The sequence below is a fragment of the Ovis aries genome, chromosome 17, assembly GCF_016772045.2.
Source record: "Ovis aries strain OAR_USU_Benz2616 breed Rambouillet chromosome 17, ARS-UI_Ramb_v3.0, whole genome shotgun sequence".
Lineage (NCBI taxonomy): Eukaryota > Metazoa > Chordata > Mammalia > Artiodactyla > Bovidae > Ovis > Ovis aries.
The window spans coordinates 64669158-64956763 of NC_056070.1; the positions used below are offsets into that span (position 1 = coordinate 64669158).

At 49.8% G+C, this 287606-nt stretch overlaps 2 protein-coding genes across 14 annotated transcripts; one reads left to right on the forward strand and one right to left on the reverse strand.

The window, feature by feature from the left end:
- Positions 1 to 40824: 40824 nt before the first annotated feature.
- Positions 40825 to 119289, forward strand: CMKLR1 (chemerin chemokine-like receptor 1). 10 transcript variants are annotated; one of them, XM_060400819.1, is made up of 4 exons: positions 40825 to 41084; positions 42054 to 42137; positions 79162 to 79235; positions 80363 to 85087. In XM_060400819.1, exon 4 carries the CDS (start codon positions 80366 to 80368, stop codon positions 81452 to 81454), a length of 1089 nt encoding a protein of 362 aa, XP_060256802.1. In that variant the 5' UTR covers positions 40825 to 41084; positions 42054 to 42137; positions 79162 to 79235; positions 80363 to 80365; the 3' UTR covers positions 81455 to 85087. The 10 variants fall into 10 exon arrangements, 7 of the variants coding, with proteins under 7 accessions (XP_060256802.1, XP_042090669.1, XP_060256803.1 ...); XR_006056719.2 differs by lacking the exons at positions 42054 to 42137; positions 79162 to 79235; positions 80363 to 85087 and adding exons at positions 110039 to 110130; positions 118214 to 119289; XR_006056720.1 differs by lacking the exons at positions 42054 to 42137; positions 79162 to 79235; positions 80363 to 85087 and adding exons at positions 110039 to 110130; positions 110276 to 111690.
- On the reverse strand, positions 105968 to 223336 carry WSCD2 (WSC domain containing 2). Of its 4 annotated transcripts, XM_004017447.5 has the most exons (9): positions 222919 to 223336; positions 162620 to 163556; positions 147594 to 147708; positions 143054 to 143238; positions 127513 to 127634; positions 123972 to 124146; positions 117432 to 117596; positions 114989 to 115189; positions 105968 to 107968 (listed from the first exon to the last, which is right to left on the reverse strand). In XM_004017447.5, the coding sequence occupies exons 2-9, from the start codon at positions 162996 to 162998 to the stop codon at positions 107616 to 107618; spliced, it is 1695 nt and encodes a 564-aa protein (XP_004017496.1). In that variant the 5' UTR covers positions 162999 to 163556; positions 222919 to 223336; the 3' UTR covers positions 105968 to 107615. The 4 variants fall into 4 exon arrangements, with proteins under 4 accessions (XP_004017496.1, XP_060256799.1, XP_060256801.1 ...); XM_060400816.1 differs by lacking the exons at positions 105968 to 107968; positions 114989 to 115189; positions 117432 to 117596 and adding exons at positions 121659 to 123410; positions 174308 to 174387; XM_060400818.1 differs by lacking the exons at positions 105968 to 107968; positions 114989 to 115189; positions 117432 to 117596; positions 222919 to 223336 and adding exons at positions 121659 to 123410; positions 164164 to 164423; positions 164914 to 172999.
- Positions 223337 to 287606: the final 64270 nt, after the last annotated feature.

Sequence of the window (287606 nt, forward strand, 5' to 3'; positions counted from 1 at the left end):
CGCCAAGAGGAAGAACAGAGTGGAACGAAGCATGCCTCCTGCGTGCTCCCAGTTAACTCAGGAGCGCTCCCAGTGGCCACCTCTGGATAAATTCCTTGTCTGGGTTGACTGCCTGGGGGAACCGAGAAGATGCAGGGTGTGGCTAACAGGAGGTGGCTGACCTGAGCCCACCTCTTCCTTGGGTCACTCCAGGCAGAGCCCCAGGTTGGGTGGGGGGCACAAGAAAATGGCCCTAAGGCCAAAGTCTCCAATACCAATGTCTCTATTGCCTCTGCTTTAGTTTATAGTGGATTTCATTGGTTCTCCCCAGCCGGTTGTTGAAGGCGGGAGCCTCTGGCCACCTTGCCAGGCCCTTCCAGCCCTTCACCGCTCTACGCTTATCACCTCTAACTGGGCGTGCTGTCTGCTCTGTTACTCCCTGCAATTCCTGCTCCATCCTGCAGCCAGGATGGTCTTCCTAAGGTACATGTCTCTCCCCATGTCTATACCCTTCCATGGCTCCCCACTGCCCTGGATAAAGCCCAGATTTTCTGATAAAGGTCTATGAGGCTGTTTAGGGGCTTTCCTGGTGGCTCAGCTGGTAAATAAATCTGCCTGCAGGATTATGCAGGAGACCCGGTTCGATCCTTGGGTCAGAAGATTCCCTGAAGAAGAGAATGGCTACCCACTCCAGTACTCTTGCCTAGAGAATTCCATGGACCGAGGAGCCTGGCGGGCTACAGTCCACAGGGTTGCAGAGTCGGACATGACGAGTGACTAAGCATGCATGAGGCCATTGGTGATCTGGCCTCTCCTGACCTCTCTGAGCTCAGTTCTCACCCTCTCTCCACCTTTGCTCCAGCACAATGTAAGCATTTTAAGATTCAGTCAAACAGAATGTGTTCCGTTTCTTGACTCGGCTCTGCCCACTGCCACCTCCAGGCTTATTGGATCTGCTGTTCCCTTTGCCAGGAGCAACATCCCCCTGTTCACGTGGCTGAAACCAATTTACCAAAAAGTTTCTCTGATGTCCCCGCCATCTCTGTCATCATGTCATACACCAGTGAATCACTGGCTCAGTGCTGTACCCTCTAACTCTGCAAGGTCAAGGATCAAGGCCATCTTATTCATTCATTCGTATATCTTCAGTGCCTGGCACACAGTAGGTGCTCAGTAAACATCAGTCAAATGATTGCCTGTGGATGTTTGGGGTTATGTGAACCTGAAAGGTCCTGACGATGACAACAATGATTATAAAGCTAAGGTGTGGGTTATCAACCCCCCTTTGTAGTCAAGGAAATGGAGGCTCAGAAAAGTGGGGATCCCCAGTGCAGGGGCCTTACAGGATTAGGGAAAGACAGGAAATTCACAGAGCCAGCCCCACCTTTTCTGCACATGTTGATCTGGGAGGCCGCTCACCAGCATGGTGCAGGTGATTGGGGAAACCAACTGCCTAGGGTCTCACGGGGCTTCCCAGGTGGCTCAGTTGGTAAAGAATCTGCCTGCAGTGCAAGAGACTCAGGTTCGATCCCTGGGTGGAGAAGATCTTCTAGAGAAGGAAATGGCAACCCACTCCAGTATTCTTGCCTGGAAAACCCCAGGGACAGAGGAGCCTGGCAGGCTACAGTCCATAGGGTCACAAAGGATTGGACACGACTTAGCAACTAAACCACCATCAGGGCCTCACAGCTACCAAGTGGAGGAGCTTGGATCTGCACCCAGCTTTGTTGGATCCCAGAGCTCTAACGTACAGGCACTACCACCAAGTCCCTTTTCCTGGAATTCCATTGTCCCTGTCAAGATCTGAAGTCGTGCCCATTTTCTCCTTGAAGTTCTCTGGGAGTCAAGCTGTTGGCTTTCCCCCATAGACACATGTATATTTCAGGCAGAGATGGAAAAAGGTGTGCATTTAGGAGAGGGTAGGTGGCTGGCACTGCTTCTTCCTGTGAGGGCTTCGGGAACTCCTCACAAGACCTCACTGTCCCCCAGGGCTAAACCCACCAAACAGGAAAGCTGGAGGTGTTCTAAGCTTCCTCCTGGGAGGGGAGGACCACAGCAGGTTCTAGCAGTGTCAAGCACTGAAGTCACTGACTTCTGAAGGACGCCTGGGAAAAGAGACAATAGTTCAGGCAGGGAAACTAAATTACGTGGTCATAAATCCTCAGGAAACTGCTATTTTCTCTCTCCTCCCCGACACTCTGCCATCTTAGGAAGTCATAAGATGCTCTCTGAAGCTTAATCACAGCATAGGATCGAGGCCAAGACGTGTGCTAAAGGAAGAGGAAGAGCTTGTTCCCTGGATGCTGCAAAATGTGCTGTCATCTCCTCAATCTTGACCTTGGCTCAGAAATATGAGCACCTTTTATTAAGTTGCAGAAAATTGGTCAGTTTTCTGAAAAGAGGAGAGAGAATGAAAGCCTTGAAAACAGCTGGACAGACACTCATTTTCAGCCACACGTGTGGGATAACTCCTGTCTCCGGCTCCTGCCTCACCTCCTGCTATTTCCCCGCCTTCCCACCCCCAGCCCCCACCCCAGCCACACTGGCCTATGAGTGATTCTTCCAACATACTGGGTTCTTTCCAACATCAGAGCTGCTGGACCTTCTGCGGCCTCTGCCTCAAATGCCTTCCCCAACTTTGTCCTACAAGTAGTTTCTTTTCATCCTTTAGCTGCCAGTTCAATTGTCACCTCCTGTGTTCTTGCCTGGAGAATCCCATGGACGGGGAGCCTGGTGGGCTGCCGTCTATGGGGTCGCACAGTGTCGGACACGACTGAAGCGACTTAGCAGCAGCAGCAGAGAGGCCCTGGTGGCTCAGCTGGCAACGAATCTGCCTGCAATGTGGGAGACCTGGGTTCGATCCCTGTGTTGGGAAGATCCCGTGGAGAAGGGAATAGCTATCCACTCCAGTATTCTTGCCTGGAGAATCCCATGAACAGAGGAGCCTGGCAGGCTGCAGTCCATGGGCTCACAAAGAGTCGGACATGCCTGAAGCAACTGAGCATGCATGGGTGCGCGTTTTCCCATTATCCTTTTTTTTTTTTCTTGTAATAAGAACTTTAAAGATCTATCCTCCCAACAACTTTCACATATGCAATACAAGTGTATTAACCATAGTCAGCATGCTGTACATTACACTCCCAGGACTTATTTATTCCATAACTGGAAGTCTTTACTTGTGACCCCCTTCACTTATTTCTTCTACCCCCGCATCCCCTGAGTCTGGCAATCACCAACCTGTTCTCTGTATCTATGAGCTTAGTGGGGTTTTTTTTCCTGTTTTTTTTTTTTTTTTAGATTCCAAATATAAGTGAGATCTATGGTATTTGTCTACTGCTGTCTGACTTAGGTCACTCAGCACAATACCCTTGAGATCCACCTGCACTGTGGCAAGATTTCATTCTTTTTATGGCTGAATAATATTCCTCTGTGTGTGTGTGTGTGTGTGTGTGTGTGTCCACTGGGCCTGGTTCACCCCAGTGTTCAATAAAAAGCTGGTGGATGCAGGTGGGACAGGCTTGGGACTCAGGGAGCTGTAGCCATTAGGATGTTTGCCCTCTGTCAGGATGGCTTCTAACTCAGAGACCCTGCAAGCGCACTGGTCCCTCCCAGCACATCACTCACCAGCACGGCAGTGAGCATCCCTCAGACCCGTGGGCTGTTGCAGAAATCAAGGAATCTCCCATTTCTTTCCTTTTCCACAGCCCAGACGGTTCGTGGCGGTAGCTCTCCCTTTCCTGCCGGTCATAAACCTTCCCTGTTGTCTAGTCGCTAGGTCATGCCAACTCTTTGCAACCCCATGGACTGTAATCGCCAGGCTCCCCTGTTCATGGGATTTCCCTGGCAAGAACACTGGAGTGAGTTGCCATTTCCTTCTCCAGGGGATCTTCCCAACCCAGGGATCGAACCCACATTTCCTGTATCGTATTCTTTACTGCTGAGCCACCGGGGAAGCCCCGACCTTTAGTAGGTTGGGGAAAAGGTGACTGGGCAGATCTTTCTGTTTCTCAGGCCAGCTTCTCATCTTCCAAGATCCTTTGCAAAAATGATAATGGCAAACGGGAACTTCTCCGACTTATACTAATAGCATCCACTTCTTCATGGACCTGGCCCTGGGTTGAGGGGCTTTCCAACATAAACTTATGGAATCCTCAGCACCACCCCGCAAGGTTGCTGGTGATTTCCCACTTTATAGATGAGGAACTGAGGCTCGGAGAAACCTGCTCGTGCAAGGCCCTGCAGCTGGGGACCAAACCCAGGGCACTCACACCCGAGTCTGCTCCTGACTCCCGGGTGACTGCCTGCTTCACCCTATTTCACGGCCGGGGAGCAGAGGTGAAGCGCCCCACTCCACTCACAGCTGAGGAGCGGCAGATCTGGATCCGGGTCTTCCATCTGGAAGCAGGGTCTGTGTGATGGGAGTCTGGTCTGCAGAGCTCGGAACTCAGTCTCAAGAGCTCCGCTAGGGAAGCCTGAGTAGATCTGGGGACAGAGCAGCGTCCTTAGTGAAGATGTGTGTGGCCACGGGCAAACCGGCTGCCCCACCGTCTGCCCGTTTCCCCATCTGTAGTTATGCGATCAAACTCATATGCTGGTTGTTATACTCAGATGAGACAGTGACCTTAAAAGACATTTCAATAACAACAAAAGCAGTGGCTACGCTTCACTGAGCACCTGCAGTGTGCCAGGCATAAGGTCAGGAGATCTGTAAGCTGTGTCTCCTCTAGTCCTCACCCCATGAGACAGGTGCTTTGATTCCTCAGCGTGAGTTCCAGGCCTCAGTTCTTTTACCTGTACAGTCGGGCTGATGTTAAGTACCATGGAGAGTCATTTGGGTATTAAATGAGTTAATGTATGTAAGTGATTAGAATGGAGTCCAATATAAAAAAAATAAACAACCCAATCAAAAAATGGGCAGAAGACCTAAGCAGACATTTCTCCAAAGAAGACACCCAGATGCAACAGGCAAATGAAAAGATGTTTAACGTCACTAATTATTAGAGAAATGCAAATCCGAGTCATAATGGGTACCACCCCACACCAGCCAGAATGGCCATTATAAAAAGAACAAATAATAAGTGCTGGAGAGGGTGTGGAGAAAAGGGACCCCTCCTTCACTGTTGATGGGAATATAAATTGGAGCATCCACTATGGAAAACGATATGGAGATTCCTTAAAAAGCTAAAAATAGAGTTGCCATCTTACCCAGCAATCCCACTCCTGGGCATATATCCAGAAAAGACGAAAACGCTAAATCAAAAACATAAATGCAACAATGTTCATAGCAGCACCATTTATAATAACCAAGGCATGGACATGTCTAAGTGTCCATTGACAGATGAGTGGATAAGGAAGATGTTGTATATGTATATAAACCAGGGAATATTACTCGGCCACACAAAGAATGAAGTAATGCCACTTACAGCAACATGGCTGGACCTGGAAATTATCACACGAACTCAGACAGAGAAAGAAAATATTAGATGATAGCTCCTATCTGTGGAATCTAAGGAAAAAATGATACGCATGAACAGATTTCCAAAACAGAAACAGACTCACAGCTATAGAAAACAAACTTATAGTTTCCAAGTGAAAGGAGAGGAGAGATAAATTAGAACTATGGGGTTAACAAATACACACCACTGTATATAAAATAGATAGTCAGCATGGACCTACTTGTTGTATAGCACGGGGAATTATACTCAATATGTTATAACCTCTAATAGAAAAGAATCTGAAAAAGAATATATGTATCTGTCTGCATCTCTCTCTGAATTACGTGGTTGTACACCTGAAACTAACACAGTATTATAAATTAACTATACTTCAATTAAAAAAAAAAGAAAGCAGTGATTCGAACAGGATCTGTCAGGCAGTAAGTACTATGCAAATATCCTGTCACCAAGCACATCTTCTTAATATAACTGGGGAAACTGAGGCTCGGAGAAGTAAATGACCTGTTCAAGCTCACACAGCTGAGAAGCGGCTGACCAGATCTTAAGGCATGGCCTCGGGACTCCGGTGTCCGCTCTTTCTCCTCCCTGTTCGGAGGCCCCCATTTGGCAGCGCCGCTTGTCTGGGTCCCGTGTCCTGCCCCATACATCAGGGTGGGATATCTCAGCTCCCATGACTTTGGCCTGTCTTGTCTTTGTCCATGGAAGCCCGATGCCCTCTCCTGGAGCCTCCAGGGGTGTGGAAATAAACTGCAGAGCCCGAGAAATAAATTAAAAAATTAGCTCCACACACCCAGTGTCCGGAGTCTGTGGCGGGCGTTGAATTATTCAGGCTGTTTGGGTGTGAGCTGTTAGTTTTCTGCTGCTCTCGCCTTGACGGCCGCCCTGACAGATTGATGGATGAGCCAGTAAAACACTCAGAGGCCAGGAGGAAAATTCTTAATCATAACTTACTGACGGGAGAGAGCGTTTTTTTCTTGCACTGGCAGCTCCAGAGGCTCAACCTGGCCCGGACCCTCCCCTGCCTTCTTCTAATGAGGCTGGAGATGCCAAGGGCAGAGTCACCCGGGTGACCACTTCCAGGAGGGCTCTGAAGAATGGGCCCTTCCTTCATTTACATTATGTTTGCCTTTTCACAAAGGGAAGGGCAATCTACATAAAAGGCACAAAACCTTAAGTCTGGAGCTCTATGAATTTCCACCTTTGTGAACATGGTGTAACTAACCACTCAGATTGAGACATGGAACATTTCCTATTCTGGACATTTCCTTCAGTCTCCTTTCCAGCCAATACATCTCTGCTCTCAGACAACGCCTAACCTGATCTCTATCAGATTTGTTCTGTCTTCTCTAGAGTTTCACACAAATAGAATCACAGAGATGATGTCTAGCTTCTTTCACTAGCCCCCCCTTTTTTTTTCCAATTCATCCACGTCATTGGATATCTCAGTTGTTCATTTTTATTACTGAGTAGTGGAGAAGACTCTTGAGAGTCCCTTGGACAGAAAGGAGATCATAGCAGTCAACCCTAAAGGAAATTAACCCTGAATTTTCATTGGAAGGATTCTTGCTGAAGCTCCAATACTTTGGCCACCTGATGTGAAGAGCCGACTCATTGGAAAAGACCCTGATGCTGGGAAAGATTGAAGGCAAAAGGAGAACAGGGTGGCAGAGGATGAGATGGTTAGATAGTAGCACTGGCTCAGTGGACATAAATTTGAGCAAACTCTGGGAGACAGTGGAGGACAGAGGAGCCTGGCATGCTGTAGCCCATGGGGTCGCAAAGAGTTGGACACTACTTAGCAACTGAACAGCAATTCCACTGTATGAATATACCGCCATTTCTCCATCCATTCTCCTAATGATGGGCATCTGGGATGCTCCAGACTTTGTCTATTACAAATAAAGCGGGTATTAATACTGTGCACAAGTCTTTGTGTAGACACATGTTTTTCCTTCTCTTGGGCATACACCTGAGAGAGAGATAGGTACGCCTTAGGAAAGTAATTTTATCAGGAAGAGCGGAACAATTTTCCAAAGTGCTTGCACCATTTTACAATCCTTGCCAGGAGTACATGAGCGTTTCAGTTGTTTATATCTTCGCCAACATTTGGTATTACCAGCCTTTTCAGTTTCGGTCATTCTGATGGGGATGTAGTATCATTTCCTTGTGAGTTTACTTTTTGTGTGACTAGCTTTCATGCACTTAGTGGTCATTTGCATATCTTTTTTTGGCCACACTGCGTGGCTGGATATCAGCTCCCCAACCAGGGGCTGAACCTGGGCCATGGCAGTGCAAGGCCTGGATGCTAACACTAGGCCACAGGGAACTCCCTGCATCTATTCTTTTGTGCAGCATCTTTTCAACTCCATCTGGAGCCCGTGTAACTCTGCTTCTCTGCATGGGGTCTTCCTCCTGGACCTGAGAGCCTGCAGTGCAGTCTGGAGGTTTTATATCTATAACACCCCAGGGGCAGTCTTCAAACTAGAAATGGAATTTTGTAGATAAAGGGCAGCTTCTCATCCCTCCAGCAGGTTGGGTCTAAGACGTGTTTCCCAAGGATTCTTAGAAGGGCCCCAGGGAGGTGGAGCCCAGTAGCCCACCAAGGTCACCAGCGCACTCACACATCTTAACTTTATCTTTCCCCATCTCCCTTCCCCATGCCCTTCCTTGTTCCTTCTGGGGTTGTCTCCCAAATAAACGGCACGTACCCAAGTCTGTGAAGAAGGCTGAGCGCCAAAGAATTGATGCTTTTGAACCGTGGTGTTGGAGAAGACTCTTGAGAGTCCCTTGGACTGCAAGGAGATCCAACCAGTCCATTCTGAAGGAGATCAGCCCTGGGATTTCTTTGGAAGGAATGATGCTAAAGCTGAAACTCCAGTACTTTGGCCACCTCATATGAAGAGTTGACTCCTTGGAAAAGACTCTGATGCTGGGAGGGATTGGGGGCAGGAGGAGAAGGGGACGACAGAGGATGAGATGGCTGGATGGCATCATGGACTCGATGGACGTGAGCCTGAGTGAACTCCAGGAGTTGGTGATGGACAGGGCGGCCTGGAGTGCTGCGATTCATGGGGTTGCAAAGAGTCGGACACAACTGAGTGACTGAACTGAACTGAACTGACCCAAGTCTTTGTCTCAGGATCTGCTTTGAGCTGACCGAAACTCAGATGGACAGTACCGCAGAGATGAACAGGAGCAGGAGGCTGCTGCCTCCCTGAGGTCTGGAGAAACACAGGGAGAGGCCAGCATAACTAGTGCCCCGGGGGCTGGGGGCGCCTGGCAGAAGCTGGAATAACAGTGGGTTTTTTGAGGAAACTGATGCCTCTGAGGACTTTAGCACTGTCTGACACATGCCCGAGTTAGAGAAGGAAGAAGGGAAAGGCTCTGGTTCCTTTGTCCTCCACCCTCAAATCTCCTGCCAGAGTCTCCCATTAGAAGAGTGTGGACAGAATCCAGATGACCCAAGAGCCTGGAACATGCAGCTGACAGGGTCAGACCCCTGGGATTTAGAGCTGAGCCGGGAACAGTGAGGCACAGTTACAGGGCATACAAGCCCAGACCCAGAAGGAGGCCAGGGGGCATGGGGTCCTCCTAGAGATGACCCACTCTCCTTTTCCAGTGGGCACCCAAGCCAGCCCCAAGAATCATCCCCTTCATTGCTTTCTTCCAGCCAAGGCTCTGAGTGGGTGCTCCTTCTCAATCACTTAGATCCTCAGCATACCTCCTGCCCCTTTCTGCCCGGACACAAAGCCTGGCCCAGAGCCCCTTCTTCCTGGGCACTGAGAAGTTTTGCTCCTTCCAGGGTGATGGGCTGTGTAGGTATCTGTTGTCTGCAAGATTAAAACCTACCAAGGTGGAAAACGGCAGACAGGGTGCCAAGCGAAAGGATCCCTTCCCTATGCAGTGGGAAGGCAGTCCTCTGGGCTAGTGCCAGGGATGCCGGATGCTGCTGCTGGCAAGACCCGCCCTGGCAGATGGAGTTTACAGACCTTAGTGCCCTGCAAGGGAAGTCAGACCGAGAAAAAAAAAAAAATCCAGACTAGAGCCCCTGCCTGCTCATCCAGCCCATCCACTAACAGGTCAAGTGACTCGGGCAAATCATCTCAACTCCCCCAGCCTCTGCTTTGCCATCCATAATATGGGATCCTGATACTCATTACTTTTCTCATGAAGTGTTGAATGGATTCATGTCCAGAGAAAGTAACTCCTCACAGGATGAAGGGAAAGAACCTTGCTTCTACCCCAGGACATTCTCCTGCTTAGTAAAGGAGACACAGAGGCGTTACACCAGAAAGTCCGGGTTGTCTCAGCACAGGCCCGTGGTGGGAAAACCTCTACCATGGCCCCCAGGGATGAATGATCAATTAGAGAAGTGCTTAATAGGGGCTTTGCTGGTGGTCTAGCAGTTAAGAATCTGCCTGCCGGGACTTTCCTTGTGGTCTAGCGGTTGCAGGGGACACGGGTTCAATCCCTGGCTGGGGACCTAAGATCTCACATGTCGCAGAGTGACTAAACCTTTGTGCCACAGCTACGGGGCCTGTGTGACCCAACTAAACGTGACAAAGAAAAAGGAAAGGAAAAGAGCCCTCCTGCCAATGCAGCAGACATGGTTTCGATCCCTGGCCTGGGAAGCTTTCACATGCCGCCAAGCTACTAAGCCCATGCATAGCTACTGAGCCCGGACTCCAGAGCCCGGGAACCACAGCTATGGAAGGCCACACTGCGCTGCAAACACTGAGCCGCTGTGCCCTGGAGTCCACGCTTTGCCACAAAAGAAGCCAGTACAATGAGAAGTCCAAGCACTCAACAGGGAGTGGCCCCCGCTCACCCCAAATAGAGAAAGCCCACGCGTAGCAACGAAGATCCAGAGCAGCCAGGAATAAATAAATAAATAAAATGTGTTTTTAAAAAAGGAATTAGGCTATGTCCATTATTTCCCCTTGATTTAGAATCAAATCCGAATAAGCAAACATTTGAAAATAAGAAGGTGCTTGACAAATGTTTGCTAAATGCGTGAATACATCAATGCCAGCCCCTAACCCCTTATTCAGTCAGATCTAAATGAATATTGGGCAGTGCAAGCTCCTAGGTCTTGCCCCAGCCCTTCCCACCTAACCTCCTTTCCCACTGCTCCCTACTCCGCAGCCTGCAGATGCCTGGGATCTCACCCTCCTGCTGCTGGTGACTCCGCTACCTTCCTCTCCAGAAGGCCACGGCTTCTGTCACACAGTCCCCCGAGTTCTGAACCACTACCGTCATGCCTCCCACTTTTTCTGCCCTTGTCCAGGCCACCACCTCAGGCCTCGGGACTCCTCTGGCCCATCCACGGTGCCTGACAGCTTGGCTAAATGGAAGGGTTGCAGAGGGCTTCCCTGGTGGCTCAACAGTAAAGAACCCGCCTGCCAATGCAGGAGACTCGGGTTCGATCCCTGGGTTGGAAGACTCCCCTGGTGGAGGAAAGGGCAACCCACTCCAGTATTCTTGCCTGAGAAATCCCATGGACAGAGGAGCCTGGGGGGCTACAGTCCGTGGAGCTGCAAAGAGTTGGAAATGACTTAGTGACTAAATAACAACAAGGGGTTGCAGGGGGCGCAGCATAAGCAAGAGCCTGGGGTGGGAACTACTTGGACCTAAACAGAGCAGGGAGGCGACAGACCTGATTAAAGAGGTGGGTAAGTTCCTGAGCACCTGTGCTGGGCCAGGCATGGTGCCAAGCTCATTATACACATTCTCATTTAAGCTGCTTATGTGTCTCATGACCTCTGCTTATGTAGCTAAATCCCCGGCTTTGGAGTCAGACAGTCCGGGCTCAGAGCACGGCTCCCCCATGTCCTGGTGGACTGAGCTTGTAAGAACTTAACCTTGCTGCCCCTGTTTCTCCAGAGGAAGCACTGGGGATCTAGTACCTACTCATGGGATTCTTATGAGACTTAGGAGTTAATACGTGGCAAGTGCTTAGAACAGGGTCGGCCATGCAGTCACTGCTCTGGTGTGTGGGCGCTCAGTCAAGTCTGACTCTGTGACCCCATGGACTGTAGCCCGCCAGGCTCCTCTGTTCATGGGATTTCCCAGGCAAGAATACCAGAGCGGGTTGCCATTTCCTCCTCCAGGGGATCTTCCCGACCCAGGGATTGAACCCGTGTCTCTTGTGTCTCCTGCTTGGTAGGTAGATTCTTTACCACTAGGGCGGCCTGGGAAGCCCTCACTGCTCGGCAGACATTAGTTATCATCAGGGTCTCCAGACTTGCTCTGTCCAGGATGGCAGCCCCCAGCCACAGGCAGCTAATTTAAATGAATTAAAATCCAATAAAACTCAGAAGTTACATCCTCATCACATTAACCACAGTTCAAGTGCTCAATAGCCCATGTTTTGAAGAGCACAGGTGTAGGAGGTCTCCATCCCTGAAAAGTTCTCTTAGATGGAGCTGCTTCAGAGGATGCATGAGAAACTCACAAGAGTACTTACAGCTGGGTGGGTGGGTGGGTAGGGGGAGAACCTGGAGATGGTGGGGAGACAGGTGGGAGACTTTCCTCTTTTGTACAGTTGGAGCTTTTGTTTTATCATGAGTATTTATCACTTAGACAAACACAAAAGCAAAACACAACATATTAAGCAAAAATTTTGATAGAAGAGGAGAGACAGAGGCTCAGAGAAGACCCAGGAGAAGCGCTGGAAAGAGGAGGGTCTGAGGCTGGAAGCTCCTGTCTGACTGCAAGTTTGAGCCTTTGACCACCAGGCACCTGGAATGAGGATTCTAAGGGAAGTGGGGAAGTCCCAGAGGCAGGTGATGTTTCCAAGGGTCCAGCCCTGAGCACTCCCAGGACCTGCTTCGCTCATTTAGTCCTGAACAGGGACCACCCTGCAATGCCCCTTAGAAGGATGTTAGACTTGTGGAGCCCACATTAGAGGGACTGTGGAAGATCTCTGGTGTCAGGGTGTGCTGGTTCAAGTCTAGGCTCCTCCACTAAATTGTTGAGATCTTGCGCCTTGGTTTTCTCACCTATGGAATGGGGCACAGTCACTGTTCCACGCTCATAGGGCTGTTGCCAGGATGAAGGACTTGGCTCACAGAGAGCCCACAATATGGGTTGAGTTAATTATTATTGGGCTTCCCTGGTGGTTCAGTGGTGAAGAATCCACCTGCCAATTCAGGAGCCACAGGAGACGCAGGATCGATCCTTGGGTTGGGAAGATCCCCCGGAGAAGGAATTGGCAACCCACTCCAGTATCCTGGCATGGACAGAGGTGCCTGGCCGGGCTACAGTCCATGGGGTCGGGGTCACAGAGAGTCAGACACTACTTAGCAACTAAACAATTACTATTATTAAACTTTTTCAAGCTGCCCTCTGAAGAAGGAAGACAGGAAGGGGGAGTCATTGGTGGGCCCCCCCGAAGCACCTCCTCTTCCCACATTCCTGGGAAGGGCAACGGAGGAGGGAGGAGGCAGCCTGAAATCCTCTCAGTTACCAATCGTGCCCATTCCCTGGCGTGTTCCCTTCAGCCTTGCAAAGCGTGGACAGAGAAACACTCACTTCTGACAACAAAGGGTGTGGCAGAAGACACGAGCGGCCTTGAGGAGTATTTGTGGGCTGTCACACGGGTGTTCTCAGGCTTCCCTGACAGTCCCAAGGTGAAGCAGCCATTTCCCATCTGCCATTAATCTTGCAAATAAATGCCTGAAGTGGCCGCAGCTGGGAGTTTTCCTGTTAATTAATTGTGGCTTCAGAACTGAGTTCAGAGCCCATTAGGCAGGGCCCTTGCAGGTGGCGGGTGCTACACGCAGCCCACCGTGGCCCTGGCTTACCAGTGGGTGATGCTCAGGGCTCCCCGCCAGCTTCAAACAGGACTTGTATGAAGCCCAAGGGGAGGAAGAAGGGGCTGCAAGGCTGGAGAACAGCACGGCTTCATGGAGTGATCTTGGGGGTGTGAGAGAATGTGAGGTTTGGGAGAGAGGGTTCAAGTCCAGGCCCCCCCTCCTCTCTTGTCGGAATTTGGTCACTGCCCCCTCTGCATCTGATTCTTCCTCTTTAAAATGGAGGTGATACCAGTGCTCAGTAGGGCTTCTCTGGTGGCCGAGATGGTAAAGAATCTGCCTGCAATGCAGGAGACCCAGGTTTGATCCCTGGGTTGGGAAGATCCCCTGGAGAAGGAAATGACAACTCACTCCAGTAATCTTGCCTAGAGAATCCCCACGGACATAGGAGCCTGGCAGGCTATAGTCCATAGGGTCGCAAAAGAGTTGAACATGACTTAGCGACTAAACCACCACTAACAGTGGTTAGTATTGAAGGTTACTCGGAGTATCACATGAGTGCTACCATTATTGTGAGCAGCATTTACTTTGACTTGGGTTCTAAAGAATCTTTTCTTCCAATCCCAATCCCATCTGCTATAGGACGGCTGAAATAACTCCCTTCATGCTCTCTCAAAAATACATATATTCCAACACACTGGTGACAGAGGATGAGATGGCTGGATGGCATCATCGAGAAGATGGACATGAGTTTGAGAAAATTTGGGGCGAGTGTGGAGGACAGAGGAGCCTGGCATGCTGCAGTCTATGGGGTTGCAAAGAGTCAGACACAACTGAGCCACTGAACAACCAACAACAAACACGCTGAGCTGTGATCCATCACTGACAACCCAGGGCAAACACAGCATTGAAGAGCAGGGTTGTCTGGGGGTAGTGATGGCAGAATCTAGGAGGCACTGGGAGCCCGGGCTGGGGTGTCGGGGGAGAAGGCCCCCTGACACGTGTAACAGGTTTTACGCACACTGGTTGGCTTATCTGCTCACTTCCCAACTCAAGAAGGCCAACGGGCATCTGTTGATGTCTCATTGCTACTGTTCCAGCCATCACTCTGAGTACATCATCATGTCTCCCTCCATGTCTCAGGATATCTGCTCGGTGCCTCATCTTGCAAATGTCCCAGAGCCTTCTCCAAAGCTCTACCATGCAGCATCCTCATTTGTTCAACCAACCGATGAACCAACCAACCATCTCATCAATCATCTTATCAACGAACTGACCATCTAACTGGGAAACCAACCACACCACCCAGATAATGGAACCACCAACCATGAACCAACAGACTAATCAGTCAACTAATCAACCAATTAGCCAACTGATCAGTGAACAAGTCAACCAGCCAACCAACTACTCGACCATTCAATGAGCAACGAGTGAATCATCCAATCCCACAAACCAACCAACCGAATGACTACTAACCAACAAATCAAGCAAAATTTACTAGTTTTGGGCAAATCCTCAAAACAAGACTGGCCCAGGGCAAGGGCTATCTGCCTCCTGTTTGGGCTTTCAGAAACTCTCCTGCTTAAGGAACCTCAACTTTGCACTACCTCCCTGGGTAACCCAGGGCCAGACATTATCTCTTCTGAGGCTGACTACAGTTTGGGCAGCTGGGTCCCTGGGGGCCCAGGCTTCCATGCAAGGGCCCTGGGGCTCCCTTGGAAGGCAAGAGGTAGCCATGTAGGCAGGGACTAGGATTATCATCTCTGCTTTCACCTTTTATCTGTTTTGTGCATTGGGACTTTGTGTAAGACTTTATATGAAAAAGTCTTAGATGTTTTAAAAACCATTTTTAAATGTTTAAAAACCATTGCATTGGTTTTCAGCTGTAAGGGGGCTGTTCCACTGTGGTTGTAGGGAAGGCTCAAAGGAGACCCTGGGCTTCAGACCTAGGGTTTCCAGGAAGAACTTGTGGGTTAGCAGTGATTTCCTTGGTTGGAAAACACAGAGGCAGCCCTCTGTATCTCTCCAGAACGTGGGATGGCTGAGTTCGGGAACACAGCAGCTGGGACCCCGATGTTCTTTGAAGCATTCAGAGACCACATAGCAGTGAATTGCTGAGTATAAACAACCACTAAATGCATCTCCTCACTCGTTCCCAAGCACAGCTGCTTACCAAGATCCAACGCGCCGTTGCAGTTTGCAAACAGCCGCGGCAGGGCGTAGGAGGGCCTCCGACTCGGCACCCATAGAGGCTGACTCCAAAGCACCCGATCCCAGTCAGCAGCTGCCCTTCTGCCTGGTTCTCGGGTTGCCCCTGTGGGAGGGACGCAGATCCAGGGCGTGCAGAAGGCGTGCATCACAGCAGCCCATGGACCAGCCCCCAGAGGCCCCGAGTGGGCCGTGTATCTCCCAGGTGCTCCAACTCACCCCCTGAGCTCCAGCGTTCCCACTGTGGCAGAGAAAGCCAGGCATCAAGGCCTCAGGCGTTGGGCTGAATCCGAACTTGCTGCGAGACCCTGGACAGGTCGCTTTGTCTTTCTGAGTCTCTATTTTTCCTCTTCTGTGTAAAATGGGGCTGGTCAGAGGTTACCACTGAGAGGCCGCAACTAAGACACAGCGCAGTCAAATAAACAAAGACTTTTAAAAAAGTGGGATCTTCCTTTACTGGGATCCTCACATTCCGGACGAGCCAACTGGCTGAGCAGTGGGACTTTGACGGGAGTGGGGCTTGTAATTCAGGTTTCTAAGTCCACGTCTCTTTCCACAACCCCATGTTGGGCTGCAAGCTGCAGGCCTGAGAGCCTTGTAGTTGTCTAGCCTCGAGACCGAAGAAGGAGCCCGGAGACAGGGACAGGGACATCCATGGTCCGTTGGAGAGAAGACCTTACATGTCCGAAGTCAGGTCTTGGAGCAACAGACCACTGTCTGCGGCAGGCGGTGATTGCTACGGGGCGACCATCTTCACCACTGGGGGCGGGGTGGGGGAATGCTACTGCTTATAGGGGGGAACTGTCATCAGCTCTGTTACCAAGGCAACCAGTCGCTTGGACATGTGCTGCTCATAGTCCCTCAGGTTAATGACCATCTCGAGGGCAGGTGTTTCCTATTAGTAAACTAGTAGGTGGAGCCTTTTGGGGCTAAGGATTAGAACCAGCACTAGCGGGGGCAGGGGGCAGGCACAGGCTGGGGGTCCAGGGAAGGTGCAGGTGAAGCAGCGGCTGGTTGAGCAGAGGACGTACAGAGAACAGGAGAACCACCACCTTGAATGGCCTGACCATACACCCTGGGTTGTTTTTTTTTTACTCCCTCTGGATGTTTATTTTCCAAGTAAAATAGGGTCAGTTGTGACTGGGAAAGCTTGGGTCTGTTGTTCATTTGCTTAGATGTGTCCAACTCTTTGTGACTCCATGGACTGCAGCAAGCCAGGCTTCCCTGTCCTTTACTATCTTCTGGAGCTTGCTCAAATTCACGTCCATTGAGTCGGTGATGCCATCCCACCATCTCATCCTCTGTTGTCCCTTTCTCCTCCTGCCTTCGATCTTTCCCAGCATCAGGGTCTTTTCGAGTGAGTCCGCTCTTTGCATCAGGTGGCCAAAGTACTGGAGCTTCAGCATCAGCATCAGCATCAGTCCTTCCAATGAATATTCAGGGTTGATTTCCTTGCAGTCCAAGGGACTCACAAGAGTCTTCTCTAGTACCACAGTTTGAAAGCATCAGTCTGGTTCTGTCCAAACACCCAGGGATGACTCTGGGGGCCTCTTGATCCACTCAGCACACTCCCTGACTTCTTAGCAATGCCTCCCACCCCAGCAGGGTGCGGGTTGAGATCTTTCCTGGGTTCATCAAACATCCCCAGCTCATCTGCCCACTGATCCGAGGGGCTATCATTTATCCCACAGCGTCACCGGGAGTTTCTGATTTATTGGTGACGGGTCAGCTGTGTTCTTTAGGCAGTTTATGGCCGTGCCATTAAATTTTCAGAGATTAAGAGCATGATGGGGAAGATAAATGTAGTGATTCTGGGGATCCTGGGAGACCAGTTCCTGGGAGAGGCCCCCACCCCTTCATGCTCACGTCACGAGTCCCTTTCTGTTGCTTTCATGATGAAAGGCATCCTGTGAGGAGGAGATTTGCTCCCAGAACAGAAGGAGGGCCATTCCTGGAGTTACAGGGTAGTCTCATGCTAGAATCATGAATATCTGAATCACAGATGGTTAGAGCAAGATGAGCTTTTAAACCCATGTAGTCCAGCCCTCTCATTTTACTGATGAAGAAGCTGAGGTCCTGGGTGGGGAAGTGACCTAACCAGGAGCGTTCAACCAGAAGGCTGTATTCTATGTTTCCAGTCCCCCTCTTGTGGCGCTAGGATGCTCTTCTTCTAGAGATGGGAATTAGCTTCACAGTGGAGGAAAAGGGGAATCTCACATCTTCATCAGCACCCCCACCACCTTACAGAAAAAGAAGCTGAGGTTCAGAAAAGATATCTGACCTCCTGAGTATTAATGTCACTGAGACCCCTCGGTTTTGCATGGCTTCCCTAAGCACCTACTTCGGTGCTTAGAATAAAACAGGTGCCATAAATACTTGTTGAGTGAGTGTATGAGTGAATGAATAAACGAGTGAATGTTTATCAGCAGATCTGGAACTAGAACTAAAAAAAAAAAAAAAAAAGCCTGCATTTGGTGCTGGGGAGGGTGTGGAGAAAAGGAAACCCTCCTACACTGTTGGTGGGAATGCATGTTGGTGTAGTTACTGTGGAAAACCGTATGGAGCTTCCTGGGAAAACTAAAACTAGAATTACCATATGATCCAGCCATCCCACTCCTGGGCATATACGCAGACAAAATTCCAGTTCAAAGAGAGACGTGCGCCCCCATGTTCATAGCAGCACTGTCCACAGTAGCTGAGACATGGAAAGAGCCTAAATGCCCATCGACAGATGAACGGATAAAGGAGATGTGTTACACATGTAAAATGGAATACTACTCAGCCGTAAAAAGGAAATAATACCATTTGCAGCAACGTGGATGCAATGAGAGATCAGTTAAGTGAAGCAAATCAGAAAGAGAAAGACAATAAATGATACAGCTTATACATGGAATCTAAAACATGACTCAGGGAGTTCCTTGGTGGCCCAGGGCTTAGCACTTTCACTGCTGAGGCCTGGATTCAGTCCCTGGTTGGGGAACTAAGATCCTGAAGGCCGAACAGAGTGGTCAAAAATAATAATAAAACGTGACACAAATGAGCCTGTCTATGAAACACAAACTGTTCTCATGGACATAGAGAACAGACTGATGGTTGCTGAGGGGAGGCGGGCTGGGTGAGGGCTGGAGTGGGAGGTGGGGTCAGCAGATACACGCTTTCATATAGAGAATGGATAAACAGCAAGGTCCTACTGTATAGCGAAGGGAACTATAGTCAGTACCCCATGGTAAACCGTAATGGAAGAGAATATGCAAAGAGGAATGTATTTGCTGTACAGCAGTAATTAACACAACTCTGTAAATCAGCTATACTTCAATTAAATCCAAAAAAGAAAAGCCCGTGTTTGGGCTCAGTGGCCAATTTCGGTAACGGCAGCTGCGCGGCTTCGGAGCCTGTCCTGTACTGTGTATCTCCCATATGGTAATGAGGAGCAGGTGGGGGACTGGAATTCCCGCAGGTGGAAACTGCCTCCCAGACAGTGGAAATTTCCATCAAAGGGCTTCAAATGTCCCAAGAGAAATTCAAAAGGGGTTCACACCCCTGCAATGCTTAGCTTTGTGCAGATAACCCCCTCGCTCCCCTTTCAGGTAAACGCCCCTACCAGAGAAGTTACTCTGAAGGCTCCAAATGCTAACACAGACTCCTAGAGATAGATCTGAAATAGACCTGGAAGTCAAAGATGTAGCCCAGGAGGGAGGCAGAGCCTGATGCTGGAGTAGGGTGGGAAGGCTGAGATGGATTAGAAGCAAGAGCCTGTAGAGTCAGGGGAGGATGGTTAGAGGGAAGGATGGGGCTCCTTCTCTCTCTCTCTTTTTTCGACTGCGCTCTGCAGTATGCGGGAGCCAAGGTCCCCAACCAGGGATCGAACCCATGCCCCCTGTATTGGGAGTCGTAACCACTGGGCCTCCAGGGAAGTCCCATGGGGCTCCTTCTCATTGCAGACCATGCCTGGGTGATTTCAACCCATTACCTGGGGGAGAACCCTGCCCAAGCAGAAGCTACAAACCAGTTCCTGAAATAGGAACACAAAATCCGTTGAAATGATAGCACTAATGATTCCAATAGATCTAATTCCCTGAGACTTTGTTCAATGAAACAGACATTTTCTGAGCACCCACTGTGTGCCATGCTCTGCCCAGTGCTCTTTGGGATTTAGGCTAGGCGGGGTTGCCTGCAGTAAAGAGAACAGATTCTAGAACCAGACTGCCAGGTCTGAGTCCCGGCTCTGCCTCTTACTAGCTGAGTGGCTTGAGTGAGTCACTTAATGGAACCTTGATTTCCTTATCTATAAAGGAGAGGCTTCTCCGGTGGCTGAGTGATAAAGAGTCCACCTGCAGTGAAGGAGACTTGGTTTTGATCCCTGGGTGGGAAAGATCCCCTGGAGGAGGAAATGGCAACCCACTCCGGTCTTCTTGCTTGTTAAATCCCATGGAGAGAAGAGCCTGGCAGGCTACAGTCCGTGGGGTCTCAGAGAGTCGGCTGTGATTGAGCAACTAAACGACGATGGCAGAAGTGGGGCTAACAGCCACGCCCACCTCACAGGGCAGCGGTGAGGATGAAATGCGATAATACAGGGAAAGCACTTGGCATGGTGTCAGCACAGAGTATGTGCTCCATAAGTATTGGTGCAAAGACATTCATGGAGCGATACAAGCGGGGCTGGGGGGACCAGAACTCTCTAATTACAAGGGCAATCTGTCCCTGCTTGCAGGACCTTCAGTTCAATTCAGTTCAATTCAGTTCAGTCGCTCAGTCGTGTCCAACTCTTTGCGACCCCATGAATCACAGCACGCCAGACCTCCCTGTCCATCACCAACTCCCGGAGTTCACTCAGACTCATGTCCATCAAGTCAGTGATGCCATCCAGCCATCTCATCCTCTGTCGTCCCCTTCTCCTCCTGCCCCCAATCCCTCCCAGCATCATGGTCTTTTCCAATGAGTCAACCCTTTGCATGAGGTGGCCAAAGTATTGGAGTTTCAGCTTTAGCATCAGTCCTTCCAAAGAACACCCAGGACTGATCTCCTTCAGAATGGACTGGTTGGATCTCTTGCAGTCCAAGGGACCCTCAAGACTCTTCTCCAACACCACAGCTCAAAAACATCAATTCTTCGGCCCTCAGCCTTCTTCACAGTCCAACTCTCACATCCATACATGACCACTGGAAAAACCATAGCCTTGACTAGACGGACCTTAGTCAGCAAAGTAATGTCTCTGCTTTTGTCTGCTTTTGCAGGACCTTACTTCCCCAAAAAGTCTCTCCCAGAGATTTCTAGGGGGCTTCGGGGGTATTTCCCTTGGCATTCTAGAAATTGTCCACTCACATTCTCCTGCCTGAGCCCCGTGTGGACATCCCCAGCCACCGGCCATTTAATTTCCCAGGTACTTCCTCCAGTCCACTCTCTCAGAGGTTACACATTGGCAGTCTGCACTTCCTTTGTGGTTCCCAAGACATATTTGGATGGATAGCACGATGTTTCAAAACAATTTGAGCCAACTTCTATAAGTCAGGAGATTTCCTCTTGAAACAAAACATGTTTTCAGATATTTTATATTTTCAAAAACAAAAATGAAACCCTAGCACATCATCCAGAAATGGGTCTGCATGCCAGGGTCCAGCCCTGGTAGATCCAGGGTAATTCGAAGCAGGGACGGAGTCGGCATCCTAAGAAAGAACTATTTAATTAGAAAAGAGAGATTAGGAAAAAATAGTGTAGTATGAAAATTTAGTGGAGAAAAAGAGGCTGAATAACTTGGTTTATGTGGAAAACCAATAAAACACCAAGGCAAGGAATTTGCACCATCTACGTAGGCCACTGGCGCCCGCTTGAATAGCGGAGAGTGCCCCACCTTGGGCTCCCTCTTGCGTGGGTCTTAGAAGCCAGGGCAAGTAAGTAGACATGGCGAACCTCCACGCTCCAGATGGGAATTCAGCCAGAAAAGAAGAGAACGAGAAAAGACCACACGGGGGAAACCAGTCTTTCCAGGAACTGGTCCAATTTCTTTATTTTCAGGTTTGCTTATATACCTTTTGTTACACATAAAGATAAATGGAAATTTTAAAGTCACGCGGGGGTCAGCAGTCCTGACCTTTATCAAAATCAGGTGCTTCATATAAATGTATACAAAGGTCTTAGGGATTTACATCATCTTCTGGCCAAGAGGCCTGCTAACATTTTATGACCCTTTCTTTCTGATAACGGTCAGCCAACCAGAAAACCTATTTTCCAGGGGTGATTTTTCTTAAACCAGGTGCCACCCTCCAAAGGTACCAGATAAAGTTGCATTCCTATAGGGTGAGGGTGTGGTGGGTTACAAATAAGAAAGGAATTTACTTAGCCTAAGGTTTAACATGGTTAATCTTAAAGGTTAATACTTATTTCTCCTATATGCTAGTTGTATTCATTAATGTGTATAAGGGCAGGGGATATGGAGACTTAGCAGCAAATATTAGCCCAATAAATGAAAAACCCTTCACCAATATAATTCCCAGTCAACTCACTATACTAATAATTTCTAACTTCCCAAAAGAACCTGTCTTTAGAAAGTTTAAAGCACCTTGTGCCTCTCATGGTTGGGAGGCTGTAAACAATCACATGTGGCCGGATGAACCTGTTCAGGCAGACTAGAGAACCTTCAGAGGAGTTTGTAAGTTGAAACACTCTTGTCACGCCCAGGAATTTTTATTAACTTGGAGCTGTAAGTTAACTCCTTCTCTGAAAGAGGTGGTGGGGGACAGTCCCCTGTAAAGTCAGAGGTGTAGGTGAGAGCATAAAGCATTAAAGTAGGCAGACTCTGGTTTTGGGGGTAGATGCTCGGGAACAGGGGGTCTCCTGAGGCTCGATCCTGCCTTTGCGTTATGCTGAGCCTCCTTCCTTATGACCTTTGCCACAGGCGGAGTTCCTCACGCTGGCTCCCAGCATCCGCATTTCTGGTTGGCAGTGAAAGTGAGTAGCTGCCAACCTATTTGGGTCGGGGGGGGGGGGGGGGGGGAGGCAGAGAAAGAGTGTCCATTTGTCTCCAGTCCCCAAGGCTGCCTCTACTAACACCAGCCCCACCAGTTCCTGTGACCAGCCTGGCCTCGGCAAGCATTCCTCTCCCCTGATCCATTCCTTTCTGGCCCTGCTGAATGGTTCAGGGCTGAGCCCACCGCCCTCTCCCCATGAATTCACCACCCTGGAGGTCAGCTCCGAAGACCTCTTGCTCAGGCTTTCCTGGCAGTCCAGTGGCTAAGACTCTGACCTTTCAATGCAGGGGGCACCAGTTGGATCTCTGGTCAGGAATCTGAGATCCTGAGTGCCGTGAGGCATGGCCAAAAAAAAAGAAAAAAGTGACTCCTGCTTTGGAGCCATAGCAATACAGGGGGAAAAAAAAAAAAGACCCCTTGTTCCAACTTCTACCCTATACCTCGCCCTTGGAGTACTGACTGCAAAACAGGCACAATTGATTTGCCAAGGATAGGGGACTAATCAGAAACGAAGGCTCGCAGCAGGAGAGCCTCTGAGGCCGTTTTGATCTCCGAAGCCCCTTGAATTTCTCTTTGTTCTGGCCGCAGATGGGGGACTCCACAGGCAGTGAGGCGCTACTGCCGTGCAGATGGTTTGGTCTTTATGACAACCGTCCACTCATCACCCCGTCTCCATCCGCTTCCCTTCTGTTTCTTCCTGGGATCTCCCCCACACTCCAGAGATGTGTGTGGGGTGGCGCTTGGAGGAGTTTTGGGGTCTGGGGGACCCAGATCCACACCTAACGGGTGGTGAGTGGGCATTTCGCTCCTTCCCTGTGGTTTATTCTCACCTCCAGATGATGCTCAGGACTGTCCGTGGTAGAGTAATAGGGGGGAGAAGCTGAGGGCTGAGAGGTTCCCTTCAGAACCTTGCCCCCCACCTCTGTTCTCAGTCCTGCAGTGGCACAAGGAGCGCTTTAGAAAGGCAGGCTCTTGGGCCCCAGCCCAGACGTGCTGCATAGGAATCTGAGTTTTAACCAGATCCCCCAGGCAACTTGTGTGACCAGAGCACCTTTCATCTGTACCTGGGCTCTGTGCTTCCCTGGTGTTTCTTTATATATTTATATACTTGATCTTCCCGACCCAGGGATCAAACCCGCATCTTCTGTGGCTCCTATATTGCAGGCATATTGTTTACTGCTGAGTCACCGGGGAGCACTAGGGGTCAGCTCCAAAGACCTCTTGCTCAGGCTTTCCACTTGCTCAGTCTTGTCCACTCACATTCTCCCGCGCTGAGCCCCATGTGGACATCCCCAGCTGCAGGATATTTAATTTCCCAGGTAATTCCTCCAGCAGTAAAGAATATGCCTGCAATGCAGGAGCTGCAGGAGATGCAGGTTTGATCCCTGGGTCGGGAAGAGCCCTTGGAGAAGGAAATGGCAACCCGCTCCAGTATTCTTGCCTGGAGAATCCCATGGACAGAGGAGCCTGGTGGGCTGCAGTCCATAGCGTTGCAAAGAGTTGAACGTGACTGAAGTGACTCGGCGCACACATGTGCATATATTTATTTATTTGGTTTTGGCTGTGCTGGGTCTTTGTTTCCTCTAGTTGCAGGGAGTGGGGGCTACTCTCCCTTGCAGTGCCTGAGCTTCTCACTGCAGTGACCTCTCTTGTTGCAGAGCATGGGCTCTAGGGCGCCCAGGCTTTGGTAGTCGTGAAATGTGGGCTCAACAGCTGCTGTCCCTGGGCTCCTGAGCATAGGCTCAATAGTTGTGGAGCATGGGTTTAGTTGCTCCACAGCATGTGGGATCTTCCTGGACTGGGGATCGAACCTGTGTCTCCTGCATTGGCAGGTAAAAATTCTTTACCACTGAGCCACAAGGGAAGCCCCGTTAGTGATTCTTAAATGATCTGATTCTCATCACCTTCCACCCTGCTCATTGCCTGGCCTGTAGTAGGTACTTAGTAAATTTTTCTAGGTTTGAATCCTCCATAGGACTGGGTTTCCTCAGTGGTTCTCAGCCTTGGCCACATATTGGGCTCCTCTGGGGAGCTTCCCAGGTAGCATAGTGGTGAAGAACCCACCTGCCAATGCAGGAGAAGTGAGAGATGCAGGTTCGATCCCTGGGTCAGGAAACTCCCCTGAAGGAGGAAATGGCAACACGCTCCAGTATTTTTGCCTGGAAAATCCCATGGACAGAGGAGCCTGGTGGGCTACAGTCCAGAGGGTCCCAAAGAGTTGGACAGGATTGAGCATGCACGCATATACACGCAGGGGAGATTTAAACTTTACTGGTCACCAGACCCCCCACCCCCCACCCCCACCCAGGGAGTCTAACTTAATGGACTGGGCATAACTTTATTGTGCCTAGGTGTCTCCTGGGCTTGCACATTTGAAAACTTCCCAGAGTTCCAAGTGCAGCCCTGACTGCGATCCACTATGTTGGTGCCTACAGTAAAAGCTCTCTGTGGTCAAAATCACTCTTTCAAACTCCACAGGGAGGCTGGCGTTGGAGACCCTCTCAGCATCTGTCCGTTTCTCCTCAATGTTGGGGTTGAATGGCTGTTTCCCCACTGAAGAACAGATGCCCTTGCTGGCTTGCATTTAGGCTTGAGACACGAAACACGTATCTCTGAATCCAAGGATCACACTTGGGCGGTGGCACCGGGGTGAGATACTCACTTTGGGAGGGATATGTGGGCATGAAAGCTCATCCATGTACATGGACACGGCTGCCCTTTCACCCCTCTCTTCTCCCACCTCCTTTAATTTCTGTTCCATCTTTAGATTGCAGTGTGATGGTCACTTCCTCCAGGAAACCTTCCCTGACCACTTACAGGATAGGCAAGTTCCTTCTGTTACTTGCTTTCAAAGGATGGTGCTCTCTTCTGAGCCCATTTGGCAATTACGCACTCCAGCAAGTGAGGCTGGGCTTCACGTCTGTCGCCCCCTCCTGGACTGGAGGCTCGCTGCAGTCCTCGGTATTTCCAGGGCATATCGCGGAGGCTGGGTAAACACTGCAATAGATGGTTGAATAAATGAGGGAGTGAATGAATAAATGCAATTCTGCATACCCAGACGGTTGAGGAGCCATAGTTGGGGGAAGGGTTATTCCTTTCTACACAGCTTCTATGAATACAGGGCTTATCCAATTACCATGAGGTATTCGGTCAAACCTGTGGTGTGCAGTGAGGCATAGCTGTGTTTCTTAGGTCTATAATTTTCCAATAATTAGACTTTCAGGCACATAGGTCTAGTGGTTTGAATATGATTCACTTATATCTCTGTTGCTACAGAAACTGCATACGTAAGCCCTCAAAAAACCTGCTTTAATCGTGTTGGGCTACTGTGAATGTGTGCTATTTAGGTAACTTGCAATATACTTTCAGGACAATATAATTACATGGCTGGGTTATTTTTAATTTCATGGGGCAGTGTTTCTCAAGCCTCAATCGTTTCAATGCCACCTTTTTTATTTTTGTCCTGGTTGTATACCACCTCTATGGTGTCATGAATTTAGTATTTTTCTTTAAATTTACTCGTTTGAAAGTGTGATTAAAGGTACTCATTTAAGAAAATCAGTAAATGTAGCTCAAAAGGAAAATTTATATGAGCACAGTAAACAGAAAACCAGTTATCACTTTCCTCAAATGGCAGGTAAGCATAAAATACTCCCCCCCCCATAAGCAATAAAACAGTTATTACATGTTAACTGGATACTGTTGCCTGCAGGCTCTGAGCCTGAAGCCTGCACTTTCTTTGTTATGGAAGGAAATTAGCAAGTTTGGGAGAAGATGTTAAAGACAGGTGCACAGCATCAGATGGACATTTTCTCCTGGGTGTAATTAGAAGGGTTGAAAGAGACTTGGAAAGAATAGTTTTCTCATGTTGTGATTCCACACATATTTAGCATCTCATTCAAATTATAGGGTATTGTTTTATCATGTAGATTCATTTGTACAAATTCGTAGCTTGCTCTTATAAAGTCAATAGCTTCAGCATCAAGTTTGTTATAACTGATTTTCTCCAGGTTTTTCTTACAACCTTACCAAGGTGGAGATTGGGTGGAACCTTAGGTGTTTTGTTCTGCCTGAACAGTAAAGTTAAGAACCACTGACAGATATAGAGAGGAGACTTATGGTTGCCAAGTCTCGGGGGCAGGGTGGAGGAGGGATGAACTGGGATTAGCAGATGCAAGCTATTATGTATAGAATGGATAAATGACACGGTCCTCCTATAGAGCAGAGGGAGCTACCTTCAACATCCTATGATAAACCATAATGGAAAGGAATATTAAAAATGTATACATATGCATAACTAAATCACTGTGCTGTACAGCAGAATTGAACATAACATTGTAAATCAAATATACTTCAATTAAAAAAAAAAAACACTGATAAATCACAAGTACCTTGGAGGTAAAACTGACCGGGGTTGGAACCTTACCGCTTGTTTGCTCTTTTACCTTTGGCAAAACACGTCACTTCTCTGGGCTTCAGTTTTCTTAGCTGTGAAATGTAAATGATGGTATCAGCCTCTAAGTGTTGGTGTGAAAGCTTATAAAACAGTAGTGTGTGTGAACCCACCTCTGGAGCAGGAGAGGGGTCTGTCGCTGGTAGTTATGGTTGATCCCGTATGCCCCGAGAGAGCAGGACAGTACCTGTTTTACTCAGTGGCACAGCACCAATGCCTGGCACCTGGCTGATGATCAGGAAATAGCCTCATGCTTGACCGGATTCAGAGGTGCAGAGGGTGGAGATGCAATGCTCTGGAAAGCCTTCCATTAGACAAGTGTCACTCAACGTAGAGATTGCCTTGAGGGGGGCAGAATGGCCCTTGAGATTCCTGGGGCAGGGGATGTGCTGGGCAGTCAACAGGGAGAGCTTCCACCTGTTTGTTACAAGGACAGTGCAAAGAAAAGGCTACAGATGGGTGACCACAGAATCACAAATCATCCGGACTAGGACCCAGGGGCCTCATTTTACAGAGGGGGAAACTGAGGCCTGGAGCGAGATGGTCACTTGTTTGGCTGAGGTCATCCAGACTGTCGGAAGCAGAGTGGAAGCCGCAGCTCACATCTGTCTCCTGAGGTCCACCCGGCTCAGAGCTCTGTCCCTGACATCCCGTCTTGTCCTTAAGCTGTCGCCACGTAATGATGAGCTTGCTTGTCTGCATTCCCGGAGCTTTGCAAAGCCTCTGGTCTCTTCGCTCCTCTGGGAGGAAACCCACATTCTCCACTGGCACCTGCAGAGAGCAAGGCATGCTGGGAGCCTCCACGAGTGCACATGTCATTCTCCTCGGCCCAGCTGTGGTCCAGGGGTGTCAGCGAGCTCCCACGAGAGGAATGGCCGGGCCAAGCTGTCTCCAGAAAAACACTGCCTGTTGTCTGCCTGCCCGGGTCTCATTGTTGGACTTAAAAAATGTTTATTCTTTAATATTATGCAACATCTACTGTGAATATGGGAAAGGAAAAAAGATGTCAGGAAGCTAAAGAAGGTTGCAATTCCATGACCCAGAGATGAAGAAGTGAAGTGAAGTTGCTCAGTTGTGTTCGACTCTTTGCGACCCCATGGATTATAGCCTACCAGGGTCCTCTGTCTATGGGATTTTCCAGGCAGGAATACTGGAGTGGGGTGCCATTTCCTTCTCCAGGAGATCTTCCCAACCCAGAGATAACCACTGCTAATATGTTGGCTTTGCTGGCAAAGGTCCATATAGTCAAAACTATGGTTTTTCCAGGAGTCATGTACGGATGTGAGAGTTGGACCAAAAGAAGGCTGAGCACTGAAGACGCTTTCGAATTGTGGTGCTGGAGAAGACTCTAAAGAGTCCCTTGGACTGCAAGGAGATCAAACCAGTCAATTCTAAAAGAAATCAACCCTAAATATTCATTGGAAGGACTGATTCTGAAGCTGAAGCTCCGATATTTGACCATCGGATGAAAAGAACTGACTCATTGGAAAAGACCCTGATACTGGGAAAGACTGAAGGCAGGAGAAGGGGATGACAGATGATGAGATGGTGGGATGGCATCACCGACTCAATGGACGTGAGTTTGAGCCAGCTCCGGGAGTTGGTGATGGACAGGGAGGCCTGGCGTGCTGCAGTGCATGGGGTCGCAAAGAGTTGGACATGACTTAGTGACTGATCAACAATGCACAGAGCTGTATATCTGCTTTTTCTCACTTATCATTATGTTATCACCATTTTCATGTGTTACTACATATTTTTCTTCCTTCCTAGAGCATCAATTTTATTCATGAATGTGGAGAAAATAATTTTTATATTAAAATTAACATGGGTATATTTTGAAGTGGAAGGCAAAATGTGCTGGAATTTTGTAACTAAGCCATGTGGCTTTGTGGCTTAACCTCTACCTTAGACCCTCAGAGCTATGCATTAACTCTTCTTTTCCATTTGGTGGGTAGGTCTGAGAGGTATCAGTCTACCATTTTTATATAATATTCACCAAGCATCATTTACCTAATAAATATTTACATATTATATAAAATATATCCTTAATCTATACTTACATATATTTATATTATATATTTATATGCAATGTACTCAAAATGCCCTGGTGGCTCAGACAGTAAAGAATCTTCCTGCAATGCAGGAGATCCAAGTTTGATCCCTGGGTTGGGAAGATCCCCTGGAAGAGGGATTGACTACCTACTGTAGTATTCTCGCCTGGAGAATTCCAATGGACAGAGGAGCCTGGCAGGCTACAGTCCACAGGGTCACAAAGAGTCAGACATGACTGAACGACTAACCCTTTCACTACTTTTTCAATACATATAAAATAGTTTTGTTGAGATATAATTCATACACCACACAATTCACCCGAAGTGTTTATTTCCGTAATTTTTTCAGTGTGTTCACAAAATTTTGCAACTATTACTAGAGTCAATTCTAGAACACATTCATTGCCTCCAAGAGACGTATCCTATGTATTTGCTTTCATTTCCCACCTCACCCCGGTTCCTGACAGCCAGTGATCTACTTCCTGTCTCTAGATTTGCCTTTTGGTTTCCTATCAATGGAATCATTCACGACGCGGTGCTTTGTATACGGCTTTCACTCAGCGTAATGCTCCCAAGGTTCATCCTCATTGTGGCAGGTATTATCAGCACTTCATTTTCTCTTTATGACTGAACGATTGCTCACTGTATGGAGAGACCACATTTGGTTGATTCTCCTTTTTGGATGACAAGTGCTGCTGTGAACATTTTTGTCTAAATTTTTGTGTGGACATAACATTTTCATTTCTCTTGGATGCATTCCTAGGAGTGGAATTGCTGCCTCCTCTGGTAACCCTATTTCTCCTTTTTAGGACCTGAAGAATATTTTTCCAAAGCAGTTGCATCATTTTATGGTCCCATCAGCAGGGTGTGAAGGTTCCTTTTTCTCCACATCCTTTGCAACACCCTAGTGGGTGTGAAGTGGTATTTCACTGTGGTTTTGGTTTATGTTTCCCGAATGACTAATGTTGATCATCTTCTGTGCTTATTGGCCATTTCTATGCCTTCTTTGGAGACATATCTATTTAAACCACTGGCCCATCTTTAAATTAGGTGATTTGTCCTTTTATATTGAGTTATAAAAGTTCTTTTAATATTCTAGATACAAGTCTCTTATCAGATACATGATTTGCAAATATTTTCTTCCATTCTGTAGGCTGTCTTCACTTTCTGGATGCTATCCTTTGAAGAACGAAAGTGTTTAAATTTTTATGAAGCTTTGAGAAGATTTTCTAGACGTGATTTTATTTGATTTACTGTTTTATATGAGTATGCTACAATTTGTTTCACTAACACTGGCAGTTGAAGTCTCGCACTGCTGCTGTTCATGTCCATCAGGCTGGTGATGCCATCCAACCATCTCGTCCTCTCTTGTCCCTTCTCTTTGAAGGCAGGAGGAGAAGGGCATGACAGAGGATGAGATGGGTGGATGGCATCACCAACTCAATGGACATGAGTTTGAACAAGCTCTGGGAGTTGGTGATGGACTGGCAGGGAAGCCTCGCGTGCTGTAGTTCATGGGGTCATAGAGTCAGACACCACTGAGCGACTGAACTGAACTGAACACTGTCTGCTGAAGTCTTGAATTGTTTTCCATTTCTTCGCCTTTCTTAATCATGTTTAGCTGTATGTGTCTGGAAAAGGAGGCTCCGAGCACAATGCTGTTGCCCTTCTTAGGACAAAGCCCCGGAAGGGCAACTACTCTGCCTGAGATTAAGAATGCTCTTACGCCTCTTACCAGCTTGCTTTCCAAAAAAGTCACGGAACCCACGTACCTTTCGCTGCTCGCCACTCATCCCTATGGTGCATGTAAGTGCCCAGTCAAGGCATCCTCTGGTAATGTTATTTACAAAGTAAACGTCGTTAGTGAATTCACTGAATTTTAAGATGTGTGTGTTTTTTAGCTGGTCTGAGGAAAAAAATGTTGAGGTTGATCAGAGGCAAGTAAGAAATGGCTAATTAGATTCCCAGACTCTTTCAAGTGATGTAGTTTCATTACTTTTGTTGTCCGGACCACACCTGTCTGGGATGAGAAAGCATCGTCTTTGTGAAGTTCTTTGGAAAGGCTGCTTCCGTGCTGGGAGCAAGAAATGGCAGCTCTGAGAAAACCGTGCTGGCCGGCAGTGGGCACCCTTCATTGCCACTGATTGCACATTCTTCTTTGCGTCATTGTTAATGTACTTCTCCCTTCCTGGAGACAGAAAAAGAATCCGTTCAAGTTAGTCCCAAGTTCCAGTTTGGTGGGGTTTGACCGTCCAGGAAATCTGATTATCCGGCAGTTTGGCAGCCTGTGGTTTTAAACAGTCTTTCAATGATTGAGTCATCCAGCAAACATTTCTGGAGCTCCTGTCGTGCACAGCTATCGTACTGGACATTAGGGACAGAGCTATGCATCAGACTTGTGATCTCGTGTTTATAACCACTCGAAGTTCTGGAACTCTTTCAAAAATCTGATGAAAATGTAGGACCCCGTCCCCCTCTAAATAAACCTGTGTACCCACACATAGGATATTATGTGCTAACGGCCTCCTTAGAGACCATCAGTGGATTTCCTGGCGGGGGCGGGGGGTGCCGGGCATGGAGCCAAATTCAGATTCGTAGTCATATTCCAGTAAATGAGAGAAAAAAAAATGATGCCGTGTCATATCTGTGTCATTATCATTACGTAACACCTTGAAGCCTGAGTCCTGAGCAAGGCTCTCCTTCCTCATACAGCAGGATTTTGTAGTCTTGGCCATCTGAACACTGGTTCCTAGGTGCTATGCTGGGGCTGTTTGAGGTGCTGCAGTTTAGCAGAAAGTTAGACAGACATGATCCTGGGTTTCATGGAGCCTGCAGTTTGGGGAGGCACTTCTGTCCTCCCCTGACCTGGGCTACCCTGGGGATGTTTGCTGGATCTCAGCAGGGTGTTTGTCCTCCAGCTGTCACTGATAGTGTGTCAGGAAGAAACAAGAGCGACGGAGCTGAGGACAGGACACGCAGGTGGCGGCGGCGGTGTCAGGATGTTTGACTATCGTGACGCTTGATGACCTCCGGTCAAGGCAGGGACTGCTGATTGCTGAGTCCAGCCAGGTTCTTTTAGGTGATATCAGAGCCCATTTAGGATTTTGGGAACCACTGTGCCTCAAATAGTGGAAATCGAAGCCTTTTATCTGTGGGCATGAAACAAAGCCAAGAAGCGTGGGCAGCAAGGTCCTCCAGATCGGGGAGGTCTGGGGGCTACTTGGTGTGCAGTCTTCATATCACACCACCACACCACCCAAATCCTGTTAGACCAATGAGGAACGGCAGGTCCCACTGCCTGCCTCCCAAAGGAGCGAAGGCAATCGGACGTGGGAAGACATCTTTCTGGGCTGAATCAATCACATGTTTCCCTTGTTGAATTCCAGATGAGCTCTTGGGCCCCCTTTCTTCCAGCCCTCCATCACACAAAAGGAGCACAGAAGATCTCTGAAGCAGGAGGCAGGCAACTGCTTCAGAACAGGCAATAGAGCAACACAGAGAGAAATCCTAGCTACGAAGCCTTGATGTCCCGCTGTCCTAAGTGGGACTGTCTGAGAGACAGGCGAACCCGGGAAATTGAAGGAGGGTGTTGACTTAGACCTGGGCCAGTTCCTCAAATGCTCGTGATCCTGTGATTGTGTTCTTCTCCTGGGTCGCAGGCTTTGAGCAACCCGTGAAAGCTATGGACCCTCTCCCATTCGTTATTACTGTGAATAACTTGATGAGGTTTTTGGACCATGGAAACCCAACCATGGGTTGCTAGGTGATTCCTGGAAAGCAAATCTTATGTACAGCCCACTGAGGGAGATGAAATGTACATGTATGATAATTATTGCTATTAAAGAAGGGAAGAATGATACAAATCAGGCAAACTTGTTCTGAAAGGGTAAGATAGTAAATACTGTAGCCTTTGTGAGCCATTCAGTATCTTGCTGCAACTGCTCAGCCCTGTGGCTGTAGCATTAAAGCAGCCAGGGATGATTTGTAAATGAATGGGCATGGGTGTGTTCCAATAAAACTTTATTTACAAAAATAGGCAGTGGCCATATTTGGCTATGGGCTATAGTTTTCTGACTTCTGATGATAGTGACAGCCAGTATTTAGGAACACTCACCATAAGCCAAAATCTGAGTATGTTTTATTATATTATTATTGTTGATCAGTTGCTCAGGTGTGTCTGACTCAGCGACCCCACGGACTGCAGCACGCCAAGCTTCCCTGTCCTTCACCATCTCCCGAAGTTTGCTCAAAGTCATGTCCATTGAGTCAGTGATGCCATCCAACCATCTCTTCCTCTGCCACCCCCTTCTCCTCCTGCCCTCAATCTCTCCCATCATCAATAATAGAATAATTATGGGGCTATTATTATCCCTATTTTACAGATGAGAAATCAGTGTTGTAAGATGCCCAAGGTCACTTGGCTGATAATTGATGGAACTAGACTCTGATTTTATTGCTTTGTTCCTAAGATATGGTCACAAAAATTTTTATGAAGGATAAGAAGTAGGAGATGATGTTAATAGTAGTAATAATAATAATAATAATTTACTGAGAGTCTGCTAGGTGTCAGGTGCTATGCTAACTTTATTTGGGTTAAGGTAAGTCATCCCTACCACAACTCTCTGCCACTATCATTACCTCTGAGAGGAAGCTGAGCCACAGAGAGGTCAAACCACTTGCTTTAGGTCACACAGCTCATAAGTGGTAGGGCAGGAATCACATTCAGGCTATGCTCCCAATCTTCAGTTGCTGTCTCAAAGCCCTCAGCCTGCAGGAATACCCTCTTTCTCATCTGCGAGGATGTGGGCTCTGACCAATTAGGAAGCAGCCCTGAGTCAAGATTCTGGGTCCCACAGTCCGCCCCCCCCCCCCCCCCCCCGGGCCCGCCCACTAGCCTGTTGCTACCACGTTAGTTCTTGGATCAGAGGTGTTCTTTGGAGAGGGTCCAGGGTAGCTGGGTTTTCCCAACTGGCCAGGACGCATTTTGATATTTACAGATCCAGCTCAGTCATCCAGCTGTGTTCCTACAAGGTGAGCTGCCTGAAGATGCCGGCCTCGGCAGAAGTATGCGGATGCGCACGGAGCAGGAAGCCCGAGTGGTGAGCAACAACGTCAGGGGCGTCTGGGTGCCCGGAGGCTGTGCCCGCTGAAGCGTACCTGCGGCCTAGGGCTCTGGGCGTCCCCAGGACCCTCACCCCTCCCTTAGCGGCAGCGGACTGAGTTCTGGGCTTGTCTCTGAGTCAGAGGCCTCTGCAGGAAAATAAACTTTCTGTCCTAAGAGGAGGAGGGAACAGCTCACTTTTTAAAAATAGGAGAGGCAGCCCCGTTGCTATGACGAATTTCTCATGTTTCTCCGTGTTTTTAAAAAATTTTTATTTTTTTTATGACCCACATAAAAAGGTACATACAGCCTTCCTGTAAGATTATATGAAAAAATCTTCATCTTATGCCCAGTTCGAGTAAGATTCAAGGGGCTATGGGTCAAGCGAGCTTGTGTTAAGGCCTTTGAAGGTTCTTAGATCTTTGACATTTTGGGGACCCACCCCACACCACTGCTAACCTCAACCTGTCCCTACAGATGCCATTATACATATGTGTTTTTAATTAAAAAAAAAAAACCTGAAAAGGTGTTAAAAAAGTAATTCATATATATGGGGCTTAGGAAAAATAAATTATTTTTTGTGTTCTTGTGATCTATGCTTTTCTATTTCTAAACACAAGTGTGGTTGGATAGCAGTTGACTCACCAATGTATTATAGACATTGAATCAGACACATTAATTTTGAGTTTGCAGTTGTCTTTTGATGTTCTGGGGTCAATCTGCTTGTGAGTTCAGGTTTCAGATATCTCTGTAGGCCCTCCCCAAGTTTGTAGATCTCAGGTTCTGGGCCTCTAGTGTGGGACCACGGAGGTAGGTGCCATAAGCAACTCTGAGGCCTCAGTTTCCCCATAAGCAAAATGGGCGCGTTTCAGGAAAAGAAGTGCAGAGAGAGAGAGGGAGAGAATGATAAAGCAAATTGGGCAAAATATAAATAATTGGAGACCCTGGGTGAAGGTTTTAGGGAGTTCCCACTTTCCTGCATTTTAAAATGATACCTTGAGCATATATTCAGAACAGACAAAAACTGTAGCCCCAAAACATACACGCACCCCAATGTTCCAAGGTTCACTGCAGTGCTACATACAGTAGCTAAGTCAAGGAAGCAACCTAAACGCCCATCGGCAGATGAGTGGATAAAGAAGACGTGGGGCACATACACAGTGGAGTATTACCCAGCCATGAAAAGAGGGAAACAGAGCCATTTGCTGCAATGTGGATGGACCCAGAGACTGTCATAGTAAGTGAAGTCAGGAAGAGCTAGACAAGCCCCCTATGATAGCACTTACATATTGAATCTAAAACTTGACACAAATGAGCTTCTCTACGAAACAGAAACAGACTCACAGAAGTCGAAAACAGACTTGTGGTCACCAAGGGTGGGAGGTGCGGGGGAGGGATGGACTGGGGGTTTGCAATTAGCAGGTACAAACTATTATACAGAGAATGAATAAGCAGCAAGGTCCTACTGTATAACACAGTTCCCCATGTTTAATATCCTGCGATAAGCCACAGTGAAAAGGAATATATATATATATATTACTGAATCACTGTTGTACTGCAGAAATTAATACAACTTACTTCAATAAAATAAAGGGCACTTCCCTAGTGGTCCAGGGGCTAGGACTCTGTTCTCCTAATGTAGGGGCCCTGGGTTTGATTCCTGGTCAGGGAACTAAATCCCACCTGTCTCAACTAAAGAGTTCACATTCGGCAACGAACACTATAGATCCTGAGTGCTGCAATTAAGACCTGGGGCAGCCAAATAAATAAATACATAAATTCTTTAAATGAAATAAAGAAAGAGAGAGATGAAGCTTAATCTGCCACCTTGTAGCAACAGTTTCTATGGGAATAAACAGAGTCTTTTCAGGCCGTGAAGGGTATCAAGTCTCTCAGTACTAGTATTTCTGTATCAGGCCTTGGACTTCAGAATCCTATTTTAAAAAAACACAACAAAAGTTAAAAACCTCAACAAAAGCCTTTTCACTCCAAGGAAGGGGAAAAAACCTTTTCTGCCATGTTCAGAATGGTGGCCCAACACTAGAGCTTCTGACGGGGGCAGGGGCAACTCGACTCTGCCTGTTTCTCACCGGAGGGGTGGGGGGCGCCCAGACCTCCACCTCGAATCTGAGGCCTGGCCGGCTGGGAGCCCTGGTCCTCTCTCAGCCTCCCTGATGTGTCTCCCAGCTGATCACAGCGAAGCTCACTGAAGCTTGGCTTTGGAGGCCTGGGGCCTGGGACAGGCTGTGCCTGTAGTGGTAGCACCTGAGGAAGGAGGAAGAGGCAATTTCCCCAAATCTGCCCAGAGGCCAGGTTCTCCCAGCTCCTCTTCCAGGCTCCCTCTGCAGCCCCGCCCCAGTGTGCTTCGTCCTCCTGGAAAGCTGCTTCCTCATCCCCTCCTTCTCCCACCCTCCTCCACTTCCTCCCCTCTGCTCACCCCCTCCTCCCTCCTCCAGCCTCTGCAGATGAGCAAACTGAGGCTCAGAGAGGTGAAAGGACTTGCCCACCCAGCTCGCAGTGGTGGAGACAGGGATTTCATCATATCGGGCTAAGTCACTTTAGCCGTGTCCAACTCTGTGCGACCCCGTGTACTGTAGCTCGCCAGGCTCCTCTGTCCGTGGGATTCTCCAGGCAAGACTACTGGAGTGGGTGGTCATTCCCTCCTCCAAGGGGATCTTCCCCACCCAGGGATGGAACCCGCGTCTCTTACGTCTCCTGCATTGGCAGGCGGGTTTTTTAACACTAGCGCCACCTGGGAACCCCATCATCAGATTGGGTCTGTCTAATCCCAAGGGCTCTGTTCTTAACCACAATTCTGTGGATGGAGAAGGTGACAAGTCCTGAGAGCCAGAATGTATTCTTAATGGAAATGTTTGAGTCAGTGGGGTTTTTATTATTATTATTTATTTATTTAGTTTAAATATAAATTTATTTAATTGGAGGTTAATTACTTTACAATATTGTATTGGTTTTGCCATACATCAACATGAATCTGCCACCGGTATACACATGTTCCCCGTCCTGAACCCCCCTCCCTCCTCCTTCCCCGTACCATCCCTCTGGGTCGTCTCAGTGCACCAACCCCAAGCATCCTGTATCACGCATCGAACCTGGACTGAGTCAGTGGTTTTTAAATTTGAGCCAGCCTCAGCATCCCCCGGTGGCTTGTTAAGAGCCTGCATTTCAAACAAGTTCCCAGGTGAGGCTGCAGCTGCTGGTCCGGAATCCACGCTTCGAGAACCACTGGTCTCAGTGACAAAGCTTTAGATGGTGATGTACAGTGTCCCCCTCATGTGGTGGAAACATCCTCTCCTTTGGACCAGAGGCTGCTGCTCTACTGCTAACTGGTGGGTGACCTTGGACCAGTGCCTTGCTATCTCTGCATCCGGTGTCCCCCATCTGTACAGTAAAGATTTGGATGAGCAACCCTAGTAGAGGGCAGAAGAGGGAGGTTTGGAGTCAGTCTGGGTCTGACTTCTGACTCTAAAAAGCTGTGTGACCTTGGGCAAGTGACTTAACCTCTCTGTGCTTCCAACTATTATCTGTGACGTGAAATCATTAAACCAGATTGTTTCTAAGTGTAAATATCACTGATTTAAGGGCTGAGGATGGTGGGGAGAGAAGATAAGGTTCTCAGCCTGGTCAGATGGTGAATGACAGTCTTCCCTACCTGCACAAGCTTTTGGAGGCCTGAGAAGAGGCAGGTGTCCCTTTTTCCCGCCCTCTCCCTCCTTTGCTTGCTCCCCCTTCTTTCTTTTTTCTCTCCCATCTGTCTTTCTTTCCAATGCCTCCTCCTTCCCTTTTTCTCTGTTATCTTTTCCCTTCCCCCTCCCCACCCTCCCTTTCTCTTTACCTTTGTTCACAGGTTATTTCCGGCATCAGCTTCTAATTAGACAGTCAGTCCTGTCTCTGTGGTATGACCTAGGCGCCCTTGGCATATGGACTTTCCTTCTGTGGGCCTAGAATCCTCATCTGTAAAATGGGCGTGCGTCACCCCCTGCAGTGTTGTTGGAGGTTCCAACAACTTAGCCCCGAGGCAGCACCCAGCACAAGCCCTTCAGTTAGTTCTTTGGCTTGGAGGCTAAGGGTGGGGCTCTGGAGCCAGGAGGCCTGGCTGGAAGCCCAGCTTTGCCACCTACTAGCTGTGTGGCCTTGGGCAAGTGACTTGACCTCTCTGTGTCCCAATATTCTCATCAGAAAATGGGGGCAGAAATAGTGCTCACTTCGGTCCTTCCTGAGGTTTAAGTACTGTGTGCCTAGCACAATGCTTGGCTGTCAGCTATTTTGATTATTCACAGCTGATGGTGATGTTGCAGGGCACTGTGCTAAGTGCTGAGAATAGAACAGGAGATGAAACACAGACCCATCCCCAAGAAAATCCCAGTGCAAGTGAGAGACATGCTCTCACAAACCAGAACAACACTGCATCAGTGCTGTCCTGGGGGGAGCCCAGAGCAGCCCCCCAAGGGGCAGGGAAGTCTTCCAGGAGGTGGCCCCAAGCTGAGACATGACCAGGGAGCGGGCGACTCAATAATAAACATGTTCATAGGAATTTTGTATAATAAAGTAATTGGACAAGTGTGCAATGATGTGGTAAAACAACCTAATCACCCAGTTCCAAATACTAATGGTTGAATAAACTATGGTACATTGAATGAATGGAATCATTAGCAACTGTTAAAATATGGTAAGGTATATAAACATAAACACAAATATATATAATCATTAAATGCAAAAGCAGGTTGCAATATGATACATAGAGATTGAGTCATTTTACATTTATAGAAAAAAATGTATGTGTGTTCAAATCAACGTTTTAAAGATACTTATCTCTGGGGAGCTGGGTTTAGGATGAAAACAGAATTTATATTTAAACAACATGAGGTCTGAACGTAGTTAAAAGTTTGATGTCGTTTGTTAGCTTTCTAGAAATGGTACATTAATCTACATTCAATGATCAGGTTTTTGTTTCCCGAAGGAACAGAGTTCCAGAAAAACATCTATTTCTGCTTTATTGACTATGCCAAAGCCTTTGACTGTGTGGATCACAATAAACTGTGGAAAATTCTGAAAGAGATGGGAATACCAGACCACCTGACCTGCCTCTTGAGAAACCTGTATGCAGGTCAGGAAGCAACAGTTAGACCTGGACATGGAACAACAGACTAGTTCCAAACAGGAAAAGGAATACGTCAAGGCTGTATATTGTCACCCTGCTTATTTAACTTACATGCAGAGTACATCATGAGAAATGCTGGGCTGGAAGAAGCACAAGCTGGAATCAAGATTGCTGGGAGAAATATCAATAATCTCAGATATGCAAATGATACCACCCTTCTGGCAGAAAGTGAAGAGGAACTAAAAGCCTCTTGATGAAAGTGAAAGAGGAGAGTGAAAAAGTTGGCTTAAAGCTCAGCATTCAGAAAACTAAGATCATGGCATCTGGTCCCATCACTTCATGGGAAATGGATGGGGAAACAGTGGAAAGAGTGGCTGACTTTATTTTTGGGGGCTCCAAAATCACTGCAGATGGTGATTGCAGCCATGAAATTAAAAGACGTTTACTCCTTGGAAGGAAAGTTATGACCAACCTAGACAGCATATTAAAAAGCAGAGACATCACTTTGCCTACAAAGGTCCATCTAGTCAAGGCTATGGTTTTTCCAATGGTCATGTATGGATGTGAAAGTTGGACTGTGAAGAAAGCTGAGCGCTGAAGAATTGATGCTTTTGAACTGTGGTGTTGGAGAAGACTCTTGAGAGTCCCTTGGACTGCAAGGAGATCCAACCAGTCCATCCTAAAGAAGATCAGTCCTGGGATTTCTTTGGAAGGACTGATGCTAAAGCTGAAACTCCAATACTTTGGCCACCTCATGCGAAGAGTTGACTCACTGGAAAAGACTAATGCTGGGAGGGATTAGGGGCAGGAGGAGAAGGGGACGACCGAGGATGAGATGGCTGGATGGCATCACCAACTCGATGGACATGAGTTTGAACTCCAGGAGTTGGTGTTGGACAAGGAGGCCTGGCATGCTGCGATTCATGGGGTCGCAAAGAGTCAGACACAACTGAGCAACTGAACTGAACTGAACATTTGCTAAAGGACTTCCCCTGGTGACTTAGTGGTAAAGAATCCGCCTGCTGAGGCAGGAGATGCTGGTTTGATCCCTGGGTCAGGAAGATCTGCTGGAGGAGGAAATGGCAACCCACTCCTGTATTCTCGCCTGGAAAATTCCAAGGACAGAGCAGCCTGGCGAGCTACAGTCCATGGGGTTGCAAACAGTTGGACCCAACTTAGCAAGTCAACCACTACAACAACATTTGCTAAAATCCAATATTACAGGACATTTAAATTTTTGTTCATTAGATACTGCAAAAAACCTCATTGCTATTTTAATTTACCCAAAAAAAAAAAAAGAAAAAAAAAGGAAACAGAAGGTCGTGAGGCCACGAATAGGGGCAGGAAGCAGGAAGGGCATCCAGGTGGAAGGAGTCGCATGCACAAAGGCCTGGGGTGGGGGTGACGGGCAGTGGGACGTCAGGCAGCTACGCTCCTGCGTAGTCTGTCTGGAGCTCCGGAGGCTCTTGCTGGGAGCAGACGCGCTTCCCACAGCTGCCCCGGGGCCTGCATGTGCTCCTAGTTTGTGCTCAGACGGTGGGCACCGCTCCCAGCTCCCAGAGGGGTGGGTCGTCCCGGGCAGACCTCGCCACCAGCCGCCGCCCGCCTGCCCGCCACAGGCAGCCTCCCCAGAAGGCCCCCACTCCGTGCAGCTGGCCGCCCCCGCCCTCGGTCAGCCCCGTTTCCTGCCCCTCCCTCTCTCCTCCCTCCAGCTGTTTCTCTGGCAGAGTCCTGTCCCATTCAGCCCCCAGTGAGCAAAGAGGGCAGGACAAACCGGGGGTCTCCCTGGGAGCCTCCGGGGGATGAGGATGTTCCGGGGGTGCTGTGCTCTGGGGTCTCTGGGGGGCCCATGAATGAGGGGGTGAACTGCTTTTTTGGGCAAACGGCCCCAGGCAAAGAACAGTGTGACTTCGAGGAAGAAGTTGGGGATCACGCGTCTCCTGCACAACCTCGAGTGACCTGAAGTCAGAGAAGACCTGGGCAAGACCAGCCACAAAGGTATCAAGCTTGGCTCTGACATTGATTGCCCAGAGGAGTCGGGTTGCAGGGGTGGGGGGTGTGGGAAACAGTAATAGAGAAGCTCTTTGGCTCTTGGTAAAATGTAATTTTTGTCAAAATGGAAATAGCTATATTATGATTTTCAGATTTCCAAAGTGATGCATGCCAATTGGAAAAAGCCAGCGAGGTCACCATAGTTATAAAAGGCAGCGAACTCTATGTTTCTTTTCTGTTAATGCTCCCGGCAAGCCTACAAGGGAGGTACTTTCATCGTGCATGTCTTACAGGTGAAGAAACTGAGATTCAGATTGGGGAAGGCACCAGCTCAACGCTGTGGAGTCGGGTAGTGGGGTGCGGAGCTGAAAGTCTGTATAACCCACCTTTTTAGCTGCTGGAATGTCCTACCTCTCAGCTACAGAGAAGAAAGAGGGGTTCTTAACCCAGAGGTGAACCTTCAGGTGCCTCTCTGTGTCACTCACTGACTCACTGACCAACCTGTGATGTTTGTGGAGTGCCTACAATGTACCACCGCATAGGAGCATCTAAATGTGGACACACACACCCTTTTCTGACAGCTTGTGTGGTACCCTATAGTGAAAGTGTTAGTCTCCCAGTCCTACTCTTTGTGATCCCATGGACCATAGCCCCCCAGTCTCCTCAGTCCAAGGAATTCTCCAGGCGAGAATACTGGAGTGGGTAGCCATTCCATTCTCCAGGGGGTCTTCCCAACCCAGGGACCAAACTTGGGTCTCCTGCATTACAGGCAGATTCTTTACGGTCTGTGCCATCAGGGAAGCCCATGTTTGGTACCCTACCTTGTCCTTAACCAGGGATCATGAACCTTCATCTGTATTATCTACTTTCCTCCAATATGCATTTTAAAGGCTGCATGGAGAAGATGGCTTGGGATTTATTAATCATCCCTCCATGTGGTTGCCTCCTTTTTTTTTTTTTCATTATTATAAACAGAGCTGCAGCGGCCACTCCTAATACATCATCTTTGCCTGCGTGTCCTGTGGACAACTTTCCCAAGGTGAAATTGCTGGCTCCAAGGTTTGTGTGTTTTTAAGGCTTTCGAGGCTTTTAGCCGCATTGCCCTAGAAGGTTGAGCTGGCTTGCACTCTCCTGGCCCAATATTGGGGTGTGATATTCTCACAGCCTCATCTACACTGGTTGTCACCTGTCTCCTAAAATTTCCCTGATGGGAAAGGTGAGAATAGCATCTGGCTGCTTGAGTTTTCATTTGTTCCTTCATGCTGAATATCCTCTACAATCCTGTTATTCACTTTTGTGACTATCCTGTTCAAGTCAATCCCCATTTTTTTTTTTTTCTTGCTGGCATGTTTGTCTTTTTTCTCATTGATGTTTAGGAGTTCTTTATATATGAAGGATGTGAATCCTTTGCCAGTGCTAGCTATTGAAAATTCCAGTCCCCCCTCTGCTTTCAAATGAGCATGTTTTAAGTAGGTGAGCCATTTGGACCAGCACTTGGCAAAATTACAGGCAAATAGCACATCATTATACTCAAGTACCTGCTCCTTGCTGTCAGTCTGATCACTCAGACCTATGTAGTTCAGAGAGGCTAGAGAACAAGTGGACGAGTCTCAGGTCTGTCTTCTCTCTCTGTTCAAGTGCCCGGCTCCCAGCTTCCTTTTTGCCACCCCCGACCTCCTCTTCAAGATCAATCTTCCCTGTGGTTCTTGCTGTTGATTTAGACTGAGTTGAATTAGACTCAGGACTTCTCAAAGGGCCATCCTGGCACCATGAGCATCAGTTTTTTTGAGTTAGAATCCCTGAGGATGGAGTGTGGGAGTCTGCATTTTGAACCAGCACCCCTGACAATCTTGAGAACCACCGAGCTGGAATCCTTGATCATCCCCTTTGCCCAGGTTCTTTGCTGGGTTCTTTGCTGCACGCACACTGAGCTGCTTTTTTTCATTCCTAAGCAAATATCTATGCACTTCTGCGAGTCTGCATCTCCTGTGTCAGCAGGAAAAGCCAGGAGGCAATGGTGGAGAAGAAATGAAACTCAGTCTCACACCACAGAAAGTCAGATCACATTAGCAGTCATCCAGCCTGCGGGCTTCGACATTATTTTAAGCCACAGAACGCCTTCCTCCGATGAAATTACATGGAGAAGTGCACTTTAAAGACAGATAAAAGTGACGTTATTCTAGTGGAGGACTCCAGACGGCAGCTCATTGAACCTCACTGTCACTGCTGAAGGGCCTTTAGGAACCTTCATGGCTCTGGGGGGCAGGTTGAAAACTAGAAAATCTACTCCCGATTGTTAAAACACCATCGTTTTTAACCACTGTTGAATTTGCTACGTGACCTTAGGCAAGGTACGCCCGTTCTCTGGCCCTAAGCTTCTTATTTGAAAAAAAGGAGGTTGAATGTTGTATTAGTCAGGGTCACAGTTGCAGTAACAAATAGACCCAATGCGTACAATGGCTCAAAGCAAACAGACATTTGTTATAAGTCAGGCATTTGTGAGTGGAGCCTGGTCCTCTTCCACAGTGAGTCAGTGAGCCACCGCACCTGGCTACTATCCCTTAGACATCATCCCTGAGGAAAGAGTGCATGGGTGAGGGATGTTTGCTTCTTAACTGTTTCCTGCCACACGTGGGAACTGGTCGGGGAACCAGTCTAGGTGCAAAGGAGGCTGTGAAATATAGCTCATGGTTAAGGTGGTTCTTTCCCACCTAGGGCTGTGTACTGTGGAAGGGAGAACGAGTTTCTATGGATGGCTCACCGTCTCCCCCACAAATACGGTGACCTCTTGGGTCCCTTCCAGTCTCTGGTTCTAAATTCTGAATTTTTGTTAGTTGATCTTAGAGTTAACGCAGTGATGTTGGGCCCAGAAATACTTTCCTATCCTCAAGATAATCCCCATCAAATAAACCAAGTAAATGTCTACATTCCAGGCCCCTAAATATGGAGTTTCCTGGAACATGGGCAACTGCCATTCTCTTTCACTCCTGGAAAAAGGAAACAAAAATAACAATGTTATTGAGCTAAGCACTTTTATTGAACCAAAGGTTTTGGTATCCACTATCCCATTAAATCTCTCTACAACCCTCATGGAGAAGCTTCATGATTAGCATTCCCATTTATTTTATTCTTACTTATTTTTGTGTGTGTCACTTGTGTTTATGCTTTTATATTTTTATTAAAAAATTTTTTTTGGCTGCGCTGCATGGCTTTGGGGGGCCTTAGTTCCCTGACCAGGGATCGAGCTTATGCCCCCAACAGTAAAGTGCAGAGTTTCAACCACTGGACTGCCAGGGAAGTCACAGCAATGTTTTTTTTTTTTTTTTTTTTCACATGAAGGAAGTGAGGCTCAGGAGGTGAAGGGACTTGCCCAGGGTCACAGCTCAGAAGCAAAAGAACTGAGATTTGAACTCAGAATATCTCACTCCTGTCCTAGGGTCCCACTGCACACGGGAGTGCTTGTGTACAAGGCTGAGTGTGTGTGAGCGCGTGTGTGCGATAAAGGTCAGAGTTTACCGCGGGCTGTATTTCCCCAGGGTGGGGTATAAGAAAGTGGAAGCGCAGGAATCGTGGTCCAAATCCCCAGAATGGCCCAAGCTTGCTTATTAGAGGGCAGCTGGGTGGGTGTCTTGGGCCAAGGAAGCCCAGCACGACTAAGTACTACAGTCACCAGCCGGAAAAAAGAGAAGGGGGCGGCACGTGAGCACACAGCCTGAGGCCGTCTGTGGGTCCTAGATGTCACTGAGGCTTTGACCTGGCCAGGCACGGAGTAGGTGCTTGTGGATGATTGCCTGTGAATAAACTCCAGGAGCTGGTGATGGACAGGGAAGCCTGGTGTGCTGCAGTCCATGGCTTCGCATAGTCAGACACGACTGAACGGAACTGAACTGAAAACCCACGGGGAGTAAAGGCTGCAGCTATGCGAGAACTCAAGATGGGTCAGGCTCAGCCCCTGCTCTGAAGGTCTTGGGGGAAGGAAGGCAAGCTGGTCACAAAGACTGTTCTTCAGTCACTCAGGCAAAATTTATGAGCCCCTGCTCTTTATCTGGCACTCCCCAAAGCACTTCCTGCTTTTGTGGAACTTTGGAGGGGTCGGGGGTCGTAGTTATGTTTGCCCCCATATTAGATCTGAGGAAAGTGAGGTCCCAACTGGTTGAGTGACATCCCCAAGGTCCCTTGGTGATATTAGGAACCTGGTGTTGATCTGGCCCCCAGGCCAGAATTCCCTATGTGGCCCTGGCTGAGGTCTTGGGCCTGGGGTGCAGGTTGGCAGTCACTTTGTGCTGCTTCTAAGTCCCAGGACATGGCGTTTTTCAGGCAAAATTAGGAGACAGGTTAATTTACTCTTTTGGAATCTCTATATTTTTGCCACGTTGGCACAAGCATGATAGAGAGAGAGTAGCATTTCTTGCCCTGCTGGGTGGAAGCCAGAGGCCTTGTTAATCCTGTTGCTGCTGTCTGGCTGGCACAGACTTTGCAGCCTCAGGCTCTAGAATTCACATCTGTCTCTGCCTTTTTACCTCTTGCCTCCTCTGTGCCCTTATCTCTAAGGGAAGGGATACTCTTAGGGCTGTTGGGGGTTAAACACATATGAATATACAGGAGCACTTCCTGGTGGCTCAGACGGTAAAGAATCTGCCTGCAATGCAGGAGACCCGGGTTCGATGCCTGGGTGGGGAAGATCCCCTGGAGAAGGAAATGGCTACCCATTCCAGTATTCTTGCCCGGAGAATCCCATACACAGGGGAGCTTGGTGGGCAGCAGTCTATGGGGTCCCAAAGAGTCGAACATGACTGAGCAACCAACACACTTTCAGACAGGAGCACAGAGCACATGGCCAGCTTGATGGAGGCACTTCTATTTTTATTCTTGGGGAAGTGGGTATTGATATTTGCCTTTAAATGTCAGGGTTGATGTGGGCATCTTGTGCCTTGTGACCCCAGGTTGCCAGGGCAGGAAAGGTCATTTTGGCTAGGCTCCAGGCTTCGCACCTTGCCCTATGGGCTCTGGTGGGTGGGAAGGGGAGCGCTTCACCCATCATAGACACTCTGGCAACCTTGGAAGTGTCAGCAGCTGAGTCAGCGGGAGGTTTGGGGGGGGGGGGTGGTCAGCTGCTCTTCAGGCACACTGTCAGAATCAGTTCTGCTTTTCTTGGGGGACATGTCTCGGATCCTCTGATCTTAGCCCTGGGATCCCGCTGAGGGCAGCTCTTGTGCAAGGAGGTGGGGGCATAGGGTGATTGGATGCTCAGTTTTCCCTGCTGGGGGTCATGGGTCAGAGAGACTGGAGGGCTGGTGGGGTGCAGCCAGGTAGACCCAGGCTCTGCTCCTGGGAACCAGTTACCTCCGGGAGCTGGGGCAAGTCACATGACCTCTCTGAGTCTCAGTTTCCTTTTGTCTCAGAATTTTTTTAAAAGATATTTTTTGATGTGGACCATTTTTAAAGTCTGTATGGAATTTGTGACAATATTGCTTCTGCTTTATTAGCCACCAGGGAAGTCCTTTTTGGCTCCAAGGCACGTGAGACCTTAGTTTCCCGGTCAGGGAGCGAACCTGCAACTCCCGCATTAGAAGGCGCAGTCTTAACCACTGGACCACCAGAGGACGCCCCATCCGAGTTATTGAGAGAACATCTGCCATGCTCAGTCAGTGATCTGGGGTGGTGTTTAGGGACAGGGGACATTCAAAACATGCCCATCCCTTGTTACTGGGATTTGTTCGAACATTTGTCAGAATCTATGATTTCCTGGGTGTGGAATGAAGAGCTCAGATAGTCAGTGTACGAGGCTGCTGCTGCTATAACAACCACTGCTGACTGTGGTTTCAAACAATATACATTTATGATCTAGGCTTTCTGGAGCTCAGAAGTCTCCAAAGAGTTTCACCCACACCTTTGCAACCTAGAGCTTATTGCTAAAGTCACTCCCATCAGTCATTCAGTGTGCAGACTCCCACAGGAGCAAAGAGGGCGTAGCTTTGATTGGGGAAATCGGGAAACAGTGTCTGGTGATGGGAGCATATATTTGATCTGGTTCCAAGGGTGAGTTGGCTTTGAGTGCCTGGAGGAAAAATTGGCCAGAAATGAAAGATATTTCTGGCTGGGAGAGTGCCATGAGCAGAGGTTTGGAGGTTTGACGTGTGTGGGGTATCTGGTGTGGCGGGTGGAAGCGCGGAGCGACCGGAGGCAGTCTGGATGTTCCGGAGGGCCTCAAAGGTCCCATCCAACTTTCTGGGTGGTCCAGTATCCTCCATTTCACCGGAGCAGCATCTTTTTGTCCCCTGACCTTGCCCTCCCCAAACTCGGTGCTTAAACTCAAACATTTGGACCATCGAAGATTCCAGGCGATCCCAAGATAATTGAGTTTGAAATTCCAACTTGGCAGAAGGGTATGTTGGTTTGTGGATTTATCTCCTGGATTGTCTGGCCCAGAAACCAGTTCAGAGGGGAGAATATTTCTCTGCATTGGTGGCTTTCTGGACTGGATGTTGGGTCTCCTCCCCTAGGCTGCCCAGGACTTGCTGATATCTGTAGGCATCGAGCTTGGGACAAACAAGGGCCTTCCTTCAGGGTTAAAGAGAGTGATTTAGGATGACAGCTGTGGCTGGCACGGGACGTGTTTCCTGGGGGAGAGGGCCACTGCCCGCTGGTGCCAGATGAACAGGCTGGGCATTGAAGGGTCTGCTGCGTCCCTGTTGCCAGGGGTAGAGCTGACTGACATCAGAGCGGGTCCTCTGGGAGCATCGGCAATCCTCAGTCTCTGTTATGACAGATGTGGCTCATGGGGGCCTCTTCAGCCGTCAGGGATTTGGGCCAGGAAGAAAAAGGACGTCCCTTGATTGAGAAAAGAGTGGCCACCCAGGGTAGAAGCAGGACTCTGCCGGCTCGCCGACCTGTCCTGAAACCTGTTCCTGCCCTCGCTGGCTGTGAGACCTCAGAAAGGACATTGAACTTCTCTGAGCCTCAGTTTCCACCGCTGTAAACTGGGAGTGATAAAAGGACTTTCCTCATGGTGCAGGTGGGCATTGGATGCTTTGTGTGAGATGCTGAGTGGTACAGAGTTGGGGCTGAAAACCAAATATGGCTTGAACATAAGGGGCCTGGCTCAGATGTCGGGGGGAGCTGTTGGGAACCAGAAGTCCTGAGCCAGGAGAGGCTAGAAATGCCAGGGATGGAGGGTGCCAGGATCAGAGCCTCACCCCGGCTTCCCTTCCCCCACTTGCTAGTGTGGCCTGAAAACACGGCAGGGTCTGGGAGGAGACCTCAGATCACCATCCCTCCTTTCCTGGGGGGCGGTGGGGCCTGGCCGGCTTTCATGGGCCTCTCTTTCTCTGTGTTTCCTCATCTCCTGTGAAAAATCCCAGACATGAAGGGAAATCAGAAGCAGGGTTCTGGGGAAGGGCAGGGTGGCTTCCCAGAGCCTGGCTGGGCGACGCCCTTTATCTGCCCATCACGGATTCCCGGTGGGCCTGGTATCCATCAGCCTGGGGCCTGGGGTCTCCTCCCTGTCTCTGGGCCGGCCTCTGCTCCATGCATCCTGTCTGCTCCATATTCTCGGCCTCTCCCCGTTCTGGCAGCTCACATTTTCCGGGGGGCTGGGAAGCCAGCAGCACCCCAAAGTTCCTCTTTCTAGGAGTTTTTAAAAACAAGTTTATTATCTTCGGCTATGCTGGGTCTTCATTGCTGCAGGCTTTCCTCTAGTTGTGGTGGGTGGAGGTTGCTCTCTAATTGTGGTGTGCAGGCTTCTCATTGAGGCGGCTTTAGGTGCTAGGGCTTCTGTAGTTACGGCACGTGGGCTCAGTAGTTGAGGGGCACAGGCCTAGTTGTTCCTCGGCATGTGAGATCTTCCTGGATCAGGGATCGAACCTGTGTCTCCTGCACTGGTAGTCAGATTCTTTACCACTGAGCCGCCAGGGAAGCCCTCCAAGAGCTTTACGTGTTGTTTCCACTGCCTGAAGGGATTGGTAGTTTTCACTCACCAAGGCTTGGCTGGACTTTTCCCCAGTCCTGCTTCCTGCTGCCAAGATCCTCTTTGGGGACCAGTCGTCCCTCTCTTGGTATCATGCACACTCATCACAAAAGTTGGAGATGGGGCAAAGGGCCCTATTTTACAGCCGAGGAAACAGAGGCCCAGAGGGACTATGGGTGCTCGCCCCTCCCTTCCATTCCCCAATTCACAGCTTCCCTTTCTGCTTTGGGAACATCTCCCAACCCTCAGTGAAAGTGAAAGTCGCTCAGTTGTATCCGACTCTCTGCGACCCCATGGACTGTAGCCCAGCAGGCTCCTCTGTCCGTGGGATTTTCCAGGCAAGAAGACTGAAGTGGGAAGGTGTTCCCTTCTCCAGGGGATCTTCCCAACCCAGGGATCGAACCCAGGTCTCCCGAATTGCAGGCGGATTCTTTAGTGCCACAGAGGCATGCACTGGTTGCGCAAAAAGCCAGTGAAAGCCTCAGCGGCCCTGGCCTTCTGTCCTTGAGTGGGGCTCACAGAGTATCAATTCAGTTTGGTGTTAGGCAGACCTGGGTTCGCATCCTGAGTCGCTTGAGGACCAGCTCGGTGACCTTGGGTCGGCTCCTGTCTCTCACCTGTAAACAAGACTGATGGCAGGTTCTTCCCTGAGTCATGGGGGTGAGAACGAAAGGAGATGATCCATGTAAAGCGCTTAGCAGTGGGGCCTGCACTTAGTGGGTCCCTGCAAAGACTTCTGGGCCCTAAAGATGAGGTGCCTGGCGGGTCCTCTGTAAATACTTTCTGAAATGAGATTGACTTCTTTAATCACCCTCTTCTGCGCCAATCCCCAGTCTGTTAGCAGCTGTTTTTTTTTTTTTTTTTTTTTCTTTTCTTCCTGTAAAGGATGAGGCTCAGTTAGAGACTGAGATCAGAGAGGTTAATTGGCTTCCTAAGGCCACACAGCTCATAATGAAGGGAGTCAGGCTGCCGATGCCTACGTTGGACTGGACACCTCAAGAGCTCAAGAGCTGTTCCTATCTTCCTGTTCCTCCGTCCAGAGCCCACCCGCCCTCCTCCTCTGTGATTTCCAGTTCTTTCCACTGATGTCACACTCTCCCTACACCAATTAGGGTTAGCTCACGTATCTTCCCTGGTGGCTCAGTGGTAGAGAATCTGCCTTCAGTACAGGAGCCGCAGGACACTTGGGTTTGATCCCTGGATCGGGAAGATCATGGCACCCCACTCCAGTATTCTTGCCTGGAGAATCCCCGTGTACAGAGGAGCCTGGTGGGCTACAGTCCATGGGGTTGCAAAGAGTCAGACACCACTGAAGCAACTTAGCAGGCACATGTCTTCCATAGCTCGATCGAAACATGAATGAATCTCACGCGCCATTCCTCAGAAGCCTGTTCTCATCTAGACATTCCACTGAAAACGAAAGGGATCTACTCCTTCACCTTGAGGCATCAGCAGCTGATGACAGCTGGCAGGAGAGGGGTTGGTGGGCCGGCTGCCTCCAGCCAGCATGGAGCATCCTCCATGGTGGACCCCTAGGCTCTGCACACAGGTGAAGGGGAGGGGAGGCTCTGGTCAGGGATGCTGCAGGGGGTTAGTAAGGGGCAGTCTCCCCTGCTTCAAGGACGCGAGGACAGGCAGGGACTGAGTTAGCTCTGTGGACGTCTGTGTTACGACTTCCTCACTCCTCCACTGGGACCTCTCTGCTCCTTCCTTTTCTTGTAGAGTCGCAGTGACTTTTATTTTTTTAAATGTGACAAAGCTGCATATCAGCAGAGCTGAGAAACCGAGCGAGCCTGGGAGGCCATGGGGGTAAGTGTTGCAATCTTGGCAACCCCTCGTCTACACTGCCTGCCTGCCTGCTGGCCTGCGGCTTTCTGTCAGAGCCTGCGGGCTGCTGTGGTTAAAGCGTGGTCAAGGCTGCGTCCTGTGACGTGAATGAGGAGCCTGGGGTCCTGTCCCCTTCTGCTGAACTGGTAAAACTGTCCTCTGACTCGGGGAGCCTTCCTTCCCTGTGTGTGTATTGGAACCGGTGCCTGGAGACCAGGGGGAAAAGCCCATCCTGTCCAGGTGTGTTTGGAGAGGCAGGATGGCGTGGTGGTCGGGGCTTCTGGAATCCGACCGCTTGGCTTCAAATTTCTCGTCTTCCTAGCTCTGCAGCCTCGGTTTCCTCACCTGTGAAGTGCGGGTGACGCTGCCTTGAAGGCCTTGTAGGGGGAGAGTTGGGGGAACATGGGCTTCCCAGGTGGTGCTGGGGATAAAGAATCTGCCTGCCAGTGCAGGACATGCAAGCAACCTGGGTTCGATCCCTGGGTTGGGAAGATCCGTTGGAGGAGGGAATGGCAACCCACTCCAGTATTCTTGCCTGGAGAATCCCCATGGACAGGGGAGCCTGGCGGGCCACAGTCCATGAGGTCGCGCAGAGTTGGACACAACTGAGCGCCTAACATTTTGCAGGAACACAGACCTAGGGAGGGAATATTTTAATTTTTATTATTTTGGTACTGCCTGCCACCGGTTGTTTAAAGGAAAGAACCTGTGGTTGGGGAAGTTGGACATGTGAGGGACATGCTTAGCTTGGGGCCCAGAGTTCGGTACACGCGTGGCATTTGCGACTTGGTCACTAGCTGTCTGTGGCCCCGGGGCAAATTTAGTGACAAGTTCAGCGCCTTTCTGCTTTCTTGCTGCGGGGCTTTGGCAGGTTGCTGCGCCTTGCTGAGAGCCGTGTTCTAGAAAACAGGGGCTCTGTCAGCTCCATCCCTGCTGGTTGCATGGACGTGGGGGTGACCTCGGAGGGGGTCCTGGCCCCCAGGGCAGCAAGCAGTTCTGGAAGCACCTGAAAGGCCTCTCTGGGCATTATCCTTGCCCCTGGGGTGAGGGTGGAGGTGGTGGTGACTGGCTGGTTTCTCTCCTAGGATGTCACAGGGAAAGGTCGGGGGCACCCCCAGACACTCAGGTTCCTTAGGCGGTTTGGAAGCGTATGGGGTGCAGAGCAAGGCCACCGTGGGGAGCCGAGCTGAAGGTGGGCTGCCTCGTCCCTGCCTTTTTCCTTCCTCCTTTCTTTAGCGGCCCGGGCTCTGAGCCAGCCGACATCTTCCAGAACTTGAGTGGATGGATCTTTGCGCAAAACCAAGCACCTCCCCGTCCCGGGCAAAAGGGTCCTCAAGGCCAGATGCTGGCTGCATCCTGGGTGGTTCTCTGCTCTGGGAGCTGGCTGTGGTCAGAGGAAGCGTGCCCCAGCTGACCAAGAAACATACCCCGGGCACCCACCCTGCACCCAGCACACCATGGCCCCTTCTTAACCGTCTGCAGGGAATGAACACAGGAGCCCATGAGCAGCGGGGCCGCTCCCGGATACTGTGGGGACCTTCACTTGAAGCCCCCTCATTAAGAAAAACCAATCCTCACTAGAGTTATTCTGAGGTTTTGTGCCTTGTCTTTAAAACACACAAAATTATTTCGAGGCCATGCACTGTGTCAGCGATTTCCTTAGTAGCTCTGATGGTGAAGAATCTGCTTGCAGTGTGGGAGACCCAGGTCCGATTCCTGGGTCGGGAAGATCCCCTGGAGAAGGAAATGGCAACCCACTCTTGTATTCTTGCCTGGGAAAATCCCATGGACAGAGGAGCCTGACAGGCTACAGTCCATGGGGTTGCAAAGAATCTGACATGACTAAGCGACTTCACTCACTTCACACTGTTTAAAAAAAAAAGGCATGGGAATTTTGTGTTCAGCACCATGATATTCCTGGCCATTTAAAGACCAGAATTGTGTCCCTTGGAAATCTTTGGTCCAGCCCCACAGAGAGGCCCCATCGCTATGGCTCATCCAGAGAAACCTGGGGTAGGGAATGCCTGGGTCACCAGGTCTGAGGGGTGCTCTCATAGACTATTCCCTTGCCTTTCCCCTGTATAGATGAGGAACTAAAGGCACAGAGAGGTTAAGTGACTTGCCCAAGGTCACACAGCTGGTAAGGGCAGAGCCAGAGTTTGGACCCAGAGGGCTCTAACTGCAGCGCTTGCAATCCCAGAAGAGGAAACTGAGGCCCAAATATGACGTCAGAGGAAGAGGCCTGGTGTCCAGCCCGTTTCTCCAGCCATGCTGGCTCCTGAGCTTGGCCTGGCAGTGTCTGGGCCCCGCATCCTCAATGCTGGACCAGAGGGCACCTTCCAGCTCAGGGTCCTTTGGAAGATTCGTGGGCTCGTGGCTCAGAGAGGGGAAGAGAATTGTGCAGATTCTCTGAAATTTAGGAGCAGAGTTGAGCCTGGAACCCAGACCTCTGATCTCTTCTTGGTTTCCCTCGGGGGTAAGATCGAAGGTTTGGGCCGAGAACACAGCTGTGACGCAGGTCTCAGCTTCCTTGGGTGTCAAATGATGGTGTTGACAACCCCAGCCTACTGGAACCTGTTATCTGGCCCTGTTTTTCAAACCAGCCTGCAGAGAAATGAAAAAACAGACAACAGAGTGAGTTTTTCTCGTAAAGTGTTTACATCTTATAAAGGTGAGGCCCCATGCCATCAATTTTTATCGGTCTTAGGTACCATTTGTTTCCTGAAATGGTGAGGATGGTCAAGGACAGTTTTGTTTGCCATGTCCTTGCTGGGCCAACATGAAAAGCTGGCAACTCCGGGACAGTCCCAGAAGCGTTTGGGAAATGTAACTGGGTTGGGAGATGCCACAGTTTGGAGTTCGCTTGAGCTGAGATGGTCTCTTGGGCTCCTTCAAAGTGAGGCTGAGGTGGGGACGCCCAGAAGGGACGGAGAAACTGTGCGTGGAGGTGAAGGCTCCGGCTGCCAGCGGGGATTAGAGGGAAGGAGGAGCCTGGCATGCCGTGGTGCCCGATGAGGGCAACAGGATGCGATGGTTGCCATGTGAGGGCTCCATTCATGACTCAGAGTCTGGGCAGCAGGCGAGGGGAGAGGGAACTAGGGAAGAGAAGGTGACAGGGGGAGATGCTGGTCATGGACCAGAAGACAAGACAGGGAGGAGAAGCAGAACCCAGAGAAGGGGGCCAGGAGCCTGATCCGGCTGGGAGCGAGGGGGGCTGAGTGCGGAGGAGTTGAGGGGCTCTCCAGAGCCTCTTTTGAAGTAGAGGAAACCCAGGAGAGAACAAATAAAAGACAGAGACTTGTCTTGGCTTCTGAGCTAGGTATCTTTTATTAAAAACAAAAAAACGAACTTTTTATTTTGTATTGGGGTATAGCCGATTAACAAATGATGTCATGTTAGTTTCAGGTGGATAGCCAAGGGACTCAGCCACACTTATACATGTATCCCATTCTCACCCAAACTCCCCTCCCATCCAGGCTGCTATGGAACATTGAGCAGAGTTCCCTCTGCTCTCCAGTAGGTCCTTGTTGGTTTAGATGTCTGTCTTGGGTGGAGGAGCCCCAGAAGCAGAGCCCGAGGGTTCAGTGAATAGGAGGCGTCCAAGGCGTGTCTCAGGCAGGGCTGGGACCTGGAGGAGCAGAGGGAGGCAGGGCCAGCCCTGTTCCGGTTGGCGCTCATCGTGACTGCACATTCTGACATTTTGCTCATCAAGCAGGTTACGTATTAGTTTTGATTTTTAAATATTGCCACAAAAGTATTATTTATCCTGATGAGTGAGCTTGGCGAGGCATACCCTTGCATTTGTATTCAAAGATCTGTCAGGGGGAGAAGCTCAGTAAGAATCTGGTCTCGAGTGGAGACCAGCCTCAGCCTGATCCCAACAGGGGACCCTGGACCCTGAATCATACCTCACGGCAGTGAGGGAGGAGCAGCTCACTGCTTAGTTGGGGGCATTTCTCGGGAGAAGGGGACAGCTGTGAGTTGTGATATTTAGCATTCTCTGCAGCTGTGAGCTGGGCACCCCCCTCTAGCCCGCAAAGGTGATCTGGGCTTACACCATCAATACCTATTATAATATTCTTTGTGGTTCTTGAGAGATGGCAGTAAAATTTTGAATTAATTATAAGTGCTTATGTCTATCAGCTTATTTTTTGAATATGAAGAAGATAGAGCTTCTGGGCCCCACTTCTATTCCTGCTGTAGAAGGGTTGAATGCATGGATGCTTCGCAGCAAGGAGGGTGGCCTGGCTGGAGGGGAGGAAGCAGGATGGTCAGTGGAGATAGTGTGTGTGGCCCCACCTGAGGGGTGGGCTCATTTCAAGTTGTTGATTCATTTCCTTGGAAGGTGGGAGCTGGGGAGAGGACGGCCAAGTGGAGTAAGGAGCTGTGACTCTGGCCACGGAAAGAGGAGCAGAGAGAGGAGGAATCTGGCTTTGGGTTTCTTAGGAGGGGGAGTTACTTCCTCGCTGCTTGCCTGGTACCTGGCAGATAGTATGTGCGCGTTGAGGTTTCCTGAATGTATAAATGAGAAATATGTAATCTGTCATCAGTGTGAAAGAAGCTCCAAGAAGAGGTTTTGTAGAGTCACGCTGTCTGATGACTGGACCACATTCACGTCTGGGACAAGCCGTACCACCGTAAGAATTGTAATCACACTTGACAATCACAATAGTAGAAATAGTGGTGGGTAATTTACTGAGAACTTAACGTGGTCCAGGCCTTGTTCTGGGTGCCTTATATTCCTTCTCTTATTTCATTTTAATACCAACTTGGAGGAGTATGTACTATTTCTGTTCCATTTTATAGATCTAGAAACTGAGGCACGGAGAATTTAAGTGACAAAGATGCCTCATAGGTCATAAGTGGCGGAACTGGGATTTGAACTGGAATGGTCTGGCTCTCGAACCCGCCCACTTCACTATCTCCTGTTGACCGTGGCTTTGGGATCAAGTTCTGGCTCCACTCTTTTCTAGCTGTGTGACCTTGGGCACGTTTCTTGACCCCTCTGAGCTTCAGTTTCTGCAGTTGTGAGGTGAAGGTAGTATCAGGGCTCTTGGGAGGCTGGAGCAAAGTGAGGGATGGGAAGGATCCTGAGGGCTGATGGTGGTGGTTCCCATGACTCAGCATCACGGCAGTTTCAAGGGTCCCCACTTGTGGCTACAAACTGCGGAGGCCCTTGGAAACCTACGCCAGTAAGTCATCGCCAGGGTTCTTGGCAGGAGGGTGGGGAAAAGGGAGGAGGGAGACAAAGCCTCCTCTGTCAGCCCCTTGGGGCCCGCCCCAAGTTGGGAAGACGTGAATGCTACAAAGAGAGAGATGAGGAGTGCCTGGGCGTGGGGTGGGCACCCTGTTGCCCGCCAAGATTCGTTCTTCATGAGAAATAGGTGGAAAATTACTTTGGATCCTTTCCTGAGAGGCTGGGAAGGCAAGGGCCAATTCATGGAGGGGAGAGGTTTCTCCATACCCCAGGCGTGTGATCCTGGCTTCATTTTGAAACAGAATGAAACCTGAAAACACCTTCAAGTTGGCAGCTGCTGGGGGCTGTCAAGGTTGCCAAACCAGCTCCAGAAAATGGCTTCCCGTGGGTTTAGGAACCAGGCTCTGAGCTCCGGGTCAACACCAGGAATCTGGCTGGTCCGTCACGACCCTGTTGTCTGTATAGCCTGGTTCCTCCGGCTTAAGTGCCTTCTTCTCTGAGAAACTGCAAGGTCTGGCTCTACCCTTCGGTGTTGTTGAGGGGCCCTTGGGGCTAAATCCATCTCCCTCACTCTGCAGACAGTTTCATACACCACAGAATTCTTTTCTGATCCCAGTCTACATGGCTCTGAATCTTTTTTTTTTTTTTTGGATAGATTAAAGCATAGAACAGCTAGTGAAAAGCAAGGGCTTAAAACTTGCTTGCTCATCATAAAAGGATTTCAGAGCCCCAGACACTCTGAAGAACAAGCGAGGGATGACATGGGCACACACGCAGTGATTTCTTATAATTATTGTAACACATACGTGATGGTGAACTCTAACACTAAAAGACTGGAAACAAGCCAAGTGCTCATCCTTGGGAGACTGGTTAAGTAAATGATGGCAAATCCAATGATGAAATACGATGCGGCTATGAAGAAGGATGGGTCCTTCTTACATACCGATAGAAAATCATCTCCAAGGTGCATTGCTGGGTGAAAAAGACAAGATGACAAATAGCGTGTGTAACAGACCAACCTGTGCAACACAGGGAAGCACTTAGGATATATGTTTGTTTTTGTTTAAAGATACTCTGAATGGGCTCAGATGGTAAAGAATCTGCCTGCAATGCAGCAGAACGAGGTTCAATCACTGGGTCGGGGAGATCCCCTGGAGAAGGGAATGGCAACCCATCTCAATATTCTTGCCTGGAGAATCCCATGGACAGAGAAGCCTGGCAGCCTATAGTCTATGGGGTCTCAAAGAGTTGGACACGGCTGTGCAACTAACGTGCACACAAACACACACACTCTGAAAGGAGACATAAGACACCAATAAAAGGATTTGGGTGCTGTGGGGACTGGGTGGATGGTGGTAGGTAAGGAATGAGGATTTGCATTCTTATCTTTTTATAATTTTAGATAATTCTGAATGTCATCAATTAGATGGAGTCATGTTGCCTAGTCAAAAATTTCTATTAGAAAGGCCAAATTAGAATTGTGCATGGATGCCCATTAGGCTAATAGCAAGTGCTGTTATGGAGTAGGATTATAAACACTAATGTCTGTGGATTTCTTGTAATATTGTACATTAGGTCCTCTACCTGACTCCAGCTTCCTTGATGTGGCAAGGAGAAGGTTCCTTCTGGCCCACTTGAATGTAGCCTGAGAGGGTCCTGTTCAAGGCTGATGTAAGATCCACTCCTCCTTCTAGCATCACTGCATTCTAGGGGCTAAGTTGTGCTCCTGGTGGTCCCTCGTGGCCTTGGGTGGTCCCGCCAGTGTCTCACAGCGCACTGGCTGTCTCATTCCAAGAGACTCCTTGAATGCCTGACCCCTCGATGAAGTGTTTGCAGAAGGGATAGCCGATATTCAATGGATCCAGAGTTCCTCTGCAGAAAGTAATGACTGAAAAGCTGTGCTATTAGGGGTTGCGAGTGTCCTTGCCAGAATCCTTTTTCTACAGATCAGGGTAACAGACAGGCAAGCCCGGGGCAGTGCACGTTGTGACGTCCCAGGCCTGTCCCCGGCTGGTGAAGAGCATGGTTGGGTTTAGTCTTTGTCATAGAAAATAATGTCCCGCTGGGCTCCCCTGGTGGTTCAGATGGTAAAGAATCTGCCTGCAGTGAGGGAGACTGGGGTTCGATCCCTGGGTCGGGAAGATCCCCTGGAGAAGGGAATGGCAACCCACTCCAGTATTCTTGCCTGGAGAACCCCATGGACAGAGGAGCCTAGTGGGCTACAGTCCGCGGGGTTGCAAAGAGTCGGACACGACTGAGCAACTAACACACTGCCGTGCTAAGAGTATCAAAACATCAGAGAAATGGCATTGGGGAGAATGCCTTCAGGGCCCCATAGTTCAGGCCCTTTCCCAGACATTCTAGAGATTGCTTCCCATGAGGCCGGCAGTGCATAACCCTGGGTGTCTAGACGAAAGCAAATAGTCACTGCTTTCCTGGCACGTCTGGGGAAAGCAGCTCCTGCTAACGGCCTTTGGGGACAGAGCTGCCAGCCTACAGGAAGGGCCGCAGCGTTCAGGCAGCTGGTTTGGAAGCTTCGGGCAGCCTGAACCTCAAGGCTGCATCCACCATCATCTCGTCACCAAGGATGCTGACCTGTGTGCATCCTGCCGTGTCCTCTGGACAAAGTTCCTTCTGCTCCTGGTCCCCGAAGGTTTCGCTTTCCCCCAGCATGCGTTTGTTTTAAACCAAGGGGCACGTGACTCCTGTAACTGATTTTGCTTTTCCAGGCTAGAAATCTGGTGCATCTGCTGTGTGGCCCACCCAGACTAAGTATTTAGGACATTACTTATCGTCTGCATTTTTCCCCTCAGCCCTGGCTCCGTTCTCTGTCTCCACCCACATTTCCCTTCCTCCTTTCACTCTCACTCTTAATTCACGTTCCCTTGGATACGGGAGCCTCTGTGGAGCTTCACCCCTGACCCCCAACCCTTCTGGACCAAGTACATAAGCCAGGATACAAGCAAACACATAATTTGAAAAAAAAAAAAAAAAAAAGCCTGCAAGTCAAAGCAGCCTGTGGAACACCCCCTCTCTCTGGCCCTGGGGGAAACAGCCATTCCAGTTGGTAGGAGTCAGCAGGAAAGGGGTTAAGAATGGTCCAGAGGAAGGTTACAGTGAGGAAGTGGCCACTGCCAGGGGAAGGAGGTGGCTGGCTTATCCTGTGTGACTCTAGGGGGCTGAACCAGGCTTGAGGGGAACGTGGTAGGTTGCTGGAGTTCAGGTTAGTTTAAAAAAAAAAAAAAAAGGAAGAGCTTTCTAATGACTTGGTGGGTTTTTCTAGAAGTTCTGCTGTGGAGGTCAGGGAGGAGAGAGAGAGGAGACCTTCTCTGGAAAGTAGCAGAACCCATCATAAATGGGTTTATGAGCAGAACCCACGGAGAGATTTTCTTTTTTCTGTTGATTGGGTTCTGAGCGATGAACTCAAGGGCCCAGGTGACTCCCGAGGGGAGGTCCTAAGGGGAGGGTCCCCCATTTCAAGGTAAAAGTGAGTCTCAGAAACCAAGTGACTCACCAAGAGGGCTCCGCTTCCCGCTGCCTGTGTGATGGTGTCTGGCGTCTGTCTAAGCTCCACCAGGCACCGGTTTTTGCCCACGTTTCTCTCTATAGCATCCCCACACCTAGCATGGTGCCTGGCAAAGATCTGTGAAATTTAATTGAACAAAAACCTAAAACAAAGTTTGTTTTCTCTTTTTTTTTAATGATGGCACAGCCAGAATACAAACGCAACATTATCTGACTCCAGAAGTAGTCACTTTCTTTAAACATCACAGACACAGGGTTTGCTTGTTGGAGCTAGGATTTTTATATAGGTAAGGCCACCTACTCGTCCTGATTTGCCTGGAATGTTCTGGTTTTAGCACTACAAGTCCTGTTTCTCAGGACACCCTCAAATCGGGATGACTGGTCAGTCTATACACCCTGCACGTGTGATGCCAAGGAAGCTTGGCATTGGCCCACTCTGCAGATGAACAAACTGAGGCACGACCCAAGATGTCAGGGGCCCAGCTGGCCCTGGCGCGCTTTGCTGCAGCTCTGTAAGGCTTAAGCTCCCCTTGGCTCTGGGCTGCTCTCCTTCGTCTGTAACGTGGGGGTGGCACCCCTTGATGCTCCAGCCTCTCCAGCGATGGCTTATAGGATTCTGGAATTTCCTCTGGACTTCAGCTGTCTGTTTTTTCCTGTTGAGGGTGGGAAGCAATATTCCCAGGGAGACCCTTTCTGGGTTAAGGTTGAGTTTCTCCTTGGGAAGAGGTGACGGTACAGTGATGGGGTCAGGGTCGGGGGCAGCCTGTCCTTCCTCCTCTCCTTCCCTCCCCACCCCCCTCCTCGAGCCTGGGAACAAGGTGGGATCGTGTATGTTAAATTCTTCACCAAGGCCAGCCCTTCTGTCAGCTGGCTGGGCTGGAGCCAGGCCATTCCAAGGGGCCAGAGCCTGCCTGAGTGCCCCAGGGGCCCTGCGGCGGGTGCTGGCAGCCTGGGCTGCTTGGGGCTCCAGGATCTCTCAGGGGTCCTCCCTGCTGGACAGGCTTCTGCAGCCCCCTACCTGCCCTGGAGCATGGTGGGTGGCAACTGCATGTGGCTAGACGTGGCTGCGAAGGGTCCCTGAGGGCTCTTTCAGGTGGGGTTGTGGATATGTGAGAGACACTGCTGCCCTGCCTGCCCTGTGCATGGGGCGGGGGTTGGGGGTGGGGGGAGTCAGCAGGTGCAAGAACAAAGAGCCTTGCACACAGCAGAGCCCCAAGCCACCAAGGGCGGTCACAGAGTCACAGTGACTGAAGATGTGGGCCTCGGAACAGCCCAGGATCAAATCTCACCTCTGCCTCTTCCTAAGTGTGAGATCTTGGGCGGTGGCATTCCTTTTCTGTGCCTCAGTTTCCACGTCTGCCAAATGGGAACGAAAATGCCCACTTTGAAGGTTTGCTCTGAGTAGAGGTACTGGGTATGCAGTTGGCGCCCGACAAGTAAGGGTTAATGTTATCACCACCCCCTACCCCAGCCTCAGGGTGGTTTTGGCTCCTCCCACCCCAGGACGTCACCCAAGGACGCCAGAAAGACCCAGGAGAGGAATGTATGTACTGAACACTTGTCACAGCCTTGCAGGCCTGGCAGCCCACCCAGGGTGCTTGGAAGCGCTGTGATAAGGACAGGGGAGCATCTTAAACAGCCGTGTGGATTGCAGCTGGAGTGCCCTGGAGCACAGGCTCTGCAGGCCCACAGATCCAAGTTCAAGTCCTGCCTCCACCGGGGCTGCCTGGTGACCCTGATCTGGTTCCTTTCAGAGCCTGAGTTTCAGCACCTGCTGAGTGAGGATAATAAGCATTCCCCGCCTGGGTGGGGATGATGATGGGGAGATAAGGAAGGCCAAGTGTCCAGCCAGGCACTGGGTACTGTCAGCACCATCATTCCCTGTCTTCTGACCTCTTTGCCGGCTGCTCTGCCTGCCTTTGTGTAGAGGGGGTACTGAGGCTGGGAGGAGTGAGGGCCCCCAGCAGACGGACTCGCAAGAGCAAAGGCCTGGAGGCCTTGAACACCACGCTTGGGGCACTGGACTCCTGGGGCACAGGGAGAAGTTGTCTTGGAAGGATGTGGGTGCTGAGTTCCCCCAGAGGCCCCTCTCAGCTTCCCATGAACCCTGCAGCCCCGTTCTGGGTGGGTTCATGCAGGTCACTGACCTCCCTCTGGCTGCCCAAGGGGAACAGAGTCCACAGGGACCCTCCCTTCCTCTCTCGGCTGCTTATCTCCATCTGGCCTCCCAATCTGGGCTGCCTTTTCCCCTTGACCTCCCCTCCCTGGAGCCCAGGAACGTCAGGATCACGCACACATGTGCCCCCCAAATACACGCCTGTGGCCTTGTTTTCTTCAGTAGTGAGATAACAAGAGCCAGGATCTATGCTGAGAACTCTCCAGAAGTCTAGTTATTTAATCCCAGAATAGTGCAGTGCAAGAGGAGTCACTATTTTCCCCCACTTTGCCGATGGGGAAACCAAGGCCCAAGGCAACTAAATGATTCTCCTCTGGTCCCCAGGTAAGATTAAACCCAGGCAACCTGACTCCTGAGCTGGGCACTCAGCCCCTCCACCATTCGGCCTCCGTGAGAGCCTGAGTTTGATGGGCGGGTTGTCTGGCCTGACCAGAGAGGGAAAATGCTTGCCTAAAATCACACAGCAAGACAGGGACAGGATGGGAGATTTTGTCAGTTTGAGCTCTAAGCTGCGCACTCAGTGTATTGCTCAGGTTTGCTGGAGTGGAAGATGGGGAGGGGGGTCAAGTTGCATCCTTGGGAGGTCTCCTTAACCTGTCATTTAGCACAAACCATTTTCTCCCTGCCTCTCTCCACACCCACAACCTAGCCCTGAACCAACCTGAGCCAGTGAATGACAGGGGAGGGGGTGGGGAGTGGGGGGGAGGGGAGGGGTGTCAGCCCCCAGGCCATCATTACTTTTATTGCAGTTAATTGTAGGGGAGTTAAAAATAGAATTCCAATGATGGACTTTGAGGCCCAGCAACAAGGTTTACCAGACACCGTTTTTGGGTGGAGGATGCCTTTCTGAATCCAAAAATCAGACCCCAGAGTCTGCTCTTTCATCTACACCCATGCTCCTGGACTTACTGCCTCCCACTGGCATCCCAGTGGGATGTACCTTGTATGCTCTGATCGCCCCTTGGCATTGCCCAAGGATGGGGAATCAGTGTTGTCATGGTGACCAGATTTTATCTGTGGCATTAGGGATTGGGTGCAAGGGATCCATGGCATTGGGGGCAAGGGTTGGGTCTCAGCCCCTGGGACTGGCCAGTGTGACCTGGCTTTTCCCATGAAGACTCATCTCAGTGTATCCAGTCCCCACTCTTCTGTTATTCCAAGATTTTTCTTGGAGCATTGGCGGTTGCCATGGAAACGGCTTTTGAGGCAAATGTGCCCATGTGAGCTGAGGAAGAATTCTTTAAGAAAATGGGGAGATTGCCATACTCCCTGACTCTGTGAGGGGGGGCCCTTGATTTCTGGAATCTCCAAAGACTGCCGCTTCTGGGTACACCTGGAGCTGGAGGAGGATTTGCAGTCAGCTCCTCAGGCCCTTTGCTGGCCTCTTGCCTCCAGTCTCTCCTCTTCCAAGGCAGTCCCCATATCAGTCACGTGGGTTAGAGGTGGGGTCGTCTTAGAAAAATGGACACCTTTCTGCTTAAAATCCACCCATGGCCCCTATTACCCACGGGATAAATTTGGTGACTTGCAGGAGGTCTTACAATCTGACCCCTCTTCTTTTCTCAGCCATATCTCCTGCCCTCCCTGCAAAACCCCCGCCCCTCCCCTCCCCCATTCTCTAATCTCACATTACCCAGCCTCTGTACCTTTGCAGTTTCCTCTGCAAATGTGCCTTGTCCCCCCACCACTCCATTAAGAAAAGGCTTCACACCCTCCAAGGCTCAACTGAAATGTTACCTCCTCCAAGAAGCCTCCCCTGCTTTCTCTGGTCATCTTCTCTTTGCTTTGTACAGAGTCAGGGCACCAAATTCAGCCAGCAACAGGGTCAGGCAGGAGGCATGATTGACTAACTTTGGAACATTCTCTGCTTCCACAAAGAATCCACGCTCTCCCATGAAAGCTGAAAGTGAGAATGACTTGGTTCATCTTTCTCTCCCCAGATTGCTCTTGTTTCAATAACAGAGCCCGGGCAGGCTCTGTGGTGAACTGCAGCTGATTCATTGCCCCAGAGTCAAGGAAACTATAGGGAAGTTGCCAAGAGCCCCATCCGGTCTGTGATGCAGGCCCAGGAGGGCTAGTTTGCTGCAAGACTGGATCTTAGGTGACATCTCAGAGCACTCACTGTGCCGTGCTCCTGCACCCACGTCCTACTGTGGAGCATAGACTCCCACAGCCTCCAATAAGCCGTGTGGCTCTTAGAAGGTACTCACTAGCTGCCTTTTGAATGGATGCTTGAATGAATGGAGCCATGCTCTTTTCTGAACCTCTGAAACCTCAGGCCTGCCTCAGGGCCTTTGCACTGGCCCTTCCCACTGTCTGAAGAGCTCTCCCATCAGACAGCGATACCTCTTCCTCTCCCTGTATTCAAGTCTGCTCAAAGGCAAGCTCTATCAGAGCCCTTCTTTGAACACTCCGCCTAAAGTAGCATCCACCCCCATCTCTATGCCCCACTCCTCTTTATATTTTAGTTCCCAGCAGATGTCAGCCCCTGTTATATTCATTTCATTTTTCCAGCATTTACATAGTGCTTCCAACAAACCAGACAAGCTTCTGAACATGACGAGCGTAAACTCATTTAATCCCTGGAGCAACCCTGTGAGGGAAGAGCTATCACCCCCGTTTTTCAGATGAGGAAACCGAGGCACGGAGAGGTGTGGTGACTTGCCCACAGTCACGCAGCTGGTGAGCGTCAGGGCAGGGATTCAAACCCAGGCAGTCTGACTCCAGACTTTTTGTCTCCTTTATTAAAATCCACACCTTCGAGAATGTCAGCCCCTCCAGGGAAGCAGCGTATCTGTTTTGTTCCTTGCTGTAGCCCCTGGGCCTGGCACACAATAGGCATTTAATAAATAATTCTTGAGAGGATGGAGGAAGGAAGAAAGGAGGATCAGAGAACTGGAGGGAAGAATCCTTGGCCTTCCAAGGTTTCCGTTAGCCCAACATCAAGGCCATCTTGTCGGAAGTTTCTCAGCCTCCCGGAGGGTTTGAGTCAGCCTGTCTGGAAGGGACCCCGCCCCGCCTCCCCTCCCCCTCCCTCCCTCTCCAATTGAGCTTCTGTTTTCTGACCTCTCCCAGACAAAGGTGCCAAACCGCACTCCTGGAGCCCCTGGGCCCATGCTGCGCACACTTCCTTCTGTGACAGGGCCAGTGGAGGAGAACATTCCAGGCCAGAGGCAGGAAGTCTCTGGAACAAGGTGGCCTGGAGCAAACGGGGCCTTTGGGCAGCCAGCGAGGAGCCTGGGAGGGGCCGCTGACGGCCAGATGTGCCGGGGACTCAGGGCTGCTCAGGGGACAAGCAGATGGGATATGGGAGCAGGCCGGGAGTGGGTCCAGGACCGGATGCTGCAGCCTCTCGGCATCTCCTGTTTGCCCAACATTTCTTGACATCCCTGGTGGCTCAGATGGCAAAGAATCTGCCTGCAAGGCAGGAGACCCAGGTTTGACCCCTGGGTTGGGAAGATCCTCTGGAGGAGGGCACAGGAACCCACTCCAGTATTCTTGTCTGGAGAATCCCCATGGGCAGAGGAGCCTGGCAGGCTACAGTCCATGAGGTCGCAGAGTCAGATATGACTGAATGGCTGATACTTTCCCTGACCTCTGATCCTGCCTCCAGGGTCCCAGAGAAGGCCACACCCTGCCCTTGGACTCTAAAATAATGGACCCCACTGAGAGAGTGGAAATGTGTTTTCCAGTTTCATCACTGCGAGGTAAATCCTCTTTCCTATAAAATTAATAACTATTAACATTAATAGTGTTGGCAGCCATGATCAGGGCAGGCAGGATGCCAAGCACTTCACCAGCCTGGTTTTATCAAATCCTCACAACTCTCAAAGAGGCTGTGGATGAGGGGCCTGAGACTCAGAGAGGTGAAGCTCCCTGTTCAAGGTTACACAGCCTCTAAGTGTTGGAGCTGGAGTTGAAACCTAGTTCTAAGCGACAGAACACGATTCCAGGGACAACCAGGAGAAGAGAATCTCAAAGTCCAGCCTGGAGATCCTGATTATACCACGCTGAAGCTGAAGCTCCAATACCTTGGCCACCTGATGAGAAGAGCCAACTCGTTAGAAAAGACCCTGATGCGGGGAAAGACTGAGGGCAGGAGGAGAAGGGGGCGACAGAGGACGAGATGGTTGTACAGTATCGTTGACTCAATGGACATGACTTTGAGCAAGCTGCAGGAGATGGTGAAGGACAGGGAAGCCTGGGGTGCTGCAGTCCATGGGGTTGCAGAGTCAGACGTGACTGAGGGATGGAACAATTGCTCACTTTCCGGGTAACTTTGGGAAAGACCATGAAACTTGTTTGAATCTCAGTGTTCTCATCTGTTAAATGGGCATTAAGGGGAATCAAGCATCGTTTGAGACCCTACAGGGGGCTGGCTGTTTGGCTATGTCCTTCATATAGGTCATTTCCCTTCATCTTCAGTGTCTCTAGGTCCCAGGTTGGAAATGGGAGGTTGGAGAACGGGCCACATAGCCCGGGCCATCTCCTTGTTATCCTTAACTTCCGGGTCGACCGAGGGACTACACTCAAGCTGAGAAATGCTTTTCAGAGGCTCTGGTGGAGGATGTGGGTATGCCGGGAAGGGAGACAGGGCTAAGAGGGGGAGGGCCTGGCGGGAGCCATGGTCTCCTCATCCGGCCCTAGGCGGCATCTGGTCTGGGTGGAGAAGCCTGGGAGCGACCGCTGGCTGGCTCCCAGCCCTCCTCGGCTTCCAGACCCCATCCAGGCTCACGTTCGAGCTCCGTGGGTTTCCTGGAAAACACAGCTCTTTCCTTTGGTTCCGAATCTGGATATTCAGCCTGGCTTTCTCCCCTCCACGGAACAGCGAGGCTGCTGGCTCTCACAGACGTGTCACCATCTGATTTCTCTATACAAACATTTGCTGAGCACCTGCTGTGTGCCGGGTACCATTCATATTGTCATTTCATTTCACAGTAACCTTAGGCAGGAGGTGGTAATATCAGCCCCGCTTTACTGATGAAGACACTGAGTCTCGATGTGGTCTCAGTGTGGTCTGAGACCACATCATCGCAGTCTGCAAGAACCCCAGACTCGAGGTCTCGGTGGTGCAGAAGCTTGTAACTTCACCTTGAACTTCTAGCCCAGAGATCTTAGGCCTGCAAGGGGGTCCCCAGAGATTGCTTCATCCCTTGGATTTTCTGAAAAGGAAATTTTTACTGGGAACCTTACTATAGCTCAGAGAGGTAAAGCAACTTGTCTGAGGTCACACAGCATGGAGCCAAGTTATGCTATCTTTTTACTGGCACAAGGCTGGGGACAGACCCTTGGCCCATTCAACCACGGCATATTTGAAAGTTGGAAGAGAGCCTTTGACACCATCAACTCCAACCTCCTTGTTTCATAGTTGGGGAAACCAAGGTCCCAAAGCGTAGGGGATTTATCTAAAGACATTTGCCAAGTAGATCTTGTAAGGTATAGTAGAGAGAGCCCTGGGGTTTTTAATCTGGGTTCAAATCCTACTTCTGCCTCTTGCTAGCCATGTGACCTTGAGTAAGACTCTTAACCTCTCTGGCCTCAGCTTCCGCAGCTCTAAAATGGCCGTGACCACCACCTCCATCGCCCGGGGTTTGTGTGAGATGATGCACGTAAGGTGCTTCTCAGCGTCCTGGCACACACGGTAGCAGCGTCAGTTGCTCAGTCGTGTCCGATTCTTTGTGACCCCACGATTTAGCCCGCCAGGCTCTCCTGTCCATGGGATTCTCCAATACTGGGGTGAATTGCCATTCCCTTCTCCAGAGGATCTTCCTGACCCAGAGACTGAACCAGAGCTCCTGCATTGTAGGCAGATCTTTACCATCTGAGCTACAGGGAAGATTCACACATAGTAGGTGCTCAACAAAATATTGATACTTTGGTGACTATTATGAATAATATTTAACCCTGGCATTTGAGGGTCCAAGACTTCACCAGCACATCCAGGTGGGACTCTGGGGTGACTTCCAAGGGCCTGGTGAGGCTTTTGAAGCAGCAGAGGGAGGACTGTGGGGGCAGATGAGGCTGACGCCCAGCTTCCTTGCCCTTCTCCCTCACAGTAGGTGGTGGGGGCACTGTTGATGGGGACCAGGCCTTTGCCTGCCTCCTTCCGCGTGTCTCAAGGTACTCGGAGAAGAAGTCTTGCTCTGGAGCTGTGTTAGATGCAGGACCAAAGGTGGCCTGTGCTGGCCTGGATCTAGCAGGGACAGGGGCAGGAACTATGCCAACTCAGAGCACCCAGGGCTACTCAGTGTCTGGGCTCCCAGCCCACGCTGTGAGCAGGACACCGAGGGTATTGCCATGGCCAGCTCCTGGCTCGGGGAGAAGGCGACCACCGCTGGCAGCCTCCTCCAACCACATCCTGCTCTGTTCACGTCAACACCCCTGCGCCTGCTGCCTTCCAGATACGTTGTGTACACAGCTCAGGGATTATTTGCTTGAATGGACTCAAGGCTTCAGGGGATTAAGCGAATGCAGTGCCGGGTCTCCCAGTCCAGGGGGTTACAAACACGGGAGAAAGCTTGTGTATAGGCCACCTCCAGGGGCTGGGGCAGTGTTTACGAGAGAGAGACGAAGGCTATTTCCCCAACAGCTTTGGATGGAAGCTGAGTGTCCCGGAGAACACTCTGTGTTTGTGCACGGGACCCATGGTCGGGGCCAGAGTGGCTTTCTGGCCTGGAAGGAGAGACATGCACCCACACACTCTTGCTGGGGGCCTTGTGTGACTGAAATAGCTGTTAGGTCTGCAGAAAAAAATAGCGCTTCCCAGGTAGCGCTAGTGGTTAAGAATCCGCTTGCCAATGCAGGAGACCCAAGAGATGCAGGTTGGATCCCTGGGTGGGGAAGACCCCCTGGAGGAAGGAAATGGAAACCCACTTCAGTATTCTTGCCTGGGAAGTCTCACGGACAGAGGAGAGAGGCGGACTACGTACGGTCCATGGGGTGGCAAAGAGCTTGACGTGACTTAGCGACTAAAGAATGACGACAAAGAGCAAAGCGGGGGCCGCCAAGGGCTTTCAAGTGGGGGAGAGCTGGGATGTGGTTTGCATCTTGACATGATCTCTCCAGCTACCAGGTAGAAAATGAAATCAGTGGAAACAGCATGCTGGTTAGGGGGTCTCTAGCAGTCGGCCAGGTGGGCAGAAACGATGGGCGGGTTTGTGAGCTGTTTAGGAAACAGACATGGGATGTCTTGAGGGGGTGTGTTGAGAGTCTGGACTCTGGGTCAGAGTCTCAGAGGGAAATGGATGACCCACTCGAATGGGGTCTTTTTTAAAGGGGACTTAAAACAAATGATTTGTTTGACTGCGTCAGGTCTTAATTGTACCATACAACATCTTTGTTGCGGCCCACGGGCCCTCTAGTTGAGTCCCATGGGCTCAGTAGTTGTGACGAGCGAGCTTAGTCTCTCCTGGCCACGTGGATCTTAATTCCCTGACCAGGGATCAGACCCACGTCCCCTGTGTTGCAAGGCACATTCTTCACTGCTGGACCCCGAGGGAAGTCCCTCACACGGGGTCTCGATGAGCGTTTTGCTGTCGACCCTTTCTAAGTCCTTCCTAGCCTAAATGATCATCAGAAGCATAAAGGATGGGCAGGACTTCAGGTCTGAGAATACAAGGAGACCCTCCTGCCCTTTAAGCCAGGCGGTCGGAGAGGGACTGGTTACTGGGACCCAGGCTGTGTAGTCAGGACTGACTCATAGAGACCCTGCAGGGAGGCCGCTGGGACCATAGACACCTGACTTGCCCTCTTCCTGTCCTGTAGCCCCTGCTGGTCCTTCAAGGATAAACCCAACTAGAGGTCAGAGGGCAAGGAGTCTAGTGATGGTGTTTCTACAGTTCACTCTGGGGGCACAGAGCAAGGGGCAGTGACCAGGGGCACAGAGCACACTGCGGAGAAGGGATGGGTCATTCTGACAAGGGCGATGCTGTGTGGTGCAGTGGACGCTTGCAGGGTCTCCCGCTTCTGTGCTCTCATCAGCCATCGGAGGTTTCCTGGGGCCTCTGGCCTCTGGGCAAGTGGACAGCTCACGTCCAAGGGCATAAGCTCTTGCCTCGCTCGTTGCTTTTGCTCACTGCTGCAGAGTGTGCCCATCCAAACACAGCCCCATCCAAACCCAAAGAAAATGGGGCCGCCTATTAGCGGGCCAGCTCCTTCCATCTCGCTGCAGTGACTCAGCCAGAGCTCCCGCGTGTGGGTGTGGGACCGGGGAGGAAACTTTCCCCCGACACTAGGGCTAATTCTGTCCGGGCGCTGGCAGCCAGTCCTGCGGCTGGAATGGGCATGGCTTCTATGTGGTTTCGCGGTTCCTGCATCTCTCAGACCTGTGGATCCAGGGATGGGAACCCCGAGGTATCTCTAAGAGCTGTCCGTGGGGGCTGGGAGGCCCACTCACTCTGCCCTGGAGGATGAGGCCAGCCAGGGGGCTGTGGCAGCACGCCAAGATAATGGGACCAAAGTCGGCGGGCCCGGCCTAGGTGGTGGGGGATGGATACTGCCAAGGAGAGACATTTGTGATGGGAGAGTCATGCCTGCAAGGTTCCATTATGGTTCAAACCTGCTTGCTGAGGCTGTGGTCTTGGCAAGTAGAAAGAGCCAAGGTTAGAGGGTCAGAGAGTCCTTGGTTCAAACCCTGGGATGATGCATCAAGGCTGTGTGAGCCTGGGAGAGTCACTTCACCTCTCTGAGCGAGGCTTCATTTGCAAATCTATGCAGTAAGTGGGGACGGACGTGGAGCGGCGAAGATGTGCAGGGTGCCAGGCGGACTTCTAGGCTCTGGGATACATCACCTACAAGACAGGCTGAGGCCCTCTTCTTTGAGGCTTAGGGAGGGTCAGTTCCTCTCCCGGACCTCTGTTTTTCCCAGCTACAAAACAGGATGCCTCTGGGGGCCCTCTCAGCTCCTAAAAGCCTTTGGGAGGCTGAGAAGGCTGGGGGAGAGGCCTCCAGGGCCGCCCAGCCCAGACTGTAGGGGTGGGCCATGGGGGAGGTGGGAGAGGGGGCAGGAGTCCGGCCAAACGCGGAGGGAAGGGTTTCCAGTTTCCCTGCCGGGCTCCCACGCCCACGGGCCCTGATCAAGCCCCTGCATTTGGCCTGGGGCCGGGGGCCGCCGAAGGAAGCTTAGACCGGGCTGGAGAGGCAGCAGGCTGGGAGAGGGGCAGCCATCGGTTTAGGTGTTCCAGGCACCCAGGTGAGTGATGCTAGCAGGTAAGGGGTGGCTGGGCCTCTGCGGGGACCGGTGGAGGGAAGATGAGGGGAGAGGGAGGGGACAGGGAGACAGAGATTAGGCACGGAACCTGCACTGAGAAGCGGGAGCAGGGAGAAGGAGAGACAGAGACAGGGACAGACAGAGTCGGAAAAGCACAAGGCGAGACAAGGAGCGAGACCAGGACGGGGTGACTGAGGAACCAGCAGGGAGCGACCCAGACTTGGACAGAAAGGGAGCGAGCCTCTGCAGACTCTAGCAGGGCATGGAGACGAAGCAGAAGGCCACACCTGCCGCCCAAATGCCTCTCAGCCCTGCTGTCCCCCGAGCCCAGGGCACACAGGCCAGCAGGTGGCAGCTGGAGGAGCTGGGGGGACTCCTAAGGACCAGGGTTCGCCTTCCTGCCCGGCCGCTAACCGGGTGTGTGACTGCAGGCAAGTCCCCCTTCGCCCACTGGTGCCCGGCCTCGGGCGTCCCCTCGGTAAATCTGGACAGGTGACAGTGGCTGTGCAGGCTTCGGGGGTGGCGGGGGTTCCGGGTGAGAAGAGCCGTGCCCACAGCACCCCGGCCTCCTCTCCAGGGCCAGGGAGCAGCAGATTCCACAGGCCCCTGAAGGATGGGTGGATGCATGAGCCCCGCCTCCAAAGGGCTTTTCCTGCGGCGCGCAGGATGTGACCCTTGGGATGTGACGTGCTCACCTTAGGGCCGTTACCTCGAGGCAGAGGAGCTCGGAGGACACCCCTGGGGGCCTGGAGTCTCGTCTTGCTCCATGTACAGAATGCATACCCCGAATCTGTGGGGGTTCTTGACAGATCCCACCAGGGCAACCCCCAGAGGATTCTGGAATGTTCCGAGGAGGCGAGGCAGTGGACAAAGAAAGAGAGTGGGGGTTGTAAGGTCAGCAGGCTCGGAGCTTCCTCTCCAGGAATTGGACCTACCTTGCTGAGCTGAGCCAGCTGTGTGATGTTGGGCACCTTACTAACCTCTCTGGGCCAGTTTCCCCATCTGTAACAGTGCTTAGAACTATGCCTGGAAATTGGTGGGGACTCTACACATGTTTGTTTAAGAAAAACGAAGCCAGAAACATCTGCCTGAGGTTTTTGCTCTCTGTGGTGGGAGGAACTAGATACGGCCTAACACCCTGCCCCCTCACCCCACCACAGCCACTTCCCCAGCAAGGGTCTGGCCCAGCCTGTGGGGAGAGCAGGACCAAACATGCAGAATTTCCTGCCTGGTCCGTCTGGTCCCAGCTCGGACTGGGCTGATGCTATTCCTCTCATGCGCTGGTCTGGGTTCATTCCCGGCCTGCGGGAGGCGGCTGGCATGGAGGGGCTCTCAGGGCCCCAGGCAGGGCCAAAGCCACTTGCTGGGCCGCTCCCTGCCCAGGGTGGCTTCATGAGGGATTCAATGACCTAGGCATGGGCAGCTCACTGCCCCGGGCAGGGATCTGGGGTGTTTTGCTCGTTTCCTTTGTGTTTTCCTGGACCTCAGGAGAGGAGAGAAGTCTGCAATAATGATACCCTTCCACCCCACCTTCATCTGGCCTCCGGAAAGCCCTGCGCTTGTCTAATGTTCCTTCATTTCCTTTATCCCCAGTTCCTTCTCACTGTGCCTTCCCAGCGAGGCACTCTAATCTGTTCACAGTGTATCTTGGTATTCAGCCCTGTTCTTTTGTGTTACTGTGCGGCTGCTTTTAGATGTGTGTTTTCAGTGTACTTGCCCGCTGTCTGGGTAGGTGGTTTTAAGATGCAGGGCGTTCCTTTGCTGTATGTACATTTGCGAATCTGCGGCCTCTAACAGCTGCCTAGCTCTGGGGCTTTAGAACGTTGCCTCTTCGCACGTAGCCTCTCCCACACAGCTGGACGTCAGCCGCCTCCAGCTCCTAGCCATCAGCAGATGCCTGTGTGCGTTGCCCAGACCCCTGGATCCCTGAGTGTCACAGCGCACAAGGCTCTTGCTTCCTGACGGCCTGCACCTGTGGCTCGGCCAGCGGACTGCCCTCAGTGGGCAGGCAGCGCCTGGGACGGTGCCCCTCCCAGGACAGGATGGAGGGATATAAACAGCTTCCTGGAATGTGACCTCCATTGTTTCCTGACCCCGCCCTGAACCAAGGCCACCTTCCTTGGGCCTCTGCCTGGCGCTGCCCCCTTGACCGACCTCTTCCCTTTCCCAGTCTTACTTCTCCAGTCACTTACTGGGGTTTCCTGGAACACTTCCTTAATAATCACGTTTGCAGGAAGGCTGATGTGAGGTTTGCTCCTGAAGAATCCAAGATAAGGCATGCCTCCCCCACCCGCCTACCAATCCTGCACACGGGCATCTCGAAGCATGATTCTTCCTGGGGCGTGGCCTGAAGCCTTTGCCAGCCCCAGGGCCCCATCCCAGCTTTCTAGTTCTCTCGGTGGTTCTCATTTGCACCTCCTAGTTCATCAGTTTGTCAAATGCCTCCTGTAAGGTTTCCCTCCTGAACATTATCTGTTTAGATCATTAGCCCATTTTTTCTGCCGGGGTTGCAGTCTTTCTGGATTTTCAGGAAGGTGCTCTCTGTACATTCTAGGTGGCAGTCCCAGTGCAGAGGAAGCAAACTGGAAGAACAGCAAAGAGCAAGGTTAAGTTCTAACAGTAAAGGACAACTGTGGAGGTGTTGTGGGCTGGAACCGCATCTCCTCCCCTAAATTCCTAAGTTGCCGTCCTAACCCCCAGTACTTTGGGAGCATGACTGTATTTGGAGACAGGGTTAAAATTTTTTATTTTTTAAAAATATATTTTTATATTGGAGTATAGTTACTTTACAATGCTGTGTTAGTTTCTGCTGCACAGAGAAGGGATGAATACATACATCCCTCCCTCTGAAGCCTCCCTGCCACCCCTCTGCGTCATCGCAGAGCACTGAGCTGAGCTCCCCGTGCTGTGCAGCTGCTTCCCGCGAGCTATTTCACACCCAGCAGTGTATATATGTCTGTTTAGCTCTCCCAGTTCATCCTACTCTCTTCTTCTCCCTCTGTGTTCACATGTCCGGTCTCTACAGGAGACAGGGCTTTTAAAGTGATGATTAGCATAAAGTGAGGTCACTGGGGGGATGCTTAATCCAACCTGCCTGATGCCCTTCTATGAAGAGGTGATTAGGACGCCGACCCACACAGGGGGAGACCGTGAGGACGTAGTAATATCCTGAGGACCCGCTTGGTGCCCACCTTCTTCCCTGACCTGGACACAGAGCTGAATAAGACCAGTCCTCACCCTCAGGTAGCTTGCAGTCCAGTCAGGCGTGTTGCTTTTTGTTCAGTTGCTGAGTCGTGTCCGACTGTTTGCAACCCCATGGACTGCAGCATGCCAGGCTTCCCTGTCCTTATCTCTTGGAGTTAGCGCAAAAACACATCCATTGAGTCAGTGAGGCCCTTCAAGCATCTCATCCTCTGTCACGCCCTTTCCCCCTTGCCCCCAGTCTTTCCCAGCATCAGGGTCTTTTCCAATGAGTTGGCTCATCACATCAAGTGGCCAAAGTATTGGAGCTTCAGCTTCAGCATCAGTCCTTCCCATGAATATTCAGGGTTGATTTCCTTTAGGATGGACTGGTTGGATCTCCTCCCAGTCCAAAGGACTCTCAAGAGTCTCTCCAACACCACAGTTCGAAAGCATCAATTCTTTGGCGCTCAGCTTTCTTTATGGTCCAGCTCTCACATCCATTCTTGACTACTGGGAAAACCATGGCTTTGTCGGAGCTTTGTCAGCAAACTGATAGCTCTGCTTTTCAACATGCTGTGTGTAAAAGCCAGTAATAATCCTATGAACACCATGGGCCCCGGAGTAGGGAGCCGGGTGCCCTGGGAGCCTTACCGGGGGGGTGTTAGTATGCTGCGCTGCTGTAACAGATTACTGCAGACTGCGTGGCTGTAAACGACTAAAATGCACACTCAGTTGTGCGTCCGGAGGCCAGAAGTCTGCAGTGAGCTGTCGCAAGCTGGGCTTCCTCGGAAGGCTCTGGGGAGGCTCTCTTCTGGGTCCCCCAGTTCTGGGGCTCTGGGCATCCCTCGGCTCCTGGCCACATCCCTGCAGTCTCTGCCTCCCTTTTCACATGGCTTCTCTGTTCCCCTGTCAAATCTCCTTCTGTCATCTCCTCTCACGGGGACACTTGTCTTTGGGGTTAGAGGCCAGCTTCTCCCAAGGTGATCTCATCTTGGGATCCTTACGTCAATTATATCGGCAAAGATCCTTTTTCCAAATAAGGTCACATTCACAGGTTCTGGTGGATGTATCTTTTTTTTTTTTTTTTTTTTTTAAGGGAAAATTTAACCTACTCCAGGGGGTGGGGGTTGTCGTGGCAGTCTGGAAAAGAATTTCCAGACATAGAGCATTTCATCAGGGAGTGAGTTTATTAAGAACAAAGAGCAGAGAGACCGTGGGTGCTGCGAGCACAGCGGGCTGACCTCCTGACGGAGCAGGGGGAGCTGACCGTGAGAACAGCGGGCCAGCTCAAGCAAGAGCTGACGCTTTTGGTGGGTTAGTAGCCAATTTTTATAGCCTCAAGACAAAGGAAATTCCTGCTGGAAAGGTGGCATTAGGTGATTGCTCAGGGTGCTCTAGGGTGAGTACAGGGGTGGGCATTTTTGCCTAATATGGGGTTAGGAAATCTGCTAGTGATGGTCAGGGGGGCTTCTGGCAATGGTTACAAAGGGGGCTCGATCAGTTTCAGAGGTGACCTTGGTTCTGGGCTCCACTTCTGTGACCTTGGTGCAAGGCCTCATACTGGTGGTCTTGGGATGGGAACTCCACGAGGGTGGGGGGACACCAAGAGAAACCTTCCTGGACAGAGGAGCCTGGTTTCAGGGCTGAGTCTGAAGTTGTAGAGGAAATTAAAGAGAGTGATTTTGATTTTTGGCAGGTGCCACGTAGCAAATATGTTGGTCAAAAAGGTTTTAGGGGATTCCCTCATGGTCCAGTGGTTAGGACTCTGTGCTCCTAATACCAAGGGCCCAGGTTTGATCCCTGATTAGGGAACTAAGATCCTGTAAGTTGCGGTGCGGCCGAAAAAAGAGGTTTTAGTTGCTTCACTTCAGGACGCTTTGTCTCTTCACAAAACAGGGCTCTCAGACCTCCCAGGACCTTGACCTCGATTTGCCTGGGTCTTTCCCCGTCATCCTCGCCGAGCCTGGGACAAGCTGGAGGGCCTTCACTCATCCTCCCAGTGGTCCTGAGAAGTCGGTAGGGCAGGGGTTTCTATCAGTCCCATTTTGCAGATGGCACAACTGAGGCTCAGAGATGGGAGGCGACTTGGTCGGGTGACATAGGGAGTCTCTCCGCCATGCCACCACCTCCTCCGTGGTCCCAAAAGGGCACAAGTTGGAGATGACAGGAGGAATCTGGGAGCGGAGCCAGGACAGCTTGTCTGTCCCCTGGGCTCCTGGGGAGCCTAGGGCAGAAAAAGGGATAGTCTGGCCAGACTCACCTGCCCACCTGGACTGTGATAGACAACGTCAGCTTGGCAAACGATTCCCAGCTGTGCCATAGACCTCAGATCATCCTGAAAACTGGGAACATAAGTTCCTCGAGGGGCCAAGAAAGGTCAGCAAAGAGGAGGTGTCCTGGGAGGGTGGAGCTGGGGTCCCTGGGGCATCAGCAAGGGTGCGAACAGACACAGGAAGGAGTGCTCACTTCCTGGAAAGCAAGGCGGTGAAGAGCAGGCTGAGTCAGAGCAGCCGGGGTGTGAGGGTGCGTGTGCCTGCTCAGTCCCTTCAGTCGTGTCCAGCTCTTTGTCACCCCATGGACTGCAGCCCTCCAGGCTGCTCTGTCCATGGGATTCTCCAGGCAAGGATATTGGAGTGGGTTCAGTTCAGTCCAGTTGTGTCCGACTCTTTGCGACCCCATGAATCGCAGCACGCCAGGCCTCCCTGTCCATCACCAACTCCCAGAGTTTACCCAAACTCATGTCCATCGAGTCAGTGATGCCATCCAGCCATCTCATCCTCTGTCATCCCCTTCTTCTCCTGCCCCCAATCCCTCCCAGCATCAGAGTCTTTTCCAATGAGTCAACTCTTCGCATGAGGTGGCCAAAGTATTGGAGTTTCAGCTTCAGTATCAGTCCTTCCCATGAACATCCAGGACTGATCTCCTTTAGGATGGTCTGGTTGGATCTCCTTGCAGTCCAAGGGACTCTCAAGAGTCTTCTCCAACACCACAGTTCAAAAGCATCAATTCTTCAGCACTCAGCACCCCCTTCCAGTACTCTTGCCTGGAAAATCCCATGGATGGAGGAGTCTGGTGGGCTGCAGTCCATGGGGTAGCTAAGAGTCAGACATGACTGAGTGACTTTCACTCTCATGCATTGGAGAAGGGGATGGCAACCCATTCTGGTGTTCTTGCCTGGAGAATCCCAGTGACGGGGGAGCCTGGTGGGCTGCCGTCTATGGGGTTGCAGAGTCGGACATGACTGAAGCAACTTAGCAGCAGCAGCAGCAGCAGCAGCAGCAGCAACAACTTTCTTCACAGTCCAACTCTCACATCCATACATGACCACAGGAAAAACCAGAGCCTTGACTAGACGGACCTTTGTTGGCAAAGTAATATCTCTGCTTTTTAATATGCTGTCTAGGTTGGTCATAACTTTCCTTCCAAGGAGTAAGCGTCTTTTAATTTGATGGCTGCAATCACCATCTGCAGTGATTTTGGAGCCCCCAAAAATAAAGTCAGCCACTGTTTCCACTGTTTCCTCATCTATTTCCCATGAAGTGATGGGACCAGATGCCATGATCTTCGTTTTCTGAATGTGGAGCTTTAAGCCAACTTTTCGCTCTCCTCTTTCACTTTCATCAAGAGGCTTTTTAGTTCCTCTTCACTTTCTGCCATAAGGGTGGTGTCATCTGCTTATCTGAGGTTATTGATATTTCTCCCAGCAATCTTGATTCCAGCTTGTGTTTCTTCCAGCCCAGCGTTTCTCATGATGTACTCTGCATGTAAGTTAAATAAGCAGGGTGACAATATACAGCCTTGATGGACTCCTTTTCCTATTTGGAGTCAGTCTGTTGTTCTAACTGTTGCTTCCTGACCTGCATACAGATTTCTCAAGAGGCAGGTAGTTAGGGCTCCTTATATGCCACTGTGCTCTGCAACAGCCTTACAAGGATATCAGTAGCTTCCAGGTAAGAAAATCGAGGTTCAGAGAGGTGAAGCAACTTGCCCAAGGCCACACAGCTGGGAAATCTGACTCCAGAGCCTGACTTCCAAGGATCCTGAGTGAAAACTCTCTTGGGTTCCCGCTGCTTGCCTGAGGAATTCAGAGTCCCAGTACCGCCTCTCTGAGCTCTCCAAGCCTTCACTTTGAATCCCGAGAGCCCAGACTGTCATCACGTTCTTGATCTTCCCACGGAGCTGTCCACCCCATTTCTGTTTCCCTTGCCCTCAAGGCCCCCGCAAGCAGCTACCAGTGGGAAATCACCCCTGGGATGCTGTATTGGCCCTGGACAGTGATGCTACCCACTGCCTCTGTCACGTGCCTTTCAGCAAAGCCCCTGCCCAGTGAGACATGCCCAGGAGAATCCAGGGTTAGGGAACAACAATACTCCCTAAGCTGCTTCCTCCATCTCCATACATGAAGTTCTACCACGGATCACATTACCCTTTCTGATGCGGCCACAAGAAAGCTCAGAGTTGCAGGTCAGAGGCCTCAAGCCCATTGATTCTGCTGTTTGCAGTTTCTGCCCTGGTTTGGGTTGGCTCTGATGTCTCCATCTAGTTAAAGGTTTTGTTGGTTATAGTTCCTTGTGATAGACAAATCAGTGCACACATTAACCCAAACACTTCACCTAGCGTTTTAGGGGAGCAGTGTTTTTTTTTTGTTTGTTGTTCGCGCCTCCCCAACAAATGCCAGTAGTGATAACGCTATTACTTCCAAGGTAAAGGTAAGGGTTAGGGGAAGGTCACACAGCAGGCTGACCAGATGTGCTGCAGTGGCGGGGGTGGGTCGGGGGAGATGGGGGTTGGGATGAAGGGTTTAGCTGTTGATCTGAGTTCATGAGACTCCACCACTTGCCAGCTGGGTAACCCTGGGCCCGCCTCTCAGCGTCTCTGAGCCTCTGCTTCCTCCTCTGTAAAGCGGGAGTAACTGGTACGTTCTGTGTCTGGCACTGAGTCCACCCGGACCCCTGGTTCTTAGATCGAGAGCCGATTGCTGCGCCTTGTTCTGCCCTGCAGGTATTTCCAGCTGTGTTTGGGGGCTGACCGGCCAGGGACCACCACTGGAGAGCTGTGGATGTAACAGTGAAACGGTGAGGGGCCCTTGTGGTCTGAAATCCTCTCTCCAAAGGGCAGCAGTGGGAGGCCAGGACGAGGCAGGGGCGCTGTGGCGCAGCTGTCTCCTGGGTTTTGGGAATCTGGTCAGAGTCAGGTTCAAAGCACCGTGCACCTCTCCTTCATTGCGCCTAGCTTCACTGCGATTTTTCCACGATTGGAGGGTTGTTTGTTTGTTTGTTTTTTGGATGAGTGTTTGTCTCCCACTAGACTATAAAGGAAAAAGAGAGAGTCCCAGAGAGGCAGCAAAAACACAGTGGCCCAGAAGGTAAGCGTCCGCAGCTGCCTTGACTCATGGACTCCCCCTTCCCAGCTTTGTGCTCTTGGGCACATAACTTAAGCTCTCTGTGCCTCAGTTTCCTCATCTGTAAAGTGGGGTTTGTAACCACTTCATTGAGTTGTTATGAGGATGAAAGGACTTTGCATACATCCACCCTTTAGAATAGTACCCGGTATATAGTAGGTGCCTGCGAGCTGTTTGTCAAATAAATAAAATAGCAAAGCCACCCAGCTGGTCTTGCTCACAGCCAGGGAGGACACTGTCGGGCTCGCTGGTGGTGGTCAACCTCTTAAATCCAGTTATGCATTTTGTTGGTTACAGTTCCTCGAGATAGATAAATCGGTGCACACGTCAGCCCACACACTTCAGCCAGTGTTTTAAAGGTGCAGTGTTTTTGTTTGTGTGTTGCTCACTCCTCCCCAGCCAACGCCAGGAGCTCTTTGTTTTCCTGAGTTTTATTCTGGCTGTGCTGGGTCTTCGCTGCCGTGTAGGCTCTTCTCTGGTTGTGGCGAGCGGGAGCTACTCTCCGGTCTGGTGCACAGGCTTCTCACTGTGGTGGCTTCTCACGGGCTCGAGGGCGCCCGGGCTTCAGTAACTGGGGCTTGCAGGCTCGGCAGCGGCAGCTCTCGGCTTCTAGAGCACCGGCTCAGCGGCTGTGGTGGATGGGCTCAGGTGCTCCTCCGCACGCGTAATCTTCCCCGATCAGGGATCGAGCCCACGTCTCGGGCATCGGCTGGCAGGTTCATGAACACTGGGCCACCAGGGAAGCCCTTTAAAGCCAGTTCTAACCCAAGTTCCCCTCACGCCCCCTGTCTCCCCTGGCAGAGAATGGAGGCCGAGGATTACAACGCCTCCTACGAGGACTACCCCGACGACTTGGACCCCATCGTGGTTCTGGAGGAGTTGTCTCCCCTGGAAGGCAGAGCGGTCAGGATCTTCCTGGTGGTGGTCTACAGCATTATCTGCCTCCTTGGGATCCTGGGCAACGGCTTGGTGATCGTCATCGCCACCTGCAAGATGAAGAGGACGGTGAACACCGTCTGGTTCCTCAACCTGGCCGTGGCCGACTTCCTGTTCAACATCTTCCTCCCCATCCACATCGCCTACGCCGCGCTGGACTACCACTGGGTGTTCGGGACGGCCGTGTGCAAGATCAGCAACTTCCTGCTCATCCACAACATGTTCACCAGCGTCTTCCTGCTGACCGTCATCAGCTTCGACCGCTGCGTCTCCGTGCTCCTCCCGGTCTGGTCCCAGAACCACCGCAGTGTCCGGCTCGCTTACACGGCCTGCCTGGTCATCTGGGTCCTGGCTTTTTTCTTGAGTTCCCCGTCCCTCATCTTCCGGGACACGGCCCGCCTGCACGGGAAGATATCCTGCTTTAACAACTTCAGCCTGTCGGCCGCCGGCTCTTCGCCGTGGCCGGCTCACCCCCAGGTGGACCCGGTGGGCTCCAGCCGGCACATGGTGGTGACCGTCACCCGCTTCCTCTGCGGCTTCCTGGTGCCGGGCCTCATCACCACCGCCTGCTACTTCACCATCGTCTACAAGCTACAGCGCAGCCGCCTGGCCAAGACCAAGAAGCCCTTCAAGATCATCCTGACCATCATCGTCACCTTCTTCCTCTGCTGGTGCCCCTACCACGCCTTCTACCTCCTGGAGCTCCGTCGTGGCTCCGTGCCTCCCTCCGTCTTCAGCCTGGGCGTGCCCCTGGCCACCGCCATCGCCATCGCCAACAGCTGCATGAACCCCATCCTGTACGTCTTCATGGGTCAGGACTTCAAGAAGTTCAGGGTGGCCCTCTTCTCCCGTCTGGTCAATGCCCTGAGTGAGGACACAGGGCATTCCTCCTACCCCAGCCACAGGAGCTTTACCAAGATGTCATCCGTGAACGAGAGGGAGACTGGCATGCTCTGAGCCTCGCCCGGAAATCCCCCCAGTGGATGCTCCCAACCTTGGAGGAGGCTCAAAGCTACACCTTCTGGAGACCATGGCAGGAACCCTCCCCACCCCCCAACAGTGGACACCCCCAACCTTGGAGACTCAAGGCTATGCCTTCTGGACACCACAAGGAGCCTCCTGGGCAACCCACAGATGCCCACTGTATTTTACGTGGGGCTGAGCAGTGTTTTTGAGCTTGGAATCCAGGGTTTGGAACGCCTTTCCTCCAGGGGCGTGGTGGGCACAGCATGCTGCGGTGCCTAGGCTTGGACCAGTATTCTGTACATCTTCGGAGACTTGCCTTGACCAACGCAAAGCAAAAAAGGGAGAATTTTCTAAAGCACTGCCATGAACTGGGCTGGGCATAAGACAGAGGGATTCAGTTACCTACCTGAGCACTTTCCAGGCCCGACACAGACAGTTTGCAAGGTCCGTTTCTGGTGTAAGGAGAGGAGGTCAGAGCCAAGCCAGTGTGATATAGATCACGCCTCGCCACAGAGCCCTATATTAATAGCTGGCCAGAAATCCTGCTCTTAAGCCATTCTTCAGGTCTCGGGCGTGTTGGAATGCACACACCTTGTCCAGGCCACCTGGGAAGAGAAGGTGACATATGAGCACAGAAACTCCTGGGACCATGCATTTGACTTTCAGATCAGCTGGAAAGATAGATAACACATCCTGAGCAGGGCATGGGGCTTTTCAATGGGGGCGAGAGAAGGGCTACAGGGCTACAGGACTACAGCGAAGACTTGGGTCTTGTGGGGGAAGGAATGGAGAAAGAAAAGACCTTTCAGAGGGCATGTGACAGGAAACAGCTCACCCTAGAACCCTCCAGGGCAATGGTGCTGTGTTGAGGGTGGGGTCAGGCTGCCACCCCTTCGCCCAAGCCCTGACCTCAATTTGCATTTGTTCCCCTGGGGCTGGTTCGAGGTGGGCAGCCCCCTACTCACTCCATCACGGCAATTCCTCCCTCTTTCCTGATCCACTGCCTCTCAACGCTCCGGGGCAGGGGGTGGATAGTGGGTGGGGGTGGAGGGTGGGATCTCTTCTTTCTCAGTGTCCTCAGAGCCTTGCTGGAGGCTAGCCCAAAATCAGCTGCAGGAAGCAACCTGGGAGGAGCAAAGATGCCTCTGAGGGCTCAGTCCCTCCAGAAGCAGACTCTGGAGCCTGGCTCATTGGACTGTGCTCCTGAGATGCAGGGCCTGGGGGGCGGTGGGGGTGGGGCGGGCCCAGCGGGCGGTGGGGTGGGGGTGGTGGTGCCCTGGGCCCAGGACTCCTCCTGTGGGCAGCCACACTGTCTTTTCCGGCATCCCACTTACAAACGACAAAGGTGATGCTCAGAGTGGGGAAGTTACCCAGCATCACACAGCCAGCCAGGGGGCAGAGTCTCCAGAAAAGAACAGAGCTGTTCTGTCATGGAGAATGCCTCTGCAGAGAATATTCTACACTGTCCTGGTAACCTACATTTATTTAGCACGTCTATGTTAAGCACTTTACGTGTGTATCTCATTCATCCCTCCCGGCAGCCAGCCCCGAGTTAGGTACAATTATCACTTCCCTTTTATGCAGGAGGCTTCTGGGGTTCAGAGAGTTTAAGTAACTGGCCCAAGGATGCCCAGCTGGTCTCTGTTAGGAGTCTGGACTTGAACCTAGGTCTGTCTGGCTCAAAGAAGGCTGCAGAGGCTTAGCATTTTGAGCATTCATATACGCGTATCCCTCAGCAGATTCCTGTTAACATCTTAAAGGCTTTAAAGGCAGCTATGCAAATAGCTTTCAAAAATGATCCAAAGTGGCAGAGAAAATGTGCTTGGCTCCCAGCTCCCTTGGCACCCATCTACACCCACCCACCCTGGTTCCCACCTCCTGTGTCCACACACACCCCTCCCCACCGCCCCACCCCACCCCACCCAGCTCTCCAGGGAGGGCAGCGGGGAGGGAAGCCTGGAGGGAGGACCCTTTGGCCTCCGAGTGTCCATATTCCATTCTCTTCCAAGTTTCTTTGTTGTGAAACCATTTCTCCAACAAGATGCAATGAACAGATGTAACGTCTACGCAGCGCCGGGCAAGTTCCCCAGGCCACGGGCTGTTTGGATTCGTACCTCATTTAGAGACAAACTGTTCCTTCCCTCTGTTGGGTCCTTGCGCTTGTGAAAGGCAGCTCTGAGTTGACCCTACTGGGGCCTCCAGTTGCTGCAAGCAGTCTGAACTTAGCTTGAGCAAAGGGAGCTTTCAATATTGCCCAGAGGCCCCTGTCACCCACCCCCCACCCACCCAACTTCACAGTGAAGAATCCAGGCCATGAGATGGAGTCAGGGGGGTTCCAGGCCCCAGAGACAGTCACCAGCCACTTGGGGAGGGCCACACTGTTTGCTGGGGCTCAGTTTCTTGTTCCTTCTGGGCTGCGTGCAGGCCAGCCCAGGCCGGGGGAGCCAGGAAATCATTTTGTCTTTGGAAAAGCTGATGAACAGGAGCAAAATGAAAACCAGCTGTGTTCCTCCTAGGAGCCAGGCCTCGCTTTTTCTGGCTGCCCCACCAGTCTTCCTGTTCTGACCATCAAATGCTTAAGTGCAGCCGTGACAACCTTTCCAGTCTTGTCCCTACAGCTACTTCTGAGGGTCCCCACTGGTCATACGTTCAAAGACCCTGAGTTTCACACAGCACGTTCACCTGAATTACTCCACAGGCAGCTAAAACGGCGCTGTGTGCCCAAGAGCCCTCCCTCCGGGGCCAGGACCCCCCAGTGGGTCCTGCAGGCCTGCCTCCTGGGTGGGGTGGGGCGGGGTGGAGAGGGCATGGGGTTGTGGGCAGAGGGATAAAAAGAGAAGATGCTGTTTGAGGGCGGGGGGAGAGGGAGGGAGGAGAGAAGTGAGAAGGAGAACAATGATGAAGAAAAGCGATCTGGCATTTATTAAGCACCTACTGTGTATCCGGCCCAGAATCTCATCAAAGCCTCAAAAACGACCCTGTCAGAAGAGGACCATCAGACCAGAGTGGGGGGTGCAGAAAAGGAGGTTTGGCCTGTGGACCCCGCTTGATGAGAGTCACACGGTAGTAAATGGAACTGGGTCTGCTGCCGGAGAGAGTTCCCAGCTTCTTCAGCCCTTGGGAGGATGGAGAGGGAGGGGGAGGGAGAGAGGAGGAAGAGAAACAAGAGGGAGGGTCTGAGAAGGGGAGTCGGACCCAGGCGCCGGCCGAAGGAGGAGTTTGCTTTAAGCTGGACCCCAGGGTCAGCCTGGAGAGCAGAGCCCAGGATGGATGGGAGAAGAGAGAATCCAATCGTGAGAGCCTCGAGGGCCGTTCAGGCTCATCCCCACCAAGTCCTCCCTGTTTCACAGAGGAGGGAGCTGAGGTTGCAAGAGCTGCCCTGGAGAAATCTGCAGAGGGAGGTGTGTTACTGGTGTGGCCAGTGGTTTCCCAGCTCCTGGTCCTGGCCTTCCTCTCCACTCCTCTCTGACACGCTCTGGCTCTGGAGAGCTGCTACTGGGGCTGCTATCCAGGATGAGGGGGAATCGGGAGGCAGCTTGTCTGACCGCGAAATAATTCAGTAGGGGGTTTGCTCGCTTCCTCTCTGAAGACAATGTTTCTCTTGAATAAACAGACCGAAGCAAGCGTGAGAACTCTCATTGCTAGAGGGTCCTGCCCCTTGCCTCCCTCACCCACCTCATGGAATGCCAGCTGAGGCTCAGAGAGGAGAAGTGTGCTGTCCGGAGTTGCACGGCTATGTTGTGAGATGGCAAGAGAACCCTTGCAGCTCCCAACCTCCCATTCCCCAAATTTTGGACCACAAGAAATCCGTATCTTGAGAAAGTTCCCTCCGCTCATGTAATTTTTCTAGGAACCAAGGATATAAGACAGGTAGCAAGTGACTTACCCAAGAGAACACAGCCAGCTGCGGCAGAAAGGGGACTAAAAACTAGGACTCCTTGCAAGTCCATGCTTTGGCCCACACAAGGACAGACACTCTCATCTGCACGTTCATCCAGCCATCCTTTCAGGTACCCATCCATTTCCATAGCCATCTATGTGTTAAGTCCACCCATTCACCCGCTCCACAAGCATCCATCTAATACCCATCTTTGCTGGGCCTTGTGGTCAACACCAGGGATGTGGGGATGGTCAGGACATTCACAGTCTCTGTCCTCTTAGCTCATTCATTGGACAGTAGTGCCAGCCAATTTAAAAAAAAATACCCCAAACAGAAAGCAATCCTAGTAAGGGTCACCCACATATTATAGAGGGATGTGACCCTGGCCAAGGCCAAGAAACTTCCCCAGGGGCGGCACCTGTGTGCCCAGTCATGTCTGACTTTTTGACCCCATGGACTATAACCTGCCAGCCTCCTCTGTGGAATTCTTCAGGCAAGAATACTGGAGCCTGGGTTGCCATTTCCTCCACCAGGGGAATCTTCCAACCCAGGGATCGAACCCATGTCTCCTGCACTGGCAGGTGGGTTCTTTACTGCTGAGCCCCAGGGGAAGAGACTCCTGAGATTTGAAGGATGGATAGGCGCTGGCCCAGTGGGGAGGTGCTGGAGAGGGTGCTGCAGGTGGAGGAAATGGCACTGATGTGGGAGGGAGCAGGGTGACTTTGGGGGGCTGAAAAGGGGGTGAGGGATGCAGCCAAGTGAGTAGTGAGCATCGGCCAGGTGGGACGGAGAGAGGCAGGGCCAGACTGTGGGATGGGGTGGGGGGGGGAGGGGAAGCCATATGTAAAGGGGTGACTCAGATCTGTCTATTAAAAGGAAGTTTGGGACCTCCCTGGGGGACCGGTAGTTAAGACTTGGTGCTTCCAATGCAGGGCATGGGTTCCATCCCTGGTCTGGAACTAAAATCTCATATGCCATGTGGTGCGGCCCCCCAACAAAAAATGGATAAAAGGATGCCTGATGCCCAGGGCTGCCCGGGAAGACTAGTTAGAGAGGGGTGGGAGGGGAAGCTGGAGGCTGCTACCGCATCCAGGTAAATGTCCTGCTGCCTGGACTGTGGGAGCTGAGGTGGAGCCTGAGAGAAGCGGACTTCTCCAAAGGTAGTTAAAAGCTACCCAAGCTTTCTCTGGGGAGTGGTTAGTGGGAAACCAACTCAGAGCTCGTTTCAGCTGCACAGAGGCCTTGGTGTGTTGCTTTATTGATAGAAATTAATTGTAAATATTATTCAAATTTGCCTCCCAATGCACAATTATATTTCTCAGGGGAGCCTTCTGAGCACATAATAAAGCCCTATAAATAATACATATATTAACCTAAGAGGAACAGAGGCATATTAATGTAGCAATTGTGGGTGGAGGCTGTGGGGAATTTAACAGACTAGATGCCAAGTGCTTGAACTTGGGGTTTAACCTCGAGGTCACCTAGAATCCTCCAGGCACCCACCAAGCACTTTCCTCTCATCATTTCACCGAATCCTTCCAGAGATCTTTGTGGTAAGGGCCGTCTCCATCTCCATCTACAGATGAGGAAACTGAGGTTCAGAGAGGTGAAGTGACTTGCCCAGTGTCACTCAGCTAGTAAGTGATAGAGATAGAATTTAAACCCCAGTCTCTTTGACACTAAAGCAACTTGTAAATACAAATTGTCCTCTGAAGAGACTCCTCCCTGGAGAAGGACGATAAGCATATGCTACTTCTCCAGTGTCAGATTTTGAGGAGGTGAGAGAGGAATCTGAGAGGTTGGTTTTTCGTTTGGTGGAAGAAAATGTTGTCTGGGTGGACTTGTCACTTCCTCATGACTGTGGACTTGTCACTTCCTCCTGACCCTGAGAATCTTAGGGTTGCTGAGTTTGCAGGAAACTCGGCTTCATCAGGTTCATCCCTTCCCATCCCCCCATTTTGCAGATGGTGAAACTGAGGCTTCTTTGTAATAAGACTGGAGACCTCCTGCCTTACCCACTGCTGAGAGATGAGATATGCATGGAAATGCTTACATGAGTCTCTTTTAAATCACCATCATTCTAGAGACCTGGGCCTTCACCAAGCCACCCTCTTCACTTCTTGGTCTGTCGACAAGGGCTTTTGTGCTGCTCTGCCCTGAAGGACCCCAGCCTAGGCTCTGGGAGTCACTTGCAGTTTCCAGTGTGTCTTCCTTCCTTGGGGAGGTAGGAGATCTTAGAAAAACCTGGTACAGGGCAGAGACGTGCTGTGCTTGGGGCATAAACTATACCCTTCAAAACTGTTCTGGGTGTAGGCAAGAGGGCTTCCCAGGTGGTGAGTGGTAAAAACCCACCTGCCAACGCAGAAGACATAAGAGACACAAGTTCAATCCCTGGGTTGGGAAGATCCCACAGGAAGGCATGGAAACCCACTCCAGCACTCTCGGCTGGAGAATCCCCTGGACAGAGGAGCCTGGTGGGCTACAGTCCACGGGGTCGCAAAGAGTCGGACACAACTGAAGTGACTGAGCACGCACGCAGGTAGGTGAGAAAGATGCTCTCTTTCTTGATCCAGGTGGTGGTTCCATGGTTGTCTTCATATGAAAACCCTGTTTATCTGCGCATGCACGATTAACGCCCTTCACAAGTGCACTGCACTTCATTATGTCTCAGTTAAAGGTATTTTTAAAAATAAAAAAAAATTCATGGCACCTGGAGGAATAACTTCCTACTTGCATTGGCACCCTGGGCAGACCCAGATCTGGGGGCTTCCGTCTGATTCAAGGGAGCAGCTCAGAGAAGGGTTGTTCTGAAGGGGCCCATCTGGAGAGGCAGCATCTCAGGAAGGACTTAGTTCTTCCCCCTTCCCACTCTGCCCTCGGACTCAAAGGGCCTTTGATGGTTAAGACCCAGGATCACATGGGCTCAGGAGTCAGACTGCCTGGGCTGGAATCCCAGCTTCACCATTTACATCAGCTAAGGTTAGGGCTAGGGTTAAGGCTCTATGACTGTAAGCAAGCTATTCAACATCTCCAAAGCCTCAGTTTTCTCACCTGTGCAATGGGTATAGTAAGGACCTGCAGCTCACAGGGTTGCCATGGAGATTAAAGATGTGAAATCTAAGCATTCAGCAGTCTGGGCTCACACGCACTGCCCTCTCTCAGCAGACATGCGTCTATTCCATCACTGGTCTCCCTATTTCCAGCCCAACAACTCACTCTCCACAAAGCAGCTAGAGTGAGCATCCATCCGGTACAAAGTACAGCAATCCAAAACCCTCACTGTGACTTACAAGGCCCTAGAGGACTGACATGACCTCCTCCATCTTTATCTCACGATGCTCCCCGGCCAGGCATTCCTCTTTGTCTCCCCAGAACAACGCAACATCAACAGCAGCAACAACGCTAACACATCTGAGACTGTTCCCACCTCAGGGCTTCGAGTTTGCTATTCTGGGACCTCTGTTTGCATGACTGGCTCCTCCACTTCCTCCAGGTCTCAGCTCCAGTGTCACCTCCTGAGACAGGCCCTTCCTGACCCCTCCTCCCACTTAATGTAGCCTCCCCCTCCCCACTCACTGTCCATCAGATCTCTTGTTTCTTTTTCACCATAGTACTTCCTGTCATCTGGAATAATTTGATTTATTTCTTTGTTTAGTTGCCTTAAGACTGTCTGTCTAGGGACTACCTGTTGCCCACTTCTGTACCTCCAGCACCCAGAAGTGCTTCGTACAGAAAAAGTTCTCACCGTGTTATGTTGAATGAATGAAAAAAAAAATAACCATCAGCTGATGTTATTTTTGTCATCACTATCATCTAATTCATGGTGATGTATTAATCTAAATTTAATTCATCATCTAAATTGTGATTACATCATTTCCAAAGTATTTTCACATTTTTTCTCATACTGGTAGGGAAAAGGTAGGACTATCCCCCATTTCACAGACATGGAAACTGAGGCCCCAGGTCACGTAGTTCGGAAGTGGAGTAACCACAGTTCTTTCCCTTGTACCTTTAGGAGCGGTCACAAGCAAAGGAGGGAGGCTACCATTAAATTGCGTCTACCACCCCTGGCCTTTTTGCTTCCCCTTTGTCTGATTAATTGCAGCCTGAAAATAAAGGATCCAGATGCCTCCCTCCTCCTCCTTCCCCTCCTTCTATTGTTTTGTAGTTCTTTTCCGGTCCAGGATTCGGTTAAGGGTTTGGCTGGTATGACCGTGACCACACACTTCCTGTGTTTATCCTGCCACTCAGAAATCGTGGATGGAGCGGTCAACTGGGCTCCAGGTCTGTGCTGGGCCCTGGGAGATGCTATGGCAGAAAGCACAGTGGCATGATTAGTCCCCGATGCCCAAGGATCCCTGGAGTCCAGATGCCCAGCCTTGGGAGAGATGGCTTCCTGATGACCTTTTCCCAGGCATCCATCATACAGATGTGTGACACCTACGGAGCAAACATCCAGATAATCGAAGGAATTTCCGGTTGACTCCCAGAGGCTGGCACCACAGAGCAGGGACTCACACAGGGTGGTGGGAAAGGGGCTCTTGGCCGTGGCTGGTGGCTAGTAACAGCCTAGGAGCTCCTGGTTCATGGCAGGGAGTTTACGATGGTCAGGCTCCAGTGCTTTACTGGGAAGAACTGACTCACGATGGAATTTTAGGCAATTCCACATCCCTCATCCCATGCCATCCTCATTAGAAGCCTGAAGCGTAAAAGCATCTTAATTTTGGAGATGAAGAAGTTGAAACTCAAAGAGGTCAACTTTCGCAGAACCACAGGGTACTTATTGCCATCTGGAATGATTTTATTTATTTCTGTGTTTAACTGCCTTAAGGCTGTTCCCGGCCGGGGTGGTGAGCTCCATCAGGCCACAAATTGTGCTCATCTTGCTCACCTCCAGCAGCTAGAGCGGTGCCTGGCACAGAAGAAGTGCTCATGATACCTGATGGAATGAATGAAGAAGTAAGCACAGACTGATGTGAAGTTTATCATTGTTGCCATTGAGTTTTATGACAATGACTATGACAATTCACTGTTTCAAATTTATTTTACCTTTTTTCTATATTGATTACATTGTGAAGCTAAATTGATTTTTATTGAGCACCTACACTGTGCTGGGCTTTGGAGATGTGAGAGCAGGCACTCTCTTCACTGTCCTGAATCTTACAACATGTTAGCATGGGGAAGAGCTGGAGCTTGAACCCACATCTGCACAGCTTGCTTTTACATCAGGTAGGCTGTTTCTTGTTTCGACAAAGGAGTGCTTTGTCACTCCGTTGTGTCTGGCTCTTTGCGAGCCCATGGACTGCAGCCCACCAGCCTCCTCTTTCCATGGGGATTCTCCAGGCAAGAATAATGGAGTGGGTTGCCATGCCCTTCTCCAGGGGATCTTCCCAACCCAGGGATCAAACCCAGGTCTCTCCCATTGCAGGCGGATTCTTTACCGACCGAGCCACCAGGGCAGCCCCAGGAAAGGAGGGATGAAGACGGTGCAGAAGGGAGAGAAAGACTTTCTGTTGTAAAGCAGTGAAACTCTCAGGGGTTAGAGAGAGAAGCCTCATGTCTTGGCTGGGGTTGCTGACCTGGGATTGATTCTGGGGGCCAGGGTGCAGCTGTCAGTGACTGCTCCCCCATCTCTGACTCTTCAAAATGGGGGAGTGATCTGATCCAATACCCCTTCCCACCCTTGAAAGAGCAGCTGGGACGTGGCACTGCTCAGCCCAAACGAAAGGTGTGGTAAAAGTGCAATTGCAGGAACCCCGAAGGTTGGTGGGGAGAAGGCGATGGCACCCCACTCCAGTACTCTTGCCTGGAAGATCCCATGGACGGAGGAGCCTGGTGGGCTGCTGTCCATGGGGTCGCGAAGAGTCGGACACGACTGAGCGACTTCACTTTCGCTTTTCACTTTCATGCATTGGAGAAGGAAATGGCAACCCACTCCAGTGTTCTTGCCTGGAGAATCCCAGGGATGGGGGAGCCTGGTGGGCTGCCATCTATGGGATCGCACAGAGTTGGACACGACTGAAGCGACTTAGCAGCAGCAGCAGCAGCAGCAGCAGCAGCAGCAGCAAAGTTTGGTGGAATAAGAAAGTGGATACGGAGGTACCCTGCTCCATGTGGGGAATCCCAGATGTGGGTTCCACACTCCCCTACCAGGCTCACCATTGGGGCGATAGGTTTTCAGCTTGGAATCTTAAATGTCACGCCTTTCTGGTTCCTAGATTTCCCAGTTGTATCACTTGCTTATAGACCTCCTCCTGGTCGCCTGGCCACAGCATCTTCAAGGATGCAGAGAGTTCTCTGGAGATGGCTTGCTCACACTTAACGTGTCAAAGCTGACAAGGCCGTTATGGTCAGTCTGGTTGAGTTGGTTCCCTGTATCCCTGATGGGAAACGAGTCCCACAGTTCACTGGAGGTGAGCTAGGGCAAGAACCCAGATGCCCACACGCCCAGCCCCACTGTTCTCTGCTCTTCAGCGTGGGTATACATCCCCTTCAGTGGCTCCGTCTCTCTTTCTGTAACATTTTCACTCAGACATATCAATCTGTGTCAACCACATATCACTCCTTAGGGCATTAATTGCTGAGTTGCTTGCGTAGCAGACCTAGGAGAGAAGAACCACAGTTTATTCAGCCAAGTCCTATTGAGAGGCCTGAAGACTGTTTCCTTTCTAGAAGCATCATTGGTGCCATTGTTTCTGTAACTCCCTGATGGGTTCTCCCCAGAGAAGCCAAGTACAGCCTAGCTTCTAAAGCCTGGCCCTCAAGCCCAGGGAAGCCTACAGATCTGGCTAATCTGCGCCTTCTGCACACCAGTACCCCACTTCGGGTCCCTGCCCCACCCCTTCCCTTGAGGGAGAAGGAAGCGCTGTTTAAGGCTTTAGGAAGAGGTCACCCAGCTCATGAAAATGAGGCAGGTACAGCGGGCAGTGTTCACACACACAACCTTTGGAATCAGGCCAGGTTGACTGGGCAAATAACTTTTCCTCTCGGAAACTTGGTTTCCCCATCCCTAAGCCTGGGAGAGTAGGAAACACGCCTTGTAGGGTTGCATGAGGATTCGATAAAATCATCCGTGTCAAGAGCTTATCAGAGCATCTGGAAAATATTACACATCCCTAAAGTTGCTAGCTCTCACTGTTGTAATGTTTTATTCCATTTGTTTCCCCCTCTTTTACTGGAGCTACAAGACTGCAACTTGCTTTGTTATCTCTGGGGGCCGTGCCTAATCCAGGCTATTGTTTCAGGAGGCTGCACAAATCTGCTTAAATTATGTATTGGGGTTGCACGTTGAATGCTTGCTGCAATTTGAGTGTGTGAAGAAAATGTAATTGCTTTGTCTGCAGCTGATCTGATCTTCCTTACGAATTCCATTCCAACTTCTCCCACCCCCCCTCCAACTTCTCCCACCCGCGCCAGCACTGGCGGAAAAGAGGATACCCATGCTGTGGTTTGAAGTGTGTCCCCCACATTCCTGCGTGGAACTCCTGACCCCCAGTACTTTAAAATGTGACCTGCTTTGGGAACAGAGCTTTCACAGAGGTGAGAAAGTTAGAATCAGGTCATCGGGGTGGGTCCTGATCCAGTTTGACTGGTGTCCTCGTAGAAAGGGGAAGTTTGAACACAGACGCATACAGAGAAAAGACTACATAGAGAGACACAGGGGGAAACGGCCACGTGCAAGCCAAGAAGAGAGGCGTGGGGAAGACCCTCCCCTCCAGGCTCTCGGCAGGAACCAGCCCTGCTGACACGTGATCCTGGACTTCCAGCCCCCAGAATTGTGAGACAGTGTTTTTCCATGTTTAAGCTGCCCAATCTGCGGTCCTTTGTTACAGAGGCTCTAGCAAACTGATCTAACTCCGTTTTGACATTTTAGTCCAAACAATCTTCATATGGGCTCTGGAGGTTAAGTGTCCTCTTGCTTGTCTCCTGAGGTGGTTTCAGACCTGTGGAGGGTAGGGCCTGGTCTGATGGTCCCAGGGGAGCATGGGGGAGTCCAGAGTTCCTGAGGGCTCTGCCCCAGTGCATGTGAAAGAATGTCTCCACTTTCCTTGGTCCTGCATGTGTGGGAGGGTTGGCTGATCAGTTTCCTGCGCTGGCTCCCCCGAATGTAAACCCTGGCACCCCTACTCTGCCCTCCTCCCAGCTGGGACTGAGATGAAGCATCCTAGCCTGTGAGAAGGTCACTGCCCCTGCCCCATATCCACAGCACACGAGAGCCGAGGGCGTCGAGAAAGCCAGAGAGACCAGACTGTGATCTGGAGGCCACCCCCTGTCCTCTGCGGACCTGGGGCAAAGCTGCAGGGAGGAAGCAAGCCAGGCAGCCCTCTCGCCTGCACCCCTCTCCCCTTTTGCCTCCCCGTTCTTGAAAAGCAGTAGCTTTTCTTTTCCTATCCCTGTGCTCTATTCTCCTATTATCCGGTGGTAAGCCTCGGAGTTGTTGCAGGAAGGGGGTCTGCTCCTTGCCCTGGCAGAACCCAGGAGCTGAGCTTTCTTTTGTGCTAAAAGGAGAGAATAAAGGGAGGTGGGAAATCCTCCCTCAAGATAGCAGTCCGCCGTTAGTCCAGAGCCTGGCTGCAAATCTCATTGCACGCATCAGAGCAGATATCACATCATTCTTCCTCTTATGTAACTGGTCCAGCTCTCCTCCCATGCACACAGACTCCTGGGGCCGACTGGACAAAGATCTTGCATTTGCAGCACTAATTTAAAAAGCTCCTTCATCATTTGCAGAAGAGCCATCTATTACCAACACTTTTAACCCCCCAGCCCCCGCTGCACCACACAGCGTGGCATGCAGAATCTTAATTCCCCAACCAAGGATCGAACCTGTGCCCCTGGAAGTCATGCAGTGGAAGTGCAGAGTCCTAACCACTGGACCGCCAGGAAATTCCCCCTTCTTGACTCTATCTGCCGCTCCCAACAGGGTTTGGTTCTTAAGAATCGGAATGAAAAAGTCATAATAATCACTATTAAGATCATGACTAACAGTCTTCAACAGTTAATGACAATTCTATATTTCACATTTGCAGGAGGAATGCAGGCTCAGAGGGGTGAAGTCTCTTGCCCAGGGTGACTGGGCTGGGAGGAGGATGTAGCAACTGGGAGCTGAACCCCCTTCCCTCCTAATCTGGTCTAACTTCCAGCTGTTTATCCTTGCACTATGAGGACTGCATCCTTGCAGCCCAGGAGGGTTTGGCATTGCTGTAATCAATGCATAGTTGTACATGATTTTTCTGCCCACTTAGGTGGAACTGCTTCCCAGATTTCTGAGACCTGGGAATCGGCCAGTGACAGGGCTGGGAAGGCTCTGCGGAGAGGACGGTGCTTCGTGAGGTCACCTAGGACTCCTAATGCCTCTGTAATAGGATTAACACTGCCTGGAACCCTGGGCATCTGTTCTCCCTTCCTGCGCTGTGTCCCCTGGGTCAGAGGGTTGCCAGGGATTAGAAACCCAGCCTGGATTTCTGGAGACCACAAGAACAGATGCTCAAGACACTCCCCCCAGTGTCTTGTGTACAGTGCTGGTTGCAGGCAGTCATTCTTCCTTAAAGGGGGCTTTCCCCTGCTCGGCTTTGCTGCACCCTAAACGTTCACTGGAATGGGGTGACGAGCCCTGCTTTTAATGAGGAGAAACTAGGTGCTCAGAGAGGTTAAGACACGTGCCCAATCAACACAGCTAAGGAATGGCAGTGCCAAGAGGCTGGGACACAGAGGCTGCCAAGATCTTGTGCTCGACAACAAACTATTTTTTTAAAACCATTTAAAAAGCCTTTATGAAATTGGTTACAATACTGTTTCTGTTTTGGTGTTTTGGGCCATGAGGCATGTGGGATCTTTGCTCCCCGACCAGGGATTGAACCCTCATCCCCTGCATTGTTAGGCAAAGTCTTACTCACTTGACCACCAGGGAAGTTCCCTCAGTGTCAAACTTGATGACCCTGGCCACCAAGTGCCCTCTACAGTTCATGCCTCAGTGTTTTGGGCTTTGCTTTCATGTGCAAAGAGGAGCGGCAGGGCAGGTTCTGAAATAAAGTGCTAAATGGAAGGCAAGAGACTTGTGCTGGAGTCTACCGCTCTCACGGACTCTCTGTGTAACTTTGACAGTCATGCTCCCTTTCTGGGTCTCAGCCTTCCTTTCTGAAAAAATAGGGAAGGGGAAGGAGATGGGTTTTGACAAGAGTGCACTTATCAGAAGTTAGCATGTAACAAGCACCTACTATGTACCAGTTACTTAAGACACACATCACTTCATTGACTCCTTCCCAAACTAACATGGCTGTATACATTTTCTGCTCTGCATGTGTGCTTGGAGTCTGACTCTTTGCAACCCCATGGGCTGTAGCCCACCAGGCCCCTCTGTCCCTGGAATTTCCCAGGCAAGACTACTGGAGTGGGTTGTCATTTCCTACTCCAGGAGGTCTCCCTGACTCAGTGAGAGAACTTGAATCTTGGGGGTCTCCTGCATTGGCAGGTGGGTTCTTTATCACTAGCACCACCTGGTTAGGTATGTGTAAACTCAGGGTCTATGTGTTTCCAGAGCCTTGCTCCTGGCCAGACAACCTGGAAGGATCCTTTAAGCTCTGACATTCCAAGATTCCAGGGAGAAGGTTTAGACAGATCAGGACACAAATTTTTCCTTTGTCACTTCCCAGTCGTGGGACATTCTGGACAACTTATTTCACCTTTCTGAGCCTCAGTTCCTTCATCTACAAAATGGATCAACTGTGTCCACCCCTTGGACTTACTGAGATAATTGGATAGGGAAGTTTGGCGTGCTGCAATTGATGAGGTTGCAAACAGATGGACACGACTTAGCAACTGAACACACACACAGATAATTAAATGATACAGTACACAAAACTCCACCCTCCAGCACATGGTAGATGGTGGATCTTTTTGCCCTTTTCCTAACCACACTCATGGAATGTTGGAGAGGCGTCTAAGTGGGGATGTTGGAAGGTCTCTTCTCTCCTCAGCAAAAATCCTTTCCCTCCCTCCTTCCCTTCTGTTCTGCTCTACCACACTCAAATTCCAGCAGCTGTGCTTAATTGGATTTAACTTAATAGTTTTATTGATGCCTTTTGGTTCGGGGGACGAAGAGGCCTCTGGGTAATTTGCACATTTTTAACAAACCCAATAAAGAGCTGATAAGCATAAACAAGTCCGTTTTAATTGGATTAAGGAGAGGCTTGGCTTGGGGACTGCAAACCTCAGAGGAGGTGGAGAAAAAGAAGGCTCTTGGAGATTTCAGATTTTCTGCTTCCTTGGACCTCCAAAGCGCTCTGCACAAGGCGCTGGTTTCTTTCTGATCAACAGCATTCTGGAGTATTCATGTCCATGTCTTACTTGCTACATGGGATGGCAGCATCTTTCCCCCGACCTTCCTTCCCCACCTGCTGTCACTCTCCGTGTGACAAGTGGTTCAGCCCTCTGGACCTTTGTTCTTAGATCCACCGAAATTGAAATCCTGGCCCTGACTCTTGCTTGTGTCTCTTGAACAATTAAGTGATCATCTAAGCCTCCACTTGCTCAGTTGTGAAAGGGGTTCATGGTGGTTTCTAAACCGTAGGGTTAGTATGAGAATCACATGCTGGGAAGTTGCCTGCTTCTGAATAGGTCCAGCAAAATGGCGGCCACTCATAGCAGGGGGAAGGACCACAGTCCTTGTTCTTACAGGGGCTCACATGTCTGTGAGTCAGATATTCTCATACGTTTTGTCCGAAGCAACCCCAGCTGATGGAGCAGGGGAGTGTTCTGTTACGTGAATCTTCTCACAAAACTTAAATATTCCAACAACTAAACTCTCATACCAGCTTCCCATGTGGCACGGCAGTAAAGAATCTGCCTGCCAATGCAGGAGATGCAAGAGGCACGGGTTGGATCCCTGGCTTGGGGGAGATTCCCCTGGAGGAGGAAATGACAACACACTCCAGCATTCTTGCCTCGGAGAATTCCATGGACAGAGGATCCTGGAGGACTTCAGGCCATGGGGTTGAAAAGAGTCAGATACGACCGAGCTCAAGCACTAAAAACTCTCATATACTCCTAGAGGGAGTACATAATGGTGTTGACTCTTTGGAAAAGGTTGGCAGTTTCTTTTATTAAACATATGTGTACCTTGTGACCTGGTAGCAATTCCATTCCTAGGTATCTGCTCAAGAGATTGAGAATGTTATATTCACACAAAGACCCACATGTGAACATTTGTAGTACTGAACTGGCCAAAAAGTTCATTTGGGTTTTCTGTAACATCATATGGAAAAACCTGAGTGAACTTTTTGGCCACCCAAATAGCTTTATTGATAATAACCAAAAACTGGGAAGAAGTCAAATTGCTATCAATTGGTGAATAGGTTAAAAAAAAGAGATGTGGTATGTCCATACAATGGAGTACTACTCAGCAGTGAAAAGGAATGGACTATTTATATATGCAACAACCAGGATAAATCTCAAACGTCTTACATTAGCTAAAAGAGCAAGATCGATATGATTCCATTTACATTCTGGAAAATTATGGAAAATTCTGGAAAATTCTGATAGAAGACTGGTGGTTGCTAGAGGCTATGGAGGCTATGGTGGTGGAGGAAAGGAATCAATGGCAAAAGGCATCAAAGAATTTTGGGGAGAAATGATAACGTTCCAGGGCTTCTCATGTGGCTCAGGAGACGCAGAAGATGCAGGTTCGATCCCTGGGTCAGGAAGATCCCCTGGGGGAGGGCATGGCAACCCACTCTAGTATTCTTGCCTAGAGAATCCCATGGACAGAGGCGCCTGGCAGGCTGCAGTCCATATGGTCACAAAGAGCCAGACATGACTAACGTGACTGAGCACGCACACACTATAAGTTTCCATAGAAACATAGTGATGGTGGTCACATGCCTGTGTATGGTGGCAGTTAAATCCATCATACTGTATAAGTGAAAGTGGCAAATTTTGTTATATGCAAAATATACTTCAATAAAGCTGATCAAAAAACAAAACATCCACAGTGGAGAAAATACTGACATGGATAACAATACTAATTACATCCCCTACAGTGGGTCAGGCACTTCATATATGCAGGTCTCCTTTTCTCGATCAGAAAACCAATGCTCAAGAGCATGAACCTTCATTTCTAAGGCCGCACTCCTGGGAAGTGGCAGAGCTCGGACTTGAACCCGGGAAGGTGAAGGTACTTCGTGCAGGTTCCGAGACCCATGAGCTGGCCATCCTGTGGCTTGGGAATCTGGACATTTGCTTGGGAAAGATGCAGTCCTAACCCTTGCGGGGCTCCTGATTTCTCCTTGGGAATTAGCTAACCATTATTGAATCCATGCATCTAATGAGGTAGAAAGCAACCTCTGATAACAATGATTAGTACTGAAGCACTGTTCTTTAACATTAGCTTGCTTTGAGGGCATGTTTAGTAATTAAACACTTCCCACAGCCCTACAAGGTGAAAGAAGAGTAAATGGCTGGCTTTCAAGGACAGCAACCAAGGGGAGAAAGAGAGTGTGAATTTCCCTAGGCTGAGCTCCTGCCAGCCCACCATCAGGACCCTATGGCCTGAGTCCATTTAGCCCATCAACACACAAAGAAAGGGCGTGTGGAAGATGACTATTCTCAGAATGGTAGGTTTGACATCAGGGAACATAGGTGTGAAACATGATTTGGGGCCAGGCTCCTCCCTCTCAAGGCCTTGTTCCCCAGTGGGCTGGCTTGTATAATTCTAAGTTGTCCTGTCCCAGGGATGACTGGATCCTTAGGGGATCACCCAGTGCAGTGATCCTGGTTTTACGGAGGGGGAGACTGGGAAGTCCAAGGTCAAGGTGTCGGCTGGTTTGGTGGTGCCTGTTGAGAACCCCGTTCCTGGTCTGCAGGTGGCTGCCTTCTTGCTGTGTCCGCACAGAGAAAGAGACCTACTGCCTCTACACACGCGTGCGTGCGTGCGTGCGTGCGTGCGTGCGTGCGTGCGTGCGTGCGTGCGTGCGTGCGTGCGTGCGTGCGTGCGTGCGTGCGTGCGTGCGTGCGTGCGTGCGTGCGTGCGTGCGTGCGTGCGTGCGTGCGTGCGTGCGTGCGTGCGTGCGTGCGTGCGTGCGTGCGTGCGTGCGTGCGTGCCTGCGTGCGTGCGTGCGTGCGTGCCTGCGTGCGTGCGTGCGTGCGTGCGTTCTGTCCTTGGGATTTTCCTGGCAAGAATACTGGAGTGGGTTGCCATTTCCTTCTCCAGGTCATAGCGATGATAATAAAGAAAATACCTTTGTGCTTTCCAAGCCCCGCCCCCCATCCCCACTGTATATAGAGTACTGGGACCAGTACTTCTATTCCATGATCATCTCCATTTTAGAGATGAGGAAACTAAAGCTCAGAGATGTCTGGCAACTGGTCCCACGTCACACAGCTGAGTTCAAACATAAGTCAGTTTAGTCTGATGCTGAAGGAACTCCCCACTCATTTCACTGAATGGGTGAGTGAATGAATGAATGAGCAGAGCCCCTTTTACTATATTACACCAGGGTCTGCTAGCATTGGCACTATTGGATATTCTTGGTTGTGGCGGTTGTTTCGTGTTTTGTAGGATTTTGAGCTACGTCCCTGGCCTCCACCCGCTAGATGCAAGCAACACCTCCCCGTCCCCAGGCTGTGGAAACCAAGGACATCTCCAGATATTGCTAGATATCCCTACGGGAAGATCCCTCCTGAGTGAGAACCACTGTATTAGAGACTGGGATTTCACCTCTGACTCTGATTGAAGATAGGGTTCTGCTGCCCTAATTTGGAAGCCACTGAATTAGATGATTTATTTATTTCCTGCTGCCGCTAAGTTGCTTCAGTCCTGTCCGACTCTGTGCGACCCCATGGACTGCGGCCCACCAGGCTCCTCCGTCCATGGGATTTTCCAGGCAAGAGTACTGGAGTGGGTTGCCATTGCCTTCTCCTGTATTTCCTAGTTTAGGGAAAATCCCATGGGCGGAGGAGCCTGGTAGGTTGCAGGCCATGGGGTTGCTAAGAGTCAGATATGACTGAGCGACTTCACTTTCACTTTTCCCTTTCATGCATTGGAGAAAGAAATGGCAACCCACTCCAGTGTTCTTGCCTGGAGAATCCCAGGGATGGGGGAGGTGGTGGGCTGCCGTCTATGGGGTCGCACAGAGTCGGACACGACTGAAGCGACATAGCAGCAGCAGCAGCAGCAGCAGCAGTTTAGGTCTCAAAGAGGCTAAGAGCTCCTTGAAACTCTTCGCAAAATTCTGCATGTGTGGGTGTATGTGCGCCTCACCTTTTCCTGGGGAGACAGTTCATGGCCTCCACGAGACCGATAAGCCCATCTGGAACCCCCTTCCCAGTCTGAGGAATGGACCTGTGAGGTCTTAAGCTCCTTTTTGTTCTTTCTTCTGCCCCCTCCGCCGAACTTTGCTCCTCCATCATGAAAGGGTCTCAAGGCCGTTTCTTCTCCTCCAGCACAGTCTGTCCTGAGGCAGAAGCTGTCACCCTGGCTCTACTGGCTGAGAGGAACGGCAGTAAATGAGAGTGGGATGGACTTTACAGAGAATCACTGAACTGTGGAGTAAGAGAGTATTGCTTGGCAGTTGCCATGGGAACCTATAAACCACCTTGCTGCTGAGAAGCCAGAGCTGCTTGGAGTACCAGCTCCTGGCCTTGTCTCTACCCCCTCTCTACCCCAGGGGTCCTTGGCCCCAGAAAGGCCAGTCCTTTGCAGTTTGTTTTCATCCCTCATCTCTCGATGCAGCAATCTTCTCTGTGTTGACTTGGTAGGATCACCCTTACCTTCTGGGCTCTTGGACTGTTTCTCCCCACTGGGATACAGCATTGTGGCTAAACATATGGATTCAGGAGCTAGACTGCCTGCCTGAATTCAAAGCCCAGATCCAATCATTGCCCAGTTGTGTGACACTGGGCAAATTACTTAACCTCTCAGAACCACAGTTTCCCTCACTAAAAAGTGAGGAGACTGTGTCCCTGCCTCCCAGAGTTCTGGTGACGACTCAGTGACGTTATACATATGAAGCTCCTAGCACAGTGCTCAGTATATAATTAGTACTCTGGGCTTCCCTGGTGGCTCAGCGGTAAAGAATCCACTTGCCAATGTAAGAGATGCGGGTTTGATCCTTGGGACAGGAAAATTCCCTGAAGAAGGAAATGGCAACCTATTCCAGTATTCTTGCCTGGGAAATCTCTCCGACAGAGGAGCCTGGCGGGCTACAGTCCATGGGGTTGCAAAAGAGTCAGATACAACGTTGCAACTAAACAGCAACAAATATTAGCTACTATCACCACGTCCGTCTAGTCAAGGCTATGGTTTTCCTGTGGTCATGTATGGATGTGAGAGTTGGACTGTGAAGAAGGCTGAGCGCTGAAGAATTGATGCTTTTAAACTGTGGTGTTGGAGAAGACTCTTGAGAGTCCCTTGGACTGCAAGGAGATTCAACTAGTCCATTCTGAAGGAGATCAGTCCTGGGATTTCTTTGGAAGGAATGATGCTAAAGCTGAAGCTCCAGTACTTTGGCCACCTCATGAGAAGAGTTGACTCATTGGAGAAGACTTTGATGCTGGGAGGGATTGGGGGCAGGAGGAGAAGGGGACGACAGAGGATGAGATGGCTGGATGGCATCACTGATTCGATGGACGCGAGTCTGAGTGAACTCCGGGAGTTGGTGATGGACAGGGAGGCCTGGCATGCTGCAATTCATGGGCTCGCAAAGAGTCGGACACGACTGAGCGACTGAACTGAACTGAACTGAACTGATCACCACTGTGAGTGGTTTCTCATTCCCCTATCTTTTGGGCCATTGTTTGGGCAGTAGGGGGGGTGCTTCTTCTAGCTACTCACCCCAAAGTCTATGATGACTGAGAGGCTGGTGGATGGTGTTAAATGTAACTGACATATCCATTCTTCCACTGGGTCAGCATTTGCTTGTCACCTAGTCTAGACCAGGAAGTGCGTCGAAATCCAGAGTCAAGGTTCCTGTCCTAACAGAGCTCATGCCCTGAGCTCTGAGAGAGACACCTGTACCAGATTACCGAAGAGATCACAAGAATGGCCACGCCCAGAGTTGTGATCGCTCAGGTTAGAGGAGGAGCTGAACTTGGCCTTTGGGATCAGGGGGGGCTGACTGGAGGAGGAAGAGCCCGAGCTGAGTCTTAAGGAGGCTTTCCAGATAGAGGGGGACAGCGTGAATCAAGGCATGGAAAAGACCAGAAACAGCATGCGTGTGCCTCTGTGCTTTGGGTACTGGTGTCCTGTTAAACACCTAAAGACTGGCTCTCGAAACAAAGCCAGAAAGACACTCACCTGCTCTGTAGCAGTTGCCGATTTCCATGGTGTAAATATTCCCACCATGGCCAATTTCGAGCTACGGATGTGATGTCACTGAATGTGAGTTTGAGATGCGCATAATGGGCTTTTGAGAGCCGGTGTAAGTGGGCTGCACCACACCATCGGCTTTAGGGGCTAAGGCTGGGGGTGAGAGAACAGAAAATCAATTCAGTGTTACTGGAGAGAAAATTCAGGGCTGCCAAGGGCCTGCTCTGGCTGATGACTTGTGGTTTTTCTCTGAAGATCCTCTAACAGTCCTCGATTCACTCATTCCGAAAATCACCAAGCACTTCCATTGCACTTGTGTGCCCGGCACTGTGCTAGTTCTAGGGATCATGTCTTGAGGTCAGTGATTAAGACTGCCCTTCCACGGTAGGGGGCTTGAGTTCGATCCTTGATTGGGGAACTAAGATCCTGCATGCCGTACTGCACGGTCCAAAAAAAGAGAGGGAAAAAAAAAAAAAAAAAACTACTACAGTGGCACGTAGATCGGGGCCAGGAATTATCGACAAGGGAACTGTAAATACAACTTTTCCTCCCAGTAAGCCCAGCAGATCCTCTTGTCCATACCTGGACTCTTAGGTTTTGGGAAATTTGATCCTTATCCCAAGTCTGGGATAAGGCATGGGCGTTCCACGTTTTGGAAGCCCTGGGAACTCTATGGGTCAGGTTCCTAACCCAGGTCTCAGAAGAAAATCTGACCCCTAAATTGCCTCTCCCTCCCTCTTATCTCCCATTTTTCAGGACACACACACACACACACACACACACACACACACACACTCACACACACACACACACACACTTGTCTCCACTAAGATCAACCCCCTCTCTCATGTCTGGCAGACTGTTCACTCCCCATAATTGTTTAGCAAAAGACTCCAGAACACACAAAAATCATTTTGTTGCGACACGTTCCGTCCTATATAAACTGTTCGTTTCAATTAGCTGTCAGAGACCAGAAATAGAGACGCATGGTCCCGCTCAGATAAATCAGCACCGTGGTCTGAAAGTGGGTTTAAGGCAGCCTGGGTGTGGGGGTGTGGATGGAGGGGATGAATATTTCATTTCTTCACTCCCTGATGTTCTGCCGGTTTGTTCTCATTGCCATGGTTCCTGCCGCCCCCCACCCCCCTGACCCTTGCCTGCTGGCAGATTTCAGACTGTAAATTTGAGGGGAAATAGTAAACGTGCAAACATGATAAATAAACATGTTGCTTTTGTGGGGACGGATATTATTATCATCCAGATTTATAGGTCTCCACGCCTGCACACTTTATTGCATTTGGGGAAAAAAATGGAGCGAGGTGTTGGTGTTACATTGATCACCTTTCTGCCTTTCGCCCCCGCCACCCGCTAGGAGTCATTTAAATATCAGCCTAGACTGGGGACACAGTCCGTGTCCCTGGGAGTGGATGTGTCTTGACAGGTGTTTTCTTTGGGACAGTTATTTATAGCTGCAAAGCTATCAGCCCGTAGGGGGCTTCTGCTTCTTCCCTCCCCCTTGTCTTGTTTCTCTAAATTTGAATGTCTATTTTGTTTTCCCAGTAGGAAACTGCCCAGTTGATGGTTTAAAATCTCTCTTCCTGTTTTCTCTTTTCTCTCTCTCCCTGTCTCTTCCTGTCTCTTTATATTCTACCCCCTTCTGTCTCCCATCTTTGGGACAGGCTCTGGGTCCTTCCCAGGTTCCAATCCAAGGGTCACCACCAACTTCTTGTGCCACACGATCCAATGACATGCCACACAATCCAATGACATGCCACCCCTGAGCCTCTCAACCCACCCTCGGGGCCGTGCTTTTTATCCCGGGCTCCTTGTTGCCAATTTATAGGGCAAATCACATGAGATATTTCTGTGTCTGTTCCCATCTCCCCTCCCCCAATGTCACCCCAACTGGATGGTGCACTCTTGGGGACAAGGAGCTTACCATTCCCCTCCCTCACCTGCTCCTCTGCCCTCTGTTCTGCACCTCAAAAGCCCTCCTTCTGAAGATGCTCAGACAGAATCTTGGTGTCCCTTTGCCTGCCCACTCCATGTGTCCAGTCTGTCCCCAGGTCCTGTGGACTGCTTCCCTAACTGTCTCCACTCTGCTTCTGACCCTGCAGCCCCTCCACCTCTCATATTTTTGAATGTCCCTAAAGTGCTTCTCTCTGACCACTGTCCCCTCTCAAGAGGCCCCATACAGCAGTGTCTTTACTGACTTCCTCATCTCCAGGCTTGTCCCCCGCCCTCTCGGTACTTACTGTCACAGCTAAGGGACGGGGCAGTGGAGCGCGTGCCTGCAGCTTCTGTTGCTAAGGAAACCACTTCCTTGGTTACCGGGCTGGGTAGCATTTGTCTCACTGTGTCTGGATCCCACTGAGTCGCCCCCACTCTCCAGGAAGATGAGGGGGAGGAGGGAGGAGAGGACAACAGAAGTGGAGAGGGAGAGAGAGAGGGAGCGAGAGACAGGCAAAGACAGAGACTGAGAGAGACGCAGAGACACATGGACAACGAGAGGCAGAAATCAAAAGAGAGAGAATGCAGTCAGGGAGACTGGTTCAGGCATGGGGGCAGGGAGGAAGCGACGGAGAGGAGAAAGACGAGAAAGAACAGAGGTTTAATGTGCATCTCGAGGAAATAAAAGAGACCACAAAGAGAAACTGAGAGCAGGAGGCAAGCGTGATAAGGAAAGATGGTGAGGGGGGCAGGGATGAGAATAAAATACATTGGTGCAAGAGAGACGGGGAAGGAAGGAAAGGAGCTGGTTCCTGAAGGACCTTGCCCCTGGCAACCCCTCGGCCTCCCCACCCTTTCCTCCTGCCCACACTGTCTACCAGGGATGTTTGTAGCAGCTTCGGGGTTCCTGGAGAAACCAGGAGGCAACCCCTGCCATCGGCAGATGCAGGCCCTGATGTTCCTCCTTGGGTCCTGGAGTCACAACGCGCTGGGGGAGACAGCAGGGTGGGAACCCGGGGGTCCCAGCTTGCAGGCCGGGCATGTCCTGGGCTCTGGGGACCGCTGAACCACCGAGCTCTCCTTCCTCCTCAAGGGTCGGGGTTTGGAGGAGGGGGCACACAGACACACCAGACATGGGGTGGTCATCATGTCAGCTGGTGGGGTGCAGTCTCCCCACACAGAAGGGCGGCTGAACACAGAGGTAGAGACTGTTCTGCACACCAAGACACACAGTTCTTTAGAGCCGCACAGACACAAAAGCAATGACGCACCCAGAACATTCCTGTCTCACACACACACACACACACACACACACACAGCAGAGAGAACATCCCATTTGTGACCTTGCCTTACATGACACTCCATCACGTGATAGAATTATCAACAAAACTCGCTTTTAATGATGGTGTTGACCTGAGGAGTCTTCAGACAGTGGCTGGCAGCCTGAAGGGGCCACCGGCAAAGAAATGGCCCAAGTCTTGGGCCCAGAGTCTCCCAGAGAGAGAGCTGACCTCTTAGAGGGCAGGGAGGCCAAGCCCTCTGGTGCTTCGAGAAAGAAGACTAGACATTTGCCTGGGGGAAAGAAATTTGGTACAAAATACATTCAGAGGCCCCTGGCCGGGCCTTGGGGTGGCCCAAATCCTAAAGATGAGAGGCTCAGGGATGAAGACAACGGGTCTGATCCCCCAGCCCTTCTCTTTGCATGGCTGGGTTCCCAGGGGGTGGAATGTATGAGTCATATTCCTCTTAGAAAAATATATCTCTTTACACGCGCCTTCTCCATAGTCTCTTGGCTATTTGGGAATGAGCATTTACCTGCACCCCAAGGCTTCAGAGGGGGCTGCTTGGGTGGGGGGTGGTTCCCGACAGAACAGCAGAGAGCTGTGACCTATGGCTTTTGCATCTACATGGGGGTGGGGTGCAGGTGCGCAGGTGGGGGCCGGATGCGAAACCACGGGTACCCAAGGTGAGGGGAGAGAGGGAATCCTGGAACTTGATGCTTTCTAAGACAGATGGTCAGCCACCCAGTCCTTTGGTTGGACGTCTCAGCATTGAAAGAGCAGCGTCTGTATGGACATGAAGAACCATCCCATTCACCCCTTTCCTTAAAGGGCACCCCCTGGACTATGACCAAAGCAGGGGCCGCTGGTCTGGGAAGGTTGTGGGGATCTCTTTCGGTCATAGGTCCACGTGATTTGGGGCACACTTGTTCTCCCTCCTGGACAGCAGAGGACCCGCTGGTAGGGGTCGGAAGGGCAGTGTCAGATCAATGTGTGGGACCCCACGGTGGAGAGAGGTGTCACCCCTGGAAGCGGGTCACCCCCTGGATACAGCGAGGGAGGAAAGGGCAGAATCCCAGGTCCCAAGGCGAGCATGCCACGTGGGGGCTTGGAATGACCGTGACCCCACCCAGTGGACCCAGGTAACCTACCCTGAATGCCACGGCCTCTCTGACCCACTCAGAATGTCAGAAACCTAAACCCATGGAGAAGCCTCCCAGCAATCTTCCTGCAGACAGAAGCAGCCCAGATAAACCCTGTCACCGTGCATCCTGGGTGGGAAGTACGGGTGGCTACAAGCGCTCAGCCCAGCACTGGGGCGAGTCTGGGGCCACTCTGTTCTGCACCATTCCCTTTAGCTCTTGTGCCAGGGTCCTCCACACCCGCGGTGGGGAACCCGGATCTCCGGGACACCCAGGAGCCCTCCTTCCCACAGGTGCGGGGGTCAGGGACACGGGAGACAGAGCAGGGTCCAGGCGGCGGGAACTCCCCAAACTGGCAGCCCCTCCATCTCCAAGGGGTGGGGGGGCGGTTGCGAGTTGGTGGGAGGTGCCTGCACCATCTCTTCCCTTGAGCCTCCTTCGTCATGTGGAAAACTCATCGCAGGCCGACGCTAGGCCAAGGGGATGGTCCCTACCTACACGGGAGAGTGGACGGGCAGGTGGGGTTCCCCAGGGGCCCGGAGTGCCCGGTGCCTGCTCGGTCTGGACGGCCCGCCCCCTGCCCCGGTCTGATCATCCATCATCTGGGGTAGTAGTCGTCGGGCACGCCCGTGAGGTTCCTCCCCCGGAGCGCCGCGTCCACCGTCTTGATGTAGGCGGAGATGGTCCTCTGCATGTCCGCCGTGTAGGGGTCGTACTCCAGCTTGCGGAGCCCGGAGCGCTTGAAGTTGCCGTCTTTCTGGCTCTCCACGCACAGCAGCCGGTCCTCCCTGACGGCCACACCCAGCAGGCCCACCATGCGGCCCAGCTGGACGAAGAGGTCGCGCTTCAGGTCCTCAAAGTGCACCACCAGCACCTTCTTGCCGAACTTGAGCCAGTCCAGCGTGTGAGTGGCCCACCAGGGGGCGTAGTTCCTCACGAACTCCGGCCACTCTGCGTGGACAGAGAGGGGAGGCGTGGGTCCAACGTGCCTGCGGCACACGCGCACCACCACCACCGCTCAGCCTTGACACGGCCAGACTCGCCTCCCGCCTCCCGCCTCCCACATCCCGCCTCCGGGCTGTTGCTTCTGCCTGGAACAGTCTTAGTCCTTCCTGATCTTTGGGGAGACCCAAGACATATGTCTGGAGAAGGCAATGGCACCCCACTCCTGTACTCTTGCCTGGAAAATCCCATGGATGGAGGAGCCTGGTGGGCTGCAGTCCATGCGGTCGCTAAGAGTTGGGCACGATTGAGCAACTTCCCTTTCACTTTTCACTTCCAGGCATTGGAGAAGGACATGGCAACCCACTCCAGTGTTCTTGCCTGGAGAATCCCAGGGACAAGGGAGCCTGGTGGGCTGCCGTCTATGGGGTCGCACAGAGTCGGACACGACTAAAGTGACTTAGCAGTAGTAAGACATCTGTCTGGGCCTTACGCCACACCAGGCACAGACATACATAAATCTTTGCTACTCTGTTTTTTTGTTTTAACAGGCAGGCATGCTCAGTTGCTCAGTTGTGTCCGACTCTTTTTGTGACCCCGCGGATGGTAGCCCGCCAGGCTCCTCTGTCCATGGGATTTCCAAGGCAAGAATACTGCAGTGGGTTGCCATTTCCTTCTCCAGTGCATGAAAGTGAAAAGTGAAAGTGAAGTCGCTCAGTCGTGTCCGACTCTTCGCGACCCCATGGACTACAGCCTACCTGGCTCCTCCATCCATGGGATTTTCCAGGCAAGAGAACTGGAGTGGGGCGCCAGTGCCCTGTAGATGCTCAGTAAACTCTGGTTATCATTACCACTGTGCTTATTCTGTTCTCAGGTGAGATGCCATCTTCCCTAACTCCCGAGGCTCAGGCAGGTACCTCCACTGGGCTGAGGGCATGGTTTAAGTTGGATTATTTACAGTGTCAACTCTGAATATTCATTGGAGGGACTGGTACTGAAGCTGAAGCTCCAGGACTTTGGCCACCTGAGACGAAGAGTTGACTCATTGGAAAAGACCCTGATGCTGGGAGAGACTGAGGGCAAGAGAAGAAGGGGGCGGCAGAGGATGAGACGGTTGGATGATATCACTGACTCAATGGGCACGAGTTTGAGCAAACTCAGGGAGATAGTGAAGGACAGGCAAGCCTGGCGTGCTGCAGTCCATGGGGTCACAAAGAGTCAGATACGACTTAGTGACTGAACAACAACGAATTTACACTGTCATCTTGACACCTTTCTATCCGATTTGTTCTCTCTTTGCTTTTTATTGACGTATCACACACTGCTCCTCTGTGGTATGGTAAAAGCACAGGATGGATTGTCACCAAGACTGGGAATGTTTGTATGGGATCTCCTGGCTCCAAAGACAGGCTACAACAGAATGTGGGAAATTCCCTGGAGAAGACCTCAAAGAGACAGCCAGCCAGCCCCTGGAGCTGCTGAAACCTGTGATCAAGGGGAACCCAAGAGGGGGGTCATGAAGGATGCTGGGAACAGAGAAGGGGATGTGCAGCCTCAATTCTGAGCCCCAGCTGGATAGTAGTCAAAGGGTTGGTCCTCAGGAACCCTGAAGGAACCCTCGGGAATCCATGACTTCTCACAGGGACAATGCTACCCTGCACCTTCCAGAGGAATCTCTTTATTGAATGAGGGTCAGCAAGTTTCCCAAGCTGGGCTGGGGAGCCCAGCTGGTCCTTCACAACTAAATCCTCACCCCTGCTGGGTGATGGACACCCCTTATCTCATTTAATCATAGTGACTACCCAGAAAGGAAAAGACTACTATTCATTTGTCACCAGCGAGGAAATGGAGGCTCAGAGAGGTGAAGTAATTTGCCCAAGGTCACATAGCCGGGAAGCACCATCCAGACCAGGGCTGCCTGATTCCAGGCCCCCATCTCTCCCAGAAAACAGAAGCCTCACCCCCCACTCCCTCCCACTGCCTTACACCCAGCAGGGGCTTAATAAATGGTTGTTGAACTAAATTGAAATTCCCAGCAGCCAAGTGGCGATGTGATTAAGGGTTCCTCTTTCTTTGCAGACCACATCAGAATCTGTGGCGAGGCTCCTGCTCCCCCAGCGCCTCCCAGGAACACCATGGCTGCTTGGAAAATATTTATGCTGATGACAGAGGTATTTTTTTTTAGCCTTCAAATAGATTATTTACAATGTATCTAGATAATTGGGCCCTTACTGTTACAATGGGTTAAACCCAGATGTATCTGTGTGATTAGGGAAAAATCTAGCATGTGTATAGTCTGTTTTCCTTATTTTGCAGAAGCATTTCCCTGCTGTTGCATCATCTCACAGCATCCCCGGGGACTCAGGACAACTGCCGAGCCCATGGCAGAAGCCCAGGGGGACGGGGATGACGATCGGTCACCCAGCAGCCCACATATCTGGACTTCCAGGCTTGCGACCATCTCAAGAGGTCCCTGGAGAGTGGGCCTTAGGGAAAGGAAGGGTCCATCTGCACGATGGTCTGGGTCTCCCAGTGCATGGCTCCCGCCTTGAATGCAGGTGGGAGGGAGATGTGGGTTCCAAACCTCCCTGGGGTGGGAATGTACATTGCTTGAACACCTACTGTGAGCCGGGGGTCTGTGCCAGGCACTTCGCAGGCCCTGTCTCGGGCAGTGCACACAAGAAGCCTGGAGAGGAGGAAGTACCAGCTCCTTTATGTACACGGGAACAAAGGAGGCTCAGAGACATGAAGCCATCTGCCCCAGCCCACACAGTGGGCATCCGTGGCAGGATTCGTGCATCTATCCCAGACTGAGCCTGGCTCCTGCCCTCCTGGCAAACCCTTTAAGAGCACCTGATCTACCCATCTCTAGCATTCTTTTCGCCCCAGATCCTCATCTACGATCGCTTGCCTCACCTTCAGCTGTTGTCTAAGATACGGGGTCTGTTCACAGATGACTTTGAAGTCAGATTGCTAGGGTTCAAAACCCAGCTCCTCTTCATATTGGCTGTGTGACCTGGGGATGCCAAGCACTGTCCTTGAGCCTCAGTTTACCCGTCTTCACAATGGAAGCCTTGCTAAAACCTCCCCCTGTACAAGCGGAACTGGAATAAGACTTGCAGACCCTGCCACCAGACCTGAGACCCAGGAAGTGCTGGATAAATGTTGGCCACAATTATTGTTATTTTTTTGGCGGCACCGCATGGCACGTGGAATCCTAGATTCCCTGACCAGGGATCAAACTCAACCCCCCCTGCAGTGAAAGTGTGAAGCCTTAACCACTGGGCCACGAGGGGAGTCCTGTGGCTACCACAGCCTTGATGTTGGCACCCAGCATCTCTGAGATGCCCCACGTGGCCCATCCTTTATGGGCAGCAGATATTTGCTCCCTTCATACTCCTTCCTATAGCAGAGATACCTCACTTGAAGCTCCTGAACGACTTCACTGGAAAGAAGAACAAAAACGAAAAACAAAAGCCCTCAATTAGCTCGGGATTCCCGGTAATTAATGGCTGCCTTCAAATTGGGTAATAAAGGCACGCTACGCCATGGACCACTGGTAATGAGTGCTGGTTCCGCCGGAACTGCTCTTCACGTGGGCCTGGCAGGACACGGGCTGACCACCCTCTGCTTCATCTTGTCATCGGGAGGAACCAGGGCCTGATTAATAGCTTAACTGTATTTAATTCCCCACGGAATCATTAAACATGGTCTCTGTTTCATTAAACAGATCCAGGACAATTCACCTTGTGTAATCATATCACATAAAACTTTGCTTTGGACTCACTCCAGGGAGATCGTAAAATTAACGTTATGGAACCAAAAGCTGGGGGTGGGCGGGTGGAGGGTGACAGGAGCCTCGACCCAGCTGTAACCGGGAGGGGTCACAGGCAGGGTGGGGTGGACACACTCAGCAGGTGGCTGACCTCTGCCCTTAGGTGGGGGTGACCCTCACATTCTAGGCCGATGGAGTCCTGAAGCAACGATTCTCAAACTCTAAAGTGCACGTGAAGCTTCTGGAAGGTATCTTGTGAAAATGCGAGTTCTGATCCAGGAAGCCTGAGGTGGAATCTGAGAATCTGCATTCCTAATTCCCAAGTGATACTGATGCTGCTGGAACAAGGACCCTAAAGCAAGGGTCTCAAACTCAAGTGCCTTCAGGGGTCAGATGTTAATGAAAATGGGAGGACTGGGCAGGGTGGGGGCCGTGAGGAGGGTGCTCTTTGGGGAAGGCACTCAGGCAGAGCTCTTGAAGCCCTGGGTGAGGTCTGGAAGGAAGCACCATCCCAGACTGATGAGGGGGCCAGGCCCCCAATGTGAGATGTGTGTCCCACACTTCCTGTCCCCTGCAGCCTCTGGACTCAGCCTCTCCTGCTGTCTCCCTTATCTCTAGTTTTAAAGCTCCCAGTCATCCTGAATAGGGAAGAAGAGGCAAGGTGGCTCCTGGGAATTAGGAAATTGCCTGAACCTGAGAGGAGGGGTTATGCCAGAAGAGGGGAACCTTTGAATGTACCAGGTCAGAGACACCCCAGGGTAAGACAGAGCCTGGTGGCTAATGCCTGGGTTTGAATCTCAGCTCAGTCAACTCCTGGCGCCTGAGACACATGACTCGCTCCCTTCCTGGGACCACTTTCGGCTACCAGTGGTGGCGGCGGCCCTTCTTACCTCCCCAGGGAATTAGAAGACTTAAATGAGATAATGACTGCTAAGTGCCTGGTCCCATGTGAGCTTCCCAAGTGAGTCCCGCACTTCTTATTTGGAACAGTCGGCTTCCCTGGTGGCTCAGATGGTAAAGAAGCTGCAGGCAGTGCAGGAGACCCAGGTTCCATCCCTGGGTCAGGGAGATCCCCTGGAGAAGGGAATGGCAACTCACTCCAGTGTTCTTGCCTGGAGAGTTCCATGGACAGAGGAGCCTGGTGGGCTACAGTCTATGGGATTGCAAAAGAGTCGTCAGACAAGACTGAGCGACTAATTCTTTCAGTTTCAGGATTACTGGGAGGTGGAGAGCTGGGTCTGGTTTGCCATCACATGCCTGAGTGATCCTGCCAGGCCCCTGTCTCTCTTTGGGCCTCATCTTCCCCATTAACAGTGAAAGTGAAAGTGAAGTCACTCAGTCGTATCCGACTGTCTGCGACTCCAAGGACTATCGCCTACCAGGCTCCTCAGGAGACAGTCCATGGAGATTTTCAGGCAACAGCACTGGAGTGGGTTGCCATTTCCTTCTCCAGGGGATCTTCCCGACCCAGGGATCAAACCTGGGTCTCCTGCATTGCAGGCAGACACTTTACCATCTGAGCCACAGGGAGAATGAATCAATTTGCCTGCCTGCAGACTGCTTTAAAAAATACTGATGTCCAGGCTCCACCCCTGTAGTGGTCCAGTGTGCGGTCTGAGCACTGGGATTTTCCCATGCTCCTCCTGGGATTTAGATGTGCTGGCCGGGATGAGGACCCTCAGGTACAGCGACCTCCTGGGTCCTTTCCCGCTTGGCAAGCAGAGCATGTGCTCCTGGAGCAGGATCCTGCCGTTGGCTCCTGTGGGCTTCTCAGCCTGGCCACAAATAATGTTCATTTTCGATTGTTCTACAAATAAATAATTCAGAGACCTCTTTATCCCCTGGGAACAAATGTCACCCACTGAGGGAGTGGGTTGGCAGGGGAAGGGATAGACAAGCCCCCTGAGCAAACCGGGAAGCCAGGGCACACACAGTTGGTCAGGCAGGCCCAAGGGTTTTCATCGATGACATCAGTGCTGAGTGTGATTGGCTGGGTTAATGTCATTCTGTCTGCTCTGGTTTTCTCTGGGGAGGGGCTGGAATGTGGAGCAGCTGTCAGGGGCGGGGGGGGATGGGGAAGGTTTGGAGGGAGTGGGAAACACCTTTGGGGCTAGAGGCTGCAGCAGCTTGGTTCCTCGAGGTTGAATGAGGCAGGGAGGGCTCACGTTTACAGACCACCTACTCAGCATCAGGGGCTCTGTGTGGGAGGATTTGTAGCCATGGACGTTCTGATCAATTCTTTATTGTAGCTCAGTGGTCCCTGGGTTCAAACCCCTGCTCCACCACTTTCGAGAACAGCGCCTTTAACCTCCCTGAACTTAGCTCGCCCCATGCACAGCACAGGGTTAACTGTGGGAGTTTGCAAACACTCACGGAGGTGACTGTCACTACAGTAAAGGAGACATGGGTGATAACTGATACGGGGGTTTGAGGGGTTTTGACTTTGGAGCTCTCCCCCACTTCGGTGGGGCCACTGCTCTGCACAGAGACATTCTCCCATTCTGGAATCTACTGAGCACCAGAGATGAACACCAGTCTCAGATCATCTTAATGAAGTTCTGTGCTTGGAGACTGACAGTGTGACTTTCCAGCTGTGACCAAGGGCAAGTCACTTAACCTCTGCTGGGAGGGTTGAGTGGAATGATGCTCACAGGAGCTCACAGATGACCTCGTGGCCACTCTGCCACTGACCTAGGTTCAGGTCTCTTGATTCCCAGGAAAGGGTCTGGAACCTGCTTTGAATCAGTGTGGGAAAAAATGAAAGTCGCTCAGTTGTGTTGGATTCTTTGTGACCTCATGGACTGGGGCCTCCCAGGCTCCTCTGTCTGAGGGATTCTCCAGGCAAGAATGTTGGAGTGGGCTACCAATCCCTTCAATTACATGAGGGTCTATTGAGTGCTTCTAAAGGGCTGACTTCTTGAGTTTTATTACTTCCATTTTATAAACTGGACAATCCAAGTTCATGGAGGTGAAGGAGCTTTTCCTGGAAGTGGTGGAGTTGGAATTTGAACTCTGGGAGTCTTGCTCCAGAGCCCAATCCCTAACCTCTATGCCATGATAACAGCCTGGCTCACAGAGGGTGATGCTCGTGGGCTGGGTGGCATGAAGGAGGCATACCTTCTCAGCTCTAAGTGGGACCTGGGACCTCACACGCGCCCTCAAGGGTGTCCTCCTGGACCCCTGGCAGGAGACAGCCCAGGCCCCTCCCACTGCCTTCGGCACCCTGGCGCCTCGCCCCCATTCCCAAGTGGTACCTTTGCCCTTCCAGTGGGCGTGGGCAGCAAAGCCAATGTGTCCGCCGTACTTGCGGTTGAACTCCGCCATGAGGGCCTTGTAGGGGTTGCGGATGAGCAGGATGGCCGCGTCGAAGGCCTCGATCTCCTTCTGGCCACTCTCATGCGTCTTGATGCAGATGGTCCTCCCACTGCGCCAGTGGTCCCGCTCACCCTTGAATCCTTCCCGCAGCCGGGGAGGGGGTCCAGGGGACACGGCAGTGAGCTGGGGGAGACAGGAGGCCTGCCCCACCCCATCCTGGGCCACCCCCGGGATCCTCAGACATTCACTCATCCACTCATTCAGTCACTCGCATGTTTGTTGAGCACCTACTATGTGCCAGGGAGCTGGGGAGAAAATGACTTGCAAAAACATCCATGGGTCACAGTTCTTGAGAGCCAGACCATTCGAATAGTGGCATGGATGTAAAGTCACTGCGCTGGTTAGGACTGCAGAAGAGGAGTATTCACGCCCAGGTGCCATGCTGGGGGGGCCTGACGTGATGTGCCTGAGGGCTCCCCTTAGGGCAAAGTCTGCATTTCCGCCCCACTGATGCTGGGAATGGCTGTATGGCTTGCTTTGGCCAATGGACTGAGGGTGGAAATGGGTCTTGGCCAACGTCTTAGGACCCAGCACGTTTCTGTTCACTTGTGTGTGTTTTGGGGGCATCCCAGGTGGCTCAGCAGTAAAGAATCCCCCCACCAAGGCAGGAGATGCAAGAGACACAGGTTCCATCCCTGGGTCGGGAAGATTCCCCATGGAGAAAAATGGCAACCCGCTCCAGTATTCTTGCCTGGAGAATTCCACAGACAGAGGAGCCTGCAGGGCTGCAGTCCCTGGGGTCGCAAGAGTCAGACACGACTAAGCAGTGAGCGCAGCACACGCGCGTGTTTCTGCTGTTACTGCGAGAGGGACACGCCCTGGAAAGCTGTTGGTCCCAGAGAGCGAGACACCCACGGAACAGACATGGGCCCAACCTGCAGTCCACAGCTGGAGCGGCCCAGCCAGCCTGGCCAAGATCACTGACCCAGTCAGGCATCATCCAGAAAGGCTTCCTGGGGCAAGAAGGTACTTAGGCTGAGAACTGAAGGATGGGGAAGAGTTTACCAGCCCAGGTGAGAAGAGCCAGTGAAAAGGTCCTGTGGTGGATGGGAAGAAATGTGTCACACATGAGCAGACAGCAGAGAGGGTTGTGGGGGTTGTGATGATGAGTTAAGTCTGTGCTGAGTCGCTTCAGCCGTGTCTGACTCTTTGCGACCCCATGGGCTGTAGCCCTAGCCTGCAAGGCTCCTCTGTGCATGGGGTTCTCCAGGCAAGAATACTGGGTTGCATTGCCGTGCCCTCCTGCAGGGGATCTTCTCAACTCAGGGGTCGAGCCTGCTTCTCATCTGTCTCCTGCACTGGCAGCTGGGCTCTTTACCACTTGCGCCACCGCTGGACCAGAAAGACTACACGGTCCTTGGAAGGTTTAATGCAAAAGGAAGGAGGGACCTGATCAGGTTTTCATTTCAAAAGCTGAGGAACTGAAAGAAGTTCTGGGTCGCCGGTGGTGGCTTCCAGAGCATGGGCTCTGTGCTGGACACAGCTCTAAGCCCTTTACATGTCGTAGACAGCTTGATCCTGTCAATTATCCTACGAGGGTTTTATTTGATAGAAAAGGAAATTGAGTCCCAGAGACATGAAATAACTTTCCCAAGTTACAGAACTGGCAAGAGGCAGAGCTAAGGTTCAAACCCAAGCCACAATGCCGCCCAAGACTGCTCTTCACCTTTTTGGCCTCTCGTGCCCGTGAGAGCCAAGGCATTTGGGTGGTCTCTTTGAAGCCAATTAGAAAGCTAATGTACTAGGCTTTCAGGATGCTGGCTGTGTTTCCAACTCAGTGAGTGATTTGGGATATCCTGTTGCCTTTTGGGCCTCACTGTCCTGCATGAGGTGCCCAGCATACAGTAAGAGCTCAAGGAATGACTTAAATGGAGGGAAGGTCCCAGACACATAGTAGGTGCTTGATAAATGGATGCAGGTGAGATACCAACGGCATGATCTCAGGAAATGTCTGTGGGATGTAAAGTGAAGGGAAGATACTAAGCATGTGAAAGTGTTAGTTGCTCAGTCATGTCTGACTCTCTGCGACCGCATGGACTGTAGCCTGCCAGGCTCCTCTGTCCATGGATTCTTCAGGCAGGAATACTGGAGTGGGGAGCCATTCCCTTCTCCAGGGATCTTCCTGACCCAAGGATCGATCCTAGGTCTCCAGCATTGCAGGCAGATTCTTTACAATCTGAGCCATCAGGGAAGCTCACTAAGCACATAGTAGGTCTCTATCAACATGCCCGGGAGAGCTGAGCGGCTTGCAGTAGGTGCTTAGAAAGGGGTACTCCCATGTCCTTCCAGGGGGTCTGATCCGCATCCCCCGTGCCTCCTCACCTTTGTTGTACAGAGAACCATCGAAGTAGTAGCTGCCAGTGTAGAAGCCTGTGGCCAGCTCGATCAGGTGGCGAGCCCACGTGTTGCCAGCTCCCGGGAAGCTGGCCAGAGCAATGAGCTGCTTGGACTTGGCTGGGAGGAACCGTCTGTCCATGCAGCGGTTGTCTGCAGAGGGCAGGGCACAGACAGGGGTCAGGGGCAGGGACCGATCGGAAGGAGACTGTCCAGGAGGGACTAGAGTGTGAGTCTCAACCCTGCCACTTCCCAGCTGTGAGAGCTGGTGCTTTCCGAGCCTGTCATCTCCTTATCTGGAAATGGGAACAGGGTTATGAGATAATATATGAAAGGAGGATGCACACACGGTAGGGATTCAATAAAAGCCAGCCAGGAGGATGAGCCTCCTCTCCAACCTCAGTTTATCACCTGAACAGTGAGGGTCTGTCTTATCCCCATACTTTCCTCCAGGTTAAAACCCACACATGGCAGCCACCTGCATGGGGCCCAGGCCGAGGTTTCCATCTGGACCTCCAAGCTCTGTGCGGCCTGGCCCTTGCCTCCTCCTAGGCTCACGCCACCCACCCACTCTCCCTTCCCGCCTCTGCACCTGCCAGCGCCGGGTCCATCCGTGCTCTGCTCCTGCCTGACTGGGCAGGGTCAAGTGCCCTGGTCCCTCAGCCACAACCATCAGAGCTGATGCAAAATGTCATGTCTCAGCATCCCCCACTGCAACCACTCCTGCAGCTAAGAGGTCACAGTGCTGATTTTTTTTTTTCTCTCTACAGACATAGGTGATGGCCCAGCAAAGGAGATTCGGCAGTAGAAAAGGAAGAGGAAAGAATCCTGGATTTTTGGTCCTACCACTGCTTCTTCAGTCTGGACCGATGACCTCAATCCTTACCATAAAGTCACGGCAGGCAAGCCCCCTCCCTCCTCTGCCCTGGCTCTCCTGCCCCTTGAGCCCCAAGCTTGCTCTCTCAGCCTCTCTCCTCCCCTATGCCCCCACTTTCTGGGGAGAAGGGAGTGACCCCTGCTCTAGCGTCTATTCCATCTCCTTTCTCCTCCCCCAGCTCATAACTCCATCTATTTTCCCTATGTCTTCTCTCTCTCTCAGCTGACTTGATTATTAGCATTCAAACATGAACAAATAACTCCATCGTTAAAAATAAAAGTCCCCCTCCAGTAAGCACACTTTCTCTGCACGCCTGTGGCTTCCTGGGTGACTCAAACAGTAAAGAATCTGCCTGCAATGCGGGAGACCTGGGTTCGATCCCTGGGTCAGGAAGATGCCCTGGAGAAGGGCATGGCAACCCACTCTAGTATTCTTGCCTGGAGAATCCCATGGACAGAGGAGCCTGGTGGGCTACAGACCATGGGGTCTCAAAGAGTTGGACACGACTGAGCAGCTAACACTTTCACTTTCCACTTTCACTCCACACCCGATTCAGTCTCACTTTTGGCAGAGCTGTCCACCCCCCTATCTCAGTTCCTCCTTCCACCGTTTCATGGGGCTCTTCCCGGCTCCGCCCTGCTCACTGCACAGAATCAGCTTCTGCTAAAGTCACCAGTGACCATCCGCCATTCAATCCAGCCTTCCCTTGCTTTGTTAACTTGGCAGCATCTGCTACCTGCCATCATCCTGCCCTTAGAATCCTTCCAAGATGGTACCCTGGTCTTTCCTGTTCTGTATTAGCTGCCATTATCGAAGTCTCATCACAAGCCACACTGCTTTCTCCAAAGAGCCCTTCAAGGGGAAAGTCTGAAGTCCTAAACTTAAATCCCAATTCTGCCACCTCCTTGCTGGGTAGGCAGCCTTGGAAAAATGATGGATCTGAATAAACCTCAGTTTTCTCACCTGTAACATGGGACGCTGATAATGGTGACATCCTGGGGTTCTCAGGAAGGTCAGAAGAGAGAACGGGTATTGAGTGTGAACACAGGGCTCACACACTGTGAGCTCTTAGTAATGATGCTACTAGCCTGAGACCAGCTCTCTTCCCCTGCCATGCATGTTTAACCTGTTTGTTCAGAGGAGAGCAGACTTTGGGAAAACAAACAAGCGGAAAAGCATCTTTATCAAGCCAAGCAGGTGTCTGGGAATAGTTTTCATGGGAACACACTGCAAAAAAGGAGCCTAGATACAAAACTTTCTGGAACGTGGTTATGTTTTATAATTTTGACAGGGGTGTGGATTTGATAGGACCCAGTTGGCATTAAACAGTACACTCAAAATTTGTGCATTTTGCTCCATGTAAATGTTACTTTGAAAAACCATAAGCAAATATTGAATTACAATTAGTGATATGAGGACTGAAATGTAATCATGTTGCAACTACTTTGAAATGCATCCAGGAAGAAAAATTGAGGGATGGAGAAATGAAGAGATGCATGAGAAAGTAAACAGACCATAACGTTGAGAAATGTAAAATCTGTAGGATAAGTCTAGCATGTTCACTGTGTAACTCTTCCCATTTTTTTTATTCTCTGGAGCTTTGACATTTTTTTCATAATAAAATGTTGGGAGAGAGAAAGAACCGGGCCCCTCAATTTCCCCTGAAAGCAGAATTCTCCATTTAACTACTGTCTGGGAGGCGAAGTAAAGGTGCTTATTTTCAGCATTAAAAAGGAAGTGTATTTGGTTCTTAAGCTCCACAAATCAAAACAGATGCTGGAGGCAGTGTAGTACATAGTTAGAATCAGACAGGCCTGGCCTCAGTCCAGGCTGATCACGGCCTAGCTGTGCAATGTTGAGCAAGGCTTTCTACCTCCCTGAGCCTCAGTTTCCTCACTTCTAAAGTGGGGCTGACAAACCTTACAGGATCCGATGGACAATGCACGGGAAGTATGTGCAGGGCATGTTGAGAAGCTGAGATCGGGAGTGCAGGCTCAGGACCCAGATTGCCTCGGTCTGAATCCCAGCTCTGCTCTGTCCTAGCTGTGTGGCTCTGGCCGAGCTCTTTAGCCTCTCTGTGCTGAGTTGCCATGTTTGTAAAATGGTGATAATCGCAGTACCTACGTCGTTGGACTGTTGTGAGGATTAGATGAGTTAATTCAGTCTAAAGAGCTCAGGTAGTCCCTGGCACACAGTAGGTGCTCAATAAATGGCAGTCATCCTGGCCCATGCTCTTGGTGGCTTCATGAACCACATGACTCTCAAACCTCCCCAGGGTGGGGGTCCTGCAAGTATGACGTGGGAGCTGAAGAGCAGTGGTGGCCTGGGAGTGAGCAAACCCGTCAGTCAGGGGCTACTGAATAGGCTCCGGGTCCTGTTCACATCAGAGCTGCTCCTGGTCACAGGATAATTAAGCTGAGTATGACCCTCCCCCCAGCCTGTAGCTACACAGTTCTGTACAGACTAACCAACTCTTCCTGGAACCTAACAAACACTCATCCTTCCTCACTGGAGTGTAAATAAAGCCAGAGGCCACCCTGGCGAAACACATTCCTGCTCACTGAGCTCTTAGTGGGATTCAGCTGCCAGGGAGGAAGCCGCAGTTGGCCACCACTACCCCACAGCAGGCCACACAGGGGCAGACTGCTGGTGGGGCTGCCGCTAGCTCTTTCAGCACCTTTGTGCAAGTCAGATCAAGGTACCCGCCCCTTCCCCTGAGCAGACGCACTGTCGGCCCGAGTGCACAGCAGGCGGAGCACGGGCTGGCTCTCAAGCATCACTCTTCCCTCAGGCTGTGCCTGCGCAGTGCTCAACCTGTGCAACCGTGCATGGGCTAAGGTCCTGGGAGATGAAGAGGAAGTCTAGCCCAGTGGTGTTTTGTTAGTTCTCCAGGCTCCAGAGGGTGTGCGGAGTGCCCTTTGCCCTGTGGTCAGAGGTTTCTAGCTTGGCCTGTGGAGTCAGAAACCTGAAAGCAAGCCCCTCTTGCAGATGTGTGATTATGGCCAGTTCCCAAGCCCTCTGAGTCTCGGTTCTCCCGTCTGTAACATGGGGATGATGCTGCCCTGATCGTAGGCTTACTGTGGGCTTTCTGTAATTAAGTGAGATGAGGCTTGGCACAGGACTGACACGCATAGGTGGAGAGTGTTCTCAGATGCTGGAGTACGCCTTCGCAGGTTTTCTTTGGGTCGGGCATCCCAACAAGTTACCTTTCCAAGTGCCACTCAGCCTTCATCATGCCTCGAGCAGGAGAAAAGATTTTCTTCTAGAAATTTTATAAACCCCATGATCTCAGGTAAGTCCTGTTCTGAGTCTCAGTTTCTCTACCTGTGAAGGAGGCATAATGACTCTTCCTGCCTCGTAGGAAAGCTGAGGGGAATCAGCGAGAAAATGCATGCGAAGGATTCAACACTGAGTCTGGAACAAAGAAAGTCCCTAAGGGCCACCACCACCACCACCACCACCATCACCATCACCATCATCACCACCACCATTATCACCACCACCATCATCACCATCATCACCACCATCACCATCACCATCACCACCACCATTATCACCACCATCATCATCACCATCACCACCATCACCACTATCACCATCACCATCATCACCATCATTATCACCATCACTATCATCACCACCACCACCACCATCACCATCATCACCACCACCATTATCACCACCATCACCACCACCATCATCACCATCACCATCACCACCATCATCGCTATCATCACCATCATTATCACCATCACCATCATCACCACCACCATCATCATCATCACCACCACCATTATCACCACCATCATCATCACTATCACCACCATCATCACCACCATCACCATCATCACCACCACCATTATCACCATCACTATCATCACCACCACCACCATCATCACCACCTTCACCATCACCATCATCACCACCACCATTATCACCACCATCACCACCACCATCATCACCATCACCATCACCACCATCATCGCTATCATCACCATCATTATCACCATCACTATCACCACCACCATTATCACCACCATCACCATCACCATCACCACCACCATTATCACCACCATCATCACCACCACCACCACCATCACCACCATCACCATCACCATCATCACCACCACCATCATCATCATCATCACCACCATTATCACCACCATCATCACCACCACCATTATCACCACCATCATCACCACCACCACCACCATCACCACCATCACCATCACCATCATCACCACCACCATCATCATCATCATCACCACCATTATCACCACCATCATCACCACCACCATTATCACCACCATCACCACCACCACCACCACCACCACCATCACCACCATCACCATCACCACCATCATCATCACTATCATTACCATCATCATCACCATCACCACCACCATCATCATCACCATCATCACCATCATTATCACCATCACTATCATCACCACCACCATTATCATCACAAACACCATCACCACCACCATCACCACCACCACCACCATCATCATCACCATTATCACCCCCATCATCATCACTATCATCACCATCATTATCACCATCATTATCATCACCATCACCACTATCCCCATCACTATCATCACCACCACCACCACCATCACCACCATTATCACCACCACCATCATCACCATCACCATCACCATCATCACCACCACCATTATCACCACCATCATCATCACCACCATCACCACCATCATTACCATCATTATCACCATCACTATCATCATCATCACCATCACCACCACCATTATCATCACTATCATCACCATCATCACAATCACCATCACTATCACCACCACCATTATCACCACCATTATCACCACCATTACCATCACTATCATCACCATCACCGTCATCATCACAAACGCCTTTATCACCACCACCACCATCATCACCGTCACCATCACCATCCTCACCACCATCGCTATCATCACCATCACCACCACCCCCATGATCAGCGTCACCACCATCATGACCGTCACCATCATCATCTTCACCATCCTCCTCACCATCCTCACCAGCACCATCATCACCACCATCGCTATCATCACCATCACCATCACTGCCTGGTGCCCCCAAGAGGTGGAAGAGGAGATAAACATCAAGTGTGGGTTCCACCGGCAAAGGGAGAAAGATGAAAGTAGAAAGGATGAGTAAGATGGAGAAAGAGACGAAGAAATTATAAATTTGCAGGATTCTAGAACTGGAAGGCCAACAATCTACAGCTTCCTTTTACAGATGGAGAAACTGAGGCCCAGAAAGGAGAAATGACTTGGCCAGGATCGTGTGAGTGATCTGGCTGGAGGTCTGGTTGAAGACCCAAGTCTCCCACTCCCAGTTCAGATGTCTTCTCGCTCAGTCTCTCTGCCGCCTTTACAGGAAGAGACACCAAGGGGTGCTCAGTGTGAGGGCTGGAGAGGAAGGTCTCCAGAGCCATCCCGCTTGCCGAGGGCCCTCCCTATGCTGCCCCTCCAGGATCTCTAAGCCTGGTCATGCCCGCTAGCCCTGCCTCTGCCCCCTGCCCCCTAGCCTGCACGCTTCTCTTGCTGACTGGAGCACCTCTGGGTGGGAGGCGGTCACTGGGAGAGCGTCTGGGGGCCTGCTGCGTGGGGTGGGGGCTGGCTTACCTTGGACCTGCGTCTGGTACACGATGAAGTAACTGGGGGTCCCGCAGCTCTCGAACTCCTCCGCACTGCACTTCTGGGCACAGAGCTGCTCGTCCTCTCTCTCGTGGAGGGGGAACCGTGTGGTGGGGAAGCCGCAGTGGCAGGCAGTACCTGCAAGGGCTGCCAGCGGGTACTCCTGCGGATGACGCGAGAGAGGAAGGGAAGAAAGTCCCTGAGTCCCCCGGCAGCCTGGACTCTGGATGCAAACAGGATTTGTGTTCCAACCGCCGCCTTCTCCATCACCCTCCCCACCTCGAGGGTCCCCAGGCTTCACTAGGAAGATTCTGTCCTGCCTGCGTACCTCCTGTACTGTTTATATTTTCCAGCTTTCTTGAGCTATAATTGACAGATTAAAATCACGTTTATTTAAGGCGTATGACTTGATGTTTTGATATATGCATACACTGTGAAATAATCGCCACAATGAAGCTAATTAGCATGCCCATCGCCTCACACAGTTTTACTTTTTTGCTTTCCCAGGTGGTGCTAGCGGTAAAGAATCCTCCTGCCAACGCAGGAGAAGCAGACTTGGGGTGGATGCCTGGGTTGGGAAGGTCCCCTAGAGGAGGAAATGGCAACCTGCTCCAGTATTCTCACCTGAAAAAATCCCATGGACAGAGGAGCCCGGAGGGCTACAGTCCACAGGGTCGCGAAGAGTCGGACATGACTCAGCACGCATGCATGAGCGTGCATTTGTGCCATTTGTTTCCTTTTGAGACACACATTTCCAGTCACGCTTTGAAACTCAGATTTCAAAAGGAACTTCTTTTTTTTTTTTTTTATCACTCTCAAAAGTAGTACTGATTGAGAAGTAGCGTTTTCATATATTTTCATACTGTAGACCCTAATACTATAGAAACAAAACCATGTCATTAAATTCTAACTAGGCACCCTGCCTGCCAAGAACTCCCTGGGGTCAGCTCCATTTTTCCTGCAAAAGGGAGATTAGTGTAGTGGAGAGAGGTGTTAAAGCCTTTGCTGCGCTGAGAAGTAGCTTTCTCCTGGAGGACCTGAAAGAAAACCGAAAAAGGAAAATTTTTCTCATGGCCTTGAATTACTCCCCAGTCAATCTTCTGGGGCTGATCATGGTATGAAGCGCATGCTTTGGGAAAAGCTGTCTGAAACTGTTCGTTTAAGCCAAAGAGGATGTCGTTACCCATGTGTAACCACTGTCTTTGCTGGGAGTTGTGGTTCAGTCGCTAAGTCGTGTCCGACCCTTGGTGAGAGGCTCCTAATTGCTTTAATTGCTCATTGGAAGAGCTAAGTGGGAGCAGGCTGGACCTGAGATTTGGAGGGCAACAGACTGTCCTTTGTCCAATTTGCTCAGACCCATGGAGCCGAATTCTCCCTGGTAGCTGGTCCAAGAATAATCTGCTAACAAACCAAGGTCACACCTCTGGGGCTGGATCCGGTGAGCTTGGCCACGGTAGGTTTGGTTTCTTTTTCAGATACTGAATCTGAGCTACAGCACCTAGCCTAAGATCAGAGAGATGCTGCTGGGAGGCAGGTGGCTGAGCCTGGGCTGTGATGGAGGCTGTTTTCTAGCCGGTGACACATACTGAAGCCCCCTCTGACCCCCCTAAGTCTCAGACCCTCCACCACTTGGCACAAGCAGCTTTGGACCCCTGTCTACCTAATCCCCTCCAGTTTTCCCCTGTGGCCCCTTCTAAGGAGATTAGGGGAAAGCAGAAGAGGGAGGTGTGCAGCAGGGCCTTCCTGTACCCCACACGCCCCTACAACCTGCCCACACCTTCCCTTCCCTGCAGTTCTGTGTACAGCAGGACACTTTTCCACGCTGGTTTACCCTGTGACCTCACCATCTCCTGTTTGTCCCTCACCACTAGCTGATCTGTAGTTTCCCCTTGGGCCCTCAGGACAGATGGATGTCCACCTGGAGGGGAGGCCATGGGAGGGGCCAAGAGAGAAAGCTGGACCAAAAGATGGTCAAACTTTTAAAAATCTTATGAACAGCACCCCTGACCTTCCAGGAGGCCTCCAGGGAGCAGAGCAAGCACTCAGGAAATGCTTGGTGACCTGAAGTTACCTGGCTGCCCTTGAACGGCTCCTGGACCTTGAAGAGTTCCTGCAAGCCTCTCTGTGGGCATCTCTGACTGCGTGCATGCTAAGTCGCTTCAGTTGTGTCCGACTCTTTGCGACCCTATGGACCATAGCCAGCCAGGCTCCCCTGTCCATGGGATTCTCCAGGCAAGAATCCTGGAGTGGGTTGCCATGCCCTCCTCCAGGGGATCTTCCCAACTCAAGGACTGAACCTGCATCTCTTATGCCTCCTGCATTGGCAGGTGGGTTCTTTACCACTAGCGCACCTAGGAAGCCCATGGAGTCTCCAGGGGAGCTCAGAAGACCATAGATTTGGTGTCAGAACCCATTCTGCCACTTGCTTATGCTGTGAGCTTGGGAAGTGACTGTCTGAGCCTTGGTTTTATCATCTGTGAAATGGGGAGGAAAATTCCCAGTTCCTAGCCTTGTTGTGAGAGGTAAGCTGTGTGACCCATGGGACAGAGGGGTGCATGGCGGGGCTCAGTAAGTGGCAGCCTCTACGATGTTGCTGCCTCTCGATCTTTCTGAAAGGTGCTTCGTGAATTAGGAGCCTTGATGGAAGAAACAGCCAGGCAGGATGACAGAACAGGTGGGAGCATTCAGGAGCTGGGGTGTGGGCTGAGCACCCAGGAGGAGCCACAAAGCGGCCCCCAGCCAATGCCAGCATCACTGAGGATGAAGACCACATCTCGCTGACGTTGCACTCCCCGCGTTGAGCACAAGGGCCTGGCACAAGGGAGGTTCTCATCAAATAGTAGCTGAGAGGATGAATGAAATGGGTAACCACTTTCTTGTGGTGGGGAAGTGGGGGTTCTCCTGTGGACCATCATATAATTAGCTCACCTTGAATGTTGGAGGGAGCTTCTCAGATATCACTGGATGCCAGTGATGAGCTTAGCTCCATGCTGGGTATCAAGAGTGGTCACAAAATGTTTTAGGCATAGCCTCTACTCTTGTGGAGTTCTCTGTCTGACTGGGGAAGAAGGATAAACAGTCAGCCATCCATCAGGGATCTCAAGCTGAGAAAGGACCATCCAGTTGGATCACCCAGTCCAGCTGCTATCCAGCACCCGAAGTTCTTGATGCCACACCTGCCCTGCCTCTGCTTGCATGCCTCCAGCGATGGGGAACTCACTCTTGTCCAAAGTGGGATTGTCCTGGGCTTTACCTGGCAATCCTTGATGCCTGCTTCTAGGCCCAGTTCACATGTCACCCTCAGTCCTGAGCGGTCCTCACTATTAGAACAAACACACTTCCTCGGAGGGAAAGAAACAGACCCTGCACAACTCCCAGCCTTTGGATCCAAGTTCGCCTCCTGCGTCACACGTCGCAGTCAAAACCTTCCTCAGAGCAGCCAGGTGGCTGCTCCCCCAGCCAAGCATCTCGCTTCTCCAGCTGCCCCACACTGCCCTCCCTGGAATTCCGTGTGTGAAAGCAGGCTCACCTTCTCTGTGCAGAAGTCCACACACTTGTCCACGGACATGTTGGGCATGGCGGCCGTCACGGGCAAGGCCAGGGAGAGGTTGTCGGGCCTGCGGAAGCAGCCTCGGAAGACTGCACTTCCATCTGGAGGGCCAAGGGGAAAAGGAACAGTCAGATGCAGGCTGGGAGAACCACCTTCTGAAGGAGGCACTGATGCACTGACGCCCAGCAGAGGCAAGGACACATGGTGGAGATTCATGAGCTAGAAAATTCCAAGAATGTCCTCAACCCTAGCATCTCTGTCCACAACCCGGGTTGCTGAGATGTTCTTGCTGGGCCATACAATCCCCTTTTCTTTGCCACCATTCCTACTTCTCACTTTCGCATCCTTGGTGGTGGAAACTTAGATGCTATGGAGGATTTTCGTGATCTCAGGAGAGGGTTGGGCATTTGAGATGGAGGGAAGACAAGGGGTCCAGGGTCCTCCCGCTCCTTCTTCCAGCACTGGGGTGCTCTGCCCCCTCATCCTGGGCTTTAGGGGAGACACTCAGTACCTCAAGAGTGTCTGCCCCATGCAGTGCTACAAGAGGCTGATTTACTGGAGAGATTCCCTTTAATTCCCTAGTGCGGAAGCATTCAAGCTACATAGTAGAAAATTTGGAGGCCATTGCTACCTCTTTAATAAAATTTATCCTCAAAACTATACTCAGCTGTTGTCTTCAGCTGAGTTTACCTGAAGCACACCCTGAGACAGTGTTTTATTGAGGGCGTGCTCTCAGGAGAATGGTGAGAGGGAAGCGGGCAGAGGAGGAGAGGAGCTAAGTAAGCATGTGACCTTAGCTGGGTACCATCTTCAGCCTGGAGGGTAAGTGACATCACAAGGTTGGTTCCACTTTAAGGAAAAGGGTCTGACCTTGGCCTTGTCTGCCCACCCCTCCTCAGTGTCTGTCATCTGGGAAGCTGTTGGGTCAAGGATCATTTTTCAGGCAAGGGGGCAGATGTGAGCCACTGGTGGTAAAGAGGATTTGGGTGGATACCTTTTGCATTCACTACAGATACACGTAAAGATTTATCAGTAAGAATGCTCATTGCAGAAATGATTTAAATTAACACAGGAAAGACTGAAAACAACCTCATTGTCCAACAATGAAGTGTGGACAAATACTGTGTGGGATGATGACACACTGGGATTCATGCCCCATAAGAATAAGGAGGCTAAAGGCTACTTTAGAGAGAGCTTTGTCTCTCCAAAGATGTATTCAAGATAGGATGCCAAATAAAAACTGAAAAGATGACACTCCACCTATTATAAAATGTCAGTTGTGTACACAAATGATCTCTCAATATAAATCTCTAGAGGGTTATCTCTGAATAGTAGGTGTGATGGTTACGTTTTGTGTCCACTTGTGAGGCTATGAGGCCCAGCTGTTTGGTCAGACACTGTTCTAGGTGTTGTTGAGAGCGGTTTTTGTAGATGGATTAACATCTATAGTTAGCTGACTTTAAGGACACTTTCCCTCTGAAATGTGGGTGAGCTGCCTCCAGTCAGTTGAAAGAATGAGAGAGGAAAATAAAAGAGGTTTTCCAGGGAAGAAGGAATTCAGCTTCTGGATGTCAGGCCTGCCAACCTCCACAATTTCATGAGCCACTTCCTTAAGCCAATCTCTTAATTTATACATTTCCACACAGCCTGCTGGTTCTGTTTCTCTGGAGAACTCTGACTGACTGGATAGGATTATAGACAATTTTTATTTCTATCTTTTTCTGTAAACCTCTTTCCCAACCTTTTTGACAGTGCACATTTATTTTTTAATAAAGACAAATTTTAACAATTAAAAGTGGCCCCTGTCAAATTTATCTAAAGGCTTATTGATGCCCATTTTAAATTGGGTTCCATGGTTCTCAAATTTGAGCTGAACATGTTTTTCTAGAAGCACAGCTTTCACAGAAAACAAAGGCTGTTGACGAGCGAATCCGAGCCAGGAGCACACAGGTAGGAGCCGTTTAGTGAGTGTCTACTACGTGTCGGCGACTACCGTGTGTTATCCACCCTTCCGAGACCTTTGCAAATGCCATCTCATTTTACCTTCTTGAGAACTCTGCAGGGTCCATAGCAAACTCTCATGTGACAAATGAGAGAGACAGGGCTTAGAAAGGGAGGTTGTATGGCAATACTGAAGACCCACTGTCAGCAAAATCGTGCTGAGGATTAACTCAGAAACATGATGCTACCCTTGGGGCAAGTGAAGCAAGCTGCAAAAATTGTATCTCTCCATCCATGTATGTATCTGGGTCTATGTACTGGTACGCAGCCCACCGCCACCAACCCCCGCCGTTTTTTTTTTTTTTTTTTTAGCATACCTATATTTAAGTGCAGAGAAAAAGATATGAAATTACTCCTCAGGCAGAAGGATGGTGGAGGAGGGGGAGGGAGTCTAGGAATGAAAATTTTAAATCTCAGCTGTCAAAGGCACCCCAGTGATTATCCCTACCACCTGGCACCCTGGAGCCTGAAGTTGTTCGTGGTGGAGGGAAATCTAGCAAGCTGAGAGGACATCTGGAATTGGGTTAAATGACTACTCTCTGGAGCATGCTGCAGACTCCTGCTATCCAGCGCCGTCTCCTCCACTTCCCCACCTCTCACTCCGGGCTGGGGAGAAGCGAAGGTGGTGGGTGCTGTGGTCCTGGCCTCAGTTTCCCCACGTGTAAATGATAAGGAGGAGGTTAGACTATGCAGATTCTCTTCTGTACAGGACGGCCTTCCGCCTTCCAAATGAAGAATCGCCACACCCCCAAATGCCACTGGGGTCCCGTGGTCTCCCATCCCATGGCCCAGGGTGCACAGAGGTGAAGCCCCATTTCATCGGTCACCCCAGTTCAGTTCAGTTCAGTTCAGTTCAGTCGCTCAGTTGTGTCCGACTCTTTGCGACCCCATGAATCACAGCACGCCAGGCCTCCCTGTCCATCACCATCTCCTGGAGTTCACTCAGACTCATGTCCATCGAGTCCATGATGCCATCCAGCCATCTCATCCTCGGTCGTCCCCTTCTCCTCCTGCCCCCAATCCCTCCCAGCATCAGAGTCTTTTCCAATGAGTCAACTCTTCGCATGAGGTGGCCAAAGTACTGGAGTTTCAGCTTTAGCATCATTCCTTCCAAAGAAATCCCAGGGTCGATCTCCTTCAGAATGGACTGGTTGGATATCCTTGCAGTCCAAGGGACCCTCAAGAGTCTTCTCCAACACCACAGTTCAAAAGCATCAATTCTTCAGCGCTCAGCCTTCTTCATAGTCCAACTCTCACATCCATACATGACCACAGGAAAAACCATAGCCTTGACTAGACGGACCTTTGTTGGCAAAGTAATATCTCTGTTTTTGAATATACTGTCTAGGTTGGTCATAACTTTTCTTCCAAGGAGAAGCGTCTTTTAATTTCATGGCTGCAATCACCATCTGCAGTGATTCTGGAGCCCCCCAAAATAAAGTCTGACACTGTTTCCACTGTTTCCCCATCTATTTCCCATGAAGCAATGGGACCGGATGCCATGATCTTCGTTTTCTGAATGTTGAGTTTCAAGCCAACTTTTTCGCTCTCCTCTTTCACTTTCATCAAGAGGCTCTTTAGCTCCTCTTCACTTTCTGCCTTAAGAGTGGTGTCATCTGCATATCTGAGGTTATTCATATTTCTCCTGGCAATCTTGATTCCAGCTTGTGTTTCTTCCAGTCCAGCGTTTCTCATGATGTACTCTGCATATAAGTTAAATAAGCAGGGTGACAATATACAGCCTTGACGTACTCCTTTTCCTATTTGGAACCAGTCTGTTGTTCCATGTCCAGGTCTAACTGTTGCTTCCTGACCTGCATACAGATTTCTCAAGAGGCAGGTCAGGTGGTCTGGTAATCTCATCTCTTTCAGAATTTTCCACAGTTTCTTGTGATCCACACAGTCAAAGGCTTTGGCATAGTCAATCAAGCAGAAATAAATGTTTTTCTGGAAGTCTCTTGCTTTTTCAATGATCCAACGGATGTTGGCAATTTGATCTCTGGCTCCTCTGCCTTTTCTAAAACCAGCTTGAATGTCAGGGAGTTCACGGTTCATGTATTGCTGAAGCCTGGCTTGGAGAATTTTGAGCATTACTTTACTAGCATGTGAGATGAGTGCAATTGTGTGGTAGTTTGAGCATTCTTTGGCATTGCCTTTCTTTGGAATTGGAATGAAAATGGACCTTTTCCAGTCCTGTGGCCCCTGCTGAGTTTTCCAAATTTGCTGGCATATTGAGTGCAGCACTTTCACGGCATCATCTTCCAGGATTTGAAATAGCTCAACTGGAATTCCATCACCTCCACTAGCTTTGTTCGTAGTGATGCTTTCTAAGGCCCATTTGACTTCACTTTCCAGGATGTCTGCCTCTAGGTGAATGATCACATCATCATGATTATCTGGGTCATGAAGATCTTTTTTGTTTGATTCTTCTGTGTATTCTTGCCACCTCTTCTTAATACTTCTGCTTCTGTTAGGTCCATACCATTTCTGTCCTTTATCGAGCCCATCTTTGCATGAAATGTTCTCTTGGTATCTCTAATTTTCTTGAAGAGATCTCTAGTCTTTCCCATTCTGTTGTTTTCCTCTATTTCTTTGCATTGATCGCTGAAGAAGGCTTTCTTATCTCTTCTTGCTATTCTTTGGAACTCTGCATTCAGATGCTTATATCTTTCCTTTCCTCCTTTGCTTTTTGCCTCTCTTCTTGTCACAGCTATTTGTAAGGCCTTCCCAGACAAGAAAGTTTTAATGATGCTCAGAGAATGTGCCATACAAGGCAAGGACAGGCAGGAGAGTCAGGTATTTGAGAAAAAGTGAAAGTGGACATCCATGGAATTCTCCAGGCCAGAATACTGGAGTGGGTAGACGTTCCCCTCTCGGATCTTCCCAACCTAGGGATCGAACCCAGGTCTCCCGCACTGCAGGCAGATTCTTTACCAGCTGAGCCACAAGGGAAGCCCATTTGAGCTAAGGTTTACAGCAATGAGATGGGAGGCTGGAAGTGGTGTGCACAAACCTTCATTTAACCAGACAACTCAGTTAGCTGGATGCCAACTCAGGTGCCAGGACAAAGAGATGCTGGCCTGCTCTCAGAAATAAGGGGGCTCCCCTTCTCTGTCTAGACTCTACTAGTGTTTGTTGAGCCTCCACAGATGCCAGGCTCCTGGCTGGGTGCTTTGGATTCATTGAATCTTCACAGTATCCGCGAGCCGTAGCTGCCACGGCTGGTTCAAGGAGGCACTCTAGCTTCCAGGATCACAAAATTGGCTAAGGACAGAGTGAGATCAAAGCCAGGTTACTCGGTCTCCCAATTCGATGCTTCTTCCAATAATAATAATGCTACTATAATGGTTAGATGCTTATGCTTGCTCTTTCAGTCATGTCTGACTCTTTTGTGACCTCATGGACTGTAGCCCACCAGGCTCCTCTGTCCATGGAATCTTCCAGGCAAGAAGACTGCAGTGGGTTGCCATTTCCTCCTCCAGGGGATCTTCCTGGCCCAGGGATTGAACCTGCATTTCCTGTGTCTCCTGCATTGGAAGGTGGACTCTTTACCATTGTGCCACCTGGGAAGCCCCCTTAGATAGTTATAGTCACATCAAACATGCTATTAGCTGGGAACTAAGCTGAATACACATGGCCTCGTTGAACACTTGCATTGCCCTGGTGGTATAAGGAGCCCCATTTTTAAGACAGGGAAACGCAAGTCTCAGAGGACTGAAACCAATTGATAAAGTCACCCAGATTATGAGGCAGAGCTAAGACTGGCATCTAAGTCTAAGATCGTTCCACTTTTGATCAAATACTCTTACCAAATACTCTTCATGTGCCAGGCACTGTGTAAACACGTGATACACTTTATACTCCTAATGACAAAGCAGGTCTCACTCTCCGCATCAAACAGAAGGGGAAACAAGCTCAGAGGGGGAAGTGATTCCCTAAGGCCACAGAGCTGACAGGTACCTGGATTCCAGCCTGGGAACATCTGAGCTCTGAGACCCTACACTCTGGGCTACCCCTCTCTAAGAAACCAGCCCCAGACCCTGTTTGGGCATTTCCAAAACACTGTGATGTGTATTCACTCCCCTTTGGCCACTAACCATTCACAAAGCCAAGGCTGTCACTCTGGGGTTTCTTGACATTGGAGTTTGATTCTCTTTGTGAAAAGTAAAAGTGTTAGTTGCTCAGTCGTGTCCGACTCTTTTTGACCCCATGAACTGTAGCCCATCAGGCTCCTCTGTCCATGGGATTCTCCAGGCAAAAACACTGGAGTAGGTAGCCATTCCCCTCTCTGGGGGATCTTCCCAATCTGATCCAGGGATCAAACTCAAGTCTCCTGCATTGCAGGCAGATTCTTTACCATCTGAGACCCCAGGGAAGGGGCAGGCAAAAGTCTATGAATCTAGCTCCTTAGAGGAAGTAGAATTCCTACCCTGGCATCTCCCAGGTGGTCTTTTCCTGCCTTCTTGGATGCAGGGAGGCCAGACTGCAAGCTGGGAAGAAGGAAGACTCTGTAAGCCAAGCACAGCTCAGATAGGTCTCCCTTTGACATTTCAGAATCTGTTAATGAGTCCCTGAACCTCCCAGCTTAGAAAGCAGAGCTGAACTGAATGCCCTGAATACCAAGTAAAGTGAGGTTTTCCGAGGCCTTAAAGGGCCAGAGAGGGATCAGAAGCTGCTGTTGCGAGTCTCCTTTTGGTCAAGGTGTCCACTGGGGTGGGGGTGGGGAGGCGCACAGGTTTGGGATGTTAGTTCTAGGAGCAGTTAACCTGCCGATGTGCGGTGTTTCTACAGTCCTGCCCATTCTGTTTTTAGAGGGAAACCATGTGGATTCACAGAGAACCTTGTGATGCCCTGTGGGAAGGCTGGAGTCCCAGAGGCCTGGGGAACACTTTGGAGGGCACCTCTCTCTGCAGGCTGCTCTCCATTATGGCTTGGTGATCGGAACGCTGAGAATATGCAAGGTGGCCAAGATGCTGAATCATCCTTCTAGCCTCATTCCTTCCATCTGTATAATGGGTCAGGGCTTCCCTGGTGATCAAATGGTAAAGAATCGGCTTAGAATGTAGGAGACCCATGTTTGATCCTGGGTTGGGAAGATCCCCTGGGAAAAAGAATGGCTACCCCCTCCAGTATTCTTGCCTGGAGAATCCATGGATAGAGGAGCCCGGTGGGCTACAGTCCATTGGGTTGCAACGAGTCGGACATGACTGAGTGACTAACACGTTCAGAACGGGTCACTGATTCTCCCTACTGCTGGCGCAAGGCTCTCTTGTCTCTTACATCTGAAAACACATGAGAAGTGGCCAGCCTGGATCCCTTAAATTTCCTAACACTCTCTGGTGATACAATTTTGGACTTTCACAGCACTAGGTGGATGCCTTCCTGTTTGCAAAAGGTCTCTCACGCCCAGCAGAAAGGGCACTGGTTTTAAATCCAGACGGACCTGGATCAGCACCTTCCACAGCTGTGTGTCCTTGGCCTGAGCCTTGGTTTCCTCGTCTGTACTCAGGGATCATCATCTCTAGCCTGCACAGTTGGGATGGAAGTTGATACAGCGGCGTCGACAGGGCCCGAGACCTACCAGGATTTGGCCAATGTTTCTTCCCGCTCCTTCTCCATCACTCGATCATGATTAAAGGGTGGCCAGACCCTACGTAGGAGACACTATCAGTGCCCATTAATACACTCCTGGCACTCACCGTCCCAGTACAGGCTGCCAGTGACGTCCTGTAAACAGCTAGGGTGTGTGAAGGATGGACTACGCTTCCAGGGAATTAATCTCCTTGGGAGCCACCCTCAGCTGATGTCGGGTGAACTTTGGAGGATAAATATTGCAGCTTCCTGCCCCTCTGATGGGACATCTTTGAAGAACCCTCTTTACTGCCTTCCCAACAGGATTAAGCTTCCTCAGTAGTGACTTGCTTTGTAAAGGGTCTGTGTTGACCCCTTCCCTTCCCTGGTCTCATGCCTTCACTCCCCTGGAGGTCCATCGTGGGGTCATCATTCAAGTAAACCAAAGCTCACAGCCTTGTCTCTGGGGGAATCCAACTCAAAATATTTTGGATCTTTGTGCATTCTGAATTCCCAAGGGGAATCCTGCATGAAGTTCAGAGCTGCTGCTCTTCACAGCCTGCAGCCCATGAGAATGGCGCCCCCTGGAGTTGTGCAGTACACAGTTCCTGGACAGTAGCAGTAACCCTGAGTAATGTCTTCCTAATGAGCAACCCTTGCTGAAGGAGAGCAACAAAGGAAAATAATAACAGCTGTTAACTCTATGTTGTTGATGCCAAGTACGTTACACATGTGTATGTGTGTTTATTGCTCAGTCATGTCTGACTGTTTGCCACCCCACGGACTATAGCCCACCAGGCTCCTCTGTCCATGAGATTCTCCAGGCAAGAATACTGGAGTGGGTAGTTATTCTCTTCTCCAGGAAATCTTCCTGATGCAGGGATCGAACCGAGGTCTCCTGCATTGCAGGCAGATTCCTTACCCTCTCAGCCACCAGGGAAGCCCCGATGTTACACATGTTCCCTCAGTTAATCCTCAGAACAACCTAAGCAGTAGATGATGCTATTATCCTGTTTTGCAGCTGGAGATCCTGAGACATAACAAGATTTGATTGGTATTACAGCTCACACAGCTAGTGGGGCACAGAGTTGGGATCTGGCTCCAGTCTTACTTGACGTCACATCCTAGGTTCCCACCTCTCTGCCATTCTGCAGGAGGCCTATCAAATTCCAACCTGGTTGGGCTCCGGAGACCCTGTGCCAGCCACCTGAATTTCCCAGAAACCCTCTCAGGCTCCACAGGAGGGGTCCAAGGATCACAAAAGCGCGTGCCCCACATTCTGATAATGTCAGCTCTTCATTGCCAGGCCAGCTGGGATGGTGCATGACCTCGGCAGCTTGGGGTTTTTTTACTAGCAAGAGGCAAGCAGAGCAACTGTTCATCAGCTCTCTTGATGGGGGGCAGCGCAAGTCTCTCTGAAGCCCATCACCTCTTTGTTCTGGGGCTTCACAAAAGTGAGGGAAATGCCACCAGGCATCAGCTTAAAGGCAGGCGAGGAAGAGTTCTCCTTGGTTTGAAAGAGGCCACCACCCCCTAGGGTAATTAGGCCAAGCTCTACTGCATTAAAGATGCCGGTGAGGAGGAAAGGCAGTGAGCTGGGAGCTGTTAATGGCTACCTATAATCAGAGGGAGATTGAATTACACAAAGAGCCTAACTGTCCGAGGAGAATTCAAAACCAGCTATTTTTAGGCATCACCAAAGGCTCCTGTGAGCTGTTGGAAATTCAAATAACTTGAGCTGGGTGCTGCTTGGAGTGAATTGAGGAGTTTTCATTTTAGGAAGGAAGATGCATGACCGTTACTCCAAACAGGCACTGTGCTTTCTCGATTTTATCTCACATGGCCATCATAGCAATCTTTCGGGGTTGGAACTGTCCCCATATTACAGATGAGGCTCTTGGGGTTCAGAGGGAAAGAGTGGCATGGTCAAAGTCAAAACAGCAAATCAGTGAAAGAGCTGGGATAGAAACAATGTGTGCCTGATCTTGAAATCTACATCCAGAGTCTTCCCTGGTGGTCCAGGGGCTAAGACTCCATGCTCCCAATGCAGGGGGCCCGGGTTCAATCCCTGGATGGGGAACTAGATCCCTTATGCTGCAGCTAAGACCTGGCACAGCCAAATAGAGAAATGCAAAAAACCCTATATCCATTGCTCCCATAGCCTCCCTGGAGTTTGGTTTAGGGAGAAGTGCAAATTGCTTTCCCCCCCACCACGATAAAGAAGGAGAACAATTTTCTGGCTATCATACCTCGACCGTACACAGCAGAACTCATGAAGACCTATCTGAATTATAAAATTCAGGGATTGCAGGCATATATCAAGGGAAAGGAAAGACCTCCAGGCCTGGCAAAGAAGGAGCTAGACAAGGCCCCTCCCTCCATCCAGTGTGACTTTCCATGGTCATCTGAGGCTAGATGGTGAGGTGGTTAAAAAGAGTATAGTGAGCATAAAGGACAAGCATTGTCTCCTTCAAGAGACAAAAAATCGCTAGAACTAAGAACAGTACACAACAAGAACAGTATACAAATTACACTATGCGAACTGTAAACCGTAAGTCAAGGTCTAGCTTTTCAGTGATAACATAAGCTTCATAGAGCTTTCCTCGTGGCTCAGCGGTAAAGAATCTGCCTGCAATGCAGGAGCCGCAGGAGATGGGGGTTCGATCCCTGGGTCGGGAAGATTCCCTGGAGGAGGGCATGGCAACCCATTCCAGTATTCTTGCCTGGAGAATTCCATGGACAGAGGGGCCTGGCAGGCTACAGTCCATGGAGTTGCAAAGAGTCGGACCTGATTGAAGCAACTTAGCATGCACACACAATGTAAGCTTCATAATACTTTCATCAAAGAGAAAAAAAAAAAAAACAAAACAGAGGGAAAAAGGCCGAGTCCTGGGAGAGGCTGGTCTGCAGTCATGGGGGTTTTGTTGTTGTTTAGTCAGTAAATTGTGTCTGAATCTTTTGTGACCCCATGGACTGTAGCCCATCTCTGTTCATGAGATTCCTCAGGCAAGTATGCTCGAGGGGGTTGCCATTTCCTTCTCCAGGGGATCTTCCTTCCTGCATTGGCAGGTGGATTCTTTACCCACTGAGCCCCCATAAAGCCCGTGAGGGTTTTAGGCGGCCCTGAAGGGTGGTCAGCACCACGGACAGCCACCCATGGGCACCACATATATATATATATATTCCATGTAATTCTAGTGAACCTTGCAAAGCAAATCTTGCAAGAATCTTTCAGGCAAATGGAATTTCTTGCAATGCCCTATAAAGCCATAATATTCTCAAATCACCAGCAGGTCTCTGCCCCTGGGAGGAGAAGCCGCACTTGCTGACACATTTAGCAAACCGCTGTGCAAAATGTAATCCAACCAAGAAGGAAGTCCATTTCTCGGTCCTTTTGTAACAAGGGCAAAGAGCCCCTGTGCCTGAGAGTCTGTGTCAAGGAAGAATAGCAGGGTTCCTGCAGACATTTGCTCTGCCAACCTTTTAATGCTTTCACTACTGTAGGAGCATTCCATCACCTCGGAGACACGGAGGCCAGCTCCCCCCACGAGGCTGGCTCCCCATACAAGGCCAACACCCCATGCAAGGCCAACACCCCACCAGAGGGGTGCTCAAGAGACAGTAAGCCTCCTTTGGATCTTCACAATCATTAAGAGTTCTGTGCCACTGCCCTGGGAAACACAATTAGGACACAGTGTTAATACAAACTAATGACTCTACAAATGGAATCTGGTTTCCACCACCCCTGTTTCCTGGAGCATCTGCTCATTACCCTGCCTAAAGTAATACATGCCAGTGTCACATGGTGGTGGAAGGCCTCCCTTTCTAACTTATTTGTGTATAAATCAGATCTCAGGAGTGGGAAATCAAGCATGCCACTGAGCCATAGCAAAGACACTGGATATTCTGTGTCGTGTAGAGACAGGAGACAGGGCAGAAGGAGATACCAGGGGCCAGGGAAGGAAGGAGGTAGGTCAGACCAAGGAGCGCTTCCAAAGGAGAGGCATGGGGTCCGGAATCCAGCACGAAGCCAGGGTGTTTGCAGCACTATATGGCATTAGCACCCAAACCGGGAGTCGGAGAACTGGGTCCCAGCCTAAGTTCAGTCCCTGACAAGCACTGTGGCCTTGAGAACATCAGGCCTGCCCACTGTCCATTACAAGTAACTCTTGGCGTTTGCATACTCTGCTCCTTCTGCCCTGATTCCTCCCCCACCCTCTGGCAATGTGTCTCGAGTCTGAATATCCTCCTCTTTCACACCAGGCAAAATCCTGTGCGTCTTTCAAGGCCCTAACCAGTCAGCCTTCTTCTGTGGAGCTGCCCCCAGGGCTGTTCAATCTGGCCACTTGTGCTTTTTAGGCCTTAGTTTCTAAAGCTGCAAAATGGAACGTCAGCAAGGAAGGTGCTTCTAATAGGTCATTCAAAACATAACCTTTGCTGATCCTGGAGTTTTGCTCTCAGCTGGATATGTGACTCTTCCTTTTACCTGGAAATCTTAGAATGAGATTCGGTGCAAATGTTGCTTTCTTGGCTCCCATATATACGTCACCACCCCCTTGCCCACTTGAGCAGACCCGACTGGTCTTGGGTCTGCCTGTCCACTAGACGGTGACCTCCTTGAGAGCAGGGACTATGTTCTATTTTTTATTACCCATTCTCCTCTCCAAGCCTAAGCCACAGGGGAGCTCATCAAATGTTTTGGTTCAATGAACAGTCCTCAGGCTCTCTCCCAATACCATGTTGCCAACTGGGAGCCCATGAGGAGTTCCAACTTGACCAACCATCTGTCTCCTTATCCAAGCCACTTGCATTCTCATCTCAGCCACAGTAGCCTTGAGGTTAGCAAGGCTTAGATTCCGTTCTGTAGTCTCCTGCTGGAGGTGCCCAAGCTGCCAGCCTTATACAGTGACAATTCAGAACAACTGGGGTGGGCTTAGACTCCGGGACTCCTCTCTCGGTAGAAATGAATGGGTTCCCCATCTTGAATGTATGGATGGAACGTTCCTTTCTCAGATGGAACACAGTATCACTGCAGAGGTGGGTGAGCTGAGGGGCACAGCAGCATTCCCAGCAGCCTCAGGGGTCTCTTACCAGCAACCACCCAATCAGCCCACCCCCTCACTGCTACCGGGGCAAAACACACCCAACTGTAAGAGAATCTCATAGTTTATGTGTGTTGAGGCTTTTACATTTCAGGTAATTGGAAAAAAAACAACAAAAAAAACCTCTGATGGTCCATGAGACTGCTATTGCTTGGGCTTCTTAAGTGGCTCAGTGGTTAGAGACTCTGCCTGCCAATGCAGGAGACCCGGGTTCGATCCCTGGGTTGGGAAGATCCCCTGAAGGAGGAAATGGCAACCCACTCCAGTATTCTTGCCTGGAGAATTTCATGGACAGAGGAGCCTGGCAGGTTACAGTCTATGGGGTTGCAAAGAGCCGGACACGACGGAGAGACGAGGAACACAAGCATGAGATTGTTATTATACCTGGTGATCTTAATAGTGTGTGTATCTGAGTGTGTGTGTGTGTGTGTGTGTGGCAGGGGAGGAGAGCGAGAGGCAGAAACAGAGGCAGAGAGACAGAGGCAAGAGAGACAGGAGGATGTTCATATCACCCAGCCACTCTGAACAGTAAGCAAAAGGAGGTCTGGCTGAGAGCGGCTGATGAAATATTCTTGTTATCTAGCTTAGCATCATTCACCAGAATGTTCTAGTGGCTGCAGCTTTCCCTCTAAATACACATAACTTTAAGGTCATCTCTTCTTATGGTCAAAGTTGCCATCTGAATAATGTAAATACTGGCATAAAGAGAATCAGTAGGGGACTTCCCTGGCAGTCCAGCGGTAAGGAATCCGCCTGCCAATGTAGGGGACAAGGGTTCGAGCCTTGGCCTGTGGGAAGATTCCACATGCCGCAGAGCAACTAAGCCCATGTGTTACAACTCCTGAGCCCTCGTTCTGGAGCCTACGGGCCTCAGCTACTGAGCCCGGGTGGCCTAGAGTCCGTGCTCCCAAACAAGAGCAGCCACGGCAAGGAGAGATCCATGCATGGCGACGAAGAGCAGCTGCCACTCCTCGCAACTGAAGGAAGCCTGCGTCTGGCAAGGAAGACCCAGCACAGCCAAAAATAAGCAAATAAAATTAAAGAAATCAGTATCGGGGATGATGACTCTGCCATCAAACCAAGACCTCACTACCCTAATGGCCAAACCAGAAACTCGCGGCACGGACATTATCCAGCCTGGATTTCACACACCCACCGTGTCCTCTGCCAGCTGGGCCTTCAGACCTGGGTGAACTGAGGCAACGATGGACAAGGAGATGATGGTACCTCCGTTTCTAGTAATCAGCCGCTTTGCAAATTGGCAGCACTCTTGACCCTGCTGCAGAGCGAAGCATGAACAGAGCTTCAAACACAGGGCTTGGAAACCGACACGTTATCAAGGAAACCAGCGATGAATTTCTATCAGCGGTGACATTCACACGGAAGAGGCCTTCTGCTGCACGCACACAGGTGTTAAGGTTCTGCCACGTTCACCTGAGTGGGCAGGCCTACATTCTGGGCGGACCTTGTCAGCTCCACCGAGGTCTAAGGCCTTATTATTCAAGGTGTGGTCTATGGACCCGCAGCCTAGCATCACCTAGGACCTCCTTGGAAAGCTGAATCAGAGTCTGCATTTTAGCAAGATCTCCCTGGGATTCCCCGGCACGTTCAAATCCGAGATTTGTAGTTCTGGATTCCTGTTTGCACCTCAGGACCACATCCGAAGAGGACCCAGGACAAACCTCAGCCGTCTGTCTTTTGTCATGGCCATTAGCTCTGCTTGTAGGTCTGAACGTCAGCTCTGAGGTCACGAGGCTGTGTGACCTTGGGCAGGCTTACTTAAATTCATTAAGCCTCAGTTTCCTCACTGTAAAATGGAGATGATTAACCATGGCAACTGCCTGAAAAGTCTGTAGGGAAGGGAAACAAAATCAGGCTTGCAATGGGCTTAGCACAGTGCCTGGTGTACAGCAGATGCTTGAGAAACAAACATTAAATGCTGCTGAACAGCCAGAGAAGGAACAGTGGGACACTATCCACAGAGGAGGGGGTGGCTCCTGTCCTTGCCTAATTACACCCTTCCCACCCTCAGTCTGAAAACTGGAGAGTTTTTCTCATAAGATCGAAACATTGGCAAGTGAGGGATAAACTGTCTCTGCATGCATGCGTGCTAAGTGACTTTGGTTGTGTCTAACTCCTCTCGACCCCATGGACTGTAGCCCACCAGGCTCCTCGGTCCACGCGATTCTCCAGGCAAGAGCACTGGAGTGGGTTGCCATGCCCTCCTCCAGGGCATCTTCCCAACTCAGGGATCGAACCCTTGCCTCTTACATTTCCTGCATTGGCAAGCCAGTTCTTTACCACTAGCGCCATCTGGAAATTGTCTCTATGGAGCATTAAAGGCATAATCTATGGGACGTCCCTGGTGGTCCAGTGGTTAACTCCACGCTTCAGTACAGGCAGCCTGGGTTCAATCCCCAGTCAGGGAACAAAAATCCCACGTGCTGCATGGCACGGCCAAAAGAGAAGAATTAAGAGAGAAGCTCTGGAGTTGGTTTAAATCCTCTGCTGCTTGCGTGGCACCGAGCCTCAGTCTCCTTATCTGTAAAGTGGGTGAATAACTGCTGTTTCGAGGGCCATCGCGAGGGTCAGGCATGCTCTTGCAAAGAAGGCACTTGGAAAATGACAGAGTGCTTGCTGCCATCATTATCATCATCACCATCATTAGGGACAACCTGCTCTCAGCCAATCAGGAAGGGTAGGCCAGGTCAGGCTCTTGGTCTGTGGAGGCGGAAGAGGGGTTCGGCTGGAGGCGAGGCTGGGGCAGGGTGGTGGCGGCTGGGGGGGCGGCGCCTGAGGGCTCAGGAGGGGTGGGGCGCGGGTGGGGGAGGGGCTGACTCACGTACACCTGCGGGCTGACTCTTGGGCCAGCTGCAGCCGGTAGACGGACAGGCGGTTGGCTCCCCCGCACACGCTGCCCCGCTCGCCCTTGCAGTCCATGTCACACTCCGCCTCGCTCACGTTCGCCGCCTGGATCTTGTGGCCACAGTAGCACTCGGCGCCGAACTCCAGCCCAGCGTACAGGTAACCCCTGGGGGAGGCTGCTGTCAGGCCGGGGTGCCTGCCCTCACGGAGACCCCGGGGGAGGGCAGGGAGTGGTGGCCAGGGAGGAGGTCCCGGGGGATGAGTCCGCTCTGGGGACTCGGAGGTCCCGGGGGAGACGGGGATACAGATGCTGAAGGTGGGATGACAGAGACCCCCCAGGGGGGAGGAAAGAGGGGACCTCAGGGGACAGGAGACCCATCCACATGGACAGTGGGTAGACAAGAGGCTTCAGGAGATGGGGAGACCCCAGGGAAAGGAGGAGACTGGGGTGCGGGAGGGGGGAAAACAGGGAAGGCTGTGGGGGTCAGGGAGACCTAAGGAGATCTGGGAGACAGGGATGCTCCAAGGGACATCAAGATCGAGAATTAGGAGACCCTGAGAAGGTCGTGGAGGCTGAGGAGTCTGAAAGTCTTGCAGGTGCAATGGGCAAGAAGCCAAGAAGGATTACAGGGAGGTCCTGGGGGGGGGCAGGCAGGGAGACTCAAGGAGGGGATGAGACCCCAGGGAGACCACTGGCTTCCCTCCCTGTCTGAGGCCTCACACCCCCTCTACACTTCGCCACACAGACACAGCACGTCGCATTCACACCCACCCACATACACCTTCAGCACCCTTGACACACACCACACCCTTCCGATCCTGTGGTCCCTCTGTCCTCCCTGCTCTCTGATCTTTCCTTCCTCAGCCAGGAGCCAATCACAGGTGCAGAGTCTAGCCCCTTTGTTCTGGGAAACACCACCCAGGGATGATACCTCTATGTCCCCTGAGAGAAGCTGGGCCCAGGAGAGGGGGAAGGGGACTCTCGCATCTCTCTGGAAAACTAAGGTCACATATCCAGTCAAGTAAACTTTCCTTAAAATAAAAAAGAAATCCAGGCACTGCAACATTTTCCATTTTTCTTTTTTCACAGCTATGGAATCATTTCCTAAAAAGGGCTCTTGGTGAGGATCTGTCTGTAAACAGATGAAAAGGGAATTGCTTGTTCTGGCTCCAGGAGTGGCTATGAAGTGGGGAAGGGGAGGGGAGTAGGACGAGCCCTGCTCAGCCCTCTTGCCCACTGCGTTCTCTGAGGCATGCTCCAGAACTGAGAAAGGTTCCTGGGGGCAGGGGGCAGCCTGCAAATTACTGGTCCTGAAAGACTGGACTTGCGGGAGGTGTCAGCTCATGCCTTCTGGGGTCTAGCTGGAGACACAGACCCACCCAGACTCATGTCTCCGAACATCCCAACAACTCAGGGTGGTATGCAACCACAGGGTCACCTGGGCAGATGCAATTATTGTTCAGTTGCTCAGCTGCATCTGACTCTTTGCAACCCCATGGACGGCAGCACTCCAGGCTTCCCTGTCCTTTACTGTCTCTTGGAGTTTGCTCAAACTCATGTCCATTGAGTCAGCTCTTCGCATCAGGTGGCCAAACTATTGGAGCTTCAGCTTCAGCATCAGTCCTCCCAGTGAATACTCAGGGTTGATTTCCTTTAGGACTGACTGGTTTCATCTCCTTGCAGATGCAGTTCAGTTCAGTTCAGTCGCTCAGTCGTGTCTGACTCTTTGCGTTCCCATGGACTGCAACACACCAGGCTTCCACGTCCTTCACCAACTCCTGGAGCCTGCTCAAATTCGTGTCCATCAAATCAGTGATGCCATCCAACCATCTCATCCTCTGTCATCCCCTTCTCCTCCTGCCTTCAATCTTTCCCAGCATCAGGGTCTTTTCCAGTGAGTCAGTTCTTCCCATCAGGTGGCCGAAGTATTGGAGTTTCAGCTTCAACATCAGTTCTTCCAATGAATATTCATGACTGATTTCCTTTAGGATGGACTGGTTGGATCTCCTTGCTGTCCCAGGGACTCTCAAGAGCCTTCTCCAATACCACAGTTCAAAAGCATCAATTCTTCAGCACTCAGCTTTCCATAGTCCAACTCTCACATCCATACATGACTACTGGTAAAACCATAGCTTTGACTAGATGGACCTTTGTTGGCAAAGTAATGTCTCTGCTTTTTAATATGCTGTCTAGGTTGGTCATAGCTGTTCTTCCAAGAAGCAAGCGTCTTAATTTCATGGCTGCAGTCACCATCTGCAGTGATTTTGGAGCCCCTAAAACAAATTGCAGATGCAGCAGGAGCATCTTAAACTATCTGGGCATCTTGGGGCTGGGTCAGCCTCCTCCTTCTTCCACCTCTCCGTCTCTCCGAAGCCTTGGTTCTCAGGTGTCCCTGGGGCCGTCACATATAACTGGACCCACTGGTGGAAGGACCACTCCTGGGCAGCAGGAGCTTTTAAAGCTCCCCAGCTGGATGTGAAAGTCAGAGCAGCAGGCTCCAACCATGGTCCCAGGACCTGCAGCATCCAGTATCATCTGGGAACTTGTTAAAAATGCGAATTCTTGGACTCCACCTCAAACCCAACAAATTGAAAATTGGGAGTGGGGTGGGGCCCAGCAGTTTGTTTTGAAAGATTCCAGGTGAGCTTCCCTGAGAGCTCAGTTGGTAAAGAATCTGTCTGCAATGCAGGAGACCCCGGTTTAATTCAAGGGTCGGAAAGATCTTCTGGAGAAGGGATAGGCTACCCACTCCAGTATTCTTGGGCTTCCCTTGTGGCTCAGCTGGTGAAGAACCTGCCTGGGATGCCAAAGACCGGGGTTCAATCCCTGGGTTTGGAAGATCCCCTGGACAAGGGAAAGGCTACCCCCTCCAGTATTCTGGCCTGGAGAATCCCATGGATTATATAGTCCATGCAGTTGCAAAAGTCGGACACGACAGCGACTTCCACATCCCAGTTGATGCTGACATGCACGTCCTGGAGCTCACATCTTAGAAGTAGAGACAAGCACGTAACTAGAAAAGGGCTGCACAGTGAGATGAGGGTGAGATGGAATAAATCGCAGATGGTGGGAATGCAGGAGGCACCCAACATGCCTGGGGTGTCAGGAGAGACTTCTCAGGAGGTGACAGCCAAGATTGAGCTTCAGAACATGAGTCAGTTCAACTTGCGTAGTTCAGTTTGGTTCTGCACAAGCTTGTTGGCAGCCCACACGTGCTTCCAGATAGAGCCAGAGGTGAGTCAGCCAAGGCCCTGCCCCCAAGGGGCTCCCCAGCTAGTTGCAGGGACGGAAGCATGAGCAGGCTTGGGCCACAGAACAGCAAGAGTTTACACTTGCTGTCTGCCAGGCGCTGTTCTCAAACATGTGCTTGGCAAATACTAACTCTTCAGCCCCTACAAGACCCCTCTGAGGGCATGGCCCCTGCCATTTACCTCTGTCTCCCCACAGTCCAATAAACAGATTAATCAATCAATATCCTAGAGAGCTGGGAGTCTCTCCTAAGCTGGAGGTGGTCCTGAGTTCAGGACTTTGATGGTGGACTGTTCTGGAAGCTGATTATAAAGTGGACAGTGTTTCCTAATCAGGGAGAGAGGGAAGGGTCCCTTGGCCACCCACTTGCCCACTTCCACTCCAGCCGTGCAGCCGAGCTCTTCCAGAGCTTGTGACCTCCAGAGGCATCAGGCTCGAGTCAGCATGTGAGAGGCCTCCCGCAAACCGCCACGGGTCCGGGACCCAGGGCATGGGGGAGGGGCAGGTCTGCTCACTGCTCGGCGCCTCCCAGACAGCAGGGCTGGTTCCCAGGCCTGGCCCCAGGGTCCTCACTAGCCGTCCCCTGGGGTCTGTCTACTCTCGAAATGTCAGCTCCCTCCCCTTAGGGCCTGTTCTCATTGAGAACATCGTTTTCTCCTTAGATTGGAAAACATTGCCTGGACAGGTGAGTGTTTCGCCGTGGGACAGGAACCAATAGTCTCTTGGCTGGGGAACCACGAAATATCCCTGATTGCAGGCTCCCACCTCAGCTTTCCCACAGGCAGCTCACAAGCCTCATGCCCACAGACTCACACTTGCCTGCACATAAACACTCACTTGTGCTTTTCCCACAATTCTGGACCCTTGCCAACATGACCACAGAGACTCTGGCACTCACAGCCACTATTATTTAAAGGCAATTTGATGCTGGCCTTAACCTCACAAACATATCGCCCTGAAGAGTGTACACTGTAAACTCACACCTAGGCATAGCCTCACACAACTGCACAATCACAGATTCCTACAGACCAACTCCCTACTCTTGATCTCCAGCGTCCATGAGACAGGCTCCTCTGTCTATGGGATTTTTCAGGCAAGAAAACGTACACAAGCATGGCCCCCCACCCCCACACCCTTGCATCACCCTTCTCTTAAAGTCACATGTCCATCCTTCATCACGCCCTCCCACAGAAAAAAGAAAGACCACCACAGGTAGGAAGCTGCGAAGGAAGGGGTCTGAATGCAGGGAGCTTGGGACACTGGGGCCCTACCGTTCTGCACAGTTGTCCTGGCAACGGAAGACGGTCATCTTTTTGTAGTCGAAAAAGGACACGCCTCGAAGGGCCCGGCTCTGGGTGTCATCCAGGTAGCAGCCGATGTACTTAGCTTTGGGAAGATGAGAAAAGTCAGATCTGGGGTGGTGGGGGAAGGGGACAAAGCTGAAAGGGTTTCAGAAGTGACGAGTGTGCCTCTGGCTATGTGGCTTTGTGGACCTCTTGGTACCAGTTCCTTCCTCTGAGCAGTAAAGTGGAAACAAGAGAGCCTGAAACTCATGTGCATTGGCAGAGCTTGGGCTACGGGGGCAGTGGAGTCCCGTGGGGAAGGCTGCGGGCCCCTGGAGGCCAACAGAGGGGAGGAAGGGACCTTCCACAGCCAGGGTTAAGGTCACACCCCTGGGCTCTACTGATGGCAACTGGGTGCCCAGCAACCCGAGCCAGCCTCATTCCCTAAGCACCAAGCACACGAGACTCTTTTTTTTTTTTTTTTTTGAGACTCTTATTAAGACAGCTCTGAAGAGCTTGATCCGTTGACAGCCTGCTGTCACTTCAACAAGATGACTTAAGGTTTTTTTTTTTCTTGGAAGGAACACTGGACTTGGACATCTCAAGATCCAAGTCACCACCTCACTTTGGTAACATTCCAGTGCATTTGGGGCCACTTAATCTCTCTGAGGCCCAGTTTCCTTCACTGTGGGGATGAAAATATTAGCCCAGTGAGGTTAAAATGGACTTATCTGTATAAACATTTCCTCCACAGGGTCTTGCATATAATACGCACAAAGTTAAGGTGAGTGGGATAAGAAACCAGCCATTCATGGCGCTGTTTAAAGTTCCTCACAGTTTTCCCACCTTGTGAGCCAAGGTAAATGCTTTCATTCAGAAGGAATTTTGTTTTTTTAAAGATTCTGTTTGATGTGGATCATTTTTAAAGTCTTTATTGAATTCGTTACAATATGGCTTCTGTTTTCTGTTTTGGGTTTCTGTCCGTGAGGCATGTGGGATCCTAGCTCCTCAACCAGGGATTGAATTCACGCCCGCTGCACTGGAAGGTGAAGTCTTAACCGCTGGACCACCGTGGGAGCCCCCCAAATGACAATTTTAAATTATGGTAGTAAACAACCATCCAGTGATACACCATTCACTTGGTTTTCTTAGATTAGTACGTGTGTTCCTATACTCCATGGTAAATAGTACATGAAGATGGTACTTTACAGTTTATCAAGTCTTTTCCCGAGCGTTCTTACAATCATTATTAATTTGGACTTGCCCTTTGCTAAGTGCTTTACACATACTGTCTCAGTGGATCCTTAGAATGAGCCTGTGAGGGAATTATTAATATTCCCCATCAATGTAGAAGAGGAACCTGAGGCCCCGAGAGGCTAAGTGAGCAGCCCAAGGAAACACAGCTTATACCCGTGGGCCTGGGTTTGGACCCAAGCAAGCTGGCCGCAGAGCCCATGTCCTGAACTACTGCACTCCTTGTTTCTCTTTGCTTTTTCTTTTCTTACAGATTTTTTTTCCCTGCTGTGGACCATTTTAAAGTCTTTATTGAATATGTGACAGTATTGTTTCTGTCTTATGTTTTGGTTTCTCGCTGGGAGGCATGTGAGATCTGAGAGCTCCGGTCCCCGACTGGGGATCAAACCTGCGTCCCCTGCACTGGAAGGTGAAGTCTTAACCACTGGACCACCAGGAAAGTCCCTCTTGTTTCTCTTTGAATCTGGGGACCTTTGCAATGACCCAGGTGCAGTGGTTCTTGGCATGCTTAAACTCTGTTCTTAGATGATTGAACAGAGGCCCAGTGGAAGTGAGCTGTCCCAGACCTGAAACTAACTGATGGTAGAATAAAGATTTAAATTTAGGTCTATTAGGCCCCAAACCAGCGCTCTTGCATTTGGGAGTCACTGGAGGTGAGCCTGAGGACCCTGCCAGCCCTTGGAATTAAACGGCCCTCCTGGAGAATGACGGAGGAAAATGCTACGTGCCGCCTGATCTTGTTCAGGCCTAGGCTGCTGCTCAAACTGCGGGCTCCTCGCCTCTCCCCCGTCCCCACTTGTGGTGGAGAACAGGGTGTAGCAGAGGATACAGGCTTGTTAAGGAGCAATTGTGTCCCCTCAGCGCCGCCCTGGGAAGTGCAAAATTTGTCAGCCTCGCTGGAGATTCTCGACCCTGATCACCTTGAATTTCTTCCATAAGACAGAGGTGATTTGGTCGACTAAGAACGGTCCATCTTTAAAAGAAACATTGCCTCCCGGGAGCAGGGACGTCAGATGGTGACAGCTCTGGAAAAGCCGACATCTCGTCACTGTGCTTGTTCAACATTGGATGAGTCTCCTGTGTCACAGGGAGACATGGCCGGGGGAGGGGTGTGTGTGTGTGTGTGTGTGTGTGTGTGTGTGTGTGTGTGTGTGTGTGTGTGTGTGTGTGTGACGTTTACTTCTGGGCTGGGAGAGAGAACTTCCATGGGCCGTGGTTGGCAGGTAACCTTAGTTCAGTAGTTCACTAGAGGACAGGGTGTCCAAGGATGGGCGTTTGTGTGTGTGTGTGACGTTTACTTCTGGGCTGGGAGAGAGAACTTCCATGGGCCGTGGTTGGCAGGTAACCTTAGTTCAGTAGTTCATTAGAGGACAGGGTGTCCAAGGATGGGCAGGAGGAGGAAATAAAAGAGGAGGAAGGAGAGGAAGGGAAAGGGAAAGTGAGGGAGCCGTTGTTTATTTTGGCAGAATGAGGTCATTGTCATCAGATCAAAAGCTGTGTGTGTGTGAGAGGGAGAATATGCATTGAGTACCTACTGTGTGCTGGCTACTATGTGCCATGCCTCATTTAAAAAGATGCAGTCCTCACACCCTTCTCATTGACCCATCTTCTAGATGAAGAGCCTGATCCTAATGACTGCTCTTTCTCTCTGTCTCAGGGATAAATCTTTGTATTTGGCATGCGGTGTATGCTTTCCGACTGGTCCCCACTCATGTTCCTCCGTCTTACTTGTTTCTAAGTAGAATTCGAAACTATGCAATCTGCCTGTGTGCCTACCGCTTGAAAGCATCTCGCTTAAAATTTAAGCCCAGATCTGTCCTCCAGCCATTGCCCATTTGAGGAGGCTTTGCTTCCATTTGACCCACAGGCCTTAGGATGATAAGGGACCACACTGAGTCCAGAGGGAGATGAGTGCTCACAACCCAGAAATGCTGGGCTTGGATGTACTACGACCATGGGTGGTCTCGCCAGAGGGTGAGTGTAGGTGCATGTGACTATAGGTGGGATTGTGGATTGTGTTAGATGAGAGTCTTATAATCAGATTAATAGGAGTGTGAGCGTAGGTACGCACATGCCCACTGTAGGGTGAATGGGTGGACTGTCACGGTACTCTTTGTGCTTTCAAAGCACCCTATCCTGGTGTTTTTCTGTAGCACGCACGTGTGCATGCTCAGTCACGTCCCACTCTTTGCAACCCCCATGGACTGTAGCCCGCCTGCCAGGCTCCTCTGTCCATGGGATTTTTCCAGGCAAGACTACTGGAGTGGGTTGCCATTGCCTTGTCCAGGGGACCCTCCTGAGCCAGAGGTGGAGCCTGTGCCTCCTTCATTGGATTTGTACCACCAGTGCCACCTGGGAAGCCCTTATCTGCTCTGATCTTGGGAAGACACTGACCTTGGAAGAGCCAATCATATTGTACCTGCCACCAGCCAGTGATTGATGGCTCCAGGGAAGGACGCATGACCTACTCTTTGGATTCTTATAGATTAAAGCTGGGAGAAAGAAGTCTGTCTCGCTTGAGTTGTGACACTGGTATTTTCTAAGCCCAGAACTACCAACAGCCAAGATCCCTGGCACAAAGTCAGTCTGTGCAGGAGAACCAAGCTACGTCAGAAGGAAGCAGAGATAAGAGTTAGGAAGAGAATGGCACTATTCATGTATTTGACAGCCTAGCCCCTTTGGTAGTTTGGTGACAAGACACACTACCTTTTCTTCTTTGGCTGAAGCTGATTCGAGATGGGTTTTTTGTCACCTGCCATCAAAGGAGCACTGACTAATATGCTGACTGCCCAGCTAAGTTGCTTGAGTCCACCCAGCTGGGAGAGTCCAGACCATGTCCCTATTTAGGCCGCCCTTTCTTGTGTACCACACTTAGTCTCGGCTTGGGAGAAAAGCTTCTCCATCCCGCCAGAGAGACCTTCCTGGAGGGATGATGGGAGACGGAGGGTCTTTTGGAAGAGGAGTTAATACTTGACCATAGGTCCATCTGCCCCAAAGCCTGGGCTTTTAATGCTGTGCCACCCCTCCCCTGACCCTCGCACCAGGCCAGGCATCAGGCTGAGATGACCCACACAACAGCCGCTCAAAGACTTGTTGTGGGAACAGATGAAGCTCCTCTTCTTCCTCTGTCCACAAGAGGGAAAAAGAGACTCACGATCCCCTTCACTGATGCTCTGGAGAAGCGTGGCATGCTAGACACTGTGACCTGATGGACGGGCTGAGCTCTGTGGGTCAGGAAACGGATACTGAATCTGTTTCCTCCTTGCCTTGTGCAAGGAAGGGCTGGTGACTCTTTCCCTCCTGACCCTTCAGTGCAGGCTGCGCCCCTGCCACTGGAGCTCTATCACCCAGTTAGAGATGAGCTCGTGGTGGGCTGGGGGGGTGGGTGGGAGGGGGTGGGCTACCATCCAACCCACTTCCGATTTTCCTCAGGTTCTGCTGTAGTGGCAGAATCTCCCAGAGACGAGGGGGAGGTTGGGTATGTAAAACAGGGACAAAATTCACAGGCCACTCGAGGGTGAATTAATGGCTGAGTTCATATAATCTATCAGCTCGTCGGAGCAGCCATCCGAATATCGCTGAAACGGCAAAGTCCCGTCCCAGCCTGGCTATTTATCTCAAGCCCAGAAACCAGCGAGGGGTGAGCCCAGGAGAGCACAAGCATCTGGGAAAGAGCTTTCCTGACTATTTTCTCCCCTTTCCTGTCCTTTTTTTCCCTCTTTTGCTTCAATTAATCTTCCTTTTCAAGCAACGTTGCTCTCTTCAATAAAGGTAATTTGTTAAGAGGATAGCTAAACATGTGCTAATTTGTATTCCTCTTATTTATTGTTTGTGAGTAGATTTGCAGACAGGAGGTATTACAGTGCCCTCAGGGACCAGTTTCGGAGTCTGCCAGATCTGGGTTCTAATCCTGACACTGCAAGGAGGCTGGCAGTTGTACTCAAGGTCCTGCCTAAAAAGTGGAAATAAAACATAAGCGTGTAGGAGTTCCCTGGTGGTCCAGGGGTCAAGAATTCTCCTTGCAGTGCAGGGGATGAAAGTTCAATCTCTGGTTGGGGAAATAAGATCCCACGTGCCTCGGAGCGACCAAGTTCCTGCTTGCTGCGACCACTGAGCCCACGCCACAGCTAGAGAGTCAGTGCACCATGACCAAAGATGCCACATGATGTAATGAAGATCCCATGGACACAGCCAAATAAATGAAATAAAAATTGAAAAAAAAAAAAAACCAACATAAGGGTATTTTGGGTTGAATTGTGCCCTTCATAAAAATAGATCAGTTGAAGTCCTAAGCCCAGTACCTCAGAATGTGACCTTCTTTGGAAATAGGGTCCCTTCTTATGTAATTAATTGCGAGGTGAAACTGGAGTAGGTGGGTCCCCAACCAGCATGACTGGGGTCCCCTCTGAAGTCCCAGAGCCACAAGGAGGAGACTACGTGAAGACAGAGGCAATGACTGGTGCTTTACAGCTGTGAGGAAGGCCATGGGTTCCTGCTGATGCCAGGAGCTGGGGGAAAGGCGTGCAAGAGACTCCCTCTTAGGGGCTTTGAGAGCCCATCTTGATGTTGGACTTTTAGCCTCCTGAACTGCAAGGTAATATATCTCTGTTGTTTCAAGCCACCTGTTCAAGTACCAGTTCTTGGTACTTTGCTATAGCAGCCCTTGAACACAAACATGGGGGTATTTTTTAAAAAATACTTATTTATTTGGCTGCTCTTAAGACTAGAGATCTCTTCAAGAGAATTAGAGATATCAAGGAAGCATTTCATGCAAAGATGGGCTCGATAAAGGACAGAAATGGTATGGACCTAACAGAAGCAGAAGATATTAAGAAGAGGTGGCAAGAATACACAGAAGAACTGTACAAAAAAGATCTTCATGACCCAGATAATCATGATGATGTGATCACTAATCTAGAGCCAGACATCTTGGAATGTGAAGTCAAGGGGGCCTTAAAAAGCATCACTACGAACAAAGCTAGTGGAGGTGATGGAATTCCAGTTGAGCTGTTTCAAATCCTGAAAGATGATGCTGTGAAAGTGCTGCACTCAATATGCCAGCAAATTTGGAAAACTCAGCAGTGGCCGTAAGACTGGAAAAGGTCAGTTTTCATTCCAATCCCAAAGAAAGGCAATGCCAAAGAATGCTCAAACTACTGCACAGTTGCACTCATCTCACACATTAGTAAAGTAATGCTCAAAATTCTCCAAGCCAGGCTTCAGCAATACGTGAACCGTGAACTCCCTGATGTTCAAGCTGGTTTTAGAAAAGGCAGAGGAACCAGAGATCAAATTGCCAACATCCTCTGGATCATCGAAAAAGCAAGAGACTTCCAGAAAAACATCTATTTCTGCTTTCTTGACTATGCCAAAGCCTTTGACTGTGAGGATCACAATAAACTGTGGAAAATTCTGAAAGAGATGGGAATACCAGACCACCTGACCTGCCTCTTGAGAAATCTGTATGCAGGTGAGGAAGCAACAGTTAGACCTGGACATGGAACAACAGACTGGTTCCAAATAGGAAAAGGAGTACGTCAAGGCTGTATATTGTCACCCTGCTTATTTAACTTATATGCAGAGTACATCATGAGAAATGCTGGGCTGGAAGAAACACAAGCTGGAATCAAGATTGCCGGGAGAAATATCAATAACCTCAGATATGCAGATGACACCACCCGTATGGCAGAAAGTGAAGAGGAGCTAAAAAGCCTCTTGATGAAAGTGAAAGAGGAGAGCGAAAAAGTTGGCTTAAAGCTCAACATTCAGAAAACGAAGATAATGGCATCTGGTCCCATCTCTTCATGGGAAATAGATGGAGAAACAGTGGAAACAGTGTCCAACTTTATTTTTTTGGGCTCCAAAATCACTGCAGATGGTGACTGCAGCCATGAAATTAAAAGACACTCATTGGAAGAAAATTTATGACCAACCTAGATAGTATATTCAAAAGCAGAGACATTACTTTGCCAACTAAGGTCAGTCTAGTCAAGGCTATGGTTTTTCCTGTGGTCATGTATGGATGTGAGAGTTGGACTGTGAAGAAGGCTGAGGGCCAAAGAATTGATGCTTTTGAACTGTGGTGTTGGAGAAGACTCTTGAGAGTCCCTTGGACGGCAAGGAGATCCAACCAGTTCATTCTGAAGGAGATCAACCCTGGGATTTCTTTGGAAAGAATGATGCTAAAGCTGAAGCTCCAGGACTTTGGCCACCTCATGCAAAGAGTTGACTCACTGGAAAAGACTCTGATGCTGGGAGGGATTGGGTGCAGGAGGAGAAGGGGACGACCGAGGATGAGATGGCTGGATGGCATCACGGACTCGATGGACGTGAGTCTGAGTGAACTCCGGGAGTTGGTGATGGACATGGTGACCTGGCGTGCTGCGATTCATGGGGTCGCAAAGAGTCGGACACGACTGAGTGACTGAACTGAACTCTGGGTCTTTAGTTGCAGCACACAAGGCCTTTTTTTTTTTTTTTTTGAAAGAAATCTATTTATTTATTTTTGGCTGTGCTTGGTCTTCGCTGTTGGGCGGGCTTTCTTTCCCGTGCGGTGCTTGGGCTTTGCCGCACGCTGGCTTCCCTTGCTGTGACGCACGGTCTCCAGGGTGCTTGGGCTTCAGAGGTTGTGGCACGTGGGCTCAGTAGCTGTGGCTCCCGGGCTCTAGGGCACAGGCTCAGTAGCTGTGGCACATGGGCTTGGTTAATCAGTGGCGTGTGGGGTCTTCCTGGACCAGGGATTGACCCTGTGTCTCCTGCATTGGCAGGCAGATTCTTTACCACTGAGCCACCAGCCTCAACCATCCTTAAGTTGAGGCAGGTTAGCTTTTAGTTGCAGTGGGATCTAGTTCTCCCCCAGGGATCGGACCTGGCCCCCCTGCATTGGGAGCATGGAGTTTTTAGCCACTGGACCACCAGCAAAGTCCAGGGGGTATTTTAAAAATTGACTGTAAGAAAAAATAATTGACTAGAAGACTAATCTCTTTGTGGGAAAGAGAAACAGTTACTTTCCTGCTGGGGATTCTTCACTATCTTGGAAAGTCGTCCTTCGGGAGGATCACTCCAATGCTATCTGGGCTTCCTTGTGCAGGAAATTCCATTCCTGGAATTCCTGCTCATATCTAGGTTCCCTTGGGGTAGAAGGGATGCATCTTTCACTTTGGTCAGGGCCCAAGGATCCTACAGGCTCAGCTCAACTATCTCCTCCCCGCAGGAAGGCACGATACAGCCCCATGACCCAACCGGATCCCTCCCTTGGGATCCCAGAGTTCCCTGGTTTACCCCACCTTAACACTTTTTGAAACAATTTTCCAAGTACTGGGCATTATTTTTTCAGATTATGAAGAATTTAGGCTCACTGTGAAAGAATTTTTAACAAAATGAAAAAGTGCTATAGTGGGCGAAGCGTGACATGATGCTACATAGATACAGTGTTCCAGTGTTTAGAAATCACCGACTCAACTTTGTGAGATGGTGAAGGACAGGGAAGCCTCGAGCACTGCAGTCCATAAGACTGCAAAGAGTCAGACACGACTCAGTGACTGAACAACAATTCGTTAGAAATAAACCCATAAGGGAGGAAACAGGACCATAAAGGTGATACCTCAACAGTGTTGATCATGACTGTTGTTGGATGGTGGGCCTCTGGGCTATTTCAACTTTTATCTCTTTTTGCTATGTATTCTAATTTTTCTATGATAAGCATGTGTGACTTTGATAATCAAGAAAAAAGTTATGTTTTAAAATATAATTCATCTGTTTACTTGTCTTTCTTTCCTCTGGAGGGTATGATTATTCCTCAGACCAAAAAAAAAAAAAAAAAACCCAAAACAAAACTGCGCTTGAATCATTCTTGTGTCTCCACTTCCCAGCACAGGGCAGGGCAAACAGACATGCAAGAAATACAGAGTGAGTGAGTGAATGGAGCTGGGATTCTATTAAGAGTCGGACATGACTGAGTGACTGAATAATGAACAACATAGCTCAGTGGTTAAGAATAAGAGCTTTGGGGGCTTCCCTGGTGGCTCTGGATCTTTTTAAAGCAACAGTTAGAACTGGACATGGAACAACAGATTGGTTGCAAATCGGGAAAGAGGTATGTCAAGGCTGTACATTGTCACTGTGTTTATTTAACTTAAATGCAGGGTACATCATGCAAAATGCCAGGCTGGATAAAGCACAAGCTGGAATCAAGATTGCCGGGAGAAATATCAATAACCTCAAATATGCAGATGATATCACGGTTATAGCAGAAAGCAAAGAATAACTAAAGAGCCTCTTGATGAAAGTGAAAGAGTGAAAACTTGGCTTAAAGCTCAACATTCAGAAAACGAAGATCATGGCATCTGGTCCCATCACTTCATGGGAAATAGATGGGGAAACAATGGAAACAGTGAGAGACTTTATTTTGGGGGGCTCCAGAATCACTGCAGATGGTGACTGCAGCCATGAAATTAAAAGACACTTACTCCTTGGAAGAAAAGTTATGACCAACCTAGATAGCATATTCAAAAGCAGAGACGTTACTTTGCCGACTAAGGGCTGTCTAGTCAAGGCTATGGTTTTCCCAGCGGTCATGTATGGATGTGAGAGTTGGACTATGGAAAGCTGAGAACCAAAGAATTGATGCTTTTGAACTGTGGTGTTGGAGAAGACTCTTGAGAGTCCCTTGGACTACAAGGAGATCCAACCTGTCCATCCTAAAGGAAATCAGTCCTGAATATTCATTGGAAGAACTGATGCTGAAGCTGAAACTCCAATACTTTGGCCACCTGATGTGAAGAGTTGACTCATTTGAAAAGCTCTGATGCTGGGAAAGATTGAAGGCAGGAGGAGAAGGGGATGACAGAGGATGAGATGATTGGATGGCATCACCGACTCTATGGACGAGTTTGAGTAAACTCCGGGAGTTGGTGATAGACAGGGAGGCCTGGTGTGCTGCAGTCCATGGGGTCACAAACAGTCGAACACGACTGAGCGACTGAACTGAACTGAACTTGTGGCTCAGTGGTAAAGAATCCACCTGCCAATGCAGGAGACATGGTTTGATTCCTGATCTGGGAAGACCGCACATGCCTCAGAGCAGCTAAGCGTGCTCACCACAAAGCCTGCACTGTTGAAGCCTGCTCGTCCCAGAGCCCGTGCTTTGCAACGAGAAGCCCGGGCACCCTTGCTAGAGAGTCGCTCCTGCTAGCCGCAACTAGAGCAAAGGGCATGCAGCAGCAAAGACCCAGCACAACCAAAAACAAATAAACAAAATTATTATCTCTTTTTAAAAGAAGAAGAGCTTTGGATGTACAAAGAGTCGGGTAGGAGTCTCCTCTGCTGCTTGGCAACTGTGCATCATGGGACAAGTCCTTTAACCTCTCTGAGCCTCCGTTTCTTCACCTATGAAAAAGAGTTTAATACTTCCTACAGACATAAGGCTGAGCATGAGCACACAGTCTGACCCAGAGCTGACCCTCCATAACCTGCAGAGATTGCATCTTTTGCTGGAGGAGGTGGGAAGTGGGAGCCCTGCGGTCACTTCCAAAAATGCTGACTAAATCTCTCGTGTCCTTCTTTAAGCCCAGCCCAACACCCTCTGTAATCTGGGGTGGGGGAAACAGAAACAGCACAGACTCTGAAATCAAGCTGGAGTCGGTTCCTGGCTGTGCTCCCGACAACGGGGTCACCTAAGGCAAGTCACATCGCCTCTGTTCTCTCCTACAGGATTACAATATTAATAATAATAGCCAGCATGCACTAAGTGCTTACTGGGTTCCAGGGTCTGTGCTGAACACTCTCTGTGCACTGAGAACTGAGATGACATAGTGTTTAAGGTTCAAGTGTAAGATCCAAACCTCCCGGGCTCAAATATTGATTTATCCTCTCCTCCTGCTGGTTAACCTCGGGCAGGTTACCTAACCTCTCTGTGCTTCTGTTTCCTCCCTGGAAGGGGGAGTTAATGACAGTGTCTACTTAACTGGGCTGCCAAGAAGACTATGGGATGTACCAGCTGCAAAGTGTTTAGAACAGTGCCTGGCCTTTAGAGAGCATGCCATCGATTTATCTTATATAATCATCACAACAGACATCTGATGTTAAGTATCTTTTTCCTCCCAAAGGAAACTGAGGTGACCTGCCCAGAGCTTCACAAGCCACTGCAGAACTGGGATTTGAACCCTCATGTGGCTGCTCAGAGCGCAGGATCTTGAAAGCCTAGCAAGGTGACTGGCATGTTGCAGGTGCCAGCTCCACCCAGGAAGTCAGACTTCCTGACCAACCCCAGCCCAGCCTGGGAGCAGCTCCACCCTCCCTTCCTGTCCCATGATGGGCTCCGAATCCTTTACAGCTTGAGTCTTGCATCGTTGCATCAAGCAGAGCCCTTGCCAACTTTAGATAAAAACCAAATGTGTTTAGCATCAGGTCAAGGAACCGTCTCATTTTTATTAGCGTTAATCTAATATGTTGTTGTTCCTTGCCGAACTCTGAATAAGTTGATCAAGGACAGTCTGAATTTGTGTTTTCTTAATAAGACTGCCTGATTTCAAAGCTGCCTGCTGAGAGCTCTGCGCTCCAGGCTTCTTTATTTTCTCTTCTGTCTCTCTTTATACTTTATAAAATATCTAAGATTTCCAGAAGCAAGGGGTGGGGTAGCATGGTAGAGAAGAAGGCTCACAAGCTTTGGAATTAAATGAATCTTGCTTCAAACCTCAGTTCCTCTACTCACCACCTGGGTAACCTGGGGTAACTGACTTCTTCTGAGTTTTTACTTTTTGCATTTGTAAAATAGGATAATAATAGTCTTTAACTTGTTGAGTTGTTGTGATAATTACATAAGGCAATGACGGTCTAGCCTATAATAACCATTCAATATATATTTAGCTACTATTTCTGCTACTATTAATATTAGTGGCAGCAACTATTAAGTGACCTATTATTATAAATCAGGAGATCTGATAAGCACTTTAAATATATCATTTCATTCAAATAACATATGAAAAGCAAATAGAACAGTGGCTGGCATAAAGTAGGTGCTCAAGGAATGGTAATAATTACTTGTAACGGTGGTGGTGACATTTCATTCTCATAATAAATGGGGGTGGTGTCTCTGTTGTTGCTGGATGTATCAATCACGCCATTAGGGAATCATATTCTATTAGAGGACCTCAACAAACCCAGGAAATTACTGTTCACGTAAGGGCCATGACAAGGAGCACAGAGAAGGAACATTTGATCAAGCCTGGAGGGGGGTCAGGACAATTTTCTGGAGGTGAACTAAGCTGAGACCGGGAGGAAGAGCAGAGCTGTGGCCAGGCAGCAGGCTGGTCATTCTTTCATCTGTCCATCCAACGACTCGTTTATACAGCCAGGAGGCACTGAGCACCAGCTTTGTTTCTGGTGCTGTCCAAGGTGCTGGTAGAATGAAGCAATCAGGACAGGTACTGTCTCTGCCTTCATGGAGCTGACAGTCTAGTAGTAGAGATAGACTATAAGGAAGCAAGGTGCTTCCCTGGGGATCCAGAGGTTAAGAATCCACCTTGCAATGCCAGGGACACTGGTTCAATCCCTGGTCCAGGAAGATCTCACGTGCTGTGGGGCAACTAAGCCTGTGTAGCACAACTATTGAGTCTGCCTGCTGCAACTACTGAAGCCCGCATGCCCAGAGCCTGTGTTCCACAACAAGAGAAGCCACTGGAATGATTAGCCTGTGCAACTAGAGACAAGCCCCTGCTTTTCTCAACTAGAGAAAGCCCGTGCAGCAACCAAGACTGAGAGCAGCCAAAAATAGAACAAGCAAAGAAAATTTCAGGAATTAAAAATCTAAGGAAGCAAATAAAAGCAAGATACTTTCAGATGGTGGTACGTACTGTGACAAAAATAGAATTGGGGAATGTGGTCCTGACCAGGCACAAAATGGGGCTACTCTAGGGCATTCCAGGAAGACCTCTACGGGATGGCACGGTTTGACTGGAGACCTGATGGAAGGGAGGAAGGGGGCCATGCAAAGATACGGGGAAGAGCATCCCAGATGGAAGGGACTAACTATAAAAAGATCCTGAGGTAGGATTGGGATTGATGTATTTAATGAGTAGCAAGGAGCAAAGCGGAGAGAGATGTGTGGTGAAGTGGGTGGGAAGTGTTACATGTTAATGTTACAACATGTAATGCCAAGTGTTATAACATGGTGGGTCATGCTAGGGGCTCTGGAATTTATCATAAGTTTGATGGGGCTTGCAAAGTAGCAGAAAGAGTTTGGAGTGGCTGGGATGAGTGGCTTAGTGATTGGAGAAGGTGGTGAGGGAATTTCTCCATCAGGGTAGCACCTCACACCTCAGCTATGCCTACAAGATGGGGTCCCTTACCCAGGTGGATCCGCAAGACCTTCCTGATCACCCCTAAGACTCTACTCTGTGCAGGCATCATGCTAGGTATTTCCATAATCATGTCTCATCAAACTCTCAGGAGAAGCCTGGCAGGAAGGAGGCCATTGTTCCCATTTTACAGATGACAAAACTGAGGCATGAAAAGGTCAAGCCACTTGCTTGGACTACGTGACTGGTTGGAGTGGAGTTGGACTATGAATCCAAGTCCCCTAAGCCATTCTGCTGCCTCTCACCTTCTCCTTCACTGCCCTGTGAAGTTTTTAAGGAAGTGGAATTCTAGGAAATTCCTGAGGGTAAGATGATGGGGTCTTCTTGATGGCTCCTGAGCCAGACGCAGGTTGGGACTGAAGCAGGGAAACATGCTCCCCAGGACAAATCCTCTCCAATAGCCCTGCTTCCTTCCAAGGGGGCAGAAGGGGTTTTTCCACAAGTTGAATCACAGCGGAAGTGTGACGTGTGGCAGGGAACACAAGGGTTGGGGAGGGTTTCCTTCTGTCCTGACTGGTGGTAGATCCTCCCAAACCATCTGGCTGCATTTCTGGAAATGTCCATTCGTGTTAACCTCATGAATTGCAGGAGTTGTGGGGTCCTCCCCAGAATGCTGCTCCGATGAGGGGACATCGGTTGACCCTGGGAAGTAGTCATAGAGCCAGCATCCAGGCCAGATGTGTCTGCTTTGTCACTTGTCACTGACTAGCTATGCAGCCTTGGGGAAAGTTTGCACTTCTCCAAGCCTGTTTCCATGGGCATAGGATCACATTCCTTAAGACCATGGAGTGTAGTGAAAATCAAGTGAGGTGAGGTACTTAGGAAGAAAAGCCCAATTTGAATGTGACAGGCTAAGAAAATGCAACGAAACGAAGTCCCCTAAGCGCCCTCACCAAGCGATCCAGCTAAGCGGACGGAGAGGCAGACTGCAGGGAACAGAAGCTCTACCGCTAGCTAGCTGTGTGACCTTAGGCTCCCGGGGCCTCAGTTTCCTCATCTTTAAAATGGGAATAATAGCTCCTATCACATGGAGTTGTGGCTGTAATTTGATGCCTGTCAAGTGCTTGGAAAAGTACCTGGCCCTTAGTAAGTGCTCAACAGATGCTCAGGGTTTTGATGTTCAGCTGCATGTAACAAGGGCTATAAAGGCACGGGAGGGTCAGATGTTGACCTCTGACAGATTCAGGGTTCAGCTCTAAGCGTGGATGTTTATAAGCTGTGTGACCCTGGGCAAGCTACCTAATGTCTCTGAGCTTCAGTTTTCTCCTCTGCGAAATCTCCTGCATATATGATGGCTGGTTCCTAGGCAACACTGAACGCTCGCAGCTGTTACCATAATATCATATCATCATCCCCCTCCCTTGTCCGCGGCCACCTTCCAGCCCAGAGGCTCACCCCTCTTACCTCGTTCCTCCTCCTTCTCCCGGATGACCCTCCCCTTGAGGGCCCGGCTCCAGGCTCCCCCGTAGTCCCCTAGCTTGGCTCTCTCATTCCCGTCCTTGCCCTTGAACCAGGGTCCGTACCTGCGCGCGATGCTTGAGACTTCACCTGTGTCCCGGAAACCTCTGCCCAGATTTAAGTCACCCAGGAAGGTCAGCTCAGCGCCCTCCACTGGGACCCCCACAGCGGGGTTGGCCTGGTTCTGGGAGACGGCAGGCTGACCCACAAAACCAGAGTGAAGGAAGACAAGGCTCCCAGCCGTCAGGTAGAGCACCAGGAAGGTAAAGAAACGCACAGGCTTCCTGCGGAAGTACCGCTGGAATTTGAACCAGAGCTTGGCCATAGTGGGATCATTCCGGACTGGATCGCTGGGGCTCAGCTGGGGGTTAGGGGGTGTGGTCCAGGGAGAGAATGGAGGAGGGCTTTGTTCCTCAGTCTTCCCTTAGGGATGGAGCCCCTGGGGGTCTTCAGTCTTAATCCCGCTGTGAAGGTGACTGCCAAGTCCAGGGCAGGAGGGCAAGTCCAATGCTTGGCTGACGCCAAGAGAAGAGAGGACAGGGTTCAGCAGCCCTCCCGAGGTCAAGGTGAGCTTCTTTGGGTCATGAAAGCAGTGCTGAGGTTCAGGGCACTCAGGAGTTGGTCCCATTTTCCTACATCTTGTTCTCTGCCTCAGAATTCCCAAAGAACTTGGAAAATAGCAAAGGGAGGAGGATGCTGTGAGGGTTCACAGGCAGCTGGAGTTTGCTTCTTGCCCCTTCTCCGTTGCTCAGGCCTATAGGAGCTGGGTTAATGCACAGAGGGCCTCTTTCCCAGATGGGGACCAAGCTCGGTCTGTCCGCCTGGTGGAAACACAAGCGGGCAGCCTTTCATCTGGTGAAGCGTTAGGGCTCAGGGCTGCCACCTGCAAAAGAGCACAGGTCCAGACATAAGAAACCTCCTGGCAGAGGCCAGAACGTGAAGCTTTCTTGAACATTCTCAGGGGAGGGGGCAATGCAGAGTCCAGACAGGGAGAAAACCAGTGGCCCAAAGAACCCAGCAGTGCTGGGTAAAAGCGACCCCTACTGGTCCTCGTCTTGGGACAAGCTTTATCTCGGACAAGCTCAGGTCCTTAAGCCCCACTGCTCAGTGCTCAGTCATGTCTGACTCTTTGTGACCCCGTGGACTGTAGCCCACCAGGCTCCTCTGTCCAGGGGATCTTTCACGCACGAATACTGGAGTGGGTTGCCATTCCCTTCTCCAAGGGATCTTCCCAACCCAGGGATCGAACCTGCACCTCTTGCATCTCCTGCATTGCAGGTGGATTCTTTACTGCTGAGCCATGGGGGAAGGCCTTCTTAAGCCCAATACGTCTGCGTGTTTGTCAACTATATGCTGACTCATGGGGGTTACTTTAAATCCAAACGTACTTCCTAGGTCTTTGCCAGACTGTCTGCTGGACGTGGCTGATACTGAACTAGATCAAATTTGTTCATCTTTTCCTCCCAAACACATATTTATAGAAGACCTACTGTGTAGCAGGCACGTCCTGCATGTGTGCTAATTCGCTTCAGTCTGTCCGACTCTTTGGGACCCCATGTAGACTGTAGCCCACCAGGCTTCTCTGTCCATGAGATTTTTTTCAGGCAGGAATACTGGAGTGGGTTGCCATGCCCTCCTCCAGACTCTGTTCTAGGTGCTGGAAATAAAGCTGTGAACCCAAGAGACACAGTTCCTTTTCTCACCAGGATCACATTGTAACGGAAGAGTTCAAATCCAGAGTCCCTCTCTTCTGTCCAAGGAGGAAAAGGAGAAGGAAGGAAAGCAGAATTATTTAGCAATGTACGCATTCACTCAGTATTTGTTGCACTTGGCACGCTCTGCTTTGTACTGAGCCTTCTATGTGTATTATTCTCCCCCATGTTCCCATGGGAAGTGACTATTTCCCATTTTACAAACGAGGAAACTGAGAATACACAGCTGGTGAGTGGTGGAGGTGGGATTGGAACCTAGGATGGTCCTAACACCAAAGCACAGCTCCGAACCCCCACTTTTTGACTCTTTCTCCCACACGGTCAGGGCATCCCTTGGGAGTTCCGAGACAGCCCCCGAAGCAGCAGCCCGTCTCCACCTGCTCCCAGTGGCCAGTGGCGGCTCATTCTATGAGGGCCCCTCAGAGTGTGGTCCGAGGAGCATCTGATTCAGCATCCCCTGGGAGCCTGGCTATCCATGAAGATTCCTACTCTCTCCAATCGGAATTTCTGGTTGAGGAGGAAACCTACAGGTGTAACCAGGTGCTCTTAGGTGATGATCACGAGCACAAAGGTTTGACAACCACGGTTTTTCCAGTAAACACTCAGGATCAGCAGTCTGGAAGAAAATAGATTGTAAATTAGAAAGTGGAAAAAAAGAAAAAAGAACTCCATTTGCCTTATGTGGTTTCATATCACCACCAGCAGGGGGCCTCATGACAATCTTGGCCACTGCAAAGGATTCAAGTGTCAGCCAGCCAATGGGTGATTTGAATGGTGACAGCCCCTACCAAATCCAGACAGCAGCGTGAGAGTGTAACTGGGGTTCAAGGTAGAGTCCAGTGTTCCTCCACATGCCATCCTATTCATTCAAGAATTAAGCACTGAGCACCTACATGCGCTAGCTATCGTTGTAAGCGCTTGGAACTATTCAATGAACAAGACAGCCCCAAATGCATGCTCTTGTGGGGTCAAACTCTCTCTTCATCCATCCATCATTCTTTAATCTATTCAGCAGTCCACCTACCCATCCATCCATCCATCCATTAAGTCACAGTCTTTTCACCCATCCATCATTCATTCTTAATCTATCCATCAATTCCCCTACCCCTCCATCCATTCATCATTCATCTGTTCGTTAATCCATCCGCCCATCCATCCATCACCCATTCACTCATCTATCTATCCATCTGAATTGGAGCAGCCCACTCACCCACCCAGCTCTCCACCTACCCAGTCATCCGCCCATTCCTCCATTCATCTAGCAACATGTCTTACTCGCCTACCGTGCATGTGCTTGGAATGCGGAAATAAATAATTTGGAAAAAAAATAATTCAGAGTTGCTGCTTTCAAAGAATTCAGAGTTTACTGAGAGAGAGCAATTTAAATGATCACCACATCAAATCACTATACTAGAGCTGCTGCTGCTGCTGCTAAGTCACTTCAGTCGTGTCCGACTCTGTGCGACCCCATAGACAGCAGCCCACCAGGCTCCCTCGTCCCTGGGATTCTCCGGGCAAGAACACTGGAGTGGGTTGCCATTTCCTTCTCCAATGCATGAAAGTGAAAAGCGGAAGTGAAGTCGAAATCAGTTGTGCCCGACTCTTCTCAACACCATGGACTGCAGCCCAGCCTCTGTCCATGGAATTTTCCAGGCAGAGAGACAAAGATAAATCCCATAGTAGATGTATATATAAGATATAAAACAGAAATTAATATTAACAGCTAATGTTCATCGAGCACTTATTATATGCCAGATACCGCTCTACAAACATAATGCTCTGATTCAATCGTCATATCAATCCAACGAGGCAGATTTAGATCCATTTCAAAGGGGAGAGGAATGAGGCACAGGATGATAAAGTAACTTTTCCAGGGCCACACAGCTGGTAAGTGGCAGCTGGCTTGTGAACCTGGGCTCATCTGATTTCACAGCTTGTGTCCCTAACCACACATCTATTCTAGTCTTGTATTCCTTTGAGAATATGGTAAAAAAAAAAAAAAAAAAAAACTACAGGCATATGCCCAGAGAAGAGCGCTTGCACAAAAATTCCTAGATATTGGCTTACAATGTCAAGGGGTTTCTGCACCCTGGGGTAAGAGGCCCCGGAATGTGGGAGCCCCGAGAAGTGAGGGTCTGAAGCTGCCCTGAGGGGAATCAGAGAGGGCTTCCCTCTGGAAGGCGTCTTTAAGCTGGCAGGTCTTGCAGGAAGAGTCAGCTTTCTGGGTGAATAAACAGCAGAAAGACACTTTAGGGAGGAGGAACAGCACATACCCAGGGCAGGGCACTGGGGTGGAGGCAGCTGAGGAGCTTAGTGAGTGAAGTCAAGTTGCTCAGTCGTGTCTGACTCTTTGCAACCCCAAGGACTGTATATAGCCCACCAGGCTCCTCCGTGCATGGGATTCTCCAGGCAGGAATACTGGAATGGGTTGCCATGTCCATCTGCAGGGGATCTTCCCGACCCAGGGATCGAACCTGGGTCTCCCGCATTGCAGGCAGATGCTTTACCTTCTGAGCCAATAGAGGAGCTTAGGGCATGGTAAGAAGGCAGTGAAGTGGTGGGTTGGAGTCAGACCCTGCGGAGCCTTGAATGCCAAGCTCAGAAGTCTGTCTGGACTATGCTCTAACTGAAGTTTCATGGTCACATCGACACTTTGGAAAGACCAGCCTCTTATCAGCTTAAAAACCTCTGGGCAGTGAGGGGTGTCCCCTGGTATTCCATGTAAATCACGCACATGGCAGAGATTTCCGCAGCTGGGCCAGGATGAAGAAAGACCAGCAGCCCTCATGGGAACAGGTGGTGGGGGGGACACCAGCCCTTCCAGAGGCATGCAGGAAGAGCATGGACCCTGCAGGCAGAAGGACCTGGGCTCAAATCCCGCCTCTTCCATCCACCACCTGTGTGGCTGGGGTAAGACACCTCTTCTCAGCGACCGAGGCTCCTGACCTGTGAAGTGGACATAAGAAGCTTGACACTCCCCCCCTAAATAGATTGCTTGGAGGATTGCATTAAAAACTAGGAAGAGCACAGGGGGCTCAGCTTGGTGCTCCGTGGTGACCTCGATGGGGGTGCAGGGTGGGAGGGAAGTCCAAGAGGGAGGGGATATATGTACACATATAGCCGATTCACTTCATTGTATACCAGAAAACCAACACAGCATTGTAAAGCAACTATACCCCAGTTAAAAAAAAATTGTACTCTGTGCATCTGGCACATAGTGGGTGCTCAAGAAAAGCCCTCAGCCCCTCCCCTCCCGTGAGCACACGTGAGCTGCCTTCAGAGCCCCTTGCCACCAGCAAGCCCCACATCTGCCGCGGGTAAGGAGACAGCAAAGATTTCCGCTGTGGTGTCCCCTGTGGCTCTCTGTCTCTCTGAGGACGTTTCTGGGTCTAGTTCCTTTTTCTTGTTCCCTTCCTGTTCTTTTACATTTCAACACATCTTTTCTCTAAGTGGGTGCCAAATGGGTTTTAAGAAGATAATGAGCTCATTAGAAGCTGGCAGGGAACAGAGAGACTGAGGCAACGGTGGTGCCGGACTTGGGATTGGGGAAAGCGGGGGCGTGGGTTCTGAGGAAGGGGGCTCCTCCTGGGGAAGGCGGATGCTGATTCGAGTTGCCCACACCAAACTGCCAGTGCTGGGAGGTGGAGGAGGGCACCTGGAAGGAGATCGCCCTGGAATCCGAGCCCCATGGGCATGGGGGAGGGGCAGGTCTGCTCACTGGGACCCTGTGTGTGCTCTCGCTACGTCAGCCCCGTCCTCTGGAGGCCGGTAAGTCCCCAGGGAACACTGGCGCAGAAAATAGTGAGAAAAATCAGAGAGCTTGAACCTCCACCACGGGTCCCTGCCATGAGCCAAATCCCCGAGTGACAGCCGGAGGTAGTTGCAAATGCAGGGCCCCCTGCAGCAGCATCCTGCGCTTCTCAGCTGCGGGTGGTCCTAGGGTACAGGGGCCCCCGCTGAGCCTATCCCACCTCCCCCAGGGAAACGTCTGTCACTCTTGTCCACCCATCATCCTTCCTCTCCCTTCTCTCTCTTTCTTTCCAAGTCTCTCTCCCTCTCTCTTTGTCTGTGTCTCTCCAGACAGAACTGGGGAATGGAAGTAACTGCCGCTGGCTGAACACTGTGTTTGAAGGTTTTACAAACCTCTAACCAACTCCTCCCTCCTGGCAACCTGCAAAGTAGGTGTGATTGGTGTCCCGGACTCCGTAGCTTATGTATGTCCCACCCTGGGCTGGGGGCACGCCTTGGCCTCCAGCTGCCCCTTCCCGTCTGTTTCCGGTTGTTCATTACAAGCTGGAAGCCAGAATCGTGTTAACAAGACTCGACAGGTGTCTTCACCTCTCTGAGCTGCTGTTTTCTCTCAGCAAAGTGGGTAGCCCCTAGAAGTCTCCCTCGCAGGGTCTTGGGGAGGACTTGATGAGATCACCCACAGGAGCAGAGATGGTGTTCCTTACAAGCTGGCTATCACAGCTTCATCCCTTTGCATTTCACGTGAGACCTGCTCTGAGCATCAGTTTTCCCATCTGCTGAAAGTGGCACAAACCCCCTACCCTGCCTCCCTCCCTAGGCTGGCATGAGTTGCCGTGACAGGGAGGACGAGAGGCCCTCTTTGCAGGAATGACAGTGTTTGGTTACTGCAGTTCGTGTTTCTAGCCGGAGCCCCAGAGTGTCTAAACACAGCCTATTTTTAGCACCAGAATGAACCTCGGGTGCTGAGCTGCCAAGAATATGATGGGCAGGGCAGAGCTGCCCTGAGGGAAGGGAAAACAGGAGGTACAGCTTGTCCCATGGCTCCCTCCCTGGTGGGGCTGTTGCGCTTCCCACTCCAGATTCTGGGGAGCAGGTATGTCTGGCTGGAAGCCCATAAGGCTCGGCAGGGGCCTGGTTCTCTTTGCACAACTCCCTGAACTTGACCTCAGGGCACAAGCCCAGACACCAGCTGATTCCCTGACCATCCAAACTTGCCAAGAAAAAGATGCTGAGGAATCAGGTTTGCAAAAGTTCAACTTCTTCATGGTTCTGGGTAGGAGATCCACCTGGGGACCTCCAAGAAACTGGGAGCCCAGGTCAGTGGTTACCTTTTGGTCTTGGCTAAATAGTAACAATATCAGAAACCACTGGCATTTGCTAATACCAAATACACAGGAATTCCAGTTGAATGAGCTATTTCAAATCCTAAAAGATGATGCTGTGAAAGTGTTGCACTCAATATGCCAGCAAAAAAACTCAATATGCCAGCCAGGAAAACTCAGCAGTGGCCACAGGACTGGAAAAGGTCCGTTTTCATTCCAATCCCTAAGAAAGGCAATGCCAAAGAATGCTCAAACTACTGCACAATTGCACTCATCTTACATGTTAGTAAAATGATGCTAAAAATTCTCCAAGCCAGGCTTCAGCAATATGTGAATCGTGAACTTCCAAATGTTCAAGCTGGTTTTAGAAAAGGCAAAGGAACCAGAGATCAAATTGCCAACATCCGCTGGATCATTGAAAAAGCAAGAAAGTTCCAAAAAAACATATACCTCTGCTTTATTGACTATGCCAAAGCCTTTGACTGTGTGGACCACAACAAACTGCAGAAAATTCTGAGAGAGATGGGAATACCAGACCACCTGACCTGCCTCTTGAGAAATCTGTATGCAGGTCAGGAAGCAACAGTTAGACCTGGACATGGAACAACAGACTGGTTCCAAATAGGAAAAGGAGTACATCAAGGCTGTATACTGTCACCCTGCTTATTTAACTTATATGCAGAGTACATCATGAGAAACGCTGGGCTGAAAGAAACACAAGCGGGAATCAAGATTGCCGGGAGAAATATCAATAATCTCAGGTATGCAGATGGCACCACCATCTGCATCTGAAATCAAAGAAGAACTATAGAGCCTCTTGATGAAAGTGAAAGAGGAGAGTGGAAAAGCTGACTTACAGCTCAACATTCAGAAAACTAAGATCACGGCATCTGGTCCCATCACTTCATGGGAAATAGATGGGGAAACAGTGGAAACAGTGAGAGACTTTATAATTTTGGGCTCCAAAATCACTGCAGATGGTGACTGCAGCCATAAAATTAAAAGACGCTCACTCCTTTGAAGGAAAGTTATGACCAATCTAGACAGCATATGAAAGAGCAGAGGCATTACTTTGGCAACAAAGGTCTGTCTAGTCAAGGCTATGGCGTTTCCAGTGGTCATGTATGGATGTGAGAGTTGGACTATGAAGAAAGCTGAGTGCAGAAGAATTGATGCTTTTGAACTGTGGTGTTGAAGAAGACTCTTGAGAGTCCCTGGGACAGCAAGGAGATACAGCCAGTCCATCCTAAAGGAGACCAGTCCTGAATATTCATTGGAAGGACTAATGTTGAAGCTGAAACTCCAATACTTTGGCCACCTGATGCGAAGAGCTGCCTCATTGAAAAAGACCCTGATGCTGGAAAAGATTGAAGGCAGGAGGAGAAGGGGATGACAGAGGATGAGATGGTTGGATGGCATCACTGACTCAATGGACATGAGTTTGAGTAAACTCCAGGAGTTGGTGATGGACAGAGAGGCCTGGTGTGCTGCAGTCCATGGGGTCACAAAGCGTCAAACACGACTGAGCGACTGAACTGAACTGAACTGAAATACATAGGCACTGTGTCGAGCATCTTATTTCCATTGCATCACTTGATCCTCCCCAGAACGGTTTGAGGTGGTTATTAACCCCTGTATGCCTCAGTTTCCCTGTCTATAAAAAGGGGGGAATAGCAGGACTTATCTCATAGCACTGGTGTAAGGACTAAATATTGAGCTGAACTAATATATGCGGGTGTCAGTGTTACCTCTTATTATGACTTACAGAGAATATGTGTGGTTTTGCCTTTCACTGCCCTGTTACAAGGATCTCACTTTCCTTCCCAGGGCTTCCTCATCATCAAGTCTCAGCTCATATGGCTTGGGCAGAATGGTATGCCCTCCCTAGTCGCTGCAAACACTATTATCTTTGTTTCTTTGTTATCTTTGATAACACAGGATGTGTATATATTTAGGAGTACAACTCCTGGGTCCTCCTGTGAGAGCATCTTATGACTATCCCAGGAAATGATGATCTGTTCTCTAAAATGGCTGTAGTGACAATCCCCCCACACCACCTTCCCCAGTAATGCACGATGAGCATGCCTACGGCTACAAATCCCATCAACACTTAATGCTGTCACCCTTTTTGTTTCTGCCAGTCTGGTAAATCTGTAATAGAGGAGGTCTGTGCCCTACCTATGGAATTGACTGCCAAGTGCCATTTGGAAGCAGACTCAGTCGATGACGGACGGGAGTCGGTGTGTAAATGCCCAGCTCCTCGCCCCACTGATGGAATAAGTCTGGCTGTCTTTGCACAGGCTCCCTGAGCTTCCCCAGCCTCAGGTGCCCTCAGTGGTAGCTAACTGATGCACCACCTTGCCTTGGTGTTTTCCCTTCCCTGTTTTTCTCCCCCACTCAGGGTGTGGCTCAGCTGGTAAAGAATCCGCCTGCAACGCCGGAGACCTGGGTTCGATCCCTGGGTTGGGACGATCCCCTGGATGAAGGGAAAGGCTACCCACTCCAGTGTTCTGGCCTGGAGAATTTCACAGACTGTATAGTCCATGGGGTTGAAAAGAGTCAGACATGACTGAGCAACTTTCACCAGGGAAGGAAAAGGACTAGCGTGCTCTTCACCTAAATAAACTACTTACCCATGATATCCTTTACTTGGAATATACCCTGACTTGTCCAATCTTTTCCTTATCGTTAGATGTGTAAAATATTTTGTTTTTCTTCCCTGTACGTAAGTAGTGCTATGCTAAACCTCCTGAATGTAGATCTTCACCCAGATTCTTAGAAGGCCATACATGACCTCTCGTGAATGTGAAGCGTGGGCATGACTGCACCCATCTTACAGATGGGCAAGCTAAGGCTCACAGAGATTAAGTAGCTTGTCCATGCATTCAGCTAGCAAGAAGTGGGGCATGAATTCAAGGGCAGAACTTAGTCTTAATGTCATGAGGTAACGGCACGCACACAGCAAACCACCAGGAGAGCCAGCCCTCTTTCTCACACTTTCCATCTCTCAGTTGAATTCCAGCCTCAAAGGAAGGATCCTTCGTGAGTTTGGAGACATCCCTCAGACACTTCTTCTCCAGCTAGATGGACCCCCAGACTCCTTTAATCTAAGTTCCTCTCATCCTTCCTGCTCCTGGACCACTCACTTGGCTGGTGAGAGAGGTAATGAAATAGTCTGAGAAATAACCATTATAAATCCCAGTCCTGTGGCTTTCACTCACAGTCTTCAGGAATGGAGAATTTCATTCACCCAACTAACCCTGGGGAAGAATTTTGCACCCTCATCTGATGTGTGGACCCCGCCTCTGGGATACACTCCCCTCTCTCACGGGTGTGCTAGAGTGTAAGGAACCCACAGTGCCCACGATGGGCATGCATACCCTTTCTCCGGTTTCTGGCCACTGTGTGAAGCTGCAATGGGCACTCTGTATACACAGATTTACTTCCTGGGTCCAAAAACACGAGATTGCTTTCATCCAAGATTCCGCATATTTGAGCATGTGTACACAGCTTGTGCTGTCTCTTGCATCCTCACCCCTCCCAGGAAAAGTCTCCAGAACCCCGACTCTTCGCTCCCTCGGTTTCCAGGACAGAGACTCACCCACCACTGCCCAGAGCTCACAGCTCACCATCGACGTCTCCTTTCATTCATCTTTCCCAAAACTCGAGAAAATAAATGAGAAGGCAAAGTGCCATTAGCTTAATGGCCTTCAACACCCAGCCATCTGCCATGATGTAATTAAATAAAAAAATCAGAGGGAACATATGGTGCCCATTATGAATAAATATTAAAATTTTGTTTCCCCAGCTAATGACTCCGGCATCTCTTGCTCCACAGGCAAACTTTACGGCCATCGTCGCTTGTGACAGGGAATCGGGCTGAGCCATAGTGAGAAATGTGAGGAATGGTGTCAGATCTGGGGTAAGATCTAGTTGTCAGACGTTTCTGGCTTGAACCTGCCTCAGCCACGGGGTGGCTGTGTGATCTCAGCAAGTGGTGTGAGACTCAGTTTCCTCATCTGTAAAATAGGAATGATCCCCCCTGCCTTGTTAGGAAAGTATAAGGGTGAAAGAAGCTAATGTGTTTCAAAGACATAGCAGGGCTTCCCCGGTGGGTCAGTAGTTGAGAATCTGCCTTGAAATGCAGGGGATGCTGGTTCAATCCTGGTCCAGGAAGATCCCACATGCCACGATGCAGCTAAGCCTGTGAGCCACAACTACCGAGCCGGCCCTCTAGACCCTGAGAGCCGAAACTTCTGAACCCTGTGTGCCCTAGAGCCTGTGCTCTGCAACAAAAAAGCCACTGCAACGAGAAGCCTGCACTCTGCAACTAGAGAGTAGCCCCTCCTCTCCCCGCTCGCCACAACTAGAGAAAGCCTGCATGCAGCATCGAAGACCCAGCACAGCCGAAAATAAATAAATAAATAAAATACATAGCGCTCCAGTAACGGCATGAGCTAATACTCATTGAGCGCCTCCTACGTCACAGAGTCGGACATGACTGGAGCGACTTAGCCCACAGGCACGCACGCGTGCGCAAGGCACTGTTCTATATATCAGCTTGTTTGATCCTTCCAACAATCCTATATGAAAGATCTCATGTGTTAGCCTCATTTTGCAGATGAGACAGCTGAGGTTCAGAGAGGTTAAGTCACCTATGCAAGGTCACACAGCTAAGGAATGGTGGAGCAGGGCAGGGCTCAAACAAAGGCTATCTGGCCTCAGAACATGCACTCTTAACCAAGGGGACTCGGTAAGAGTTAGTTACAGTTAGTCTTCAAAGATACACTACACAAAAACTAGACACAGTCTAGCCAGATGGTCCAGCAATCATGCTCCTTGGTACTTACCCAAAGGAGTCCAGAACTGATGCCCACACAGAAGCCTGCACAGGGAGGCTTATAGCAGCGTTGCTCGTAACTGACAAACCCTGCAAGCAACCAAGAGGTGCTTCAGTAGGTGAATGATAAATAAACTGTGGTACATCCAGACAATGGAATAATATTCAGTGTTAAAAGGAAATGAGCTATCAAGCCATGAAAAGACATGAAGGAAACTTCAATATATATTTCTAAGTGGAAGAAGCCAGTCTGAACGGCTACACACTGTGCGATTCCAACTATCAATATACGACATTCCGGAAAAGCAGAACTGTGGAGACAGCAAAAAGATCAGCGGTCGCCAGGGGTTAGGAGGGGATGGATGCATAGGGGACCTGACGATTTTTAGGGTGAGAACTCTCTTCTGTATGATGCTACAATGGTACGTGTAAGTAAGTAAATGTTAGTCGCTCAGCCATGTCCGACTCTTTTGTGATCCCATGGACTATAGTCCACCAGGCTCCTCTGTCCCTGGGATTCTCCAAGCAGGAATACTGGAGTGGTTGCCATGCCCTTCTCCAGGGAATCTTCCCAACCCAGAGATCAAGCTCAGGTGTCCTGCATTGCTGGCAGATTCTTTACCATCTGAGGCACCAGGGAAGCCCACTACATTGGTAGATACACATTACAATTTGCCAAAATCTACGGAGTGTACAACACCAGTAATGAACCCTAAGGCAAACTATCGACTTTGGGAAAACACAATGTGTCAATGCAGGTTAATCAATTATAACCAAGGTCCCCCTCTTCTGGGGGATGTCGATGGTGCGGGAGGCCATCTGAGGCGGGGGGCAGGGGATACCTGGGAAAGCTCCCAACTTTCTGCCCAATTTGGCTGTGAGGGTAAAACTTCTCTAAAAAGCAAAGTCAATTTTTTTTTTTTTTTTAAGGGGAGGTAATCACATGCTTGAAAAGGCATGGACCCATTGGAGCAGCTGTCAGCGAACCGTCTAAACTCTGAGCTGGGGAGAAGGGAAAGAGTTGCAGGAAGGGACAAGGGTGTGGCGGGGAGATAAAGGTCATGATGAAATGACGGTTCTGGGCGCCCCTGGTGGCTCAGTGGCAAAGAACCCTCTGCCGATGCAAGACTTAGGTTTGTCCCCTGATCTGGAGGATGCCACATGCCACAGGACGACTAAGCCCAGGCGCCACAACTACTGAGCCCGGCACGGTCAGTAAATAAACAAACAAGTAATACATATATATATATAAGAAATGACAGTTCCCCTTTTCCAGTGGTTTGATGAAGGGTCACCCAGTCCACTGGGCTTCCCTGTCAGGCGGCTGGCAGCTCTCCTCTGAGCCCAGATCACTTTCTTCACCAAGAGGGACTTTGAAAGAAAGGCCCCAAATCCCTGTCATCAAGCCATCTGGAGTCATCCTTCTCCCTCCAGGAGCTGCTGTGTGGTGGGTCAATTAGTGCGTATTTGCATAGAGGTCCTTAATAGGCTGCTAATTGTCTGGGGGAGAAAATAGATGGCTCTGCCTGTTCTGGGCAGAATGTTTACCCAGGGGGGCCGACCTCCAGGGGGTGGCAGAGAACTGCGGGGAAGGAGGGAGGGGAGGGGTGGGATGGGATGGAAGGGAGTGAACTGAGTGAATTACCACCACTCAGGTGCAGTAAGGAGCAGGATTGTGTGAATTTTTGCTTTAGTTTCTGTGTGTGTGTGCGTACTGGCTCCTAAGGCAAACTGCATTTCTCTCTGTAGGTCCATAAAAATCATTTGAAGGAGAATTAGTTCGGGAGAGCTTCTCTGGGTAGAGTGGTTGCAGAAGACCCTACAGAGTAGAAAGCGTTTGAGCTGAGACCTGAAAAATGAGAAGGAGGCAGCCATAGACGATCTGGGGCAAGGCTCTTCCAGACAGAGGTGGGAAGGGACCCTGAACACCCCAGGGACCTGCACTGGGGCGGGGTCAGTGTGGAGAGAGCAGGGGCTGGGCAGCGGGCTTCCATCCCGCAACAGCCATGGATTCTGCTCAGGACTGGTTCCGAGCTGCAGAGCAACCCATCCCTGTTTCCTCTGGTTTCCAACATGGGGATGGAGCTGAAGGAGTGCCCAAAGGACCCTCCCTGCCCCAGCGGGGGTATGGCCACGTCTCTGCGGCTCAGGGAGGCTGAAAGGTTGGCCCAGGGTCACACGGCCAGGCCAGGGCTGTGCTGGCTCCAGGTTTCTTCCCCGTGTGCCCACGCCGCTCCCTGCCAGCCCCCATCACCCCCTGCCCGGCCATGACTAGCGACTCACTGCTTGCAGGCTCCATGCTGGCAGCGGAGGTTTAAGCTCTAATTTAGAAACAATGACAGCTCCCAGTAGCTGCTCTTCTCATAGAGGAATTTTCCGCCAGGGGTTTCCCCAGCAAGAAACACTGTCCCCACCCTCCAATCAAGGAAGCCTGGTTTTTCTGTCTAAGCCAGTGCGCAGATGTGCGTGTGTATGTGTGTGTGTGTTGGAGGGAGGGGTCTCTGCCCATGGCCCACCTGTGTGGGTTCAAGTTCTCTTCCACCATGGGGCACTCAAGTGCCCTTGGAGGGGCCACCAGCCCCTGCAGCTGGCTCAGAGTAGGTCTACTATGTGGGCTCAGAGTCCATCAGAGCTAGGGAGGACCCTTCACAAGTCCCAGGCCGGCTTCCTTACTGACAGATGGGGAAACTGAGGCTCAGAGGGGAAAGCGGAGGGACTCCCCACAGTCATCCAGTCCCAGACCCAGACCTGAAGCCTTGGCACCTTCCCTGGGAAGGAAAGAAAGTGGATAGACTACTATTTATTGCACACCTACTATGTGCCAGGCCCCTCCATCTAAACCGCGTCATTGACTCTCCCCAGGGGCTCTGCTCGGCAGGTTGGTTTATTCTCACTTTACAGATGAGGCAGTCGAGGTGGGGAGGCTCAGCCCACTCTCTGGAAGGCAGAGCCGGGGAGCAGCAGCGTGAGACTCTAACCCGGGCCCGCCCCCCTCTGGCATGTCAGTCATAACTTCCTGCAGCAGCGCCCACCTCTGCCCTCGGCAGGGAGAGTGGCTTGATTCAGAAGCCCTCACGGTCCAAGGGCCTTTCTCCGGGGAGTCTGCTCGGTCACCTGGCAATGCTTCTTGAGGCTCCTCAGCTGGGAATGAGGGAAGGGAGAGCCTTCTAGAAGGCCCAGGGGTCCCCAGGCCCCTGGGGTATCTTCACCACATCCTTCAGTGGCCCAAGGAGTTCTGGCGTCCCACGCAGACAACCACTGCCTGAAACTGACCTATGCTTTAGCCTCTTGAAGTCTTCTCCTCGCCTCTGAGAAGGTGGCACATGACCATACGTGTGCAAGTGCCAACACAGATGCACATGCGTGAACACGGGCATTCCCCCCACACACCCCCGCCCCCCGCAGCATGTACACACGCGTGCCCATCCCTGTCGGTCCATCCCCGTGCCTGCACAGGGCAGGCATCCTTCAATCCACTTCGCAAGTGAGCTCAGAGGGCGCTTGGTGACTTACCCAAGAAACGGGTTCAGTGTTGCAAATGGGAAAGAGAAGCTTCCCATTTGGCCCAAAGATAGTTTCTTAACCCCTGGGATGGTCAAGAGCATCAACCAGCACATGTCTTCAAAAGTCTAGGCCAGAGTTTCTCAAGCTCAGCACCACCGACATTGTGGATACTGGACAGTTCCTTGCTGACAGGGGTGTGGAGGCCATCCTGTGTATTGTAGGGGTAGGTGTCTCTGGCCTCCGCCCGTTAGATGCCAGCGTTGTCCCCCCAACAGCTCCACCCTGCCCCCCAAGTTATGACAATGGAGAATGTCTCTAGACAGTGTTCTAGATTTTGGCCGTGGGAGTAAAGAGAGGTGTGGATCAGAGTACCACCCTTGGACCCATCTGACTCCAGCTTCACAAAGTTGTCATCTCTGCTTCTAAAGCTTAATTCTAGATTTTATCCTGGTGCTCTTTCATAAGACTCTGTGAGAAGGCCCCATGCTAGGATCCCTGACCTCCAGCATTCTGTGCTGGGATTCCAGGGTCAGTTTCAACGTTGGCAGGTTCTCTGATTCCGAAATTCTTTTCTAAGCCCCTGAGATCCTGTCTCCTCCCGTGTCAAGGTTGAAACTCTCCCTGGGAGACGGCCATGCCTCGCTGCCTTCCAGCAACCAGGATGAAAGATGTGCCCATGAATTATATATTTCCTGTCATCCCTTAATTGCTAGGCAATTATAGACTACCAAGGGTCATGTGCCCGGAGCAAGAACCTCCCCTTCGGCAGAGGAAAATCAGCTGGATGGAAACTCACCAATGCACATAAAGACGTTACCTCTCGCAGGGTAGGTGGAGGAGTGGTTTTGGTTTGTTTTCTTCATTTTGTTTATCTGTATTTTCTTTTTCCACAGTCAGTTGGGTTCAGAGAAAGAGATGGAGAATGCGTGTGCTTTGATGTCAGTAAATCCCATGGACAGAGGGGCCTGGCTGGTTGCAGTCCATGGCATCACAAAGAATCAGAGTCTCTCTCTCACACACACACACACACACACACACGACTTGGGCTGGAATCTTGGCTTCATCACTTACTAGCACTGAGAAGGTGAGGAAGCCACTTATCTTTTCTAAGCTGCGGGTTCCGCACTCATAAAATGGGATGAGGATGACGGTACCCACTGCTGAAGTTGTTTAGGGGGTTAGTTCACATCATGCATGTAAAGTGCTTAGCTGGGAGTCTGGCGCACGTACAGGTGGACCGAACCCAGGTCTCCTGCATTGCAGGCAGATTCTTTACCAGCTGAGCCACAAGGGAAGCCCAACACAGTCACAATGACTGCTAGCTTCATTTTTGACCCCACCCAGGCAGCTATGGCATGGTGGCGGGCATGCGGGTTCTGCACTATGTTAGTAATTCTGCTCTGTCCTGGGGAGGGCACGTCCCCTCTCTGAGCCCTCTTTACACATCTCTTTTCCTGATGTGTAAAATGGGCAGAAACATGCCACTTCTCAAGGTCTCTTACAGGCATCTGGTGCCAACAGGCGTGCCCAACTATTATTACCCCATTCCGGAGGGCTGGCAGGCGCAGAGCCAGGCGGGGTGGGACTGGGGGCAGAAGCTGGAACTGGAGGCGGCATCTTATCTCCCAGCTTATTTCTGGTTCTTCTACAGCACAGCCTCCCCTCCCACCCCACCAGCCCCAACATTAATAGGTCGCTGCTGTCATGATGTCTTTAAATTTAGAACACTCCCCCTCCCACACACAAACACACATCCACCCACACACCCCCAGGAATAAATCTGCCAGGGTGGGAGAGAGGAAGGTCTGTCTCATTACAGACCTTCCTCATTACAAGAGGAAGAGGGAGGCAGTTTGATGCTGGAGGCTGCGGCAGCCAGGGTCTTGGGGTAGGGAAGCTCCCCTCCTCCCTGCCCCGAGCGCTAGACAGGAGGTCGGGGTGCTCGGATGCTCACCTCATGGGGTCCACCAGCAAGGCCAATCCAGGGAAGGAAGGGGTGGACTAGGTAACCACTAGGGTCTGTGGGCTTGAATCTGGACATCCCTGTAGGCAGGCTGGGTGCCCTGGGTAAGATATGCAGCCTCTCCGAGCTGGAGTTTCCTCATCTATAAATGAAATTTTTGCGGGGTCGTCTTCAAGGGCAGGTGACCATGTGGTCCTGCGGGGCTCTGCACTAGGTTTTAGCTGTCTGCTGTCACTGTCTTGAATTTCTTAATAATTTTTTAACAAGGGACATTTTCGTTTCGTACTGGGCTCTCTGCAAAGTATGTCGCTGATTTGGGGTGGTTGTAAAAGTTGAAGGAGACTCATGACTGAAATTCCTAGCCCAGTGTGGGGCACCGGTGGAGACACAGGCTTGGTATTTCCCTTCCCTTCGTCTTCCAGCTTCATCTTCCAAGCTCATTCTATGACTGTGTGGGCCAGGGCCAGTGGCTTACCCTCTCTGCACCTTCAGTTTCTCCTTTGACAAACACAAAAACAAAAATTGACTTCAGTTTTCTCTGGCTCTGCTTAGTGTTCCCCCAGCCCTCTCCCCTGGCCATTCAGACTACAATGCACTCATTCATTCACACAGTCATTCAACAAACAGTCGCTGAGTGCCAACCCCCTGCCAAACCAAGGTCTGCCATACAGATCTGCCTGAATTAGCAGATCTATCCATGGGGAGGGGTTATCCTGCACAAACTTCACAAGTGCATCATCTCTGGGGGTAAAAATGTCTCCTTCCTCATCTCGAAACAACATTGTTCTGATCCACAGGAGCCCAGGATTTTCCCCCAACTCCAGTCTGGCACATTTATACAAAGGAGTATTACTCAGTCATAAAAAAGGACAAACTATTGATAGACATTTGGGACAGTACTGATGACCCTCCCAGACATTATGCTGAGAGCAAGAAGCCAGACTCAAAAGGATATATGGTTCATACACATGACATTCTAGAAAAGGCCAAGGGAAAACAGACTGGTGGTGGCCAAGGGCTAGAATCAGGGAAGACAATGACGGCAAATGGGCACAGAGGAATTTTTGAGGGTAACAGAAGCTTGTATATCTTGACTCTGCTGGTGGCTGCATGATGGAATGCATTTCTATGTTTTTTGTTTGTTTGTTTGGTTGGTTTATTTATTTATTTTTTTGTCTCCCCGAGCGGCATATGAGACCTTAGTTCCCCGACCAGGTATCGAACCCTGGCCTTCTGCAGCAGAAGCACCGAGTCTTAACCCCTGGATCTCCAGAGAAGTCCTTGAATGCATTTGTTAAAAAGTCCCAGAGATATAAACTACAGTGGGTGAAGTTAACTGTAGGCAAATGATGCTCAATCAGAGACATTAAAAGAAAACAAAACAAAACAAAAAACCCACTGTGCTTTTTCCTGCAATGCCGGCTGAGCTCCGAAGGGAAGAGATGCTTCCCAGAGAATCAACACCTGCTCACTTCTCATCCTGGGCCTCTGGGATGCTCACCTGGTGGGAAGGGATAGCTCAGCCAGGGCAGGGACAGCTCCCATGAGCACCTGGGCTCCCACATGACCCTCATCCCATTGCCTGCTCCGAGAACAAGAACATTTGGGGTTATTTTTGCTCTGAGAAGTACCAGCCGCAGGGTACTTTCTCTGCAGGCAGTCGCCACCCCCTGCTGTGTTTACATAAAAACACATTTGCACAGGGTTTTGTTTTTACATTTGCCTCAGAGGCCTGGAGTCTATTAAATGTGGGAAGGCCTGATGATCTGGCTGGAAGCAGCTGATGGGAGAGGGCAGGCTGAAGGAAGATGCTCTAGGCCTGCATTTCCTCCCAGTCCCAGGGAGCCCTGGGTCTCTGTGCAGAGGTGATAAAAGGGCTCCCTGAACTCACTTGTGCACGCGCCCGGCATTTCTCAACCTCAGCCCCACTGACATTTGGGGCTGGGTGATTTGTTGTTGAGGGGGGCTGCTCTGTACATCGCAGAGTGCTCAGAAGCATCCTTGGCTTCTGCCTACCAGCATCCTTCCAGTTGAGATGATCAAAAACATCTCCAGTTCAGTTCAGTCGCTCAGTCATGTCTTTGTGACCCCACGGACTGCAGCACGCCAGGCTTCCCTGTCCATCACCAGCTTCCGGAGTTTGCCAAATGTCTCCTGCAGGGCAAAATCGCCCCCACTTGAGAACCACTGGCACACACACGCAAGCTCAGCTCAGGAACTCTCCGCCTTTCAACACCCACCTAAAACGAGTGCCGACGCTGTCTCCCACACCGCTGCAGCCCTGGCTCTTTCCCCAGTGCCTGGCAGGCAACGTTTGAGAGGCTCAAAGGCGTTTTGTGGGATGAGCAAACCACGGTGGCACAACTGATACCGACGGCCGCCGGCTTCCGTGGCTTGGAGGACACTGTCTGGCATTCGGACTCTGGCCACTGTGCGGTTTTGCACCACGTGCCAGGCTGTTCCCACATCACCTCACCCGGGCCACGGATCGAGGTCCACGACTGTCTCCATTTTCCATGTAAGGAGACTGAAGCACTCAGCTAGCGCGTGGTAGAGCTAGGACTTATGGGCTTCCTGGAGGCTCAGTCAGTAAAGAGTCCGCCTGCAATGCAGGAGACCCGGGTTCGATCCTTGGGTTGGGAAGATCCCCTGGAGAAGGGAATGACTACCCACTCCAGTATTCTTGCCTGGAGAATCCCACGGACAGAGGAGCCTGGCGGGCTACAGTCCATGGGATTGCCAGGAGTAGGACATTACTGAGCAACAGAGCACGCATGCACGCTGAGCTGGGATTTAAGCCTAGAAATGTCTGTTGCCAGGGCCCACTCTCTTAATTATCACATTCCATTTAAGGCACTTGCAGCCTTAAATATTCTTTAAGGATGGGATGGGGAATAGTGACAATGATTTCCTCCTTAACCAAACTCTGCACAGGCTCCCCTGAACACTTTTTCACATAGATGTCTCTTGTTGTTGTTGTTTAATCGCTAATTCATGTCTGACTTTTTGTGACTCCGTGGACTGCAGCACGCCAGGCTCCTCTCTTCTCTGCTATCTCCAGGAGTTTGCTCAAATTCATATCCATTGAGACGGTGATGCTATCTAACCATCTCCTCCTCTACCACCCCCTTCTCCTTTTGCCTTCAGTCTTTCCCCAGCGTCAGGGCCTTTTCCGATGAGTTGGCTCTCGCATCAGGTGGCCAAACTATTGGAGCTTCAGCTTCAGCAACAGTCCTTCCAATGACTGTTTAGGGTTGATCTGATTTCCCTTAGGATTGACTGGCTTGATCTTCTTGCAGCACAAGGGACGCTCAAGAGTCTTCTCCAGCACCACAGTTCAAAAGCATCAGTTCTTCTATGTTCAGTCTTCTTTATGGACCAACTCTCACATCCATCCAATTTACCTTGATTTATGGACCAAACATTCCAGGTTCCTAAGCAATATTGTTCTTTACAGCATCGGACTTTCCTTTTACCACCAGACGCATCCACAGCTGAACGTCATTTCTGCTTTGGCCCAGCTATTTCATTCCTACACGAGCTACTAGCAGTTGCCGTCTGCTCTTCCCCAGTAGCACACTGGACACCTTCCAGTCCAGGGGGTGCTCATCTTCCCTTGTCATATCTTTCTGCCTTTTCATACTGTCAGTGAGGTTCTCCATGCGAGAGTCCTGGAGTGGGTTGCTATTTCCTTCTCCAGTGGACCACATTTGATCCATGGAGGGTGATCACCCTCTGACCCATGAAGGGGAGGTATCTCTGCATTGACCAATGTTAGTGAGGCTCCTGCGAAGTCAGTCTAGCAGAATTCCCATCCTCCGTATCTGCTCTAACTGGGTTTCTCACCCTCCACCATTCCCCAGGTAATGTCAGATCACCTGACCTGCCTTCAGCTCTGCCTTCAATCCTGTTAGGTTGGTTCAGTCAGAATCCTCCCCAGTTCTTTTCCTTTCTGTAATTTTGTAATTTTCCATTCACTGACCATCCCCTTATGTCTGGCCAACCTTACTGCTTAGTCGTATACGCCCACTTGCCCATGCTGTATTTGGAGTTGAGCTAGTTCTCTCCAGAGGTCTCTTTTCTCCGATTGCAACAGTCCTGAATAAAATCTGCTTTTTCCACTTCAGCTACTCTCCAGCTCTGATTTTTCTTTAACAATAGATCCAGACACATATATCTACACACATCGGGGAGGGACTGTGGTCAAAAAGCAGAAAGTCAACCAAGATTAACATGGTAAGGAGTGTGGATTTAGGTGCAGGACCTACCAGCATCCAGATCCCTCTTGGCCACTTACCAGCCCTGTGAACTCAGGCAAGTGGCTGGGGTTCATTTCACCATTTGTAAATGGGGACCGTGACAATAACACAGGACAGGATTTGTGTAAAGGTTAAATGCTGATGCTGTAAAGCGCTAGCTGTCCTGCCTGTGCTCAGTCATATCCAGCTCTTAGGGACTCCATGGACGGCAGCCCGCCAGGCTCCTCTGTCCATGGGATTTTCCAGGCAAGAATACTGGAGTGGGTTGCCATTTCAGATCCTTCCAGGGCATGTTCCAGACCCAGGGATCGAACCCAAGTGTCCTGCACCTCCTGCATTGGCAGGCAGATTCTTTACCACTAGCTTCACCTGGGAATTCCATGGAAAATAGCCTGAGCTCAATAAATATTGGTTGGATAGATACATTCAATAGGCTTTGGGGAGAATAGTCCCAGATAAGGTGGAAATCAGCAGGAGAGGTGACTTTACATCAAATCACCCAGCAAGGCAAGGGTGTTTGAATCCCAAAGAGTCCCCACCATATACACACACATACACACACACACACACACAAAGTGAGGCAGAGCTGGTTACTCCTCAATGGCCTCCTGCCCTTCTGATTGGACTGAACAGAGGTCCACTGTGCATGTGCTGGCTATTGACAGGCTGCCTGGGTGGGTAAGAGGCCCCTGCAGGTCCCTGTACCATAGGAGTCAGAAGGCTGCTGACCCCTGGAAACTGTGGAGCCTAATTCAGCATCCCTTGACCCCCTTCTCAGCAGATGTGCTGAATGCAGGCAACTCTGACCTGACCTCAACTGTGACTGCCCTTTTAGGAGCTACCGAGAGGCACCGCAATCCCTCCCAGGTCTGACCAAGGGACAGGGCAAAGGGGGGCCTCCGGGCCATCAGCCATAGAAGGTTCCGCTCCTCCGTGTTAATTCAAGAGCATCCACGGCTCCTGCTGAGCAGCTGAAGAGCTCTCTCAAGCCTCTTTTCGAGTGAAAACAGTCATTTGCAAGAGCTCACGATGCAAGGAGCAGACGGAATGGCACGGTTGCACTCCAGCCGGCCTTTCTCACAGCCCAGAGCCTGTGGAGCCACTTGGAGGAACGGCAGCTGCCGCAGGCTGGTGGGAGGGTCTGGGGACACGGAGGAGGGCCCATCTCCACGGCTCCCCAGAACAAGCCAGGGCTTTCACGGCAAAGGGGCAGCAAGCATGTCATGCCTGGTGTATTTGTTTCCTAGGGCGGCTATAACAAATCACCAAAACTAGGGTGGGGCGGGGGGGTGCTTAAAACAATAGGAATTTAGGCTCTCAGAGTTCTGGAGACCAGACGTTCCAAATCAAGGAGTCAGCAGGAGGCAGGATTAGTTTCTTGTGGAGGTTCTGAGGAAGAATCGTTCCATGCCTCTGTCCTAGCTCCTGGTGGTTGCTGGCCCTCTCTGGCACTCTTTATATGGCAGAGGCAATACTCCAATCTCTGTTGCCATCTTCAAATGCATTCATTCTCTCTGTGTGTGTCTGTTTTTTCTTCTTCTTTTTTCAAAAAATTATTATTCTTATTTTTGTTTTTGGCTGTGCTGGGTCTCCGTGGCTGTACGCGTTTTTCTCTAGTTGGGGCAAGCGGGGACTACGCTCCATTTGCGGTGCAGGAGCTTCTCACTGCGGAGGCTTCTTTGTTGCTGAGCATGGTAGGCTCTAGGCACGTGAGCTCCATAGCTCCAGCTCCTGAGATCTAGAGCGCAGACTCAGATCTGTACGTGCACCATCGCGGGGCACGGGCTTAGTTGCTCCATGACGCGTGGGATCTTCCTGGATCAGGGATCAAACCCATGTCTCTTGCACTGGCAGGCATATTCTTTACCACTGAGCCATCAGGGAAGCCCAGTTTTCTCTTCAGTCATCGAATTAGGGCCCCATTTGAATCCCATGTGGCCTCTTCTTAACCAATGACACATTTTCAACTAAGGCTCTGAGGTTCTAGGTGGAGGTGAATTTGGGGGAGGACACTGCTCAGCATAGCAGGGATTGAATTTCACTCCCGCCACTTGCAGCTGTGTGACGGTAGACGTGTGACTTAACCTCTCTGGTCCCCTTTCCTCATCTTTAAAAAGCAATAATGACAGGATTATTGGGACGATTGGATCCGTTGCTGCAGTAAAGTGAGCGGCTCCAGGCACAGACCCTGGAGCCAGACGACCTGCCGCCTGCTTGCTGTGCGACACTGAACAGATTGCCTACACCCTCTGGTCGTCTATTCCCCTGTCCATACGGGTGAGGAGCCTGAAAGATATTATGGCCCTTCTCTCCCTCCCATAGTTCCTAAAGCTCCCCAAGGGCACTACAGGGGTCCATGGGCTCTCTTAGGATTTCCAAAGCCCCCAAATTATACTTTAATCCACAAAAAATGGTACAACTCTGTGCTTTTTTTTTTGGAATTGGACTGACTCAATGTCAGAGTCCATTCATTCTCAAGACAAGTAGAATTTTTCGTCAACAATTATTGCTCTAATATTTACTTTTAATTTACTGAAAAAATTATTTAAAATCATGAAGCTTGTTCAAGAAACAAAACACAGACACAAATAATAAGACAGTCCTTGGGTCTGGAGAGGTTTGGGCTCCATGGGGTTGGCTGATATCAGCTAAAATGAACAATGTTAACGGCTCTTAGTTATGAAATACTCACTTCATACCAGGCATTTTATTCACCATTGTCCACAACACCTCTCATTTACCCACGAAACAACCCTATGAGGCAGGGACTCTTAGTAACTTTACAGGTGAGGAAACTGAGGCCCAGAGAGGGGCCGTGACTTGCTCAAGGTCACACAGGTGCTCAGGGGCTAATTGGGGGTTTGAATTCAGGTCTCTTTGACTTGAGGGCTGAAACTCTTAACCAAGCTGTTAAGTGGCCCCGGTTGACTACAAGCTGTAGAGCAGAGCAATATAACGTGAGCCGTGTGCATAACTTAAAATGTTCTAGAAGCCACAATAAAAAAGGTAAAAAGAAACAGGTGAAATTAGTTCAACAGAATACTTAATTTAACCCAATATGTCTAAAAGGTTGTCCTTTCAACATAAATATAAAATAATTTATCAATGAGATATTTTATATTCTGGGTTTTGTTTTTGTTTTTTAATATGAAGACTTCAAACTCTGGTGTGCATGTCACACGAACAGCACGGCTCAGTTCAGTGGCTGCCATAGCGGATGGTGAGGCTCAGGAGAGCTGAATCTCTGCTACGGATTTGCAGAGCTGGAGAAACTATCTAGATTCATCAGTTTCCAACCACGAAGCATCACCGCTGCAGCTCGGTGGCCTCCTCATGTGGGAGGGAAGAGAGGTGAACAGTTTGTTTCTCTGGCATCCAGACTAGTGTAGGTACCAGATGACTCATTCCATGGACCCAAGAGCTCCAGCCTCTTCGTCCGAACCCCACCCTGTGGGCAGCTCTGGGCCACCCCAACTGTGACCTCGCTGGGAGCTGACTGAGCCCAGCTTGTTCTGGAGCCAATCTGGGCTCCTGTGGGCCCCCGAGCCCAGCCTAAGCCCAGGAATCTGGTGGATCAGAAACAGCCCTGCGGAAACAACTAAGACAGCTGCTGGAGGCCAACAGGACTGAGAGTCTACGCCTGGCTTTGAACCCCAGCTCAGCCACTCCTAACTGGGAGAAGTTGCCCACTGTAACACTGGGGCCATCATAGTAGCGCCTTCTTCACAGAGCTGGCAGGAGGGTCAAATTGATGCAGAGAGAGGAAAGGGACAAAATAGGTGATTAAATAGTTAATCTCACTAGGGGATCGTAAGTAGAAAAACACATGGGAGACCCCTGTAAGTTAATGATTACTCAGGAAAGCAGGCTTGCTTAACTGCAAAGCCAAGCAGCTTCCTGAGTGACAAAACCATGAGACGCACAGGACGTGCCCCCAGACGGCAAAACGACGGCGGCGTGAGACGCGCTTCCTGCCCAGCGAGCCCAGTGAGCTAGGACAAGCTCTCTGCACACATTAGCTGTTGCTGAGTGGTTAAGTTATTCTGACTCTTGTGACCCCACAACTACAGACTGCCAGTTTCTCTGTCCATTGGATTTTCCAGGCGAGAATACTGGAGTGGGTTGCCATTTCCTCCTCCAGGGGATCTTCCCAACCCAGGGATCGAACCCATGTCTCTGGCATCTCCTGCATTGGCAGGCCGATTCTTCACCACTGTGCCACCTGGGAAGCCCCTCTGCACACATAAAAAACAATAATTAGATTGCCGTTGTAGGGACAAGGATACTCACCTCCTCAACCTGGAGGAGGAACCCATGGTGGAAGCATGACGCCCACTCAAGAAAGACAAAAAAGCTCTTCTCCCCCTCCCCGCTTTTCCTTTGACTACAAAACCACAGCCCAGCAAGTTCTTGGGGCATGGCACCCCGTCACCCACCTGCTTGTAAGCCTCACAAGTGTCCTATTCTAATAAATCACTTCTTATCTATCACTTTGCCGAATTCTTTCTGCACTGGGACATAAAGGACTGTGGTACCAGAGTTCTTCAGGGTCCCCCAAATGACACCTGGTGGTTTCAAAATGAGGAGCTATAAGAGTCACTTTTATCTCCTATCCACTTATGTCAAACTACATTGACTACATTACAGAGAAATGCTATTTCTCCCCATTTTACAGATGCAGAAACTGAGGCTCTGAAAGATGAACTACCTTGCCCAGCATGACACAACTAGCCAATGATGGATTCAACGGTTATAGACCCTTTCTCACAAGGAGGTTGTGAGGATGGAATGAATTAGTAAAATAAATGGAAGCACTTCAAAGAGGGCTGGGTACACAGCATGAGCTCAGTAGACTTTTTCTCCCATCACCGTCACCATCATCACCATCCTCACCGTCATCGTTGTCATCAACATCGCGGCTGCCATCATCTCTGTCATTGTCATATCATCTGTGTTATCACTGTCAGCCTCATCTTCTGCCTCCCCACGTGTTGTGGGCACAAAGCACCGTGATGGGCTCAGAGCTGCTGAGCCTACCCTGATCCTGAGCAAGTTTCTTAACCAGGTTAAGCGCGCGCGCGCGCACACACACACACACACACACACACACACACCCTTACTCCTAGGGCATTTTCTTTGGCCGAAGAATGCTGCACCACACAACTTTGAGAATGTCTTTAGGGAGAGAAAAGTGAGTCATCCACCGCAGGTCCTGCGGAATTTATTCTCTCCTCCTAGCACAAGAAGGCTCAAGGAGAGCAGCCGCCATGTTTGGCTTCTTGGCCACCCACGGGGGAAGCTGCCAAGTGAAATGACCTCCCTCGGGTCTTTGATGGGCCACTCAGACAGAAGGGGTCTTGTTTGGGGCATTTTGTTTATTTACTGCTAGCACTGCTGCCAACCAAGTTTATACAGAGCTGCCACAGGTCAAGGTCTGGGCAGAACCTAAGGTCTGGGCTGCCTCTCCTCTCACCCAGGGAGGTCGCCTCTTGACAGCTTTTCCATTCCTTCATCCCGGACTCCACAAAGTCCGTCAGCCCCCTGTCTTGCTCCCCTCCCCAGGCTGCTCTTCTAATTAATTCTTCAAAGCCAGTGACACCAGGGTGATAATGAATTTATCCACAGATATTTGCATATTAGTGGGGGTCTTCCAGAATTTCAAGGCTCTGGGTGGGTGGGAACTGGAGAGAATAGAAAATGGAATTTCAAAGAAGGGAAGTAATTTTTAGTGCTGCTCAAACTGTTGCACAAGGAAGCCTCCCACCCCCACTTCACACTGGCCTTGCAAACTTGACATTTCTCTTGGGACCTGTGGATAACTTAATTGTGCAATTCTGGGCTCTCAACAGAACTAGGGGAATTCCCCAGAACACACTGAACTGGGACATTTATTCAACATAGTCTATTGAGCATCTGACTTAAGCCAGGCACACTTCTAGATGGTGAGGTAGAGGAGAGAATGAAATGAAACTCTGGTTCTGTGTATTTTAAATGATAGGGAGCAGAAGCCTGATTTTGCTAGCTTGATATTCTGTGTGATTTTCAGAACCATCATTCTTTTAAGCTAGCGTTTACTGAGGCTGGCCATGTGTTAAATGCTTACAAAAATTGTTGCTCAGTTGCCAAGTTGTATCCAACTCTGACCCCATGGACTGTAGCACGCCAGGCTCCTCTGTCCATGGGGATTTCCAGGCAAGAATACTGGAGTGATTACCATTTCTTTCTCCAGGGGATCTTCCTAGATCAAGGATCGAACCTGCGTTTCCTGCATTGACTAGGTGGATTCTTTACCACTGAGTCACCAGGGAAACCTCTTGCAGAAACTACCCCAGGTAATTACCACAACAACCCCATGAGACAGGCCCTATTCACATCATCCCCATTTGACTGATGACAAAACTGAGGTGCAGTGAGGCTGACAGACTTGGCCCAAGTCATTCACCGAGAAACTGGAGGAACTGCGTCTTGAACCCAGAAACCCAGGGCTACCGAAGTACCTGGAGGGACTTGCAATCTAGTTTTGAAGTGAGAAATCAGGCTGTGACCTGAGAGATGTGTAGGGGGTGCCTGGTGAAGAAGGTGGGCGCAGGAGGAAAGGACCCCTCATGGGGGATGGGGAGACAGTAGCCTGGGGGCAGGGTGAGTGACCTGCTTGAAGATCTGGCCCCAGGACTTCTGCCTCCAGGCACATATTTCTGTTCCTTTTTATACCCTTGACCTCATGAGCCCTGCTCTCTAACCAGCTAAGCTAAACCAGGGCTCAGCAGGAGCCCAAAATAGCTATGGCTTCCAGGCAAAATTAGTGCCGAGTCAATCCTGCCCCATTCATCACTCTGACTCCAACCTTGTTATTTTCAGGCAACACGGCACTGGAAACAAGTTAGAGAGAGAGAGGGAGAGAAGGAGGCTCCTTCGATTCTGTTATATCACCAGGTTTCTAGTGGAAAATCTGTTGTTTCTTGAAGAAAGTTTTTAAGACATTGGTTTATGCAGCTGCAGCATCCTCTGACCCCTGCCCACTTCCTCTGGCTTCAACACCCTGCAGAACCCACATCTCCTCCAGCCGGTGTGGTCTGAGTAGGGTTAACCCCACATTCAGCTCCAGAGAGGAGTCTTGACTAGACTAAGCCGATCAGCATAGCCGTCTCCCTCTCCTACCGCAGTGACTGGTTCAGGAGCAGGCAGATCATCTAATTAGAGTCAACGAGACTGGCTGGGAGAGGGAGGTTCTGGTTTCTTGTGGATTAGGACAAGTAGGAGAAATGAGACTGGGCTCTTGGGGAAGTCAGGCAGCCAGAGACCAGGGTAAGGTAGAGACGCAGAGAAACTAAGATCTGATGCTTTTTGTTTCAGCCTGGATCAAGCCGCACCTGAAGCAAGTGCTTGCAGCTTTAGATGGCTGTGAGCCAAAAAAAGAATCTCTTTTTAGAAAGTCCATTTGAGTTATGCGCTTACCACTTTCAATTCCCCAGCTGGCTCAGTGGTAAAGAATCCTCCTGCCAAGGAGGAGATGCACGTTTGATCCTGAGGTTGGGAAGATCCGCTGGAGAAGGAAATGGCAACCCGCTCCAGTATTCCTGCCTGGGAAATCCCACAGACAGAGGAGCCTGGCGGGCTACGGTCCATGGGGTAGCAAGGAATAGGACATGACTTACCAACTAAATAGCAGCAACTTTCAATTTAAAAGAGTTTTACCTGTGTTAGAGCTATTGGAGGATTCTCACCCAGGTTTGTGAACACCTGTGGTCTGGGCTGTGGGGAAAGCAGATAATCTGGGATGGAACTGAGGTTGGACAGTGAAGGGCTTTCTGAGTCGAAGATTTAGGATGATCATGAGTCTCTGAGAGGAACAATGGGCTCTGCAGAAGTTTAAACGCAGCCCATGGCTTCCTTAAGAAAGAAGAACCACAATAATGCTTTTCGTCTATTAAATATCTGCCTGCTGTATTTTGTGTATTATCTATTCTGATCAATCTCACCACCTGAGGAGACTGGAGTGAGGACTCACATTTACAGTTGAGCAAATTGAGACCCAAAGAGGAAAAGTCAGACACTCAAGACACACAGTTAGCAGAGAGCTGAGCTTGGAAGCCAGGTGGGTCTGCCGTGGAAACCGCCGATCCTGACACATCACCACCTCCCTAACAGCAGCTGCCCTGGCGAGAGCCTGTTTACCCTCCGGGAGACAGGGTTTCACGTCAGTGCCTGGAAGCAAATGACACAGCGAGTGAATTTCACCAGGGCCATTTTTTCCACTTAACCTTGGCAGGGTCCCAAGGGCAATAAACACTTCCCCAGAAAGTCTGAGGACTTTGCTGAACCTAACAGATGACGCCGCTTAGGAGTGGAAGCTCCAGGAGAATCACAATGCAGGCGTGTCCTTGTGGGCACCACCCGTAAGATTCATGAGATGTTCCCATCGCCATCATACCAAGACCAGAGTCGTGGAATGGGTACCTTACAGGTACGGAGAGAGGCTCAGGCTCATAGTCCCTGGACATTAACTGTGTCTGGCTGGAACTGATCAACTTTGGTTTTTTTTTTTTTTTAGTGTTTATAGTCATCAGACTCTCTTTAGAGAGAGTTGTCCTGATTTCAGAGACATACGATGGCTCAGAGGGTAAAGAATCCACCTGCCAGTCAGTGTAGGGGACACAAGAGATTCAGGTTCGACCTCTGGGTGGGGAAGATCCCCTGGAGCAGGAAATGGCAACCCACTCCAGTACTCTTGCCTGGAGAATCCCATGGAAAGAGGAGTCTGGTGGGCCATAGTTCATGGGGTTGCAAAGTGGGACACGACTGAGCACATGGCATATATTGACTTACAGTCTCAGGTAAGTTACCTTCTTAAGTAAATGGTTTTCATTAAAAAAAAAAAAAGTCATTCAATTCAAAGAGAAATTAGCAAATGTGGCAAAAATCACAAAGGTGGTATGCTGATGAGTTAAGTCTGGGAGACGTCTCCCCCACCCCCTCAAATGAAACCCAAACTTTAATCTCATTAACTTAGCAAATGGGAGAACCCAACAGATAAAGAAAGAGGCCTGAGAGAAAAGGAGAATGGGTCCCCTTTCCTCTTCATCCTCTCCATGTCCTGCCTGCCCCAAACCTCCAAGTCAGAAGGTTAGGTGTCCTGAGCTAGGCTGTCTCCTAATCCCTGTTACCAGTGCAGTGCGGAGCTGGAAGATGGATCTTATGGAGAGAAAGCTGAAGTGGGCAGGGAAGGTGTTTCTAAGATGAGCTCCAGGTGAGAGGACCAGCAGGGTCTGTTAAAGCTAAGCATCCACCTCGCCCATGACCCTGCACTTCCACTCCCAGGCACACGCCTAAAAGCAGAGTGTTCTGTCTACTGAGAGACTTGTACAAGAATGTTCCTAGCAGCTCTGTTCCCTATGGCCACAAGCTGGAGGAACAACTCATGTGTCCTTCAACAGGACAGTGGGTGAAAACAAAACGAAAGGAAATGAACTGCTGTGGACTGAATGAATACAGAGAGGGTGAAAAGAGGAAAGACTCGTGTATGATGACTTGGGCAGATGACAAGATTTTGGTGCTGTGGGAAGGAGATACAGAGGACCCCATTGGGACATGACAGGCCCATTTATTCTCCCGAGAGATAAGCATTATTACTGCCTTCGTCGTGCGTGTGGGTGTGTGTGAGTGTCTGCATGCCAGAGATGGAAATGAAGACTCAGAAGACAAAGCAGCTTGCCCAAGATCACTCAGCACGGAAGGCGAGCAACTGGACTCTGCTTCCAGCGCTCTCTTGACCGCTCCCCAGTCTGTCCCAGACGCCCTGATGGCAAGGACCATTCAGGGGTTTGCTGTAGGCAGGAGGGAGGAGGCACTCTCACATCAGTCTGGTTCACATTTTACGGCTTGGAGACTCAGGTTCTTCCCTGAAGTGAAACCCTGAAGCCAAGCTAAAAGGCTGGCTTCATTTCCGCCTGTGTCTTGGCAAGTGATGCTCTGGCCTTGAACCTCCTCCTGTCTCTGCACTTGTCACCATCTACTCCCTCCGCCCCTATCCCCACCCCTCCGCCTCCAGGGGCAATTTAATCTCTGGGTGTCCAGTTCCCTGACATGCTCCAGGAAGGAGGTCAGTAGGGTGAATTGCAGCATTAGCATAAATTATTGACCCAGTGCCGTGGCGGCCACTGAAGGACATTGTGCGTAACCCACGCCGGGGCCCCCAGCCTCAGATCACTGGTAAGTTCAGGTTGTGCAGAGAAGGCAGAAGAAACCTGCCAAGTGTAGGATGTTGGCTGACCCCTTTCCTGCCTCAGACATCCCTCCAGCTGGCTCTGCGGATCTCGGATGAGCCTCCCACAGGTGACAGAACAGTTTTCAGAGGATTTAATTTGGGCGTGATTTCCCTACCATGGTTCTCTCTTCCCCACCTCAAGCAGGTATCCGGTCTTGTTGTGACACCTGGTCTCAGGGATATATTTGCAGGGCAGGAAATAGAAGCAGCCCACGAGTCAAAGGCTGTTCGGTGTTTGTAGGAGGCCAGAGTGGGGCTGCAAACTCAAATGCCCGCAGGGGCCAAGGAAGGGAGTGGGGGGGCCACATGTAAGTTTATGTAGAAACAACGAGAGACGCCACATGCCTTGGAGAGGGCAGCACTTGGTACTCAGCTCCAGGCCGAGGTCACCTGCTTCTGTTTGTGTGCTTAGTCACTCAGCCGTGTCCGACACTTTGTGACCTTTTAGACTGTAGCCCACCAGGCTCCTCTGTCCATGGGGTTTTCCAGGCAAGAATACTGGAGTGGGTTACCATGTTCTCTTCCAGGAGATCTTTCTGACTCAGGGACTGAACCTGCATTTGGGCATTAAAAGGAGTGCGTCAAGGCTATATATTGTCACCCTGCTTATTTAACTTATATGCAGAGTACATCATGAGAAGCGCTGGACTGGAAGAAGCACAAGCTGGAATCAGGATTGCCAGGAGAAATATCAATAACCCCAGATATGCAGATGACACCACCCTTATGGCAGAAAGTGAAGAGGAACTAAAAAGCCTCTTGATGAAAGTGAAAGAGGAGAGTGAAAAAGTTGGCTTAAAGCTCAACATTCAGAAAACGAAGATCATGGCATCCGGTCCCATCACTTCATAGGAAATAGATGGGGAAACAGTGGAAACAGTATCAGACTTTATTTTTTGGGGCTCCAAAATCACTGCAGATGGTGACTGCAGCCATGAAATTAAAAGACACTTACTCCTTGGAAGAAAAGTTATGAGCAACCTAGACAGCATATTCAAAAGCAGAGACATTACTTTGCCGACTAAGGTCCGTCTAGTCAAGGCTATGGTTTTTCCAGTGGTCATGTATGGATGTGAGAGTTGGACTGTGAAGAAAGCTGAGCGCCAAAGAATTGATGCTTTTGAACTGTGGTATTGGAGAAGACTCTCGAGAGTCCCTTGGACGGCAAGGAGATCCAACCAGTCCATTCTAAAGGAGATCAGTCCTGGGATTTCTTTGGAAGGAATGATGCTAAAGCTGAAGCTCCAGTACTTTGGCCACCTCATGCAAAGAGTTGACTCACTGGAAAAGACTCTGATGCTGGGAGGGGTTGGGGGCAGGAGGAGAAGGGGACGACAGAGGATGAGATGGCTGGATGGCATCACTGACTCGATGGACGTGAGTCTGAGTGAACTCCGGGAGAGGGTGATGGACAGGGAGGCCTGGCGTGCTGCGATTCACGGGCTCGCAAATAGTCGGACAAGACTGAGCGACTGAACTGAACTGAATTTTCTCAGAGATACTAGATATCTAGGGGCTTCCCCAGTCGCTCGATGGGTAAAGAATCCACGTGCAATGCAGGGGACACAGGCGATGTGGGTTCCATCCCTGGGTCAGGAAGATCCCCTGGAGGAGGGAATGGCGACCTGTTCCGGTATGGGTACGTGAGTCACTCAGTCATCTCCGACTCTTTGCGACCCCATGGACTGTAGCCCGCCAGGCTTCTCTGTACATGGGATTGTCCTGGCCAGAATACTGGAGTGGGGTGCCATCCCCTTCTCCAGAGGATCTTCCTGACCCAGGGATCGAACCCTCATCTCCTTCATTGCAGGTGGATTCTTAACCATTTGAGCTACAGGGAAGTCTGACTGTTCCAGTATTCTCACCTGAAAAATCCCGTGGACAGAGAGGCCTGGTGGGCTACAGTCCATGGGGTCTCAAAGAGTCAGACACGACCGAGCGACTAAGCATGTATCGGACATCTAGATTTTTATACAGAATAGTCCACTTTTTAAATCTTGGAAGCTACTTTATTCATTTGAAAAACAGAGAAAAGTCAAAATTATGGAGACAGTAAAAAGGTCAGCGGTTAGCCAGGGGTTGGAGGGAGAGAGGGATGGAGCAGAGGGCTTTTCTAGGGCAGTGACGTGATTCGGCGTGATTCAGGAATGGTGACTACATGTCATTACACATTTGTCAAAAGCCACAGGATGCACAACGCAGAGTGAACTCTGGCGTAAGCTATGGATTTTAGGTAATAATAATGCACCAGTGTGGGCTCACCAGTTGTAGAAATAGACCGCACTAACACAAGATGTTAATTTCCAGGGGAACTGGGAGGAGGGAGGTGTGGGGGTGTGTTGGAAGGGTGTAGAGGAACTGTTTGTACTTTCTGTTCAATCTTTCTGTAAGTTTAAAAGTGCTCCCTCCCCCAGAGACTTTCCTGGGGGGTTCAGTGGCTGGGACTCCATGCTCCCAGGTGCAGGGGGCCCGGGTTCCACCCCTGGTCAGGGAACTTGACCCCACCTGCCCCAGCTAAGGATCCCACATGCCGCAACTAAGACCCAGCACAGCCAAATAAATAAAAATGTTCCCCAAATAAAGCCTATTAATTAAATAAACAAATATAGTAAGCCAGAGAGAAACATCTGGGAGCCTCGTTCAATCTTAGAACTGTTTATCAGCAAACCCGGTTGAAAGCTCTCTGATGGGCCTGCAGGGGGGTCTTGCAGAGGAGGTTGGGGGAGCGGAAACAATTTTTCTGTGACAGGGAACCAGACCAGAAGTGGAAAACAGGTCCTGGCAGAGGCCCAAGGGGAGAGGGTGGACTCTTAATGCCAGAAATACTGACCTAGGCACAGATTGCTAGCTTGGCCCAGAAGCAGCACGTTTGCAGACTTGGAGGAGACAGACAAAATCAATGAACGGATTTTGATGGTGACTAGGTGGACCCAGTGATGATGAAAATTAAGTCTCCTGCAACCCAGTAGAGACTCCAAGTCTAATCTGAATTCACTCAAAGAGATATAAGAAAGTGGATGCTTCCGGTACACCTGAATTTGTGGCCTTAAATAGATTCCTTGATACTCACCGCCCACAGCTACCCGCTTCAAAGGAATTCAGCAATCTGTCGAACCAGATTCTTAAATGCACTGGCTCCTCAAATAGACAGACAGGGCTGGATTTCAACCCATTCTTAGAAAGGCTCCGCTCAAATCCACCCAAAATTCATCCACTGATCCCTCTGCTACTGAGTCCAGCTTACGGGATAACTAACATCTGGGAAGGCCATTTCACAAGTATCCTTTTAGACGGTTTTAACAGCTACCATTCATAGGTGCTGAGCTGTCCGGACTGGTTAACCTGCGAATAACGCGTCGTTCGGGGAGGAAGCATCTCTGAGAGGCTGCATGGTGCTTCCGAGGATACCTGGGCCACCAGGGCACAGTCAGGTGCGCACCCTGCACCCCACCTCCTCTCTGGGGTGCGCTGAATCAACTGCCTTCATTTTCTCTCCATCTGACCGTCTATTTCCACAATGCAAAGCTGATGAACGATTTTAGTTTTTGTTCACGTGGGACCGTTAAGAGTTTTGGCAAGCATTTAGGAAGCGTCTTAAAAATAGTTTCGAAAATATTACATTTGAACAATATTTGAACGGCACAGATGGCTTGCTGATGCAGAATGATGGGGAAGGGAGTGCTGCGTCGGGGAGGGTGCTCAATGTCGGTTTCAAAGAACCTAACATGCCTCCTTGTACGCGGGGTCAACAACAGGTCCCTACATCCCCTGAATGGCCCAGAAAAGGCACAGGCTTTTACTGAATCATCTACATCTTCCCCAGACAACCAGCGTGGGAGGCAGAGTGGGAGCAGTAAGCACAGTCGTACACGACCATCCCAAACTCCCTGCCCAGCCCTTCCCTTGGCAATCCTAAGTTCGTTTTATATGTCTGTGAGTCTCTTTCTGTTTTGTAAGTTCATTTGTATCGTTTCTATTTAGACACACTGCTATATTTAAAATGGATAACCAACAAGAATCTATTGTATAGCATGCGGAACTCTTAATGTTATGTGGCAGCCTGGGTGGGAGGCAGGGTTTGGGGAAGACTGTATACATGTATATGTATGGCTGAGTCCCTTCTGTTCCCCTGAAACTCTCATAACATTGTTAATCAGCTAGATTCCAATACAAAATAAAAAGATTAAAAAAAAAACCATCGTTCTTGCTGATATTTATGGAGCACTAACTAAGTGCGATACTTTGGCTACCTCATGCGAAGAGGTGACTCATTGGAAAAGACTCTGATGCTGGGAGGGATTGGGGGCAGGAGGAGAAGGGGACAACAGAGAATGAGATGGCTGGATGGCATCACCGACTCGATGGACATGAGTTTAGGTAAACTCCAGGAGTTGGTGATGGACAGGGAGGCCTGGTGTGCTGCAATTCATGGGGTGGCAAAGAGTCGGACACGACTGAGCGACTGAACTGAACTGAACTGAACTAAGTGTGAGGTACTGGGCTGTGCCTTTTGCATAGATTGTTGTTGTTGTTCAGCTACTAAGTGATGTCCAGCTCTTGTGACCCAATGAATTGGAGCCCCCTGGGTTCCTCTGACCACGGGATTTCTCAGGCAAGGATACTGGAGTGGGTCGCCATTCCCTTCTCCAGGGGATTTCCTGACCCAGGGATTGAACCTGCATCTCTTGCAACCCCTGCCCTGGCAGGTGGATTCTTTACCACTGAGACACCAGTCAAAGGCGTCTCAAAGGTTGAGACACCTTTCAAACTTATGCTTCAGTTCTACTATTATCCCCATTGTATGGATGAGAATGCTGAGACCCAGACAGCTGAAGTACCTTGCTCAAGGTCACGTAGCTCCTCCTAAGCAGTGGCTCTAGGATTTACCCAGGTCTGTATACTCACCACTCATTTATGAGGGTTCCAGTCCTATGAGGGGCCTTTCAGTGTATGTTGACTTCTCGGCATTATCTCACACATCATGCTGACTTTTCTTCCATCAGTCAATTAGTCTTCAGCAACCAGATAATAAACTGAGTCCTTATTCTAGGCCTGGTGAGATGGCTACAAGACCAAATAAAACAATCTCCCCACTAACAGCCACAACCTATGTGTGCACACAGTGTCAGGAGAGGTCCAGGAAGAATGAGTCAGGCTGGCTCTGGGGTTGGAGAGTCCTCTGATGCCTCCAATTGTACCGCATACTCTAGGTATCCCTGTCAAAACTAGCCTGTCTCACCTTCCAGTCATTAACATACAGTGGGCTAAGAGCAAAACCACATCATGTCTGAGCAAGAGGGAAGCTTAGGGATCATCCCCATTGTGCAGATTTGGAAACTGAGGCCCCAGGAAAGAATGAGTCTTGGCTAATGTCACACAGCAGATCCAGAACCCAAACCTAGGTCTCTTCACTCCCCTCTCAGCCTTCTTTTCACAACATCACTGTGATGGTTGATTTTATGTGTCCACTTGACAGTGCCTGGGTGCCCACACATTTGGTCAAGCATGACTCTGGGTGTACCTGAAAGGGTGTCTCTGGATGAGATTAACATATGAATCCATAGCTGAGGAAAGCAGATTGCGCTCCCCAGTACTTGTGGCCCTCATTCTTGGGCATGGCAACGGGAAGATATTTTCCTTCTGAGAAGCTTTCTAGAACCATTTTGTCTTGGGCAGAATGAAGACCCTCCCCCCCGCCAAGAGATGCCCATGTTCTAATCCCTAGAACCATTGACTCTTTTACCTTACAGGCCAAAGGGACTGTGCAGATACGATTAAATTAAAGGTCTGGGGGTGAGGAGATTACCTGGGGTTATCCAGTGGGCACAACATTAACACAAGGGTCCTTAGAAGAGCAAGGTGGGAGGGTCAGCATCAGAGAAAGAGATATGACATGAGAAGGTGGCCTAAGGGAGAAGTCACTCTCTGCCTGAGTGTCTTCCAGCTAGGACACCATGTCTATCTTCTGCCTTCAGCCTCAGACTGGACCTTATACCATCATCTCTCCTGGGTGGTCAGCTCTCTAACTGCAGACCTCGAGATTCAAAGCTTCTGAAATTAAGTTGATCCCTTATAATACATCTGTCTCTCTCTCGGTTCTGTTTCTCTGGAGAACCTTGACTAATGCAAGGACTCTGCGGGCAGCAGGCTGGGAATCGGGGCAAATTTGCCGTCTAGGAAACCTAGTCGCCTTTTCCCGTGGCAATCCAGAACTCTCTGCCGTGTGGTATACACATGCTCATAGTATTCCACGAGGCCCTTTGAGGTGCTTCACACATCAACTTCCCCTAAAATGTCAATAGTTATGCAATTATTTAAATGGGAATACTTAGAAAATTTATAAGTGAACATCGAACCTTGATTTTACATATATTATCACTTAGGATGAAGCTGAATAAAATAGTGAGTTGACAGAAGAGCCACTTTAAGAGGAACATGCAGCTCTGGGGAGTTCTCTGAAGGTGGATCAAGAAATGCTGGAGTTTGGGGACTTCATTCCTCTAAAAAAGATACGTTAATGGAGGGGATTTTGAATTTCTGGGCATGGGGGTGGGAGCATACCCCCCCTCTGGGAAGCTTCCTAGAACCCTTTTGTCATGGGCACAGCGAAGACCCCCCCCCCCCCAAAGACGTCCATGTCCTAATCGCCGGAACCTACGACTCTGTCACTCTGCATGCAAAAGAAACTTGGCAGTTAAGCGTCGTGAGGTGGGGATTATCCAGCGGGCACAACACCATCACATGGGTCTTTAGTAGAGAGAGGCAAGAGGTCAGAGGTCAGACAAGGAAATGCAACATCAGAAGTTGAGACCAGAGTGATATGGTTGCTGACTTTGACAACAGAAAGGGGTCATGAGCCAAGGAATGTGGGCAACCTCTAGAAGCTGGAAAAGGCAAGGAAACAATTTCTTCTAGCGCCCCCAGAAGGAACACAGCCCTGCCCATATCTTGATTTTATCATAAGGAGACCCATTTTGGACCTCTGAGCTTCAGAACTATAAGAGAATAAATGTGCGCTGTTTTAAGCCATTGAGTGGGTGGTGTTACAGCAGCAATAGGAAGCACACACACCCTTTATCATCTCTAAGGGGCCGATCACATACTCCGAGGACACACAGAGGGGCTCTCCACTCTCCCTTCCAGCGCCCCTGCCTTCCCTCCTGCGAAAACAATGAGAATACCTTCAGCCTGTCGCTACAACTTTGTGTTAGCATCACCTGTTAGCTGGCTAAGGAAAACCTTCCAGAATCCAGGAGGGTGGTGGCATCACCTGTTGTTCATTTGCCCCCACGTCGACTCCTCCCCTTCTCCACCCCACCCTCTGCCTTAGTTAGGGTGGTCTGCACAGACCACACCCACAGGCTCTCTGACTTCCACTTGAGTTTGGCCAATGTGAGGGCAGGCGAGGAGAAAGTGGGTATAAAATGGGCAGGGCATTCCCCCAGTCCCTCTCTCTCTGTGCAGTCACCAGGGTTGGCTGAGACTCTCCACCAAAGACCCGATCCCTCTCCACACACTTTGCTCTGGGCTTCTGCCACCTCTCTTGCGTGTTGCCTTTTCACGACTAGAGGTGGTAACAGCTCCCCTCGGGCACTAACCCTGGGGTGCGGCACCATCCGCTGTGATTTCCCCACTTCGCTCACCGTCCCCCTTCATAGACTCTCGTCTGCTGCCCGATCTGAGTGAGTCATTGCTTTCTCCAGGCTCCTACTGATACTATAGATATTGCAAACACGACACAGACAAGTGAAGCCACTTGTCCAGGGTCAAGAACCAGGCAGCGGGACAGACAGCGCTGGAGCCCAGGTCTGTCCAAAACCCCTGGCTCGAGGGTGCCAGGGCAGCCCGTGGGCTGTGGGCTGCAGAGAGCCAGGGGATAGGCTGTTCTTGTTCATTTTCCAATTTGAGTTCACGGCCAACTGTTAATGATTTGGTGCTTTGGAACGCAAACCCAGGGGCCCGGCTTCTCTTGGAAGATAAACCAGCATTGCTGGTTCTAAGTACTTTTGTGTGTTATGCCACCCTGGCAATGAGCTCAATGAGGTAAGTACTAGCACTGACTCCATTTCCTATATGGGTAAACCGAGGCACGAAGATTAAAATCATTGGTCGGAGGTGACTCAGCTAAGCAAGCCGAAGAGCTGGGAGCTGAACCTAGCTCAGTGATCAACCATGGTAAACTGAGTCCTATGGGGCCTGCGTCAGGTCACCTGCATGGCCCCCAAGGACATCTGAGCTTGCCACTCCTTCCCTGGGCTCTTCGATGTTTCCAGGGCAGGAAGATCCAGCCCTCCCCTCATCCTCCTCGGTGGGCTTGGCTCATTCCTGGGAGTCCCACCTTCATCCCTAGCAGACTTGGCCACCAAGAGGGGGAATTTGTCATCATCCCAAATGCAGCTCACTTTAAAGAGCTCTGCTCATGGCTATCTTGATTACCACCAATGCCACCCACCCCAGTATTTCTCCAGCCTCGTGGATTTCTGAGGGCATCCGGCACCTGGCTGGAGCCTGTGGTTCCCCTCCCTGTGCCTGTGAACACACACAGCCCTTGTTCTCTTGGCCCCTGCCCTTCCCAGCACAGGTTGGACCCTTGCCTCGCTTGTCTGAACAGAGCCTCTAACTTGGTCCTGCCTTGGGCGCCATCCCCTATCAGCCTGCCAGTGGAGAAAACAAGCTGTGCAGAGGCACTTTCAAAAAAAAACAAAAAACAAAAAACAAAAACAAAAAACACAACTCAGAAATCAGAGCCGGCCAGGCGTCCTTCTCCCACTGCGTCACCTTCGGAATGGGCAGCCTTGCTGGGTTTTGTTTCCCTCTTTCTCTTACTCTCCCTGCAATTTCTGCCTCTGTGCATCCCGGAGGAGGAGGGTCTGGCTAAATGCTCTTATTGTGAGGGTAACTGAAGCTCCCTAGTCACCGTGAGACGGGTCCAGGAGGGCGGAAAGGGGATCGATGGCCCGCTTATCGCAGAGCAGCCGTCCTGCCGTCTGGTGTCCCGATGTGGGCAGGGGCGGGTGCGGAGAGACTAGAGCGAGCTGCTGCAAAGAAGGGATCAGACCCTGGTGGTGGTGGTGGTGGGAGTGGGGACGGGGGAAGGAATTTCTAGAAAAAAAGGATGAGATGTGTTATCTGGCCAAAGAAAGTAAGTAATTGGCCATTAGCCTCTGGAGTAGGTTTTCATCTCCCAACCTCTCAGAGATTAGAGAGGGAACCGAATTAGCCCTAGGGAGCACCTCGGTGGAGTCCGCGGCCAGCCTGGTCACTAAATATTTATGTGGCGTCTTTGTGTGCAAGGTATTCTGGGGCGGGGTGGGTGGAGGTGGCCACAAAGAAGGGGACCCTGGGCAGAGTGAGCCCTAGGTTCTAATCTTGACTTTGATTCTAACTGGCGATGTCTCCTGGCAAGTCCCTTCCCTGCCCCGGGTGTCAATTTCCCCAGATATAAACTGAGAGGCTGTGTCCAGGCGATCCTGGCTCATCCGCCTCTGGCCCAGCAACTTGAGAATTTCTCCAGAGATGCTAAAGCTGGACGACCGTGGGGGTAGCCCAAAAGTATGAGTGTACCGAATACACCGAACTGTACACTTACAAGCGGTTAAGATGGCAAATCTTATGTGTATTCTACTGCGATTTAAAAATTGGGAGGAAAGGGTAAACATTTTTAAAAGAATGGATTTACTGTCTCTTGCATGGGTAATACTATATAAAGAAGCTGGTGAATACGGCAGTGCCAGCCTTATGATGGGCCATTTTACCTCAAGGAAGAGAGGCTTTTGGTTTTCTTTGGTGGTTGTCATTTTAAAATAAATTCCAAGAGTCTGTAAACTGTATCCAAAGGGTCAAATGCCAGATCCGGCTGCCTGTGTTTATAAATAATGTACAGAAAGTTTTGTTGGAATAAGAAGGAAGAGGGAAGGAAGAAGAAAGAAAGAAGAAAAAGACAGAGGAAGAGAGGGACAGAGGGGCAGAGGGAGGGAGGAAGGAAAAGGAAGAGCTCTCTACAGCAATAAGCAAGGCACACTATGACATACCTCGTGTACATATATCCTTCCCTCTGCTTGGATAACAGAACCCCTATCTTTGGAAGGAGGTAGCGATTTGCCAATTCCCAAGGAACGTGTTATGATTGATCTAAACCAGTGGTCTTAATTAGAGGCAATTTTGTCCCCCAGGGGGCACGCGGCAATGCCCGGAGAAATTTTGGTTGCCACAATTGAAGGGGGTGGTGTTCTTGGCATTGGACGCTGCTCAACATCCTACAAGGCACACAGGACAGCCCCCACAACCAGGAGTTATCCAGCCCCAAACGCTCCTGCTATAGATGGGAGGCCAGTAGCTAGACCAGTAAACCAATCAGCAGGACCTCATCAGAACGAGAATCCTAGGAGATAGCACGTGATGCGGTGAGGAACAGTCTGAGGAGCCTTGAAGCATAACAACACTGGGCCCCCACAGAGCAGAGGCTGAGCCCTGGGGACGGGGTGGGGAGGAGAGGCAGCTACAGAGGGGCCAGGAGCCCCATCTTGGGAGACAGACTCAGGTCAGAGGAGGGTTTATGAGGCAAGGACCCAGGGCCAGACCAGTGGCTGCAGAGGGAGGCTGGTCCACGGCTCCAACAGGCTCTTTTTTTTTTTTTTAAGAGCCTCTCATGGAGGTCTGCCCAGCGTGTCTGCTCAACCTGGCCACTGCGAGCCACAACGGGCTTCGGGCCTGACTTCCAAGAGGGGGCTGTCTGTGTTGCTTCTGGATCCAGGGTCAGGACGGGATGCGCAGAGAGCCTGCCAAAGGGAAGGCCAAAGCGAGGACCGGGATCCACTCCCAAGCACGCACGATGGCATCTGGAGTCCGCCCGTCTCTCTCTGCAGCACCTCCTCCCTCTGCTGCTTCTGAGCTGCTGCTGGAGAAATGCACGATGCACCCCTGCAACACACCATCTCCCCAAGCTGAGCTCCCCCTGGCCCGCAAATATTCTCCACCCGCTTCCTTTGCTCAGTCAGTTCCCACCCATCCTTCTCATCCCTGTCTCCACATCTCCTCCTTGAAGAGCCCCTCTTGACCCCCTGAAATAAGCTGAGTCTCCTTCCTGTAGGTTCCCACAATGTGCCAGTCTTTCCCCTTGGATAAGCTCATGACACATCCCTGAAATTATTTATTTAAAATCTGTCTGATCGGAGGGGAAGGAGAGCAGAGTGGTTAAGAGTAACAGCCTTCCCCATCAGACAGAGGCAGGGGCCAGGGAGATGAAGGTTAAGCAGGAAGAGGTTTTCCGTGGCTAGGGGGCTTTGTGAAATTTACAGAATCTCCTTGCAGGACACTTCAAAATGCAGCCTTGAAAATTAACATGTCAGTGGGAATCCTTTGATCATTTCTCCTTTGCAGACTGGAGGGAAAGGTTAAAGCACTTTGGGGTGAAGCCATTACTAACAGGGGAAAGGGGCGTCAACCTCAGATTCCTGAGGCAGACAGCTCTGTTCCATTCCTGGCTGTGTGACTCTGGGCAACTCACTCCACCTCTCTGATCCTCACAGTCTCCACTTGTAAAAATGGGATGACAGTAGTAATCTCATGATGCTGTCAGAGGCTTTAACGAGGCGATCTATCCAAAGCACAGAAGCTGGCATGTAACAACCGCTCAATAAATAGTTGTTATTATATGACAGTATCTAACACCTGAAAAGACCCTGAACTTGGTTTCTAAAGATCTGGGTTCAAGCTTGATTCCACCACCCATTTCCTACGTTTTTTCTTTTCTCACATCACTTAACCACTCTGACCCTCCTCTGTCATAGGATGAAAGGACTATGAAGAGGGCTGCAATCACCACCATAATAAATACAAAGGTAGTTCTATTTACTGCTCCAATCACTTTACCGTCTCCCAAGCCCTTCACAGTTTTCCAAGCCCGTCCCTGACCCTATCATCTCACACTCATTCATTCAACGAACATTCAGTGAGCACCACTATGAGCGAGCCAAGCTTCACGTTCTAGGCGCCGGGGAAACAACGGTCAAGGACACCAAGATCTCAGTCCTCACGGAACATATATTCTTGTGCGGTAGGTCTTGACTCGGGGGCGATGTTGCCCCCTTGCCCTGCCAGGGACATTGGTCAAAGTCTGGAGAGGTTTTTTTTAAGGTTGTCACCTCCCAGGAAGTGGGGTATTACTGGCATTTAGTGGGTGGAGAGGCCAGGGATGCTGCTGAAACATCCCAGAATGCCCAGGACAGCTCCCAGCAACAAACAGTTACGTGGTCCAAAATGTCAATAGCTTCGAGGTTGAGGACACCTTGTTCTTGAGGGAAGAAGCAGAGAGTAAACAAAATAGACATGCCAATCACATGGTCGATTAGAAGATGATAAGAGCTTTGGAGGAAAAGGGTGTGGGAAGCCAGGAACCGGGGTGACGGTGGTGAGGAAGGGCTGGATTTACTCAGAGTTGCTTGTGGGGCAGCCGAGGAAGGATGAAGCACGGGAGTCAAAGATGCCTCTGAGGCTCTCAGCCTGAGCATGAGGAAGCTTCAGTGAAGAGCCCTGCCCAACAGCCTCTTTCCAGCCATTCTTAACCCTTTCCCACCCCCCGCCTCCACTGTCAATTCCTCCTCCACGCTTTATACAGCAGCCCAGGCAATCTTTCAATAGAAATTTGGAGCTTTCACTTCCCGTCTCCCTTCCCTCCCCACCCAGGTTTCCCAAATGCCAGGTGAGTGCCCCCCTAACTCTAAAGGTCATCCATGACCTACCCCCTTCCCTTGGTCCTCTCCCCAACCCTACTCTTCTCTACCACCAGCCACAGTTCACCTGATTCACCTCTGAGAACAGGCCTCTAGCTCTCTTTCCCATCAGGAATACTGTCTTTCTCCCTCACCCACTCTCCAGCTCTGCCTGGCCCTACTCCTCCTGAAGGGCTTGGCTCAGATGCCACCTCCTGCAGGAAGCCTTCCTGGAAACACTCCACTGGTATGAGAGACCTCCTTTGGAATCCACATCTCCTGATGCACTGGTTTGTAATTGCCTACCTCCTCCACTGGACTGAGAGCTCTATGAGGTTGGCCATCAGAAGCATCCTGCTCACCACGGGCCAACCGTCCAGGTTTACGGGGCAGTGAGGGGTTCCCAGGACACTTAGACATTAAGTGCTTAAACTGGGAAAATCCCTGGCAAACCAAAACCAGCTAGTCACTCTCATCATATCCTTGATGCTTAGCAGAGTCCAGCAAAAGGTAAGCGCAATTCATGTTTATTGAATGAATGGTAAGTAGGAGATTTATGAATATTTCCTGAAGAATGGATGAAGCTCATCGTCAAGGGAGTTAATAACCCAAAACCATCAGCCAGGCTTCTGGAAGCATCTGGAAGACCTGATACATCCCGTGTTGAGCTCTAAAAGGGAAAGTCACTCAGTCACGTCCAACTCTTTACAACTGCATGGACTGTAGCCCATCCAGACTCCTCTGTCCGTGGAATTTTCCAGACAGGAGAACTGGAGTGGGTTGCCATTCCCTTCTCTAGGGGATCTTCCCAACCCAGAGATTGAACTGGAGTCTCCTGCATTGCAGGTGGGATCTTGACCATCTCAGCCACCAGGGGAGCCCTCTCAAGCTCCAAGGACAAACACAAATCACGGTATTTCTGCTCTCTAGCTAAGGTTCAGGTTCAAGAGCAGGACCCAGGACCACCCTCCTATCTGCACAGAAACGGAGGTCAGGATGGCCGGAAAAGATCTGGGGCAGTAAGTCTGCTGACCCAGTTCTCCTGGGTGGGGGGCCAGCCCCTCCCCAGGGCTGGGCACTCAGCTGCCCCACCTCGGAGCCCCAGTCCTCATTCTGAGCCCTGCCCCAGCCGTGTTATCTGACCCTCCATCCAGGACAGCTGATGCCCTGTCTTTCGGCAGCTTGCAAAACTAGAAACTTGAAAATGCTTCTCAGGTTTTGTTTTTCTCTTTCTTTCCTAGTTTCTTTCTTTTTCTTCTTCTTCTGGGGCCATCAACCCTCACCCCATGCTTATCAAGGTCTGAGAAAAAGGGGATAATTGTGTTCTCCGGCCAGGTGGCCTCCATGCCAAAACAGAAAGCTACTGGGTTGTTTTTACACGCGTAAATTTGGAGTCCTGGGGGCTTATAGGATAGAGAGGCACACCCCATGCCACTGAAAGTAGAGAAACCTTTGCTTAAACAGGATGACAGAGATGTTCTCTGTGCGTAAACCAAGGCAGTGTGGTCTAGGTGGCATTTCCCCCAGAGAGGAAATTATCTGCAGTGGGTATAGGGGGTCTTTCCATGAGACCTATGACCCACAGACAAAAGAAAACACAAAACAAAGAAGTACAATTTGATGAGTTATTGCAAAGCGAACACACACCCATGTAAGCACCTTCCAGGGCCAGAAACGAAAGCTAGCTCCCCAAAGCCCCCTCTGTGCTCCTTTCTAATCACCCCTCCCTCCTTCCACACCCACGGTTGTGACCGTCCTGACGATTTCTTCCTTGCTTTTCTTTATAATATTTTCACCTAAGCATGCATGCGTTCCTAAACTCTATAGCTTAGTTTCTATTTTGAGCTTTGTGTAATTCATATTGTACAGTATATGCCCTTTTGGGCTTCCCAGGTGGTGCAAGTGGTAAAGAATCTGCCAATGCAGGAGATATAAAAGAAGTGAGTTTGATCCCTGGGTTGGGAAGATTCCCTGGAGGAGGGCATGGCAACCCACTCTAGTGTTCTTGCCTGGTAAATCCCATGGACAGAGGAGCCTGGTAGGCTACAGTTCATAGGGATCAGAAATAGCTGGACACAACTGAGTGACTTAGCAGGCATGCACGCACATCTGTCCTTTTGTGTCTGGATTTTTTTGCTAGGCATTATTTGTGGCATGAAGCTGTAGCCAGTCCATTTTCACTGCTGTGTACTATTCCATGTTATGATGGGACCTCATTTTATTTATCTATTCTACCATAATGGACACTTGGGTAGTTTCTGGCTTCTCATGCTTACAAATACTACGTGTATAAAAAGAACATATATCCTCGTTTCTATTGAGTCTATATCCCAAAGTACAATAGCAGATTAGAGGATGTATGTAATGTTGCACAGCAGTTTTTCAAAGCAGTTGTACTAATTCATACTCCTACCAGCAGTATCTGAGGGTCCTAAGGGCTCTTTTTAAGTTTTGCTGTAAATATACGGCAGGCTTGGAGTGTGGGTGTCGGAAGAGATCTAACTGACTCCCTGATCCCCCTCAAGTGGGCAGTTCTGGCAGAGCTGACACAGGTTAGTTAAATCATCACCCAGCACTGGACTCACAAACCCTGGAGGAAAGAGGTGGATCTGGGGAGGTAAGCAATGGAGGAGATCTGATCTGGCCCAGGGGAACGCCGCAGGAGTTCTCAGAAAGCATGCTTCACCCAAGACCTGAAGGTGGAGTTGCAATTAACCAGGTAAAGAAGGTTGGAGGCGGAGAGGGGCCCATGCCGGGCAGATAGCACAGCATCTGCAAAGGCCCTGAGGCTGGAAGGGAGCAACATGAGTCTAAGGAGCTGAGGAAACAAAGGCCCAGAGAGGCCCAGAAATTCTCCTGAGGTGATGCAGCAAGTTAGCAGCAGAGCTGGGTCTAGAGCCCATTGCTAAGGGGCCCTTGGTGCCCATGAGTTTCTGTGAATGCAGCTGGTTCCCAAAGAAGGTAGCGCCCCTCTCAAGAGCCAGGGCTGCCAGATGAAGGCACGCTAGAGTTCAAGTCTGAGCTCTGGCATCCCCTAGCTCTGTGACCTTGGGCAGATCCCTTCTCCTCTCAGAGCCTCAGTTTCCTCATTTGTAAATAAGGAGAATGATATAAGGCCACAAGCTTCAGGGCTGCTGTGAGCCAAAAAGGTCCATATAGTCAAAGCTATCATTTTTCCAGTAGTCATGTACAAATGTAAGAGTTGGACCAGAAAGAAGGCTGAGTGCCAAAGAACTGATGGTTTCAGACTGTGGTGCTGGAAAACACTCTTGAGAGTCCCTTGGACACAGCAAGGAGATCAAACCAGTCAATCCTAAAGGAAATCAACCCTGAATATTCATCGGAAGGACTGATGCTGCAGCTGAAGCTCCAATACTTTGGCCACATGTTGCAAAGAAGCCAACTCATTGGAAAAGACTCTGATGCTGGGAAAGATGACGGGAGGAGAAGGGGGCGACTGAGGATGAGAGGGTTGGATGGCATCGCCGACTTAACGGACATGAGTTTGAGTGAACTCCGGGAGATGGTGATGGACAGGGAGGCCTGCTGTGCTGCAGTCCATGGGGTCGCAAAGAGTGACACGACTGAGTGACTGGACAGCAACCCATGCTTGGAAACAGCCTTCCACGGGTGTTAAACACAGACAAGAAGCACGAGCGTGTCTCTCATTTTCCCAGGTCACTGGGCCTGGAGTTGCACAGGAGGAGCTGAGGTTGGTGAGTGCCTGTCGTGTGACCGACCCCTCCTTAGGAGGCGGGAGCTCTGAGGACCCCTCCAGGTTGCAGAAGAGAAAATCAAGGCTCAGAGAGGCGGAGTGATTTGCCCTCTGTCACACAGCAGGAAGTGGGATGGGAGAGCCAGGATCCAACCCTCCCTCGCATGGAGGGATGCAGCTGAATTACCTTCACAGCCTCTGCAGAGAAAGTTTTATCCCAGGAAATCAATAGAGTGAAGCAGGAAATCAGAGAGAACATTAATAATCTCAGGCAGCAAAATGAACTGCTTCTAAGCGGCCGTTCGCACTGAAGACATCCGTGGAGCCTGTTACAAATGGAGTGGCTCAGAATGAAAAGGAACTTCTGTGGGGACATCCAGGGGGACGCTGAAGGCGGGCGGCACACGACTCAATTCTGGAACAATGGGCTGGCGTGTCTTCCAAGGGCATCCCCAACACCAGCTCTCTGTGGTTCAGACAGAACAGGCTCCATGTCCCCCGTGTCGGGGAGACCTGGGTTTACAACAGAGGTCCAGCTGAGCCCACAGACACGCCTGCTTGCTCTGTCCTATGTTTCAAAATTGCCTGAATTGGGTGACCAACATTTACAAGCAGGTAGAGGCTGTGCATAACACCTTAAAGACCATTGAGAGGCGTGGGGAGACAGCTGGGTGGGAGTGGGTGCTCCCTGTAGCTGGTCCCCCAGGTTTCTGGTTCATCACTACCCCTCCTAGGGGACCTGCCTGCCCCCGGCAGCATCTGTCACCCCTCCCTGTGTCCTTTGAGCCATCACCAGCTTTTAGCCGGTGAAGTGATCCATGACATGTGCTTTGTTAGGGAGTGATGGCTTTTGGCAATCAAAACTGGAGGGGAATGGTCAGGCCCAAGACTCCCAGGGGCCAGTGGGGTGCCAAGGCTGAGTCATCTGGTCATGGGCATCTCCCATCACCCTCAGTACTCACAGAGCCTCTCGCTGGCCTATATTATCACAGGTCAATAACAGCACAGAAGTAGCAGGAATAGCACTGACTGTGTACACGGCATGCTGGGCTCAGCGCTAAGCACCTTGCGTGATCAATATCATTTAATCTTCACCTCACAGCAACCCTCTGAGGTGACAATTGTAGAAAGGTCATTTTAGTGTGACCAGCATTTACTTCCTTTGCTCAGGTTAACTGGGTCCTGATTATCCTTTGGGGACCCATCCTGCTTCTGCTATTGGTCTTTGTGATTCAGGAAACCACAAGAGCTGATTCACAGCCTCCCCACCCAAGGAAGGTCCAAGGTGGCCATATGACCTCAATCTGACTGAACAGTAAAGTCATTTTCTCTGATTTCAAGAAACCTGCTGCTGCTGCTAAGTCGCTTTCACTTTCAGGAAACCTACAAACTCTCAATTCCAGAACTAGTGGGAGGAGGGCTTGCGGCTGACACTATGTAATTATGGAGTTACTGGTAGGCATTTGTGCAAAGATGAAGATAGCCAGAGCCACTGGAGAAGGAAAGCCCACCACTGAGGAAAAGGAGAGTCAAGAGATCGGGAGGGGGAGAAAAGAGACACGCTGGGAGGGAGGGAGAAACAGCAAGTGAGAGAATGACCGGTGATGCTATCGAACTCCTGGATCAAGCCAACTCTGAAGCTGGTTGCCAGTTACATGAAGCTATACAGTCCTCATTTGCCTGAGAATAAGAGTGTAATGATATTTAAGTTGGACTTTCTGTCAGTTACAACCAGAAGGATCCAACGAATATAACTACTATCATTATTTCCACTTTACATATGAGTAGTGGGAAGCTAGGGCTTCCCAGGTGGTGCTAAAGAACTCATCTTCCAATGCAGTAGGCATAAGAGACCCAGGTTCAATCCCTGGGTCAGGAAGATCCCCTGGAGGAGGACATGGCGACCCACTCCAGTATTCTTGCCTGGAGAATCCTACGGACAGAGGAGCCTGGTGGGCTACAGTCTAAGGGGTCCCAGAATCAGACACGACTGAAGCGACTTAGCATGCATGTACGCAGTTAGAAGCTAATTGAAATGAATTACCTGAGGTCACACAGCTGTGAATTCGCAGCGCTTGGATTCAAGCAACTTTTGCCCTGAACCTGAAGCTGTTAGGTCAGAACTCTCGGTCTTTTATCCGGAGAAGGCAGCGGCACCCACTCCAGTACTCTCGCCTGGAAAATCCCATGGGCGGAGGAGCCTGGTGGGCTGCAGTCCATGGGGTCGTGAAGAGTCGGACACGACTGAACGACTTCACTTTCACTTTTCACTTTCCTGCATTGGAGAAGGAAATGGCAACCCACTCCAGTGTTCTTGCCTGGAGAATCCCAGGGACGGGGGAGCCTGGTCTGCTGCCGTCTATGGGGTTGCACAGGGTTGGACATGACTGAAGCGACTTAGCAGCAGCAGCTCAGTCTTTTATAGGGCTGTCTCTCTCTCTCTCTCTCTAGGGGCCAAGAGTTGGGAATTTTAGAAGCATCCTATGTGTGGAGCAGCTGGTATACTCTGGTGATTTGGGGGAGGCCAGGAAGGGCTGAGGAGAGGCTGCATCAAAATGAAACGTATAATTATTATTTAAATCAGTTCAGATACAGAAGGAGAAAAGTCAGAGCTTTCTGTGGCATTCCCCCCCACCCCCCCCATGCCGTTTTTAATTCTATCTTATCAGAACACAGCTGGGATTTGTTTTTCAAAAGGAAAAACTCCTTTAATTTAAAAAAAAAATTCTCTGATAAAAGTGAAAATAGCCCACAGGCCGTCAGGTGACAATGGAAGGGAGACAGGGCGTTTTAGCAACTTAAAGCAGATTAAAAAACTAATTTGTTGACTCTTTTGCCAAGCCTACCTCTCCCCTGGAAAGCTGTGTGTTTTGCATAATGAAGCTGAAATCCTGAAATCGCTGCAGTAGGCCCAGCTCCCTCTTTGTGGGCATTTCAATGGGCTCCCACCTCACGTGGGGGTGCAGTTCCTTCTTATTGCTCTGGCTGGGGTTTAATAGAATCATTTCACTCCCTGTACTTAAAATCTGTCCCGGGCCTCCCACTGCTGGAAGGATAGAGAGCAGAGCACTCTCAGGGCTGGCCAGGCCCTGAGAATGGTCCACTTGGCTGTGTGCCAGCTCTTTCCTAGCCTGGAAATGCATCTGTGTCTCTGATTCATGCCGCTGTCCTCACCTCAGGGCCTTTGCATGTGCTGGCTCTCCTATCTTCCCAGCCTTCTCCACCTGGTCAATCCTCTTCATCCTTCAGAGTCAGGCTCTGTTTTTTTTCTCTCTCTCAAGGAAGTCTTCCATTTCAGAGGCCCTAAATTCTGGCAGTTACTTCAAGTTGTAATTATATGCAGGTTGGGGTCTTGCTTTTCTCCTCACTTTCTCCACAAGGTCTGGCATACAGTAGGTGCTCAATAAAAATCTGTCGAATAGACTAGTGGGTGAACCTTGATGAAAGGGAGTGCATGGTGCCAGCATGCCATGGGTTCCTCAACACCTCAGGTCTTCCCTTTGCTGCGTGCAAAGCCCCAGTCCACATTCTCCCAGCTTGTTTTCACACTCTCCTTGCACACCCACTTTTGGGTGTGCATAGTGCTCTGGGGGGTGAGACCATGTTGTATGGGGAAGAGAACATGGGCTCTAGGGTCAGATCTTTAGTTCCAATCTTAGCCTCTCCAGACTTTAGGAAAAAAATTTTTTTTAATTTATTTCTTCATTTTTGGCTGCACTGGGTCTTCATTGCTACGCCCAGGCCTTCTCTAGTCTCAGGGCATGGGTTTCTGCCTGCAGGGGCTCCTCCTGTTGTGCAGCATGGGCTTTAGCGTGCATGGACTCAGTAGCTGTGGCCCATGGGCTTAACTGCCCTGCAGCATGAGGAATCTTTCCAGACCAGGGACTGAACCCGGGTCCCCTGCATTGGCAGGTGGATTCCCATCCACTGGACCACCAGGGAAGTCCGCTCTAGACTTTTACTTATTTACTTCGTTTTCATCCTGCCAAAATCTGTTGTTGTTGTTGTTGTTCAGCCGTGTCTGACTCTTTGCCACCCCATAGACTGCAGCACGCCAGGCTTCCCTGTCCTTCACTGTCTCCCGGAGTTGGCTCAGACTTATATCCATTAAGTCGGCGATGTCATGTCATACACAACATAAAATTTCCTACAGTAACCATTTTAAGTGTGTAGTTCAGTGGTGTTAAGGACATTCACAGCGTCATGCAACCGTCACCACCGTCCATCTCTAGGACAGTCATGTTCCCAAACGGAAACTCGATCCCATTAAACACCAACTCCCCATTTCTCCCCTCCCCCAGCCCCCGGAGACCACCATTCTACTTCCTGTCTCTCTGAATCTAACTACTTTAAGAAAGTCAAAGTGGAACAATGCAGTGCTTATCCTATTGTGTCTGGCTTATTTCACTTAGCATAAACATCCTTGAGGTTCATCCTTGTTGTGGTGTGAGTTAGAATTTTGCTCCGCTTTAAGGCTAAATAATATTTCACGGCATGGATGGAGCATACTTTATCCCATGTCGATGGACACTTGGGTTGCTTCCACCTGTCTGCCTTTGTGAATAAAGGTGCTGTGAACGTGCCTATACTCCTTACCTGAGAAAGAGGGTGAAAGAGCATTTTCCTTGGAGGGATGTTGTAAGGATCAATGAGTGTGCCCTGCACAGGGCACATTTCCTGGCACATCAGAAGCATCCATATTGGTCAGGGACCAGCGGGTAACAGCTCACCCCAGTGGGGTGACCAAGGACAGTTACAATGGAGGGCAGAGTGTAGAGAAGCCACCAGGGGTGGGGAGTGCAGCACCCAGGGCCTGGCAGCAGAGGAAGACCATGCCCACCCCCAGACCAGAAGGGGTAGGGGAGGAAGGCTCCTCAACTCAGAGGACCCTGACAGGGGCTGTTAGAAGACACCACCTCCACACCTGCTGTGTTTTCCTCACTGAACTCATCACTATTTAAATTTAAGCTGTTCAGTTATTTATTTATGCATTTCTGTTCTGACTCCCATTCCTGGAATCAACCCCCCCAGGACAGCAGGGCCTCTGTCTGTTTGCTCAACACTTCATCTTCAGGACCTAGACAGACCTAGGTACATGGTCGATGCCCAGGAAATACTCAAGCCTGGTGCACCTAAGCACTCAATAAATATGTATTGAATCAATGAATGGGGAATGATTCATTTGGTTTTTTCCACCGTGGTATCCAAATAAAGAAAAAGAAGTGAAAATGTTAGTTGCTCAGTTGTGGCTGACTCTTTGACCCCATGGACTGTAGCCTGCCAGGTTCCTCTGTCCATGGGATTCTCCAGGCAAGAATGCTGGCGTGGGTTGCCATGCTCTCTCGGTCGGGATCTTCCTGACCCAGGGATCAAACCGTCTGAACCATCAGGGAAGCCTGGGAGCCAAATAACTACTCCCCAAAGATATCCGTGTCCTAATTCCTTGAACCTATGGTGATGTTGCCCTACATAGTAAAAGGGGCTTTGCAGATACGAGTAAGTTAAAGATCTTGAGATGGGAAGATTATCTTGGATTATCTGAGGGGGCCCGATGCCATCTAATAAGGTGGTGGTGGTGGTTTAGCCGCTAAGTCGTGTCTGACTCTTGCGACCCCATGGACTGTAGCCTGCCAGGCTCTTCTGTCCATGGGGTTTTCCAGGCAAGAGTACTGGAGTGGATTGCCATTTCCTTCTCCAGGGGAACTTCCTGACCCAGGAATCAAACCCTGGTCTTCTGCACTGCATGCAGATTCTTTACCGACTGAGCTACGAGAGAAGCGCATCTAATAAGGGAGGCAGGGAACTCAGAAGTCAGAGATGGAGACATGACCGTGCAGGCGGAGGTCAGAGTGACGTGGGGCTACCAGCCTCGGAATGTGGGCAGCCTCCAGGCCATAGCAAAGGCATGGAATGCTCCTCCCCTTGAGAGTCCAGTAGGAACAGAGCCCTGCTGACCCATTCTAGGTTTCTAATCCCTAGCAATGAGAATAAGTTCACATTGTTTTAAGTCCCTGTACTTGCGGTCATTTGTTGCAGCAGCAGTAAGAAATGAATACGCTCACATGCGAAAGCAGCGTGGGAGCTAAGGGACTGTGGCCCTGTCACAGGTCAGGATAGAGAAGGCCCAGGTTCCGACCTCAGCTCTGTCACCAACCCTGTGCAACCTCGGCCAAAGGCCCCTTTCACAATGCCCAGGGCTGACAGGCTGAGCTTACTTAGTGGATACTCATCACAACTCTGGGAGAAGGCACTGTCATTATCATTGCCATATTACAGATGAGCAAACTGAGGCACATGCCGTCCTTATGTTATTTCCTAAGTCCATGGGGTTCGCACAGAGTCGGACATGACTGAGCAACTTCGCTTTCACTTTTCACTTTCATGCATTGGAGAAGGAAATGGCAACCCACTCCAGTGTTCTTGCCTGGAGAATCCCAGGGACGAGGGAGCCTGGTGGGCTGCCATCTATGGGGTCGCACAGAGTCGGACACGACTGAAGCGACTTAGCAGCAGCAGCAGCAGCAAGGTGGTACACTGAAGCTTCTGTCCTCAACCCGAGACTCAAGAAATGTGGGTCTCAAATAGTAATAGGGAAGCTGGGCTGGACTCCAGTTTAATCTGCCTCCAGAACCCAGGGCCTCCTGGTTCCTCCCCAAACTGTAGGGTCCTCAAGGACAGAATTGGGGTCTGCCATTTCTGTATCTTCAGGGCCCAGGACAAAGTACGACTCTTAGAAGACTCTGAGCAAACGCTAAGCATCAGCAGATCTTGACATTCAATATAGAACGAACACGTGAATGAGAGAATGAACAAGTCTCCCCTCAACCAAAGAGACGCTTCTCATGTCTGTGATCTAATTCATTCCTGCCCACCCAACCTCCAGGTGAGCCAATGTGAAGGCCAAGTGTGTGCTTGCTTCCCAAGAATGGCAAACACGCCTGCCAGCATTGGGGAGGCAAGACGACGTCGTGGTTAAAGGCATGGTCTCTGACATCTGGTGATCTGCGTGCAAATCCTGGCGATGCCTCTCCTGAGTTGTCAGTTCATCTCTCTGAGCCTCACAGGTTATACCAGAAGTCATAACAGAAATATCTCAGAGAGCAGTTGTGAGTATGATGAGATATACATATATATATATGTATATGTATGTATGTATATATAAAACCTCTGGCATGGTATCTGGTAAGCACTCCATGAGCATTAGCTGTTATTATTAACACTGCTGATGTTGGGATGAGCAGAGATCCAGGTAGGAATGGGGTATCCATGGAGGGAAGTACACGGTACACCTCTGAATGAGTACCAGGGGTCCCACAGGAGCAGGAAATACAGACCGCTGGCAACTGCATCAGTTAGCTACAGTCACAATAATGTAACAAACAACCAGAAAGCCCCAGCAATATATGGATTTAATTAGTTGATCTGTTAGTGGCAAGCTGGAGCATGGCTGAGCTAGACTCTTCACTGAGGTTTGGGCTAAGGGTAGTTCAACATGTGTCCGTTCTAGGGCCAGGCTAGGGGGAGGGGGCAGCTACCTTGGTGGAGGGCCTCTCCCAGCCATGGCAGAAACATGTGAGGCCCCTGGACACCTAAGCTTGGAAAGGACACGCTATCACTTCCACCGATGGCCAGAGGAAAACACAAGGCCAAACCCGAAGCGAAGGATGAGGAACACAGACCCTGCCTGCCTCTTGAGCGGGAACAACAGCCACGTCTCATGGCTAAGGGCATGGATACAGGGGGGAGGGAGGAATTGGGGCCAGGGATGTGTTTCCCCCAACAACCAAACACTAGGCAAACCTCAGAAAGGGCTCTCACACTGCCCTGGCCTGCTCGCCTCACCAGCTCCTGCAGCCGCTGTGCCATCAACTCCTGGTCAAAACCTGGAAGACCCCAGCAGCAACACTGGCAGTCTGTGGGGACCCCCAACCTCACCTTCCCAACATCTGGACCTGCTCCGGGGAGCCATTAATCTCGGGCAATTTCTTTCCTCTCTTGATTTGTTTATTTAAGGAAAACAAGTTGCTCTTAATTAGAAACACTGCTGTCGAAATGTTCATTGCATCCTAGGCTGCCTATGTTCAGACCTTCTGCCTAAAATTATACCTGCGCTCTGAACATCTGTGAGTCTGCTCGGTGAGTGGCCTAAGTGCAGGCTTCTGGGGGGGGAGACGTGGGTTGTCCTGGGGGCTGAGGGAGCTGGGGGGGCAGAGGAAGACACAGCTTCAGAGCAAAGGCACTTGGGAAAATGAACATCCAACACCCCAACACTCTGCTCAGAGCTGGCACCACCGATCGCTGAATCAACACTCGGCAGGTACACGCTCGAGCACAGTGCAGACGCGCAGAGCACACAGAAGAGGAGCCTTTAAAGGCTCAGAGCCGTGTTCTGTTAGGACGCTCTCAGCAGTGTTTACAGCGCCCCCAACACCTTATCAGCCCTGGGACACCTGCACAGATGCACGTGTTCAGAAACACACACACACACATGCGACACACACAGAAGTTACTTTGCCCCACAGACAGGCAAACACATGGAACACACATCCTACACCCAGGGACAGGTGAAAAGACACAAGGCCCCATCCTAGGCACACACATTCGGAAACTCGCGCACACACAGGAGACACGCACAAACACCACACTGCAACATCCAGAAACACATTCGGAGACACCTCACGTGCACACTGAGACACACTCAAATGGACACAGCAACACAAACCCAATAGCAACACTAAGAAACACACACATATACGCAGAGACACAACCAAGCACAATGCTTCAGGCAGGGGCACACACCCAGAAACACACGTGTACACACACAGATGACTAAGTTCATACTGCAAAACACACAGGTACACATCCATAGAAACGCACACATACACAGAGACACAGTCAAATGTGCCCTCTCTCACTCACAGACACACGTGCTCAGAACCTCACACATGCACACAGACACTCACAGAGGCTGCACCACAGCAGACAGGCACACTCACACAAAGGATGAGGAGTGTGCAGTGCTGTACACACGCACTTGCAGAGACACAAAGGTGCGTCAAGAAACATGTAGACGCAACTGTAAGTTTACACTCATGTCACTGCACACAGGTGCCCACAGGTGCCCACACAGACAACATACACATGTGCCCTGGCCACCCCGCATAGCTCCTCAAACACAGAGACTGGCACACAGACCCTCACGACACATGCGTGCATCTGATCACACACACACAACGGCTTAACACTCACAGTTGCTTATGCATACCCACACTCACACTGCCTCACACAGGCACGTGCACACACACACAAATGCCTAAGTCCATGGACAGGCAATCTCATGAGTACACACTCATACGGACACTAGTCTCACATGTGCCCACACATGCTCCAGGGTTTGATGTGACTCATACTCACATGAGCACACGTATGCATACTACATGAGAACGTATACAGAGGCACACGTTCAAACACATGTGTCTATACAGACACACATGTCCTATTCCACCAGGAAAGCAAACTGTTCGTTTTCTGAATCCTGGAAGTTGAGCCCGCAGATAAGAGCTAACACACGGTGGAGCTGCTCCCACTCCAGGCCAGGCTGCATGCCTGTTAACTCACTCCGTGTTGGCCAAGATGAGGTCTGTCTTCCCTGTGGAGGTTTTAGCCCGGACCCAGGGCTTCCTTGGTGGCTCAGACAGTAAAGAATCTGCCTGTAATGCGGGAGACCTGGGTTCAGTCCCTAGGTTGGGAAGATCCTCTAGAGGAGGGCACGGCAACCCACTCCAGTATACTTGCCTGGAGAATCCCCATGGACAGAGAAGCCTGGCGGGCTACAGTCCAGGGGGTCGCAAAGAGTTGGACACGACTGAGCGACTGAGCACAGCACAGGGGTTACCTAGTACAGGGAGGGATGTAGATATCCCAAGCCTTGGAACCATTCAGAAAGAAATAAGACTGGCTAATTGACAGCCTTTCTCCACAATCTCAGCCACCTGCCCCCCTACACACACACACGCCAGACACTTTCCCGGCGTGGCTGTTCCTGCAGGGAACAGCAGCCTCGCCTGATCAGACAGCCTCAGCAGATGGAGGACTGCCCAGATATTCTGAACTTCTCTGCCCTGCATCCCTCCACAGCTGCAAAGTTGGAGCCATGGAGACAGCTTACCTCTACCTCCTGTTGTCATGGCGACGCAGCAGCTGGATGCATCCAGTGCTCCTAGACCGCCTGGGGCTCCCCACCAGGAGCTGCTGGTCCAGAAGTGCTTTTATGAGGAAGGAGCGAGTAGTGGGGGTGGGGGGGTGGGGGGGGAGACTGCAGGTGTCAGATGATCCGAGAGAACAAGGGCCCTGCTCCCCAGCCAAGGATCAGTCACCTGGTGCTCAGGGCCAGCCTCCCTGGGGACAACAGCACCCAGATGCCCGTGCGCAAGACTCAAAACAGACAGCCTTGCTGCTGCACTCGTGCAGCCCCAGCCTCACCAGGTGCACCAAGCACCTCCCACGCACTGTCTCGGCTATCAGCTCCTCACTGTGCTACGGAGGGACCGGGGTTCAGAGGGCGAAGTGATGGGTCAGACTCAGATGTGCCTCAGTCCTAGACCTCTTACACACTGTGTTACACCACCTGCTGGGATTTGGAGGATTTCATCTCTGACAGTCACTCAGGGCTGTAAGAATGTGTGGATCTCTGAGGATATAGGAAATCTCTTCCTTTTTACAGAAGCAGCAACTGGAGCTCAGAGAGGTCGAGTGATTTGCCCAAACTCACATAGCAGATTGATGGCCGACTTGACGTTCAACCTCTTGACCTGAAGACGGGGTTTCCCCAGGACATCAAATACCAGCCTCTGACACCCTCGAAGCACCCCCGGGTCCTGGCAGCCTAGAGAGGCAGATCGTAGCCTGCCTGGCCCCAGGTCAGAATCCCAAGCAATGGCAGCAGGTCCTCAGACTCCCACCTTATGCCTCAAGCACTGTCCTGGAACCACGCAGCAATGTTGTTCCCTAGAGGCAGACACCAGGTCTGCCACGGGGCCAGGGGAATACATCTGTTAGGTCCGTTAGGTCGTGAACAGAAGCACTTTCACTGTCTGCCTCACGGACCAACTAGTTCATGGAGATGACCCCGGCCCCAGGCTGGAACCCTAGGGAGTAAAGCAAGACTCCATCTTGGGGGCTGTGACAACAGGGATGGCTCCAAAAATGACCCCTGGAGACCAGGTGGCCTTGGAGCATGTTTTTCCTTAAGAGGAAAAAAACGATCTGGCCAAGCTCATGAGCTATGTGCTGGGCTCTGCAGAGCCTCGAAGGGCCTGAGGTGTGACAGACCACCCACAGCCTCAGAGTTGAGGATGACAGTGCCAGGAGTCCCCATCCAAATGTCCATTCCAACCTCTTTTCTGCTGAAGTTTGCACCTCGCCAGGCTCCGATCTGAATGGTCTCATTGAGCAGCTCAGGAAACTTCTCCCAAATTTTTAGCTCATCTAAGGAGCTGCAAGGAACGGGAGCTGATCCCCTGTCTCTAGCGTCTCTGCCAGCGAGGTGATTCGGCTCCAGCGATGACGCTTGGGGCTGCTGGAAGGGCTTGGACGGGGGCGATCGGTCTGGACAGGTACCCCTGCTTCCCTCTACACACACATACACACACACATACGCACGCACGCACCAGAATGGACATAAGCAAGACTGCAAAGCACTCTACACAGAATTCATCACCCGGGCAGCCCTGGTTTCTTCTCCAGATGATGGGGAATCTCGTTTACCAGAGTATTACCCCCAACAAGGACCCTGTAAAGTCAACTTGAAAATGCGTCCAGCTCCTTCTCCCTCAGAACTCTAACTGGCCAAGAAGGGGGTGATTCATGAATCAAATGAAGGGGGCCCATTGCCTTCCCCCCGGTCCAGGTCAGCTGAGAAGCCCTAGACGTCCTATCTTGGGAACCGAGGGGGTGCCTGGAGGAAGGACAAAGGATAAGCCAGCACGTCCAACCCTCTGCGGGAGGAGAGAAAGTTTGTCATCCACCCAGGGCCAGGCTGTCACCACTGGGGGTTCTTTACTCACCGGGCTCTGGACACTGAACCCCAGGCTCCAGGCAGCATCTGGAATTGGCAGCCCAGGTTGGGGACAGATACCCTTTGCAGCAGCTCTATGCCCTCTCTCTAAGGCCCCCCTGCTAGCAGGACCAGGCCCCTTTGCCCTTACCTGAGGGTCTCAGTCACTTGCAAACTCTGCCAACGGAACCCAGCCAGCGCCCGGGGTCTCTCTCTGCGACTCCCGCGTCCCGCTTGGCGCACCCGCTCTGTGGGCGCCTTCCCAGCCGCCAGCTGCTGCAGTGGCATCCAGGAAAGGGAGACTGGATTTTCTTTCTCGCCGCCCAGTCTCCTCCCGGCGGCCCGGGGGGCTATTTCTTCGGGTCTGGTGCAAGGGGCATCCTCCGCGCCTCCAGCGGGAAAGTGGAAGAGTGTGCGTCCTGGATTGCAGCAGCGGCGACAGCGGTGGCCGGGGACGAGGAGGCGGTGGCGACGCCAGCCGGTGAGCCGGGGAGGCGGGCGGAGGCGAGAGGAAGTGCAAACCGGGCTCCTGCGAGCCTGGCGCTCGGGCGGGCTGGCGGGCGGGCGGCACTGCGGGTGCCCCGCGCCAAGGCGAGGCCCCGCGCAGGCACCCGCCCGGGGATGCCCGGGCCCGCTGCGCGCTGGGCGCGGGCTGCGGCTGAGCGCGGGGCTCCGGCCGCCTCGCCTCCCTCTCTCTCGCTGCCTCCCTCCCTGGCTCGCTCGCTCCCCCGGACTTCACGTCTCTGGAGCCCGAGCTCCCAGCGCCGCTGCCGCCGCCGCCGCCAGCAGCACGCCTCAGCCCGGCGCGCTCCTCGCGCGGAGCCACAGCACTGCCTACCGCTTAACTCCTTGCATGCCACCTGGCCCTCCCGCAGCCTCCCGGGGAGCTGGGCAGGCCCGGTGCCAGGCCTGCTGCGGCCCTGGGAAAGGGCCTCAGCCTCTAAGCCTCAGTTTCCCCATCCGTAAAATGGGCTCGAAAGCCGCACGTCCTAGAATTGTCTGGAGAATTAACTGAGACGATTGTGGGACGAGCCAAGATCCCTGACATTGCGTAAGCGCTGATAAACGGCAGCGGATTTGTTGTTGCTGCTGCTGGTTTTGTTCAGGAGGCTTGCCACGGTGCCTCATTAATGGTAACCGCCCCCTCCCCCCAATAAAGGGCACTCTTGGGTTTTGCGGGGGTGGGGGCGGGTGTTTAGTTTCTTGTTTTACAAGCTACACAGGCAGCAAGTTTAAGCTGTGTGACCTCTGTCTGATCACTCACCCTCTCTGAGCCTGTTTCAGAATTTCCCTTCAGAGCTCTGTGACCTTGGACAAGTTTCCACCCTGAATCCCTGTATCCTCCCCTGTAAAGTGAGATAGTAGGTAATGCCCCCCTTCAAAGGATCTCCACTGAAACTCTGGGAAAGGAGCCCACCTAAAGGAAGGGTCACTGCTGGGGGAGGGCCTCCTAAGTGCCACGTACTTCCACACATATCAAGCCCTTGAAAACATGCCTCGAAGGCTGCTAGTTCCATTTTCATTTTTCAGATGAGAGGACTGGGGCCAACAGAGGTTAAGAGACTCGGCTAGCTTAGCACAGCTAGAAAGGAGCAGAGCTGGGATTGGTACTCTGGAATTTCTGACTCCAAAACCATTGTCTGTTTAAGCTTGGAACTCAAGGAGAGGCTTTAAAGTGGCCCTTTGCAGACTCTTCTTCATTTAAACTAACAAGAAGAATTCATTCCTGCATTTCTTCTTTATCGGAGTAATCATTTCCCCGACTATAAAATTAATTCTCATCTAATGTACATAATTCAGAAAATACTAAATAAAAAGAAGAAAAGCAAATCAACTCCATTCTTATCACCCAGAGATGATGATTTTTAACATCTTGGTGTAGTTCCTTCCAGTCTTTTTTCTATACCTACATGTAAAAGCATGTAGAATCATCCATTCTGTATCAGGAGATGGGTAGGGCTTGGCAAATGCAACTCATAAATCCTTTGTGAAGGCTGAGCCCCCAGTTTCACAAAGAAAAAGACATGTAAATGCTCGATCAATGGCAGCTGCTGCTCTTTATTAGAAAGAAGTGATCTGAATAATACTAACACCAGTTGCTGAGAATTGCTGAGTCCTTACTAAGCAATAAGCACCATTTCTGTTAAATCTTTACAAACACCTTAAGGGATACATCTTGGAGTTGGTTCATTAGAAGATGAAAGACTGGAAAGATGGTTCATTTAACGATGAAGACTCAGAAAACTGAGGCCCAGAAGGGTGAGGTCAGTTGTTCAAAGGCACACAGCAAATTCATGGCAGAGCTGGAATTAGAACTCCAGCTCATCTGCCCACCCCACCCCAGTCTCCAGCATGATTACAAATGGCAGATCCTCTGTGCCTTTCCCATGCCATCCTCTTCCCACCGCAACTCACAGCCCTCTTGCTCTATCTCGGGGACAACTCTCCTCCGGGGAGCAATCCAGGGTCTGACACCTGGTCAAGGAGCCCATTGCAGGGTCTGAGAAGTGTGCGACTGACCTCTGGCCACTTCCAGTCCACCTCCACCAAATCCCACTTCTCCCCACCCCTCTGCCATGCCCCTCAGGAAGGAGCAGTGGGCTTCTCACAAAGTGGAAGAAGCCGCAGGTGAAGCTCAAGGGCTAGGCAAGTGTCCTTGGGTTGGTCACTCACCCCTTGGAGTCACCGCTTCATTATCCATGAAAGGACTAATGTCTTCCCTGCTTGCTTCTTAGGGTTTGGGGAAAATAACAGACTGGAAAGCAATTTGAGAGCGGCAAAATTGTCATATATAATGGTGATGTTATAACCATCACTGCCATCATCATCCAAGCATTTAAGGACAGAGCACCCTGGTTGTGCAGTGTTGAAAAGTGGGAGCCCTGAAGACAAGCTTGTTCTTCCCATATGGATGACCCCTCACAATGTATTGAAAGAATGATCTTTCCCCCACTGCCCTGTGGGCCCACTTGTGTCGCAGAACATATGTTCCCCACATGCGTGTAGGCCGGTTCCGGGCTTTCCATTCAGTTCTGTTGGTCGACTTGGTTATGTTTATATCAGTATCGCACGGTCTCAATTACTATAGCTTTATAATAGTCTTGATATCAATAAAACACATTCTTTTAGCATTCTCTCTACAATATTATCTTGGATATTCTTGGCTTTTTGAATTTACCTATCAATTTTAGAATTAGTTTATCAGGTCTCTCATACAACAGTGACAAATACTGGCTGGGTTTGAATTGAGATGACATAGAGTCTACAGATCAATTTGAAGAGATTTGCCATCATTACAGTATTGAGTTTTCCAATCCCTCTACCTCACACCACATGCAGAAATAAATGCCAATTGAGCTGTAGATCTAAACGTGAAAGGCAAAATAACAAAGCTTCCGGAAGCCTATAACAGAGGCAACCTTTATAACCTTGGGGGTAGGAGAAGACTTCTTGTTTAAGAAGTCTTGTTTAAGAAGCAGTATCCAAAAAGGAAAATACTGATGTATTTCACATATTAAAATCATAAGAACTCCACTAATAGACACCATTTAACTGCATGAGTCAAGGCATGGAATGGGAGCAGATATTTCCAACACCCAGAACTATGGGCTCCTATTCAGAATTTATTAAAAATCTTCCCACAAATCAATAAGTAAAAGACAAGACAGCCAAATAAAATGCTCAAGAAACTGGGACAGAGGCTTCACAAAAGAAAATGTTCAGAGAGCCAATAAACTCATTAAAAGGTGTTCAGCCTAATTAGAAATCAGGGGCACGCCTATTAAAACTGCAAGGAGATAACCATTACCCTAAAATTACAAAAACTGACAATCCCAAGTGCTGGTGAGAACGTGGAGCAACTGGAAATTGAATGTGCTGCTGTTAGGAGTGTAAATTGGTGCAAACATTTTGAAAAACTGGGTGGTATATCTATGCAGTCTGAATATACACCCCTTTCTGGCTGGCATTTCCTCTTGTAGGTATATAGCCAACAGAAATGAATGGTTGTGTCCACCAAGAGACGCATAGGAGAAGGTTCACAGCAGTCATGCTTTGCTATAACAGCACATTTTAACCACACCAATGAACATACCTACAAAACACAAACAGACTCAGACAAAGAGGACAGACTTGTAGTTGCCAAGGCAGGCGGGGGGAGGGAAGGAGTGAGAGTTTGGGATTAGCAGATGCACACTATTATAAATAGGATGGACAAACAACAAGGTCCTATTGGACAGCACAGAGAACTATGTTCAATAGCCTGTGATAAATTATAATGGAAAAATATGAAAAGAATATATATATATAATATATGTATAACTGAATCACTTTGCTGTACATCAGGAAATAACAGCATTGTAAATGGAGTGTACTTCAATAAAACAGAATATCACATTTGAAACTAATCTCAAACAACGTCAATCTTCACCAACAATAGGATGGATTCACTATGTATAATCAGCTGGTGGAACACTATACGGCAACGAAAAGGACCAGATTCCAGAAACACACCACCACAGGGTGAGTCCAACAAGCAGTGTTGAGGGATAGAAATGAAACACCAGGGGGCACTTCCTGTAAAGACTTCACTCACTTAACGTTCGGAGGCAGGCAAACTCAGCTGGAGGCTGGAGGCCAGAGTGACGGAATCTCCGAGGAGGAGGATGAGCACGTGGGACTTCTAGAGTGCTGGACATCTTTTCTTCCTGGACCTGGTTGGTACCTACACAGGTGTTTGCAACATGTCATTGAACCTTCTGTTTAGATATTGAGCGCTTTTCTACATGTGTGTTAACTCAACTTTTGAAAAGGCTGTTTCTTAAGTGACCATGCTTAGGCAAGACAGTAACAATTTCTAATCTGAGCTCTGGTACTTTCTGGCTGTGGACTGTGGTCAAGTTATTGCATCTCACTGAGACTTAGTTTCCTCATCCAGAATATGGAGACAATAAATGTACTCATTGGATGGGGTGGTGTGAGGATGACAGGGTTTCAAGTGAAATAGGAGAGGCAAAGCACTGCCCTCAATCAATATTGGCTGATGATCATCATCAATTATATTCTGCTGTATTATATATAAAAGTATAATATATATGAAGTATTATGTATAAAATAAAGGAGTATCTGAGAAATAATGGACAGAACTGTTTGAATCTCAGCGATGGTTTCCAGGTATTAATAAAAGACAGGATGTCCAGTTAAATTTTTAGGATAAGTCTGTAATTTTACATGAGACAAACTGAAACTAAATCTTTTAAAATCGTTTATCTGGAATTCAAATTCAACTGGGTGTCCTGTAGTTTCATTTTTCCAAATCTTGCCATCCTAATTTCATAGTCATCAGCCGTGTGCCCTGCAGTAACAAGTTGCTTGACCACTCTGGCTTCAGTTGCCTCATCTATAAAATGGGAATAAAGGTCTTTTCCAGTACTGACAGGAGGGTGAAACTGATTGAAACTGATTAAGTCAGATTTTCTCCCAGGGTGCATCAAACACTCTGTGTTTGCTCCTTTCCCTTTATCATCTCCATCCCTCTTTTTCTGCTCTTTTCTTTTCTTGCCTAAGTCTTAGGGTTGCCAGAGCGCCCTACAGACATAGTGTGGCCTCCCTGTTGGTGGAATCTTCAAAACCAAGAGATTGCGGTTAGCTATAAAGAGTGAGTAGTAAAGTTGTAGAGTCTTTGCCTGACACACACACACAGTCAGTTTGGGCAGGAAGGGCCCGTCTGCGGCTCAACCACTGGGCAAAGTCTACTTTGAAGACTTGCCCCGCTCTCCGCTGATCCCTGCCATCCTTTGTGCTTCAGGTTTCTGAGAAAAGTCTCGTCCTCTCTCCACGCCATCTATTTCAGCTCACAGTGTTATTGTTTCTGGCCAAAGTCTGTTGTAGGACTCACAGAGGAGCGGCCAGAAACAAAGGGATCTTTGAAATAAACTCTATTAAAGATCAAAACGGTGAAAGAGAGTTTCCGAACATCAGATCAGGTAACACCTCTGAGCCGCTTTCATAAAAACGAGCCACTAACCCATACATCACTGTCATTTGAACCCCAGCATCTAAAAATAGGATTTGCTCTAATTTCCTGAGTAGCTGATGCAAATAGAGAGAACGTGAGAGTAGTGAGTGGGCTGTGCCAGGTGATAAGTAACTCCCCCACTTGATGGCATTTTTCTAAAGGAGAAAGGAGGAGAGCTTGCCTCCAGAGATGCTAGGCAAATCCTGGCAGAGGTCAGAGGGTTAGGATGAAGGATACAGGAGTTAGCCTGACCTGGGGTGGAGCCCCAACTCTGCCATCTCCTAGCTGGGTGGCCTTAGGTAAATTAATTAACATCTCTGGGCTTCCTCTTTTAAAAAACAGAGACTGAGGACTTTGTGTGCATTAAATGATGGGTGTATATAGATTGTTTCTCACGGTACATGCATTACACACATGAGCCGTGACCCATTATTACAGTGATTCCGGATGGAGAGGACAAATCGAAGGCGACGTGAGGATGCGGTTCATTTAGGCCTCTGAACAGAATTCCAGTCCCGGAATTTAAGCACGTGCGGGTTTCCCAGAGTCGAATTTTTTTTTTTTTCTTTTTCAGGCTTTAAGCACTGACTCACACATCACTGTTAATGTGCAGAAAAAAGACTAAGGTTGAGAAGAGAGAATTGCAAAGGTCGCCGTGACTTTGTCCTCATGCAGACACACAATAGAGGAGGTCTTCTAACTGCAGGGATTTTGGGCACAATGCCCAGGGTGGACTGGCCACTCCCTCCAGCATTTTATTTATTTTTTAAAATTTTTACTTATTTTTAAAGTTTATTTTGAATTGGAGGATAACTGCTTTACAATATTGTGTTGGCTTCTGCCATACAACAACGTGAATCAGCCTCAAGTACACGTATGTCCCCTCCCTCCTGAACCTCTCCCCCACCCCTTACCCCATCCCAACCTGTAGGTTGTCACAGAGCATCAGGTTGAACTCCGTGTGCTACACAGCAGCTTCCCACTGCCTATCTATTCTACACCTGGTAGTGTGCGTGTATGGGGCTTCCCTGGGGGCTCGGATGGTAAAGAATCTGCCTGCAATGCAGGAGACCTGGGTTCAGTCCCTGGGTTGGGAAGATCCCTTGGAGAAGGAAATGGCAACCCACTCCAGTATTCTTGCCTGGGGAGTTCCATGGACAGAACCAGGCAGGTTACAGTCCATGGGGTGGCAGAGTCGGACATGATTGAGCAACACACACTCACACACTCACACACATACACACACACACTATATACATATATATATGCCAATTTGTCCCACCCTCCCCTGCCCCTGCTGTGTCCAAAGTCTGCTCTCTATGTCTGTGTCTCTCTATTCCTTCCCTGCAAATAGGTTCATCAGTATCATTTTTCTAGATTCCGTATATACGTGTTAATATGTGATATTTGTTTTTCTCTTTCTGACTTACTTCACTTTGTATAACAGGCTCTTGGTTGATCCAACTCAATAGAGGTGACTCAAATGTGTTCCTTTTTATGGCTGAGTAATATTCCATTGCATATAGGTACCACAGCTTCTTTTTCCATTCATCTGTCTATGGGCATCTAGGTTGCTTCCATGCCATAGCTGTTACAAGCAGTGCTGCTATAAACACTGAGCACTGTGCATTTCTGCTTCCTCCGTGGAATCTCCCTCTGCTCCCTGGACCCTCCACTCAGAGCCCTACTGTGAGTTCCTGGCCTCTCCTCTCCCATCTAATAGCAGGTGGTGCTTGGTCAACCATGCAAACTCCCAGAGATCAAGAGCAGTGTCATTTAACTACTTCCCTTTGCCTGGCACCCAACACAGTGCTTGGCACATGATAGGCTGGCTTAGTCCATCTGGGCCTTTATAAAACTAAAAATATAGACTGGGTAGCTTATCAACAACAGAAATTTGTTATAGTTCTGGAGGTTGGGAAGCCCAATGTCAAGGCAGATTCAGTGTCTACTGAGAGCTCACATGCTGGTTTATAGATGCCATCTTCCTGCTGTGTCCTCACAGAGTGGGTGGGGCAAGGGTCTTTTCTTTTGGGGGGGGGACTATTTGTTAAGGGCACTAATCTCATTCATGAGGGCTCAATTCTCAATTCTCATCCAAGGTAAGGAGCAGCGGCTGTGCTTTGCTGGAGCAGCTGTGGGAGATACCCCACGCCCAAGGTAAGAGAAACCCAAGTAAGATGGTAGGTGTTGCAAGAGGGCATCAGAGGGCAGACACACTGAAACCATACTCACAGAAAACTAGTCAATCTAATCACACCAGGACCACAGCCTTGTCTAACTCAATGAAACCAAGCCATGCCTGCGGGGCAACCCAAGACGGGCGGGTCATGGTGGAGAGGTCTGACAGAATGTGGTCCACTGGAGAAGGGAATGGCAAGCCACTTCAGTATTCTTGCCTTGAGAACCCCATGAACAGTATGAAAAGGCAAAATGATAGGATACCGAAAGAGGAACTCCCTAGGTCATTAGGTGCCCAATATGCTACTGGAGATCAGTGGAGAAATAACTCCAGAAAGAATGAGGGATGGAGCCAAAGCAAAAACAATACCCAGTTGTGGATGTGACTGGTGATAGAAGCAAGATCTGATGCTGTAAAGAGCAGTATTGCATAGGAACCTGGAATGTCAGGTCCATGAATCAAGGCAAATTGGAAGTGATCAAACAAGAGATGGCAAGAGTGAATGTTGACATTCTAGGAATCAGCAAACTAAAATGGACTGAATGGGTGAATTTAACTCAGATGACCATTGTATCTACTACTGCGGGCAGGAATCCCTCAGAAGAAATGGAGTAGCCATCATGGTCAACAAAAGAGTCCGAAATGCAGTACTTGGATGCAATCTCAAAAATGACAGAATGATCTCTGTTTGTCTCCAAGGCAAACCATTCAATATCACAGTTATCCAAGTCTATGCCCCAACCAGTAACACTGAAGAAGCTGAAGTTGAATGGTTTTATGAAGACCTACAAGACCTTTTAGAACTAACACCCCAAAAAAGATGTCCTTTTCATTATAGGGGACTGGAATGCAAAAGTAGGAAGTCAAGAAACACCTACAGTAACAGGCAAATTTGGCCTTGGAATGTGGAATGAAGCAGGGCAAAGGCTAACAGAGTTTTGCCAAGAAAATGCACTGGTCATAGCAAACACCCGCTTCCAACAACACGAGAGAAGACTCTACACATGGACATCACCAGATGGTCAACACTGAAATCAGATTGATTATATTCTATGCAGCCAAAGATGGAGAAGCTCTATACAGTCAACAAAAACAAGACCAGGAGCTGACTGTGGCTCAGATCATGAACTCCTTATTACCAAATTCAGACTTAAATTGAAGAAAGTAGGGAAAACAGCTAGACCATTCAGGTATGACCTCAATCAAATCCCTTATGATTATACAGTGGAAGTGAGAAATAGATTTAAGGGCCTAGATCTGATAGAGAGAGTGCCTGATGAACTATGGAATGAGGTTCGTGACATTGTACAGGAGACAGGGATCAAGACCATCCCCATGGAAAAGAAATGCAAGAAAGCAAAATGGCTGTCTGGGGAGGCATTACAAATAGCTGTGAAAAGAAGAGAAGTGAAAAGCAAAGGAGAACAGGAAAGATATAAGCATCTGAATGCAGAGTTCCAAAGAATAGCAAGAAGAGATAAGGAAGCCTTCTTCAGCGATCAATGCAAAGAAATAGAGGAAAACAACAGAATGGGAAAGACTAGAGATCTCTTCAAGAGAATTAGAGATACCAAGGGAACATTTCATGTAAAGATGGGCTTGATAAAGGACAGAAATGGTATGGACCTAACAGAAGCAGAAGATATTAAGAAGAGGTGGCAAGAATACACAGAAGAACTGTACAAAAAAGATCTTCACGACCCAGATAATCATGATGATGTGATCACTAATCTAGAGCCAGACATCTTGGAAAGTGAAGTCAAGTGGGCCTTAGAAAGCATCACTACAAACAAAGCTAGTGGAGGTGATGGAATTCCAGTTGAGCTGTTTCAAATCCTGAAAGATGATGCTGTGAAAGTGCTGCACTCAATACGCCAGCAGATTTGGAAAACTCAGCAGTGGCCACAGGACTGGAAAAGGTCCGTTTTCATTCCAATTCCAAAGAAAGGCAATGCCAAAGAATGCTCAAACTACCACACAATTGCACTCATCTCACATGCTAGTAAAGTAATGCTCAAAATTCTCCAAGCCAGGCTTCAGCAATACGTGAACCGTGAACTCCCTGACGTTCAAGCTGGTTTTAGAAAAGGCAGAGGAACCAGAGATCAAATTGCCAACATGCGCTGGATCATCGAAAAAGCAAGAGACTTCCAGAAAAACATCTATTTCTGCTTTCTTGACTATGCCAAAGCCTTTGACTGTGAGGACCACAATAAACTGTGGAAAATTCTGAAAGAGATGGGAATACCAGACCACCTGACCTGCCTCTTGAGAAATCTGTATGCAGGTCAGGAAGCAACAGTTAGACCTGGACATGGAACAACAGACTGGTTCCAAATAGGAAAAGGAGTACGTCAAGGCTGTATATTGTCACCCTGCTTATTTAACTTATATGCAGAGTACATCATGAGAAACGCTGGGCTGAAAGAAACACAAGCTGGAATCAAGATTGCCAGGAGAAATATCAATAACCTCAGATATGCAGATGACACCATCCTTATGGCAGAAAGTGAAGAGGAGCTAAAAAGCCTCTTGATGAAAGTGAAAGAGGAGAGCAAAAAAGTTGGCTTAAAGCTCAACATTCAGAAAACAAAGATCATGGCATCCGGTCCCATCATTTCATGGGAAATAGATGGGGAAACAGTGGAAACAGTGTCAGACTTTATTTTGGGGGCGCTCCAAAATCACTGCAGATGGTGACTGCAGCCATGAAATTAAAAGACACTTACTCCTTGGAAGAACGCATGTAAGAATTAAAGATTTTAAAATTTTAAAAATAAAAAACTAAAAAAATAAAAATAAACTGCAAATGAAGTAATTAAAAAAAAAAAAGGAAAGTTATGACCAACCTAGATAGCATATTCAAAAGCAGAGACATTACTTTGGTGACTAAGGTCGGTCTAGTCAAGGCTATGGTTTTTCCTGTGGTCATGTATGGATGTGAGAGTTGGACTGTGAAGAAGGCTGAGCGCCAAAGAATTGATGCTTTTGAACTGTGGTGCTGGAGAAGACTCTTGAGAGTCCCTTGGATGGCAAGGAGATCCAACCAGTCCATTCTGAAGGAGATCAGCCCTGGGATTTCTTTGAAGGGAATGATGCTGAAGCTGAGACTCCAGTACTTTGACCACCTCACGCGAAGAGTTGACTCATTGGAAAAGACTCTGATGCTGGGAGGGATTGGGGGCAGGAGGAGAAGGGGACGACAGAGGATGAGATGGCTGGATGGCATCACGGACTCGATGGGCGTGAGTCTGAGTGAACTCCGGGAGATGGTGATGAACAGGGAGGCCTGGCGTGCTGCGATTCATGGGGTCGCAAAGAGTCGGACACGACTGAGCGACTGAACTGAACTGAACTGAACTGAACAATTCTCATAACCAAATCATCTTGCAAAGGGTCCTACCTCCTAATACTATTACACTGGGGATTAGCTTTCCACACGTCAATTCTGGAGTGACAAAAACATTTTCAATCTATAGTATAGGTGCTCAGGAAAAAGTAGATGACTGAAAAGAACTTCTAGTATTCCCACAGATATATACCGATTAAAAGAAAACCTGGTATGATTAAGATAATTCACCCATTAATATTTGATAGCATTAATATTTCAGTAAAAGAGGGAAAGAGGCATAAATGTAGGGGAATGGATACTGGGGCACCTTTCAATGTCAGAGCAGTGGAAAGAATCTGAATGCCTATTAACAGGAGAGTGAATGGATTGATTCTGGTATATTCTTGAAGCGGGGGGACTGTGCAGCAGTGAAAATTAATGAACTAGAACTCTATGTATCATCATGGGTAAACTTCCAAAGTTAGTGCTGAACAGACAGCAAAAGCTAGCTGCAAAAGGACACAGACAGAATAATACTATTTAATAAAGTTCAAAAATCTATGAAACAATTCAGAATATTTTTATGAGTACATACATGTAGAGTAAAAGCACCCTACATTTCTGTTCTTTTGCTCATGTATAGTAAAAGCACAGAAACCTATGTGGGGCTGATGAACATCAAATCCAGGAGTTGGGGACTTCCCCGATGGTCCAGGGGTTAGGACTCTGAGCTTCCAATGCAGGGGCCTGTATTCAACCCCTGGTTGGGGAACTAAGATCCCAATGCCTTGTGGCATGGCCCAAAAATAAAAGCCTCAAATACAATGGATAAGAAATAAGGATTTACTGTATAGCACAGAGAACTGCCTTAAATACCTTTTTTTTTTAAATTCAAGAGACAAGCTACTACTGCTGAAGGAGTGGGCCAGGGGAGGTTCCAGAGTGTTTTAATTGTGTTTTTAATGTTCTATTAACATTTCTCAGACTGTTTGGTTCATGTGTAGGAGTCACATCATTCTCCGCATTTTTTTTTTTTTTTTTGGTGTGTCTGAAATATTTCCTTAAAGAAAACAAAAACACAAAAACTGAATAGCAGTTGAAAGTGAAGGCCAGACTAGAACTGGCTTACTTCCTACCCTCTGTTCTGATATTTGCTGTATGTCTTGAGTAAGGGATGTAGCCTCTCTGGACTTCAGTTTTCTCAACATTACAATGAGGATAATACCTCTTGGAAGTATTACATGAGATAATGTATATAAACCACTGAAAGCTGGGTAAGCACTCGGCAAATAACCGTTCACATCATCATTGTCAACAGCAGTCAATTTCAAATCATTTGAGAACCGGAAGCAACTAACAAGATCACCCCTGCCTAGCCTGTCTTTGAAGATACGATGGTTGAGACTGGAGAGGTTGAGCCAGTCACCTGAAGCGGTGGGGTGCTTGGGAGGCAGATTGGACGGCCCAAGGGGCCTCTGTATGAGGAAGGTCCCCTCTGGGGTAGGCATGCAGCCTCTGCTCCAAAGCTCTTCCTGCAAAATCTGTGGAAACCCACTTCCTTCCAAGGGACCGATGATGATGACATGGGAGAACCTGCTACAACTAAGACATAGACCCCACAGGGAGCGGGACCCGTCTTAACGTGGCTTCTCCCCTTCCTCTCCCAGCCCCGGAGCCTACTGACGTCATCATGAAAAAGACTGAGAAGAATGTCTACCAGCTCATCCTTTCTAATATGTATTTTTAAAAACAGTAAAAAATAGGATACCTAACACAAACTTGCACCACCCTCCACAGAAACACACTTATTGCACCTAGATCGCACGGCTTGTAACAGCCCCAAACTGGAAATAAGTCAAACGTCTGTCAGTGAAGAATGGACAAATACGGTTTTCATTCAAAGGAATACAATCCAGCAAAGAGAATGAGCAAACCATAGCTGCTATGGCCACATGGAGGAATGTTGCAGACGTAATGTGAATAAGAGAAGCCAGAACCCAAGGATGTCATCTGCTGCCGTTTATGTAAAGTTCAAAAACTGCAAAGCTACTCAGGCTGCCGGAAGTCAGAACAGTGGTTATGCTTGGGTGGGAGAGGCTGTTGGTGGAAGTGGGCTGAGAGGTGCTTTTGGGGGTGATCAATCCTTCGGTTGAGCTAGGTGCTGGTGACATGGGTGTTTTCCTCGTGAAAGGTGTGAGCTGTACACTTAATACTTGTACAATTCTGGTCATATATTACACTTCAACTAAAATGCTCCTTCCTGTAAAAACTTGCCGGTTCCAGCCTTTCAACCTTTGGTTACCGAAGACTGTGTTCCGATATGGATCAGGCCGCACAATAAAGCAGATAAACGTAGCCCTCTACATTAGCATCCTCTCTTAAGCCTTGACCTTGAACATACCAGCTGGAACCAGCTTTCATTTCAGGCTCACTGAAATGGGGGATTGTCTACCTCAGACCTGGCCAGGTGGAGACAAGGGCCATTACTCAGGACACCTGATCCAGAGAGACGGGCAAACCGCCCAAATTATCTGATTTGGCAGTTTCCTGGGCTCGAATGACCCAGATAATGGTCAGACTGCCAGGGTGACACCACATGTCCCAGCCCAAATACCCACAAGGTAGATCCTTTCTCCAGGGCCATATTTGTGGGCAGAGTCCTGTGCCACCCTGCCCCCACCGCCTGGGTCTAATTTCTGCAAGAGAAGCTATGGGGGCTCTTGAAGTCTGAGAGGCCGCAGGAGGGTAGGGCGGTCTGGACCCTTGTGGGACTCCAGGCAGGCCCCCTTTGTGGTCCTACACTGAGGCTCTCCCATGGCCTCCCCAGAACACAGCTCTGGGCCACTGAGCATGGATGAGCTCATTTGATCTGATAGCCCTAGGAAGGCGGTAATATCTGTATTATTATTCCTATTTTGCAAGGGATGAAACTGAGAAATAGGGAGGTGAAATGAGTCACCCCGTAGCAAACACCAGAAAGGAACGGAATCACTCTTTTTTCCCCTTTTTTACTGATTCTCTTACCAGCCACACCTTTTCCCACCATTCCGTCCTCCAAGGATGCTCTTCCCTACCTCTTGCCTTCTAGCTACTCATGCAGCAGGCCTCAAGGAAAACCCACTTCAGCAGGACGGTCCATGAGTTCAAGTCGTCTGTGGAGCAGGTATGGAGATGGAAATGGACATACACTGGATTTATTGGAGGAAGCTTCCACAGAGGTTGAAGAGAGGGGAACGGGATTAAGCAGAAAGAGGCTTCAGGCTATGATGCAAATTTGACATCAGGAAAGGAGAGGGGGAAGGAGAGGGGATGTCCAGGAAGAGCCTCAGACACAGCATGGCTGTGAGAAAGGCTGGGGCAGCCCAACAGGAGCCCAGAGCAAAGACTGCCCATTGGGGGAGTCCAGGTTGGGTAGGGACGTCTCAGGCCTTCAGACCAGCAGACCCTGGGGTTGGTCAGGACATTTACAGAAGGCAAAATGAGCATCGGTTTATTCAGTGTATTGGTTATAAGCTGGGGTGCAGAGAATGTCTTGAGAGCATCCATTGTAACTATCTATTGGATGGCTGTCTTACCCAATGGGCTGTAAGCTCCACAAAAGCAGGAATTATCCTGTGCAGAGAGCAAGCCTGGCATGTCAGAGCTGCTCTGTTAATATCTGAGGACTGACAGGCCCTTCTGACTAGCTCCTCTGGGCTTGTTGATTGCCACACCTTTCCAGAGGATGTGTAAGGATGAAGGATAAGAGGTTGGATCTGGGTTTAAGTTTTAGAGCCAGATCTGATCTGTATGATCTTAGGCAAGTCATCTTTCTTTTTCATTTTTTTAAGCTCCTATTTATTCAACTATAGAGTGGGTAAAATAATATCTACATGTTAGATTATTTGTCTATTTCAAAGATCAAATGAGAATGAATGGATAAAGAAGTCGTGGCATATATATCCAATGGAATATTCCTCAGTCATAAAAAGGAACACATTTGAGTCAGTTCTCATCAGGTGGATGAACCTAGACCTGTTATACAGAGTGAAGTAAGTCAGAAAGAGAAAAACAAATATCATGTATTAATGCATATATATAGAATCTAGAAAGATGGTACCAGTGAACCTATTTGCAGGGCAACAAATGAGATGCAGACATAGAGAACGGAGAGGAGAGGGAGAAGGGGAGGAGGGACAAATTGACAGAGTAGCACTGAAACTTACACATTAGCATATGTAAAATAGAGAACCCGTAGGAATTTGCAGGGCAGAGAAGGCAATGGCACCCCACTCCAGTACTCTTGCCTGCAAAATCCCATGGATGGAGGAGCCTGATAGGCTGCTGTCCATGAGGTCGCTAAGAGTTGGACACGACTGAGCAACTTCAGTTTCACTTTTCACTTTCATGCATTGGAGAAGGAAATGGCAACCCACTCCAGTGTTCTTGCCTGGAGAGTCCCAGGGACGGGGGAGCGTGGTGGGCTGCCTTCTATGGGGTCGCACAGAGTCAGACACGACTGAAGCAACTTAGCAGCAGCAGCAGGAATTTGCAGGGAGCTCAACACACGGTGCTTGGCGACAACCTAGAGGGGTGGGATGGGTGGGAGGTGTGAGGGAGGTTCACGAGGGAGGAGACATATGTATACCATGGCTGATTCATGTTGGTGTATGGCAGAAACCAACACAGTATTGTAAAGCAATTATCCTCCAATTAAAAATAAATTTTAAAAAAGATTAAATGAGATACTGCTATCACAGTATTTTTCACCATTATCGTTACTCCAAGGAGACATTTATAGATGGTTACTTTTAGTGTCTATGCTTATTCAAATAAATTAGAGGGCCTCAGCTTCCAAGACATGAATATTATCTCAAAGTATATCATTATTTGACATGAATTTGAGCAAGCTCCGAGAGTTGGTGATGGACAGGGAAGCCCGGCATGCTGCAGTCCATGGGGTTGCAAAGAGTCGGACACAACTGAGAGACTGAACTGACGGATATCATTATTTCCACGGAAAATCATATTCATCATATGCTGACACATCCTTTATAGAGAGGAACAGTGCCAAACAGAGACTGTCATCATTTGTGGTCTGTTCACTTATCTGTATCTCAAGCCTGCCCTTGAAGGCAGGATCCATGTCTTGCTTGTCTGTGTATTGCCAATACTTGGCAAGGAGCTTATACATCACAGAGAGTTAGTAAATGCACATTCCTGACACCAAAGTAAAGGCACAGCCATGGACCACATGCCACATGTGTCCGCTGATTTAATCCTCATAACCGCTCCCATCACCCGCCATGGAGAGTGTTGTTCCCATCTTCCAGACAGAGAAACTTGAGTCCTAGGGAGGCAAAGCTACTTTCCTAAACCTTTAACTTCCAGGTTTCAGGCCTGGGATGGCCTGGCTCCGCACTGGGGTTTTTCCACTGGGACACATGGCTGTCAGCCTGGCAAACAGGTCAATCCAAGATGCAGCCTAAAATGCAGTATGATGCCCTCACCATCCCCGGAGACTCCAGCCTGGCCTCTAGGGACGTGTTCTTGGAAACCAGCCTCTCCGGCATCTTTCAGTTTAGACACGCGAGTCTCCTGAGAGGAGAGCGAGCCATGGGCTTGTGGGTTGGTGGATTTTTCTGCCTCGGGATTCAGGAGAAGCCAGTGTGACCTAGTTACAGAGTTGCCCTAAGAAGCTTCAGTAATTTGAAGGTCAGTTTTCTCCTGATGTCTTCACTGTTTGAACTTTTCCGATGCAAACACACTGAGGAAGAACCATCCATTAATAACAACAGCAACATGAGCAGAGCTCCTGCTACGTGCAGGTCTGAGGTCTAATGGTCGGGGGCCATCATATTCATTTTAAAAAATGCTTTGTTCTTATTTGTTTATGTGGCTGTGCCGGGTCTTAGTTGCAACAGGTGGGATCTTTTAATTGCAGCGCATGGGATCTAGTTCCCTGAACCAGGGATCAAACCCGGGCCCCCTGCACTGGAGTCTTAACCACTGGGCCACCATGGAAGTCCCCCATCACATCCATTTTGACTCTGCAACTTCTCAGCTACCATACAAGGTGGGTATCCCTATTCCCATTTTCCAGATGGGGAAACTGAGGCTCAGGAAAAAGGTACGCTGCCCAACATCACAGGCTGGGAAGTGGCATGGCTGGATCCAGCCTGGTCAAGGCCTGAGTATGTGATGGGGAGAAGAGATGCCAGCAGGCAGGATGGAGCCTGGAGTTCTGCCATCCACCTCTGAGGCAGCTGTTCCTTAAAGACATATTGGGATGGCCTGGTCCTTGGCACTCTGCCTTGCACCAGCTTGTCCGTCTTCCAAACCCCAGCCACGGCGATATCTTAGTACGCACATGGCTCTAACTACACCACTCCCCTGCTTAAGATCTCCAAATAGCTCCATTTCCCATGGCTGAGAGCCCAGACTCCCTCACCCAGCACTCAAGGCCTCCGGCAGAATGGCCTCAAGTCCACTTCCTCAGCCCTCCCCTCTGCTCGCATCCACCCTCCACGGCAGACTCTTCATCCCTGCCCCGCACATCCTGCTCATCCCCCACCCCCTTCACCTCTGTATGTGCTGCTTCTCCTCCCTGAAAATGTATCTCCTTCCTTCCTCTTCTCCATCCAACAAGCTTCTGGGAATCTTTCAATTTAAAATGGTGCCTTTCCTTGCTATGCCTTCGTTTCTCACTTATGTAGCATGGTCAGGGACAGTAGAGGGGCACCAGTTTGGCTAATAGAATCTTATTATTCTCATTATGCCTTTTGCCAGAATCCAAGGAGGCAATTCCATTGCCTCAGTCTAGCTCAAAGAAATGCCTTTCAACAACCATCTATGGAAGGTACAAACCCTTCTTCCACTCCTCTCCCCACATTCACTGTTCTGTTTTCCCATCAGTATTCTTGCCCAGAGAATTCCATGGACAGAGGAGCCTGGTGGGCTATAGTCCATGGGGTCACGAACAGTAGGTATTGGGGCTTCCCCCAGTGGCTCAGACAGTGAAGAATCTGCCTGCAACGCGAGAGACCCGGGTTCCATCTCTGGGTCAGGAAGATCCCCAGGAGAAGGAATAGTGTTTTTCTTGCCTGGAGAATTCCATGGACAGAGAAGCCTGGCAGGCTACAGTCCATGGGGTCACAAAGAGCTGGACACAAGTAGGTGACTAATACTAACACTTTGCCCATAAGAGCATTCCCCATCTTTGTAAGGACTGCTTCTCCCCACTCCAACCTTGTGTGTCTAGAAGAAACCATTCCTGGATGCGGAGGGGCATCTTTGAGTCTAGCTGGGCCAGGCTTAGAATCCCATTGCCCTGGCCACAGTGATTGGCCCAGAAATTGACATGTGACCCAAGCTCAGCCAATCAGAAAACTTTCCTGGGAGTTTCTAATTGATATTGGTGGGAAATAACTCTATTTCATGTGGTCAGAGGCTCTAACTTTAGAGGTCCAGAGCTACCGGTGAAATTGGTTTGAGCCCAGTGAAGACGACTAGTTTGGAGGAGTGAACTAGCATGCAGACAAAAGGCTAGAGAAAAATATGATGTTAAATTAGTTCCTGGCTCTAACCCTCCCCCAAATCAGTCATTATGTCATAAGAGCCAATAAAGTCTTCGGTAGGTTCAAGTGCAAGGTGAGTTTTTGTCACTTAACAACTATAACATTGTAACAAACATGGTCTAAAAATGCCTTCTCCACTTATGTAATAATGTAGCCAATAAGTATATATATAAGGTGTGGACCAGGCATTCCCCTAAGTGATGAGGACACAAAAGTGAATAAAAATATGGTTCCTGCTGATATAGAGCTCACTGTTCTAGTCACCTGTAACTATTTAAATTTAAAATACTTAAAATAAAGAAAAATTTAAAATTGAATTTTTGAGTCCCACTTGCCATATTTCAAATACTCAGTAGCCGCAGGATGCTGTTGGCTACCATACTGGGCAGCACAGGCAGAAAACATTGCCATTGGCCCAGAACATTCTATCGCACAGTGCTGGTCCAGAGCCTTACTGGTAAAAGTGTTATTCCTAAGACCAACAGCATAAGCCTCACTGGGGGCTCCTTGGAAATACAGAATCTCAAGTTCTATCCAAGACCTACTAAATCATAATCTGCATTTCAATAAGACTTTGTTAAATTAACATTTGTTGTGCATAGAACCCTGAGGGGTTGGATGTTGAGACACAGTTTAGAAAGAAAAAGAAAGGACCGCTAGGGAAATAGAGGCATTTGTTACTCATAGGTCCTGGAGACCATAGGCAGCCACTCAAGGGCGATGAGGGGAGGTCAAGGCAGAGTGCAAGAAGCACATGACTTCCTCAAGGACCACAGATAGAGTGCTCTGGGGCTCCCAGACTAAAGTCAGATTTGTCAGCTCAAACCAGAAAGAGTGGGGTTGGGTGAGCTTCAGTGGTCCTGGGAGGCAGGGGAAAATGTTCATCATGAGGGCCTTTGGAGGAGTCATATCAGAAACTTACACTGCCTCGTGACCCTAGAGGTTGTTGTCTAGGACAGGCCCTTGTTGAAGGGGCTGACATGAGTTCAGGGTCCCTGTGGCTTTCTTGGCCTCGCAGAATGGATGCTGAGGCAGTGATACTCCTAGTAGTCTACCTAAGCGTCAAAATCACCCAAGTGATTCACGTGCGCATGAGTCTGAGACCCTGTCCTGACGGACCCGCCTAATTCAGCACCCCCCGACCCAACACTGCCACAGCCACCCCCCACCAATGCTGTCACAGCCCCCCTCCCATGAACAGCAGAAAGGGTCTCAACCTCGAGAAGGACATGTAGGTTCTCCCGGCTATCAGCTCACTGACTTCTTCCCAAGCCACAAAATAATCTCTATCAGTGTCTATCCACAGAGCGAAGGCTTGAAGGACTGGCGCCAACCTTCAGCTGAACAGACTCCCCCCCACCACCCTCGCTGCGTCGATAAATAGGGTGCGAGTTAATAACCACCATCGGGCTGGGTTGGACCTTGGCGGCAATACCACCCCAGAGACGATTTTACAATGATTTAATTCTTCAGGGTAAAACCCCTGCAGAGAGCTGGAGTGATCCAGGGTGTAGGCTGTGTTATGTTTTTATTTTTCCAGCATGAGTAAGAAAGCCCTCACTGTGTAAGCATGAGTTCTGCGTGTTCTCATGCAGCAAAGGATTTGCCCACCCCTGTGTGGGCTGATGGCTTAGGGGCTGTCAACTAACCCAGCCTGATTCCCAATGCGCTCTTTGAAAAACCTTTACACATGCACACGCATGCGTGCCCCCCGTACACACACTTCAACTAATTGGTGGCACCCAACCGAAACCAAGAAAAAAGGCAACAAGCTGTCCATTTAAATTGCAGATTGTGACCTTTTTGCTTGAAATGGTTTCAAACATCTTGTTTATAGCTTTGGGGTTCAGGCACTCAATAATCTCCAAATTATTTTCTCCATTTTTTTTTTGGAATGATTGTTACTATGCATTGCATTTTCTCCAATTTCTGGGCCTCACCCCCAGCTGGTGTCTCCTGAGAGCCTAGGTAATCTGAAGATGCCTGCAGCATGACTCCCTCTCTGTAATGTCACCATTGAATTCTGTTGAGCTGAACCAGCTGCAGAAGCTGGATTGCCAAGCTTGGCCCCACCCACTCATAGATGGACGAAGGTTTTAAAAAGACTAAGAGTGTGTAGCATGTCAGAGGGAGAAACAAGGGGCCTTTTCTCCAAGCTGTAAATCTGCCCTGAAGATCTTAAATCCACAGGTCTAGGCTAGCATTCCCTAAAATGTAAGTTACAAGCAAAGATGTTAGAAGGTGTCACAAGGTGACTCTGGGTCTGTTGGAGATGAAAGGATTCTTTAACACGGGACTTCGCAGGGCCTTCCAATGCTAACATGCATGGTGGGGAACTCCTTTTGATATGAGGTGAGAAGTCAGGTCTACTGGGCCAATCTTGTTTAATCAGAGTGCACCTATCTTCCAGGATAGTCTCATAAAAAGTGGCCCACAGCCCTCCTGAGAGCTGCTGTTTGTTCTGGTTACTACTGCAGCAAGGCTCCTTATAACCTAGGCCCCGGGTGGCCCAGGACATCACGTCTGCCACATTCTATTGGTCGAGCGACTCACCATGGCCCAGATTCACAGAACAGGAAATAGCCTCTGCCTCTTACTAAGATGCTTGGGAGGAGGAAATGGCAATCCACCCCAGAATTCTTTTCTGGAAAATTCCATGGACAGAGGAGCCTGGCTGGCTACAGTCCAGGAGATCGCAAGGAGTCGGACATGACTGAGCATGCACGCTTATTAACGTGTGTGGTGGCTTCAATCCGCCACCCTGCCAGAAAGAAAACCGTGGGCACCCTGTTTCTGGGGTCCTTCACACACCCATTTTAAGCACCAGATTACCTGCCACCCTGCCCACAGCTGTACCCAAAGACTCAGAACGCAGAGCGGACATTGTTTTATCAGCCTCATCCTTTCCCTTTCCCCTTCCTGCTGGAAACAATTTCCCCTTCCCCGAGAGGACACACAGAGACACAGAATTAATCTCCTGAGGATAATAGAGCATTCGATTCCTCTTTGAGAGCTGACGCCTGAAGCAGAATGGTTTGATGACTGATGAATAATTCTAGCAAAAATTAATAACAAATAATACAATAAATAAGCATTGTGTGCTAATGGTGTACTTGGCACTGCATTATTCAATGAGTGATCCACTTACTCATTTAACCCTCTGGGGCTTCCCTGGTGGCTTAGATGATAAAGAATCCACCTGCCAATGCAGGAGACCCAGGTTCCATCCTTGGGTCTGGAAGATCCTCTGGAGAAGGGCATGGCAACCCACTCCAGTATTCTTGCCTGGAGAATCCCATGGACAGGGAAGCCTGGCAGGCTACAGTCCATGGGGTCACAAAGAGTCAGACACGGCTGAGTGACTACCATTTTCAGAGCTCTCTGAAGTGACTACCATGGTTATTCCCATTTTACGGATAAGGAACCTGAGTCATCTGCTAGTGGCTAAGAAGGAGTGAGGGCTCCCAGGTGGCACTAGAGGTAAAGAACCCACCTGCCAATGCAGGAGACATAAGGGCAGGTTCGATCCCTGGGTCAGGAAGATCCTCTGGGGATAGCGCAGCAACCCCCTCCAGTATTCCTGCCTGGAGAATCCCATGGACAGAGGAGCCTGGCGGGCTACAGTCCAAGGGGTCGCAGAGAGTCGGACATGACTGAAGCAACTGAGCGTGCATGCAATAAGGAGTGAATCAGAGATTCCAGGCCAGATGTGTCTGCCTTCACATCTGGCATGCTAACACACGTTCTAAAACAGACAGGACCGTGAATGGCAGGACAGAATGGCAGTGAAACCATTAGGTGATGTTTCTGGGAGTGGGGGAAGGGTTCTGAAGAGCTCTAGTCCTTCATGTCTCAGCACAGGAAAAAATGCAGAGGGACGCAAAGTGGTGGATAGGAAGTGATTTATCAGAACGGGATGCTTGCGAGGCTTATAAGCGTGCAGGCAGGTGAGGGAGTGCCATGCCCTGAGAACTGACTGGCCTATGGTTTTAGAATCAAAGGAAAAAGTGGGGAGGGGAGACCTTCTTTTATCTTCTTGACTAGGTGTCCTGCTCCCATCAGCAGCTCTTCCTCCAGGCTGAGCCGGGGAGTTTCCTCGTCTCTGTGGTCAGGTTAGGTCCACAAATCACTGTTTTTTTATGTGTGTAGAGAGCATGTCCTAACTCACTGAGTCCCCTGGGCAGGATGTGGGTCTCCTGCCACCATTGTTTTATTGATTTGGGGCATATCTCGTGCTTCTGTTCCGTAGTTTGTTGCTGAGCCAGTCTGCTTGGTTCTGTGGTTAAGAAAACCTGCTTTCCTGAATGAGCCTTAACTTACAGGGGTCTCCCAAGATGCTGAAGCCGACGCTCCAATACTTTGGCTTGAGGGGCTCTGAAGGCCCCTGGCAGGCCCACCTGATGCAAAGAGCCAGCTCATTGGGAAAGACCCTGATGCTGGGAAAATTTGAGGGTAGGAGGAGAAGGGGGTGACAGAGGATGAGATGGTTGGATGGCAGCATCAACTCAATGCACATGAGTTTGAGCACTGTCTCAGGGAGATACTGAAGGACAGGGAGGCCTGGCGTGCTGCCGTCCGTGGGGTCGCAAAAAGGTGGACATGACTGAGCGAGCGAATAACAACAAACCTGCTTTCTTGAGTGATCCTTAACTTACGGGGTCTCCCATACTGTCTACTTACTGTCCCCGAGTGGCGGTGGCGGTGTTGCTTTAGTCGCTAAGTCGTGTCCGATTCTTGCGACCCCGTGGACTAGAGCCCTCCAGGCTCCTCTTCTATGGGATTCTCCAAGCAAGAATACTGGAGTGGGTTGCCATTTCCTTCTCCAGGGGATCTTCCCAACCTAGGAATCGAACCTGGGTCTCCTGCGTTGCAGGCAGATTCTTTACCAACTGAGCTACAAGGGAAGCCTAGTGGTGTTAACTATTTAATCACATGCCTTGGACTTTTGCTCTGTCCCTATCGGAAGGAAAATCAGCCCATATCCATGATGGTTACCCTTCATGTATGGGGTATCTTCTGTATGTCAGGCCCATGGGTCAGTATTTACTGAGCACTTTCTGTATGCTAAGCTCTGTTCTAAGAACTGTGTTTACTCATTTAACCCTGTGCAGAGCAACCCTGTACAGATTAGTGATGAGAAAAACTCAGCTGAGGAAACTGAGGCACAGAAATGTTAAATAATCTGTCCAGTGCCCACAAAGCTTGTTAGTGACCGAGTCAGGATTTGAACCCAGGACTCCAAGTGCAGAGCCTGGGTTCTTACCCTCTCTGTTATCCTAGAAAAGGGCCTTTGTTCAATAGCATATGGTGACAACTTGGATCAAAATGCCAAGTTTCCCAGTTGCGTTTAGCCCTTCCTGAATGGCTTTTGGAAGCCAGAGCTGCAGCAAGGCTGCAGCAGTGTCCTGCCTGTCTCCTGCCTTGCCTTGGAGGACACCACCTTTCAGCTCCTCTCGCCCTCCTTGGGCCAGGCCCTGCATGAATCAAAGCATTCGGGCAGGCAAAGGAAAACTACAGTTGGGGCCAGGCGCTCGGACGCAGGGGTCCTGCTTGCCGGGCCTGGCTGTCTGAACAGCCCCCATTACGCCAGCCCACTGCTCTGACAGCAGAGATGAGAAGCTTCAGCTGAGGGACTCTGAAGGCCCTGGGTAGGCCCACCCTGCATTCCCCACATTCCCCACCGCCTGGGGTGGAAGGAATTTCCGACCAAACTTGGCAGGCCAGGAAGAACTGTGGTTGAGCGGCTCCCTCTGGAAGGTGCTGTGGAGCCCTGGCAGCTCAAAGAAACTTCCTCCTCCCCAGACTCCCAGCTAAGAATAAGCAGGCTTTCCCCCCAGCCCTTCTATGCAGGCTGCAGCCTCTTCTGAGCTCTTCCTTTGCTCAGATTAAACCCTCTTTGGCGGGAGAGGTAGCAGACAGTGAGCGCAAGAGCTGGCTTTTGAATCCTGGTTTGCCTGGATCCAGAGCACATTCTCTTGCTGCTTTGGGGAGGGGAACCACCCATGTCCAGGGCCTTTCTGGAGATCAGAGCTGTTTTCCACTAGGGCTGCATCCCTGAGGCAGGGAAGAGACACCCTCAGGCCCTCCAGGGTGGGTGCTAACAGCACCCTGCTCACATTCACGCACAGTCATTATCTCCATGCAGGGCACAGCTTCTCAGTGTAAACCTGGAGGTCTCACTTCCTGAGGGTTTTCCCTGAATCAGGCTGGTATTTGTCCCCAGGAAACAGTTGGCAATGTCTACAGACGCTTTTTAAAATTTTCTGTTTTATTGACGTATAGTTGATTTGCCATGATGTGTTAATTTCTGCTTCGAGATGGGTTAATGTCTACCATCTCACAGCGGACTGGCCACATTTCAAATGCTCCTTAGACAGAAGTGTCTTGTGATTCGGGGTTTCTGTGCTGCACAACGCTCATGTGAGACTAAGACTTTTCCACTCCACAGATGCTTGGTGATGAACAGGTCTGGCTGGGAGAGAAAGATGATGAGAAACAGGAAGGGAATCTTGTAGAACATAAAGCATCTCCACAAAAGGGTCTGGAGCCCTGTCCTCTGCTGGGAGGCAGGAGACAGCATCTGGATGCCGTCCCTTTTCTCCAAGTTAACCTGGCTTCCAAGGAGGCTCAAGGGTGGTGGACGATGACCACCCAAGCTCGGGGAGCTTGTTCTCTACAAGCTGCCAGCAGCAGGAACTCAAGGTCCCTGGGGAGGGCCACAACCACCCCCTTAACCCCCAGCCAAATCAAAGAGACAGTCTGCATACGCTTTATCCAAGGCTGGCTCTTGCAATATTTGAAAATCACCTTTTGCTTAGGGAGGTTGAGCGCCTGCTCGTTTCATCAAGTGATGACTCCCTGGACGAGACGAAGTCCGTTTCCATGGCTAATGCAGCAGAGCATTTGGAGAGTGCTGAACCCTTTAGGGACCAAAGTGGCTTCCTACTGTCATCAGCTGAAATCCGGATGACAGTACAGCTCGGGGCCCAGGATGCAGGCCCCGGGATCGGTGCACAGGTGTCCAGACGGATGGCTGAGTCAGGGCATCTCTTGAGGGCACATGAGGCCATCTGCAAAGTAGTTCAGGGCACCAGCGCTGAGGTCAGGTTGCCTGAGTCAAAAAAACTGGCCCTAGTTCCAGCTCTGCTATGCGTGTACTCAGCCGCTCAGTCCTGTCAGACTCTTTGCGATCCCATGAACTGTAGTCCGCCAGGCTCCTCTGTCCAGGCAAGAATACTGGGGTGGGTTTCCATTTCCTCCTTCAGGGGACCTTCCCAACCCAGGGACTGAACCCACGTCTCCTGCATTGGCAGGCAGATTCTTTACCATTGAGTCACCTGGGAAGCCCTAGTCGTCATCTAACAGGCAAGCAATTTAGTCTCTTCAAGTTCCTTTCTTCACCCATAAAATGGGTTAATAATTCTTATTCCTTCTGGATGACCTTCCTCCACACACTCCCTTGACACTCACACTCATCTTTCCAGGTCTTTGTTCAGATGCTGCCTCCTCCAAGAGGCCTTCCTTCCCCGCCTTGTTAGAAATCACAGCGCCTCCCGTGACACTTTTCATCTTCATACCTGGCTTTATCATGGATTTGTACATTCCGTTTGTTATCTATCTCTTACCAGTGGAATTTCCATGCTCACAGTGCCTGAGCAAGACTCCAGCACAGAGAGCAGAAGTGGTCCAGTCCTCTTGACCCTCAAATTGAAAACTATCACAGTCACTTCCACTATAGGCTGAAACGAGAGACAGGGCCAGCCCAGATTCAAGGGCTTTCAGAGAGCGGCTGCAAAGTCACATCAGGAAGAGAGCGGATTGAGGGAAGGGCAGAGAGATGCAGTCGTTTTGGTATCCGTCTGTGATGCATAGCTCTGAAGTCAGGAGTTAGGAATAATCCCTCAGTTTGTGCCTGGGTAAATCAGAGCCCCCAGCCAGCAAACATCCAGGAAAGGCCTTGGCCCTGTCTCAAGGTGTCCGCCGCCTCTTCCTCAGCTGTATTTGCATAATGTGATTGGCTCCCCTACTTCTCATCTGTCCCAGCAGGGAAAGTCTTTCTTGTCTCTGGCCCCTGGAGAATGATTAAAATCCCACACTCTCGTCCAAACCTTAATATGTGATTCCTGAAGGCGGAAACCTGACTTGCCCTAATTTTCCATAATTAATTCATCAAGACACCTGGTGTGGCTGCTGCTCTCTGCAGGGACTCTTTGGCGTCCTCCCAAACAGCCCAGTGAGTCCCTGATCTCCTCATCTCACCAGGAAGGGAGGCTATGTTTGTGGAAGACCTACCGTGAATCCAAACTAGAGCAGGTGTCTCATACGTGCCAACTCCTTGTTCCTCTTAACCGCCCTGCCACGTGGATGGTACAAGCCCCATGTTACAGATGAGCTGACTGAGGCTCTGAGAGGCGGTCACTCACCCAAAGGCACATTGCTAGGAAGTTCCAGAACCCAGGGAATGGTTACTTGGTCCATACCTGGGCAGAGGCGCAGTGGTAAAGAATCTACCTGGCAATGCAGGAGAGTCGGTTTGATCCCTGGGTCGGGAAGATCCCCTGGAGTAGGAGATGGAACTCACTGCAGTATTCTTGCCTGGGAAACCTCAAGGACAGAGGAGCTTGGCGGGCTACAGTCCATGGGGTCCCAAAGCGTCAGACTTGACCGAGAGATTGAGTACAAACACACACACGTATGATAGGGGCAGATAACAGAAACTGTGGCTCAAAGGCAGGATCCTTACTCTGGTCAAGACAGACACCCTTGGGTGATATGGTCTCTCTCCCCTGCTGCCGTCACAATGCCTGGAACCCCTCCATTAAGAATTGCTTTCACTGACTATTTCCCTGAACAGGCAAAAATCTAAAAGAGTTATAACACCTCCTGCTGGCAGAGATGAGGGGAAAGGGAACTCTCAGGAATGGCTGGTAGATGACTAGAAACTGGTCCAGGAAGTGATCTGCTTCCCTGGTTTAACCAAGATCATTAATGTCAGAGTCATCATTTAAGTCTGAGTATTGGAGCCCCAAAGCTTATGCTACCAACCAATGAATAAATGCAAGGAACTTAGTGATCTAATCTAGAGGCTTTCAAGCCGTCTTTTCTAAATTTAATTAAAGGAGCAGAAACATCTCTTCCGAGAACATCTTACAGAAAACCCCGATCCCATGGAAGAAATAAGAGCTGCCATGCTTGGAGCTGGGGGCCAGGGTTCCAGTCCCTGATTCTGTCCCTTTCTCATTTCAGAGTCAGTGAACCTCTAGAGCTCCACGGAGCAGAGTCTGAAAACAGTTGGTCCCAGCCCAAACCCACCATTGTGTAGATGGGGCATGCGAATTGTCCAGAGAGGGCAGGGATTGCTTGAGGTCACATAGCTCATCCTGGCAGAGCTGGGACTAGGACCTGGGTCCTCTTGCCACCAGAACAGGGCTCTCTCAGCTTTGTGACTCTCAAAAGTGCTTAACAATCCTGCCATCATCATCTTCTGCAGAGTTATCACTCTCTGCGCATCTCCTAAGTGTCAGCAATATGCATACATCACGGCCACTCCTCAATAGCCAGCACAAGGTAACTGAGACAGGACATACCCCATGTCATGTAGCGAGGACGAGGCAGGGACAAGATTTAAGCCCAGGCCTCTCTGAATTAAAAACAGGAGTGCTTTCTACCATGCCAGACTGTTCCAGCAGCTCATGGCTATGGAGAGTGCGGGGGGCGGGTTTAGCCTGCCATCAGCATGGATGGTTTCCCTCCTCTTCCCATCACATTGTGCTCCTCTGGCAGGATCTTTACCACCTTCTGCTTCTTTGGGTATCAGCTCCCTACCCTCTCAGCACCCACCACTGCGCATGGTGGATATACAACATCTGTTTGCCGACTGTTCGTTCTCAGAGGTCAGCTATGAGTCGCCTTTGGGGAGAGGAGGCTGGAGGCAGAGAGCCTTAGGTTCACAGTCTAATTCAGATATTTCCTGGCTGCATGACCCTAGACAAGTTAGCCCACTTCTCTGTGCCTGCTCCTTGATAGCTAAATCAAAGTGAAAGTGAAGTCGCTCAGTTGTGTTCGACTCTGCGACGCCACGGACTGTAGCCCACCAGGCTCCCTCATTCATGTGATTTTCCAGGCAAGAGTACTGGAGTGGGGTGCCGTTTCCTTCTCCAGAGGATCTTCCCAACCCAGGGATCGTACCCAGGTCTCCTGCATTGTAGGCAGACGCTTTACCATCTAAGCCACCAGGGACTAATCAAGGTTCTACGAGTGCTATAGTAATAATGCTACACCAACTAGGAAGCTTTGGGATGCAGATAACAGAAACCCCCACCTACAGTGGCGAAAAGACTGAGGAAAGATCTTATTCTTCAGAACAGAAAGTCAGAGGGTGGAGTGGCCTTCGGGGTTGGAGACATAGCGGCTCACGATGTTGGCGAGGATGCAGCTCCTCTCATCTCCCGCTGTCAGAGTTGCCTTCATCTTCCATCCTCTGGCACACAGCAAGACGGCCGTGGAACAGTCATCGTCGCGTCTGCACAGATTACAGGTGACAGAGAAGAGTGTTCCACCCCTTCCGCTAGCTCCTTCTTAGTAAGAGTGGGGGAAGCTTTCCAAGAGTCATAAACAGACTTGCTCATTTTTCAATGGGCAGAACTGGGTCCCATGCTAACCCCAGAGCCGTTAGCAACAAGGCGATAGTATTGCTGAGATTTGCTTAAACCCATCATCTGTAGTGCAGTGGCTGATGGGAAACCAACTGCTGACCTCCGAAAGATACATTTCATGAGGACCTGCTGTGCAATGAGGATCTTCTGCTTCCTTCGACGCTCATGTCCCCAGCCCCCTGGACATGGCAGACACTCAGCATCTGGTGAGTGAATGTAAGAGTGAGTGAGAGAAAAAAGAATGAGGCATTTCTTTCCTCTCTCTGCTTTCCCCATTTCCCAACGGGATTATCTCTTGATGATCTTAATGTCCAAGTAAGTGAAGTCACAAAAGATGGTGCAACTGGGACTGGATTAGGAAATAATTTGAACTCTCTCTGAAAGACACTACTGAAGCAATGAGGTGATCTGGGCCAAGTCCAAGTTTTCTTCCTCCAGGAATATTCATCGACTCATCACCAGGCTCCCCTGAGTTAGGGTGGACACCATCTGACACCATGTTGACTTGATTTTTTTGTTGTTGCTCCTATTGTTTTAAATTAATTCTTCCCGGCATGGAGGTGGCATTTTGGAAGCCTTGTTTATGGACATGATTAATAATAGACATTGGTGTCCAGAAGAAATAGCCAACCTGGTTTTGGCAGTAGAAAAACCAAAAATTTCAGCCAGAGGAAATCAAATGGGCAGTGTTGGCCACTGATCATTGGAATCCCAGTGGCCACTGTGTAACACGGGGGCTGTTTTGCTGTTTTCTCTCATGTTGGATGCCTACGTGTTCCAGTAAGTCAGGCTTCCTCAGGGAATTCATGCTGGAGGCTACCTATCAGAACCCCACTGGAGAAAGGCATTCAGTGACCTTCTCAGGACCTTCTTTGACCAGAGACAACTACAGGAAGAGCTTAAACCTAAGCTTCTTCATCAGTGAGGCTGGGGATTTGGAAGACCTGGCTCAGCCTTGAGAAACACAGGAGGCAATGCTAGGTGGATTGTGGGCTCATATGGCCTGCAGTCCTGCTGTGAGTTTTGGCAATTGCGGGAGTGGTACAGTTTGCTCATAACTCTCTGTCCCTTTTCCACCCTCACTATACTTCCTGGTGGGTGGAGTGTATCTTCCTACCCCTTCCTACTGGGTTGGGCCAGGTGATGTGCTTTGGCCAATGGGATGCATTGAAGTAACTATGGCCAGTTCTGAGCTCAAGACTTAGGCGGTGCCTGTGTTTTCACATCCTCCTCTAGAAATTTCTGCCCCCTGCCTTTAGAAGGGCATGTCCTGGCTGGCCACTAGGTCCCAAAGTGAAAGAGAAAGGGTGCAGGCTTAAAGCCAAGAGCCATCCCCATCTGATCTATGGAACTGTAAGAATAAAAAAATAAACACCTTTATAAATCACACATTGTGTTGGCATTATTGCATCATTATTACAGCAAAAGATGATTCATATAGAAATATGATTATTATTAATAATAATAATAGTTGCCAGTGATAGACACTGAGCATTTACTATATGACAGTTTACTTGCCATCATAACAACAGGAATCATCCTCCCCATTTTATGGATGAGAATACTGAGGCTCTGAGAATTTAAGGAACTTGCCCAAGGTCACATAACCAGAAAGCTGCAGAGCTGGGATTTGAATGGCCCCAAAGGCTAGGCTCTCCCCATCTTTTCCGCCCTCCTAAGTGAATGAGCAACCAGGCAAGTGTAGTCCTTTCAGGGCACAAGACCGCTGTTCTGCCATCTGAGCACAGATGGGAAAATGGGAACCTTTTTTTGGAAAGGCCCTCTTCAGAGCCCCACTGGAGCTGACCCTAAACTTGAAACTCTTTGGAAGGTCTGGCGCCTGGACAGGCCTTGCTTCCACGTGAGCATCCTGCAGGGGCAGCCAAGAGCAGGCTTGCTCCCTAGGGCTAGGGTCAGCACTTAGCTCTCGGAAACATTTATTGAGCACCTACTGCCTATCAGATGGAAATGGGATGGCATGAAAAACCTGAGAATCTTTCTAGATCAAGGAAAGAAATACACTTTCAAAACCCCAAGCGTCATATCCCAAACTCTTCTCTGATTTCAAACAAACCCTATTGTATCTGTGGGCACCCTCCTCTCCCGTCAACACTTCACTCATCCTAGACTCAGACCCATGACAACTGTTTCAATCCAAGCCTTTGCTTAAGTTTTTTCTGCTGCATTTATGCATTTATGCAGGGAGCATTTATGCATCACATTTCTGTTCATCATTAAAGACCCAACTCAAAGGTCACCTTCTCTGTGGCCCTTCCCCTGTTCCCTTCTCCACCTCTTTGTCCTCTATGGCAGCCTGTCCTGATGGCTGATCCAGACTGAGGTCTGTCTTTCTTACAAGCCCATGGGTTTCCCATGGACAGAGACTTGCCCCTTGTCTATCACTTCCTAGCCCAACACGCAGCATGGTGCCAGGTGCTGAGATGATTCCCACCTTGGAGATTATGCCTTTAATATTGTTTATTCATTATAAATAATAAAGCACTTTTCAGTTTATAAAGAGCTTGCCAGTCAGCTCCAGGGTTGAGCCTTAGACCCCCTCCTTTGTAGCCCTGTGACTGTGGGAAGTTGCTCATTTCTCTGAGCACCTGCCTAAGAGTACTGTTGGAAGATTCCAGGGGATCGTCCACAGAAAGCAGCTAGTAGAGTGCCTGGGTCTTGCCCAGCACTCAAGAAATGCAGTCTAGTCAGAGGACTGCTGCTCTCACCCTAGATTCTGGGAAAACAGATGATGATTACTCCAGACACCAGGAGTCACAAAACTTTTTCTCTAAGGGCCAGAAAGTAACTACTATAGCCCACGTGGGCCATGTGGTATCTGCTGTTCTACTCAACCGTGCTTTTGTAATGTGAAAGCAGCCATAGGCAATATGCGAATGAATGTGCGTGGTTTTATGCCAATAAAACTTTATTTACACAAACTAGCAGTGGGCCAGATTTGGATTGTATGGTGTAGTTTGCTGACCTCTGCCCTACGAAAATAAGAGAGAATGTCCACCAAATGTGTTCAGGGCTACAGTTCTTCAGCTTGGATCTCAGGCTGTATAATGAATTTTAGGTCTCTCACTGCAAAGGAAGATCCGGGGGCAATGGTGGGAACAAGTGGAGAAAGAAGTCATAATGCATCGAAGCCTGAGTCTTGGATGCAGATAAACATGAGTCCAGAACCAAGACTCATCATCTGCTGCGTGTGACTGGGCACCAGATTCCCTCTCTGTTCAAGCCTCAGGTTCCTCATTTATAAAATGGAGAAATCATAACAACCCTCATTCCACAGGCTTTGGGGAGGACTCATCACATCAAGTGCTTGCTCAGCTGCTTTGCCAGACTTTGTAAGAATGTCTTCAAAATGCCAAAGGGAGTATTACCTAAACCCTGGGCAGCAGGAAGGGAAAAATCGAAATGGAAAATGCTGACCTTCTATTAGCTTCCAGTACATGGACTTTCTCAGCAAGACCTTGTAAACCGCTTAACTTTCAGCAAGGCTGACATTTGGGGAATGATAAGCTTAGGTGTTGTTTATAGCCAAGAAGCTTTTTTTTAAAGAGGACACTCAGGGTCTCAGTGTGGCAACCCCACACCTGTAATCCCCTCCAAACAGATGCAGGCGGAGGATGGGATGTGGCGCCTCTGGGGCCCTAGGGTCCAGCCTTCCCTGGGGTCTGGGCACCTCAATCCCCCTAGAGTGGTGGGAGAGGCAGGTGGAAGGCTCACGGGTGGGTATTGTTCTTCTGATGATCCGAAGTGGAGAGAAATGGAGCGGGGGAAAGCCCAGATTGACTGGCAAGCAAGAGGATTAAAAAAGGATTTAAGAGGGTAAAGAGAAAAGAAGGCTGATCTATTGGATACTTCTGTCCCCAGAGCACCAGGTTTCCCCCCCCAGTTCCGATAAGCTCTTTAAAAAATTCATGAGATTTTTGTTTCACTGCTTATTTATTTGGGTCCCCAGGACAAACTCATGAAAAGCTGCTTCTCATCGTGGGTGAGTCCTGGGGGGAAGATATAATTTGTATAGTTCAGGCTAATAAATTACACAGTGTCAACACGCTCAGTCACTTATGCCCCATGGCAAACCCAGGCACTATTAATAAGGGGTGGCCAGAATAGGACAGAAAACCTTCCTCTCGCTTCCTTCTTTCTTTGTTTCCTTCCTTTCCGTTTCTGAAGGGCTTCCCAGTGCCAGGCACTGGGGACATAGAGATGAAAAGGTCACTAGAAGGTCAAAGTCAGGTGGATGAGAGGGTGCTTTAATGAAGAGTTGTGAGGCAGTGGACAGTGGTGGTGTCCATTGAGTGTCAGGCAGTGGACACTCAAACAGGGGCAACGAAGGCATCCTCAGGGAGTGTCTGCTGTATCCTGACAGGTACACTGGATTCAGAAGAGCAGGTGGATGCTCCAGGACAAACCCTACCCCATGCCTTCCATGCCCCCATTTCAACTGGATCCATAAGCGCCTAGAAAGAGCTGGCCCTAAAAAGTTGTGTGTGTGTGTGTGTGTGCACACGTGCACACACGCACACACATGCTCAGTCACTCAGAACTCAGGGTATGAACTCAGGGCAGGAACCCTGACTTTGCCTCTGGATTTCCACACAATTCCTGGCCCAGACTAGGTGACAAGCAAATGTTGACCCAACAGAAGAATGGGTACATCAGTTACATTTAACACCATCCATCGACCTCTCAGCCATCACAGACTTTGGGGTAAGTAGATAGAAGGATACCCCTGCCCAGGCAATGGCCCAGAAAATAAGGGAATGAGAAACTATTAACAGTGATGATAGTAGTTTACTTTTCACTTTCATGCATTGGAGAAGGAAATGGCAACCCACTCCAGTGTTCTTGCCTGGAGAATCCCAGGGATGGGGGGAGCCTGATGGGCTTCCATCTGCGGGGCCGCACAGAGTCGGACACAACTGAAGCGACTTAGCAGCAGCAGCAGCAGCAGCAGTCGCGAAGTCATGTCCAACTCTTCCACGACCCCATGGGCTGTAGCCTGCTAGTCTCCTCTGCCCATGAGATTTTCCAGGCAAGAATACTGCAGTGGGTTGCTATTTCCTCCTCCAAGGGATCTTCCCGACCTAGGGATTAAACTCGCATCTCTTGCATCTCCAGCATTGGCAGGCAGATTCTTTGCTGCTGAGCCACCGGGGAAGCCCCCAAAGTTCATACCTTTACCTATTAAGGTGAAAAAAACTGGAAACTACCTGATACCCGGTGATAGGGGCCAGTTATGCAAAGTTGGTTACTTAGGGGCAGATTATGCAGCCATTAAAGTAATAAGGATGAAGATTGCATAGCAACATGGGAAAAATGCCTACAAAATAATATTGGGAATGGAAGGTAAGGGCCACATTTTACCAAATGAGAAGATAAGAGAAATCTCACAAGCACCTGGTTGCCCAGGAGAGCTGAATCTGGAGAGAGAGTTTGCGGGTGATTGGCTTGAATGGCTACCTCTCTAATTGGATTTGGACACTTGAAGAGCAGGGACCATGATGTCCATAACTACATGTCAATATCCATCCATCCATCTATCTATCTATCACCATCTCCTAGCCCCAGACTATGATGTCCATAACCACATGTCAATATCCATCTATCTACCTATTTATCCATCCATCTATCTATCACCATCTCCTAGCCCCAGACTAGGATGTCCATAACCATATGTCAATATCTATCTGTCCATCTACCTATTTATCCATCCATCCATCTATCACCGTCTCCTAGCCCCACGGCAGGGACGTAATAAATGTAAGAGAGAAGAAAGGATACCCACACCACTTCACCCCTGCATGCTGGACAAAGCATAGTGTCCTGCACATAGAGGCTGAAAGGTCGATACTGAAAGATGGAAGGAGGGCTGGATGAACAAGGATGGAAAATGGGAAGTGAAAGAGAGAGAGAGAGAAAAAAAGGAAGAATAATAGGTGAATGAGCGAAATAAGAGAAAGAATAAAAGAGGGTGAAAAGGAAAGGGAAGAAAGAAAAGGATGATTTTGCCTCGGTTTAACTCAACTGCATATATTCAAGAAGATAACCCTTACTAGGATCCATCTGGAATCCTACACTTCAGACAACTATTAAAAACGCCCTTGAAAAGCTGTTGTTCTTGGTGGACCCAGAGCCAGAGCTCCTGGAAGCCACAGCCTGTGGACTCCCTGGGACAGCCGTGCCCCCAAGGCAGCCTCCTGCCAACAAGCCTAGGGCAGAAGAATGGAGGTCTGTCCCCTCTCAGTGAGCCCCCAAGCTGTGACCAGTCTCAGGCTGCCAGTTCCCAAAGCAAAGCTGGATCCACGTCTGGTAGGAGCAGTAGTGCCTAGCCACTCACCTGTGTCCGATTCTTTGCGACCCCCACGAGCTGTAACCCACCAGGTTTCTCCATCCATGAGATCTCCCAGGCGAGAATACTGCAGTGGGTTACCGTCCCCTTCTCCAGGGAATCTTCCAGACCCAGGGGTCGAACCTGGGTCTCCTGAATTATTGGCAGATTCTTTACCATCTGAGCCACCAGGGAAGCCCATACCTGGAGGCACTGACTGAAAGCAGGGATTTTACTGAAGGTTCGTGGGGGTCAGAGGAAGGGGATTACAAAGCGTATCTGGGAATGGAAGGTCCTAAAAAATCCCCTTCAAGCTAGTCTTGCCTGGATTTCCATTTCTTTCGGCAGCTGCTAATCCTCTTCCCTCTCTGCCAGCATTCTCCGGTCAAGCTCGTTTCTCTCTGCACCTTGCTTCTTCAAACCCCTCAGCTTGCACACCCAGCAATAAACACCAAAGCCAGCTAGTAGCCATGCCCACCCTTCCCCGGCTTCTCCAACCTGTTCCCCATTTCTTCCCCTGGAGCCTGAAGTTCCTTACGTGTCATTTCCATCAAGCATTACATTGGAACATGGTTAGTGACTCTCTGGTGAACAAGATGGGTTCTAAATTCCAACTTAATCTTTGCAAGCTGGGTGACCCCGGACAAGCCACTTCATCCCTCTAGATCTGTTTTTCTGTTTGTAAAGTGAGCTCAGTATGAGCACATGCCCACTAAGACTGCTGAATTTTAAATGAGATGATGCAGGCAAAATGCTGGTCTGTAGAGTGTGCAGTAATTGTCAGCCATCAGTATTAATTATCCACTGGGAATTTCTGTGAGGTGAGTAGGGCAAGGATGATGGTCTCTGTTTTGAAATGAACATACCAAGGAGCAGAGTGGTGAATTGACTTGCTCAAGGTTGCACAGGGCAAGCAGCCAAGCCAGAGGTGTCTTCGGTTCCTTGAGTCTAGAGCCTTGGCACTTCAGCCCCAGCTCCTCCAGGTCTAGTGCTGAGAAGGCCGGCACTGGTGAGCTGCTGGGCCCCCGCAGCTTGGATGCTGTTTAAGCATCTGAGGAGAGATTCTCTTTCCTGGCTTCAGTTTTCAGAGCCTCCCCGTTAAATTATGATAATGCATGACCTGGGGCTGTGCTGCCTGCTGGCCCCTGACAACTGAATCCCTTCCTGGCTGGATTCCAGGGAGCCCATTTTGCTGTTCTCAGCAGAGTCTGGAGTGACCTCTTCTGTATCCTCAGCTTGAAACAGGAAATTTGGTGTCTGCAGGAGCCATTTCTCACGGTGGCCACTCAGGGACTTCCCAGGTCATTTCCAGTTGGGTGCATGGTGCCCCTCTTCGAAGTGTGGTCATCAATACCTCAAAGCACAGGACTCAAAGGCTGCCTGCTGCTGGACACCCCCCTAGCTGCCAGGATTCCCTCTCCACCCCCCGTCATCGTCACACTTGGCACTTCACAGTAGAGTGAATCAGACAGATGTTGGTTCAAATTCTAGGTGTGACACTTACTGAGTGAAGCTTCCTAAAATCCCCTTCAAGCATCTCTGTCTTCCCCAGACTTCCATTTCCTTTGGCAGCTGCCACAGCTCTCCCTTCTGCCTCTTGGCCAGCTTTCTCGGTCACGCTTGTCTCTCTCTTCACCTTGCTTCCCCAAACACCCTCAGCTTGCACACCCAGGAAAATAAACCCAGTGAATTTGAGAAAGTTAATTAGCTCCTCTCAGTCTCTATTTCTTCCTGTGTAAAATGGGTATGTGGATAATGGAAAGCAGACCAATAACACTTCATAAGACTGTGGTAATTCAGTGATTTTGTATCAGTTAGCTACATCTACAATTATGCTGTGTAACAAGCCAGAAAGCCTTAGTGGCACAGGACAGTCAGCAATCCACAGAAGAAATAAAGTAGCCACCACATAAAAGAGAAGGCATTAGTAAACAAAGAAAGTCAAAGATAAACCAAGATATTATTTTTCACCTGTACCTAATTGGCAATTTTAAAACAAGATATACTTTACTTTGTAGAACAGTTTTTAGATCAAGAGACTGAGAAGAGAATACAAAGAATTACTGCTTTTAAGACCATCTTACCTTACTACGGTATATTTCTTATAACTGATGCACTGATATCAGTACATTATTATTAACTAGAGTCTGTATTTTATTCAAATTTCTTTAGTTTCCCCCTTACGTCCTTTCTTGAGGGGCTTCAGAATTCTATCCAAGACAACACATTACATTTAGCCATTACGTCTCCTTTACACTTTTCTCCTTTTTGATGACTTTGACAGTTTTGAGGAATATTGGGTCAGGTGTTTTATAGAATGTTTCTCTAAAATGATATTTTTTCCACAAATTGACTGGGGATAGGCGTTTTGGGGAGGAGGACCAGAGGGATAAAATGCAATTTTAATCACATCATATCAAGAGTACACAGCATTGGGACTTCCCTGGTGGTCCAGTGGCTAAGAATCTACTACAACGCAGGGGACACAGGTTCAACCCCTGGTTGGGGAACTAACCACATGTCGGGGAACAACTGAGTCCTCACACCACAACTGGAGAGTCTGTGGGCCACAAGGAAAGACCCCACACGCTGCACCTAAGGCCTGACGCAGCCAAATAAATAATTTTCTTTTTTTCAGAAAAAGAATGCATAGCATTAACGTGACATACGAATGTCGATGCTGGCCTTGACCCCTGGCTGAGACAGTGTTTGTCAGTGTTTCCACCATCGAGTTATGTTTCTCCCCCTTTCTGTCCTGCATACTTTGGAAGGAATTACATGTGCAGTTCTACTTGTATGAATTATTTGGAATTCTTCTGGCAATTTGTCTCTTCTCCCTCATTCATTAAGCCATTCCATCATTTATTTATGCCAGTATGGACTCATAGCTCTTTATTTTCTACTTTGAGTTCTAACCCATTACTTCTTTATCTCACTCAAACCGTTCCAGCGTTGGCTCTTTCCAGTTGGCTCCTGTGCTCCTTTGATGAACTTCTATCAGTTTTGTTTTGGAGCTGCTGCTGCTGCTGCTGCTGCTGCTGTGTTGCTTCAGTCGTGTCCGACTCTGTGTGACCCCATAGATGGCAGCCCACTAGGCTCCTCTGTCCCTGGGATTCTCCACGCAAGAATACTGGAGTGGGTTGCCATTTCCTTCTCCAATTGTTTTGGAGCACATCCTTACAATTAGGCAGTATAAGATGCTCCAGACTCACTTTGGATATTTATTGCCTCAGACACTGAGTCAGTTATCTCTCCAATCACCCCTGGTTCTTTTTATTGAAGAATGATGTTATAAACCTAGATCCAGGTGGTATTCAGGGGTCATTGACTATCTGCCCTCTCAGCTGGCAGAGCAAGAAAATGTATGTGAATAAATTAACCTGCTGGGGTCCAGCCCTGGTGGATCCAGGGTAATTCGAAGCAGGGACAGAGTCGGCGAGGAGAGACTTATTTATGAAGAGAGACGAGGAAAGAATAGCGTAGTAGGAAAATTAGTGGAGAAAAGAGGCTGAATAACTTGGTTTACACAGGAGACCAATAAAGCTCCGAGACAAGGAACTTGCACTGTCTACCTAGGCCACCAGCACCCACTTGAATAGCGGAGGGTGCCCTGCCTTGGGCTCCCTCTCGCGTGGGTCTTAGAAGCCAGGGCAAATAAGTAGACACGGAGAGCCTCTGTGCTCCAGATGGGAATTCAGCCTGAAAGGGGAGAAAAGAATGACATGGGGGAGCCAAGCATTGGTGCCAGACCCAAGACTTTATTTTCAAAAGCAGCTTATATACCCCAAGTTGTACATAAAGAAATAATGGAATATGTAGAGTTATGCAGGGGCAGCAGTCCTGACCCTTATTGAGACCAGGCTTTCTTTTTGCATACCTTCCCGTATACAAAAGGTCTCAGGTGGTTTTACATCATCTTCTGGCCAGGGGGCCTGTTAACATTTTTATGGCTCTTTTCCTAGATAAATGTGTATCAACCAGAAAACTCATTTTCCCTTGAAGTGTTTTTTCTTTAATCTGCATCACCCTCAAAGTACTAAATAAAGTTACATTCCTGTAGAACAAAGGTGCAGTGGGTTATAACAAAGCAAGTACTTAATTCAAAGATCTAATGTTGCTAATACCAGGGCTACTACCTGTTTTTCCTCCATACCAACTATATCAACAAATAAAAGATATGAAAACTTGGCAGCAAGTATTGGCTCAACAATGAAACCCTTAATCAGTCCTATTCTAATGATTTTGACTCCTCGGAAGCCCCTACATTCCTAGGATGTTTTAAGCTTCCTGTGCCTCTCGCGGTCGGGAGGCCACAAACAATCACATGCGCAGCTGTAAGAGTCCTGACATACCTGTCAGGCAGGCTAGAAAGCCATCAGAAGGGTTTTTGGATTGAAACACTCTTATTATGCCCAGGAGACTTATTATCTAAAAGCTCTAAATTAACCTTTTCTAGAAAAAGGTGGTGTGAGGGACAGCCCCCCTGTAATGTCAGAAGAGTAGGTGGAAAGCATAACACAGTAAAGCAGGCAGACTCTGGTTTTGGGGGTAGATGCTCGAGAAAATCCAGAGGGACCCCTGAGGCCTGATCCCACCTTTGCATTTTGTCAGGCCCCTTTCCTCATGACCTTTGCCACAGGCGGGATTCCCCATGCTGGCTCCCAGCACTAACCTATGTATATACATGCATGTAAACATATTTCTATCTGGAACCATCTGTCTCTGTATTAAGAATTCACACTGATGTCTCCAGTTCCATTACTACACGCATCCTCTAGCCTCCTACTCCTGCTTATCTATAAACCCCCCTTCTAACAGTTACAAGCGTGGATCCCACTGTGCTCCACCCATTCACAGAATGCTTCAGCTCCGGGAGGCATGCACAGAAGTGGTAGAATTGCTCACTCGTACCCCATGGAAAACAATTGTATCAACTAAAGCACAGCACTCATCTGCATGCCTCTTGCGATTAGTCTTACAGACTCTGATCATTTCCAGGGTTTCTCAGGTCAGCGTTCCCCCCTCTTCAGTTGTTTCATACATTCCTAATACGGTTATATTTTTCATCCCAGTCTCTATCCCTTCCTGGGAGCCCTAATCTCCCAAATGATTTTTTTTTTATTGCATTCATTAAGGTTCACTCTTTGCCTTTGAAAGTTTTATGCATTTTGACAAAGGCATGCTATCTTGTATCCATAGTCACAGAGTAATGCAGAATACTTTTACTGCTCTAAAAATCCTCTGTGCTCTACCCCTTCATCCCTCTACTGTCTCCCTAAGCCCCTAGCGTCCACTGCTCATTTTGCCATTACTATAGTTCTGCCCTTCCCAGGATAGGCAGTGGCATTTTTAAGTGTTACTATAGTCACATCTCATTTGATCACTTTTTGCACCTCACAGATAGTGCTTTTTTTTTTTTTTTAATTGAAGGTTTGTGGCAATCCTGTGTCCAACAAGTCTACTGGGGCCACTTTTTCCAACAGCATTTATTCATTTTATACTTCTGCATTGCATTTTGGTAATTCTCACAATATTTCAAACGTTTTCATCATTATTGTGTTTGTTGTGATAATCTGTGATCAGCGATCTTTGATGTTGCCGCTGTAGCTGTTCGGTGAGCCAAAAGCCACGCCCATATATATGTTGTGTGTGTTCGCTCTGCTCCACTTTCCACCTGTTCTCCCATCTCGCAGCCTCTCCTTGGGCCTCCCTGTCCCTTAAGACACAACAACACTGAAATCTGGCCAGCGAACAGTCCTACAATGGCCTCTAAGTGTTCAAGTGGAAGGAAGAGCTGAATGTCTCTCACTTTATATCAAAAGCTGGAAATGACTAAGCTTAGTGAAGGAGGCAAATCGAAAGCCAGGAAGCTAGGTTCTTGGACCAAACAGCTCAGATGTGGATGTAAAGAGAAAGTTCTTGAAGGAAACTAAGCATGATAAGAATGACAAAAGAGCAAAAAAGCCTTATTGCTGATATTTGGTGGTCTGGAAAGAAGAGCAAACCAACCACAACACTGCCTGAAGACAAAGCCTAATCTCCAAGCAAGGGACTTCCCAGGGGGTACAGCTGGTAAAGAATCTGCCAGCCAACGCAGGAGATGCAGGAGACAGGAGTCCGATCCCTGGGTCAGGAAGATCCCCTGGAGAAGGAAACGGCAACCCATTTCAGTATTTTTCCTGGAAAGATTCCTTTGGACAGAGGAGCCTGGTGGGCTTCAGTCCACGTGGTTGTAAAGATTCGGACACAACTGAGCACAGCATATGCACGCAATCCAGAGCAAGGCCCTAACTCTCTCCAGTTTTATGAAGGCTAGAGAGGTAAGCAAGCCACAGAAGAAAAGATTGAAGCTAGCAAAGGTTGGTTCATGAGGTTTCAGGAAAGAAAGTCTTCTCTATAATACAAAAGTGCAAGGTCCAACTCAATGCAACCAACATTTGTAAATGCATTCATATAACACCTGTCTCCTCAGGACCTGGAGGCAGGTATCATGAATCATTTAGCTTTCTGTCATCCATTCCCCAGGTGGTGAAGTTGGTAAAGATCCCACCTGCCAATTCAAGAGATGCAGGTTCAGTCCCTGGGTCAGGAAGATCTCCTGGAGAAGGAAATAGCAATCCACCCCAGTATTCTTGCTTGAAAAAACCTGAAGAACAGAGGAGCCTGGTGGGCTACAGTCCATGGGGTAGCAACGAGTCGGCACAACTGAGAGAGTGAGTGAACACCGATCCTAGCATAGGGTCAGGCTTATGGAAATCATGAATTGTATTTGCTGAATGAATGAACTGCAAAAGAAGTCAGTCAGACAGAGAAAGAGAAATATCATACGATATTGCTTATACGTGGAATCAAAAAAAAATCATACAAATTAACGTATTTACAAAATAGGAACAGACTCATAGACTTAGAGAATGAACTTATGGCCAGGGGAAAGGGAGGGATAGATTGGGAGTTTGGGATGGACAGGTACACACTGCTATATTTAGAATGGATAACCAACAAGGACCTACTGTATAGCACAGGGAACTCTGCTCAATGTTACATAATAACATAATTGGGAAAAGAATTTGAAAAAGAATAGATACATGTATATGGATAACTGAACCACCCTGCTGCATACCCAGAACTAACACAATACTGTTAATCAGCTATACTCCAATATAGAGTAATAAAAAAATTAAAAAATTAAAGTCCAAGGTGAAGCAGTGAATGCTGATGTCAAAATCATAGCAGGTTACCCAGAAAAGTTACTTAAGATAATCAATGAAGGGAGCTATACTAAGCAACAGATTTTCACACCCTGGGATCAAGGGCAAATCAGACATGGATCTGGCCAAGTTCAGGAAGGGATGTAATAAGGATATCACAGGCATAGCTCTAATAACAGGCAGACAATAAAACACAACACAATAGAGAAGTTCAGAAAGCAGAGCATTTACTTGTAGTGGAGCTTGGAGCCCTAGGGAAGATCTGGGAACTTTATGCCAAAGGGTGTCCAGGAAACAGAACAAAGAAGCTGCCTTGGGGATGGAGAAAAATAAGAAGCAATCCTATGAATGTGAGGTTAGTTTTCTGACATCGTTTTATTCTACTTTTCATAATAGAACTAGCCTTATCATTTTTATGACTCAGAAAGGATGTCATGCTAGTAAAGAAAAAAAAAAATAGTTGCATATATTCCAGTGTGAGGTTGAAGTCTAATTTACTCAACCAGCCTCGCTGGCTGGATTTACGGGTCATTTGCAAGTTTTCACTACTATAATGGTCTATACAATGAATATATACATTTGTATTGGTCCAATTTTTGCCTTAGGATAAATTCCTATGAGTGAAATAACTGGGTCAAAGGGTATGTACATTTCAAGGTTTTCCCTGTATACTGCAAGATATTCCTATATGGACCAATTTATACACCAAAGCATGAGTGGTCATGAGTCCACGATGGCCTAATTACATATATAATTATGGTTCATCCGCTTGCTCCATGAGACAATGGCATAGATGATGTAAACTTGTTTGTTATGATTTTCCATCATCTCCCTGCCTCCACTGAGCTCGGGGTAAAAACCTCAAATGTCTGGACTCTTGAGTCTTTCCCCCATGACAGCTTGAAAGCAGATGGCCCATCAGTCCAGCCTAGAGGCAGCATTCTTGTCTCTTTCAGGTCAGGTACTGAAAACCTGGGCTGGGGTTGAGAGGGCCAGCATTGTGATGGAGGGAAGCCCTGGCTGATAAGAAGAGCATTTTCTTCTTGCCTCTGGTGTGTACTGGCATTTCTGCAGCCATGTTTGTGTCTTCCCCTCACCCAGATCACTTAGGGCCCCCCAAGATGGAGCTCTGTTCTGGGCGTCCTTGTCACTCTGCACACATACATCATACCCCAGCTGTTTGTGAGCTGACGTTTCCATAATTGGGGCGGCAGGATGGTAGGAAGCCCTGGGAGCTTGTGGGAAGAGGCTTGGGGGTGGCATTTAACAAAGAACATGCATACAGTTTCTAGCTCCAAGCCTCCCTATGCTTTCTGTAAACCAGACCCCTTAAAGAGGAAAAGTGATGCACAGAGAAGGGGGGACATGTGTCTGGGGGTCACACAGCAAATCGCTCTGTCTAAAAGCCTTACAACTGCAAGTCCTGTCAGACCTGGTTGCCTCCCCCATGGCAAAACCCTGGTTCTAAATCTCAGCACGCTATGCGTCTCATACAGAAGGTTGTTTATGATGTCACATTACCCAGCTTTCAAAAGTCCAGATGGCTCCAGTCGTGGGGGTCTACAGGCCATAAAACCGTCATCCTCAGAACTCAAGCCTCTCTTGTGGTAATGATGTAATCTGTTTGCAGAAAAAGTCCCCAGTCCCAGGCTGTCACCAGAGCAGTCACTTTGACAGAGGCCTAGCCATGGCAGGGTGGATTCGCGGTGATTCTGTGCGGAGTAACTTTCCTTCCATCTGCTTTCTCCAGCACAGAAAGGGCCTGATGCGCTCGAGGACAGCAGGAGTCAGACCTCTGCACGCCTCCTCCTTCCCAAGCAGAGCTGCAATCCACACCCTCCAGTCCCCTCTGAGCCCTGGCACAGAATGTTTATGTTGCCAGGAATACCTTCTCCTCTCAGCCTCAACACCGGCTTAGGACTATGGGTGCAAATCTTGCCTCTGAAGTTTTCTAACTTTCTGACTCAGGACAAACCGCTTCATTTGTCTGAGAATTTATTTCCTCATCTCTCAAATGGCGTCAGTAATCAATCCAACATCCCAGGGTTGTTAGAATACAACCATGAAGCAAAGTAATCCTCAAGGGCTGCAGGTGAGGATATTTTGGTTTTAATAAAAACCAACTGAGATCAGCCGAAGCTAAACCAAGGAGAGTGAGGATTTACTCAAAACGGGCATAAATCCAATCTCAAACTTTGGGTGCAAAAAAGTCACGTTGTATTTACACTTCCAGTTGATCCCTCAAGAGCCCTCTGAACAGGAAATCCAACATCTTCCTCTTAAAAGTCCTCCCTACACTCTCACCCCACGATGACCCTTCTCTGGTGGGTCATGGATCCCAGGGGACAGGGCACCCACAGGGGGCAGCTTCTGCAGCAGTGAGCAAAGGCTGGAGTCCCTATGGGGCACTGCCCCTGGCGGACTTTGCTAACCGGGCGGATGTGCAGATGGTTCCAACACGGCAGCAATGCTATGGGTCCAGACCCTTGCGCTGACCTGAGCCCCCCCTGCCCCAGGTATCGAGCCTGTCCCCAAATCACAGTGTCTCCAGTCACATTCCGCCTCCCAAGAACCCAACACATTTGTCTTTATCACTGGGTGGCCAGCATCCAGAACATGGGCCTGGCACATAGGAGCCACTGTATGTTGAACAGATGGATGGATGGAAGCAAAGGATGAATACAGGGAATAATGAATGAACGGGTGGATGGATGGTGAGGATGGCAGGCTGGGGAGAAGGAAAGCTGGGGTGATGGAAAGAAAGCAGGAAGGGAGGAGGGGAAGATGAACAGATGGATAGATGTGTAAACTGATGGATATATGGATGAATAAATGCATGGAAGGATGGTGAGCATGGCAAGAAGAAAAGAAAAAAAAGAAGATGAAATGAAGGAAGGGAGAGAGGGAGGTAAGAGGAATGGATGGATGGATGAATAGATGGACAGACAAATCATGGGGTGAAATATCAGTCCCGAGTTCATGGTTAGAAAATATTATAAGTGAGTATCTTTGGTAATGTAGCATTTTTAGAATAGCTAGATATATCGTCTTTTTAAGAGAAAAAGCAAATCATTATATTAAGATCCGAGTCTAAGAGCCTGCTGCTTCTGCATGAATGCGCCGCCTTCCCACTGCATTATGTCGCATTATGTAATGACCACAATTACACACGTAAATATCTTTTATAAGAGACCGGTCTCTAACTACAGTGTTGTGATTTCCACTGATGCCCTCGGGAAAGAACTGGGTCCAAAGTCATTGGAAAGGGAGTGAGAGCCAACGTGTATACTGAGGGTCCACTCAGTGTCAAGGTGTTTTATGAAAACGTTACCCTGTCGGATCCTCTCACCTCTACACAGAGGGTAACTCCATGCCTGTGTTTCAGGGAAGAGAACTGAGAGGCAACGAGATCACAGGTCCCGCCTGAGACCACAAGGCTAGTGAATGGCAGAGCTGGCTTTGCAGTCAGCTCTGATCAGTCCCAAACTCTTGTTGATGCCACTTCCTGCCATGACCTTTCTGGGAAGAGGGCTTTATGCAAAGGAGGGGATGGGGTGCCCACTGCTCAAGGCTTGTGCTTACCTATGTTAGCTCATTAATCTCCCAGCAATCCCTAAAGGAAGGGACTGTTATTATCCCCATCTGGCAGGTGAAAACAACTTGAATTTCACAGCTGAATGCCACTTCTGAGGCTGTTGATAATCCTTAGGAAGGTGTTTTTTCCAAGGTCAACTGGATTTCATGGCAATATGGCCCCAGCAAAGGCCAACAATGGACTTGGAGTTTCACGGACTTGCTTGGTGCCCTAAATTCCTTCATTACACTCTCCGTGGAGTCACAGCATTTTGACTCTGGCTAAAATGCAAATCATACCTGGAAGGGATAACACAGAAAGCCATTATCAGCCTGGAATAAAGCCAGGCCACGTTGGTGTCCAAATTTCATTCTTAATACCTCTGGGTTTCTTTCCAATAACTCAAAAAAATATTTTGCTAGTAATTGGACACAACTGAGTGACTGAACTGAACTGTAGAAATTTAGGAAATGCAGAGGCAAAAAAATTTCATATATATATAATATTGCCCCAAATCTCCCTGAGGCAACCATTTCCTCTCACTATATCCAGTAGCAGTTTTCACATTCTGCTCTGGGAACCCATACATGCCTCACTCTCCACACAACTAATTAAAGGACTAACTCTATCCTCTGGCAGAATGGGAAGAGCATGTGACCCAAAAATGGCCAATCAGAGCATGCCAGCCCTGGTCACAGTGATTGGTTGGTGGAAAAGACCACAAACAAGTCCAGCCAATTAGAGCACTGCCCAGAACTTTCCCAAGAATCATTAAAAAGGGGGCTTTTTGCTCCTGGTCCTAAGCTGCAAAGCAGGCTGAGAGCAGAGTGGCTATTTTTGCCCCAGTCTGTGGAGAGCTTGCCTGAGAAGAAAGCCAGGAGAGAGGCTCTCAGAGGTATGTGGAGAGAAAAATTTCTAACATTGTCTGGGCACCCAGATCCAACTATACCTGAGACCAACACTTTCAGAGATATTTTTTTCAGTTATTAAATTAAACCATATACAATTGCCAATATTTTACAATTTTTGACTTAAAAAGGACAATTTCATATCCTTTGACTTAATACATGAGACAACAAATTCCCTTTCCCACTTAAATAAGTTTAAATTGAGTTTCTGACTCCTGCAATTGGAAGAGTCCTGTCCAATACACCCATCGTCCCAGAAATTCAACTTTCACATTTTGGTGTGTCTCCTCCCATACTTATTTCTCTCAGGGTATATGTTTGTATAATATAATATAAACATAATGTCATAAATTTATGATAGTTTAATTTAACTCATTATCTGTGTAATTGTTCAATATCTGCTTTCCCCCTGTGGAATGTTTCAGGAGAACATGTTTTATTACAGCCAAACAGTGTCAGAACCATAATAAGTGCTCAATGAATATTTGTTGGCTATACCAATACATGTATATACTAAAAAGCAGAATCCCATATGAGAGAATGATTTCAGGAAAAGACAGTCTGCAGCCAGGCATACGGCTACCCTATAAAAGTGAGATATACGGTTCCATTAGAGGAGGGCCCAGATGCACAGCAAACAATGAAAATCTAGCACCTGCATTAAAATATAAATGGGAATCTAGCTAAACCTGGCAGGTTAGATAGAAGACTGGCGTTTGCTGAAGGAAATGTGTTGTTCAACTCATCGGCCTTTTAAGAAGCTGGCAGGGGTTCAGGATGAAGAGGAACACAGAAAGGAAATCCAACAGCGAGATTCACGGTTTAAAATCCATAGAAAGAGGTTCGGCACTCTTTAAAAAATGAGTCTTCTGAATGTGCATTGCTCAGACTGCAGGCCTGTGACTCTTCACTGCCTCCTTGAAGTGTTATGGCAAAATGCAGGGGCAGAAATGAAAGGCAATCTATTGAGTGGCAACCGTGTGGCTAAAATCACCACAGGCTCACTGATTCTTGGGCTTCCCTTGTGGCTCAGCCGATAAAGAATCTGCCTGCAGTGCAGGAGACCTGGGTTCAATCCCTGAGACGGGAAGATGCCCCGGAGAAGGGAAAGGCTACCCACTCCAGTATTCTGACCTAGTGATTAGGATTATTATTCTAATTATAGAATAAGAATTAGAATAATTATTGAATCTGGACATAAGTCCTGTTGCTGCTGCTGCTATTACTGGCACCATCATCAACATTCACATCAACAGCAGTAAGAATGGCTGGTAGGTACTACCAGGCAAGGTGTGAAGAGATTCTCATGCATTATCTCATTCTTATAACACCCTATGGGATAGGCGCCCATTTCACAGATGGGGACCCGAGGCTCAGAGAGGTAAAGCCAGTTGTCCAAGGGCACATAGTTGGTAAGGGCAGAGCTAGGACTCAGACTCAAGGTCTCCTGACTCTTTCTGCTCCATTGGTTTTCCGGATGATCCAATCAACTCTCCCCATTGTACAAGAGAGGACAGAGAGGCACTGTAGTTCTGAAGTGGGAGAAGGTACGAAATAGCTCTCAGGACCTTCACATGTGTGCCTGTGTGCAAGCGTGCCTGCGAGCGTGCTCAGTCACTTCAGTCATGTCCGACTCCCTGCGACCCCATGGACTGTAGCCCATCAGGCTCCTCTGTCCATGGGATTCTCCAGGCAAGAATGCTGGACTGGGTTGCCATGCCCTCCTCCAGGGGATCTTCCCGACCCAGGGATTGAACCCAAGTCTCCCACATCTCCTGCATTGCAGGTGGATTCTTTACCCATTGAGCCACCGGGGAAGCCTGGAACCTTTACATGGATACACCTAAATACTGAACATTTGGCTTTCCAGAAGTGAGCCTAGCAGAGGATGGGGAGGAGCCTGGTGCAGGAGCCAGGTGGGGTCAATCAGAAGATACTTGCTGACGTTTGCATCACAGGGAAGGCACCGGTTGGGAGGGCAGCCAAGGGCAGCCATTCTGGGGTTTGAGTCCATATGGCCCACGACCTGACAATCCACTGCAGAGAAATTCCACTGGGGGCCATACGAGGGCCCCCACGAGCACACTCACCACCATGCTGTCTGGGAGGGCAGCAAGCTGAGGCCCTCTAGCAGATGAGTAAAACACGATGGACACACACCAGGGAGTGCCACACAGCAGTCTTAGCTGCAGGCATGACCACATGGGTGGAGCTTCAAATCACAGTGCCGTGAAGAAAATGACAGACGGGGGAAACCCACAGCACAGTGCCATTTAGGTAGATGAACAATGCATTCACACGAAGCATGTTTTCCAGGAACAACTTCACATACAAAGATATCAGATTAGACTGCCAGCAAGGAGATCAAGCCAGTCCATCCTAAAGGAAATCAACCCTGAATATTTATTGGAAGGACTGATGCTGAAGCTGAAGCTCCAGTACTTTGGCCACCTGATGCGAAGAGCCGACTCATTGGAAAAGACTCTGATGCGGGGAAAGATTGAAGGTGAAAAGAGAAAAGGGCGGCAGAAGATGAGATGGTTGGATGGCATCACCAACTCAATGGACATGAATTTGAGCAAACTCTGGGAGACCTAACCCTAACCCTAACTGAACGATAACTGGGGTGGGGGGAATAAGAGTGGGGCATGAGCGTCACAGGGGATGAATGAACGAATGCATATCACACGGGACACTCGCAGACAATAACAGGAACGCACCAGGAGCCACGGATATGAGTTCCTCCAGGCTCAGCACCCCAACTGAAAAAGCAACACAACCCAAAGCAAAACCCACTCTGCTGCTGCTGCTGCTGCTGCTGCTGCTGCTGTTGCTCAGTCGCTTCAGTCCTGTCCGACTCTGTGCGACCCCATAGACGGCAGCCCATTAGGCTCCTCTGTCCCTGGGATTCTCCAGGCAAGAACACTGGAGTGCGTTGCCATTTCCTTCTCCAATGCATGAAAGTGAAAAGTAAAAGTGAAGTTGCTCAGTCGTGTCCGACTCTTAGCGACCCCATGGACTGGAGCCTACCAGGCTCCAATCCACTCTGCCAGGCTCTATTTTCTGGGAAGGGAGCAGAAAGTCTCATTAGATGATATTAAGAGAAAAAGTGTGACAATTCCATAAAATGGCCCCATTAAAGAAAAAAAAAAAGTTTGTCGTGTAACTTTACATAGAAAAGTCTGGAAGCATCTGTGTCCATGTGCTCACAGAGAGAGGCTAGGAGCAAGGACAAGTCTGTGCCAGTCAGCCTTGTCTATGGCACACCCAGTCGGGCTGACCCACAGGAGGACTCCATCACACCCACACATATGGATCTCCAAAATGTGAGACACACATTTTTCTATACTCCTTTCAATCATCTGCATGTTTCAGAAGAGCACAAATGTTTTATAATCAAAGAGGAACACTAAGACATTTTCTATCAGGAAGTGAAAAGATTAGTAGGAATGAACAGAGGGATTCTGAGGCCAGTGATTCCTATCTCCCCTGGCAACAACTGAGCAGCTATTTTCAGGGACTCATGAGTATGTCTTTCGTGTCCATTCAGAGTACAGCTCAAGGCAGAAGGCTCCATGAGGAAAAGGGGAGTGGGAGAGGTCATGATTTGCAGTAGAGCCTGTGGAGCCTGACTCTGGACTAGGGTGTGCTGCTGGGCAAGGTTTTGACCGTGCTGAGCCTCTGTTTCCACACCTGTAAAATGGGTACAACATCAGCCATGGCATCAGGATTGAATGAAAGAATGCATGAATGGGTTTAGCACCAAGCCTAGCACAGAGCAGGTGCTCAGCGTGTGGTCATCCTGGTTGCATGGCTTCCTGGGGAAGCCTCTCGGTGGCAGGGACTGAAGGGGCAGAGGGGCGGCGCCCAGATGCACTGGGCCCTGGGGCTCCTGTCTTCAGGTTTCCACGTTTAAGGAACCACAGTTGGGGAGGTTCACTCCACATCCTTCCCCGGCCTCCCTCAGAGCTGTGCCGCGGAGAGTCTTAGTTCCTGGATAAAAAGGCAGTAAAGGACCATTTAGGCCAATCTCATCAGTGGAGCACTCCGTGCACTGGGGAAAGGGCAAGGCCTGACAGCACAGCCCGTGGTCTCCAGGCTGTGGTCCCAGGTTAGGGGACAAGAAATGAAGAGACGGATTCCAGACGCAGAAGGAGGAGGAGCTGCCTGCGGACACGAGCCAGTGCCGTCACCCCACGCACACCTGTAGGTGGGCCCTGGAGGCATACGCACACACACGCATCAGTTCAGGGAGCGCTATTTAGACTTTCTCCTTTCACCTAAATCAAATCAGAGTGGATGAGCCAGATTGCCCAACCACAATTCATCATGTCTTTTTTGCTCTTGCCTTAGAAACAGCACAAATATCTATAACATAGCAGTTATTATGAGCCAGGCACTGTGCTGACATCTTTACAGGAATTAGCTCATCTAATCCTACCAGCAGCAAGTGTCAGTTAGGATCTGAATGAGCTGCGAGGACGCAAAACCAAAGTTCATTTCTTTAAGAAAGAAAGTTTATTTCTCTCTTATGTTAAACCAGTTCAGAAAGTTGGTTCAGGGCATGTGCTAATGACTAGAATTCCTTCTTTCTCGAGGATGTGGGGCTCTCTCCTCATGGCCCAACACATCTGCTTGAGCTTCTGCATCACAGCCACATCCCAGCCAGCACGAAACAGCAAGGGACAAAGACAAGCATTCATCTCTTTTAGGGTCCTGCCAGAAAGTTGCAGGCGATATTTGTGCTTACATCAATCCAGGCAGAATCAGCCAGATGACCACCCCTGGCAGTAGGGAACAACGGGAAATGAGGTTTTTACTCCAGTTGACCATGAATCCAACCACAAGTCAGGGAAGGAAATGGGAGAACGGCTGGGTTCAAGGAGAACACTTGTGGGCTTGGACACAGAATGAACAATAATTCTGCTTTTCAGGTGGGGAAACAGGCTCAGAGAGAGGCCCTGACTCATCCAAGGTCGCCCTGATCGTACATGAGAGAGCGGGAGACGGAACCAATGACTGTCCGATGCTGAGCCACTGGGCCTTTTGAAATCTACATACAAAGATACAGATGGGAAATTCCATGAACAGGAGAAACCCACAGAGACTGGCCTCCAAAATCACCAGCTTCAGGGTTTAGATTTTACATGCTGAGTTTCAAACCAGAGCCATTTCAACAACTCAATCCAAACCTCCAGGAAAAAAAAAGTTGTTTCTAGCTGTGGCAGCGACAGAGCCTTAATTACAGCACCCTAAAGACTGCCACATCCTCAGGACTCAGGGAACAGGCTGTGAATTTTGTTGAGAACATCCCTTCCTGGTCTGTTAAACCAGGGAGGTTCACGGCAGCCAGGGGACCACACCTGGAGGCCCCTCTGCAAGGTGGAGGAGGGGGTGTTTTGTGGGGGCTGTCTGGCTTCTGCGCTCTCTGTTTCTGATGTGCGAATCATCACAATTGTTTAATTGCCTCACAGAGCAGAGCGATCATGAAATCCTGCTGAGGAGCTGGAGAGAAGAGACACTTCCAAGGTGACCCAGCTCCTGCTCGATGCCAACGGCCTGGGCCCAGGACACCCAGTCTGTGGAGCCGAGTCCTTGCCTCTTCCTCCCTCCACGCCAACCACTGGTGCAAATCACCCCACAGGAGAGAAAATGCAAACAAGGATGATCCTGGCTAAGCCGCTCTGCTATAGGTGTCTCACTTCCTCGTCACAACACCTCCATGACAGAGGGATGCCTGTTATCCCCAGTTTACAGTGGAGAAAATGGAGCCTTGAGGACTTAAAGCAAAATGGTACAATCACTTTGGAAAATCTGTTTGTCAGTTTCTAACGAAGTAACACACACTCTTGCTGTCGGATCCAGCAATGCTACTCTGATGTATCTACCTAAGAGAGATGAAAACAGAGAGACTTTGGTAGGAAACAATTCAAATGTCCACAAACAAGAAAGTGAAAGTGAAGTCACTCCGTCATGTCTGATTCTTTGCGACCCCATGGACTGTAGCCTGCCAGGCTCCTCCATCCATGGGATTTTCCAGGCAAGAACAATGGAGTGGGTTGCCATTTCCTTCTCCAGGGGATCTTCCCAACCCAGAGATCAAACTCCGGTCTCCCACATTGCAGGTAGACTGCTTACCATCTGAGCCACCAGGAGTCTAGGGAATGGATTAAAAAATAATAGTATGTATCCATGCAATGGGCTTCCTCCATGGCAAAAGAACCTGCCTGCAGTGCGGGAGATGCAGACACTTGGGTTCAGTCTCTCGGTTGGGAAGATCCCCTGGAGAAGGAAATGGCAACCCAGTCCAGTACTCTTGGCTGGGAAATCCCATGGACAGAGGAGCCTGGAGGGTCCCAGTGCCTGGGGTCTCAAAAGAGTTGGACACGACTTAGCAAAACTAAACAACAACCTATACAATGGAACACCACTCAGCAATAAAGAGGAAGGAACCACTGACATCGGCAACAGCATGCACGAATCTCAGAAATTATACTGAGTGAAAGTACACACACTAGAGGCTTTCATGCCTCTACAGGTCAATGGGGAAAGTTACTCTATGGTGATAGAAACCAGTAGAATGCTCACCTCTGGGAGAAAGGGTCCTGAGCATTAAATAGAAAGGGGCATGGGGAAGTTTCTGGAGTTAAGTTGACCTGGGTGATTCAAGTGTGTTGTATTTGGCAAAGTTGATCAAGCCATAAACTTAAGATTTCTGCCTTTTACTGTATGCAGATTAGGCCAAGACTGAGTACAGTGTGGGAGTGAAGCGGGATGGATATACAAAGAGGTGAAGGGACTCATCCTGCTATACAGCTAGAAATGACTGAGAATAGCCAGGCTAAACTAAGCAGTGGAAGAACAGCTCCCATCTTTTTAAAAATAATCAGCTAATTTTTTTCTCTTTTTGCTGTGCTGGGTCTTCACTGCTGCGCAGGTTTTCCTCTAGCTGTGGTGAGCGGGGCCTATCCTCGCCTTCTCCCTGCAGAGGCTTCTCGCTGCAGAGGCTTCTCGCGGCAGAGGCTTCTCTGCCGGCGGAGCACGGGCTGTAGGGCGCATGCGCTCAGTGGCTGTGGCTCATGGGCTCCAGAGCGCAGGCTCAATAGCTGTGATGCGTGGGCTTTGTTGCCCCGCGATGCACGGGATTTTCCCGGATCAGGGACTGAACCTGTGTCTCATGCACTGGCAGGCAGATTCTTTCCCACTGCGCCACCAGGGAAGCCCCATCTCCCTCCCTTTTTTTTTTTAAATTTTGCAATGATGATTGGAGGAATCTCTGTGTAGGTCATACATGTTTCCAGGCATTCTCTCAGAGCCAGGCCCTGTGCTGGGGCTGGAGTGAAGATGGGCACAATGGCCGTGGTCCTGTCCTGATGAAGCCTCTGCCCCAGGATAAGAGGATAAGCAGGCATCCCAGGGCCCTGTCGGGAGGCAGGAGCAGGGGGCAGTGGCCACCCCTGGAGGGAACTGAATCTAGATTTCCAAGAGGAAGAGGCAGCAAAGCTAGAAGAGAGTAAGCGAAGGAGGGGATGTGATCCAGGAGAAGGAACAGGTTGGGTAAAGACCCATGGTGTGGTCCAGCTGGGGAAGGAACCGCTGGTGATACAGTCCTCCTGGAGCTTAGAGTGAGACCTGGCAGAGGTGGGAAATGCTATTAATAAAAAGAATAAAAGCGCCCACACTTATGATCAACTTACTCTGTGCCAAACACTCTTCATATGTTAACTCGTTAAAGCGTCACAAGAACCTTAGACAGTCGATTGCCCCCATTTCACAGACGATGAAATCGAAGCTCAGAGAGGGCAAGTACTTTGCCTAAGGTCACACAGCTGGTAAGTGGATAAGATTTGATCCAGGTCAGCTGCTCAGAGTCACCCTGCCGCCCAGCTCTGGAGGTGGAGGGGGCAGATTACAAAGGTTCTAACTAGCTATTTTAAGGATTCATGCTCTGAGTAGTGAGTTACCCTCAGCGCTCTCTGAGCTTCAGTTTCTGTGTATGTAAAACAAAGATATTAATAGTTTCTACCTCAAAGTCTGGTGTGTGTGAAGTCTCTTCAGTGGTGTCTGATTCTTTGCCACCCTGTGGACTGTAGCCCGCTAGGCTCCTCTGTCCATGGGGATTCTCCAGGCAAGAATACTGGAGTGGGTTGCCATGATCTCTTACATTACCATTAGCGCTACCTGGGAAGCCCCAGAGTATGGTACTGGGGCTTAAAGTCAGCAAAGAGTATAAAGCAATGAGCAAAAGCCCGGCTTATATTACACCATCTATGTATTAGCTATTACGGTACTATGGCAGCAATCATTGAATAACATAACCATCGAATAACACACCAGGACCTACTATGTGCACACATAGTGTGTGAATTATCTCATTTAATGCTCATGGCAACCTGTGAGTTAGAAGCTATCGTCACAGAGCCCACAGACGAAGGACGCGAAGGCAGAGAGATTCACAATTTGTCCAAGATATTAATTCTAACAAAACACACGGCTCCAACCCCATGTGACAGCCATTCATGGTGAGTGAGCACCAAAATGGTCCAGGCCCAGGTGAGATGTGCTACGAGTGTAAAACACACCCCAGATTTTGAAATCTGCATCTGAAACAACTCATAATAATGTTTTATATTGAATATATGTTGGCATAATACTCAGATGTACAGGGTTAAATAAGAGAGATTATTAAAATTAATTTCACTGGTTTCCTTTTACTTTTTTAAAACAACGTGGCCACTAGAAAATTAAAAATTACATAGGGAGCCTGCATTAAATTTCTCTGGGGCAGAGCTGCCCTCACCGCTTTGCTTCGGTGTGTAGGGTGAACCATGCTGCTTGAACTTGAACTTGAACTTGAACTTGAATCCATGTGCTAATGAACTGACTCCCTTCTCCCCCATGGCTCTGTGTGTGTGTGTGTGTATGTGTGTGCACATGCATGCGTGTGTCCTCTTCAAAGACACTTCCTGCTGGGTTCTCTCTACCGATTTTAGCATCACACCAGCTTGCCGAGGGTGGGAGAAAGAAGGCCGAGGGGCCCCCATTCAGCTCGGCGTTCCAGCCCTCCACCCCATCTCCTGATGGCGGCTCCATCGGTTGGCCCACGAGCCCTGCAGTTCCAGGTTCTCGCCGCTGGCAAGGTTATTGAAGTTGAGATCGACTGTCCGCCCTCTCCGAGGGAAAATAAAAATATTCTAATTAAAGCTGGGAAGGCCCTGGGAACAATAGTGCTGGCGCCAGGCTGATGGATGTAATTCAATTTGGAGCGTGAAGAGCAGGACTCTGGACTCTCGCCATTACCAAGCCGACTGACTGGAGGGCAAAACACGATCCAGAAGTGGGTTTAATGAATGCAGGGCAGCCACTTGGGGGGTGGAGGTGGGTCCTGAACGGATGGATGGAAAGACCTTCGTTCTATCTGCAGCCAGGGAATGGGTGGGGTCCTGGGGTGTGGGGACCCACATACACCTGGCTCCTCCCATCCCTGGTATCCACATCTGGCAACACGAGGTGGTACCCCACCTCCCAGGTCCTGGGGAAGACTGAGCAAGGTAATGCAGGGTCAGGGCTCTCTGGGGACCTGGCCCAAGGGTACGCGGTACCAAAACGGGAGCCGTCCTCTTTTATTTCCCTTCCCTACGTGACACAGAGACACTCAGTGAGCAGACGCTGCTGGAAAAATGGCACCGACAGAGTTGCTCGACGCCGGGTTGCCACGGCCCTTCAATCTGTGAAAAAGTGCAATAAAGCGAAGCGCCATAGACCAGGTCTGCCGGTGCCTGGTGTACGGTGAAGGCTCAGTAAGTTCACTGTGATCACCCTCTCCTTCTGACAGGTGAGGAAACTGAGACTTGGCAAGGAAGAAGTGATTTGTCCAGGTAGCATGGCAATTCATCAAACCTCATGAAGCGAAGATGTACAAGAACGGGGCCTCGCTGGTGGCTCAGTGGTAAAGAATCTGCCTGCCAATGCAGGAGACACGGGCTCGATCCTGGATGGGGGAAGATCCCACATACCTCGGAACAGCTAAGCCCCCGTGTGCCAGAACTCCTGATGCCCCTGCACCCTAGAGGCCACGCTGCGCATTAGGAGAAGCCGCTGCAGTAAGAAGCCTGCACACCACTAGAGAGGAGCCACTGCTCTCCATTACTAGAGAAAAGCCCGCTTAGCAGTGAAGGTCCAACACAGCCACAAACAAACAAAATTATGGAAAAAAACAACCATACAAGAGGAAGAAGGGATTAGACTAGTATTATCCAATAGAAACGTAGTGATAGTCCCATATGTCACTTCAGATTTTCTTATAGCCACATTTTAAAAAGAAGTAAAAAGAAACAAGTAAAATTAATTTTAATATGCTAGTTCATCTGTCCCAATATATCCCCAATATTATCATTCCAGCAAGTGCTCAAGCATAGTAAAAAAAACTATGGAAACATGTTACATTCATTTTATCTAGTAGCCACATTTTAGAAATAAAAGCAAGCAGGTAAAATTAAGTTTGATGATATATATTATTTAATCCAATATATCCAAAATGTTACTACTTCAACATGTAACAGATACATGACAGCATTAATGAGATGCTTCCCAGTCCTTTTATTATTATACTAAGTCTTCCAACCCTGCTGTGGGCTTTTATACTCATGACACATTTCAGTTTGGACCTGCTGCATCTCAAGTGCTCAGCAGTGGCATGGCAGCAGCCACTGTGGACAGGGAGGGGGGTGTCGGTCTGCATCTCTAGCCCCTTGAGGTATTAACAGCCCCAATTCTTGATGCAGAAATGGTCCCTGTGAGGTTCAGAGACTTGCCCAAGGTCACACAGTTAGAAACAGCGGATCCGGGTTTGGGGCTGTCTGGCCTATTCTATATGACCCCTCTGGTTATATCGGGTCCTCCCACCTCCTCTGGAGCCCCCATGTCTACCTCAGGGTTGTCCACCCCCAAGCCATCGATTACCATCATGATTTATGGCCCTCCTGCCAGGCAGTCCTGGAGACACAATTAATTTGTTTCTGCCAGTCGAGGCCTGCCTGGATGCCCTCACCTCGCTGCACCGCCTCTGCTTCCAGCCCAGACTATCGATCGATCCCCCGCTCATCAGTGGTGCCGCGGAGTAAACTACGGCTGCACTTAGATTCGCTTAATCAGGCACTTGCTCAGAGCAGACCCATCTGACAATTTTATTGGGCCGGGAGCATCATATTTCAGTGTCTGTTTCCACCCAGCGTTCTTGTTCCTAGATCAGCTGGGGTGGATGTTGGAGCTGTTGCTTCAAGTGTTACAGCAGGGCCCGTGCTCCTTCCTAGTATGAGGAAACCCAGGAAACTGGAGTGTCATCGGTTGTCTGACATGAAAGGGGTCAGCTGTCAACCAACCAGCATTTATTGAACAAAATCTGTGAACTCAGCTTTCAGTGGGATAGCATTACTGATAATGCCTGCACCCGTAACAACAATGCTAAGCTACCACTTATTATTATCTAGTCCTTACTATGTTCCAGCAAGTAGCACATATACAAACAGTATTGCAGGGCAGGTTCTATTATTGTTCCCATTTTACAGGAGAGGAAACTGAGGCTCAGGAAGGTGAAAGGGCTTTCTGAAGGTCACACAGGGATAAATTTGGGATCTAATCCCAAAGAGTTTGGCTGCTTTTAAGAGCTTGTTGCCTTATTAAAGAGGTGAGTGAAGTGAAGTGAAAGTCGCTCAGTCGGGTCCGACTCTTTGCAACCCCATGGACTATAAGGGCCATGGAATTCTCCAGGCCAGAATATTGGAGTGGGTGGCCTTTCCCTTCTCCGGGGAAAGAGGTGAGATAGATACTCAAAAGACTGATGAATAATAGAAGGGGAAAGCAACAAAGAATATTGTTTCTGGACTAAGAATAATAATAACATAGCAAATACTTATTGGAAAACTTACAATGCACGAGCCTCTGTCATAAGAGCTCTATATACTATCTCAATAAAGCTCTGCAAAACCCTAGAAGCATGTGATATTACCACTTTATTTTGCAGACGAGGAAACTGAGGCTCAGAGAGGTAAAATGGCCGGGCCGAGGTCATGATAATGTAATCCCAGGGAGTGGATGTGTGATCCTGTTGTGATGTTTACCTGTGTATTAGGTGGTCTGTTTTTGATTCCCTACCCTATCAACCCCCAGGAACTGTAAGGTGAGGGTGACAAGCCAAGAGAAATGTCTAAGAAGACATTCAACTGATATTCAACTGATATTGATATCAGATGATAACTGATACCAACTGATATTCAACTGCAGCACTTATGGTATTTTATGTGCATTGAGAGAAGGTCCATGAGTTTCACTGGCTTCTCAAAAAAATCTAAGACCAGCTGCTTTAAAGTGGACTGTTTGGAGGAAGAAGAGGGGTTGCCTCTCAATGGAACGCATTAAATAAAGCCGTGAAGAGGCTCTGGAACCAGACCTGGCTTTGAATCGCGACACTGTCACCGAATGGCAATGTGAGTTGGGGTGAGCTGGTTACCATCCCTCAGCTGGGTTTTCTCGTCTCTCAGATGGGGATCAAAATAGTACTGAGTTCATAATTGAAGGGATGTGCTCTGGGCTGACTGTGCTCCCTGTACCTGAAAGTCATATACTGAAACCTTGCCCTCCAAGGTAATGGTATTTGGAGACAGGAGCCTTTGGGATGTATAGAGGGTATCAGAATAGAGAAGGAGGCTTGCTTTCCCTCTCTCTTCATCAAGTGAGGGTTCAGCAGGAGAGCAACAACCACAAAACAGGAAGAGCGGGTCCTCTTGATCTTGGGCCTCCCGGCCTGCAGGGCTGCAAGAAATAAGTGATTGCTGTTTAAACCACCCAGTCTCTGGTATTCGTTACAGCAGCTGGAGCTAACTAAGATAGGATGAAATGAGATACAGCGTGTGAAGTTCTCAGAGGCCTGGCTCTGCCAGGCTCCCCTGTCGATGGAATTTTCCAGGCAAGAATACTGGAGTGGGTTGCTATTCCCTTCTCCAGAGGATCTTCCTGACCCAGGGATCAAGCTCAGGTCTCCTGCATTGCAGTTAGATTCATAGCAGGCCCTTAATAAATGTAAGCTTCTGGAAAGGTGGTTTCCGTACTCTCCCACTCATCTTTTCCTAACCCTGAACTGGGATGTGAATACAGTTTTAATACGTAAAATTAAAAAATCACTTATGCCTAGTCTTCTTCTGCCTATGGACTGTTCTTTGCAAATGTCATTTCTAACAAAGCCAGTTCAGAGCTAAGGAGACCCCGAAAGGTAGTTCTGGTCTCATATAAAGTGACGTTCTCCAGAATAGCTTAGAATCCTCACTGTCACTGGCTCTCTGGCCCTTGACTGACATTTTCCAACCCCTATTGTTTCTCAGACCCCAAGCATCTCTCCTTTCCCATCTGAAGCCAAATGGGAATGAAGGGCATGCCCCATGGAACGCTGGTGGTTACCTAGGAAACTTGCAGAGGAAACCTCAGGTTAAGACCCCAACCCCCTTTCTTATGGGTACTTGTGCCAGCCATGCATTCCCTGTGCGAAGCACTTTCCACACGCTTGCTCACTCAAGTCCTCGCAGCCCCTCTCTGTGGTGGATCATGTCACTGCCCTCATCGTCCGAGACTCAGAGGAAGGGAGTGCGTGTGTGTACATGGTCAGTTGTGCTAACTCTTTGCCATTCCACGGATGGCCCACCAAGCTGCTCTGTCCATGGGATTTCTCAGGCGGAAATACTGGAACGAGTTGCTGCTCCCTCTTCCAGGGGATCTTCCTGACCCAGGGATCGAAATCAGGTTTCCTACACTGCAGGCAGACTCTTTACCAAAAAGGAAACCACACAGCTAAGAGGCGGAGACAGAATACAGCCCCTGAATCTATATTCTTGACCACAGCGTTCAGCTGCCTCTTTCCCCCAGAGCAAGTGGTCTCTTTTATACACCTGTTCAGTATGAATTTTAGGAAGAACCCGCAGCCAGGTGGATTTGGTAACCGCATATCTACCTTATAGAAACATCCAGTGGGGAGGAAACGACAAAGAAGGTGCTGCAGGGGAGAAAGAGAACGCCACACCCAAATGCAAAGCTCACAATGGGATGTCTGTATAATGAGGACACATGGCTGGAAGTAGGAGGCACCGGGAGACGAAACAATCAGAGTTTACAAAAACATTTTTAAAGGGCTTCACGAGTTAGCATAAAGTCCTGTGCAGCAGCATAACGTTCTGGAGCATTAACTGGAGTTGTTTTCTGTGCTGTGCTTCCTTTCCCCCCATTTAGGCAGCAAGTGGCTGGCAGGGCCGCTTTCCGCCTAAGAAAGAATTGACACAGGAGTGGACATAATAAAGCAGTCAGGCTCCTGGCTTGTGAGTCTCGAGGTCTTTATCCCAAATCAGAGTCTCTGGGGATTTGACCTGTGCAAAGCTGCAGATCCGTTCAGTTCCCCAGCTGACTCTCGTGTAGTTTAAGCACCACGAGCTATCCTTCCTGTTATTCTTTCAATATCTAAAAAGATACTTCTTAAATTAATTTTTATTGGGGTATAGTTGCTGTAGAATATTGTGTTCGTTTCTGCTGTACAGCAAAGTGAATCGGCTATGTGTTTACCGGTATCTCCTCTTTTTTTGGATCTTCTCCCATTCAGGTCACCACAGTGTGTGGAGGAGAGCTTCCTGGGCTATGCTGTAGGTTCTCACTAGTCATCTTATTTACACATAGTATCAATAGCGTACATCTTTCAATCCCAATCTTCCAATTCATCCCACCACCACCCTCTCCCCCTTGGTATCCACACATTTGTTCTCTATGTCTGTGTCTCTAGTTCTGCTTTGCAAATAAGCTCATCTAAGATGCTGGGAAAGATTGAAGGCAAAAGGAGAAGGGGGCAGCAGAGGATGAGATAGTTAGATGGCATCACTGACTCAATAGATATGAATTCGCCCAAATGCTGGGAGATAGTAATGTACAGGGGTGGTCCATTACACGTCCATTACATGCCCATTACATGCCAGTAATGGACAGCCTGGCATGCTGCAGTCCATGGGGTCACAAAGAGTTGGGCACGACTTAGCAACTGAACAAGAGGAAGAAGATAGGGCTTCCCTGGTGACTCAGTGGTAGAGAATCTGCCTGCCAGTGCAAATGTAGCAGACATGAATTTGACTCCTGGGCCAGGAAGCTCACGCATGCTGCTGAGCAATCAAGCGTGTGTGCCACAACTACCAAGTCTGCTCCACAGCCCGGGAGCTGCAACTACGGAAGCCTGCACGCCCTAGAACCCGAGCTCCACAACAAGAGAAGACACTGCGCTGAGAAGCCTGAGCGATGCAACGGCAGAGTGGCCCTCACTCACCACAAGTAGAGAAAAGCCTGCGCCACAACGAAAACCCAGCGCAGCCAAAAATAAACAAATAAACGAAATTATAAAGTAAGTTCAGCTAAGATATCTTATTCTTAGAAAAGCTGCCTGGGAATCGAGGAATCAGAGAGAAAGAATCAAAATGTTCACATATTATTAGGACTCTAAGAAAGAGCTCTGTTTCTCACCCATCCAACTCCCAAGCTGACTCTAGGAAGCAACGAAGGGTCCCAGGTAGACTGGGCTGTCCCGGAGCAGCAGACGCCTGCAGCAGCCCTTGCCTTGGGTGTATCCTGGGGAGGGGAGAGGGTGAGACCTCAGAGCTCTCATTGCCCCCAGCGTGGTCTCACCTGTGAATCTGAGACCCATCCTTCCGAGATTCCTGTGCCAAAGCATGGCACGGGAGCAGGAGAATAATCCAGATGCTGAAGTGGGTCCCGGAGATGGAATTTCCCTAAATCCCAGAGTGGTGTGAAAGAGGCAGAAGGGCTCCTACAGGCAAAGCTGGGGACCTGAAAGGACCTTTCGGTCAGAAATTCAGACTCATCCTGCAGTGAGTTAGATGGGCAGAGGCATGAACAGTGCTCAGGCCAGAGGGAACAGACTAGAATGGAGGGCTCTGATCCCTGTCTCACTGCCACACTTTGTTACCATGTGTGTCCCCCAGGGAAACCCCCACCAGACCTAGTCTAGATTTCTGCTCCGAGGCAGAATGGGATCTGTAGCTGATGCTATTAGGATCCCCCCTACATCCCTCGAACCCTCTGCCATGTTCATGCACACTGTCTATCCGCATACTCGGGCGCCCCATGGCCAGCACCTACATCTCTTTTGTGGCAGGGCTGACCTCAGGCTGTGAAGAAGAACTAAAGAGCCTCTTGTTGAAAGTGAAAGAGGAGAGTGAAAAAGTTGATTTAAAGCTCAACATTTAGAAAACAAAGATCATGGCATCTGGTCCCATCACTTCATGGGAAATAGATGGGAAAACAGTGGAAATGGTGAGAGACTTTATGTTTTTGGGCTCCAAAATCACTGCAGATGGTGAGTGCAGCCATGAAATTAATAGACGCTTGCTCCTTGGAAGAAAAGCTATGACCAACCTAGAAAGCATATTAAAAAACAGAGACATTACTTTGCCAACAAAGATCCATCTAGTCAGTTCAGTTCAGTTCAGTCACTCAGTCGTGTCCAACTCTTTGCTGCTGTTGCTGTTGCTGTTAAGTCGCTTCAGTCGTGTCCGACTCTGTGCGACCCCAAAGACGGCAGCCCACCAGGCTCTTTCGTCCCTGGGATTCTCCAGGCAAGAACACTGGAGGTCCGACTCTTTGCGACCCCATGAATGGTAGCACCCCAGGTCTCCCTGTCCATCACCAACTCTTGGAGTTCACTCAGACTCACGTCCATCGAGTCAGTGATGCCATCCAGCCATCTCATCTTCTGTTGTCCCCTTCTCCTCCTGTCCCCAATCCCTCCCAGCATCAGAGTCTTTTCCAATGAGTCAACTCTTTGCATGAGGTGACCAAAGTACTGGAGCTTCAGCTTTAGCATCATTCCTTCCAAAGAACACCCAGGACCAATCTCCTTTAGAATGGACTGGTTGGATCTCCTTGCAGTCCAAGGGACTCTAGTCAAGGCTATGTTTTTTTCCAGTAGTCATGTATGGATGCGGAGAAGGCAATGGCAACCCACTCCAGTACTCTTGCCTGGAAAATCC

What these genes read in the sequence shown, in the direction of transcription:
- CMKLR1 (XM_060400819.1), top strand. Translation starts at nt 80,366, where the DNA reads ATGGAGGCCGAGGATTACAACGCCTCCTACGAGGACTACCCCGACGAC.
- WSCD2 (XM_060400817.1), bottom strand. Translation starts at nt 162,998, where the DNA reads ATGGCCAAGCTCTGGTTCAAATTCCAGCGGTACTTCCGCAGGAAGCCT. An exon ending in CCAAGAGTCAGCCCGCAGGT is followed by an intron (nt 127,635 to 143,053) that starts GTACGTGAGTCA and finishes TTGGCCCTCCAG; the next exon opens with ATGGAAGTGCAGTCTTCCGA. An exon ending in TGGACTTCTGCACAGAGAAG is followed by an intron (nt 124,147 to 127,512) that starts GTGAGCCTGCTT and finishes CGTCATCCGCAG; the next exon opens with GAGTACCCGCTGGCAGCCCT.